Below are 288358 nucleotides of genomic sequence, written 5' to 3'. Positions count from 1 at the left end.
CTGGACCAGCAGCAGCGACAATACCGTTTATGGCAATCGCGAACAGAGTGACACTAAGAACCGATCCCTGTGGGACTCCGTTTTCTTGAACGTGGTATTGCGAATATGTCCTCCCTACTCGGACACGGAATAGACGGAGGGACAAAAAATTCGCAATAAATACCGGCAAGTTACCTCGGAATCTCCATTGATGCAGGACTGAAAGGATGCCATATCGCCAGGTGGTGTCGTAGGCCTTCTCCAAGTCAAAGAAGACAGCTACCAAGTGCTGTTTGCGGAGAAACGCATCCTGGATAGAGCTCTCCAGGCGTACCAAGTGGTCTGTAGTGGATCGAGCGGCTCGAAATCCACATTGGTACTCGGACAAAAGTCCTTGTTTCTCCAGACACCACACGAGTCTGCGATTTACCATCCTCTCAAATAGCTTACACAGGCAATTTGTAAGACAAATCGGTCTGTAACTTCCTGCATACTTAGGATCTTTGTCAGGCTTGAGGACAGGGATGACTATGCCCTCTCGCCACTGAGACGGAAAATCACCCTCTGTCCAGATTCGGTTGAACACACGAAGGAGATATAGTAAACTATCATCACTAAGGTGTTTCAACATCTGGTTATGGATGTTGTCCGGTCCAGGAGACGTGTCCTTGCAAAGCGCTAAGGCGCTGCGGAGTTCCCACTCCGTAAAGGGCACGTTGTAGTCCTCTGAATCATGGGTGGCAAAACTAAGGTGATGACGTTCTGCCTCACGCTTCAGAGGGAGGAAATCAGGATTGTAATTCCCGGAGCCAGAGACATCCGCGAAATGACTAGCGAGATGATTAGCAATCGCGAGGGGATCAGTGGCGACACTGCCTGCAATGGAAATTCCCGGTACAGCAGATGATCCTTGAATACCCGAAATTCGTCGAAGTTTCGTCCACACTTGAGATGATGGAGTATGTGACGTCATGGACGACACATATCTCTCCCATGAAGCCTTCTTACTTTGTCGAATAAGAACTCGCGCCTTAGCGCGGAGTTTCTTAAATGTTACCAAGTTGGCCACAGTAGGCTGTCGACGGTAACGTTTATGAGCGCGACGGCGTTCTTTGATGGCTGCTGCTATTTCATCGTTCCACCAAGGAACGAGTTTTCGGCGAGGAGCCCCCGAGAAAAACGGAATGGACTCCTCAGCAGCAGCAAGAATAACTTGGGTGACGTAAGTTATTTCCTCGCCGACGGTCCGCCTGACATCATCGTGAAAGACAGCTAGTGATGTGTACTTTGGCCAATCAGCATGTTTAAGAATCCATCGAGGGGGAGCCTCGACGGGTTTATGTTTCAACAAAGTAAGAATAATGGGAAAATGGTCACCGTCACAGAGATCATCGTGTGCATTCCACCGAAACAGTGGAACCAACGTTCGGCTGCATAGACTTACGTCTATGCGAGAGTATGTGCCGTAACGTACACTAAAGTGAGTTGGTTCCCCTGTGTTCAAAATACATAAATCCAGATCTGTTATAAGTGTTTCCAACTCTCTTCCTCGGGGACAAGGCGTCTCAGAGCCCCATATGGGGTGATGGGCGTTAAAATCGCCCAATAAGAGGAAGGGTGGTGGAAGCTGATCTATAAGATCAGCGACATCATTGATGTTCAGATGCTGGCCGGGTGGAAGATAAACATTACACACTGTTGCTATGACAGGCAGCGAGACGCGAACAGCTACAGCCTCTAGAGGGGTTCGTAATGGAACCTCTTCGCTGTAGCTATCAGAACGTACAAAAATGCCAACGCCTCCGGAAGCCCGGTGAGCATAGTATCGTTCTGTCGAGTATAGTTTGAAATGCCTCAAGACCGTATGATGACCAGGTCTGAAATTGGTCTCCTGAAGACAGACTATACTCGCTGCGTACTCACTAATAAGCTGACGTAACTCAGCAAGATGCCTGTCATAACCGTTACAATTCCACTGTAACAGTGCCATAGTGTGGACTATAAAAGGAGTGTTAGGTTATGAGCGAAAAAATGCTCGTAAGCCTAAACACTATCTAGTTCTACATCCGTAGATGTAGAGGACAGTGCGACATCCATTCCGTCATCGAAAGATGGCAGGGGTGTCGCCCAGAACTTCGACGCATTTCGGGCGCGAGGGGGTCCCCTACGAGGAGAGCGCGCCGGTTTTGGAGCAGGAGTGCCTCCTGGCGCAGACTCATATCCCCCAGATGGGGGGCATGACTTCTCCTTCGCAGGGGAAGTCCGAGAGCGCTCAGGACGGGCGCTCTTCTTCCCCTTCTTTTTTTCGAGTTTAGACGGGCTGGGAGATGGTTTCCCAGCCCTGGTCGACGATGCCGCCTCCGCCGGCTGGGGCACGACTTTCGTCGACCTCCTAGGGGGGGGAGACTTAGTCTTCCCCCCTTGCTGTGCCGGCTGGGAACTGCCAGCCGGCACAGACTTCTGGTTGGTCGAAGGTGGGGTGGTCCCCCCCTTCGAGCTTTGACTATTCGCGACGTTGCTGGGAGCAGCAACAGTCGCCTTGGGCGCAGCGGTCTGGACAGGTGTCTTGGTCGTAAATGACGAACCTGGAAGACTCTGAGCTATCAAGCTATAGTCGAGTGTACGGGCAGGTGTATTCATAGAATGAAACTTACGGCGCGCTTCCTGGTAGGAAAGACCATCCAGGGTCTTGATCTCCTGGATCTTCTTCTCACTCAGGTATGTCGGACAATTCCGTTCCCGAGGAGAATGAAAACCGGAGCAGTTAGTGCACTTGTATGGAGTTGTGCACTCCTCCGCGCCGTGAGCTACTCGTCCACATGTACCACATACAGCCTGATTCGAACAGCGAGATACCATATGTCCGAATCGCTGGCATTGATAGCATCGCATAGGAGGCGGGATGTACGGCCTCACATCGCAACGATAAGTTGTTACCTTGACTTTCTCTGGTAACACTGACAACTTGAAAGAGACAATGAAGGCACCAGTGGCAACGTCTTCACCGTTGACCTTGCGCGTAATGCGCCGGACGTGTGTCACGCCACGGTTCTTCATGTCTTCCATCAACTCGTCGTCAGTGTTCAAAATAAGGTCGCGGTGAAAGATGACTCCGCGAACCAGGTTCAAGGACTTATGCTCCTCCACTTTGACGGGGATTTCGCCAAAGTGCTCGCACTTAAGCAACTGATCAGCTTGCAGTGCTGTACGAGTCTTTAGAAGCAAACTACCGTTGCGCATTTTCTTAAGTTCCTCCAGTTCGCCATAGACGCCTTCGATGTGTCTACTAAACAGGATCGACTTCACCAGCTTAAAATCCTGCCCATCGGTTCTGGTAGCGACCAGAAACCTAGGGAAGCTGGATCCCATTCCTTCACGCTGCGCATGTTCCCAGGGAGTTGAACCTCTCAGGGAAGCAAAAGTTAAAGACTTAGGTGGGCGACCACCTTGTGAGAGCCGACTTCGTTTGGAAGCCATGCCCGATAGCATCCTCCCCGAATGCCACCCACTCCGATCAGGGGTCTCTGTAGCCGAACCAAGCAGCCAAGGCAATACCCACCTGGTCGTAGCAGGTATTGCCCGGGGTCCGATGTTGAACGATGCCTAATACGGGATGACCGAGGCAATGAGCACTAGGACTCCCTTCCTCCGGTCACCCGCAATAGCATGTACCCCATAGCGTGTACAGAGCACTAACAATAGAAAAAATAAATAAAAATAATTAATAATAATATGTCCTTCTGGCATTCGGTTGTGCGGGGACCTGCGTTGTCAGGCGGATACCACTGCCCGGGTACATGATACTCCCACCCGCTGCGTCCTGGGTGGTTGCTGGCACGGGCTTTCGAGCGTAGTCGCACACATAGGAGCTCCATCGCCGGGCAGCACGCACATCAAATTTTGAATGGTCTACATCTGACCCTCGGAAAAATAATAAAAAATAAAGAGGGGACCATGGCCACATGACCCTTTAAGTCGCCTTCTACGACAGGCAGGGATTACCTATGGATGTATTCAGCCTCTCCCATCCACAGGAGGTCCATCACATTATTCCAAACCGCAATCCATGTCCACGCCAAGGTCGCCCCTTTTTGTCGCCTCTTACGACAGGCAGGGGATACCGCGGGTGTATTCTACATGTGCGTCCCCCACCCGCAGGGGGTAGTGTGTTTGGTCCGCGAGAGGTATTTTATTTCCCTCAAGTCCGCCGGCAAACCGGTTAGGACCCCCCTATCCGCCACCTGGGACGCGCCACGTGGGAGTATCACCTCTCCCCCTACTACGCCACCGTAGTAGGTTCGTGGCCTAGGTGTACTAAACACGGGCGCCGGTATTCCCGTGGTGTTCCTCACATAGTGGGTACTAATCACAGGCAACGCAGACCCACGGTGCTGCTCATATAGTGGTACAACTCACAGGCTACGCCCAGACCCGCGGTGTTGCACACATGGGTACGACGCACGGGTACTGGAATCCACCAGGCCAGGCTTTTACTGCTACTAATCACAAACCTATTTCGTACCGAATTTAGTGGTACTACTCGCAAGTACAGGCAACCTATGGTGTTCCGCGCGTGATGGTACGATTCAAAATTAGTTTCATGGTTCTAATTCAGTCAGCCCTTGGTCGCCCCTTTTAGTCGCCTCTTACGACAGGCAGGGGATACCGCGGGTGTATTCTACATGTGCGTCTCCCACCCGCAGGGGGTCTCTTTAAATTGCGTCAGTGGCGATATTATAGTCAGTAGACTCTTCTATCAGTATTAAATTCCAATGTTGAGAATTGTTAATTTCTCTTTTGAGTGTAATTAGATAAAATGGAATTACATGAAGTGGTTCTGCGATATTTTGCTTTATTTGAGCGCTGGTTCAATTCGCTGTGATTTGTACTATTTACTATCCAAACTATTGGAAATTGATGTTGTAGGATTAGCAATAGACCAAAATAGAAATATCAGGAATATTACAGTATTTCACAAGGTTTAGTAAGTAGGATGAATACTAAAAGAGAGTTACATGGAATACATGAATAACAGTAATGCCATTCCTTATGCAGCCAGACCCTGTTATGAATGAAGTGAAAATGTTGCTCATAGAGTTGGTAGGTGCGTGCACTTCAGTGGGCTTGGCAGGCTGATATGTAATAGCAACATTCTGGCTGGGTGAGGAAAGCAACGGGAAACTGCATCACTCCTCATTTGCATAGAATACCCCTTCAGTGACGCGTAGGCCATCTATGATAGCTGATGGAGGAGTTGTTGAGGATCAAACCAAACATCAGATTGAATACATACATATTTATTTTGAAAAACGATAATTTTGTCTGTACACTTCAAATTTTGGTGATGATAATGATGATGATGATGATTGTTGTTGTTGTTGTTGTTGTTTAAAGGGGCCTAACATCTAGGTCATCAACGCCCTTCAATTTTTGCTCCATACTTCGTTTTATTTCGGGCTAAGTATAGAAAAGTCGAAACTAGGTTCAGCTCGATGATTGATTGATTGATTGATTGATTGATTGATTGATTGATTGATTGATTGATTGATTGATTTATTGATTGATTGATTGATTGATTGGCTCAATGCCTTTTAGGTTGTTTTTCTCGTACAATTTGCTTTACGTCGCACGGACACAGATAGGTCTTATGGCGACGACGGTACAGGAAAGGGCTAAGAGTGGGCAGGAAGTTTCCGTGACCTTATTTAAGGTATAGTCCCAAGATTTGCTTGATGCGAAAATGGAAAACCACGGAAAAATCATCCTCGGGACTGCTGACAGTGCGGATCGAATCAAATATACTCCCGAATGCAAGCCCACAACTGCGCGACCCTAACCGAACGACCAACTCGCTCGGTATTAGTTAGCTAGTTAGTCCGGAGATCACGTGAAAACTGCTTAACAAGTCTGGAAACACCGTATTTTTCATGAATAGCCCAGTTATGCAGTAGGCGATTATGTTATTCCATACGGCTGATCTCCCTGTGGGTGGGAGCAGTAAAATAACACCCACAGAATCTCCTATCTGTCGTAAGAGACGACTAAATGGGGCCCTAAGGGCTCTTAAGTTGGGAGCGTGAGTTGGTGACACCGGGGCCCTTGGCTGAGTCCCGACATTGCTTCCACTTACAGTAGAATTCCATTAGTCCGGCATCCAACAGTTCGGAACGCCCGATGGTCCGGCACCATTCCAGGATTTTTTTAAGGTTATTATCTCTTAATAATGCTCTCTCGTGAACAATTTGATGCATTATTTGTCGAAACCAACCGAAGTGTATTTTTTATTATTTCAGAGTTGATAATGCAAATGTATCTGATACAATCCACTTGTTATGCATTGATTTACTTAAGTATCTCTATCTCTGGAAAAAATGTGTATTCAGCCTAGAAGGCTGTGTGCTATACTGAGTACTGGAAAGCCAACCATATAATAAAAAAACAGATTTCAAAAATTGAATGTATGGCCACGTTCAAAAACGGATGGAAACATGCCTTCAAAACTTGAAGCGGACAGAAGAAAAAGAGAAGTTGTAGATGGAGAGACTCTAAATGGTAAAGGAAGACAGATAAAAACATCGATTAACTCCGGCATTATTATGGAATGGCAATAAGAAACAACACGTTTGAAAAGAGGAGTGTGTTATTAAACTAATGATTCTGCTGATCAACATTTTACTGCAAAACGCCGTGTTTCAGCTCTTTTCGCTGTACGCCTTAACATATATCGTAGTAAGAGGTACCGCCCGATAGTCCGGCATTTTCGGTAATCCGGCACCGGGCCGGTCCCGAACGTGTCAGACTATCGGACTTCTACTGTACATGTGCCAGGCTTCTCACTTTCACCTATATTATCCTACCTCCCTTCGTCAACTCTTGTTCTTTTCTGACCCCGACGGTATTAGACCACTCGAGGCCTAGGGAGTCTTTCATTTTCACGTCCTTCGTGGCCCTTGTCTTTCTTTAACCGATACCTTCATTTTTCGAAGTGTCGGATCTCTTCCAATTTTTTTCTCTGTGATTAATGTTTTATAGAGGATGGTTGGCTAGTTGTACATCCTCTTAAAACAATAATCACCACCATCACCGTATACAGCTGAGTAGCAATATCAAAAGGACTAAAACAAGAAATATCAATAAGCTAGCATCGAAAACTGTAAATAAGAATTTGTTGTGCAAAATATAATGACTAGTTTTTTATGTTTTAAAAGTTTTCACCGAAAGGGGAATAATAATAACTATGTTTGCATTTTGAACTACATCTATGCCCGCTGCCACTCCGTGGATCGTCACGATCGGTAATCAACAATAACATTACTCTAACGGTTGTTAGTTATGTTATGTCTCTTCTGCTGGCACTCAACTCTGCTACGTGGTGCTACAGCAGCTGCAAGTGTGCAAAAACTAACCCGTCAACAACGGCTACTGCAGCCGCATATAACATGGCAAACTAAAAGTGACGCCGAGGTGTAAAAAGTACAGTACATTTAAGAACTTTCCTCATTTACCAATGAACGTGGTCGCTAAGAAATACGAACAGAGTCTTTTATAACTGGAAGTAGAATTTATCAAGTTGTGGACGTTTCCAGAAACCTGATCCAGTGCACTGCCCTGTATCAAGCCAGCGCTGTTTGAGTAAGTAATGGGAACGAGTTTTCTAGAACAATATATTAAGATACTGGCACGCAGCCTCTTTACAAAGTTGAATGTGTGACCACAGTAGATACTGGGTGGGATGGATACAAGAAACGATTCTTCCACAAACACAGTATTTATCTCAAGTCTCACTTCTATTTCTTCTACACACTCATTGCTGCAACGCCGCTTAATGAGTTTTATGGTTATATCTTAAAGAGGTGTATTTCATTAAAGAATGATATAATAAGAAGTCAAGCAGAAACACTAAGCATGGATTTCAAAGGCCAGATGGAGAACCTAGAACTAAGAGAGAGGACATTTTTAAGGACGATCATACTAAAATTTTAGGATAATAAGATAATATATGATGATGATGATGATGAGGATGATGATGATGATGATGATGATGATGCTTGTTGTTTAAAGGGGCCTAACATCGAGGTCATCGGCCCCTAATGGTACGAAATGAAATAACAAAAAATTCAAATTCATCCACTGACTAAAATAAAATAAAAAATGTCATGAAGAATGAATGAATGGACATGAACCCTACAAAAAAAAAAACGAAAACAAACAAACAAACAAAAACAGTGGACCAGACTCAAAGGTAGTTAATTAGAGTATTACTGACCAAGGGACCATTTATAAAGCACAATGATGCTTGATGTCTGAAGGAGTGCCAAATTTACGTCTAAGGCCCCACAGAATGGTACATGTCGCGAGTAAAGTAGAACCATGTTATTTGTCATTTTGGGGTACTGATCAAAAGTAGCGAAGACTCACGGTGGTCCACACAAGATGGTACTACTCACAAGTATTGCAATTCTTACAGGGAACACAGACCTATGGTGTTTCTCACACAATGGCGCCACTCATAGCCAACGCAAACCGGTAAGGTTCCTCACCTAGGTGTACTAGTCACGGGCGCCGGTATTCCCGTGGTGTTCCTCAGATAGTGGGTACTAATCACAGGCAACGCTGACCCACGGTGCCGCTCATATAGCGGTACAACTCACAGGCAACGCCCAGACCCGCGGTGTTGCTCACATGGGTACAACGCACGGGTACTGGAATCCACCAGGCCAGGCTTTTTACTGCAACTAATCACAAACCTATTTCGTACCAATTTAGTGATACTACTCGCAAGTACATGCAACCCATGGTGTTCTCCGCATGATCGTACGAATCAAGAGTAGTTTCATGGTTCTAAATCAATTATCCCTTGGTCGCCCCTTGTAGTCGCCTCTTACGACAGGCAGGGGATACCGCGGGTGTATTCTACATGTGCATCCCCCGCCCGCAGGGGGTAGTGTGTTTGGTCCGCGAGAGGTATTTTATTTCCTTCAAGTCCGCCGGCAAGCCGGTTAGGACCCCCCTATCCGCCACCTGGGACGCGCCACGTGGGAGTATCACCTCTCCCCCATTGTCCACCAGGATGTCTTCTCAGTGTCCTTTTTAGCATCTCTGTATCATTCATCCGTACATATTCAGCCTGATTTTACTACTCTGTTGATAGGTAGGTCTTTTAACCCTCTGAATCCGTCCAATCTCGGTTTCAAGGAATTAGGGTCCATGTTTGTCGTTCATCATGAACTTGGTCTTCTCTGTTGAGACCGTAAGTCCCTTCTTGCTAGCGATCTTTTCTAGGAGGTTGATCTGTATGGCCGCTTCCTTTAGGTTTCCTGAAAGTATTGCAAAATCATCAGATAAAGCCAAGCAGTTGACTTTGATTCCTCCTGATTTTCTTCCTAAGCAGATCAGGGTTAACCCTTGATTTTCATGTTCGGAATTCCAAATTCTCACAATATTCTCCAGGACACAGTTGAATCATAGTGGTGATAATCCATCAAATGATTGAGACAATTCTCCCATAAATTTATTATTATTATTATTATTATTATTATTATTAGTAGTAGTAGTAGTAGTAGTAGTAGTAGTATAGTAGTAGTATTACTATTATTATTATTGTTACGGGGATACCCGTGGAACAGCAGAGGTGAAAGAAGGTGCGGGCTGGAATGGGTGTAACTACCAAGCAGAGATATTGATTAAAATTGAATTAAAGGTTATATTTATATTTTCGACAATAGCAAAACTTAACAATTTTGACATAGAATTTGAACATTCAACGAATAACAACAAGTTAACAAATCAGGTATAAGACCAGGAAAGCCAAGATTTAGAGACACTTTAACGATCTGGGCTTCAAGCCCCACTTCTTACAATTCCTGAGCTCTCAGCTCACAACCACATATTTATCAAAGGGAAGAAACCCCCACATTACATGGAGCACTTGCTCCCACCTAGCACTGTCAGGTCTCCTAGAGGCACATATCCAAATACAAGAAAGAGCTGACCCGCTCTCAATTTTTCAAGCCTATCAAAGGCCACAACGAACTTTACTATTAACTGCCCTCAAGACACACTTACAAAGAAACAGGAGTATCTTGTACCCAACCTAATGGGCCTTAGTAGAAAAATAATAGGTTAAGTTAATGGCCCGCAACACCAAGTAGAATGGAGGCGAGTATTTGCACTCCTACATGAAATCTTTTAAAACCTAAGAGGCACTAGGCCGATGAACCAGGGGCTATTCCCAAACTATGGAGGTGACTCGTATAAGAAAATTTAATACCTTAAGGAAGAAAAAGTTACCAAAACGTAGTCACCTCAAGGCAAAAATGAAGGGGAGCTCGAGAGGGTAAAGCACTCTCTATCCCCGATTTACAGTTAAAGATATGTGAAGTTTTACAAAAGTGACGGCAATTTACATGTTTGTAGATTGGTTACATAATGAAGGTTTCGGACCTTCCCCGCGGGTTAAACTGCTGAGCTAGAAAGAAATAAAGATGGTTAAGTGGCCATTACCTTGGTGAAGAGCTGCTGCCGGATGAAAGAGGCGCTTCCCGCCTCCTGCTACACTTCCATACACTAGGCTAGATGTTGTTCGAGTGGCCAGGAGCCGTGAAAATCAGCAGTTTTTATACTCTCGGGGAAGATTCGAGACCTTTCAAGAATAATTAAGACACACCAACAGTCGTTTATTGGGTAGCTTAGAGTTACACATCAAAATCGAAGGACATGTTTGGTCAAAAATTAATTACAGAAATTCTGGATTAGCTCAATTCAAAACTGGCGGAAAGAAAAGATTAATATTGCCAACCCACAAATGAGAAAACGAAATTTAGTAAAGATAAAACTTATGAATACAAAATTTCTTCAATTAAAGTCCTTCCACTTCGCACCAGGGTGCATGGTCTTAGTTTTTTGTAGACATCTATCAGAGACTGTCCACACTTCTTGATCAATAGAAAACAAAACAAGTTGAACTCCACACAGTACTGACAACTTCATAATTACAAAATTTACGGTAGTGACATCTTCTGAGAAAACTAATGAGTTGATACAGTTGTTAAAGTTCAGAGTTTCTCCTGTAGAGGAGTACTTTAAGGCGGAAAATTTAAATGTGCGGCGTAGAGGTTACCAGCCGGTACAATTATTATTATTATTATTATTATTATTATTATTATTATTATTATTATTATACGTGTTAAACCACCTTTCGTTTCCTTAAGATTTTACAAGACATTTTAGAGCTGGATTTTTGTCCTAGAAAGTTATTCATTATCGTGCCAGTAAATCTTCTGACACAAGTCTCTCGCACGGAAGCACTCCTAAACTCCGATTGCCTGCGCTGCGATTCAATCCTGCAACTTAAACTATAGAAGACCGGCGCATTAACCAAATACAGCCGACCAACAATAAAGCCCGTAGCAAACTTTTCAAATATAAACGTACTTAGTTATATCATCATGCACGATAATGCAAGGCCGCATGCAGCCAAACAGAAATAAAGCCCGTAGAATTTTTTTCAAATATAAACGGAAGTTGTTCCATCATTCTGCACGATAATGCAAGGCCGCATGCAGCAGGAGAGATGTGTGATTTATTCAGTCGCTGAGGTTGGGAAGTACTTCAGCACCCTCCATACTCACCATATTTAAGTCCCTGCGACTTTTACCTCATCCCTAATGGGATTCGCTTGCGAACAGTTGAAGACTTTTGCACGCAGTTGATTGCTGTTTTCGCAACATCCAGAGATAGACACTGCCGACGGTATCCAAAGGCTTCTGCGTCGCCGGGAACATGTTGTACGTAACGTTGATGGCTACGTCGAAGGCCTGGAAACCTACAACTTTGTATGTATACTATATATCTAGAAAATAAATAGTTGCCACAACAAAAAAACAACATATGTAGTGAGGTGAAACTTCGTAGCGAGGTTTTACGACCGGCTGCCCTTTGTGACGTCAATCTCATTAGACAAGCTAATGGGATGAAATGAATGGCGTGATATATAATAGTAGGAAGGGAAAACCCGGTGCCGGCACATAGCTTACTCCTGTTAATTAGCACCAAGGGGTCTGTTCAAGCCATTACGTCTCCATCCGACGGACGATTCACTATTAACAGCGTCATATTCCCTCACTCCATATAAGCACCGGGGAGAGGTTTGGAATTTAATCCAGGCTTTTGGCACACAGTCTGGCGATTAGAAATTGTATGCTACCACCTCCCCTACCCTGACGACCAACATTCTGATAGTGAAAATTTTTTCGACCAGCGGGACTCGAACCGGCTAACCTCGATGTCAGACCGTGGTCAGCCAGCGGGCTTATAAACAGCCTATGTATAGACAAAATCTGAAGGTGTCTACTTTAACATTATAATGCTTATATAGGCTGCTAAAACATTATTTTAATGCTAAATGCCCTCAACTTGTTAATGAAATACACATCGCACCATCCAGTTTGCTTCTTCAGATGTTTATGGTAAGCTACGAACACTCGATTTTCTTTCAGTGTTGTACGACGGGTAAAATCCAATTAAAATTACTATGATCCCTATCACTCAGGGGATTTTAACTTCTGAGACATTTTTATGAGATTATATTATTAATATCATGTGGAGAAATGGAGGTAAACAAAGAACGCTAACCCGTCATCTTTGTATTTATAGCTCAACATAATACAGTTAACCAGAATCAGGGCGTCTCGTTTCTTCTCTACATGTAAAGAGCAGTAATTCACTGCTGTGATAACAATTTAATGCTGTTGAAATAAAAAGGATGACTGGTCCTGCACACAAGGGTCTGCCTTGAGCTGCACGCACTACGACAAGAAGACTAATGGGTGTCCTTACAGCAGGCGCGTACAACCGGCGGCCTGCCATCCATAACGAACATCAGGTTGGAGAACTCGTATTTGTTTCCATTACGTTTTCTAGTAACGTACCCATCCTTGTTTATAACCTGTTTAGGAATGTTATCGTGGTTTCAGGTTATGCTGCTTATCGTACAGAACAAACAACGGCAGAGGGGCAATCCAACGTAATGTCTATGGCCACGGAAATGAATAAATACATAAATAATAAACAGAATTTAAATTTAAAAATGAACAGAGAGAACTGATCCAGAGGGCAAAAAGTAACCAGAAATACATACAACGAGAAATATTTGTCAATAAATACAAAATTGAAACATTTTAAGACTGTAGTCCAACCTGAAATAACTTATGGAAGTGAAACATTATTTAAACTAAGGCAAAAGAATAACATAAACAAAATTTTAAAAATAGAAATAAGAATAGTAAGAACATGCATTAATAAGAAGTACCAAAAAGAAGGAGAATAGCGTATCATCCTAAATGCAGCAGTATATCAGGAAATGGAACCTGTAAGGGATTTCATAAGAAAGAAGAGAATATCATTCATTGGTCATCTGTTGAGAAGACCTCAAGACAGGCCAATACACAGAATTATGGAGAAGTTTTGGAAACAAAAACAACAACAGAACACTGGAGGATTTAAAGAATAAATCAAAGTAAATAAATTGAAGAAAAGCTAGATTCTTAACAAAAAATGATAAAAGAGAAAAAGCTAAAGGGTTATTTTCAGAAGAAGAACAACAACGAAGATCAGATAGAATAAAATACTGGAAGAACAGAAGGGAGAAAACATAAAACATCGTAGAAGACCGGACAGAAAATGACTACTGTGGTCCAATGCGGCCATAAAAGCGCAACAATAATAAAACAGAATTAGTCACTTTTGTTCGTTACATGAAATTTTTGTCCATGAACATATTATTGGTCCACCTCTTTGGTGTAGAGGTTAGTGTTCTGTCAACCCCGGAGACCCGGGTTCGTTTCCGGGCACTGCCACGAAATTTGAAAAAGTAGTACAAAGGCTGGAACGGGTTCAACTCAGCCTTGGGAGGTCAACTGAGTAGAGGGGAGTTCGATTTCCTCCTCAGCCATCCTCGAAGTGGTTTACGTGATTTCCCACTTCTCCTCCAGGCAAATGTCGGGATGGTACCTAACTTAAGGCCACGGCCACTTCTTTCCCTCTTCCTTATCTACCCCTTCCAATCACCCCATCCCCCACAAGGCCCCTGTTCAGCATAGCAGGTGAGTCTGCCTGGGCTAGGTACTGGTCATCCTCCCCAGTTGTATCCCCCGAGCCAGAGTCTGAAGCTCCAGGACACTGCCCTTGAGGCGTTAGAGGTGGGATCTCTCGCTGAGTCCGAGGGAAAAATCAACCCTGGTGGGTAAACGTATTAAGAAAGAATAACACATTATTTTATTTAGAACTTAACATATTCCGTTATCTGTCGGGAGGCTGGCTGTATCCTCAAATGACACTTGTGACCTGAAATTATCATCTACAACCTAAAATGAACCAGAGTGGCCCGTCCATGATACAGAGAATATAGGGAAACCGCAAGAAACCGATGACGGTGCGATAATGAGGGATAACAGATATGGCGAGCAATGAGGTAGTTTTTCATTACTTCCCTCACTAGACGACAAAGTGCTACTCCAGCACGACTGATCCAAAGCTAAACAAATAAAAAGAAAAGAAATCATTAGCATAAACGTACAAAGAAAGAGAAAAATCGTAATGAAAAACAAATTAAATGCAAACTGAAAAATGTAAGTGAAATCATAAACAGAACACAGCACATAAAATAGTACCGTAACAGAGAAACAATATTATGGCAATAAACAGTTACCTATGAACATGAGCTAGAAGCCAAATATTATGTACATTTACACTATAATAATAAAAATAATAATAACCTAATATTAATTATAAGAAGCAACAGTGTTCTTGAGCTGCACAGTAAAATGGCTATGTTACTTATCTACCTATCACAATCACACAACCTATCGTACGTCATCAATTGCACGAAACAGTCAGAGGTATTCAGCAGGTAATCTCTGCATGCAGTCTTAAATTTTTATATAGTCTTAGAGTTCCTGACAGCAGTTGGAAGTGAATTCCAAAGTCGTGACCCAGCCACAACAAAGGATCTATTGTACCCTGAAGAGTGGTTGAGGGGAATAGCGAGGGAAGTGCCAGATCTAGTGTTACAATTATGGAATGTTGATAAGAAATTGAATTTTGAAAAATGTATTTGGATGGATTTCGATATATCAACGTAACTACGTGAAACTTTCATTGCCTGTCGGGCTTCAGCCAGGAAAGTGTTGTGCGGCTAAATAAATTACTAACTAAAGTTTAAAGCAAATCGAAGACCAGAGTTCAATGCTCACGGAAGTTTCGTACTTTGTTCACGTCATCGAGGACAATGTCGCAATGGTCAAGTATTGCTAGTATCAGAGCCTGGAAAAGTTTTATCCTTACGTCTCGTGGCAAAATGTCCTTATGTCGTTTCAGAGGGTGTAGCGTCGCGCACATCTTTTTACATGTATTTCTTACGCGTGCAGACCAGGCAAAAGTTTCAGTCAAGCTCATACCTAGGTTCCTCACTTCCTTGCCGAATGGGATTACGGTTGCATTTAATGTCACCGGAGGAATAATATAATTTTTATATAATTATGACATTTAATAATTTCTGAGGACCGATTATAATTGTTTGAGTTTTTTAGGTTTGAGAAGGAAAGAGTTTTCACAGCTATACGCACTGCGTTGTTGAAGGTCGGAGTTAATATCCCTCATTGCATTCGATATACATTTTACATTAACGTGACAGTAAATTTGAAGGTCATGAGTGTAAAGGTGCAATCTATTATATTTTATTTTAGAGCAGATATACTTAATATAGTAAAGTAAAGAGATTATTATTATTATTATTATTATTATTATTATTATTATTATTATTATTATTAAGAAATACATATATCGCAAGTGTAATAATAAAGTTAACATAATTACCCAACAACAACAGCAAACAAACAAACAAACAAATAAACAACAAGAGTATAAGAAGCAATTCCATGGGGAAAAAAAGTGTTACAAGAAATACTACTAGTTTAACATTCTACTGTAAATCCTTCATCATCACACATAAGTTAATTATTTCTAGTACTTAACACTATGGCTTACAATACCATAGGTTGAGCTTACTACTAGCTTAACATTAAAAAAGAAAACGCTATTTGTTCGGGGCGTCGACCCATGTGGATCTTTTTCCCCTCTAGCTTAACATTACAAGTTATAGCAAGGTAAGGTTAAAACACAGAGGTCAAATTGGAGAGGAATGACCTAACAGACAGACATACAGTACAGTCTGAGATGAAAGCGATCGATTTCCTTGAGAAACAGGGAATATGATAAATCAGCATTCTTCGCGGACCACTTTTATATTTTCCATGGACCCCCGCGGGCTCGCAGACCACACGCTGGGAACCACTGTGATAGACTATATTGATGATGACCATGATGACGACTGATTGTATTTTAAAGACGTTAACAATATATGTGTCATTCAAGATGGTAGGTTCTAACCTGGATGTCGGGAGTCCTGAAAATCGTATTCTACAGTTTCTCATTTTACGTTAATTGAGGGTACGGCGGCTACCTTCCTAATTTTAGCTGTTTCCATTTCAGCGTAACCTAAAGCCTGCTAATGTGGCGTTAAAATAGTTACCAATAATAGTTACATTCCAATAATCCTTAAAGGGTTACAAGCCTGCCAAGCGAATTCTGTCCATCCAGATCGCTTTATATTTTCTAGTGGTACGAAGTCTGCGTAACAACGCACTTCACCACATTTCTTGGTCACACTGTAGAGTTCTCTGACTCTCAAAGTTGCGAGTTCCCAAATGTAGTAGCAGTAATAAACGGAAAAGCCTCTCAGACTACTTAAGAGATTACGTGGGTACCTAGTAAAAATGGTCCTTCGGGCATCAAAGTCCTAAACTTTGAGTTGGACTTAGCAGAGTTTGATACAGACATGCTCCTGAGTTGTGTTTTTTGGAGATGACAATGTTTCTTTAAATTGTCTGAATTATTGATATCGGCCATCTATAAATATGAACGACAAGGTGATACGGTTCGTCTTATCTTACTGAAGAGCTTCGAGCACATATTTCCGAAACACGTCGCCTGGAACTCACTGGCCTCAATCCCATAGTGGTGTTGATCTCTTACTGAGGAGGGTTGGATAGAGAGGATGTAATACGGGTGCCTGACACGAAGGGGGGGGGGGGGGAAGCAATGCCATCTCAGAGCTTCCTTCAGCCTACTATTTTTATCTCCTTGTTATCCCTGGGAAAGAAGAGTGCTTACCTATTCAGAAACAACGGTGTAAGCTGAGTTAAAGTTCGTAAGCCAATGTTAGAAAATGAATGCTAGTCTTCGGTCACCGAAATATCCTCGGGTTGAAGAGATAATAACTAAGGGCCGGTATTATAATGAAGGTTTAAACTGACACTTGACTTAAACTGTAACTTGAGTTTAAACCGATGTTGTGTCTTGTAATGGCCGGCCTAAGTTAAACTGAGGTGAAGAAGGAAATATACGATCTTGGTAGCAGTGACTTGCGAGAAAAGATGACTGTCGATAATGTTTTGCAATGACTTACAAGAAAAGATGACAATAGATAATGTTTTGTTTACTTCTTGTAGGTAAACTGGCGGATAGAAACAATAAACGTTGTCCCAATTTTACTTGTAAGGAAATAGAATTGCTTGTGCAATTAGCACAGAAATATTTATATAGTCCGTGAAACAGTGGCCCTATGAATTCCTCCAAAAACTCCCATTGTAATAAACATACTACCGCAGGCATAAAACCGCAGCTATTAGTAGCTGACTGAGGGATTCTAAAGCATGATTTCTGAAATAGAAGGAAGTTACTTTATTTTCTAAAATTTACACTTTTGACTTTCACACAGTTCAATAAGTCATTTTTACATTCTTACCTTTTTGTTGCATGTTTTATTCCAGTACCAATTTGCTGAAATAGGGTTATGACAGTCTGTTTTTTGAAAGCCTAAACCTATTTAAAAACTCTGTTTCGTTCCATATGTGGAAGTGACGTGCCCTTGCTCGAAAAACTCGTGGTGCCCGTAGTCTTTCAGTAATTTGAACCACTTCTTCATCGCTTAGTATTTCTTCGAACACCTCAAAAATATCTTCGAGATCCATTTATTCTGCCATGTTGTAAGGTTATGTATTCTTAAATTACAGTTTAGACGGGAGATGAGTGGCAGTAAAATTGCTGCTTTTTCCTTGGTTTCCCATTTTCACACCAGGTAAATGCTGGGGCTGTACCTTAATTAAGGCCACGGCCTCTTCCTTCCAACTTCTAGGCCTTTCCTATCCCATCATCGCCATAAGACCCCTCTGTGTCGGTGCGACGTAAAAGCCCCTAGAAAAAAAATTGCTGCTTGCTTGTTGTTTTAAGAGCCCTAACATCGAATGTCATCGACCCGGCAGTAAAATTAATATCTAGGTAAGATGAAGTTTTATAATACGCGACTAACAGATAAACCGAAGTTTAAACTGAACCAACTCCCCTGAAGTGTTCAAATATGTATGTATTACATTTTGATACGAGCTGACAAGTAGAGGCGATAAAGGTTTGCTCGATTCCCCACTCTTGACTCACGTATGACGTGGCTGGGGATACTGGAAGTGCTAATCTTCCTTTGCTACAGAGGCCTTCATGGCTAGAGCCCTGCACGGATGCGGATAAATCCGCGGATATCCGCGAAGGTAGTGTCTTGGCGGATACAAACTGTATGGCAGTGCGGACAATTTTGCTGATCATTTCTAAATAACGACGATTATGTATTTTCACTCTGGTATACTCTTATTTTTTCTTGTGGTTAAGCGACTCTTGACAGTGGTATGGGAGAATGGTGATATATAAAGAGCCCTGAGACCATAAATCTGACTTAAGCCTAACTGGTTCCTGCCCGTAATTAATGGAAGGAAGGAACAAAGGTCAGTATGTCGGTAATTGTAGCAAGAGAAAATCCCTCCTAAATCTGTGAGTGGATGGGGTCTGGTGCCAGGTGTCAGGACTATAGTATTATGTTAACAGATTTATTCGTTTCAATATCTTGGGTTTAATAACTTATACTGCAGTTAAATATTTACAATATCGGCGGATAACCATTCGCGGATGCAGAGCGGATGCGGATATTATTTTCTATATCCACACAGGGCTCTAATCATGGCCTGTACTAAGATGTCTATATTTGCTTTGCTTTTGGTATTTTAATTATTTTCCGTTTAAATCTTGATTACGTCTTGTGGCCGGATATAGCAACTGAACAAGCTGAAAATAACATTTAAAGATCGGTGGGCTAAATAGCTCATAATTATATTCAACGTAAAACAATGAAATATGATGCTCATCACAAAAAGATAACGTTTTATCTAGATAAGCGCGTGCAATGTGAATTTCCTTTATTGGCAAAAAATATGTAGGCACGAGCTTGGCCACATTTTTTCTTTCACACATTTTGTTCAAGTGTAAAATCGCTCATGAACTGAAACGCACATTTCGACTATTATAAAATTAACCAAGCTATATGTTTCTTACTATTCGCAACCATTCTCTTTATAGCACCGAATATGAGGTTATGCTTGTTAGTGTTCAGCACGAAATACATAGCCACTACACATTTAATTATCTTCTCACAAAAACCTGTAGTTATTTTTAATACCTTTAGCTAGATGATGTTTCGTTCTGTACTATAAGAATGAAACTCAATTCTTATGCAATTGCATATCCTAATCTATACCTCACAACCACCCTTGTGAGTGGGAGAAGTAGAACTCGTCCACGGTATCTTTGTCCTGAGAGACGACTGAAAGGGGAACCCCCAGGGCGTCGGTTGACGACCGCAGGGCTCCTATCTGAGTCTGACACCTCCTCTTTCCAACCCAATCTTCCTTGATCAATTCTTGTTCTCTTCTGGCCCCTGAAGTTTTGGTCTCTTTCTTTTGTCGATACCTTCAATCATTGAACAAACATTAATACAGATTGATTGATTGATTGATTGATTGATTGATTGATTGATTGATTGATTGATTGATTGATTGGATTTCACCCTATTATAATTGACTTATGAGGAATTCGTCCTACTTTTTTATTTTTCTTCTTTTCACGCCGCACCGTCATTGGCCTTCTGCGGGGCTCAGTGGCTCAGATGGTTTAGGTACTGGCCTTATGATTCCAACTTGGCAGGTTCAATCCTGGCTCAGTCCTCTGGCTGGTATTTAAAAGTGCTCAGCCTCGTGTCGGTAAATTTACTGGCACGTAAAACAACTCCTGCGAGACAAACTTCCGGCACCTCGGCGTTTCCGAAAACCGTCAAAAAGTAGTTAGCGGGGCGTACAAAATATAGCATTATTATTATTATTGATAGGTCTTATGGTGACGGTGGGATAGCAAAGGGCTAGAAGTGGGAAGGAAGCGGCCGTGGCCTTAATTAAGGTACAGTCCCGGCATTTGCCTGGTGTGAAAATGGGAAACCACGGAAAACCATCTTCAGGGCTGCCGACAGTGGGGCTCGAACCCACTATCTCCCGATTACTGGATATTAGCTGCACTTAAGCGACTGCAGCTATCGAGCTTGGTATAAGAAGTATTAAACAGGTGGAACCAAGTATTGTATTCTGTCAAGTAGTAGAAACTGATTCAGTTAGTGGGATATAATAATAATAATAATAATAATAATAATAATAATAATAATAATAATAATAATACATGCCAGGGTCCATGGCTAAATGCGTAACATGCTGGTGTTCCGTCCAAAGGGTCCCGGGTTCGATTCTCAGCCAGGTCGGTGATATTAACGGTCATTCCTCTGGCTCACGACTGGCTCACGACTGAGTAACTGCGCCCTCTTCAATATTAAAATTCACCTTATGGCTATTGTACACCATCAAGTTTTTCAGAACAATGATCAATAGCACCAACTCCCAGGCGATTACTTTCTTCTAAAAATAAGGCCATGTCTCACACCAATCAAATTAAATATCTTGGTTTAACAATGGACAAATGCCTGGCGTGGAGAGGAAATATACAATAGGCCCCGTAATGAGCGTGGCTGACCAAAAACCTCTGCTTTATAGTAACAGTCATACTAATATACGCTGTATAACTTTTATACCAGGTTTATACACCGTTTGTGTGCAATTTGTTACTAATAAACCGCGTATAAGCCTCCTGTGTATACATCTGAAGACCATTTATCATGTAAAGTCAATAGTAAAGACGTTGGCCAGCGACTGACTTCGTGAGTGCACATACAAATTTCCAAAGATGACTGTAAAGACACATACTGAACTTTTTTTATCATTCACATCTGAAATCAAACTATCTACGTTGAGCTGAAATGTACCAGAAGTGAAAAAATTACCAATATAATGAAGATGAAACGGGAGTTATGACATGATAGGTTGCATGCAATGAAGATTCCTTCATTTGACGTAACTTTTCATTATATTAACGTTTTCACACTCAATTACCTTTTACCATTATTTTTGTTAATGGTATTAGATGCGGCTTGAAATTTCGTACAAAACTCGATGTTTACCTATTTCAACCGATAACATTCAGATTTATGCACAGATAACCAGCAAAAGCGGTCATAAAATCGATGAACGTGAAGAAATACGTCAGTGAACTGCAGAAAGAGATTGCTATGGCTTGGAACAAGCGTATACGTACAGTATAGTAATACAATGCGTAGGCTTATACCACGTTTATCAGTATGAACAGAGTTTATTCAATGTATAACTACGCAAGTGTTAAACAAATGAAAAAGATGTTCTTATAAGTAATACTGTAAATATATTTCTATTTCCATTATCAAACCCCAAGGCGCAACAGACCCGGAGGACTTCAGCCTACCAAGTGACCGCTGCTCAGCCCTAAGGCCTACAGATTATGAGCTGTCATGTGGTCAGCACGACGAATCCTCTCGACCGTTATTCTTGTCTACTTCTATTAAGAGAAATAATTTTATTTAGCATATATTACGCCCATGCTGCTGAACGGTTGTGAGGCCTGGTGTTATATTCCCAAGACTCCATTTCATTAATTAGAAGTTTTTCAGAATAAATTATTAGGAATAATGGCTAGAGTCCCTATCCTGAGATCTAACAGAAGGATACGATCTGGAGTTCGTATTCTGACTCTTAAAACTAAATAAAATAGCTAAGATGACCAAGGCTCCTCAATTCTTAAACATGTCACAGGGACCAAGATGCCGACCACTCGGTACAAACATCAGGGCCCTTGGCTCACTTATGAGCTGGTTTAAGTTTCTCTTTCAGTCTTTCCTAAGTTATTACAATCTGCCTCACTAAATAACTCAGAATTGACCCTGAAAAGGCCCGTTTCTTGTGTAGCGAAGTTCACACTTCCATTCATTAAATTCATGCAATATTCTTTTCCAAAGTCTTCCAGCGAAGAGAGGTTTTCAGCTCTGACTTGGAGGCAAATACCGCCTCCAGGCCAGATAGATTTTCCCCCGCCAATGCAGTAAAATAGAGATTTTTCCGACTCATCGAGTAATCCTATGAAAAAGATGAGTAAGAGGGCATAGTTTCCGCCCTGAAACTCTCTATTTATTAGCCTCCAGCAAAAAATACTTTTGAAGACTTCTTAAAACTTTTCAAGTATTACAAGCGATTTCCACTGAAAAATTCTTGTGAATTCTTGCGAAGTCTCGAATATGACAAAAGTTTGATCGTGCACAAAGAGAATTAAGTAGGTTCCCATCCTCACAGATGCGCATCGTCTGTAGGACGACAACTCGAAAGACCTGCACCAGGCCTCTACGTAAATCACACGTCATTATTATTATTATTATTATTATTATTATTATTATTATTATTATTATTATTATTATTATTATACATATGTCTTCCCCTTCGTCCCGTTTCTTGCTACTGGGTCGAAGATGGAGTGAGGAGAATTTATATGGCATGATTTTACGGCCGAATGCCCTTCCTGACGCCAACCTCAGTCGAGGAGCTAATGGAGATGAAATTAATGATAGTGAATGAAACTGGGTAAAGAAGTGGAAAGAATCGGCTGTGGTCTATAAATAGGAACTGTCCCAGCATTTGCCTGGAACTAAAACTGGGAAAACGCACGAAACCATTCACAGGACAGCCAACAGTGAGAGTCAAACCCACGCCTCTCCCAAACGCAGAGCTTGGCTCCATAGCCGTAGTGCCTTAACACGCGCGGCCACTCAGCTCAGTATTCTTATTATTATTACTGTACATATCGTGCCATATTTACGTTTAGAGAAAGTCATTACATTCCACTCGTCCAGGAGCCTCGTGTCTACAGAGATGACTTTGATTGCCTTGTTAATTCACATCAGACAAGTGACAGGAAATACCGAACGTAGAGGAATGGGAAGATAGAAAGAAAGCTATTTCATCCCTCAAGTAATAGCCTCGGCTGTCGGATAATGTAGGGTCAAAGGACGTGGACTGGATGGAGAATATTAAAAAGGTCTATCACAATGTAATGACTACATGATTTTATTCCATCTGTATAAAATGTGAACTCGTTCGGTACGGTAAACCTTTAGGACGATCATGTTCTTGTAGCGTGTTGATCTCGTATGCATTCTTCAGGAGTGGTTACAAATCTGATAATTCCGAATGGTTTACCACACTGATTTATAGCGAGGGAACTTCTGAGATTGTGAAATGACCCGTTCGTCGTTAAAAGTCTGATTTATTAATTTTATTAACTCTGGCGAGGGCTGACGTAAAATATAGATCCTTAGAATCATCTTCCTATTCAATGGTAGATTTTCCATCGACCACTTAATATTGCGCAGGCGAACAAGACACTGAGTGCTGCTTTGAATGATATCAACAACATAGTGTTTTCCCAATATCGAAGTGGGAGGGGTTCTTCACATGTCAAAGTGGGAAAGGGTGCAGACTGATAGCTCAAGACCTGGTGTACGTCGGCCATCATTCAAGCACTATAAATACCTGTGAATCACCTTTCAAACAAAAGGCACATGCTGCAGCAGGCATGTGTAAAGGAAGACCATTGCAGCAATCAGAGTCATAAACGCAATTTACACAGATATATTATCTTTGGAGACAGCAAAGCACCTCCTTGCAACTAAAGTTATCCCCACACTGACGGATGGCAAGTACATAATATGAAGCTACTTTAAAAGAGAATGACCATTAACTGCTGGAAAAACTGAAGTCTTCTGTATTAATGAAGGTTGGCCGAACTTTTGGTAAAATCAGTTGGACCGAGCTCGGATCCAGCGTTGAAGTGACGACGGATGCCGACACCCGCGCTCTCGCCTCGCCCAGGCCCGACTCGTTAGCGCAGACCCACTTTCCTACCAAGCCCGACACGCCCCGATCCTCATGTCCGAGGGGAAGATCGGGACACCGCCGCAACTGCGGTGCTCTTCGCGTTCCAAACCCTATCTTCTTGCTAGAGGATTCCAGGGAACTCGAACGCTCATGCAGAAAAGAAAACTCTTTCCCGATCTCCCGACGGCGTTTCTGGGTCCTGTTGGGTTACCCCGACGAGCTACTCATTCGAGGGGCCCGACTTGTTACGGTTCCGCTGCCGGGTTCCGGAATAGGAACCGGATTCCCTTTCGCCCCATGGGGTCCTAACACTGTAGTCTCGGACCCCATCGACATCGGATTTCTCCTAGGGCTTAGGATCGACTGACTCGTGTGCAACGGCTGTTCACACAAAATCCTGCTCCACGTCAGTCCTCCAGGGCCTCGCCGGAGTATTTGCTACTACCACGAAGATCTGCACCGACGGCGGCTCCAGGCAGGCTCACGCCTAGACCCTTCTGCGCTCACCGCCGCGACCCTCCTACTCGTCAGAGCTTCACGGAGCGGGCCGCCGAAGCGAAACCGCACACCCCTCATTGCCGAGCTGACGGCAGAGTACAGGATGGGGATTCGAGTACTGACCAATTACTCAAGTTTCCCATCCAGTAATACTTTCTTCGACCTCGGCCACGCTGATCTGCAATTTTCCCTTCCAAATTCAGCTTCACAATGTTGTATCTGTCATTCCTCATGACATATCAGAGATTCGTTATCTTACGTTTCTTGAAAATGTTGATCAGTTCTTGATACTGCATACGATATTTTTTTTTTGTATTTGCTTTACTTCGTACCGATACAGATAGGTCTTATGGCGACAATGGGAAAGGAAAGGACTAGGAATGGGAAGGAAGTTGCCGTGGCCTTAATTAAGGTAGAGCCCCAGCATTTGCCTGGTGTGAAAATGAGAAACTACGGAAAACCATCTTCAGGGCTGCCGACAGTGAGATTCAAACCCACTATCTCCCGAATATTGGATACTGGCCGCAGTTAAGCGACTGCAGCTATCGACGTCGATAGCAGTGGGATTTGAACCCACTATCTCCCGGATGCGAGCTCACAGCTGCGCGCCCCTAACCGCATGGCCAACTCGCCCGGTGATACGAATTAGAACTTCTTTATTGGTGATATGATCAACTCATGAAACACGAAGCTTGAATTTCATATGCCTCTACTCTCCGGAACGCTTTGCTCTTCAGTATCCAATTCTCGACATCGTATAGAAGTATACAAGTGATGCTAAATTGCTGAGAAAATGTTTTCAGGTGCCAAGAAAGATTATCTCCAGGCCGGTATACGAATTAGCGCGGGAGCCGCTCGTTACAGAAGAACTGAGACTATCGCATCGCCTACCGGCAACACATAGCTACCAAGAAATGCTTGCAAAAGATTTGTTTTCGTTCTTGTTGTTTAACGTTGCACTAACACATCGCAGGTTTTCAGTGATGCAAGGACAGACAAAGGCTAGAATTTGGAAGTTAGCGTCCGTGGCCTTCATTAAAATACATCACGGAAGAACCATCTTCGGAGCTGCCGACGGTGGAGTTCAAATCTACTATCTCCCGAAAGCAAGCTCACAGTTGCGTGGCCCTAACCACATGGCCAACTCGCTCGGTGATTGCTGCCCTCTCTTATCCCCTGCAGATATTGGAGGGGCACGTGGTCAACGTTGTAATATTCTCATTCATTTTACTTTCATGCCATAACCAAGAAAAAATATTTATGCAACTGTCACTAGTGAGGTGTTGTACAAATAAAAGTGTACGGAAAGTAAGCTACTGAAGCTTAAAGTGTACGAAATGATAAGTGTGGAAATGGGAAACAATGGAAAAAATCATCTTCATGGCTTCCGACGGTGGACAACCCACTTAACGCAAACAACAGCTTCACGACGCTAACCGCACGGCCATCTTTCTCGGTTTGCGAGGGGAAATTAACAGCGAGAGAAAATAGGACTTCTACGCAACAGAAACGATGCTCAATAGAAACCAGGAGAATAATGAACAGCCACGGAGACATGTGCTTAATTGTTACTCGATGCATGGTTTCCACAGTAAAATTTGCTCGAGACCTGGACTCTACCGAGCAGCGGGAGATTGTTTCTGTTCTTTGTTCAGACAAAAACGCGAGAGTTTTGTACAAGAAGGTCAACAAGCGAGACTGAATACTGCACAGAAGATTTACATTTTATGGTGTAGTAGTTAACGTGATTAGCTGTTATCCCCGGAGGCCCACGTGCGATTGCCGCCTCTGCACGAAATTTGAGACCAAGGACCAAGGGGAATGTTTTCAATCCCCTTCCCGAAGGGAAGGGGCGGGCCACCTAGAAGGTTACACCTTCTCTCTGGCCAGGAGATTTGGCGGGGTTTGGGGATTTGTTGGAGTTGGGTGATGAAAAGGGGGAGCTTTGTTTTTTGGAGATGTGGCCTCTTGGCTAAGGGGTGTAGCTCTGTTCTCTGCTTTTTATTGTGCTTTGTATTACAGATACGTATATTTGGTTACAAGTATGAGTTACAATAATGTTACAATACAGTTGTTTAAAATTTATTGTTGGGAGTTAGGGAAGAGGAGGTGTATGATTTGTTGATAGAAGGAGGAGAAGTTGAGCAGGGATGTAAGTAGTACGTGGAGAAGGTAGGAATGGTTGTGTGGGTTTGGTAGGTGGGGTTGGGTTGGGGGTTGGGAAGCCGGGCGCGGTTGCGTGAAGTGGTAGTGCGAGATGGGGGTTGCGAGGGAGATCGAGATGACTCCACTCGGTGGTGGCGGCCGAAGAGTTTTATCCCTTGCTGGATGAGGCGCTGAGCTTCTTCTGATGTCTGGAGCTGGAGTCTCAGCATGTAGGTGGGCCCGGCTTCATTGTAGATCCGGGATGCTCGTCTTAGATGAAGTCCTGCTAAGCGTAGTTCATGGCTGATGAGGTTCAATGGAATTCCTGGCTTCACGCCCCGGACGAAGCACCTGGGGTTGCACTCAGGCGGTGGTGGTGGCGGCGGAGATGTTCTATTGCACTCGGGCACTGGTGGTGGTGTTGTTGGTCTTGCTTTTTCAGTTGCTTTCTTGGCGGGTGGCTGGGCCGTTGTGTTTGGTGGGCTGGTTGGAGTAGTGGAGATGGGAGACATCATAATTGGGGAGGGGTGGGTCATGACTATGGTGGTTATGGGAGTATTGGATGAGGTGAGAGTAGGATTAGTGGCGATGGTGGTGGTAATGGTAGTGGTAGGGGTGGTATATGTATAGGGCGGGGGCTGTAGTGGTGGGGTGTATGGGGGTGACTTGGTGCCTGGTTTCGGTGACTGTGGTGGAGGAATGCATAAGGGTGGCTGGGTTCCCGGTTTCGGTGCAAAATCATTCTCCATATGTTGAGGGCACGGTTCCACTACGTGCGGAAATCCTTGGATGTAGATGCCCCATTTCAGAGCCTTCTGTACGTCGTTCTCCGTGGCAAGTTGGACTAATACTCGTTCTGTGGGAATAAAATTTTCCAGTATCCTGGAGAGATTTTGGACTGGGACGCCTCTACTTTGGAGATATCGGAGGAGATCTCCGTCCGTGAGGGCGAGATCTACGCCTCGTATAATGCAGTTTGGCATTTTGGGGAGGCCGACTTCCTTCTTGGTGTCAGGTCTAATTATGCTGATTGGTACGGCGGGGTTCCGTGGCGTTCCCCTGCCGTAATAAAATAGGCGTAGATTCGGTTCAACTGAGTGGAGGAGGGTTCGTTTCGCACCTCAGCCATCCCCGAAGTGGTTTTCCGTGGTTTCGCCTTTTCTCCTCCAGGCAAATGCTGGCATGGTACCTAATTTAAGGTAACGGCCACTTCCTCCCCCTTTCTTTGCCTATCCCTTCCAAACTTCCCATCCCCCCACAAGGCCCCTCTTCAGCATAGCAGGTGAGGCCCCCTGACGAGGTACTGGTCCACCTCTCCAGTTGTATACCCCGACCCGAAGTCTCACTCTCCAGGACACTGCCCTTGTGGCGATAGAGGAGGGATCCCTCTATGAGTCCAAGGGAAAAACCAACCCTGGAGGGTGAACGGATCAAGAAAGGAAGATCTCCAGTTGATCCCTGAGTAAAGAAGGGACATTTAGTCAGCACGAGATGAAATACATTACAATACGATTGTTGTTAAGACAGTGCACAGTACTCTGCTGAAGAACATGGTAAGGAAATATTTTTGTCACGATGACTAGAGAACTTTTTTCACTGAAGGCTGATTGTAAAGCTTAGTGTAATGTTGTACGTCTCCATTAGTCACGCACTAGTTGCCTAGCCCAGTATGGTGTAGTGTAAGAGACAGAGCTAGCATGTATTCATTCTACGGTGTTCATTACAACAAGTATTGGCATAATGTAGAGTCTCATTTGATATAATCAGCATTTGTAAGAGCTACTTACAACTTTGTATCTTAATCAATGAGATGGCACATAGACTGCTCGAACGTCAGAGATCGCAACAGAAATTTTCTCCCGATTCAAAGAGACATAAAGTAAAGTCACGTGAATAAAATATACAGTACCGAGCGAGCTGACCGTGCGGTTAGGGGAACGTAGCTGTGAGTGTTCATTCGGTAGATAGTGGGTTCGAACCCCACTCTAGCAGCCCTGAAATTGGTTTCCGTGGTTTCTCATTTTCGCGCAATGAAAATATTGGGGCTGTACCTTAATTAAGGCCATGGCCGCTTCCTTCCCGCTCACAGTCCTTTCCTGTCCCATCGTCGCCAAAATACCTATCTGAATCGGTGCGAAGCAAAGCCAATTGCAAACATGAAATATACAGTATTCAATGATACAAACAGCACTGACATTACAAATATGCTTTGAATATTAAACAGTTCTGAATGTCACCAGAAGCCTACCACCGCAACAACAATAGATGAGATACAGCCCATACAGTGAGCGATCACTTGTCATTTTGCAATAACACTTTGGAGATCGCTGACTTTAATAATAGGCCCTAATAACGTTAATAATAATAACAATACTAATTTGAGGATAATAAGATAATAGGTATATACATCAAGAATGAAACACCGTACAAGAAAATTCAAACACTCTCAGATAATATGCAAAAAAGGATAAATTTTTACGGTCATCTTCTCAGAATGAACTCTAACAAATTAACCAAACAAATCTTTGACTTCTTCCGTAACCGTAAAACAAAATCCAACTGGTTTAGAGGAACTGAAAAAGGCCTATTAGAATTAAAAATTACAAAAAATCCACTATTCGATCGAACAGCCAAAGTAATAATTACAGACGAAAATGTAAGGTTCTAAGACAAATCTACACTAAAAGCCAAACCTATTACTGTATCTCGGAAGTCGAGAGGAAACGAATATCAGAAAGAATGAAACATACTGGGCAACAACAAACAGAGAAATGATTGATTTAACGTACCCCAAAGAGGATGAAACGAAAGAAGAAGAAAATTGGTTTTACGTCCCACTAACTAATGCTACTGTTTTCTGACCCCGAAGTGCAGAAATTTTGTCCCTTGGGAGTTATTTTATCTGGCGGTAAATCTGCTGACAGTTCGGCCCCGCGATGTAGGGGGCAACGCGTCCGCCTGTCAGCCGGCGGCCCCGGATTCGATTCCCAGCTGGGTCAGGTGTTTTTAATTGTAAATTATTAATATCCCTGGCCTGGGGACTGGGTGTTTTATTGTCGTCCTTAACGTTCCTTTCCTCACATTCAACACTTTACACTTCCGCCATTTACAAAATACACGCAGGTTCCTCACATATGGTGCAAGTAGGGGCAAAAAAAATTTCTAGGTCGACGCCCCGAACAAATAGCATTTTTTTAAAATCTGCTGACACGGGGCTTACGTATTTTTGCACCTTCAAATACTACCGGACTGAGTCAGGTTCAAACCTGCCAACATAGGGTCAGATAGTCAGCGCCTGAACCGTCTGAGCTAGTCAGCCCGGCACCGCTTAATTCCCCGTACCATCCCCATGCCCCAGATCTCAAGTCCCCCGATGCCTAAATATATAGCATTCTGAAAGTATTTATTTATTTATTTATTTATTTATTTATTTATTTATTTATTTATTTATTTATTTATTTATTTATTTATTTATTTATTTATTTATTTATTTATTTATTTATTTATTTATTTATTTATTGCCGGGCTGAGTGGCTCAGACGGTTAAGGCGCTGGCCTTCTGACCGCAACTTGGCAGGTTCGATCCTGGCTCAGTCCGGTGGTATTTGAAGGTGCTCAAATACGTCAGCCTCGTGTCGGTAGATTTACTGGCACGTAAAAGAACTCCCGTGGTAATAAATTCCGGCACCTCGGCGTCTCCGAAAACCGTAAAAGAGTAGTTAGTGGGACGTAAAACAAATAACATTATTTATTTATTTATTTATTTATTTATTTATTTATTTATTTATTTATTTATTTATTTATTTATTTATTTATTTATTTATTTATTTTCTAGTGGTTTAATGTCGCACTAACACATTGAAGGTTTTCGGCGACACAAGTATGAGAAAGGGCTAGAAGTGGGAAGGAAGCGGCCATGGCCTTAATTAAGGTACAGCCCTAGCATTTACCTGTTGTTAAGATGAGAAACGATGGGAAACCATCATCAAGATTGCCAACGGTGGGATTCGAACTCAGCATCTCCCAAATGCAAGCTCACTACTACGCGACCCTAACCATACGGCCAACTCAATCGGTATTATTATTATTATTATTATTATTATTATTATTATTATTATTATTATTATTATTATTATTATTATTATTATTATTATTATTATTATTATTAAAGTCAGAGTTTTTATGGGATGGTATTAACAAGGTGTGCGCCGGCCACACAACCTACCAGTTGTTTGAAACCGGAAACTATAAGTCCTACGACCTGTTTGTTGACGCGGTAACTAATAATCTCTGGAGTTAGGACAAGTGGTTACCCCTTCTTCACCGCCTAAAGAGAAAGAATTACTAGCTCTGCTTGGGCACTACTCGTCCCTGTCTTCTTTTTTATAAGAGAACTCCAATTCCTGGCTCATTCATCACTGGTAATAAGACGTGTTTGTTGAGCAGGCGATGTAGGCCTATACAGAAAAGTTTTATCACCTGTCATACCGGGAGCGTCTCTGTTATTCGATTAAATGGAGACAGTAACTGAAACTTATGTTTATTTTACCGTGCGCTCCCCAATAATAGAATTCCATACAACGTGACTAGCATATCTTTGACTTGGTTGCATATAGTAAGAGAAGAGAAAAATAAATTTGTGTTTTCCAAGCACGGTTAGATAATTAACCAAGTAATAACACAGCATCTTCGTCTATTACAGGCAATGCCTTGTCGCTAGCCACATTTGACGATCTCCTGCTAGCCTCTTCTGTGAACCACATGCCAGTTCACCGACGAAATTCCTGATTTATGACACGAAGATCCATAATATTGATTATTCATTTATTCATCATTACGGAAAAATATGGGGTACTTTTAACACAATCTACCTGTCTTTCTATCCCTTGGCACTGCCTTCGTGATGTCCAGGCCGTACTGTAACGAGCGCGGGAAAGCAATCAGCTGATCGTTAGGGGTGGGGGGTGAGGGGAAGTTTAGCACATGAGTTAGTAGAGTTAAACATAGATTTTCGCAGTTTTATTCAAATTTTTAACGATGGTCGCGTGTTCACTCAGATATATGTGAGAACGAGTCCTCATCGACTGCATTATTAAGTGGAAAGTCATTAATTAGTGAAGAAAACTTAGTAATAAAATAATGCTATTTGCTTTACGTCCCACTAACTACTTTTACGGTCTTTGGAGACGCCGAGGTGCCGGAATTTAGTCCCGCAGGAGTTCTTTTTACGTGCCAGTAAATCTACCGACACGAGGCTGACGTATTTGAGCACCTTCAAATACCACCGGACAGAGCCAGGATCGAACCTGCCAAGTTGGGGTCAGAAGGCCAGCGCCTCAACCGTCTGAGCCACTCAGCCCGGCAGAAAACTTAGTGTGAGCGTGTATTTATGTGAAGCTATAGGTTAAGAAGATCGTTCTTCAGTGTTTAAATTTTGTAGCTTATTTGTGTACTGTTATATTTATAGTGTAAAATTAATTGAGTTGGTGCATTCTGTGTTTTATTATTAACCACGAATTGTATATACTTGAATTAAGATGATCAGTGAGGGAAATCACCATGCGTAAGAGTTGCTGTGTGCCTGGCTGCAAAGCCAATTATAAACAAGAAGAGTACACTCCGGTATTAGTGTTTCCTTCTGATGAAAAACAAGTTAAGTTATGGAAAAAGGCTATTCCCAGGGGGAATTTAATAGTTAATCACAACACAGTTGTGTGTATTAGGCACTTTCCTGAAAATCACATCCTGAGAGAAATAATAAAAAATTAACTCACCATCTGGACGGGACACTCTTATGTCATAAACACGGGTAACATTAGGTAGGCCCTATATTTTTTATGTAATCAGACCTACGGCTTATCTGAATTCGGTGTATTTGAAAATGCAAGTCTTATTTGTGAGTATCACCGAGCTCGATAGCTGCAGTCGCTTAACTGCGGCCAGTATCCAGTATTCGGGAGACAGTGGGTTCGAACCCCACTGTCGACAGTCCTGAAGATGGTTTTCCGTGGTTTCCCATTTTCACGCCAGGCAAATGTTGGGGCTCTACCTTAATTAAGGCCACGGCCGCTTCCTTCCCATTCCTAGACCTTTCCTGTCCCATCGTCACCATAAGACCTATCTGTGTCGTTGCGACGAAAAACAAATAGAAAAAAAATTATAAGTATCAAACAGCGGTGTGATTTATGTAAATCTTATCTTCTGACAGATTCAGATCTTATTTATGAATTACCTCCAGAAGTAAGATATCTGAATTTCCTAAATCGAGGGGGCTTAAAGTATCCATCAGACATGTCAACAGAACTTGGAATTGAGGTGTACAAAGTATTTTGTGTGTTAGTGTCAGATACATATAAGATGGTATTTCTAAATTCAGACGATCCTAAGTGTGTCACAAAATCCCTGGCTTTGGAGTCAATGCAGTTGGCAGATTCCCTAGTCATGTGTGACTGCGGGAAGTAATTGGTAGACCTGGCCGGACAGTGTAGGCCTATATATATTTGGGTGAATATATTTTTAAATAATTTTTCCAAAATTCACACCGACTTGTGTATTCAACAAAGTGCTTCAAAGAGAGCAGACCTACTCCATACTGGTGTAACTTCCTGTAAGAGGTCCAGGAAAGCTGCAGTGTTCATGGAGTGGAAACAGCGAGGTATAGAAATAATTTATATTTGTAATAAATATTAATGGTAATTGGCTGCATGTTTTCTGTCAGTGTGTATGATGTGAATGTTCCAGTTGACCAGAAAATGGATAAAATCGCAAGAATATGTCTCAAAGTGTTAGGCTGTACTCACGCAAACGAACGTATATACGCGAGAAATAGAACGTTACGGAGAAGGATATGCACTGTATGTCAGAATTAACAAATATTTGAGGATAGGTTTTGGTTTTATAAGGTGTTAACAGTTCTTTAAGTCATTTAAACCAGTGTGTTATTCAAGCGGAGCGTATGATTATCGCCTTCAAGTCCCCCCCAAAGCGTGACGTCATCAGAGGTACAGTACGGCCTGGACATTACGAAGGCAGTGCCCTTGGTCATTTTTTTCGAAAAAGGAGAAGTGTTAGGAAAATGCTGCAGACATTGGGCTGGGAAGACATGAGAGTAAAGAGACGAGCTACTCGACTAAGCGGTATGTTCCGAGCTGTCAGTGGAAAGTTGGCGTGGAATGACATTAGTAAACGAATAAGCCTGAGTGGAGATTATTATGAAGATAATGTGGGAATTCAAGAGGATGAATTGGGGCAAATATTCATTTATAGAACGATGGATAAGGTATTGGAATAATTTGTCAAGGGAGGTGTTCGATAAATTTTCAAGTTCCTTGAATACTTCTTCTTCAACTGTTTAACCTCCAAGGTCGGTTTTTCCCTCGGAATGAGCGAGGGTCCCACCTCTACCGCCTCAAGGGCAGTGTCCTGGAGCTTCAGACTCTGGGTCGGGGAATACATGTGGGGAGGATGACCAGTACCTCGCCCAGGAGGCCTCACCCGCCATGCTGAGTAGGGGCCTTGCGGAGGGATGGGAAAATTGGAAGGGATAGACAAGGAAGAGGGAAGAAAACGGCCGTGGTCTCAAGTTAGGTACCATCCCGGCATTTTCCTGGAGGAGAAGTGGGAAACCACGGAAAACCACTTCCAGGATGGCTGAGGTGGAAATCGAACCCACCTCTACTCAGTTGACCTCCCGTGGCTAATCACACTAACCACTACACCACAGAGGCGGACTCCTTGAATACATTTAAGAAAATTGGTTACTTTCCACTCCCGTAAAATGTTTTTGGATCTTTAATTCTCCTTCCTCGCTCTTCGTAGCTTCTCAAGTTGTTACACGGGTGTATCCCTCATTCCGCAATTTACGTCCTACAGACTTATCTCCCTCTTCGACACTCTCTCCTCCTTTGTGCAATTCCCTTGACCATACAGGGTTTAGTACCTTGCCGAACAGCCTCTAAGGTCCATCCTCTCAATGTGTTCATACTCTCCTTTTACTCATGATAGTTGTTATTTTCGTGACTCTTTCATAAAGATCCTGATATGGTTCAGTGACTCGACGTCTTCATAATAATAATAATGCTATTTGCTTTACGTCCCACTAACTACTCTTTTACGGTTTTCGGAGACGCCGAGGTGCCGGAATTTAGTCGCACAGGAGTTCTTTTACGTGCCAGTAAATCTACCGACACGAGGCTGGCGTATTTGAGCACCTTCAAATACCACCGGACTGAGCCAGGATCGAGCCTGCCACGTTGGGGTCAGAAGGCCAGCGCCTCAACCGTCTGAGCTACTCAGCCCGGCCGACGTCTTCATAGACATGATGCTGCTAAAATCTTAAATGCTGCGATTAACGTGCGTCATTTTATTATTGTTTCTATTCATATGAAGTCACGACGATGCAATAGGATTGGAAAAAAGTGGCCGTGGCCTAAACTAAGGAATATAATTTACCTGGTGTGAAAATGAGAAAAACCGGAAAAATCATATTTAGGGCCGCCGACAGTAGGTTTGATTGATTGATGTTTGTTGTTTAAAGGGGCCTATCATCGAGGTCATCGGCCCCTAATGGTACGAAATGAGACGAAATGGAATGAGAACTTAAAATTCCAAAATCCTCCTGACCAGAATTCAAAGCATGAGGACGAAGAATGGATGGATGGACAGATATGTATTTAAAACGATCAGTGGATCCGACCCACAGTGCCTCACACGCACAGAAGCTGGCACAAAACAATCGTATTACCGACCAGGGGACTGCATCTATAGCACGATGCTGAATCAATTATGCCTATAGTCGAAATGGGTCCAAAATCCAGGTCGTCAGCCCCTCATAATGGTATTTATCGCTAGAAAAGTAGAACCATGCTATGTGTAATGTTGCGGTACTAATCAAAAGTAGCGGAGACTCGCGGTATTCCACACATTATGGTACTATTCACAGGTAGTGTAATGCGCATTTGTAACACAGACCTATGGTGTTTCGCACATTGCGGCGCTGTTTGCAGGCAACGCAAACCCATGGCGTTCCTCACATAATGGACTAACCACAGGGACCCGTACTATCCCGTGGAATTCCTCGCATAGTGGGAACGGAGCATAAGTAAGGCAGAACCATGGTGTCGTTCATCCCATGGTGTCACTCATATAGGCGTACGAATCACAGGTACTGTAGGACCCCCATCCTGATTCACAACTGTCGCTACTAATCACAAACCTATTGCGTACCTAACAGAGTGGTACTACGCGCAAGTAAATATAACCCATGGTGTTCCCTGCGTGATGGTACTAATTTCAAGTAGTTTCATGGTTCTAATTGAATCATCCCTTGGTCGCCCCTTTTAGTCGCCTCTTACGACAAGCAGGGGATACCGTGGGTGAATTTTTCGTCTGCCTCCCCCACCCACAGGGGGTGTGTGTTTGGTCCGCGAGAGGTATGTTATTTCCCTCAAGTCCGCCGGCAAGCCGGTTAGGACCCCCCTATCCGCCACCTGGGACGCGCCACGTGGGAGTATCACCTCTCCCCCTGCTACGCCTGCGTAGCAGGTTCGTGGGACAGTAGGTCTGGAACCTACCATACCCTATCGCGCGTTGTTCTTAGAATAAATAGGTACAGGATTATCAGGCATACAAGTACAACATGTCACATCATTTGAGCGTCAAGGATTAAAAGATTGTGAAAATGGGGGCTCCTAAAGAGGGGGCGCTCAGAGGCCGTCGGATTCACCGTAACCTTAAAACGTTATTGAATGTAATAGGGGAATAGTTTAAGCAGGGTGCGAAATCAGAAGAAAATGGTGGGGGGAGGAGAAGGAACATAGGGCTTAATTACTAGTGTTTACTTAAGGCAATAACCGGCAGGGGAGGGGGTATAAAATTCCCCAGTAAGTTAACACCTCCCTCTCCCAGAAAAATGTAAATTTTAAATCTTTTTGTTTGAATTTTGTTATAACAAGAGATAAACATTAGAAAGTTATTCCAATCAGCTGAGACGTTTATGAGAGACTGTTCCTTTCTTAGGAAACGCCAGACCGAGCGTAATGTGTCCTGATTTATTGTGTTAATAGTGGGACCTTTCTCTGCTGACTGAACGAATTTGTCAGCTTGTACACTCCTGAAGTGAATATGTCCCTGTTGGCTACTTATCGGAAATACACGCTCCTCAAGAAGTACAGGAGTGGTGTAAGCTCGAGCAATGACAAGAGAGGAGAGTTTCAAGTAAGTTACACTTTGTCCACGTTTCAGATGGACTTGCCAGAGTGAGGCTGCAGGTCTGGATTGCCACTGCTGCGTTGTTTTATTGGTCAAGGTCTGGCAGTCGTTTGTATTATTGCTGATGTTTTTATGAAAATATGCGCAGTAAAAATCATTCATTTCAGTAATAAATTATATGTGTTCTGCATTTTTCTCGTTATTTTATAATGAGATTCCGCCCGGGAAATTTTAGTGGGGGGGGGGTCTTTGAGATAAAATCGTCGGTGGGGGAGAAATCCCTCCCTCCCCCCCCCCTCCGCGATTACGCACCCTGAGTTTAAGGTTGTCCTTGAATGTAAACTATGACTTATTTTCAAGTTAACCACTACAGCGCACGCCATTATAAGATTTATACCACTGGTTTGATAAATACTGTTACCGAGTTTTGTGGTAGTTATACGTGAAAGAAGGTGCGGGGTGGTGAACAGGTCTCAAGCTACTAAAGTAAAATTAATTTAAAATTTAACAAGGTTATATTTTCTTTTCAAAACAAAGAAATAACAAGCATGGCAGGTACAAAGTAGCAAGTCCAAAGGGTAGTTACAATATTTACAGGATTTGGGCTTCGCGCCCTGACTTCACAATGCTAGGGCAATCAGCTCAGTTTTACCCCACACACACAAGTTTCAACAGAGGGGCAGAAAACCCCATTCATGCCTAGGAGCCCTTGCTCCAAATTACACTGAAAAGCCTCCACGAGGCATACAATACTCAATTTTCAAAAGAGCCACTCGCTCTCAAATTTAAGCCTCTCCCAGGCCACACCAAACTCCACCTTCAAGCTGTCCTCAACGGACGTAAACACAGGGGTAAAATACCCAATCTGCTGAGGTCTATTAAATGAAAAGGAGGTTAATTAAATGACCTCTAAAATAACAATTTCAGAGGAGGCGAACTTGCACTCCTAATACACTTTGATTAAGACCTACTTGGCACTAGGCCGTTAATACAAGGGCTAATCCCATACTAAAGAGGTGACTTAAGAAGAGAACAATTTGTTTTACGTTAACGAAGAATAGGTTGAGAAAAATAAGTTCACCTCAAAACAATATGAGTGGGAGCTCGAGAGGGTTAGCACTCTCTATCCCAGTATGTAGCTTTAAAAGAGAATATATGAAAAGAGTAGTTACATTTAGGAAAAGGTTACATGGTGGAACGCTTCGAACCCGCCCCGAGAGTTAAACTGCTGAGCTAGCAAAGAAAGAAGTTATTAATCGGCCATTACCTTGTTGTTGACCGCTGCCGAGGAAAGAGGCGCTTCCCGCCTCCTGCTATGTGCTTTATACACTGAAAGATGGAACAGAAGTGGCCCGGAGACCCTAAAATCAGCAGTTTATATACTCTCGCGGAAGGTTCTAGGCGTTAGGGGAATGAGAACACCCTCCCACGAGGATTTTATTGGTTCATCTATAAACCCCCTACACAATACTAAGAAGAAACACATAATTGGTGGAAAATTAATTTAAGAAATTCGGGATAGGCTAGATTTAAAACAAGGGGAAAGAAGGGGTTAATATTGCCAACTTAACCAATGACTGAAAGAAATTTAGCAAAGAACGAACATTTGAAATAAAAATTTCTCCAACAAAATAGTTCTTTGACTCCGCACTAGGGTGCACTATTGTTGATCTTCAGTAGTGTCCTCTAGAAGAGAAAGTTCACACTTCTTACTTCAAGCAAAACAAAAACACATAAAAAATGACACAGTTCAAAAACTCAAAATTTTCCACGTGGTGACATCTTCTGAGAGGGTAGCGAATTAATAGCGTATATAAAGTTCAGACTTCCTCCAGCAGAGGAGTTTCAACTGGCGCAAATTTTAAATTAGCGGCGTGGAGGTGTACCGCCCGGTACAAATACAACATGGTAATATGATTCCAACTTTAAGACAGGTAATAAATATGATAGTGTATAAAATTGCAGGTACTGGCCGTGACTTGGTTAATTATTGTGGAACACCTTGTTGTGGAGGGTCATTGTCTGGAGAGGCTCGGAAACAGTGGAACTGGCCGCTCATTAACCGTCTCGTCTTAATGAGCATTCCTCCCCAATGAAGTAATTTTGGAAAGAAAACAATGATGATAATGGATAATAAAACTGGTGTTATAAGTTTATATACCGTCCTGGCCCACTGTTCATTTATTATAACAGGTTGTAGGTAGCCCTAGTGTCATCGGTCAATATTCAACCAGAATTTAGGGCAACCAACATTCCTCAATCGCCCTTATTTCTTCCAGATTACTTCTGGCTTTAGAAATGAGCGCTCAAAATGTTGTCAGCCATCGTCGTCATTCTATGTAAAGATCATCTTTTTGGTGCTCCTACAGCTTAGAAAATTATAGCAGTCTATTTTATTTCTGATGTAACGTCATTTAGACAAAAAAAAAAAAGCCATTATATTATACTTGACCAGAGCCTCCGTGGCTCAGGCGGCAGCGCGCCGGCTTCTCACCGCTGGGTTCCGTGGTTCAAATCCCGGTCACTCCAAGTGAGATTTGTGCTGGACAAAGCGGAGGCGGGACAGGTTTTTCTCCGGGTACTCCCTGTCATCTTTCATTCCAGCAACACTCTCCAATATCATCTCATTCCATCTGTCATTCATTAATCATTGCCCCAGAGGAGTGCGGCAGGCTTCCGAAGAGCCGGCACAATACCAATCCTCGCCGCTGGATGGGGGCTTCTTTCATTCCATTCCTGACCCGGTCGAATGACTGGAAACAGGCTGTGGATTTTCATTATACTTGACCAGAAGAGATCAGTTGTGCCTGGCTGAGTGGCTCAGACGGTTGAAGCGCTGGCCGTCTGACCCCAACTTGGCAGGTTCGATCCTGGCTCAGTCCTGTGGTATTTGAAGGTGCTCAAATACGTCAGCCTCTTGTCGGTAGATTTACTAGCACGTAAAATAACTCCTGCGAGACTAAATTCCGGCTCCTCGGCGTCTCCGAGAACCGTAAAACCAGTTAGCGGGACGTAAAAATAGCATTATTATTATTATTATTATTATTATTATTATTATTATTATTATTATTATTATTATTATTATTAAGAGATCAGTTTACAAAGTGAGCCGACCCCTAATGCAAGTTCACAGCTGCGTGCCCCTAACCGTACGGCCCACTCACTCGGTAAAACATAATATTAGTGTATAAAATAATATTTATCAAATTTTATGCAGTGTTAAAAATTATAGTACTCTAATGTATGTTAAAATACTAACATAATCTACCAGTATCTTATGCACAGGAATAAATACTTGTTTAACCCCGTTGAAACACTAGAACAGTGCATTAGAAGCTCCCTTCACCATTCCAGAGATGAAAGCAGCCGACTGCCTGTTACTCACAGCAAGAGTAACAATCCATCACAAACTAGGGTTGACGAAGAGTACTGTACATGGAATGTTCCTTAGGATGCTAGGGTTGTTGACCCCTAGCGGCCCTTTAAACAACTTTATAAATATATTCCTCGCCCGCGTAGGTTTCTGGTCGGAACCGGATCTATTAACATTGTATCACCAGTACACATTATCCAGATACGGTACTTTAAATAAACAAAAATAATGTCTTCCAAATAGAACACTTCCCTGGCACTGAAATCTGGAGGAGCTTTGGAATGAGAGCAACAAACAGGTAATTTACTGTACTGTTATAAAGGCAGGGTTTTAAATGCATTTCCCCTAACCTCAGCTAGGACTGAATAGAAGGACATCAATTAACAAAATCCGTGAGTTTAAAACAAACAAAGAAACAAACAAACAAGCAAACTCCCATTGTGCTACAGCCCCGATGAGCTTTGGTAGCGACCCCTGCTCAGCCCGAAGGTCCGAACATTACGAGGGGATGAATGGTCAGCGGGATGAATCCTCTCAGTTGAAATATTTGCCTTTCTAAGACGGGGACATTTTCTTTCCGTCAGATAGCTCCTCAATGCTAAATGAACCTCCAGGCAGCTCCCAGACCCAGGTAAAAATCCCTGACCTGATCGAAATCAAACGCGGGACACCGGGTAAGAGGGAGGCACGCTATCCCATAATAATAATAATAATAATAATAATAATAATAATAATAATAATAATAATAATAATAATAATAATAATAATAATAATAACTGTACCGGAGGTACACCCACCCCGTGCATTTAAAACTAGCGCCTTGGAGAAGGCCATCTAGAACAGGAAATCTGAAACTCACTTTGGAAATAGTTTGAGCATTTCTCCACAGATGGCATTACTATCGACTGATGTTGTGCCCTTTGGGGTGAAGATGAACTATTCATTTTCAAGTTAATTTTGTATGTCAAGGTTTCCTAAACTGAATTGTCTAGGCCTATAGTTTGCTTTTGGTGTTCAAAAGTTTTCAACACTTTTATCTCTTCGCGCCAACTTAATTCGTTAGCCAATTAGAAAATGTGTACGTTTAAGTAACCAAGCACGGTTTTTGATATTTATTTGGTTATCCAATAAAATTATGGGTGTGTCAGGGTTTCGACCCAGAGAAATCGGAACCTTCCACTCCGCTATAAAATCTGGCACTTTCCGGGCCATGTTGTCTTTGTGATCGCTCCAGTCTAGAGTGTGTACGTAACGGAGGCAGGGGGAAAGACTCCCTCGTCCATCTTCGGGACGTCCCCCAGCTCAAGGTGATGGCAGATTCGGCTTAAGAACGTAATAGTCTTTGAAAGCTAGCTCGAGGGGAAGGTTTCCAATTTCTTTCGCAATGTAACTTTCATTTCTTAGTGTAAATTCTCACTCAAATCTAAAGAACTTACTCGAAACAGGGAATAAAAAGTGATACGCTCAATTTGATATTGAGGTGACTGATTTCGTAACCTTTATCTCTTAATTTTGCAAACTTTCTTGCAATCTAGTCACCTCCGTAGTATAGGCTTAACCTCTGTAACGTCGTGCCATGAGCCCACATAGGGTTTTCATGTGAATTTCAAGGAGTGTAGGTGTTCGCCTCCTAACATTTTTCTTTTCGGCAAGTAACGTTAACATTTTGTCTTTACCAAAAACCATGTAGAATGGGTACTTGTTACCCCTGTTAAACTCAACTCAATTTCATTCATTTCAAGGCAATTAGACTATTGAGCCGATAAGACGGTGTATACTGTTTAATTTTGTTAAAAGTAGGTTGTGCCTCTGATAAACAGGAAAAGTGTAAAATTGTAGAACAAAGATGCTCTTCCTACTGGTGTAAAAGAAGTTGGGAGATCCTCCTCCTTGACTGTTGGTTAAAAGGAACAGTAGCGCTCATGTAAAATTTTGTAATTAGAGAGCTTCAAGCTCGGGTTGTTAAATGGTTATTAATTGATTATTCTGATTTTTTCTAACATTGTTACCCTAGCTCACAAGGTAGTTTTGTACCTGATTTATTATTTGCTTAGCAATATGTAAAGTTTAAGTAGAAAAGAAAAAAAGAGAAAAATATACAGCTCGAAATGTAAAGTTTTAAATTAATCTTCTGACTTATCAATATCCACCCATTCATGCCCGCACCTTCCTTCACCTCTGTACACCACGGTATCCCCGTAATAATAATAATAATAATAATAATAATAATAATAATAATAGTAATAATAATAATAATAATAATAATAATAATAATTGTACCGGGCGGTACACCTCCACGCCGCTAATTTAAAATTTGCGCCAGTTGAAACTCCTCTGCTGGAGGAAGTCTGAACTTTATATACGCTATTAATTCGCTACCTTCTCAAAAGATGTCACCACGTGGAAAATTTTGAGTTTTTGAACTGTGTCATTTTTGATGTGTTTTTGTTTTGCTTGAAGTAAGAAGTGTGAACTTTCTCTTCTAGAGGACACTACTGAAGATCAACAATAGTGCACCCTAGTGCGAAGTCAAAGAACTATTTTGTTGGAGAAATTTTTATTTCAAATGTTTGTCTTTGCTAAAAAAAATTCAGTTATTGTTTAAGTTGGCTGTATACCCCTCTCTTTCCCCTTGTTTTGCATTTAACCAATCCCGAATTTCTGTTATTAATTTCTGACCAATCGTAGGTATCTTCCCCCAACTTGAATATGTTGCTGTATCCTACCCAATAAAAAGTTTGTGGGAGGGTGTTTTCATTCCCCTGACACCTAGAACCTTCCGCGAGAGTATATAAACTGCTGATTTTAGGGTCTCCGGGCCACTTCTGTTCCATCTTTCAGTGTATTAAGTACATAGCAGGAGGCGGGAAGCGCCTCTTTCCTCGGCAGCGGTCAACAACAAGGTAATGGCCGATTAATAACTTCTTTCTTTGCTTGCTCAGCAGTTTAACTCTCGGGGCGGGTTCTAAGCGTTCCACCATGTAACCTTTTCCTAAATGTAACTACTCTTTTCATATATTCTCTTTTAAAGCTACATACTGGGATAGAGAGTGCTAACCCTCTCGAGCTCCCACTCATATCGTTTTGAGGTGAACTTATTTTTCTCAACCTATTCTCGTTAACGTTAAACAAATTGTTCTTTTCTTAAGTCACCTCTTTAGTATGGGATTAGCCCTGGTATTATCGGCCTAGTGCCAAGTAGGTCTTAATCAAAGTGTATTAAAAGTGCAAGTTCGCCTCCTCTCAAATTGTTCCCTTAGAGGTCATTTAATTAACCTTCTTTTCATTTTATAGACCTCAGTAGATTGGGTATTTTACCCCTGTGTTTATGTCCGTTGAGGACAACTTGAAGGTGGAGTTTGGTGTGGCCTGGGAGAGGCTTAAATTTGAGAGCGAGTGGCTCTTTTGAAAAGTGAGTGTTGTATGCCTCGTGGAGGCTTTTCAGTGTAATTTGGAGCTAGGGCTCCTAGGTATGAATGGGGTTTTCTGCCCCTCTGTTGAAACTTGTGTTTGGAGGTAAAACTGAGCTGATTGCCCAGGCATTGTGTTTTCAGGGCTCGAAGCCCAAATCCTGTAAATATTGTAACTACCCTTTGACTTGCTACTTTGTACCTGCCATGCTTGTTATTTCTTTGTTTTTGAAAAGAAAATATAACCTGGTTAAATTTTAATTAATTTTACTTTAGTAGCTTGAGACCCGTTCACCACCCCGCACCTTCTTTCATGCATAACTACCACAAAAACACGGTAACAAGTGGTAGCAGAGCGTGGTTGAATGGGTCTCAATTTAGCCCCTTTTGACGGCTAAACATTGTTTTGTTCCGAACTCTAACTATTTTCCCAGTTGCTGGAATCTTTTGAGTTTTTCAAAATTGTTCTGTCACCATGCCCGGCCCTCGCGATGTTCTCCATCTTAACTATTTGCGCAAGGAGGAGTTGATCTATGAATTGACTATTAGAAATGTACAATCTGGAGGCACGGTTGCAGTAGACACAAACAAGCTTAAAGAGTCCCTAGATTTGCCCATTTCCATCCCCAATTTGGGAGAGAAGGAAATTGACGACTCTCTTTCCACGATCACGGAGAATATTACTGGGCTAGCTTCTGTAGTTAGTTTTTTTTATGAAAATGATCCTTCTCCTAATCAAATTAAGCGTGTGCAAGCTAGGCTGTCTCATTTTTCCAATAGAGTTAACGATCTGTTGTCTCTAAAGTTGAATGACGTTCAGAAGAAGGAAGCTAGTACGCTGCTTGAAAATATGTCTGAATTATCCAGCAAGGTCACTCAATTGTTAACAGGGGAGGTTCCTCCCAAAAGCGATCTACCCACCACAGTGAATGTAGGTAGCGAGGAAGAGCCTCATAAGGGAGAAGTTAATAGGAAAACCATCGCCGCTCAAACTATCTCTGCCCCATTGGACAACGAATCTGAACGCCGTGCATCGTTGAGTAACATCCGTTCTGAATTAACTTCCTTGCCATTGAAACCTTTACCTACTATGTCACCCGGGTTTAGCAGCTTGCCTCACCCATTGGCAATGTTGCTCAGAGGTATCTCTAAGTTTTCGGTTAATACCACCAGTGAAGTAATTTCATTTTTAAGATTTCTAGTTGAATTTCAGGATCATGCCCTTGTGTTTTCTCTTTCTCCATGTCAAATTTTGCAAATTATCTATCCTTATGCAATTGGTATTCTTTCTGACAAATTAGTAAGAGCCATAGCCGAACAGTCATCTATTGAAGATTTTCATGCACACTTGCTTGCAAATTTTATTCCCGCCCGCGCGAGGTCTTCTCTGATTCAGAAGTACTATTATCGTGTACAGCGATTGGATGAGAACTTGGCTGATTTCATACAAGACATTAAGTTTTATACTAGGGTGTTTGCTCTTCACTTCCCTGAGGATCAAATTGTACAAGCTATTGTGGAAGGTATTTCACCATCTTATAGGTCATACTTGTGTTTCGCGGCGTGCCCGCAAACTTTCTCTGAACTTGAAGCGTTGGCCGTCTCAGCGGAAGGAGTTAGGTACGCCGATTCTTTGCGTGTGGCAAAAGAACCCCCTCCTTCGTTTAGTAATACTCGGCCTCCACCTCGCCGACCAGTCACACCCCGTAAATGTTATGCTTGTGGGTCGCCTGACCATCTGCGCAATAAGTGTCCACTGATCAAGTCTAGTAGGGCAAATAATGGAGCTGGGTCAGCACAAGGCTGTTTTAAATGTGGGGCTTTCTCACATATTGCCAAGAACTGCCCAAACTCGAATAGCACCCCCTCCTGCTCAACTTCTGGTGCAGATTCTACCTATGCCAATAATAATAAGTGACTAGTGGCTTCGGCTGAGTCGACTAGTCCATCTTCCCGAGACTCAGCCCCTGGTAAACAGGTTGTAAATTCAGGGAACGAGCAATTTTCAAATTTATCTTTTGAAGGTCCCAAAGAGTGTCTTAGGATTGCGGCGGATTCCCCCGCACCGGTTCCTTTTCTTAAGATTGAGTTAAATAACGAGCCTATTACAGCTCTCTTAGATTGAGACAGTGTTTGTTCGATTATTTCGGCTGAATGGTATTCTAAATTGAAATCTGTTTGTAAACTACCTGACTATGTCTCATCTCCTGTTCAATATGTTTCGTCTAATTCTTCCCCATTAGAAATTCTAGGTTCCTTATTGGTCAAAATTCGTATTTTTAAATTCACTTGGAAAGTTAAATTGTTTGTGGCCAAGCTCTTGTCTTGCCCCATTATATTGGGAGAGGACTTTATTTTTCACACTGGTCTTGTGCTCGATCTTCAGAGTAGGTCTTGCACTTTCAAATTTGCCTCTAATTGTAGCATCCCTTTATTAAAGTGTAATTCTGCATCATGTTCTTCTATTTCGCCTACCCAGGATGAGATGTTGTTAGACCTTAGACATCTACCTGAGGAGCAGGCTGATAGTATTCGTAAGCTGTGTCAGTCGTTTCCAGAGGTGTTTTCTGATACTCTTGGTGTTACTGACCTGATAGAATACAAAATTGAGGTCACGGATTCGATTCCTGTCCGTTTTCCACCGTATAGGCTATCTCCACCTAAAATGAAGGCTCTGAAAGAAATTATCGATCAGATGTTGAAGGATGGTATTATTAGGCCCTCTAAGTCAGCGTATTCCTCGCCTATTTTTCTAGTCCCGAAACCCCAAGGGGGCTTCAGGCCTGTCATTGATTACAGGGCTCTCAATCGGAAGGTGGTGTTACAATCTGTGCCCCTTCCCGACATTCATTCTTGTTTTTCATGGTTTCGTAAGGCCAAGTTCTTTACTATCTTGGACTTGAATCAGGCCTATAATCAAATTCCCCTTGCCGAAGAGTCTAAACACCTTACAGCGTTTGCCACGGGCTGGAATTTATATGAATACAACCGCGTGCCTTTCGGGCTCCCCACGGGAGCAGCTGTACTCACTAGGCTGCTAGATAGGGTCTTCTCCGACATCAAATTTGAGTACTTATTTCACTACTTGGATGATGTCGTCGTATTTTCAGAGACTTTTGAAGAGCATCTAGATCATCTGCGAGAAGTTCTCGATCGCCTTCGTAAAGCTGGGTTAACTGTTAAGTTGTCCAAGGTTGCCTTTGCTAAGCCCTCTATGTCTTTCCTAGGGCATATTGTGTCACCTGATGGTGTAGCCGTCGATCATTCTAGAACACAGGCCATCCGTGATTTTAAACCTCCCAAGGACATCAAAGGCATCGCCAGGTTTATTGATATGGTGAATTTCTTCAGGAAGTTTATTCCTAACTTCGCTAATAGAGCGGCGCCCTTAAACCTTCTTCGTAGGAAAGGCATCAAATTCGAGTGGGGACCTTCTCAACAAGCCGCTTTTGAAGACCTTAAATTAGCTCTTTGTAATGCCCCTGTACTTGCTATGCCTGATTTCTCGAAGAAATTCATCGTCCAAACCGACGCGTCGTCGTCAGCAGTAGCGGCAGTCCTTCTTCAAGAGACTGAACTAGGGAGGCGACCCATCGCCTATGCATCTAGGACCTTGTCGGCTCAAGAAGCCAAGTATTCCATATATGAGCTAGAAGGTTTGGCAGTCTTATTCGCCTTAGAGAAGTTCCGTCTCTATCTGGAACATGTTAAATTCGACCTGGAGACAGATAATCAAGCCTTAAGCTGGGTCTTAGGTAGGCCGCGTCGTACTGGTCGTATAGCCCGTTGGGCCATCCGTATTTCTGCCTTCCAGTTTGATGTTAGACATATCAGAGGTAACGAAAATATTGTCGCTGATGGACTCAGCCGTATGTTTTCAAACGACGTCGAGACCCAAGAACCGGTCGACAGTTCATCACCTCCCGAGTCCATACTATCTGATGTTAATGCCATCTTAACGGATGCCCCCATGCTCTTTAGGGATATCGAGAAATACCAACATGAAGATCCGACGCTGGCTCCGATAATGGAAACCCTTTCTTCTGGGGAACATGTCGTCCCTTATGTTCTGAGGAATGGTGTTTTATGTTGCCCTTCGAGGCATGACAAGATGATGAAGGTTGTCGTTCCAGCTGTCCTTGTGCCTATGATCTTCAAATACTATCATGAGACCCCATTGGGGGGGGCATCTGGGAATATTTAAAACTCGTGAAAAGATTCGTGAAATGTTCATCTGGAAAGGTATGGACGGTGAAATCCGTGAACTTGTAAAAGCTTGTAAATCTTGTTTGCTCAGTAAACCCACCATGTCCACCAAGGTAGGCCTTTTGTCTTCGCATCAAGCATCGCGCCCCATGGAACGCCTGTATATTGATTATGTAGGACCCTTCCCCCAGTCGAAGGGAAATGCCAACAAATTCATCCTTGTATGTGTAGATGGTTTTACCAGATTTTCCTGGTTATTTCCGACTAAGCTGGCTACCGCTCAGTCCACCATTACTTGCCTAAATTCTATTTTTGCTTCTTTTGGTCCGTGCCAATATATTGTATCTGATAATGCTAAGGCTTTTACATCTAATTTATTTCGTAAATTCTGTTTTGACTTATCCATCTCACATGTAACTACTTCTGCTTATTACCCTCAACCTTCTCTGGCTGAACGGGTTAATCGTAATCTCAGGTCCGCACTTATTGCCTATCATCATGAAGATCATTCCAGGTGGGACACGTCCCTGCATTGGTTAGCTTTTGCTTTGAATTCGGCGGTTCATGAATCACACAAATTTACTCCAGCTTCTTTGATGTTCAAGTTTGTTCCCAACTCGCCGCTCTCTAACCTCTGGTCTCTGAGTGACATTCTACCCGAGACAATAGATCCGGATAATATTAAAGATCTTTGGAAGAAGGCTAAAGCCAATCTTAAGGTATCTCATGAAAAGGTTAGGGAAAGGTATGATCGTGGACGGAGACCCACCACTTTGAATGTAGGTGATCAGGTGATGGTCAAGAACTTTGTTCCCGCGGGCAAGCTTGCCCCCAGATTTCATGGGCCTTGTATCATTCTCGATTTTCTTACGCCAGTTACGTTGTTAGTAAGCAATCCAGCCACCGAGAGGATATTTAGGGTTCACCTGTCACAGGTGAAACCGGTGTAATTTCCGTGTTAACTTGCTTCATATTATTTTGAAAGGAATATGAAGGTTATATTTTTTTTGAGTTTCACTTTTAAGGCTTTCTGCCCCTTCTATAATATTTTGTTTTATATGTAAGCATTTGTGTGAAACCTCCCCCGATTTGTTAAACTGCCATCCTGTCCTTGCCTCGGCCATTACCACGCTCCCGTCTCCTGCTCCAATACACACTGTGGCTGAATTATATTAAATGCCATGGACATCTGCACGCCGCTGACCCCTCAACCTCTTCACCAAGCCTGTGCCCTCAAAAAGATGATGGTCCAACACAATTCTGCCGCCTAGCTTTAATGTTTCAGTGCCCCCGCAGCCACGCGGCGCCATGCAGCAACTGGGGCAGAGGACGGGCCCCCTCTTCTCCAGCGAGGACGTCAGGTGCACGGCGAGCCGGAGCTCTCCTCCCGGCCAAGGCTGATGCGCGGCGCACGACCTGCTACTTGCCCGCAGCCTGTATATGTTCACCGCGGGCGCGGCGTGTTTCAACACTCTGCTCCCCTCATAGTGCGGGCGAGCGGTATCTCAGGGTACTTGAGGGGTCCGAGCGGCCTCCCTTTGGACGCAAGCTGCAACGGCCGGTCTGGCCATTCAACTTAATCAACATCAACTACATGGACAGTTACGATAAGCAATGACTACACTTGGGAATTCCACAGCAATATTTGGCGGCAATTGCAAAAAAAATTTTTTTCTTCACCTCTAAGTATTAAAAGTTTATCTTCAGAAATTCAACTTCTACAAATATAAAGACTTTACTTCACCTGCAACAACAAAATTTTGAAACTGAATCAAACCAAATTAAGAAATCTTATAAATGCTTCTGCAATCAATCTTCATATCCACAGCATAACTTGGACCTTGTTTCAAACAGATTTCATGTGTCACCCCTGGAGGTACTTTTGGGGGGGGAGGTCTGTACCGGGCGGTACACCTCCACGCCGCTAATTAAAAATTTGCGCCAGTTGAAACTCCTCTGCTGGAGGAAGTCTGAACTTTATATACGCTATTAATTCGCTACCTTCTCAAAAGATGTCACCACGTGGAAAATTTTGAGTTTTTGAACTGTGTCATTTTTGATGTGTTTTTGTTTTGCTTGAAGTAAGAAGTGTGAACTTTCTCTTCTAGAGGACACTACTGAAGATCAACAATAGTGCACCCTAGTGCGAAGTCAAAGAACTATTTTGTTGGAGAAATTTTTATTTCAAATGTTTGTCTTTGCTAAAAAAATTTCAGTTATTGTTTAAGTTGGCTGTATACCCCTCTCTTTCCCCTTGTTTTGCATTTAACCAATCCCGAATTTCTGTTATTAATTTCTGACCAATCGTAGGTATCTTCCCCCAACTTGAATATGTTGCTGTATCCTACCCAATAAAAAGTTTGTGGGAGGGTGTTTTCATTCCCCTGACACCTAGAACCTTCCGCGAGAGTATATAAACTGCTGATTTTAGGGTCTCCGGGCCACTTCTGTTCCATCTTTCAGTGTATTAAGTACATAGCAGGAGGCGGGAAGCGCCTCTTTCCTCGGCAGCGGTCAACAACAAGGTAATGGCCGATTAATAACTTCTTTCTTTGCTTGCTCAGCAGCTTAACTCTCGGGGCGGGTTCTAAGCGTTCCACCATGTAACCTTTTCCTAAATGTAACTACTCTTTTCATATATTCTCTTTTAAAGCTACATACTGGGATAGAGAGTGCTAACCCTCTCGAGCTCCCACTCATATCGTTTTGAGGTGAACTTATTTTTCTCAACCTATTCTCGTTAACGTTAAACAAATTGTTCTTTTCTTAAGTCACCTCTTTAGTATGGGATTAGACCTGGTATTATCGGCCTAGTGCCAAGTAGGTCTTAATCAAAGTGTATTAGGAGTGCAAGTTCGCCTCCTCTCAAATTGTTCCCTTAGAGGTCATTTAATTAACCTTCTTTTCATTTTATAGACCTCAGTAGATTGGGTATTTTACCCCTGTGTTTATGTCCGTTGAGGACAACTTAAAGGTGGAGTTTGGTGTGGCCTGGGAGAGGCTTAAATTTGAGAGCGAGTGGCTCTTTTGAAAAGTGAGTGTTGTATGCCTCGTGGAGGCTTTTCAGTGTAATTTGGAGCTAGGGCTCCTAGGTATGAATGGGGTTTTGATGATGATGATGATGATGCTTGTTGTTTTAAGGGGCCTAACATCGAAGGTCATCGGCCCCTAATGGTACGAAATGAAAGAACAAAAATAACAAAGGCATCCACTGACCAAAATAAAAATAAAAAAATGTCATGAAGAATGAATGGATGGACAGGAACCCAAGAAAACACAAAACAAACAAACAAAAACCAGTGGATCGGATTCAATCGAGAACGAAAATAACATTATTACCGACCAAGGAACCACTTATAAAGCACAAAGATGCTTGGTGTCTAAAGGGGGTGCAAAATCCATGTCTAAGGCCCCACAGAATGGTACATGTCGCGAGTAAAATAGAACCATGGTATGTGTCATGTTGGGGTATTAATCAGAAGTAGCGAAGACTCACGGTGTTCCACAAAAGATGGTACTACTCACAAGTATTGCAATACGTACAAGTAACGCAGACCTATGGTGTGTCTCACACAATGGCCCAACTCAGAGTCAACGCAAACCGAGAAGGTTCCCCACCTAGGTGTACTAAACACGGGCGCCGGTATTCCCGTGGTGTTCCTCACATAGTGGGTACTAATCACAGGCAACGCAGACCCACGGTGCTGCACATATAGTGGTACAACTCATAGGCTACGCCCAGACCCGCGGTGGTGCACACATAGGTACGACGCACGGGTACTGGAATCCACCAGGCCAGGCTTTTTACTGCAACGAATCACAAACATATTTCGTACCATGTTAGTGATACTACTCGCAAGTACATGCAACCCATGGTGTTCCCCGCATGATGGTACGAATCAAGAGTAGTTTCATGGTTCTAATTCATTCATCCCTTGGTCGCCCCTTTTAGTCGCCTCGCACGACAGGCAGGGGATACCGTGGGTGTATTATTCGTCAGCCTCCCCACCCACAGGGGGTGTGTGTTTGGTCCGCGAGAGGTATTTTATTTCCCTCAAGTCCGCCGGCAAGCCGGTTAGGACCTGAATGGGGTTTTCTGCCCCTCTGTTGAAACTTGTGTTTGGAGGTAAAACTGAGCTGATTGCCCAGGCATTGTGTTTTCAGGGCTCGAAGCCCAAATCCTGTAAATATTGTAACTACCCTTTGACTTGCTACTTTGTACCTGCCATGCTTGTTATTTCTTTGTTTTTGAAAAGAAAATATAACCTGGTTAAATTTTAATTAATTTTACTTTAGTAGCTTGAGACCCGTTCACCACCCCGCACCTTCTTTCATGCATAACTACCACAAAAACTCGGTAACAATAATAATAATAGTAATAATAATAATAATTCATTGTTACGGCCATCGATGGGCCACTTTTACACAGTTTACTTCTCTTTTTTAACAAGTTGCTTTACGTTGCACCAACACAGATAGGTCTTATGGCGACGATGGGATATGAAAGGGCAAGGAATGAGAAGGAAGCGGCCATGGCCTTAATTAGGTACAGCCCCAACATTTGCTTGGTGTGAAAATGGGAAACCACGGAAAACTATTTTAGGGCTGCCAACAGTGGGGATCGATTCCACTATCTCCCGAATGCAAGCTCACAGCTGCGCGCCCCTAACCGCACGGCCAACTCGCTCGGTGGTACATCTGTCCTTCAGCACCCCAGACTCATGTCTCTTTCTTTGTACTCCCACCAAAGTCTCCCCCTGTGGGTGGGGGCGGTAGAATAACACCCACAGTATGCCATGCCTTTCGTAAGAGGCGACTAAAAGGGGCCCAGGGACTCTGTACTTTATAGTGTGGGTTGACGGCCACGGGGGCCTTAGCTGAGTCCTCGCATTGCTTCCACTTACTTGTGCCAGGCTCCTCACTTTCATCTATTCTATCCGACCTCTCTTGGTCAACAGGCTAGGAAGTCTTCCATTTTCACGCCCTTCGTGGCCCTTGTCTTCCTTTAACCGATATCTTCATTTTTCGAAGTGTCGGATCTCTTCCATATTTTCTCTGTGATTAGTGTTATATAGAGGATGGTTACCTAGTTGTACTTCCTCTTAAAACAATAATCACCACTGCCACTCCCACCAAAGTCGCTTAATTCTTTGACTTCTCCTTCTTCGCTCTTCCACCGACCCGTTTCGCGACTTGGAATTTTTTTGTTTTCTTCCCATGAATACTTGATCTTTTGCTATATCCCTCTCCGACTTCAGTGGTGCGGTCAATTATACATTGACCGTTTGTTTCAAGGATAGCAGGTTCGTTCCTGTCTGAAGTCGGTGGTCTGTGAAAACATTTCAATCTCTACCACTGAGGGCAAATCCCTCCACATCGGCGTCTCCTAAAATCGCAAAAATTAGCTTAGCTAGAGGGACGTAAAACCAATATCGTTATCAGTTGACCTCACAAGACTGAATGAATCCCATCCCAGACCTCAATCAAGGTATAAAATCCTTGAGCAAACTGGAAATCGAACATGTGGCCCTGAGGTAATAGATAAACATGCAACTCCTACACCAGGGGGCTGGGCTTTATGTATATTTGTATTAAATAATTACCAGATGGATAGGAGAGATTATATACTATTTATCCTTCCTTTCAGGTGAGTAACCGGTGGACAACAACGTGTTCTTTGGAGTTTGCCACACCATCCACACTCACAACAGGTATGATATCATTCATTAATAAAAACCTCTTTGATATTCATGTATCCACAAAGTAAGTTCTCTGGTAATTATACTATGTGTACCATTCATATTAGAAATTACCGTAAGATTCATAACCAATAATCAACAATGTTTAGGCTATAATTGAATTCCGTGTAGCTGCATAATTAGTTATAGTTTCATGCTGCCAGTGTGCTTAATTATCAAGAGATTTTCAGTCACTCTCAACTGAATAATAAAATAGATCGTGACGTTTAGCGGTCATTTTTTAATATAATGATATTTTAATATAATTCCATGTATTGGAATTATAGGCAATATTAACTCTACACGTATCTCCAATCACCGACGTTAGCGACATAATCGGTTAATTACTGGCTTACTATTCCCAAGATGCGAGTTCAAACTTGACAAGTTCGGTGAAATTTGAGGGTGCTTAAATGTCACAACTCCTAGTCGCTTGTTTCTGGCACATTAAAGAACTCCCATAGCAAAAGATTCCATTAAAATCGTCAGCAGTTAGAACGGGTCAGAACGTAGTTTAAACTACTGTACTACTAAACTACTACTAAGGTTATAAACAAGTAATTAATTAACCTTCTACTTCATAATACAGAATCGCTATCAGGCAGGTGTTTTTTTTTTTGCTAGGGGCTTTACGTCGCACCGACACATATAGGTCTTATGGCGACGATGGGATAGGAAAGGCCTAGGAGTTGGAAGGAAGCGGCCGTGGCCTTAATTAAGGTACAGCCCCAGCATTTGCCTGGTGTGAAAATGGGAAACTACGGAAAACCATTTTCAGGGCTGCCGATAGTGGGATTCGAACCTACTATCTCCCGGATGCAACAGGCAGGTGTCGATTATAGATAATGATGATAATGATGATGACCATCATCATCGTAATTATTAATCATCCGAACATTATGATTACGGGTCGGTGGAGGCTAGGAAGAATATACGGGCTGTTTCGCCTGCATGTTCGAATGGTTCCAAGTATGAAAACATTTTACGTCATCATGGCTTTTTCTACAGCCTGGTTGAAAACTGGGGAGTCACAGAAAACCAAATTCAGGGCTCCCGACAATGGTGTTGGAAACCACCATCTCCCAAACCGCGTGGCTAACAAAGTAACGTACACTCTAATGCAAGGCCGCGTCTGAAGTTAAATGTTTCATCGAAGACAACTGATGACAAAGCAGTTTTGTTTGAGTGCGTTGTTCTGATGTATTTACATCAAAATAAGTGGATAGATGCAATAGAATATAAGTAGTCCGCCTCTGCGGTGCAGTGGTTAGTGTGATTAGCTGCCACCCCGGAGGTCCGGGTTCGATTCGCGGCTCTGCCACGAAATTTGAAACGTGGTATGAGGACTGGAATGGGGTTCACTCACCCTCGGGAGTTCAAGTGAGTAGAGGGAGTTCGATTCCCTCCTCAGCCATCCTCTAAGTGGTTTTCTGTGGTTTCCCACTTATCATCCAGGCAAATGCCGGGATGGTACCTAACTTAAGGTCATGGCCAATTCCTTCCCTCTTCTTGTCTATCCCTTGCGATCTTTCCATCCCACACAAGGCCCCTGTTCAGCATAACAGATGAGGCCGCCTGGCGAGGAACTGGTCTTCCTCCACAGTTGTATCTCCCCAATCCAAAGTCTCGCGCTCCAGGACACTGCCCCTGAGGAGGTATTGCTGGGACCTCTCGCTGAGTCCGACGGAAAAGCCAACCTGGACAGAAAGAAAGAATTAAGTAATAACACGAAACCGACAACACTGTCGCAATAAGCAGCTGTGATACGTTGAAATTCTTGATATTTTAATATAGGATTGGTCACCGATTCATGAACGTAATAGTTTTCAGTATTTTCATAGCTGCAGTTTTAAATAACGAGATATAGCTATTTCTAGCCAAGTGCAGCCCTTGTAAGGAAGACCCTCCGATGAGGGTGGGCGGCGTCTGCCATGTGTAGGTAACTGCGTGTTATTGTGGTGGAGGATAGTGTAATGTGTGGTGTGTGAGTTGCAGGGATGTTGGGGACAGCACAAACACCCAGCCCCAGGACCAATGGAAATAAACAATGGAGGTTAAATTAAAATCTCCGACCCGGCCGGGAATCGAACCCGGGACCCTCTGAACCGAAGGTCAGTACGCTGACCGTTCAGTCATCGAGTCGGAAAATAACGAGATGAAGCAGTGCGAGATCTATCCACCTAGCTGTATGGTCATCTCCAACAGAATGAAAAGCATTACCTTTATTTTCAGATCCAGTATACAATAGTGTCACGTGTTTTCACATCGAGTAATATTTCCACGGAGGGCGTTATCCAATACGCAACGAACGTCTGTAAAACGAACTGCAATCTAAGTTCAATGGGTGGTATAGAACCTCGTAATTCACAACATCACTGCGAGTGCACGCTGCTTGCATATAAAATGAACCACGACTGGAAATTACCGCACGCGCTAAGAATGTCCTCAAGCTGTACTCAAGTATCAGCACTCTTGACCTTGCGAGGTCTAGAGTGTGCTAGGCTCCTCCTTCATTTTATTCATAGGATTATTATTCCAATGGCAAGTGTAAAAGAATTCAAGATTCCTTGTGAGACATGCAACTTTCTCACTCAAACTTAAGTGGGCCTAATGAAACATTTATGAAGTTCAAAAATCATCCCTAAGAAAGGATTCTTCTTAGATTCGTTCCGTCGGGTTTGGCCGACTGTGAAGGTAGACCACATATCAAGGCCTAGACCGAAATACGTCGGGCAACTAACGGAGGAGCTGGGCTGCCAATATTCTACGTGGAGCTTAAGAGAATGGCACAAGACCGGGACTCTTGGAGAACTGCTACCAACCAACCTCTGGGTTAACAACCTTAGAAGAACACCAACACAGCTACAGCTTCTTCTTCTTCTTCTCCAAGCAGTGAGCAAGTGGCCACGAGATTTGGGTCACGTGGCTGTCAGCTTGCTTTCGGGAGATAGTGGGTTCGAACCCCACTGTCAGCAGCCCTGAAGATCGTCTTCCGTGGTTTTTAATTTTCACACGAGGCAAATATTCGAGTTGTACCTTAACTAAGGCCACGTTCGTTTCCTTTCCACTCCTGCCCTATCCTATCCCATCGTCGCCATAACACCTATCTGCGTCGGTGCGACGTAAAGCAAATATTGTCGTCTCCAAGAGCTGTGTTCGTTACGGAGTCATCTACACTGCCCAGATCGACCAGCTTGGACTTTTTTCTTTCTTTTTTCATTTTTGTTTTGTTATTGTAAATATGGATATAAGTCTTTGTTGCAAAACTTGTCTTTTATATGTAATAATAATAATGTTATTTGCTTTACGTCCCACTAACTGCTTTTACGGTCTTCGGAGACGCCGAGGTGCCGGAATTTAGTCCCGCAGGAGTTCTTTTACGTGCCAGTAAATCTACCGACATCTTTTTATATGTAGCCGATGTAAGTGCTTCTGGCATAAAAATACATAAAACGTTCGTCCTTCGCTAGACGACTCCAGCCCGCCTGGTTACCATGGTCGTTATATCGTTTTAAGGTTCAAGTCTCTATGGCCTGACACCATGGTTAGCCGGTTTGAGTCCTGTTGGTCGAAAAAGTTTTCACCAACAGAATGTTGGCCGGTAGGGTAGAAGAGCTGGTGTGATATACAATTTTTAATCACCAGATTGTGTGCCAAAAGTCTGGATTCAATTCCAAACCTATCCGAAGTGTCCATATGGAATTAGGGCATATGCCGCTGTTGATGGTGATTCGTCCGTCGGATGGGGACGTTAAGCCTTGGCACTGTTCGACAGGAGTAGGCTATGTGCCGGCTCCGAGTTTCATCCTCTCCCTTCCTATCATCATGCATCACGTCATTAATTTCATCTCAATAACTCCTCTGATGAGGTTGACGTCGGCAAGGGCATCCGGTTGTAAAAACTCGCTACGAAATTTCATCCCCCCTTCACACCGACCTCGTATAGAAACGGGACAATGGTTGGACAAACCTCCGAGAGATGATTCCGCTGTTAAATTTCTTTAATAATTAATTACTAATTTCATTACTAATTTCATTACTAATATTCTTAGTCTTATTTTTTTTCGAGATAGGACGACCTCAGTAACGGCGCCAGAATGCCCGTTGACTCCGCAATGTTGGTACATTTGCATCACTTTGCGATCACATACATCTCAAATGAACTATCAAATCAAACACACTTCCAAAGTCTCGACGTACTCATCAAAGGCAAGCATTACGCCGCTATCCAGAGACACATCCCACAGAAACCATGTCTCTAACTCACCGCCATTTTTTTAGTGAAGCCAATTTAACATTGTGATGCGTTTGTTAAACTGTATAGTCTGTATTTAAACTGTTCTCATCCAACCCAAGTTCCTGTACCGTGGCTTTCTATCACCAGTTAGTCACATTGCCATGAAAGGTCCCATTTTGTAAAGATGTTGCTCTTTGACCTTCCTGTTTTCTATATGTACAGAGCTGGCAGCATGGTCTTACGGACCAAATGCCAAAATATAAAAGGGAAAAAAGTCTTGACGTGACAACATTTCACTCCGCAGTCCTGCATACACGGAGGGGCGTTTATCACAGACTGTTTCTGGGAAACTATAAGTGATAGTTTCGATATTGCTGAGTAGTTTAAGGCCTCAGCTAAATGCATCGTCATCAGTCCTAAGACTGCTCAGTTGCCATAAAACATGTTTAAGATCATCCTGTTATTTGACGCTTCCTTCGTTGAAACGTAATTCTAAATGCCACAGCGATGATGCAACCTCTCACTGCGGGGATCTCATGCTTTGAGAATTCAATTTCGCACACTCATTGCATTTCGGAGCGCTGTAATGAATGGCCAGTCGGCCGAATTAAAAACTCCGGTCCCGTTTCATGCATAAATAGACAAACTAACAAATATAAGTGGCACAGTGAGTACAAGTGTATTTTGTAAATAAGTGACTGTGAACATTACAATTTTGCAACAAAATTTCATTTCGCGATTTCAGCAACCTTTCAACAATTGCCAACAAAGTTGTACACTGTGAAGAGAGTTCAACGAGACAAACATGATGGTGAAAGAGTGGCAAAAGCAACTTCATGCGATCTCGACGATGAAGTTAGCACGCCGGTTAAGTCAATCCCACGACGCCGTAACGTCATAATAGCTTTCAACGGTGCAAGAGAGGGCGACTGAGACAAGTGTCTTCGCGGATGCAAACTGTATGGCAGTACGGATTATTTCGCTGATAATTTCTAAATAATATTTATTGATTTTCACTCAGATATACTCTAGAAACCTCGACAAGTCAGTCTTTCATATATTTCATATAGCTATTTTTGCTTGACATCGGTATGGTAGAATGGTGATATATAAAGAGCCTTGAGTTCATAAAGCCATAAATCTGACCTAAGCCTAACTGGCTCCTACCCGCATATAGTGAAACGAAGGAATAAAGGTTCAGAAATAGAACCGCTCAGTATGTTGGTATTTGTCACAAGAGGAAATAAACGTGTCACTGTAGGGCGCTGGAGCCAGGTATCACGCCTATTGTATTATTAACAGATCTATCCGTTTCAATGCCTTGGGTGTAACATCGTTAAATAGTCGCAATATCTGCGGATAATTATTTATAATAGACGAGCTGCTCGCCTCCTTACTCCCACGCCTTCCCAGTTAGCAAAATTTCATAACGCTACTCTTTTGTCGGAAATCACCCAGAAAAAATCGTTCTGATTTTCTTTGAATCTTTTCTACTTCTCGTATGAAGCAAGCCTGGTGTGATTCCCATACAGTGGAACCATAATCTCAGCGGGGTCTTACCAGGGACTTATACGCCATATCCTTTACAGCCTTACTAAAATACCCTCTTTACTAGAGCCCGGATTTTTTAGTAATATCCTAGGGGGAAATATGTGCATAAACATGCAGTAAGTATAATTGAAATACATACTAAAATCACCGCCGTCTCAATCCTATATATATATATATATATATATTAAGACGGCGGTGACTAAAATGTGTAGGTTGATATTCATGAAATATATAATTAAATATGTAATATTAATAAATTATGTAATGTTATTAATGCACTAAATTTACGAAAAATGTTCGTATATTGCTTTTGTCCGACTCGTTGGCTGAATGATCAGCGTCCTGGCCTTCGGTTCAGAGGGACCCGGGTTCGATTCCCGGCCGTGTCGGCGATTTTAATCGCTTCTGATTAATTCTTATGGCTCGGGGACTGCGTATATATATGTCCGTCCCAAAACTCTCCTCTTGATATTCAGATAACATACCACACTATCAACCACCGCAGAAACACGTAATAGTGAAGGGCATCCGGCCATAAAACAAGGTCAAATCCACATGTGCGACGCAGTTCACGCCCGCGAACCCACAGGCGTGGGAAAAAGCGGTAGGAAAATAAGAATAAGAATAAGTTCGTATATTCCTTTCATTATGACTTATGGTTATGATATGAGACAATATAATTTTATTAATTCCTCTATGTTTTATAACAAAGTCATCGTAGTTGCTTTAGATAATTCATACATCTATTTTTTTCTAATCTTGACGGTATTACATAATCAAATGAAACGTATTATCAAAATACTTGAAGTATTTAACAATCATGTAACTTTTTTTTTGCTAGGGGCTTTACGTCGCGCCGACACAGATAGGTCTTATGGCGACGATGGGATAGGAAAGGCCTAGGAGTTGGAAGGAAGCGGTCGTGGCCTTAATTAAGGTACAGCCCCAGCATTTGCCTGGTGTGAAAATGGGAAACCACGGAAAACCATTTTCAGGGCTGCCGATAGCGGGATTCGAACCTACTATCTCCCGGATGCAAGCTCACAGCCGCGCGCCTCTACGCGCACGGCCAACTCGCCCGGTATAATGTAACGTATGCCCACTGAAAACCGCGGAGCATATCACACAATGTATAGCTAGTTTGCTGTTACCCTCATGCCCTGAAAACAAGTAAACATAACTATATTTTTCTTTCTTTCTTCAATTCTTAATCTGTTTACCCGCCAGGGTTGGTCTTTCCCCCGGACTCAGCGAGGGATCCCACCTGTACCTCCTCAAGGGCAGTGTCCTGGAGCGTGAGACTTTGGGAAGGGGACACAGCTGGGGCGGAGTACCAGTACCTCGTCTAGACGGCCTCACCTGCTATGCTGAACAGGGCCTTGTGGGGGGATGGGAAGAATGGAAGGGATAGACAAGGAAGAGGGAAGGAAGCGGCCGTGGCCTTAAGTTAGGTACCATCCCACATGTGCCTGGAGGAGAAGTAGGAAACCACGGAAAACCACTTCGAGGATGGCTGAGGTGGGAATCGAACCCTCCTCTACTCAGCTGACCTCCCAAGGCTGAGTGAACCCCGTTCCAGCCCTCGTACCACATTTCAAATTTCGTGGCAGAGCCGGGAATAGAACCCGGGCCTTCAGAGGTGGTAGCCAATCACACTAACCACTACACCACAGAGGTGGACTATTTATTTTTTATTACAAATTGCTTAACGGCGCACCGACACATATAGGTCTTACACCGTCGAAGGCGTAGGAAAGGGCAACGAGCGGGAATTAAGGTACAGTCCCAGCCATTTACCTGGTGTGAAAATGGAAAACCACGGAAACCCGTCTTCAGGGCTGTAGTGTTCGAACCCACTACCTCCCGAATGCAAGCACGCGCCCCTAACCGCACGGCCAACTCGCTCGGTGTTATTAAATAAAGTTAAACAGAATCTTCCTTTAAATCCCTATAAAGTATCACTTATAGTGCGGTAATTTATTTTAATCGTGATGCCCAGTGTGTGACCAAGTGTGACCATGTTTTACATTGTTATGTTTTCGCGCTGATCTAATAAAATCGTTATGTGCGCTGAGAAGGACCGTTCAACATCGCAGGAAGTCACCGGTGAATCTTAAAAGACAAAACTATCTGGGTGAAAGATTTTCCAGGGACTCGTCCGTTCCCCACTAATGATCTTGCAAACATACAAAGAGCTTGAATGACCTAGATTTCGTTCCAAGACTGCATGGAGTCTGTTAGAAACTCTGACTAATGAAAGGCACCTAGCCATTTCAGATTCTGAGAAAGGATTAATGATGTTGTATGCATTCAGGCACTCGGACCTACTATATTTCATAGACAAAGAGTTAGAAAACCCAATTTTAAAGGAATCTTAAAGCCAACTTTAGGAATTGAAATATATTACATATGACATTGATTTCACAAATTAGTTTACTAAAATTAAAAGAACTGATAAAATATTTAAATATTTTAAATAATTACGTACGTATGTGCAAAATTGTTACTTTGTGACAAAATATGTAAAAACATATTTACTGATATTATCTAGAACTATGTAAAACGAAATACAGGTACAACCATATCAGAATCATAATTCGCCGACATTTTTCATTTTCGGCTGTCTACAAATAATAATAATAATAATAATAATAATAATAATAATAATAATAATAATAATAATAATAATAATAATTGTTACCATGTTTTGGTGGTAGGTAGAGGTGAAAGAAGGTGCGGGCGTGAATGAGTCTCAAACTACGGAATCAAAGTTACTATAAAATTTAACAAGGTTATATTTTCTTTTCAAAATTAAGTAATAACAAAGAACAGGTACTTAGTAGCCGAAACACAATTTGAAATGTACAATTACAGAGATTACAGAATTTGGGCTTCGAGCCCTGAGTTCACAATTCGTGAGCAACTAGCCCAACTTTCCGATATACAAATTTTAACCAAGGGGCAGAAGACCCCAATCAAACCCTGGAGCACTTGCTCCGAATTACACAGTAAAGCCTCCTCGAGGCATACAAAAATTGAATTCCAAAAGCGCAATCTGCTCTCAAAGTGTAAGCCAATCACAGGCCACACCAAACTTCACCTTCAAGCTGTCCTCTAAGGACATATACACAGGGGTAAAATACCCAACCTACTGAGGTCTATTAAATGAAAAAGAAGGTTAATTAAATGACCTCTAAAATAACAATTTGGGGAGGAGGCAAACTTGCACTCCTAGTACACTTTGATTAAGACCTACTTGGCACTAGGCCGTTAACACAAGGGCTAATCCCATACTAAAGAGGTGACCTAAGAAGAGAACACTTTGTTTTACATTAACGAAGAATAGGTTGAGAAAATAAGTTCACCTCAAGACAATGTGAGTGGGAGCTCGAGAGGGTTAGCACTCTCTATCCCAATATGTCGTTTTACAAGAGAATAGATGAAAAGAGAAGTTACATTTTAGGAAAAGGTTACATGGTTGAACGCTTAGAACCCGCCCCGAAAGTTAAACTGCTGAGCTAGCAAAGAAAGAAGTTATTAATCGGCCATTACCTTGTGTTGAACGGCTGGAGAAGAAAGAGGCGCTTCCCGCCCCCTGCTATGTACTTAACACACTGAAAGATGGAACAGAAGTGGCCCGGAGACCCAAAAATCAGCAGTTTATAACCTCTCGTGGAAGGTTCTAGGCGTTAGGGGAAAGAAAACACCCGCCCACAATGTTTTTTATTGGATAGGACCCCGCAACAGATCCAAGTTGGGGGAAGATACCCCTGATTGGATAGAAATTAATTGAAGAAATTCGGGATTGGATACATTCATAACAAGGGGAAGAAAGGGGTAAATATTGCCAACTTAAACAATGATAGAAAAAAATTTAACAAGGAACAAACTCTTGAAATTAAATTTTCTCCAAAAAATAGTTCTTTGACTCCGCACTAGGTTGCACTATTGTAAATCTTCAGTAGTGTCCTCTAGAAGAGAAAGTTCACACTTCTTACTTCAAGCGAAACAAAAACACATCAAAAGTGACACAGTTCTAAAACTCAAAATTTTCCACATGGTGACATCTTCTGATAAGGTAGAGAATTAATAGAGTAGATAAAGTTCAGAGTTCCTCCAGCAGAGGAGTTTCAAAAGGCGCACATTTTAAATTAGCGGCGTGGAGGTGTACCACCCGGTACAGACCTCCCCCCCCAAAAGTTCCACCAGGGGTGACACATGAAATAGTTTGAAAACAAAGTCCAAGTTTTGATGTTGATATTAAAATAAATTGCAGAAGTATTTGAGAAATTCTTAATTCAGTTCCAAAATTTTTGTTGTAATTGGTAACGTAAGGTTTTTATGTTTGTAGAAGGCGAATTTCTGAAGATAATCTTTTAAAAGGTGATGAAAAACTTTGCAATGTCCACCAAATTTGTTGTTGAATTCCCAAGTGTAGTCATCTCTTATAGTGACTGTCCATGTAGTTGATGTAGGCTAAGTTGAATGGCCAGACCGGCCGTTGCAGCTTGCGTCCAAAGGAGGCCGCTCGGACCCCTCAAGTACCCTGAGATACCGCTCGCCCGCACTATGAGGGGAGCAGAGGTGTTGAAGTACGCCGCGCCCGCGGTGAACATATACAGGCTGCGGGCAAGTAGCAGGTTGTGCGCCGCACATCAGCCTTGGCCGGGAGGAGAGCTCCGGCCCACCGTGCACATGTCGTCCTCGCTGGAGAGGAGGGGGCCCATCCCCCTCCCCAGTTGTTGCACGGCGCTGCGCGGCTGCGGGGGCACTGAAACATTAAAGCTAGGCGGCAGAATTGTGTTGGACCATCATGTTTCTTTGAGGGCACAGGCTAGGTGAGGAGGTTGAGGGGTCAGCGGCGTGCAGATATCCATGGCATTTACTCAAATTACGCCACAGTGTGTATGAAGCAGGAGACGGGAGCGTGGTAATGGCCGAGGCAAGGACAGAATGGCAGTTTAACGGATCGGGGAAGGTTTTACAAGAGGATTACATATAAGACCAAAATATTATAGAAGGGGCAGAAAGCCTTAAAAGTTGAACTCAAAAAAAAAATATAACCTTCATATTCCTTTCAAATTATATGAAGCAAGTTGACACAAAATTTACACTGGTTTCACCTGTGACAGGTGAACCCTAAATATCCTCTCGGTGGCTGGATTGCTTACTAACAACGTAACTGGCGTAAGAAAATCAAGAATGATACAAGGCCCATGAAATCTGGGGGCAAGCTTGCCCGCGGGAACAAAATTCTTGACCATCACCTGGTCACCTACCTTCAAGGGGGTGGGTCTCCGTCCACGATCATACCTTTCCCTAACCTTTTCATGAGACACTTTAAGATTGGCTTTAGCCTTCTTCCAAAGATCTTTAATGTTATCCGGATCTATTGTCTCGGGTAGAATGTCACTCAGAGACCAGAGGTTAGAGAGCGGCGAGTTGGGAACAAACTTGAACATCAAAGAAGCTGGAGTAAACTTGTGAGATTCATGAACCGCCGAATTCAAAGCAAAAGCTAACCAATGCAGGGACGTGTCCCACCTGGAATGATCATCATGATGATAAGCAATCAGTGCGGACCTGAGATTACGATTAACCCGTTCAGCCAGAGATGGTTGAGGGTAATACGCCGAAGTAGTTACATGAGAGATGGATAAGTCAAAACAGAATTTACGAAATAAATTAGATGTAAAAGCCTTAGCATTATCAGATACAATATATTGGCACGGACCAAAAGAAGCAAAAATAGAATTTAGGCAAGTAATGGTGGACTGAGCGGTAGCCAGCTTAGTCGGAAATAACCAGGAAAATCTGGTAAAACCATCTACACACACAAGGATGAACTTGTTGGCATTACCCTTTGACTGGGGGAATGGTCCTACATAATCAATATACAGGCGTTCCATGGGGCGCGATGCTTGATGCGAAGACAAAAGGCCTACCTTGGTGGACATGGTGGGTTTACTGAGCAAACAAGATTTACAAGCTTTTACAAGTTCACGGATTTCACCGTCCATACCTTTCCAGATGAACATTTCACGAATCTTTTCACGAGTTTTAAAGATACCCAGATGCCCTCCTAATGGGGTTTCATGATAATACTTGAAGATCATAGGCACAAGAACAGCTGGAACGACAACTTTCATCATCTTATCATGCCTCGAAGGGCAACATAAAACACCATTCCTCAGAACATAAGGGACAACATGTTCCCCAGAAGAAAGGGTTTCCATTATCGGAGCCAGCGTCGGATCTTCACGTTGGTATTTCTCAATGTCCCTAAAAAGCATGGGAGCATCTGTTAAGATGGCATTAACACCAGATAGCATGGACTCGGGGGGTGATGAACTGTCGACCTGTTCATGGTTCTCAACGTCGTCTGAAAACATACGGCTGAGTCCATCGGCAACAACATTTTCGGTACCTCTAATATGCCTGACATCAAATTGGAAGGCAGAAATACGGATGGCTCAACGGGCTATACGACCAGTACGACGCGGCCTACCTAAGACCCAGCTTAGGGCTTGATTATCTGTTTCCAGGTCGAATTTGACATGTTCCAGATAGAGACGGAACTTTTCTAAGGCAAATACGACTGCCAACCATTCGAGCTCATAGATGGAATACTTGGCTTCTTGAGCCGATAGAGTCCTAGATGCATAGGAGATGGGTCGCCTCCCTAGTTCAGTCTCTTGAAGAAGGACTGCAGCTACAGCTGACGATGACGCGTCCGTTTGGACGATGAATTTCTTTGAGAAATCAGGCATAGCAAGGACAGGGGCATTACAGAGAGCTAATTTCAGATCTTCAAAAGCGGCTTGTTGAGAAGGTCCCCACTCAAATTTGATGCCTTTCCTACGAAGAAGGTTTAAGGGCGCCGCTCTATTAGCAAAGTTAGGAATGAACTTTCTGAAGAAATTCACCATACCAATGAACCTGGCGATACCTTTAATGTCCTTGGGAGGTTTAAAATCACGGATGGCCTGTGTTCTAGAATGATCGACTGCTACCCCATCGGGTGACACAATATGCCCTAGGAATGACATAGAGGGCTTAGCAAAGGCAACCTTGGACAACTTAACAGTTAACCCCGCCTTACGAAGGCGATCGAGAACTTCTCGCAGATGATCTAGATGTTCTTCAAAAGTCTCTGAAAATACGACGACATCATCTAAGTAGTGATATAAGTACTCGAATTTGATGTCGGAGAAGACCCTATCTAGTAGCCTAGTGAGTACAGCTGCTCCGGTGGGGAGCCCGAAGGGCACGCGGTTGTATTCGTATAAATTCCAGTCCGTAGCAAACGCTGTAAGATGTTTAGACTCTTCGGCAAGGGGAATTTGATTATAGGCCTGATTCAAGTCCAAGATGGTGAAGAACTTGGCCTTACGAAACCATGAAAAACAAGAATGAAGGTCAGGAAGGGGCACAGATTGCAACACCACCTTCCGATTGAGAGCCCTGTAATCAATGACAGGCCTGAAGCCTCCTTGGGGTTTCGGGACTAGAAAAATAGGCGATGAATACGCCGACTTAGAGGGCCTAATAATACCATCCTTCAACATCTGGTCGATAATTTCTTTCAGAGCCTTCATTTTAGGTGGAGATAGCCTATAAGGTGGAAAACGGACAGGAATCGAATCCGTGACCTCAATTTTGTATTCAATAAGGTCAGTAACACCAAGAGTATCAGAGAACACCTCGGGAAACGACTGACACAGTTTGCGAATACTATTAGCCTGCTCCTCAGGTAGATGTCTAAGGTCTAACAACATCTCATCCTGGGTAGGCAAAATAGAAGAACATGACACAGAATTACACTTTAATAGTGGTATTTTACAATTAGAAGCAAATTTGAATGTGCACGACCTAGACTGGAGATCGAGCACAAGACCAGTGTGAGAAATAAAGTCCGCTCCCAATATAATGGGGCTAGACAATTGCTTGGCCACAAACAATTTAACTTTCCATGTAAACTTAAAAACACGAATTTTGACCAGTAAGGAACCTAGAATTTCTAATGGAGATGAATTAGCCGAAACGTATTGAACAGGAGAAGAGACATAGTCAGGAAGTTTACAAACCGTTTTCAATTTAGAATACCATTCAGAAGAAATAATCGAACAAACACTTCCTGAATCAAAGAGAGCTGTTATAGGCTCGTTATTTAATTCAATCTTAAGAAAAGGAACAGGTGCGGGGGGATCCGCCGCAATCCTGAGACATTCTTGAGGGCATTCAAAAGATGAATTTGAAGGCTGATCATTCTCTGCATTTACAACCTGTTTACCAGGGGCTGAGTCTCGGGAAGATAGATTAGACGACTCAGCCGAAGCCACTAGTCACTTTTTGTTATTGGCATAGGTGGAATTTGCACCAGAAGTTGAGCAGGAGGGGGTGCTATTCGAGTTTGGGCAATTCTTGGCGATATGTGAGAAAGCCCCACATTTAAAACAGCCTTGTGATGACCCGGCTCCATTCCTTGTTCCACTTGACTTGATCAGTGGACACTTGTTGCGCAGATGGTCAGAAGCATATCATTTACGGGGGTTGACTGGTCGGCGAGGTGGAGGCCGAGTATTACTAAACGAAGGAGGGGGTTCTTTCGCGACACGCAAAGAATCGGCGTATCTAACCCCTTCCGCTGAGACGGCCAATGCTTCAAGTTCAGAAAAAGTTTGCGGGCACGCCGCGAAACACAAATATGACCTGTAGGGTGGTGAAATCCCTTCCACAATAGCTTGTACAATTTTATCCTCAGGGAAGTGAAGAGCAAACACCCTGGTATAAAACTTAATGTCTTGTATGAAATCAGCCAAGTTTTCATCCAAGCGCTGTACCCGATAATAGTACTTCTGAATAAGGGAGGACCTAGCCCTAGCAGGGATGAAGTTAGCTAGCAAATGGGCATGGAAATCCTCAATAGATGATTGCTCGGCAATGGCACTTACGATTTTATCAGAGAGAATACCAATAGCATACGGATAGATAATCTGCAAAATTTGACATGGGGAAAGAGAAAACACAAGGGCATGATCCTGAAATTCAACTAGAAATCTTAAAGAAGAAATTACATCACTGGTGGTATTAACGGAAAACTTAGAGATCCCTCTGAGCAACATTGCCAATGGATGAGGCAAGCTGCTAAACCCGGGTGACATAGTCGGTAAAGGTTTCAATGGCAAGGAAGTTAATTCAGAACGGATGTTACTCAACGATGCACGGCGTTCAGGCTCGTTGTCCAATGGGGCAGAGATAGTTTGAGCAGCAACGGTTATCCTATTAACGTCTCACTTGGGAGGCGCTTCCTCACTACCTGCATTCACTATGGTGGGTTGATCAGATTTGGGAGGAACTTCCCCAGTCAACAATAAAGTGACCTTACTAGATAATTCGGAAATATTTTCCAGGAGCGTACTAGCTTCCTTCCTCTGAACGTCATTCAGTTTTAGAGACAACAGATCGTTAACCCTATTCGAAAAATGATATAGCCTGCCTTGCACACGCTTAATTTGATTAGGAGACGGATCATTTTCATCAAAAAAACTAACTACAGAAGCTAGCCCAGTAATATTCTCGACGATCGCGGAAAGAGAGTCATCAATTTCTTTCTCTCCCAAATTGGGGATGGAAATGGGCAAATCTAGGGACTCTCTAAGCTTGTTAGTGTCTACTGCAACCGTGCCTCCAGATTGTACATTTCTAATAGTCAATTCATATATCAACTCCTCCTTGCGCAAATAATTAAGATGGGGAACATCGCGAGGGCCTGGCATGATGACAAAACAATTTTGAAAAAGTCAAAAAATTCCAGCAACTGAGAAAATGGTTAGAGTTCGGATCAAAACAATGTGTAGCCGTCAAAAGGGGCTAAATTGAGACCCATTCAACCACGCTCTGCTACCACTTGTTACCATGTTTTGGTGGTAGGTAGAGGTGAAAGAAGGTGCGGGCGTGAATGAGTCTCAAACTACGGAATCAAAGTTACTATAAAATTTAACAAGGTTATATTTTCTTTTCAAAATTAAGTAATAACAAAGAACAGGTACTTAGTAGCCGAAACACAATTTGAAATGTACAATTACAGAGATTACAGAATTTGGGCTTCGAGCCCTGAGTTCACAATTCGTGAGCAACTAGCCCAACTTTCCGATATACAAATTTTAACCAAGGGGCAGAAGACCCCAATCAAACCCTGGAGCACTTGCTCCGAATTACACAGTAAAGCCTCCTCGAGGCATACAAAAATTGAATTCCAAAAGCGCAATCTGCTCTCAAAGTGTAAGCCAATCACAGGCCACACCAAACTTCACCTTCAAGCTGTCCTCTAAGGACATATACACAGGGGTAAAATACCCAACCTACTGAGGTCTATTAAATGAAAAAGAAGGTTAATTAAATGACCTCTAAAATAACAATTTGGGGAGGAGGCAAACTTGCACTCCTAGTACACTTTGATTAAGACCTACTTGGCACTAGGCCGTTAACACAAGGGCTAATCCCATACTAAAGAGGTGACCTAAGAAGAGAACACTTTGTTTTACATTAACGAAGAATAGGTTGAGAAAATAAGTTCACCTCAAGACAATGTGAGTGGGAGCTCGAGAGGGTTAGCACTCTCTATCCCAATATGTCGTTTTACAAGAGAATAGATGAAAAGAGAAGTTACATTTTAGGAAAAGGTTACATGGTTGAACGCTTAGAACCCGCCCCGAAAGTTAAACTGCTGAGCTAGCAAAGAAAGAAGTTATTAATCGGCCATTACCTTGTGTTGAACGGCTGGAGAAGAAAGAGGCGCTTCCCGCCCCCTGCTATGTACTTAACACACTGAAAGATGGAACAGAAGTGGCCCGGAGACCCAAAAATCAGCAGTTTATAACCTCTCGTGGAAGGTTCTAGGCGTTAGGGGAAAGAAAACACCCGCCCACAATGTTTTTTATTGGATAGGACCCCGCAACAGATCCAAGTTGGGGGAAGATACCCCTGATTGGATAGAAATTAATTGAAGAAATTCGGGATTGGATACATTCATAACAAGGGGAAGAAAGGGGTAAATATTGCCAACTTAAACAATGATAGAAAAAAATTTAACAAGGAACAAACTCTTGAAATTAAATTTTCTCCAAAAAATAGTTCTTTGACTCCGCACTAGGTTGCACTATTGTAAATCTTCAGTAGTGTCCTCTAGAAGAGAAAGTTCACACTTCTTACTTCAAGCGAAACAAAAACACATCAAAAGTGACACAGTTCTAAAACTCAAAATTTTCCACATGGTGACATCTTCTGATAAGGTAGAGAATTAATAGAGTAGATAAAGTTCAGAGTTCCTCCAGCAGAGGAGTTTCAAAAGGCGCACATTTTAAATTAGCGGCGTGGAGGTGTACCACCCGGTACAATAATAATAATAATAATAATAATTGTACCGGGCGGTACACCTCCACGCTGCTAATTTAAAATGTGCGCCAGTTGAAACTCCTCTGCTGGAGGAAGTCTGGACTTTATTGACGGTATTAATTTTCTACTTTCTCAGAAGATGTCACTACCTGGAAATTTTGGAGTTTTAGAACTGTGTCATTTTTTATGTGTTTTTGTTTTTCTTGAAGTAAGAAGTGTGAACTTTCTCTTCTAGAGGACACTACTGAAGATCAACAATAGTGCACCCTGGTGGGAAATGAAAGAACTGGGTTTTTTTTTTTTTTTTTTTTTGGAGAAAATGTAATTTCAAAAGTTTGTTCTTTGCTAAATTTCTTTCAGTCATTGGTTAAGTTGGCAATATTAACCCTTTCTTTCCCCTTGTTTTAAATCTAGCCAATCCCGAATTTCTTAACTTAATTTTCCACCAATAATGTGTTTCTTCTTCGTATTGTATAGGGGTTTTCTCGGTGAACCAATAAAATGATTGTGGGCGGGTGTTCTCATTCCCCTAACGCCTAGAACCTTCCGCGAGAGTATAAAAACTGCTGATTTTTGGGTCTCTGCGCCACTTCTGTTCCATCTTTCAGTGTGTAAAGTACCTAGCAGGGGGCGGGAAGCGCCTCTTTCTTCGGCGGCGGTCAACAACCAGGTAATGGCCGATTAATTACTTCTTTTCTTGCTTGCTCAGCAGTTTAACTCTCGGGGCGGGTCCGAAGTTTTTCCATTATGTAACCTTCCTTAAAATGTAAAGAAACTTGTATCTATTCCATCTTTTAAACTGCATATCGGGATAGAGAGTGCTTAACCCTCTCGAGCTCCCAATCATATTGTTTTGAGGTGAACTTATTTTTCTCAACCTATTCTTCGTTAATGTAATGTAAATTGGTCTTCTCTAAGTCACCTCTGTAGTATGGGATTAGCCCTTGTATTAGCGGCCTAGAGCCCGATCAGGTTTTAAACGAATGTATTAGGAGAGCAGATCGCCTCCTCCCAAATTGTTATTTTAGAGGCCATGTAATTTTCCTTTTTTTTTAATTAATAGGCCTCAGTAGGTTGGGTATTTTACCCCTGTGTCTAGGTCCGTAGAGGACAACTTGAAGGTGGAGTTTGGTGTGGCCTTTGATAGGCTTAAAGTTGAGAGCGAGTGGCTCTTTTTTGAAAACTGAGTGTTGTATGCCTCGAGGTGGCTTTGCTGTGTAATTTGGAGCAAGTGCTCCAGGGTTCGATTGGGGTCTTCTGCCCCGTTGTTGAAATTTGTATATCGTAAAGTTGGGCTAGTTGCTCAAGAATTGTGTTTTCAGGGCTCGAAGCCCAAATCCTGTAAATACTGTAATTGTACTTTGTTGCCTTGCTACTCCGTACCTGCCATTCTTGTTATTTCTGAATTTTGAAAAGAAAATATAACCTTGTTAAATTTTCAAACAATTTTACTTTAGTAGCTTGAGACCTGTTCACCACCCCGCACCTTCTTTCACCTCTAACTACCGCTAAAACACGGTAACAAGTGGTGGCAGAGCGTGGTTGAATGGGTCTCAATTTAGCCCCTTTTGACGGCTAAACCTCGTTTTGTTCCGAACTCTAACGATTTTCTCAGTTGCTGGAAATTTTGATTTTTCCTGTTTCAAAATTGTTCTGTCATCATGCCTGGCCCTCGTGACGTTCTCCATCTTGGGTATTTGCGCAAGGAGGAGTTGATTTACGAGTTAACTATCAGAAATGTGCAATCTGGAGGCACGGTTGCAGTAGACACAAACAAGATTAGAGAGTCCCTTGATTTGCCCATTTCCATCCCCACTTTGGGAGAGAAAGAAATTGATGACTCTCTTTCCACGATCGTCGAGAATATTACGGGGCTAGCATCTGTAGTTAGTTTTTTTTGATGAAAATGATCCTTCTCCTAATCAAATTAAACGTGTACAAGCCAGGCTGTTTCATTTTTCAAATAGGGTTAACGATCTGTTGTCTCTAAAGTTGAATGACGTTCAGAGGAAGGAAGCTAGTACGCTGCTTGAAAATATTTCTGAGTTATCTAGCAAGGTCACTCAATTGTTAACTGGGGAAGTTCCTCCCAAAACTGATCACCCCGCCACGATGAATGCTGGGAACGAGGAAGAGCCTCCTAAGGGAGAAGTCAATAGGATAACCGTTGCTGCTCAAACTCTCTCTGCCCCATTAGACAACGAGTTTGAACGTCGTAACTCATTGACTAATGTACGTTCTGAATTAACTTCTTTGCCACTTAAACCTTTACCGACTATGTCACCTGGGTTCAGTAGTTTGCCCCATCCATTGGCAATGTTGCTCAGGGGTATCTCTAAGTTTTCAGTTAATACCACCCGTGAAGTAATTTCATTTTTAAGATATTTAGTTGAATTTCAGGATCATGCCCTTGTCTTTTCTCTTTCCCCATGTCAGATTTTGCAAATCATCTATCCCTATGCACTTGGTATTCTCTCAGACAAAATAGTAAGAGCCATTGCCGAGCAATCATCTATTGAGGATTTCCACGCCCATTTGCTAGCTAACTTCATCCCGGCTAGGGCCAGGTCCTCCCTTATTCAGAAGTACTATTATCGTGTACAGCGTTTGGATGAAAACTTGGCTGACTTCATCCAAGATATTAAATTCTATACTAGGGTGTTTGCTCTTCACTTTCCGGAGGATCAGATTGTACAAGCCATTGTGGAAGGCATTTCACCATCCTATAGGTCATATTTGTGTTTCGCGGCGTGCCCGCAAACCTTCTCTGAACTTGATGCATTGGCCGTCTCAGCGGAAGGAGTTAGATACGCCGATTCATTGCGTGTCGCGAAAGAACCCCCGCCTTCTTTTAGTAATACACGGCCTCCTCCTCGCCGACCAGTCACACCCCGTAAATGCTATGCTTGCGGGTCGCCCGACCACCTTCGGAACAAGTGCCCATTGCTCAAGTCCAGTGTGACCAGGAATGGAGCTGGTTCATCACAAGGCTGTTTTAAATGTGGGGCTTTCTCACATATCGCCAAGAATTGTCCCAATTCGAATAGCACCCCCTCCTGCTCAACTTCTGGTGCAACTTCCAACAACAATATAAAGTGACTAGTGGCTTCGGCTGAGTCGATTAATCCATCTTCCCGAGACTCAGCCCTGGGTAAACAGGTCGAAAATTCAGGGACAACTCAATCTTCAGAGTTATTTTTTGAATGCCCCAGTGCGTGTCTTAGGATTGCGGCGGATACCCCCGCACCTGTTCCTTTTCTTAAAATTGAGTTAAATAATGAGCCCATAACTGCTCTATTAGATTCAGGCAGCGTTTGTTCTGTTATTTCGGATCAATGGTATTCTAAATTGAAATCTGTTTGTACACTACCTGACTATGGCTCATCTCCTTTCCAATATGTTTCGGCTAATTCTTCTCCATTAGAAATTCTCGGTTCTGTAAATGTCAAAATTCGTATCTTTAAATTTACATGGAAAATTAAATTGTTTGTGGCTAAGCACCTGTCTTGCCCCATCATATTGGGAGCTGACTTTATTTCTCACACTGGTCTTGTGCTCGATCTTCAGAGTAGGTCGTGCACATTCAAATTTGCGTCCAATTGTAAAATTCCCTTGTTAAAGTGTAATTCTGTATCATGTTCATCTATTTCGCCTACCCAGGATGAGATGTTGTTAGACCTTAGACATCTACCTGAGGAGCAGGCTGATAGTATTCGTAAGTTGTGTCAGTCGTTTCCAGAGGTGTTCTCTGATACTCTTGGTGTTACTGACCTTATTGAATACAAAATTGAGGTCACGGATTCGATTCCTGTCCGTTTTCCACCTTATAGGCTATCTCCACCTAAAATGAAGGCTCTGAAAGAAATCATCGATCAGATGTTGAAGGACGGTATTATTAGGCCCTCTAAGTCGGCGTATTCGTCACCTATTTTCCTAGTCCCGAAACCCCAAGGGGGCTTCAGGCCTGTCATTGATTATAGGGCTCTCAATCGGAAGGTGGTGTTACAATCTGTGCCACTTCCTGACCTTCATTCTTGTTTTCCATGGTTTCGTAAGGCCAAGTTCTTTACTATCTTGGACTTGAATCAGGCCTATAATCAAATTCCCCTTGCCGAAGAGTCTAAACATCTTACAGCGTTTGCCACGGACTGGAATTTATACGAATACAACCGCGTGCCTTTCGGGCTCCCCACGGGAGCAGCTGTACTCACTAGGCTGCTAGATAGGGTCTTCTCCGACATCAAATTTGAGTACTTGTACCACTACTTGGATGATGTCGTCGTATTTTCAGAGACTTTTGAAGAACATCTAGATCATCTGCGAGAAGTTCTCGATCGCCTTCGTAAGGCTGGGTTAACTGTCAAGTTGTCCAAGGTTGCCTTTGCAAAGCCCTCTATGTCATTCCTAGGGCATATTGTGTCACCTGATGGTGTAGCAGTCGATCATTCTAGAACACAGGCCATCCGTGATTTTAAACCTCCCAAGGACATTAAAGGTATCGCGAGGTTCATTGGTATGGTGAATTTCTTCAGGAAGTTTATTCCTAACTTCGCTAATAGAGCTGCGCCCTTAAACCTTCTTCGTAGGAAAGGCATCAAATTCGAGTGGGGACCTTCTCAACAAGCCGCCTTTGAAGATCTTAAATTAGCTCTCTGTAATGCCCCTGTTCTTGCTATGCCTGATTTCTCAAAGAATTTCATCGTCCAAACCGACGCGTCGTCGTCAGCAGTAGCTGGAGTCCTTCTTCAAGAGACTGAACTAGGGAGGCGACCCATCGCCTATGCATCTAGGACCTTGTCGGCTCAAGAAGCCAAGTATTCCATCTATGAGCTCGAAGGGTTGGCAGTCTTATTTGCCTTAGAAAAGTTCCGTCTCTATCCGGAACACGTCAAATTCGACCTGGAGTCAGATAATCAAGCTTTAAGCTGGGTCTTAAGTAGGCCGCGTCGTACTGGTCGTATAGCCCGTTGGGCCATCCGTATTTCTGCCTTCCAATTCGATGTCCGGCATATCAGAGGTACCGAAAATGTTGTTGCTGATGGACTCAGCCGTATGTTTTCCAACGACGTCGAGACCCATGAACCGGTCGACAGTTCATCACCTTCCGAGTCCATACTATCTGATGTTAATGCCATCTTAACAGATGCTCCCATGCTCTTCAGGGATATCGAGAAATACTAACGTGAAGATCCGACGCTGGCTCCGATAATGGAAACCCTTTCTTCTGGGGAACATGTTGTCCCTTATGTTCTGAGGAATGGTGTTCTATGTTGCCCATCGAAGCAGGATAAGATGATAAAAGTTGTCGTTCCAGCTGTTCTTGTACCTATGATCTTCAAGTATTATCATGAGACCCCATTAGGAGGGCACCTTGGTATCTTTAAAACTCGTGAAAAGATTCGTGAAATGTTCATCTGGAAAGGTATGGACGGTGAAATCCGTGAACTAGTGAAGGCTTGCAAATCCTGTTTGCTTAGTAAACCAACCATGTCCACCAAGGTAGGCCTTTTGTCTTCTCATCAAGCGTCGCGCCCCATGGAACGCCTGTATATTGATTATGTAGGACCCTTCCCCCAGTCAAAGGGAAATGCCAACAAGTTCATCTTTGTGTGCGTAGATGGCTTTACTAGATTTTCCTGGTTATTTCCGACTAAGCTGGCTACCGCTCAGTCCACCATTACTTGCTTAAATTCTATTTTTGCCTCTTTTGGTCCGTGCCAATACATCGTGTCTGATAATGCTAAGGCGTTCACATCAAATCTTTTTCGTAAATTCTGTTTTGACTTGTCCATCTCTCATGTAACTACTTCTGCTTATTACCCTCAACCATCTCTGGCTGAACGGGTTAACCGTAATCTCAGGTCCGCGCTTATTGCCTATCATCATGAAGATCATTCCAGGTGGGACACGTCCCTGCATTGGTTAGCTTTTGCTTTGAATTCGGCGGTTCATGAATCACATAAATTTACTCCAGCCTCTTTGATGTTCAAGTTTGTTCCCAACACGCCGCTCTCTAACCTCTGGTCTCTGAGTGACATTCTACCTGAGACAATAGATCCGAACAACATGAAAGATCTTTGGAAGAAGGCTAAAGCCAATCTTAAAGTGTCTCATGAAAAGGTTAGGGAAAGGTATGATCGTGGACGGAGACCCACCCCTTTGAAGGTAGGTGACCAAGTAATGGTCAAGAATTTTGTTCCCGCGGGCAAGTTTGCCCCCAGATTCCATGGGCCGTGTGTCATTCTCGATTTCCTTACGCCGGTTACCTTGTTATTAAGCAATCCAGCCACCGAGAGGATATTTAGGGTTCACTTGTCACAGGTGAAACCTGTATAATTTCTGTGTTAACTTGCTTCATATTATTTTGAAAGGAATATAAAGGTTATATTTTTTTTTTGAGTTTTCACTTTTAAGGCATTCTGCCCCTTCTATAATATTTTGTTTCATATGTAAGTATTTTTGTAAACCCTCCCCGCACCGTTGAACTGCCATTCTGTCCTTACCTCGGCCATTACCACGCTCCCGTCTCCTGCTATGCACACTGTGGCTTGCTTATATTATATGCCATGGATATCTGCACGCCGCTGGCCCCTCAACCTCTCCACAAAGCCTGTGCCCTCAAGAAAGATGATGGTCCAACACATTCTGCCGCCTAGCTTTAATGTTTCAGTGCCCCCGCAGCCGCGCGGCGCCGTGCGGCGACTGGGTTAGAGGATGGGCCCCCTCTTCCCCAGCGAGGACCACATGTGCACGGCGAGCCGGAGCTCTCCTCCCGGCCAAGGCTGATGTGCGGCGCCCGACCTGCTACTTGCCCGCAGCCTGTATATGTTCACCGCGGGCGCGGCGTGCTTCAACACCTCTGCTCCCCTCATAGTGCGGGCGAGCGGTATCTCAGGGTACTTGAGGGGTCCGAGCGGCCTCCTCTGGACGCAAGCTGCAACGGCCGGTCTGGCCATCCAACTTAATCAACATTAACTACATGAACTATTACTATCAGCAATTACTGCACTTGGGAATTCAACAGCAATATTTGGTGGACCTTGCAAAATTTTTCTTCACTTTCAAGTATTAAAAGTTTATCTTCTGAATTCAACTTCTACAAACATAAAGACTTTACTTCACCAGATACAACAAAAATTTTGAAACTGAATCAAAACAAATAAAGAAAATCTTATAAATACTTCTGCAATTAATCTCCATATCAACATCAAAACTTGAACCTTATTTTCAAACAAAAGTTTATGTTCTTCTGTGTTGCCCCTTGCAGGAACTTTTTTTTTGGGGGGGGGGGGGAGGTCTGTACCGGGCGGTACACCTCCACGCCGCTAATTTAAAATGTGCGCCAGTTGAAACTCCTCTGCTGGAGGAAGTCTGAACTTTATTGACGGTATTAATTTTCTACTTTCTCAGAAGATGTCACTACCTGGAAATTTTGGAGTTTTAGAACTGTGTCATTTTTTATGTGTTTTTGTTTTGCTTGAAGTAAGAAGTGTGAACTTTCTCTTCTAGAGGACACTACTGAAGATCAACAATAGTGCACCCTGGTGGGAAATGAAAGAACTGTTTTTTTTTTTTTTTTTTTTTTTGGAGAAAATGTAATTTCAAAAGTTTGTTCTTTGCTAAATTTCTTTCAGTCATTGGTTAAGTTGGCAATATTAACCCTTTCTTTCCCCTTGTTTTAAATCTAGCCAATCCCGAATTTCTTAACTTAATTTTCCACCAATAATGTGTTTCTTCTTCGTATTGTATAGGGGTTTTCTCGGTGAACCAATAAAATGATTGTGGGCGGGTGTTCTCATTCCCCTAACGCCTAGAACCTTCCGCGAGAGTATATAAACTGCTGATTTTTGGGTCTCTGCGCCACTTCTGTTCCATCTTTCAGTGTGTAAAGTACCTAGCAGGGGGCGGGAAGCGCCTCTTTCTTCGGCGGCGGTCAACAACCAGGTAATGGCCGATTAATTACTTCTTTTCTTGCTTGCTCAGCAGTTTAACTCTCGGGGCGGGTCCGAAGTTTTTCCATTATGTAACCTTCCTTAAAATGTAAAGAAACTTGTATCTATTCCATCTTTTAAACTGCATATCGGGATAGAGAGTGCTTAACCCTCTCGAGCTCCCAATCATATTGTTTTGAGGTGAACTTATTTTTCTCAACCTATTCTTCGTTAATGTAATGTAAATTGGTCTTCTCTAAGTCACCTCTGTAGTATGGGATTAGCCCTTGTATTAGCGGCCTAGAGCCCGATCAGGTTTTAAACGAATGTATTAGGAGAGCAGATCGCCTCCTCCCAAATTGTTATTTTAGAGGCCATGTAATTTTCCTTTTTTTTAATTAATAGGCCTCAGTAGGTTGGGTATTTTACCCCTGTGTCTAGGTCCGTAGAGGACAACTTGAAGGTGGAGTTTGGTGTGGCCTTTGATAGGCTTAAAGTTGAGAGCGAGTGGCTCTTTTTTGAAAACTGAGTGTTGTATGCCTCGAGGAGGCTTTGCTGTGTAATTTGGAGCAAGTGCTCCAGGGTTCGATTGGGGTCTTCTGCCCCGTTGTTGAAATTTGTATATCGTAAAGTTGGGCTAGTTGCTCAAGAATTGTGTTTTCAGGGCTCGAAGCCCAAATCCTGTAAATACTGTAATTGTACTTTGTTGCCTTGCTACTCCGTACCTGCCATTCTTGTTATTTCTGAATTTTGAAAAGAAAATATAACCTTGTTAAATTTTCAAACAATTTTACTTTAGTAGCTTGAGACCTGTTCACCACCCCGCACCTTCTTTCACCTCTAACTACCGCTAAAACACGGTAACAATAATAATAATAATAATAATAATATGCCTTTGCTGATGAGATGTAGTATTTACAGTGCATTATGTCTTCAGGTGTGGACTGGAACAAATTTGTTACTTTCATTGTCCTGTCTCAGTTTCATCCTTGGTTTTGACAATATGAAAGTGACCGAGGTGTGAGTGATTCCTTATGCAGCCAGTCCCTGATATTAATGGTATGAAAATATCGCTCATAGAATCGGTTGGTAGCTGCAGTCGCTTAAGTGCGGTCAGTATCCAGTATTCGGGAGATAGTAGGTTCGAACCCCACTGTCGGCAGCCCTGAAGATGGTTTTCCGTGGTTTCTCATTTTCACACCAGGCAAATGCTGGGGCTGTACCTTAATTAAGGCCACGGCCGCTTCCTTCCCAGTCCTAGCCCTTTCCTGTCCCATCGTCGCCATAAGACATATCCGTGTCGGTGCGACGTAAAGCCAAGGGAAAAAGAAAGAATAGGTTGGTGCATGAATTTCAAAGGGCTTGGTAGACTGATATGTAATACCAATTTCTGTCTCGGTGAGGAAAGCAACGGGAAAATTCTTCACTCATTTCCTTAGTATGCCTCTTCAGTGACGGCTAGCTATATATGACAGCTGTTGGCAGAGCTGTAGAGGATCAAATCAGCCTTCGGGCTGAATACCCAACATATTAATAATAATAATAATAATAATAATAATAATAATAATAATAATAATTGTACCGGGAGGTACAGCTCAACGCCGCGCATTCAAAATTAGCGCCTAAAGGAACTCCTCTATCAATCACAAATGAAACTAATAACACAACAAGTTGGAACTTTAATCAGATGTCTCCACTGAAATATTAAGTAATTTTGTAATTGTGCGGTTTCCTAAACTGACTGAATTTCTCCTTGTTTTGTTTTGATATACATCAAGAAGTTTGGACATTTTTCCACAGATGACACTCCCAAAAAAAACTATGAGCATGCACCCTGGTGCAAGGTGTAAGAACTTAAAGAAGTTTTGTATTCCTAGGTTTTCCATAACTGATCTATGTTCATTTACTTTTGGGTTGGCAACTCTCCTTTTTTCTTTCCGCCAATTTTGAATCTGGCCAATCAAAAATTTCTGTACTTAATCTTCAACCTATCACAGGCTTCTTGTTCGATTCTGAGTGTTACTTTGAGATTAACCAATTAAATTGAGAGGGTGTGGCTGGTTTAGTCTTGAATGATCTCGAACCTTCCCTGAGGGTTTATAAACTGCGACTTTTGACGTTTCTTGGCCAATTGATCGTCGTCAATGAAGACTAGGTTAGTCAACGACTATGCTGGTGTGATATAGGCCATATTGGGCCAACGCAGTTCTTGGGGCAGGGGTGCGCCATCTCTCCCCAAATGTCGGGAGAGTTGGCGCGCTACATTTCCGGGAGAGATGGCGCGGTATTCTTTGAATTTCTATTTAGGTATAAAATGTGTTTCCATCCTCCGATCAGTTTGTTAATAAAATATAAAATATATTGTAGAGCCTATAAGATTGTTTTAAAATTCTGTGTCAAATTATACTAATTATGGAGAAGAGGAAGCAGCTACAGCCTAATCGAAGTTTGTGGTACATGCCTTTAATGAAACTTTAAAGCGTAACATCTCCAACAAAAGAGAAATTTCAGTGAACGAAAAGAATACAGTGCAAAGAAAAATTGCAACCACTGCCACAACGGGAAAGAGTAGGAAAGGAGAAAAACCTCATTCCAATGAAGCAGCCAAAATGATTCAAGATGGGCAAAATAATGCAATATCCGATGATTGCAACAAGTGTGTGGAGTGCTGGGAGAACTATTATTTGACAAAAAAGAAAGAATGATTGGATTAAGTGCACCGTCTGCAACAAGTGGCTGCATGGATTGTGTTCAGTGTATAAGAACTTGTGTAATTATTGTGGACGAGAGAGATTAAGCAAAAACATATCCTAAAAGGACTGAGGGATAAATCTTGAAGTTTAAATAATTAATTGATTTATTAATGACCAAGAAATAATAGACAAGTGAATGTAAATAAGGTAAATAAATGTATTAAACCTGTAATCATAGTTTACTTCCTAATTTCATCCCTCCTTAGCATATCAAGTACATAACACCATCTCACCCGAACACTACGGGAGAGATAACGCAGGTGATACACTTTCAAATAAACGATCTCTTTCTGTAATCTACTTACATTCAGATCATTTCCTTCAAAAGGCAGTGAGGAGAGATATAAGGAATGACGTCTAGCATAAAAATAAGCTAATCGAAATGTTGGCGAAGACTTACTGCACGATCATTACAAAATGTGCGCCATCTCTCCCCGACTTACTCTATATTAACACCTACTGTGTGAGGTACTTTCAACACATCAACTCAGTAATTAAAACTGAGAGGACATTTCCTCTTCGTGAAACGCATAACCTAACTTTAGCATCATACTAGTGATGGGATAATCAAATACTTTCAATAATCGAATAACCTCCATCCGATTATTAAAATAATCGAATAAATAATCGAATAAAATAATCGAATGCGTTTCAGATACCATTCAGTTGTAGTGATGGGATAATCGAATACTTTCAATAATAGAATAACCTTCATCCGATTATTAAAATAATCGAATAAATAATCGAATATAATAATCGAATGAATTTTAAATATCATTCAGTTGTAGTGATGGTGTAATCAAATACTTTCAATAATCGAATAATCTCCATCCGATTATTAAAAATAATCGAATAAATAATCGAATAAAATAATCATATGAGTTTCAAATACCATTCAGTTGTAGTAATGGGATAATCGAATACTTTCGATAATCGAATAAGCTCCATCCGATTATTAAAATAATCGAATAAATAATCGAATAAAATGAAATAATCGAATAAACTATTATTTTGTATTCGATTATCCCACCACTACATCATACCATTGTCAGCTATCCATCTCACAACAACGTCCAGATCTTTCTTGCAGTCGCTCACAATACTGTAACTTATTTGCTATGCTATACAATATAACATCATCCGCAGAAAGCAATATCTGTGATTCCAGTTCATTACTCAATTCATTTTCATACATAAGACAAAATAAAGGTTCTACAACAGTGCCTTGCGGACACCCCACGCCGCATTCTTGATCGTTACAAGATAATGCTTCACCTACTCTAATTCTCTGAGTTATGTTCAAGACGCCTTGCAAGCTTTCACCTCACTATTAACATCTAAGTCTTCTTCTATTAAAGCACTGGAACAGACTCAAAGCTGTTACAGACAGTTAAGCAACATCGGGCGAGGTCACCCACTGGTAGGGTGGACTTACGACCGCATGTTTGTTTCACTCTCACGGATGCCGGAAAAGTGCGAACACGGAAATTTGCGAACACACCATTGCGCACACTAGGGATTATTACTACTGATTAGGGTTGGTAAATATTTCGTTGCAGGAAATATGCAAACACTATCCTGAGAATCCTATCTACCCTGGATTAGCTTTCCGATTTTAAGATTATATTTGCAACCTTCAATACCATGTCACAAACATCTACCAGGTAGTTTCACTGATCTCTATACATGGATCGCTGATGGCAGCTCTCCGCTGCAGGAGAAAGTGCGCCAAGTTGAGCGCGCGGTCCGCCATGTTGGTGTACCCAACTTAGAGCTCTCCGTATGGGGAAGCAATGATAATATAATCAATTTTAAATCGCAATTAATGGCGCATTGGAACAAGTAAAAATATAGGGACATGTTCACTCAAAGCAAAAGGACATTGGGAACACCGACACGTCATTCCGAGGTCAGTAAATCTCCGGGATAGCAATAAAAATGAGTGTAAAATAACGGCCGACAAATATTAACTTAGGTGCTGAATACATGCAATTAGCGATCGGTAATACAATACGAGTAAAAAACAGTTTCTGGAAAGATTGCTGTAAATTTTATACGTGTATGCCAAAAAATTATGCATTCTTAAGGGGCGGTATGGCTCAATTTTTCGTATTTTGAGCCAAAAACTCGGTTTTTCTTTTTATCCATACAAAAATTGCCCTATTCTTCCTCTTCCTTCAGAAAATGTTTTTATTTTAGCCATTCCGGTTTGTTTAAAGCTTGTAGAAGCCATTTAATATGAGCCCGCACGCCATTTAAAAGCCCAGAACCACACCCACCTCTCCTGTAACGGCATAATGATAGTTTACTGTGTGTTTCTTGCTGGATATTCAAGTATTTCGCGGCGTATTTGCCGTAGAAGTACACTTCGGCATGCTGACAGTCACTTGTTTACTACGTAATCAATACAATGACGTTATGTTAGAAAATAGTGTAATTTGAACTGACGGAGAGAATGTTGATGATGCTGATGATGATGATGCTTGTTGCTTTAAGGGGCCTAACATCAAAGGTCATCGGCCCCTAATGGTACGAAATGAAATAACAAAAATTGCTAAGGCATCCACTGACCAAAATAAAAATAAAATATGGCATGAAGAAGGATTGGATGGACAGGAACTCAACAAAACCCAAAACAAACAAACAAAAACCAGTGGATCGGACTCAATACAGATCGAAAATAACATTTTTACCGACCAAGGAACCACTTATAAAGCACAATGATGCTTGGTGTCTAAAGGGGGTGCAAAATCTACGTCTAAGGCCCCACAGAATGGTACATCTCGCGAGTAAAGTAGAACCATGGTATGTGTCATGTTGGGGTATTAATCAGAAGTAGCGAAGACTCACGGTGTTCCACAAAAGATGGTACTACTCACAAGTATTGCAATACGTACAAGTAACGCAGACCTATGGTGTGTCGCACACAATGGCCCAACTCAGAGTCAACGCAAACCGAGAAGGTTCCCCACCTAGGTGTACTAAACACGGGCGCGGGTATTCCCGTGGTGTTCCTCACATAGTGGGTACTAATCACAGGCAACGCAGACCCACGGTGCTGCTCATATAGTGGTACAACTCATAGGCTACGCCCAGACCCGCGGTGTTGCACACATGGGTACGACGCACGGGTACTGGAATCCACCAGGCCAGGCTTTTACTGCTACTAATCACAAACCTATTTCGTACCGAATTTAGTGGTACTACTCGCAAGTACAGGCAACCTATGGTGTTCCCCGCGTGATGGTACGATTCAAAATTGGTTTCATGGTTCTAATTCAGTCAACCCTTGGTCGCCCCTTTTAGTCGCCTCTTACGACAGGCAGGGGATACCGCGGGTGTATTCTACATGTGCGTCCCCCACCCGCAGGGGGTAGTGTGTTTGGTCCGCGAGAGGTATTTTATTTCCCTCAAGTCCGCCGGCAAGCCGGTTAGGACCCCCCTATCCGCCACCTGGGACGCGCCACGTGGGAGTATCACCTCTCCCCCTGCTACGCCTTCGTAGCAGGTTCGTGGGGAGAGAATGTTGTACATCTGCCAAATAGTACTCAATTTATATCTGCCACACATGTATACTTTGATAGTTTAAATATGTTATGTATTTGTATTATTTACATTTAGGAATTCGTATTTGTGTTAATCGTAGTAGTACAAGCATGGTTCCCTTGTTTGTTTATATTTTACTAACATGCAGAAGTAACATGTGGTTTCAATTCAGCGAGTGATATATCTAAACTAGTGATTTTTCATTGATGTATTTCATCTTAATTCCTTTGTAAATGTGTGGGGTATTGCAATAACACAGCACAGAACACCCGTGGAACTACAATCAGGAGGCCTGGCACAATGAACTAAGCATAAACAAAGCAAGCGCTCTCCACGTGGTCCACTGCACCGTGCGCTCCCTGCCATCGTACTAAGCTAGTCATCTTCTATTCGGCTTACAGCTACACAAGCTACCAGCCATCCATGTATAGAGATCAGTGGGTAGTTTTGTAACTAATGCGAACAACAGTGGGGATTTCCGCTGCGGCTGGATCCACCACCGGTTTTGGGCGCATACCTCTACCTTTAGAGATGGGCACTATCGACTGATAACTATCGAACTAGTCGATAGTTTAAACTATCGTAACAGTCGACTACTTTAAAAAACAAGTCGACTGAATTCAGTCGCATTCCCGCCACGCATCTCTCTACGTTTCACTGTCCAGTCAGCACAAAACAAGTCCACTGAATTCAGTCGCATTCCCGCCACGCATCACTCCACGTTTCACTGTCAGTCAGCACAAAACAAGTCGACTGAATTCAGTCGCACTCAAGTCACAGCGACATGGAAGCGAATCGGTTTATGTTCACTTCGGATATGTAATATATAATTATGTTAACTTCATATGTACCTACGATATATGGCGATTTTCTCTTGTCGTTTATATGCTCTTTATTTCGTTGCATATTTGTTTATGTTAATTACGTTAATCCCTATTCATACATAAGGTATAACCATAGCGATCGCTATGGTATAACTATAATAATAATAATAATAATAATAATAATAATAATAATAATAATAATAATAATAATAATAATAATAATAATAATAATCTGAGTAATTATGATAATAATCTAGAAAATACGGTAGTGTTGTGTTTGGCTGTTCTCATCTACAGTATATCTTGATTGTGTACTACAGCAACGCGTTTTACATATTATTATTGTTAACATTGTTCGGGAATAGAGCCTCATTGTCGTCTTTCTACGTTTCACTGTCCATTTAGCACCAAGAAAGGCCATTCGTATGATGTTGGTTCGTATTAAGGGCATCTCTCTATTTATTAGCCCTGTGTACGAACGAGTGCATAAATCGGATTTTAATGCGTGTCTATACAAGTGATTTCTAATTATTGGTACATTGCGTTAAAATGAGCCGAATTCGTAAATGTACTACTCTCCACTTTTGATACGGAGAGTTTCGACTGGAAACATTCGAATGTTTTTCATGGACTGACTAGTTGCGTTATATGAATACTTTTATTCGACTGAAATCATTCGACTGTTCAGTCTTCTCGACAGGAAGTAATGAATACTTTTGCTCGACTGAAAACATTCGACTATTTAGTCGATAGTTCGAAGGGACTATCGCCCGACTAGTCGATAGCGGTTTTCAGTCGATAGTGCCCATCTCTATCTACCTTTGTTCACTTTACTTTTAACCTCCATAGCGTTAGCAGTATTGAGTATGGAAATTGTTACCTCGATCAAGGGTAGGCCCTCCGCTCATTATAATAGTTACGCGTACCGTAAGTATAGAGAAACAAAAGCAGCTGTTGTTACGTGGCTATGTTTACGCCAAAAGTCATGTGACGTAAGGGATTGATGCGGTCGAAGAATGAACAAGTACCTTATGTACCCAAACATTTGTGTGAACCACCTGATGACGCCGCTCAGGAAGTGAAGAAGCAAGTGTGTAACGCCAAGAAGAGGGCTCGAGAAGAAACAACACAGTTATGTAAGATATACATCGATGAAATAGGAAACCTACATAAAAAAGTTAGTAAAGAAACGTCCTTATTTATATTATACTGACTTTCGTATTATATTAACACGAGTATAAAGTACATGTGCCATATGGTAAAATAAAGCAAGAATGAATTTTGTATCACAAATTATATTATAGGTCAATAAATGACAATATGTGTCTGCCTCTGTGGTGTAGTGGTTGGTGTGATAACTGCCACCTCCGGAGGCCCGGGTGCGATTCCCGGCTCTGCCACGAAATTTGAAAAGTGGTACCAGGTCTGGAACGGGGTCCACGCACCCTCGGGAGGTCAACTGAGTAGAGGTGGGTTTGATTCCGATAGAGGTAGGAACCCTCGCTGAGTCCGAGGGAACAACCCTGGAGGGTAAACCGATTAAGAAAGAAGGAGACGAAATGCCAATATGTAATGTATATTTACGAAATTCATATATTTACTATTGTTGGAGGTCTTCTACTCTCTTGACCAAAAGTGCTTTTTTCGTGATTTTTAGCTTTATATGATACTTAAAAGCAAATCTTGACCGAACAAAAATTATAGAACGTAAAATTGGTTATTATGATTTTTTTAAATGCATCGTAAAGTTAGAAATAAGAAAAATAAGAATTAGACAACATACTTCGATTTTTAATATATACTTTATTAATATAATTAAGATTTTATAATTAATCAATTTTGTCGTTTCAATTTATGACTTTGTGACAAAAATGCCCCACGCAGAATCGTTGAAGAGGACCTTGCGAAATCAGCGGAGTAACGAGCGTGGAATCAACAAGAGCCAAAACAACGTGGTGACATTCTCAAGGAAGAAATCGTGAAAATGGCTGATGGTAGCAGTTTTCTCCTAGTAGATGATGCCCTGTTCCCCAATAAGAAGAAAAAACCTACATTCGCCCGTTCCTTCTTATTAAAGAATTAGTTCCACAGTGGTGTCCCAGTAAAATCAATGTCGATTATGAGGCAGCTGCAACTTCGGCTCTACATCAAGTGCCACTTCCATATGAAGAAATGCTTATGGAGAAAATTTCAAAGTCTGGGTCTACACGAGGTATACCGTCAGAGTGAAGGGTTAAGGTTTCACGTCACCATGTGTGCGGCACTGGCATTTTTGAAACTGGAGGATGTAGATGCCGGACGGCTCCAGATTCAGCTCCCGACAACCAAAAACTCTTCGAAATTTTTGACTACTTTGTGGATAGATTGCTACAAAATGAAGAGATCGCCCTAGAAATGTGGAGTTGCTACGGTAAGAGACAGAGAACCACGAATGATGTAGAAGGATGGCATAACAAATTAAATACTATCGTTGTAAACCCCCACCCCAGAGTCAACATGCTGGTGGCATGTTTGAAGGAAGCGGAACACACAAATTCCATATACATGAGGTTAGAAATACATCTTGAAGGGAATAAGGGAAAGAGGAGATACTTGAAACTGAACGACAGGATTGAGAAAATCATAAAAGTATATGAAGACACAAGAGGCATTAGGTCCTGCTTAAAAGCCATTTCTTAAATTCAGAAATTGAAATAAATTACGGTGACCCACATGTAGATATATACGTATGTAAAAATGACGAAGCCTATAAAAGCCGATTTTAAACGACGAATGTATGAAAAAATGACGAAGCCTATGAAGATTGATTTTAAACATGCCAACATAGTAAGATGATAATTATCATTTTGGCAGTCCAAATCCTGTGTAAAGTGTGATGGAAATCAGTTTCAGTAAGTTGTGTGGATTGAAGATTGTTTTATTTACAGGGATCGCTTACATTACTTGTCTTGTTTCTTATTTTCAAAGATAGTGTTCGCAAATCTCCGACAACGAAGTATTCACCAAGACTTGGGAAACCCTGGTCACATAGTAATAATCCCTAGTATGCGCAAATTTCCGCTTTAATGATGTTTTCGCAAATTTCCGTGTTAGCACTTTTCCGCACACCCACTCTCACAGCACCACTACTATTAAATAGATGCTTAACAAGCACGCACTGCGCATACGCGCCCGGCCACACTCTGTCCAATAAATGATTAAACCATACTCCGACCCAAATTCTTCAACAATATTAACGCAGGAGTACACACCATTATGATGAGGCTCTCAAAACCAATACTGGTTGACAGGCCACAACATTCGCGGCTTAGCGACTCACGTCACTAAGGGCCGGTTCTACCACCTACTGGTAAAGTAGCGCGTAATTTGCCCTCCGCGTAAAAGGATGTTTCCGTCCGACCACTCCCAGGTAGCGCTATCGGCAGCATAAATCGTCGTTACCCGGCGCGTAATTTCTCGGCCACTTCGAGGGCCCGATAAGACTTTACCTGCCGGGCAAGTTCTGAGAGCTGAACATTATTAGCTGTATTTCTGGTGATATGCAACTCAAATTAGCTTAGTATACTGAAAAAAGCAGTATATTGTAACAGTGATAGATATTGTATTGCAGGATTTTGAACATTAATGCTTCCCTTTAGTTGCAACGGTCACACCAGCCTCTCGCATCGGTAGCGCAGGGAACACATTTTATACGTCAAGCTTTCGTAAAGAAACTCTAAAAGGATGTAAAATCAAAATCTATTTGGAAATCATTTCAAATGGGCTTTAATTTTCTGCTTTTTCAGTTTTCGGACACGAGATATATATTACAGTATGTATCCTACATAACTCAAGCGTCTTCGTAGCGTAGTGGTTAACACGTACGCGTCGTAATACGAAGTGTGGAGGTTCGAGTCTTTATTATGACGAATCTTTTTTATTTCCATTATTAGCGTTGTGTTAATCTGTATGCCTCTTTTCATACGTTCTTATCACAATATTATGTCTACTAGGAAAATTGCTTTATATGTATGCTACCTATAGCAAGTGATGTTATGATTAATAGCATATAGGACTGTCGCCCAGGTAGCAGATTCCCTATTAGTTGTTTACATAGTCTTGTAAATTATTTCGAAGAAATTGGAAACTATTCCATTCCCGAATTAATCTTCCTATGAATGGATATTTATCCCGATTAGTTCTTTACATTTACAGTACCTTCCAACTTTATCTTCATAAAGTTAAAAATTGAAATGCTTTATCAATAAATGGAAGCATCTGGAACTAAACGAGGTCACAGAACTAGTTGCAAATAGAGCATCGCGGAGATACTTAATCAATTCACAGAAGCCTGCAGATAGAATGCTCAAAGGCAATAAGTCCGTAAAGAAGATGTGTGTGTGTGTGTGTATATACGTATATGGAAGCGCGTAAAAGAGAGTTAAGAACAACGGCAGGGAACGAAAAAACACTTTAAAATGTAAATTAGAAATGCGATGAAAACCTGCGTACCTTCTATTACAGAGCGAGCGACTTGACCAGTCTACTACGAGAATACCTTTCAAAAACGCTGCCTTGCATGGCAGGTTATAACTGGCGTAAGAAAATGTAATCTCGAGATTTTAATCCCAATTAGGTATTGATATTGAAGATCATAGATTAAAATCACGAAAGCTTGACATGAATCGTTGTCCATAACTCTTAAGACTCCCCTTATTAGGCTTTTTGGTGATAATCAGCAGACGCAAGCACAGGGAAATAAGACAATCGAAATGGGTTTCATGCATCTGACGATAGATAGCACCACACTCGAAAGCGAGAAATCGCTGAAAATCAGTCTAGCCAACTTCGTATATCGGTGTCTAGCTCCGGGTAGCTACCTAGCGCTTGCGCGGAGGTGGTTGGACGCAAGCCAAAGTACCAGCCGATTTACACCTCCAGGTAGTTTACCTCCCGGGCAGCTGCCAGCCACTTTACCAGCAGATGGTAGAACCGGCCCTAAGTCGACGAAAAGACTGGGTCTTCCTAGAAATTTAGCCACCCATTCAACCACACATGTTTTACAAATTAGCCTCAGATTACAAAGATCGTTATTTATAATCAGTGCTCTGTTGTAACTAGAAGTAATATAATCATAGCAAAATTCCGTTACTTCAAGACAGTATAAAACTAGGAATTATGAAATATGTAGGCTACCATATGTCTTGGTTGACTGTAGAGTTGCGTGTCTAGAAAGTGGCAGTACTGTAATTATAGGAAGATCATCATTCTTCTTCCAAGAATATAATTGAATGCAGATCTCGTTTCTCATTACTTGAGAGTAAATACAACACATGATTGACTAGATGTTGCATGCTCCTTCGCATTACACTTGCTCACTCATCTGTAGAACGATCAAACTGCGTGATTTCCAAAGGTCCCAGGAATTTTAAAGAAATTTAATCCACAATTTGTAAGTCAGTCACATGTAACAGGGTAAATAGTTTTAATAATCGTAAAGCCTAAGTTAAACAGTTACTTTTTATATACATCTGGAGCCAAAAGTGTTCGAAATTTGACCGTGCTGAGTGGCTCACACGGTTGAGGCGCTGGCCTTCTGACACCAGCTTGTCAGGTTCGATCCTGGCTCAGTCCGGTGGTAGTTGAAGGTGATCAAATACGTGGGCGTCGTATCAGTAGATTTACTGGCACGTAAAAGAGCTCCTGCGGGACTAAATTCCGGCTCTTCGTCGTCTCCGAAAAAAGTAAAAATTTGTTAATGGCCAAGTTATTATTATTTTATTCGATTTTTTTTCGTTATAGCTCATCTGTTCTCTTTCTACGACTAACTTATTTTAGAGTAATTAAGTTAGGCGCTCGTTTCCTATGCACAAGATACCAGAATCGAACCCTGGTACAGTCAGTTAGCATTTTACAGTGCGCAAATATGAATTATTCTTGTTTATAGACTTTGACAGATAAATAGATAGGTAGATAGATAGATCCGACTCTGAGATGAATAGTTAGCGGCACAGTCTTCGGGTCAGAGATTCTTGGTTTCGATTCCTATCACTATCAACCATCACAGAGCCACATAACAGTGAATATATTCCTCTACGTACAGTAGGTATCAGAAAGGGCCCGTGGTCGTTAAACTGAACCAAATCTGCTTGTGTAACACCAGGGTACGGTAAAAGTGGTAGAAGTAGATAGATAGATAGATAAGTAGAGAAATAGATAAATTGATAGATAGATAGAGAGATAGATAGATAGATAGATAGATAGATAGATAGTTAGATAGTTAGATAGATAGATAGATAGATAGATAGATAGATAGATAGATAGATAGATAGGTAGTGTCTTTACTGTGGTGAAATAAGTAATTTCATGTGGCTATTTCTTGCCTGGTGCAACCCTTGTAAGGCAGACCCTCCAACGAGGGTGGAAGGTGATGATGATTGTTACCGTGGTTTGGTGGATTAGCAGAGGTGAAAGAAGGTGCGGGGGTGAACGGGTCTCAAAATACGAGATTAAAGTTAATTTAAAATTTAACAAGGTTATATTTTCTTTTCAAAATTAAGCAATAACAAGCATGGCAGGTACAGATTAGCAAGGCAACAAAAGTATAATTACAATATTTACCGGATTTGGGCTTCGAGCCCCGAATTCACAATTCTTCGGCAATCAGCCCAACTTTACACCAAAATAAGTTTTAACAGAGGGGCAGAAAACCCCATTCATGCCCAGCAGCACTTGCTCCAAATTACACAGAAAAGCCTCCTCGAGGCGTACAACACTCAATTTTCAAGAAAGAGCCACTCGCTCTCAAACTTTAAGCCTATCAAAGGCCACACCAAACTCCACCTTCAAGTTGTCCTCTAAGGACATAAACACAGGGGTAAAATACCCAACCTACTGAGGCCTATTAAATGAGAAAAGGTTAATTACATGGCCTCTAAAATACCAATTTGAGAGGAGGCGATCTGCACTCCTAATACATTTTGTTTAAAACCTAATCTGGCTCTAGGCTGCTAATGCAAGGGCTAATCCCATACTAAAGAGGTGACTTTAGAAAAAAAACAATTTACATTACGTTAAGGAAGAATCGGTTGTGAAAAATAAGTTCACCTCAAAACAATATGAGTGGGAGCTCGAGAGGGTTAAGCACTCTCTATCCCAATACGTAACTTTAAAAGAGAATAGATGCTAAGAGTCTTTACATTTTAGGGAAAAGTTACATGGTGGAAACGCTTCGGACCCGCCCCGAGAGTTAAACTGCTGAGCTAGCAAGAAAAGAAGTTATTAAACGGCCATTACCTTGTTGCTGAACTGCTGCCCGAAGAAAGAGGCGCTTCCCGCCCCCTGCTACGTACTTTACACTTTGAAAGTTGGTACTGAAGTGGCGCAGAGACCCTAAAATCAGCAGTTTATATACTCTCGCGGAAAGTTCGAGGCGTTTCAGGAATAAGAACACCCTCCCACAAAAACTTTATTGGCTAGGGTTAAGCAGCATATTCAAGTTGGAGAAGATACACCTGAATGGTTATAAATTAATTAAAGAAATTCGGGATTGGCTAAATTCAAAACAAGGGGAAGGAAAGGGTTATACAGCCAACTTAAACAATAACAGAAAGAAATTTAACAAGAAACAAACTTTTGAAATAAAAATTTCTCCAAAAAAACAGTTCTTTCACTTCGCACTAGGGTGCACTATTGTAGTTCTTCAGTAGTGTTCTCTAGAAGAGAAAGTTCACACTTCTTACTACAGGTAAAACAAAAATACATCGAAAACGACCCAGTTCAGAAACTCAAAAATTTCCAAGTAGTGACATCTTCTGAGAAACATAAAATTAACACCTTAGATAAAGTTCAGACTTCCTCCAGTAGGGGAGTTTCAACAGGCGCACGGTTTGAATTAGCGACGTGGAGGTGTACCACCCGGTACAGACCTCCCCCCCCCCAAAAGTCCCTCCAGGGGTGACACATGAAATTGCTTGAAAACAAGGTCCAATATATGATGTTGCTATGGAGATTAATTGCAGAAGCATTTATAAAAATTGTCTAAATTTGGTTTGATCCAGGTTCAAAATTCTTGTAGTAACGGTTGAAGTAATGTCTTTATGTTTGTAGAAGTTGAATTCAGAAGGAAAATTTTAGTTTTTAAAGTGGAGGAAAGATTTTCTAAGTCCACCAGATATTGCAGTAAAATACAAAAAAAAAAAAAAACAAAAAAAAAAGGTAGTAATGTTGAACTGGAATGTCCATATAGCTGAATATGTATTTTAAACGTTGATAAGTTTGACGGCCAATCCAGCCGCCGATGCTTGAGTTCAGAGGAGGCCGCTCGGACCCTTCAAGTACCCTGAGATACCGCTCGCCCGCACTATGAGAGGAGTAGTGGAGTAGAAGCACGCCGCGCCTGCGGCGAACATGCAGGTCGCGGGCCAGTTACAGGTTGAGCGCCGCACATCAGCCTTGGCCGGGAGGAGGACTCCGGCTCGCCGTACACAGGTTGGCCTCACTGGGGAAGGGCGGGCCCGTACCTCGCCTCAGGAGCGGTACGGCGCCACGCTGCTGCGGGGGCACTGAAACAGTAAGGCTAGGCGGCAGAATTTTGTTTGACCAGAATGATTTTTTTTTTGAGGGCACAGGCTTTGTGGAGAGGTTGAGGGGCCAGCGGCGTGCAGATATTCATGGCATTTATAAGCCACTGTGTGTTGTGGAGCAGGAGACGGGAGCGTGCTAATGGCCGTGGCAAGGACAGGATGGCAGTTTAACAGTGCGGGGAAGGTTTACAATAAATAATTACACACAAAGGAAACAGATTCCAAGAGCAGAAGGCCTTAAAAGTGACACCCCTCAGAAAAAAAATATAACCTTCCTATTTCATTCAAAATTATATGAAGCAAGTTAACACAGAATTTACACCGGTTTCACCTGTGACAGGTGAACCCTAAATATCCTCTCGGTGGCTGGATTACTTAATAACAACGTAACCGGCGTAAGGAAATCGAGAATGATACACGGCCCATGAAATCTGGGGGCAAGCTTGCCCGCGGGAACAAAATTCTTGACCATCACCTGGTCACCTACCTTCAAATGGGTGGGTCTCCGTCCACGATCATATCTTTCCCTAACCTTTTCATGAGACACCTTAAGGTTGGCTTTAGCCTTCTTCCAAAGATCTTTAATGTTGTCTGGATCTATTGTCTCGGGTAGAATGTCACTCAGAGACCAGAGGTTAGAGAGCGGCGTGTTGGGAACAAACTTGAACATCAAAGAAGTTGGAGTAAACTTGTGAGATTCATGAACCGCCGAATTCAAAGCAAAAGCTAACCAATGCAGGGACGTGTCCCACCTAGAATGATCTTCATGATGATAGGCAATAAGCGCGGACCTGAGATTACGATTAACCCGTTCAGCCAGAGATGGTTGAGGTTAATAAGCAGAAGTCGTCACATGAGAGATGGACAGGTCAAAACAGAATTTACGAAAAAGATTTGATGTGAAAGCCTTAGCATTATCAGACACAATATATTGACACGGACCAAAAGAAGCAAAGATAGAATTCAGACAAGTAATGGTGGACTGAGCGGTAGCCAGCTTAGTCGGAAATAACCAGGAAAATCTTGTAAAACCATCTACGCATACAAGGATGAACTTGTTGGCATTTCCCTTTGACTGGGGGAAGGGTCCTACATAATCAATATACAGGCGTTCCATGGGGCGCGACGCTTGATGAGAAGACAACAGGCCTACCTTGGTGGACATGGCTGGTTTACTAAGCAAACAGGATTTACAAGCCTTTACTAGTTCACGGATTTCACCGTCCATACCCTTCCAGTTGAATCTTTCACGAATCTTTTCACGAGTTTTAAAGATACCACGATGCCCCCCTAATGAGGTCTCATGATAGTACTTGAAGATCATAGGTACAAGAACAGCTGGAACGACAACTTTCATCATCTTATCATGCCTCGATGGGCAACATAAAACACCATTCCTCAGTACATAAGGGACGACATGTTCCCCAGAAGAAAGGGTTTCCATTATCGGAGCCAGCGTCGGATCTTCACGTTGGTATTTCTCGATATCCCTAAAGAGCATGGGAGCATCTGTTAAGATGGCATTAACATCAAATAGTATGGACTCGGGAGGTGATGAACTGTCGACCGGTTCATGGGTCTCAACGTCGTTGGAAAACATACGGCTGAGTCCATCAGCAACAACATTTTCGGTACCTCTGATATGCCTGACATCGAATTGGAAGGCAGAAATACGGATGGCCCAACGGGCTATACGACCAGTACGACGCGGCCTACCTAAGACCCAGCTTAAGACTTGATTATCTGTCTCCAGGTCGAATTTGATATGTTCCAGATAGAGACGGAACTTTTTCTAAGGCAAATAAGACTGCCAAACCTTCGAGCTCATAGATGGAATACTTGGCTTCTTGAGCCGATAGAGTCCTAGATGCATAGGCGATGGGTCGCCTCCCTAGTTCAGTCTCTTGAAGAAGGACTCCAGCTACCGCCGACGACGACGCGTCGGTTTGGACGATGAATTTCTTTGAGAAATCAGGCATAGCAAGGACAGGGGCATTACAGAGAGCTAATTTAAGATCTTCAAAAGCGGCTTTTTGAGAAGGTCCCCACTCAAATTTGATGCCTTTCCTACGAAGAAGGTTCAAGGGCGCCGCTCTATTAGCGAAGTTAGGAATAAACTTCCTGAAGAAATTCACCATTGCAATGAACCTGGCGATACCTTTGATGTCCTTAGGAGGTTTAAAATCACGGATGGCCTGTGTTCTAGAATGATCGACTGCAACACCATCAGGTGAGACAATATGCCCTAGGAATGACATAGAGGGCTTAGCGAAGGCAACTTTGGACAACTTAACAGTTAACCCAGCCTTACGAAAGCGACTGAGAACTTCTCGCAGATGATCTAGATGTTCTTCAAAGGTCTCCGAAAATACGACGACATCATCCAGGTAGTGATACAAGTACTCAAACTTGATGTCAGGGAAGACCCTATCTAGCAGTCTAGTGAGTACAGCTGCTCCCGTGGGGAGCACGAAAGGCACGCGGTTGTATTCGTACAAATTCCAATCCGTGGCAAACGCTGTAAGGTGTTTAGACTCTTCCGCTAGGGGAATTTGATTATAGGCCTGATTCAGGTCCAAGATAGTAAAGAACTTGGCCTTACGAAACCATGAAGAACAAGAATGAAGGTCAGGAAGGGGCAGAGATTGCAACACCACCTTCCGATTGAGAGCCCTATAATCAATGACAGGCCTGAAGCCACCTTGGGGTTTCGGGACTAGAAAAATAGGCGAAGAATACGCCGAATTAGAGGGCCTAATAATACCATCCTTCAACATCTGATCGATGATTTCTTTCAGAGCCTTCATTTTAGGTGGAGATAGCCTATATGGTGGAAAACGGACAGGAATCGAATCCGTGACCTCAATTTTGTATTCAATAAGGTCAGTAACACCAAGAGTATCAGAGAACACCTCTGGAAACGACTGACACAGCTTACGAATATTATCAGCCTGCTCCTCAGGTAGATGTCTAAGGTCTAACAACATCTCATCCTGGGTAGGCGAAATAGATGAACATGATGCAGAATTACATTTCAATAATGGAATTTTACAATTAGACGCAAATTTGAAAGTGCACGACCTACTCTGAAGATCGAGCACAAGACCAGTGTGAGAAATGAAGTCAGCTCCCAATATAATGGCACAAGACAAGTTCTTGGCCACAAACAATTTAATTTTCCATGTAAATTTAAAAATGCGGATTTTGACATTTACAGAACCTAGAATTTCTAATGGAGATGAATTAGCCGAAACATATTGAACAGGAGATGAGCCATAGTCAGATAGTTTACAAACAGATTTCAATTTTGAATACCATTCAGCCGAAATAATAGAAAAAACGCTGCCTGAATCTAATAGAGCAGTTACAGGTTCATTATTTAGCTCAATTTTAAGAAAAGGAACAGGTGCGGGGGTATCCGCCGCAATCCTCAGACATTCTTTGGGGCATTCAACAGATGAAATTGAGGACTGAATTTTCCCTGAATTTACGACCTGTTTACCAGGGGCTGAGCCTCGGGAAGAGGGATTAGTCGACTCAGCCGAAGCCACTAGTCACATTTTATTATTGGCATTGGTGGAATTTGCACCAGAAGTTGAGCAGGAGGGGGCGCTATTTGAATTTGGGCAATTCTTGGCGATATGTGAGAAAGCCCCACATTTAAAACAGCCTTGTGATGAACCAGCTCCATTATTTGCCCTACTAGATTTGATTGATGGGCACTTGTTCCGAAGATGGTCAGGCGACCCGCAAGCATAACATTTACGAGGTGTGACTGGTCGGCGAGGTGGAGGCCGAGGATTACTAAAAGAAGGAGGGGGTTCTTTCGCGACACGCAAGGAATCGGCGTATCTAACTCCTTCCGCTGAGACAGCCAATGCTTCAAGTTCAGAGAAAGTTTGCGGGCACGCCGCGAAACACAAATATGACCTATAGGATGGTGAGATACCTTCCACAATAGCTTGTACGATCTGATCCTCCGGGAAGTGAAGAGCAAACACCCTAGTATAGAACTTAATATCTTGGATGAAATCTGCCAAGTTTTCATCCAACCGTTGTACACGATAATAGTACTTCTGAATAAGGGAGGACCTTGCCCTAGCCGGGATGAAGTTAGCTAACAAGTGGGCGTGGAAGTCCTCAATAGATGATTGCTCGGCAATGCCTCTTACTATTTTGTCCGAGAGAATACCAATTGCATAGGGATAGATGATTTGCAAAATCTGATATGGAGAAAGAGAAAAAACAAGGGCATGATCCTGGAACTCAACTAAAAAGCTTAAAAATGAAATATCTTCACTGGTAGTGTTAACAGAAAATTTCGAGATACCTCTGAGCAACATTGCTAAAGGATGAGGCAAGCTGCTGAACCCAGGTGACATAGTTGGTAAAGGTTTAAGTGGCAAAGACGTTAATTCAGAACGTACATTATTCAACGAGGTACGGCGTTCAGACTCGTTGTCCAATGGGGCAGTGGTTGTTTGAGCTCCAACGGTTTTCCTATTGACTTCTCCCTTAGGAGGCTCTTCCTCGCTACCTACATTCACCGTGGTGGGTTGATCAGTTTTGGAAGGAACTTCCCCAGTTAACAATTGGGTAACTTTACTGGACAATTCAGAAAGATTTTCGAGAACCATACTAGCTTCCTTCCTCTGAACGTCATTCAACTTCAGAGACAACAGATCGTTAACTCTATTTGAAAAATGAAATAGTCTGGCTTGCACACGCTTAATTTGATTAGGAGAAGGATCATTTTCTTCAAAAAAAACTAACTACAGATGCTAGCTCAGTAGTATTGTCAGTGATCGTGGAAAGAGAGTCGTCAATTTCTTTCTCTCCCAAACTGGGGATGGAAATGGGCAAATCAAGGGACTCTCTAAGCTTATTTGTGTCTACCGCAACCGTGCCTCCAGATTGCACATTTCTGATAGTTAATTCATAGATCAACTCCTCCTTGCGCAAATAGTTAAGATGGAGAACATCGCGAGGGCCAGGCATGATGACAGAACAATTTTGAAAAAGGAGAAATAAAAAATTCCAGCAACTGGGAAAATAGTTAGAGTTGTAATCAAAGCAATGTTTAGCCGTCAAAAGGGGCTAAATTGAGACCCATTCAACCACGCTCTGCTACCACTTGTTACCGTGGTTTGGTGGATTAGCAGGGGTGAAAGAAGGTGCGGGGGTGAACGGGTCTCAAAATACGAGATTAAAGTTAATTTAAAATTTAACAAGGTTATATTTTCTTTTCAAAATTAAGAAATAACAAGCATGGCAGGTACAGATTAGCAAGGCAACAAAAGTATAATTACAATATTTACCGGAATTGGGCTTCGAGCCCCGAATTCACAATTCTTCGGCAATCAGCCCAACATTTACTCCAAAATAAGTTTTAACAGAGGGGCAGAAAACCCCATTCATGCCCAGCAGCACTTGCTCCAAATTACACAGAAAAGCCTCCTCGAGGCATACAACACTCAATTTTCAAGAAAGAGCCACTCGCTCTCAAACTTTAAGCCTATCAAAGGCCACACCAAACTCCACCTTCAAGTTGTCCTCTAAGGACATAAACACAGGGGTAAAATACCCAACCTACTGAGGCCTATTAAATGAGAAAAGGTTAATTACATGGCTTCCAAAAAAAACCAATTTGAGAGGAGGCGATCTGCACTCCTAATACATTTTGTTTAAAACTTAATCTGGCTCTAGGCCGCTAACGCAAGGGCTAATCCCATACTAAAGACGTGTCTTTAGAAAAAAAACAATTTACATTACGTTAAGGAAGAATCGGTTGTGAAAAATAAGTTCACCTCAAAACAATATGAGTGGGAGCTCGAGAGGGTTAAGCACTCTCTATCCCAATATGTATCTTTTAAAAGAGAATAGATGCTAAGAGTCTTTACATTTTAGGGAAAAGTTACATGGTGGAAACGCTTCTGACCCGCCCCGAGAGTTAAACTGCTGAGCTAGCAAGAAAAGAAGTTATTAAATGGCCATTACCTTGTTGCTGAACTGCTGCCCGAAGAAAGAGGCGCTTCCCGCCCCCTGCTACGTACTTTACACTTTGAAAGTTGGTACTGAAGTGGCGCAGAGACCCTAAAATCAGCAGTTTATATACTCTCGCGGAAAGTTCGAGGCGTTTCAGGAATAAGAACACCCTCCCACAAAAACTTTATTGGCTAGGGTTAAGCAGCATATTCAAGTTGGTTATAAATTAATTAAAGAAATTCGGGATTGGCTAAATTCAAAACAAGGGGAAGGAAAGGGTTATACAGCCAACTTAAACAATAACAGAAAGAAATTTAACAAGAAACAAACTTTTGAAATAAAAATTTCTCCAAAAAAAACAGTTCTTTCACTTCGCACTAGGGTGCACTATTGTAGTTCTTCAGTAGTGTCCTCTAGAAGAAAAAGTTCACACTTCTTACTACAGGTAAAACAAAAATACATCGAAAACGACCCAGTTCAGAAACTCAAAAATTTCCAAGTAGTGACATCTTCTGAGAAACTTAAAAATTAACACCTTAGATAAAGTTCAGACTTCCTCCAGTAGGGGAGTTTCAACAGGCGCACGGTTTGAATTAGCGACGTGGAGGTGTACCACCCGGTACAAAGATGTTTGTTGTTTTAAGGGGCCTAACATCTAGGTCATCGGCATATGATGGTACGAAATAAAATGACAAATTTAAAGTTCATAATCATCCACTGACCAAAATAAAAAAATGGCATGAAAAATGAACGGATGGAAATGAATTTAAAACAATCAGTGGATCCTACCCAAAAACTACCATAAAAATTAGTATTACTGACCAAGGGACCACTTCTAAAGCACAATCCTGAATCGAGGATGCTTGTTGTTTAAAGGGGTACAAAATATAGGTCAACGGCCCCTCATAATAGTACTTATGGTATTTGTCATGCTGGGGTACTAATCCAATGTAGCGTAGACTCACGGTGTTCCACATATGATGGTACTACTCACAAGTATTGGACGTCGTACAGGTAACGCAGACGTATGGTGTTTCTCACATAATGGCGCCACACATAGGCAACGCAAACCGATGGTGTTCCTCACTTAGGTGTACTAATCACGGGCCAGGGTAATCCTGTTGTGTTTCTCACATAGTGGGTACTAAGCGCAGGCAACGCAGACCTACGGCGCCGCTCATATAGTGGTACTAATCACAGGCAACGCCCAGACCCGTGGTGTTGCTCACGTGGGTACGACTCACGGGTACTGGAAACCAACAGTGAACCACTCTCTGCTGCTACTAATCACAAACCTATTTCGTACCTAATATAGTGGTTCTACTCGCAAGTACAGGCAACCCATGGTGTTCCCCGAGTGATGGTACGATCAAAAATAGTTTCATGGTTATAATTCAGTCATCCCTTGGTCGCCCCTTTTAGTCGCCTCTCACGACAGGCAAGGGATACCGTGGGTGTATTTTTCGTCTGCGTCCCCCACCCACAGGGGGTAGAGAGATAGAAAAAAGAAGAAGAAGAAGAAGGGATCCGTCACTTCGAAAAATGAAGTAACGGACGATGAAAGGCAAGGGCCACGAAGGGCATAAAAATGAAAGACTCTCTAGGTCTCGAATGCTCTAATACCGTCGGAGTCGAAAAGAACAAGAGTTGACCAAGTGAGGTCGGATAGGATAGACGAAAGTGAGGAGCCTGGCACAAGTAAGTGGAAGCAAGGCCAAGACTCAGCTAAGGGTCCCGTGGTCGCCAATCTACACTCCCAAGTTGAGAGCCCCTTGGGCCCCTTTTAGTCGCCTCTTACGACAGGCAGGGGATACCGCGTGTGTATTCTACATGCGCGTCCCCCACCCGCAGGGGGTAGTGTGTTTGGTCCGCGAGAGGTATTTTATTTCTCTCAAGTCCGCCGGCAAGCCGGTTAGGACCCCCCTATCCGCCACCTGGGACGCGCCACGTGGGAGTATCACCACTCCCCCTGCTACGCCAGCGTAGTAGGTTCGTGCTCATCGGAGAAGAAAATGTCAGCCCACTGCTGAATTTTAGGAAATATCTCCAACATTATTTGCGGATGCTGCTTGTCGTCCACGCATGTCATCATCTCTCAGCTCGTTGACGGCTGTTGGTTTAAAGGATTTCAATCCAAGATCCTTCTTCATGTGTCATTACTTGTTTTCGGGATTCCTAGCAAAGAAGACCGTTTGCAGATTGACTTGTTTGGTGACCGAAGCACTGATGCGTCCAGTCCTGCACATGTGGTATGTCATTTGGTTGGTGCTCCAGGCCTCAGCTAATCTTTGATACATCCCAATAAAACAGTTTCTTTTCCCAACGCAGTATTGCCACTTTAGGAGGTGCGGTATTGTGGAATCGTCTCGTGAGATCTCACTGCACATCCTCCATGGTCTTGCCAGTATGTGGACGTTCATGAGCCCAAATACTGGCAACAAGATGCTCTTCCACACTATATGAGCTTGTGTCAGCCATCTCTGCAAAAGAAAAACCGAATTAGGGTTAACACGATAATATTTCTGGGGAAGGATGATGATGATGATGCTTGTTGTTTAAAGGGGCCTAACATCGAGGTCATCGGCCCCTAATGGTATGAAATGAAATTACAACAAAAAGGTCAAAATCATCCACTGGCCAAAATAAGAAAAATGTCATGAAGAATGAATGGATGGACATGAAACAAAAAACAAAAAAACAAAAAAACAGTGGGTCCAACGCAAAAAAAGATCATATATAACAGTATTACTGACCAAGGGACAACTTATAAAGCGCAATCTTGAATCGAGTATGCTTGATGTCTAGTGGGGTTCAAAATCCAGGTCTAAGGCCCCTCAAAATGGTACTTATCGCTAATAAAGTAGAACCATGGTATTGTAACGGTTCAAATCCCGTTACAAGATGATATCTGTATTTTTATTATTTTATTATTTTATCTGTATTATTATTATTATTATTATTATTATTATTATTATTATTATTATTATTATTATTATTATTATTATGTCAGTATTATTATTTTATCTGTGATATTATTACTATTATTGTAATTATCAGTCTTATTCAGTTCTATTTTGCAATGCCTGTTGCTTGCAAGATTGTACTTAGATGTATGCATATATACGTATGTGTAGAATAACACTCAATACCTGTACAGTGAGAATTGTTGTATATATCAGAGATTGGATGTGACGTTGGTGCATTGTGCAATATTGTTGGCGATTCTGCCAAGTCATCGCCACTCCATGGCTACGTCATCGTGAGCTTTTAGAATATTCGCTCAGAGAGTCAGCCGCCCCGGGCTATTTCACCACTGGATGTAATATCTGTCGCGTAGGTGGGAGTATGTCATTGTTATTTCTGGAGATTACATAGCTGTGTCAACCTACGTCTATATAAGGTGGGTGCATATTGTAGCGTCAGTCATTAGTTATACGGATGCAGTACAGTGAAGAAGTCTACTAGATCAAGAGGCCTTAGTTGGTCAGTCAACGAGTGTGAACGAGAGATGGTGAAGACTTAGTGAGCCATTAATTATTGGTCACTGAGAGAGTGAGACCAAAAGGTTGGTCGCTCACTTAGTTGAAGACACGGACGCAAGGGCTTACCATAGAGTCAGAGAGGGCAACCCTGGACCTGCCAAGAGGTGATGTCATATTGACTTACAAAGAAGTCAGATGATATGGAGAAGAAGCAGTCACAAGGATGTATCACCAAGTTAGGCGTGACACATCTACAGTAAACACCAGATCAAAGGAATACGTCATAATTACACTAAAAGTGTTGAAGGTACAGTCAAGTGAATCAGTGAGGGAAATATTTCGTATAAATTGTTAAATGTCCGGTCAAGAAGAATTCAAATTCATGCCTAGTTTCTTTCAGTTGCAATGTCATAATTTCATATTCTCATCTGTTTTATCGCAACAAGACTCACTATTTTTTTGATATATTATTTAAAGAATATATATTGTTCTATCAAACGAATTCATGGTTTTATTTCAATGAAAGTAAAATATCTTAACCTCGAAATTAATGGGGAAACCGAACGCCGATCTCCTTTTCCCAGAACTTATATGGTATGTTGTCAAAAGTAAGCTTATTACCCCACACCCTAGAGATAGTCAAGAGTCTCATTGTATTATTGCTGCACTGAGTGGCAGCTGGCGCCCTTCAAATAACGTATGTGTAAGTAAGCAGGTAACAAGTAAGTGTGAGTACAAGGTTCGACGAGTGTGTATTTTATTTAATGAATGTTAATTTTCATAATTTCCATTTTAAATGCAGATATTCAGATTTTTCAAGTTAAATGCAGTTTTATATGTTTGTAAAATTAGTAAGAGGGTTAGGAAAGTCTCAGTATTTGACATGTTTGGGTACTAATCAAAAGTAGCGAAGACTCACGGTGTTCCACACAAGATGGTACTACTCACAAGTATTGTACTTCGAACAGATAACGCAGACCTATGGTGTTTCCTACACAATGGCGCCACTCATAGCCAACGCAAACCGATGAGTTTCCTCACCTAGGTGTACTAGACACGGGTGCCGGTCCCACGGGCCCCGTGGTGTTCCTCACATAGCGGATACTAATCACAGGCAACGGAGACCCACGGTGTCGCTCATACAGTGGTACAACTCACAGGCAACGACCAGACCCGCGGTGTTGCTCACATGGGTACGACGCACGGGTACTGGAAACCCACAGGGGAACCACTCTCTGCTGCTACTAATCACAAACCTATTTAGTACCTAATATGGTGGTACTATTCGCAAGTTCAGGCAACCCATGGTGTTCCCCGCGTGATCGTACTAATCAATAGTAGTTTCATTGTTCTAATACCAGCATCCCTTGGTCGCCCCTTTTAGTCGCCGCTCACGACAGGCAGGGGATACCGTAGGTGTATTATTCGTCTGCGTCCCCCACCCACAGGGGTAAAGAGAGAGAGAAAAGAAGAGGAAAGAAGGGATCCGTCACTTCGAAAGACGAAGTAATGGACGAAGAAAGGCAAGGGCCACAAAGGGCGTGAAATGAAAGACTCCCTAGGCCTCGAATGCTCTAATACCGTCGGGGTCTGAAAAGAACAAGAGTTGACCAAGGGAGGTCGGATAGGATAGACGAAAGTGAGGAGCCTGGCACAAGTAAGGGGAAGCAATGACAAGTATCAGCTAAGTGCCCCGTGGTCGCCAAGCCACACTCCCAAGTTGAGACCCCCTTGGGCCCCTGTTAGTCGCCTCTTACGACAGGCAGGGATAACGCGGGTGTATTATATATGTGCGACCCCCACCCGCAGGGGGTAGAGTACAAGATGTTTAGAGCACGTATTAAGTAGATTAGACCTTCACCTCGTTGGGATAAAGCGGCAGTTGTTTTTCTGTTACTGTGCAATAAGCCGTACTCTGGATTTAGGCGATCCTCCCCTACAAAACCTACTTAACTAAATTATGTAACCTGCCACGGTGAGAAAGTTCACTGCAAACTGAGGGAGTTAAATACTAAAAGTGACCACACACACACACATAATACACTCGTAAAGTGAAAGCAATTACACGCAAATTACGCCGGGTACTTCCGACCACCACCTACAGTAGCATGTACAGTTTAAAGCAGTGTGACAAGACGAGACAATTGTACCCTTGTAAACCGTGAAGAAAAGTAGTTAGGAGTTGGAAAGCAAGTCGTGTACTAAAAGCACATCCTGGAGATAAACAGCTGACAGGGAACCTGCCACCTGGATGATGATCAATGATGATGAACAGATTTTTTCGCTTCCTTGTTGTATTAAAGGGTCTTCATATCTAAAACATTGGTCCCAGTTCTTTTTTTTTGTGCCATAAGTACAGAATTTCAGGAAATTTTCAGGGAATGTATTCTAAATAATAACAATAGGAACAGTATTCCCAAAATCTAGCGGATATATTTTTCATTCACCGAGCTCGATAGCTGCAGTCGCTTAAGTGCGGCCAGTATCCAGTATTCGGGAGATAGTAGGTTCGAACCCGCTGTCGGCAGCCCTGAAAATGTTTTTCCGTGGTTTCCCATTTTCACACCAGGCAAATGCTGGGGCTGTACCTTACTTAAGGCCACGGCCGCTTCCTTCCCACTCCTAACCCCTTCCTGTCCCACCGTCGCCATAAGACATATCTGTGTCGGTGCGACGTAAAGCAACTAGTAGAAGAGATTATAATTTTCATATGTTTAGATGGAAAAATATCCTGAAAATATCAAATTCAGATTATGTTTGTTGTTTAAAGTAGCCTAATAGCTAGGTCATCGACCCCTATTTCCTACGAGGTGCACCGAAATGAAACTATATGTTAAACTTCAAAATGTATCCACCGACTAGAACCTAGAACGAATGACGGTGAAAATTTACTAGCAATCCAAAACAATCAATGGATACAATTCGTAATGCCTTATTTTCTGAGATGATGCTTGTTGTCCAAAATACAAATCACCGGCCTCTCATACACTGCCTGACAAAAAAGTTGAGCACCCAGTAAGAGTGGTTCAATTTTATCCCATTTTAGTATACATGCATACCATTGATGTGTGAGTAAATGGTTAGATTTACAAGGATCTGTTATGTGTAGAACGCCCACCAGAGTGCATTCGTTATGGCACCATCCTGTTGTTGATAAGTTGTTGCCAGTCAATTGCTGTGAGTCAGACAGTTAAGCAAGACATGCAGAGAGGACTGCGTACAGTAAGAAGCACCCGCGATGCCTCGCAGACGCGTTAGTCAGCCTATCCACCAACTGACAGCATTTGACAGAGGCCGCATTGTGGGACTGCATGAGGCTGGTTGGTCGTATCGTGCAATTGCCTGGCATGTGGGCCATTCAGATGTCACTTGATGGCACCCAATCACGTCGCACAGATTCGGGTCAACCAGGAAACACCAAGCCGAGGGAGGACCGTCGTGTGATGCGCCCAGCATGCACGATCCCATAACTTCGGCACCCGCCATCCGCGAACATGTACTGGAGACTCTACAACATCTTGTGAGTTCCCGTACAGTGACTAGACGACTCGCATCCACTGGATTAGGGTCCTACGGCTACATGGGTCGGTTGCCATTGACACGAGAACACCAACGCCTGCGTTTGGAGAGGTGTCTTGCCCGGGAGGCATGGACAGAGGACGGCTGGCGTTCCGTTTCTCCATAAAATCCAATGACCATCGTGTGTGGATTTTGCGGCATCGAAGCCAGAGGGAATATTCTGCCCATATTATTGAAAGACACACAGGCGCAATCCCTGGCATCATCGTGTGGGAAGCCGTAGGATATGCGTTCAGGTCACCTCTAATAGTGCTTCGGCAGACTTTGATGGCACAGTGATACGTCACAGACATTCTGCGTCCGCACGTCCTACCCCTTACCGCACAGCACCCTGGGACAGAGTTCCAACAAGTTAAAGCTGTTCACACCAGCACGTGTGTCTATAGACTGCCTAGAGGATGTTGAGGTCCTCCTGTGGCCATCAAGATCCCCGGACCTCTTCATTATTGAAGACGTGTGGGATGACATTGGAAAGGGACTCCGTCCCAGTATCAACCTGCGGGATCTGCAGGGACAGCTGCAACAACTGTGGATGAACTTGCTTCAGGAGAGGATCCAAAGACTGCTTGACAGCATTCCCAACCACATAAGGGCATGCATTACGGACAGGGTGGGTGCGATACCTTACTGACCTGGCGCGATTATTCCACCTGCAGCTGCCAACGGCCTTGTCTCTTTCATCCCATATTGAAATCAGTTCAATAAAGACACATGGTTTTCTTCCGAATATGTATTTTCATTTACTTTCAATCACTCATTCTAGGTGCTTAACTTTCTTTCAGGCAATTTAATGTAGTACTAATCACCGGTAAAGCAGATCCATGGTGTTCTCATAAAATTATATTAATCACGGATAACGCAGACCCATGTTATTCCTCACGTAATGGTACTAATCACAGATAATATCATGGTTCCAAATCCGTCATTCCTTGGTCGCCCCTTTTAGTTGCCTCTTACGACAGGCAGGGGATAAGGTGGGTGTATTCTTCGCCTGCGTCCCTCATCCACAGGGGGTTTTCAAATTCATTTGTTTCGAAAAGTTCCATTACAATGTACTAAACATTTGTAATTTAGTACGTACCGTCAAACGGGGTAACTTCGGCCACTGACGAATAGCAACACTTATTTTCTCCTGCCTCCTATACGGAAAAAGATGAACCACTTGCAACAACTAAAATGCATGTACAATAGAATGCTCTATCAACACTCGGTAGTCCAAAGAACATTGGCAGGCTCATTTTTGAGTCAATCAATTTTTTTCGCAGCCCCGACTATTGTCTTGTTTAGTAACAGCAGAAAACAAACTGTTCTCCAGCCCCAGCATTCTATTCTCCATTTCAAAGGTTTATGGGGTCAAAATGTAAGTACGTCTGGTAATTGATCAACCTAATTTGATGCATTTTATTCAAATAGGTTTTTCAAGAAATAGTTTTGTGATAAAAGTTGTCCTCTTCCGGGGTAACTTCGGCCAAGCCCAGAACGTACGGGAAAACATTACGCGGCCGCGGGTATTGTAATTACAATCCTGTTTACTTCAAGAATGCTTTAGAAGAGATTAATAAAGCTACAATAACAATAAACGGGGAAGTTTATCCCGACAGGGAGAGGAAAGACTGTTCCTATTTTCAATGATAAATAGACGGATATCAGATGACACAGACGATGCGCAATTAAGAACTTGATTGACGGCCTTGATATTTTCTAATTTAGAAGACGGTGTATTATGAGAACAGTCTACAAGATTGCTTCTTTTCCGATCTCCTTTTCTCTCCATACTATTGGGCTTTATGATTTTCGCACTTTTTGTTTATTATCTTTTTTACCATTACAAATGACTACGCAATGCAACACGTAATTTGTAATATCATAAAATGCTTGTACGCTTAGGCTAAATAAAATAGTCCATTCTTTGTGAAAAATGGGAATTTGATCACTATACTTCTGTTTCACTGCAAATCGTTTTAATTTGTTTGTGATTGTTGATACTGGGCGTTCTGCAGGTTTTAAAAAATATTCACAGAGGCCGAAGTAACACTATATCGAAGAAAACTTCGTTTCCTGAGTTATTTTTATGGCGACCGAAGTTACCCCAAAACATGGGGTAACTCCGGCCACTCTTTCGATAATCATAATTCATTACTGAATAACAGTTATAATTATGTTCATATTTAGACATGAAGAACAAACATGGCAGAACTTATATTAAATTTTTCAGAAAATTAGAGGAAATATTTCACATTTTAATTTAAAAAATATATAAAAAGTGGCCGAAGTTACCCCGTTTTACGGTATATATGTTCAAAAACCACTATGTATTGATTTTTCTGTATATAACTTTTATTCAGAGAGCGACCAAGATGAACACGGAACGCCAGGTGAAATCCCAGTGCCTGAGCAATAAGACAGAAGTCCAACAAGACATTCGTAAATGGAGGATCCATCATTCTCTTTTCTGAAATTAAATGGTTTGAGAGTCTAACAGTGAAACTTGAGAGGAACCTATTTTGACCTGTATATAAGGTACTAACCCGGAATTAGCGTATGTTACGGACCAAAACCACGGAGAAGCAGTTCCAGATGGCTCGAACATGCCATCGGAATAAATTTTACCTTTCAGTTTTAAATGAGTTGCAGTCGTTGGGAGAGAGGAAAACTATAAAACTTGGAACTAATGAACGACATCCTGGATCTCGTATTTCAGATTTTATGTACCTCGAGTAAGAATGCGATACGCTAAAGAGAAGACAGAACAGCTTATAGAAGAAAGCTTACCATGCTTAGCACAAGTGGAAATAATGTTGAACTGAAGTGTTAATCTCATGTTGTAAAAGGAAGTTTCACCACTTGTGAGTCGGTGGAGAAGAAATAAAATGTGAAAATAAAGAAGTTAAATTCTTACGTAAACAATCCTGGGAATATTTTATCATTGTCCAAAATGCAAGAAAATAAATGAATAAATAATATTACTATATTGGTATTTACGGAGTTCTTTTTCCTAAAATGATATTGTTACGTGCCAGCCCCGTGGTAGCCCCTTTGGTACTTCCAGGAAGGGGCGAGTGACTCACACGACCTGGAATCTCTCAGCCGGCTTGCAGGGTGGGGCCGGCCTTTCCGTGTATTGTTCTCGTCGGCCGGCTTACCTGTGAGTTTCTTGGAGATTCAGCGGGAATTTCTGGCTCAAATCAGCCGAGCTATAAAAAGGGAAGCTAGCCGCGGACATCAGTGAGTGCTGGACTCGGAGGGACAGTTGGGCTCCGAGGCGGAGTCGGTGTGAGACTCGGTGTGTTGGAGTTCGGTGGCTGGGCTGTGGGTGATAGAGGGGTTGGCTGTCGCTAGTGTCCCACCGAGGTCTGAACCAGGAGCTGTTGTTGTGGTGTCGGAGAGATCAGTGAGTAGATAGAGACGAAAGAACGGAAGACTGTACTGTGTGTTCGTGTATTGCTGTGAACTGAGGCTCAGCGAGGGAAGCCACTATCGCGAGTGTGAAGGTAAATGGACCTGTGTTAATGTTCGCTGTTGTGAGTATCGTCCCGCTGTTGTATACTGTTGAGCTGTTTACTTGGTCACTGCATGTGACTCTATGAATTGCTGGACTATCTGTGGAGTCGGACCAGCCAACAATCATCGTGTGTTGTGTAGCCAGTGGCACTGTGTTCAAATCCAGCGGTCAACACACAGCTGCTGTATGAGTTGACTGGACTTGGGGAAGTGAAAGTAAGGATTATCCGTCCCTAGGTAACACTTTTCTGTTTTCATGTCTTTTTTTCTTCCTAATGTGTTTTGTAAATATGTATATATTATATATTGCTTATTTATAATTAGTAGTAGTAGTTTCTGTTAATATTGTTATAATTTGAATGTATTATATCATCTGTAATTGCAGAATCAGTAACTCTGTTGATGATAAATAAACAAATCAAATCAAATCAAATCAAATAGACTTGCAATTTCTAAGTGTGGCCATTCATAACTGGTTACAATTGTGTGTGTTTAAAGGTGTGTGTGTGTGCATTCATTCGGTCGTACTGAAATAGAGTAATGAAACAGGTGGAGTTTTATTCGTAACAATACTGTATCATTGTCACTGTGATACATTTGACATAGTGTTGGACCTAGTAGGATCCCTGTGGGTTTTCTTACAGGTAAGCTGAGACAAATTTCATGAGCGACAGAGTACCCAGTTCGTTATATTTTCCATATTCTTAGGAGCATAAGACAAGCTTATAGTCGTCGCTAAGAGTTAGCAGATCCATAAAAGAGGCCAGAGTATACCACACATACTCCTCTAAATCTTTGATTGTGCCAGGTGTTGAGCACGGAGTGTCTCACTGTATTTTGTTAAGAACCGAACGGAAAAGAGTACTTCAGTTGAACATTGTTTCACCTAAGAGGTATATCATCATCTTAATGCAGTACCAGAGAGTCTTTAAATCGCTGGTCATCAGCGAGAGTGTGTGGACGCTAGACTTGCAGGTGTTTTAATACTGATGCAATGAAGAGGACCCTTCAATTAAACCACTTGGAGCAGAAGTGCCTGAAAAGTAGACGGCGGAGCTCGTAGGCTTCTGAAACCAGTTCCTAGTGTTTCTTCCTTCTTTACTGACAATCAATGAAGTCAATAAACTTCTAACACGGATCCATTATAGTGAAGGTGTTTCAGCTATTCAGCACGCTAAAACTTTGCATGTACATTATTATTAGTGGTAGTAGTATATAAATACGATTAATGATACGTTTACATTCGCATCTCTTGAGACTATTTGAGTAAATTCCTGAGTCGAAAATGGTTCCCTACCGAGCGAGTTGGCTGTGCGGTTAGGGACGCACAGCTGTGAGCTTGCATTCGTGATATAATGGGTTCGAACCCCACTGTCGGCAGCCCTGAAGGTGGATTTCCGTGGTTTCCCGTTTCTACACCAGGCAAATGCTGGGGCTGTACCTTAATTAAGGCCATGGCCGCTTTCTTCCAACTCCTATCCCTTCCGTATCCCATCGTCGCCATAAGACCTAACTGTGTCGGTGCGACGTAAGCCGATTCTAAAAATTTAAAAATTTGTTTCCGTCGCCTGGATAACTACCACACTGCGGAATTATTACCTATCCATCTAATGGATAACCTAACGAAGGCAGTATGCCATTTCGTAGGAAACCAACCCCTATTAATTTAATTTCTTGTTGTAGAAGTTTGCAGAATTATTTCGTGTAAACATTTGCCTTGGCTTGAAGATTTCTTATTTTTATAAACTTGTATATCGTGTTCAATAAAATATATTCTAATTTCGATAGAACGACTTATCACAATAGACGTTCTTAAGAGAAATATTATCTCAGCAACGCATAGGATAATGATGAGCTTTACTGGTGGTGCTACCGGTTTGGTAGTTACACAACATCTCAATAAATAAGCACATGGAAAATGGGAATAACGGTCCTGCTTTAATAGCTCAATTTATTTACTAAAGAGATGCTATACTTAAGTGACCACACATTAGTCACTCTTCACTATAGTACCGTTACACGCAGGAAGATATATTTCGTAACCCCAACTTCAACCTTTCGATATATATTAAGCCATCTTGTTTTTCTCCTTATTCTTCAATTCCCATTTCACGCTCTCTCCTGGGTTGGTGTATGAATCAAGAAACTCCATTATTGCCTGTCTTTCCATGGCTCTTTCACTAATTCCAAATTTTCTTCCGTCTTTCCTCCTCTCTTCCTTATACTCTCCTCCGCTCCATCAACCCATCTTTTCCGAGGCCTTCCTTGTAGTCTCTCTCCTGTTCGTTTCTCTGTAAATACGAACTTTCTGTAGAACTCGGTTTTCTCTCATTCGTATCATGTGTTACTACCATTTCAGCTGTCCGGCTCCATGGCTCAATGGTTTGCGTGCTGGCCTTTGGCCAGAGGGGTCCCGAGTTCGATTCCCGGCAGGATCGGGAATTTTAACTGTTCCGGGGTTTATCGTGGAACGCAGAGGTGAAAGAAGGTGCCGGAGTGAACGGGTCTAACTACAATGTCAAGAAGTAAATTTAAAACGTAAACTGAAGGTTATATTTTAGAAAAACAACAAGTTAACAAATTCTCACTTAGTGAGATAACAGTGACATTTCAGGTACAAAATAGAACTTTGGAAACAAGATTTAGAAAACCCAAGATTTCAGAACTTTAACACCCTTGGGCTTCAGGCCCCTAGTTTTACAATTTAAATTCATGGAGCACTTGCTCCCAAAATACAACATCTAGCCATCAAGAGGCATACAGCAACCTTACTTTGGAACAGAGCTAACAGGCTCTCAGTTTTCAAGCCTACTCAAGGCAACACCAAAAGTACCTTACACCTTTTGGTCTTCCATGGCCCAACTTACAAATTGAAACAGGGGTATCTCGTACCCAACCTATAGGGCCTTCGTGTAAAAGGAAATAACAGTTAGGTAAATGGCCCGAACACAAAATGAAAGGAGGCGAATGCTTGCACTCCTAGATATGATCACTTAAAACCTAAGGGACACTAGGCCGAAGAAACAGGGGCTATACCCAAACTGTGGAGGTGACTCGTATAAGAGTAAATTAAGACATTACGAAAGGGAAGAAAACCAGTTACAAAACGTAGTCACCTCAAACCAATATGAAGGGAATCTCCAGAGGGCACATCACTCTCTATCCCCGATTTACCTTTAAAGATTTTATGAAGTTTTTACATTAGCCGGCAGAAGTTACATCTGTAGGAAAACTAGGTTACATAGTTAAAGATTCGGACCTTTCCCTCAGGGTTAAACGGCGGAGCTAGCAAGAAATAAAGATGTTACGTGGCCATTACCTTGTCGGAGTACTGCTGCCTGATGAAAGAGGCGCCTCCCGCCTCCTGCTTGACACACACTCTAGGTTAGACGACGATCAATTGGCAAAGAGACGTAAAAATCCGCAGTTTATAAACCCTCGGGGAAATTTCGAGACCTTTCACGAATAAACCAGCCACACCCTCTCATTTTATTGGTTGATTTAAAGGTTACACTCAAAATCGGAGAAGAAGGCTGTGATAGGTTGAAAATTAATTAGAGAAATTTGGGATTAGCTAGATTCAAAACTGGCGGAAAGAAAAGGTATACCAGGTGGTTTTTTTTTTTTTGCTAGGGGCTTTACGTCGCACCGACACAGATAGGTCTTATGGCGACGATGGGATAGGAAAGGCCTAGGAGTTGGAAGGAAGCGGCCGTGGCCTTAATTAAGGTACAGCCCCAGCATTTGCCCGGTGTGAAAATGGGAAACCACGGAAAACCATCTTCAGGGCTGCCGATAGTGGGATTCGAACCTACTATCTCCCGGATGCAAGCTCACAGCCGCGCGCCTCTACGCGCATGGCCAACTCGCCCGGTACTACTGCATCTTTGGCGTATCTACAAACAGTAGCGGCGGTTAGGGGGTGGGGTGAGGAGGAACAGTCGCTCCCACCCGCACTTTGTAGAGTAAATATGCGATTTATTCCATTTTAGCCAGCTGGAACTAGGAATTATTTTAAAACAGCTATTTGTACAAGCCTTGTTGTCTTATATGCTAAATCTTTCCTTTACTGTAGGCCTATAGCGCTACGGCAAGTAGTGGAGACGTTGCATGTGCTGTGAGGAAGGGTAGTAGGGGTACAAATTTTTGCCCAGGTCGTGGCCACTGAGTTATAATTCACCCACTTGTCGCGCGCATTCATCAGTCTGGCAGTCTCTTTAGTGTCTGTTAGTTTCTTAGTGAGTATTCACAGCACATGCAACGTCTCCACTACTTGCGGTAGCGCTATAGGCCTACAGTAAAGGAAAGATTTAGCATATAAGACAACAAGGCTTGTACAAATAGCTTGTTTTAAAATAAGTCCTAGTTCCAGCTGGCTAAAATGGAATAAATGTCATATTTACTCCACAAATTGCGGGTGGGAGCGACTGTTCCTCCTCACCCCACCCCCTAACCGCCACTACTGTTTGTAGACACGCCAAAGATGCAGTAGTACCGGGCGAGTTGGCCGTGCGCGTAGAGGCGCGCGTCTGTGAGCTTGCATCCGGGAGATAGTAGGTTCGAATCCCACTATCGGCAGCCCTGAAGATGGTTTTCCGTGGTTTCCCATTTTCACACCAGGCAAATGCTGGGGCTGTACCTTAATTAAGGCCACGGCCGCTTCCTTCCAACTCCTAGGCCTTTCCTGTCCCATCGTCGCCATAAGACCTATCTGTGTCGGTGCGACGTAAAGCCCCTAGCAAAAAAAAAAGATGCAGTAAATGAAATCTAATACTTTATTTATTTATACACGTGTAGACATTCCACTCGATGGAAGAGTTGCATGTATGAAACAAAGCTAATACTGTTCGGTGAAGTACGTATGTAGAAGGCATACGTCTGTTTGGAGCTTCTGTTGCATTCCGACCAGATTGTTCAGATTATAATAATGTCTGTGTATTCACCGCTGCTGATCACATTAGGTACTGCCGATATGCAGACAGCAAATATAGTGCGGCTGTAGCATACACCAGCCTACAACTATGCGGTCGAAAACAATGTTTACTAATGCAAGGGGTGCATTCGACCGGCAACGCTGAGTAACATGCTGCGAGTGTGACTCTGTTTCTTATCTCTTCATATTCTGACGTAACCTGCCCGCTGGCAGTAGTTCCCTTGTTAAAATCAGTTGGTAGACACCCCACACATCACTTATCCATGCGGGACATTTATAAGTAGAAAGTACGGCGTCCGTGAGCCACCTGGTATATTGCCACCCCCCAAAAAATTGAACATTTAGTTAAAAAAAAAAACTTATGAATACAAAACTTCTTTAAATCAAAAGTTATTTCACCTCGCACCAGGGTGCATGATCATAGTTTTTAGCAGTGACATCTATGGAAGAATATCCAAACTTCTTGATGAATGACAAACAAATCAAGTAAAAATGCAGTCAGTTCAGAAAACTTCATAATAACAAACTTACATCAAATTTCTGTGGTGACATCTTCTGAGTAAATTTATAAGTTGGTCCAGTTTCAATTTCACGGTTTCTCCGGCAGAGGAGTTCTTTTAGGCGAGAGATTTTTTTTTTGCTAGGTGCTTTACGTCGCGCCGACACAGATAGGTCTTATGGCGACGATGGGATAGGAAAGGCCTAGGAGTTGGATGGAAGCGGCCGTGGCCTTAATTAAGGTACAGCCCCAGCATTTGCCTGGTGTGAAAATGGGAAACCACGGAAAAACATTTTCAGGGCTGCCGATAGTGGGATTCGAACCTACTATCTCCCGGATGCAAGCTCACAGCCGCGCGCCTCTACGCGCACGGCCAACTCGCCCGGTGGCGAGAGATTTAAATGCACGGCGTTGAGGTGTACCTCTCGGTACATTAACCATCATTGGTTAATTTCGCTGGCACTAGGGCTGGATGTATGTGTCGTCTTCATCATCATTTCATCCTCATCACGACGCGCAGGTCACCTACGGACGTCAGATCAAAAGACCTGCACCTGGCAAGCCGAACATGTCCTCGGACAATCCCGGCACGAAAAGCCATACGCCATTTCATTTACCATTTCAGCTTAATTAAGGCCGCGGCCGCTTCCTTCGCACTCCTAGCTCTTACCTATCCAATCGTCGCCATCAGACCTGTATGTGACAGTGCGACGTAAAGTAACTTGTTAAAAAACCGCATGGACTTGCGTTGACAAACAATGAGTTAGGCCCAACTTTGGTTTACACTTAACTCCACTCTCATCTCGTTTTATTGTTGTCCATATATAAAAAATTCTTTGTTCCACAGTATATCCATCACACTCGGGTATAAGTCATTTGCTTGCTGTATTTCATTTTCAGTCTCTGCAGTTTTCTTCCCAACTTCTGTGATTATATCTTCTAAGTATTTGAAACTTTTCACAACTATTTACTTTCCGTTTACTTCAATCTTCCTATACGAGAAAAGCCAACAGAGTGTACCCTCCCCCTCCCTCGCCCCCGAAAAAGGGTGAAAATATTATGAGTTACTGGAAACCCTACGTGTTGCGCTGGCTGCTGTTTCGTCATATGTAATCACTACAGGGGAAACCTAATACACTCCAGGTTATAGCGGATTCAAGAAATATCATGCGGTGGAAGAATCAACAGAGGCCATCCCGACTACAGCAATAACAATAACCATCTAGACACAAATATTATCTTTCTGGTGATCAAATTTGTTTATATAGGGAAATTCAAAGATTATATTATATTCATTTTTCTAAAAGCACAGGATGAAGTGCTCGTTTGAGAAGAACAGTGCAATAATCATTTTTTTAAATTCAGTACCTTTTGTAGAATTCCTAATAAAATCGAGCAGTCATGGGGGATATTTTTCAATCTCCTTTCAGGCTGAATCGTGGATGATTATAAGGCCTCTTTCTATGCTTGTGATCGAGGATTCTACCATTTTATGAGAAAGTAAGCCATTGCGAATTAGATCCGCTGATTACTTTAAATTCAGAATATTTTTTTATGAACATTCCTCATGGTATAAACCGTCTGTCAATTGACTTAGAATATTGTTCGTAAACGTAATTTAGGCCTAACCGTTTGTATTTTGACTTAGAATAGCGTTTGTCAACGTAAATCTGTGTGTTTTACGTGATTAAATACTGCAATGCCAAAATTCCAAAATACGTGGGGTTTTGTTACAAAATATCACAAATAAGTATTGACTAGGCCGACCCATATGACATAGATTATTGCATTTCGTTAATACCGACCAATCGGCCTATAAAAATGGTCAAGATTATAAATACTGTGCCTTATCAAGAGGTCCATTTTAAAGTATAGTACTGAATATGATTCCAGGCCACGGTTGTTTGCAATGCTACAGAAGCCCTCCTCACACAACATCCAGACAAAAAAAAATTTATCATAAATACGGACGAGAGCCATCTCTAACCTTCCTTATGTTGACAGAACGATTACCTTTCAAGATTTATGGGCTACAAATTAAGATCGAGAAGATTAAATCGTACACCAACCTTATCCTCACTCTGCACGAGCTATTTACTTCAGCTATCAAAACATCGAACACAAAGTTAAGATTCTAGAAAAACCTGTTTCGATGATTAAATAAATGGCTGGGAGTCACACATGCCTTTACGTAAGGAACTGTATGTTATATATTACTGTAAATCTTTGGTCAACGACAGTATTCTTGATGGATGACACGCAATTTGGCCACTTAAGTAGAATGTATGGGGTTATGATTAATGTAATAATATTTAATTTTCCCTACATTTTGAGTGAATGATAGTATGGTTTAAGGACTTTACTTGCCTATAACTTTACCTCACTTGACAACAGTACCAAAGATTTGAATACTGGAGCGTTTACCGTAATAATAGTTTCACGTGATAGCATCGTCATTAATGACAAGTCTAACAGACCTTAAATTCATCAATACATAAGTTGAAACTGCCACTCCTCCTATATGTTGTTTGTTGTTTCACAAAATGCCTGGTGGCATTTTAAACGGATACCGAGTTTAAAAAGACCAATCTTTCAACAGGACAAAAAACATTAAGCATACATTTATTTCGTTTTTTGGGTGTTCCTGAGTAAAAGATATTCGGTACTGAGACTCTACTTGCTCATAAATTTACTTCAATCGGCAACAGATCCAGAGATTTGTTGGTAGTATCGTCATAAACAATATTAATGATGGGTCTAACATCTAGGTCACCAGCCTCTAATGGTACGAGGTGGAAGGAAATGACATGATAATTAAATTTTTTAAATGTATCCACTGACTAGAATTTAAAACGAATGATGATGAAAAATGATTCTGAATTTCAAATAATCAGTGGATGTAATTCGCAATGGCTTACTTTATGATAACATGGAAGAAAATATAAATTACAGTGGAATAAGGCATTGCCTTGAAGTGCATTCTTATGTATATAACTCAAATTAGAAGTTAAAATAACATATTAAAACACACAAACACAAACAAAAACACAAAGTAAAACATACTCAATAGAATAAAACATAATAAACAAATGAATAAAAACGAATAGGCAGTGCTACATTTATACACGACAAAACAGGACATAATTCCTCATAAAACAGATGACGATGTATGGTGACTGTTCGTCATCTCGTAAAATATTAACAAGTCTAAAAGTCCTCAAATTCATCAATACATGAATTGAAACCTTTTACGAGGACACCGAGTTTAAAAAATTCGTATCTCGAAGAAAAGAAAAACATTGATTATACGTTTGTTGGTTATTTAATTTACCCTAGTGTGGTTTGATTGCAATCACTGCCTCCTGTCTAAATGCAATAAGAAAAGGGCAAACAAGCTGGAACCGCTAGAATTTACATCGTTCAATGTCAAGTGCTCAGGTAAGTTGATTAAATGAATGAAATAATGACTACCATTGTTAGCTAAAATGTACATACGCTCGTGTGTGTGATATCAATTTAGAAAACGTCAGTATGTTGTACAGTAATAATAGGTAGTTAAAAACATCGGGTTTCTGTGTGGTATGTAGATTTTCTTCCAATTTTTTCCTGAAGAGTATTGCCCTGCTTGGTCTAAAGACTACATTTTATAGAATTTGACCCAAGAAATATAACAGGTTTTGGGCTTTCGAAAGATATAAATACAGGATCTTCTCCACAAAACGCGTCGGTTTATGGGAAGGAAAGTGAATTGTGCCACAATATTAGCAATAAAAAGGGCCCAAAAAGGCTCAGATTCAACTAATTGGCTTTCACGGCCAATGTCAATTCATATAGGAAGTTATTAATACACAGTCCGACTCGTTGGCTAAAAGTCAGCGTACTGGCCTTCGGTTCAGAGGGTCCCGGGTTCGATTCCCGGCCGGGTCGGGGTTTTTAACCTTAATTGCATACTTCCTACGGCACGGGGGCTGGGTGTATGTGTCGTCTTCATCAACATTTCATCATCACGACGCGCAGGTCGCCTACGGGAGTCATTTAGAAAGACCTGCACCTGGCGAGCCGAACCCTTCCTGGAATATCCTGGCACTAAAAGCCATACGACATTTCATTAATATACATTTTTCGTGGCGTATATAATTTCTTAAAGAGTTGAAGTCCTCCTAGACACTGTCCCAGGTGTCCCAAAAACCCAGAGACGAAAAAAGGGAAACCAAAGTAAAATCAGGGATTTGTCGAAAACCTGGTATACAACTTAGAAATAATGAGAGTGATTAATATTATATGTTTTGTGAAATGCTCGTGTTATAAGGTTGTTCGTTACCGTAAAAAGGTTAATTATTCAAATACGTGTATAAAATAGTTCGTTTCCAGCTAGTGAGTTCGAACCTTGTCTGTGAGGAGCTGCTGTGTGAAGTGACTGCGTGCGAAGCCAACTGAAAGGTAAGGCCCGTCAATCATGATTATGGAAGGGTCACACTTTCCAGGTAAATACCAGCCAGGAAACTTGGCCGCTAGTTAGTGAACTGCTATCATATTCGTAACAATACATGCAGCTTCACCCAACTTTCTATCTTCACCGCTAACTACTTATTCAAAGTAACTTCCATCCATTTCCCACCTGTTTGCATCAGCAATCATTCTCGGTCCGTTGATATCTGTTACTTCCAACTAATGGATAAGTATCCTTTGCTTGCTAAATATCCATGAAAGATGGGATAATTAAAGACAATTAATGGTAAGACGAAAGAGATCCCAGATCATAAAATTTTAAGATATACTGAAAATATACTGGTAACCTGTTTTCGCTTTTTTACGTCGCACTGACACAGATAGGTCTTATGGCGACGATGGGATAGGAAAGGCCTAGGAGTGGGAAGGAAGCGGCCGTGGCTTTAATTTAGGTACAGCACCAGCATTTGCCTGGTGTGAAAATGGGGAACCACGGAAAACCATCTTCAGGGCTACCGATAGTGGGATTCGAACCCACTATCTCCCGGATGCAAGCTCATAGGTGCGCCCCTAACCGCACGGTCAGCTCGCCTGTTCCTGTTTTCGCCATCCACTTCTAGTTGTAAACCTCTAGGAGTAGAAGTTATTATGAGATGACAAGCCTGGTTACAGATATTTATCTCCAAGTAAGATAAGGAAAATATATAGCCGGGTTAGATGTTACATAGCTAGTGCAAATCACAAGAGAACACACATACTATTTAAAATAATATTCAAGTGGCATTCATAGTTTGTTTCCACGCCAAGATATTACAAGAAACAAATATACGGAACATAAATTTCTCTATTTCTTTACTTAATTTATGAGTGTTTGGTAATATGATACAGTTTAAGTGGGAATGTTATCTCTTCAGATGGTAAATTCTTAAAGGTTGTTAATTTTCTTTATATAATGAGGTACCTCCCACTTCAGATGTTGTTTACAGTATAATTCTGTATTCGACGAACTGGAACGAACTTACTATCTCAGAATATAAAAATCAGAAGAGCCCCTTAGAAAAAATTCCACCTCTACATGGTATGCAATGTCTAAAACAGCGTAGTTCAGAAAAATTAATCATTTAGGCTTCCGTATACCTGTAGACCTGTTTCTACAACAATTCACCATCTCCATGAAAACTCTCTAAATAACTTGTAACGTCAATTTGAACTATGCATTGTTTTTACAAACCTTATACAGATAATACCCCGTGAGAGTTAGAACTAGCACAAAATAATAGTTTAGACACGAAATTATGTTTCTTCATTTTATTTTAAATTTTTTTAAATGAAATTAGATTAGACATGAACATTGTTTCTTTGTCATTGTACATATTACATCAGAATAGTTTAGATATTGGGTTATTAGATTAATTTGAATTTCATGATGATGATGATGATGATGATGTTTGTTGTTTAAAGGGGCCTAACATGGAAGTCATCGGCCCCTAATGGTACGAAATGAAATAACAAAAAATTCAAATTCATCCACTGACCAGAAAAATAAAAAATAAAAAGGAATGTCATGAAGAATGAATGGATGGGCATGAAACAAAAAAAAAACAGAAAAACAAAACAAACAAACGAAAAACAGTGGATCCACCTCAAAAAAAGATCTTATATAGTAGTATTACTGACCAAGGGACCACTTATAAAGCACAATCTTGAATCTAGTATGCCTGATGTCTAAAGGGGTTCAAAATCCAGGTCTAAGGCCCCTCATAATGGTACTTATCGCTAGTAAAGTAGAACCATGGTATATGTCATGTTGGGGTACTGATCAAAAGTAGCGAAGACTCACGGTGTTCCACACATGATGGTACTACTCACAAGTACTGTACGCCGTACAGGTAACGCAGACCTATGGTGTTCTCACGCAATTGGGCCACTCATAACCAACGCAAACCGATGAGATTCCTTACCTAGGTGTACTAACCACACATCCCGTGGTGTTCCTCACATAGTGGGTACTAATCACAGGCAACGCAGACCCACGGTGTCCTTCATATAGTGGTACAACTCACAGGCAACGCCCAGAGCCGCGGTGTTGCTCACATGGGTACGACTCACGGCTATTGGAAACCCACAGTGACCCTCTCACAGCTACTACTAAGCACAAACCTATTTTGGACGTAACATAGTGGTACTACTCACAAGTAAAGGCGACCCATGTTTTTCCCCGCGTGATGGTACTAATCAAAACTAGTGTCATGGTTCTCATACAATCATCCCTTGGTCGCCCCTTTTCGTCGCCTCTCACGACAGGCAGGGGATACCGTGGGTGTATTTTTCGTCTGCGTCCCCCACCTACAGGGGGTAAAGAGTGAGAGAAAAGAAGAAGAAGGGATCCGTCGCTTCGAAAGATGAAGTAACGGACGAAGAAAGGCAAGGGCCACGAAGGGCGTGAAAATGAAAGACTCCCTAGGCCTCGAATGCTCTAATACCGTCGGGGTCGGAAAAGAACAAGAGTTAACCAAGGGAGGTCGGACAGGATAGACGAGAATGAGGAGCCTGGCACAAGTGAGTGGAAGCAATGCAGATCTCAGCTAAGGACCCCGTGATCGCCAACCCACGCTCCCAAGTTGAGAGCCCCTGGGGCCCTTTTTAGTGGCCTCTTACGACAGGCAGGGGATACCGTGGGTGTATTCTTCATCTGCGTCCCCCACCCACAAGGGGTAATTGTCGCTGTAACTGAGATTAGGCATTCTGTATTGCACAGTAATTAAATAAACAAATAAATAACCTGTGTATTTAAGTCTCCATAGGTTGCAGATCTGCTGCAAACGTGGTTGGGAGAAAGTGTAGAGATGATGAGCATACCAGTTTCTTCGCTCTGAATACAAGATTTTGAACAGGGAATCACCTACTCGGTTTACAAGATGGAAAATCGTATCTGTATCGCACAGTACTCCAGAGAAAGCTGAGTGACATTAAGAGTATCACAACAAAAGGAATTACATAAGGTGACTAATAGATTGCTGAGCCGTTTCTATTTTCTTTGTTTTCCTTTGACTTTGAAATTAGGCGTTAAAGTTTTGTTGCAGATCTCAGTAGTGCGCCTAGCTAGACGTTTTCCTTCCGTTCCCAAGATAACGGTTTCGATGTCAGCTGAGTGGATGACATTTGAGGGTGCTTAAATTCGACAACTTCATGACACTGACTTTCAATACGTTAAGGAACGTATGAGGAACAAAATTCCCATCCAAGCGTCTCTTAAAATTGAAAGGTTGTGGTTTTGGATCCCCGTGGTGTCCGGTTGACTATTTATGTTACGTATTTTTAAATTTGCTTTATCGACAGGGATAGGGTAGTTATGGTGACGATAGGATAGGAAAGGGCCAGGAGTGGGATCGAATCGACCGTGACCTTAACTAAGGTACACCCCCAGCAAGTCGAGAGCTCCTAGAGTTTACACTCCCACCCCCACCCGTCTTCTATAGCCCCTTCTTACTGTGATATAGAACATTCCGTTGTGATTGGCAAAGTAGGGTTGGTTCCAAAAGCCATATACCGCACTAAAAGGAGAGGCGATCGCGAACCAACACTTTCAATTCATTCAGTAAGGAGTCGGATGATACGTGCATTTCAGTAGGCTGGCTTATTGAGGAAAACAACGGGAAATTGCATAACTTCGCATTTCCCTAGTAGGCCTCTTCATTGACACCAAACCGAGCTCGATAGCTGCAGTCGCTTATGTGCGGCTAGTATCCAGTATTCGGGAGATAGTGGGTTCGAGCCCCACTGTCGGCAGCCCTGAAGATGGTTTTCCGTGGTTTCCCATTTTCACACCAGGCAAATGCTGGGGCTGTACCTTAATTAAGGCCACGGCCGCTTCCTTCCCAGCCCTAGCCCCTTCCTGTCCCATCGTCGCCGTAAGACCTATCTGTGTCGGCGCGACGTAAAGCCAATAGCAAAAAAAGCATTGACACCAAGGCTATCTAGGACAGCTGACAGCGAAGCAGTTGAGGATCAAACCAAACATAGTGTATACATTCGAATACCATTCTGTTTCAAAATTATTAAATTGCACTTCTGATTCGGTGAATACATGGCATACAAATGGTTTCTTCTTTCTTCTACATTTCGAATAATTTTAATTGTAACTGGAGGCAGAGCGAATTGTCTGTGCATTGTGGATCACATAGCTTTGAGTTTGCATTCGGGAGATGGTTGGTTCGAACTCCGATCTCAGTAGCCCTGAAGATGGGTGTCAATGTTCACACCGGACAAATTGTGGGACTGTACCTTAATTAAGGCCTGTCCTTGCCTTGACCAAGCGAGTGGCTTCGCGTAGCTGTCAGCTTGAATTCGGGCAATAGTGACTTCGAGCCGCATTGTCGACAGCTTTGAAAATGGTTTCAGTGGTTTTCCATTTTCACACCGGGAAAATGCCGGGGCTTGCCTTAATTAAGTGTTTCTTTGGCCCATACCTTTATTTTTCGAAGTGTCGGACATATTTATATTTTCTCTCTTTTTAGTGTTAATAGAGGATAGTTTCTCAGTTGTACTTCCTCTTAAAACAACAATCACCGAGCTCGATAGCTGCAGTCGCTTAAATGTAGCAAGTATCCAGTATTCGGGAGATAGTGGGTTCGAACCCCTCTATTGGCAGCTGTGAAGACGGTTTTTCGTGGTTTCCCATTTTCACACCAGGCTAATTCGGGGGCTGCACTTCAATTAAGGCCACGGCTGCTTCCTTCCCACTCCTAGCCTTTCTTGTCCCATCGTCGCCATAAGACCTATCTGTGTCGGTGCGACGTAAAACAACTGGTAAAACACAATAATCACCACCACCACCACAACCTGTCCTATCCCAATTTCACCGTAAGACCGGCGTGAGTCGGTGCGACGTAAAAAACAGTAGCGAAAAGCATAACTGAAGCGTAGGAATATATTAGTACCTCAAAAGAGTTGAGGAATTTTGGATGCTAATCTAAGTACCGCAAGGCCACTTCTGTGGTCATTGATCCAAGCCCAGATCGGCGAGTTGTTTGCCTTATTATCGAGCCTTGTTAGTGCGTGTCCCCTTCATTGTGAAATGTTTAATGATCTCGCACCGCCTTCTGAGCCGCACACACCGCATGACTCGGGACATTCTCAACAGCCACTTCTCGGAGACGACCCGTAGTGCCGAAAGCACGTGTAAGCTCTCACACTTCGCAATTTGCTTGTAACGAATTCTTAAATAATGGTTACTCTTCGACACCACAAGAAAAAAGTTCTGACTACTCCTTAGAACAAGCCTTATTGGTGAATTGTTAGGGGTTATATGAGGTAACGAAAATCAAAGGGTGAATATAATGAATTTGCTATTTTCATTCTACGTCTTAGAGGTGCATTATTATTATTATTATTATTATTATTATTATTATTATTATTATTATTATTATTATTATTATTATTATTATCATCATCATTATTATATGCGAATAAGCCCATTAGGACTACGCAAAAGATTAGAGGTGTGCGTTTGTCTTCCTTTGTGCCCATATTTATTTTATATTTTTACGGCGGGTTGTTCCAATCTTCTTCTTTGATCTTTCCTTTTGGTCAACTTGCCCTTTGTGAATTCTGGATCTGAAAATTGCCCTGTTTTTATATTTGTTAGTGTAATTCTCGCCGGTTTCAAATTGGCTTTCATTTCGCCTATCGATTTCATTGTGTCCATTTTAGCTTTACGCTTGTTTTCGTAGAATTCAACTATTTGTTTTGCAAATCTGTCTGGATGTATTATTTTAATATGTCCATATTATTATTAACACCTCAATAAAATGTTCATTTATACATTTGTTATTGTACCCGTCGTTGAAAGGACAATCTCTTAAAACTTATATGATTACATTTTTTTCAACCATTTATTGAGCATTCTATGCAGAACACAAATCAAATCAAATCAAATCAAATCAAATCAAACCAAATCAAATCAAATCAAATCAAATCAAATCAAATCAAATCAAATCAAATCAAATCAAATCAAATCAAATCAAATCAAATCAAATCAAATCAAAATAATTTATTTGCAAATGAGGTCTCTACCTCGTGGCCAATTATGCACAAAATACATTATTCTCAACAGCTACATTCTAAGTTAAAAAGAAAGGAAGACATTTTCCCTAAAATACAGTATTATACAATTTATATTAACATTTTTCCTATCAAACACACAATAGCACTTTCTTAATAAATGTATGTTACTTACAAAATTGTACTCATAATATCTTCTGTACTCACACACGTAATCAACTCATATACAGTATGTGGAATCATTTCAAAAAATACTATACAGAATTGCTATAAGATTGAAATGTACATTGCTCTCCCCCCCCCCCCCCATTGTGGTGCCTAACGTGCATAACGACCTGCTGCGTCTTAAGCAGAGTCCCTTTTGCCACTGTTTTTCAGAGTTTCTGAAGGACCTTCACAGCTACCGTAGCGGTCGCAGGGACCTCGAAGTCCCCACTGTACTTCACCCCTACAGGCAATCAGCGAGAGAGTTGGCTGCATGGTTAGGGGCGCGCAGCTGTGAGCTTGCATTCGGGAGATAGTGGGTTCGAGCCCCACTGTCGGGAGCCCTGAAGATGGTTTTCCGTGGTTTCCCACTTTCACACCCATGCTCCCTAGTTCAGAGCCCCTGTAAGTTACCCGGTTTATTCACCCCTTACAACAGGCAGGGGATACATGGATGTATTCTACTGCCTGCACTCACAGGGGTATCTTCAGTGACGCTTAGGCTATGCGTGACATCTAGTGATGGATCTGATCAGTATCCAACAAATATCCGGACGGAGGACTCAGAATACATTCATACAAACATGCAAACACGCATTATACATTTTATAACTGGCTGCAGTACTGGTCGTTGAAGGATGTATCATATCATGTACACAGTTTTCTAACTCCCCAGCTACTTTCCGCTAATATCCCGCAATAATCCCATTTATCAGAGGTGAGTGGCAGCAGAAGAGACAACGCTGATCACAACAGTGGTCAATGTAATGTTATTGTTGATCAGTTTTATGTGCTTTCGATATTGTAGGGCTTCACAGTTAGTTTCCTTCTGACTTTGTGATATTAGGGCATCTAATGTAACGGGAGTCCTTCCTTCTTTCATGTCTCCCTCTTGTCTTATTCTTCAAGCGATCGTTTCTTTACGATTTCTTTTACTAATTTTTATAATCACAATTTTATTTCGCGATATGGACTAATGCCCACGCAGTTTTACACCTTAAGGCAGTCATGACAAAAACCATCGCCAGTTAACACTATTAAACAATATTTCCATGTTAGCAATGCTCGGCGTTGTTATGGACTAAGAAAATCTAAATTAATCAATGATAGTATCATAGTCAGTACGGTAAAACTGTATAAGACATAAATGATCGGAAATTGTATTTCCTATAACTTTTCTTCTGTAGGGCCTAGTACTTTTCGATATGACCAATAACATAGGTATTTAAAAAAATTATTTTAGGCGCCTTTCCTTAAATAACCATGTCATCCATTGTGAATAAAATTATTCATAGTCTAGACTGTAGTGCCTTATTTCCTGACTTTACATACCGATTTTCATTAAATTCTGTTCACCCATTTCCTCGTGGTTTGGCTCTGATATTAACTTGGCAACAAATATCGAAATTCATGAATATCTACGTTATTATAATCGGTGTGGTAAAAATGTGTAACATATATATGGTCAGAAATTTAATTCTACATAACTGGGCCTTCCCCTAAATTACCACTTCACCCAGCGTGAATATATATATTTGCTATTTGTTTTACGTCGCACCGACACAGATAGGTCTTAAGGCGACGATGGGACAGGAAATGCCTAGGAGTGGGAAGGAAGCGGCCGTGGCCTTAATTAAGGTACAGCCCCAGCATTTGCCTGGTGTGAAAATGGGAAACCACGGCAAACCATCTTCAGGGGTACCGACCGTAGGGTTCGAACCCACTATCTCCCAGATGCAAGCTCACAGCTGCGCGACCCTCGCTGCACGGTCAACTCGCCCGGTATATAAAATTATTTATAGCTTAGATTGTAATGCCTCACCCCCCGACTTTACATATCAATTTTCATAAAATTATCTTGAGCCATTTTCCTGTGATGCGCGTACATACATACACAAGATGCATTTCCTTGTTACTGTGGGCACGACCGATACATAAATAATATTTTTTTTAAATTCTGATCAATGTACAGACAAAACTCTTATATTATACCAGTATCTCTAAACTACTGAACGGACAGCAAACTTGATAGTACTTCCTCGTCTGCATTTAATTGCTCCTACTCAGTATGCAATTGGAAAGGAAACAAACATTGTAATCGATCAGCTGATGATGATGATGATGATGATGATGATGATGCTTGTTGTTTTAAGGGGCCTAACATCGAAGGTCATCGGCCCCTAATGGTACGAAATGAAAGAACAAAAAATTGCAAAGGCATCCACTGACCAAAATAAAAATGAAATATGGCATGAAGAATGAATGGATAGACAGGAAATCAACAAAACACAAAACAAACAAACAAAAACCAGTGGATCGGACTCAATACAGATCGAAAATAACATTATTACCGACCAGGGAACCACTTATAATGCACAATGATGCTTGGTGTCTAAAGGGGGTGCAAAATCCACGTCTAAGGCCCCACAGAATGGTACATGTCGCGAGTAAAATAGAACCATGGTATGTGTCATGTTGGGGTATTAATCAGAAGTAGCGAAGACTCACGGTGTTCCACAAAAGATGGTACTACTCACAAGTATTGCAATACGTACAAGTAACGCAGACCTATGGTGTGTCTCACACAATGGCCCAACTCAGAGTCAACGCAAACCCAGAAGGTTCCCCACCTAGGTGTACTAAACACGGGCGCCGGTATTCCCGTGGTGTTCCTCACATAGTGGGTACAACTCACAGGCTACGCCCAAACCCGCGGTGTTGCACACATGGGTACGACGCACGGGTACTGGAATCCACCAGGCCAGACTTTTACTGCTACTAATCACAAACCTATTTCGTACCGAATTTAGTGGTACTACTCGCAAGTACAGGCAACCTATGGTGTTTCCCGCGTGATGGTACGATTCAAAATTAGTTTCATGGTTCTAATTCAGTCAGCCCTTGGTCGCCCCTTTTAGTCGCCTCTTACGACAGGCAGGGGATACCGCGGGTGTATTCTACATGTGGGTCCCCCAACCGCAGGGGGTAGTGTGTTTGGTCCGCGAGAGGTATTTTATTTCCCTCAAGTCCGTCAGCAAGCCGGTTAGGACCCCCCTATCCGCCACCTGGGACGCGCCACGTGGGAGTATCACCTCTCCCCCTGCTACGCCAGCGTAGCAGGTTCGTGGTAATCGATCAGCTCCAATGTCCGAGTCCATCCTCATTCCAACGTTCTGTAAACTGAAATCGTACCCTACTTTCAACAAGTGATTTAATATCGTTATTGAAGTAAACAAGACACTTGGTAGAAGGTCGAGTATAGCTGAAGAGACATTTCCGTCACCTGCGCTGTAACAGAACCACAAGAGAGAACAATAAGAGAAAACATACTGTTGTCATGTTTACTGTGCCAAGCCGTGTAAACGGTATGAAAATAGAGGAGAGTGGACAAGGGTCGACGTCTTAGTCTTCAGGTCTCACATTCCCGGATAAGATTCCCGAATGGCAGTGGAATTTTAATCCTTATTCTCTTGTTTTATGTTCATCCGAACATTCCTGTAACTCGTTCAACATTGCTCTCCACTACACTAAGACAGAGTTTCCTATACACAGTCAACGCCACACGCCCTCGTCAGAGGGTCTGCCGTACAAGAGCAGCACCAAGATATTAACAGGCACAAGAAATTATGCAGAGGAAAGTATCCTTATATGGGGTGGTTTCTAATATGGGGTACTTCAATATCTCAGCCGAAAGGTATTGAAATCGCGTTGAGACTTAACGAACTACAAAAGCGCATGCGGAAATGCGTGCATGAGAGATCACTATAGTGAATTGAAGGGACAAGTTCGCACCTCGAGGTAGTAATTTTTGATTGCAACAAACTTCTTTTCGAGTGACAGTAAGAACATGAAACTATCAGCTGCTGCTTTAGATGTTGGCCTAACTGCAATACTACTTTGGCTGGAAGCTTGAGTAACCCATCATGGCAAGTTCCCTATTATGGGGTAGTGAGAAGGACGTATTATGGGGTACCCCATATTAGGAAACTCGCGTTGTTTCTTTTGATATGAATGTTATTTCCGCTTATTCATTGTGCAAAGTAACTGACAACTAGCTGGATGATATTAATAATAATAATAATAATAATAATAATAATAATAATAATAATAATAATAATAATAATAATAATAATAATAATCTTCTAACGCTTTTCCCACACCTGTGAGGTCGCGGGTACGAACTGTGTCGAACATGTGGATTTGGCCTTGTTTTACAGCCGGATGCCCTTCCTGACACCAACCGTATATGGAAGGATGTAATCGCTATTGCGTGTTTCTTTGATGGTTGATAAGTGTAGTGTGTTGTCTGAATATGAAGAGGAAAGTGTTGGAACAAATACAACCAACCAGTCTCCGAGCCAGAAGAATTAATCAAACACGGTTAAAATTCCTCACCCGGCCGGGAATTGAACCCGGGACCCTTTGAATCGAGGGCTTCAACGTTGACCATTCAGCCAATGAGTCGGACAATAATAATAATAACAATAATAATAATAAAATGTCAATATTTAAATATTAAGGATGAATGAGCAGGCGGGCACATTGAGAGACACAGAGCTGGAACATCTTGCGATATTAAAAGTTAACCTTACCGAGCTCGATAGCTGCAGTCGCTTAAGTGCGGCCAGTATCCAGTATTCGGAAGATAGTAGGTTCGAATCCCACTGTCGGCAGCCCTGAAGATGGTTTTCCGTGGTTTCCCATATTCACACCAGGCAAATGCTGGGGCTGTACCTTAATTAAGGCCACGGCCGCTTCCTTCCCACTCCTAGCCTTTTCCTGTCCCATCGTCGCCATAAGACATATATGTGCCGGTGCGACGTAAAGCCAATAGAAAAAAAAAAGTTAACCGTGCAAAGCTCAGCTTATGCTGCAGAAATCAAAGAATGTCACCACCGCTCTGCCGAAACCCAAATGAGCTTTAAAATTGACTTCACAGAAATAATTCAACAACAACAACAAAGAAAAGGACATAAAAGCATGCGGTTGAACCTTCATTATCCAGAGAAGACTACGACATCGTGCCTCTAGAGTCAGAAGACGAGTGGGGAAACGAAAGTGAGGATGACGAAGATCCGGAGTGTCTCTATCGTGCAGGCCTTTTCTCAGACGACCGACAAGGAGAAACCTGGACAAGGTGTACGTAATGTTTGAAGTGGGCACATACTGCTTGTGCAAGTGATACTTCGGCTAGATTCCTCTGCTGAATGTGTGTGGGGAAAGAAAAACTGGGCAAAACAAAATAAGAATGCCCAAACAGTAACAGCGAGCAAATGTAAACTTCTCGGGTTTTGAACCCAGAACTTTGAGTCTGTTCACAGAACTATCCTGTTGAATGAATTCATTACTCTGTGTAATTATCTGCATTTGTACTCATTTATGCATTTACCTTAGATATCTAATTCCATATTAGGAACCACTATCATCCCAGCACCAACTCATATTAGGAATCCAATTTCAATATCTTATAAAAATTGAGCTATAATTCTAAATGTGTATTTTATGAACATGAATTACACTTTACACTATAGAGAAATAGTTGCAGACCCAATCTCCCTTTTCATAGACATGAATCTATGATAATCTTGAAAATATTCAATAAACTAAAAAGGTACCCCATACTTTTCTACATACGTCTTCATTATAGACTTTGAGTGTTCAGTCTGCAAACCTCTGAGAATTTACTATCCGCCACCAAAAATCTCTATTTGTAACTAGTTCTGTGACCTCGTTTAGTTATCCACCTCATATCTTTAAATCGTTAGAAACTGAATCTAACCATCGTCGTCTTGGTCTCCCTCTACTTTTCTTACTCTCCATAACAGAGACCATTATTCTTACAAGTGACCTATCCTCCTCCATTCGCCTCACATGACCACACCATCGAAGCAGGGTTATGCCTACAGTTTCATCCAATCTCCTCAGTCCGAGTACCCTCCTGCCATTATTTCCACCTGTACGTACCAGCTCTTATTCTCGCTACTTTCATGTCTGTTGCTTCTAACATAAGATATCCTGATTCCACCCAGCTTTGACTCCCGTAAAACAAAGTTGATCTGAAAACAGAGCGATGTAATGATAGTTTCGTTCGGGAGCTGACTTCCTTCTTACAGGATGCTGTTGATCGCAGCTGCGACCTCACTGCATAAGCTTTATTGCACCTTGACTCAATATTACTATACTACCATCCTGGGAGAACACACATCTAAATACTTGAAATTACCTACTGTTCCAGTTTCGTACCTCTAATCTGACATTCCATTCATCCTCTTGGATTTCTTACTCATTGACATCATTTTAATCCTGGAAAAGCTAATTTTCATACCATACCCATTACTCATATTTTCAAGTTCCAAGATATTAGACTGTAGGCTTTCGGCACAATCTGCAATTAAAACCAAGTCCTCAGCATAGGCCAGACTGTTTACTATATTTTCACCTAAATGGCACTTAATACCTTTCAGCAAATGATCCATGTAAACTATGAACAACAAAGGTGAAAGATATCATTGGCCTTCTCCTGTAAGTATCTTGAAACAAGAACTCATTCTACCTTCAATTGTCAACACAAATGCCTTTGATTTATTTTAAATAATCTACCCTTCATCCCATAATCTCCCAGTACAGCGAACATTGTTTCCCGCGGTACTGTCATTACCTTCTCTTGATCTAAGGAATATAAACATAACTGTTTATTCCTCTCATAGTTTTCATTTAGCTGGCGTATACCGAAAATCTGATCCTGACAGCCCTTCCGTGGTCTGAAACCACACTGGTTTTCATCCAACTTCCCCTCAATCAATAACCACTTATAGTAAAAATTACTCTAACAAAAATAGGAAATGTATTTGTTTCCTTTCATAAAATCCAAATAGAGTATCTTGTTGATTTGACAAGAAGCATAAGAGACATAGTAGTTGAAAATTACTTGAGAATAGTAACATACTGTATAACGAAGAGCTTGTCAGCTTCAACAATACAGCGAAATAAGAGAGAAGTACCCCAGCTCGAACGGCTAAAACCGACTGGAAGTGCACTTAACATACGAAGATATATCTGTTCTACTATCCATCAAGGGCATTTACGTGTAAAGCCCCGCGTTAGTGTACAATTAATGTTTGGAAGTTACGGCGTAGAGAGATTGCAGAAACACAATTCGCAGCTGAAACTACCGTGCAACAGGTACTTCGGACCATTATAGTAACAAGAAACAGATGTGGTGCAGTATCATCTGGCAAAAGGTTGAACACGTGCTTGCAACAAGAACTCTTAACACATGCAGTTCCATGTTGACATAGTCATCTTTTCCACAGTAGAAGAGACTGCGTTGTCCTTTATTCGACGTCGAAGTGTAAGTGTGGAGTTTCAATGAAGTGATTAAAACACAGCGGAATGGAACAGTATGCACACTATCTTAACGAGGGTAATATGTAGACATACTACATAATTTAAAATGTTCCCGCATTGCAATAGTCCAAACTCAAATGCCACGGTGATCACATTATCAAACGAACAACAGGAGCATCCACATCATAACCTGCTCTTTGCCATGCGTATGTTAACACAGGTCTGTATCTCGGTGCAGATACTTGGTTGTAGATGACGGAGTGAAGACGGATGATGAAGTATCGATCATTTAAAGTGGTCTACGTGGTATCTGTTTGAAAACGTACAAAATCAACAAAACGTCTGACATAGAGCTTGTATTGACTAAAAAAGTATACATCCAGTGGTTGACAGTATTTTGTTGTCTTTGGTGGCAATATCTTCAACGTAATATCTTTATTTGGAAAATATTCTTCAATGACGCTGTAGCCTTTGTGTCCTGACCAGGAATTGCAAAATAATAGACTTCTCTCACCAACGAGGACACGAGTTTATTTACTTTTACCAACAAGTTCAGCGAGAACCGAATTCAAGATGCTCTTCATATGTGCTTTAGTCTTTTTTCCACTTTTACTCGCTTCAACATGGATGTTCCGTGGACACATTGCTGTCAGTTTCTTTGCAACCTGCGGACCAAACGTTCCATCCTTTTCCTGCAGACAAATGTAAAGCTTGTTCGCTAATTTACCATTCATGGACACAGCCGCATCAATTGTGTAACTATGCGTAGAACTATGCACAGACTGTACCAGACCAACTGTTGATTTTCCCCTCTGTTTCAAAGTGTTGCAGAACACGTTAGTTCATAAAAAAATTGGCTCTGATCACTATTCCACACGCCTTCTTTCATTATATTCCCGTCTTGAATAAACATGTTCACGTCTGCCACAAATGTTTCTCCTCTTTGTATAACAACATGCTCTTCTTCAATCTCTTTGCGGCCGGGCTGAGTGGCTCAGACGGTTAAGGCGCTGGCCTTCTAACCCCAACTTGGCAGGTTCGATCCTGACTCAGTCCGGTGGTATTTGAAGGTGCTCAAATACGACAGCCCCGTGTCGGTAGATTTACTGGCACGTAAAAGAACTCCTGCGGGACTAAATTCCGGCACCTCGGCGTCTCCGAAGACCTTAAAAAGTAGTTAGTGGGACGTAAAACAAATAACATTATTATTATTATTATTATTATTATTATTATTATTATTATTATTATTATTATTATTATTATTATTATTATTATTATTATTATTATTATTATTATTATTATTATTATTATTATTATTATTATTATTATTATTATTATTAATCTCTTTGCGAGCCATGAACATAGTGATATGTCTAGACGAAATATTATATTCGTTTTTTAAGGCCCTAACAAAATGCAACGACGCTTTAAAATTGTCTAGAAAATCTGCTCTAGCGGCCTCCAGAGCCCACGCTTCGATATGCCAGTAGTGGACCACTGATCCATTATCTCTAGCTCTGTCAAACTCTTTTAAAGCCTTCAATTTTAATGTTTTGTTTCCCTTGGACAGACCTGGGTCTTGCCTTTTGCGCGTCACATAATCTAAAATTACCTTACAATTTTATTTCGACCTAATGCATCTATAACGCTTCATTAGTTTCTTATAAGAATTGTAACCGCGATTATAATAATCCTCATAAATGTTGTCCAATGGTCGGTCATCAATACTCCGTATCACAATTGTTCGTACACGTTTTGGGGTGAAGGAGCGAAATCACTGTCACGTGTAGTTCCTTCCTGTGCTGGACTGTCGGTACGGTTGGAACCCTCATACACATGAGCTGTTTCTTCAACGCCGTCCGCCTCACAGTCACCATTACTCTCCAATGTGTCGGTTGCGAGGGAAACTACTCGTGCTCCCTTACATTTATTTTCTCAGTAAGGAATATAAATTAGTTCGAAGACTGCGCAGAAGGTCAAAAAATGAAAAGTTTACATGTTACATTTTAAGAAAAAAACAGCTGAAATCTTCCCCCTCAGAACACACGCCGGTACAATCGCATATTTAGATTAATTCTTTAACTATCTGTTAGCGCTGGATCTTCTTCAACCCGGCCGCTCCATGCCTCCTGCCTCCTTTAACCACACCGAAGCAAATCAGACAAAACAGACCTAATGCGCTCGGTTTAAATAGATCCCCATGGGAACGTTCTTGACTATATTAGAATCCAGAGAACTGATAGGCTAAATTTCCATTCACTAACGTAAGTTCTGATTGGTTAGAACACTTCATTACAGGCATATGATAGGGAGATTACATAAGAGGAGGAACCAAGTGAAGTGTTGACTATTTTGCCACAAAAAAGTAACAAGTAAAAAGGTTTACAAAGTATAACAATTTAAATGTCCCCGTAGATTAACTTGGACTTAGAGAGATCGCTAGAAAATAGATGCCAGAGCCACCTAACTAACGGAGAAGGAAATTTTACAAAGTCTAATAATGATTATGCTTGTTGTTTAAAGGGGCCTAACATCTAGATCATTGGCCCCTAATGGTACGAAATGTTACGACAGTTTAAAAATCCATAATCCTCCACTGACCAGAATTTGAAAACGTGAGGACGAAGAATGAATGGATTGATATGAAGTTAAAACAATCAGTGGATCCGACCCGCAATGCCCCACATTCCCAGAAACTAGCGTTAAACAATAGTATTACTGACCAAGGGACTGCTTCTAAAGCACAATACTGAATCGATGAGGCTTGTAGTCGAAACGGGTCCAAAATCCAGGTCATCGGCCCCTCATAATGGTACTTATCGCTAGGAAAATAGAACCATGCTATTTGTCATGTTGCGGTAGGCCTACTAATCAAAAGTAGCGTAGATTCGCGATATTCCACACATGATGGTACTACTCACAGGTAATGAAATTCGCACATGTAACACAGACCTATGGTGTTTCGCACACTGTGGCGCTATTTATATGCAACGCAAACCTATGGTGTTCCTCACATAAGTGGACTAACCACAGGGACATGCACTATCCCGTGGTGTTCCTCACATAGTGGGTACTAAGCATAGGCAAGGCAGAAACATGGTGTCGCTAATCCCATGGTGTTGCTCATATAGGGGTACGAATCACAGGTACTGTAAAATGCATCCTGAGCCACACACACTGTCGCTGCTAATCACAAACCTATTTTGTACCTAACATAGTGGAACTACGCGCAAGAAAAAGCGATCCATGTTGTTCCCTGCGTGATGGTACTAATTACAAGTAGTCTCATGGTTCTAATTTGATCATCCCCCGGCCGCCCCTTTTAGTCGCCTCTTACGACAGGCAGGGGATACCATGGGTATATTCTTCACCTGCGTTCCCTACCCACAGGGGATTTTACAAAGTCTTAAGAGTTTTTAATCACTGTCAGAGATGGCCATAGTGGAGAAGACTCACAATTTAAATAGCCGGGGAAGATGTACCCCTGGTACTATTAACATTATTGTTAATATTATTATTATTTCAAAATAAAAAATACATTATTAATTAAAAATAAATTTAAATTAAAATTTTAAAAAATTGACCTCGATAAGTTTTCTACTCTACATAACAAAACAACAACTTAACCTAGATGAAACACTAAAACCCTCAGGATCGCCAGGTTAATCGACGTTAGATGTGTATAGGTGACCATTTGAGTGACTGCGTTCTGTAGTTTGCGGGAAGGATAGGAAGAGCGGAGATGTCTAGTCGTCTTGTCACCTATCAACTTATTTATTGAGGAGAAAGAACCTACTTATAAGTCAGAGCACTACACCAACACAAACACACAGTGATCCCCTGGTGGGAGAGCTCTAAGAATCTGAAGATAATACTCAGCTGTGAAAAACTGAAGACTTCTTGACTCAAGTTAGTTACGGCTTTGTACATAACGAACGCTGACTTTAATAGACTTGAGATATTAGTTTTCTTCTTCACATTAAGAAGTGCAACTTCGTGGGGTAGCGAACTCAACCTACCATAACGCAATAATAAAGTAATACGTAATTAGACAGGCTGCTGTGCTCGTCAACGTGTTCTTAGAAAATGATTCCTACGCTATTTATTAGATGGTCATAAAGTAAATAGAACTATAGTTGATAACAGATAGAAATACCTAGCTCACAATAATAAACAAGCTACTTAAATACCCAGCGAATTCCTGCGTGGCATTTAATAAATACGGGACGGCCGTCTCATTTCCAATGCTAATTCCATTCAATTACAGGAACACTTACTGGTATTAATGCCATTGTCGCACAACTTATCAAACATATTTCATCCATATTACATTGACTGTCACGAATAAAACCCTATCTGCTTTATTCATTTCATGTTATCTAGGATGACCCAATCAGTACACACAAGCAATTTATTCTTGACAATAAATGACAACCCTTCTCCAATTAGTAGCTATTTACAAAAGTATCTTGTCCTAACAGCAGGTCTCCGGCTTACTGGCATTTACCTGGAACGGGCGATCCCTCCGTACTCTTGACTGACAGACCTCACCTTTCACTTTGCTTCGCAAGCACCGGTCAATCCACCCAGCATTTTCCTGTAGCTCACGACCGCTATTCACATGGCTCGACTCCAGACAAGACGGATAACTTGCAAAACCATGTCATGTGACTGCTCCACACACACAGAACTAGTCTACACACACCACTCAGAAAGACAACTACACAACACAGCTCAGCATCAATCAACAACTGTCTGTTCGCGGCGAGCCTGCTTTTATATGCTTGGTGATGAAGTTCTGCTATCTTCCGCGAATGCCAACAATATGAATCTTCTAGCTTTGCCTTCCAGAAAATCCACGGAGACACCAGGTGAAAAGTACAATAGAAGCGAGGGGCCGTCACATGCCCTCAGCCTGACTCACTCTTTCCTTCCAGGAAGTGCCGAAGGCGGCTACAGCTGAGCTGACAGTCGCATGACCTCATAACAACATATCAAACATAACACAGAACACTTCTTCGAAGACTACGTGTTGAAGTTCGTTAATTTATATCTATTTCACTGTGAATGGAAAAAATAATTGAACAAAAGGGTATTGAATATGTACCCAAATGTGTAGTCAGTCAAAAATAAAAAAAGATGAGCGCATGGTATTGTATATTCCTCGCATTTAATATTTTATCAGACTTATTTTAATTATCATCAAAATTTCTGTCATTAAAAATGTTACGGCCTATGTAACAATTCATGGTGTATATTTTGGGTTTATGCCGCGTAATGAATTATATAAACAATCTCGATGCCTTTCTTCATCAGAAGAAAACAGAGAAATGAAACATGGCGCATCAAAGGTTGCTAGGAGAAAGCAACAAGGAACTTAAAATGGTGCCCAAGTTGTAAAAGCGACGCCATTTTAGCCCCATGCTAGAGGCAACGAATGGCAACAGTAAAGCATCATTTTCTAATGGTTCTGATAACAGGTAGCCATGATTCACTAAGGTTGTAGCATGCATCGCGGTTGAAATTATCTGGATGCTTAGGTATTTCAACCGCCTCCTTGATGATTCTAGGGCGATATTATTTGTGAAGTGTCAGCTCTACAATGGGAAATGAACACCTTGAAAACCACCTTTGAGAGCAACGGTTACAGCAAAGCGGTACTGTCATCTCTACGGTTCTGAAATAGACGCATAATTGGACGTCTGTTAAGAAAAAAAATGTAAATGGAACTGCTTTCCTACCTTACATACATAACACGACGGATCGTATTGCTAAAATCTTACGTAGGTACCATGTACGAACAGTTTGTGGAACACCAATTAAGATTAAGCAACTCCTGCGACCAACTAAGGACAGTTTGTCTAAATTTCAACAACCTGGCATCTCCAGAGCTCCCTGTACTTGTGGCAAGGTTTATATTGGGCGGACTTCGAGAACGATTTGTACTCGCATCAAAGAACATACCAAGTGTATCAGGCTCAGCCAACCTGATAAATCAGCTGTTGCTGACCATGCCTCAACACCTGGTCATAATGTCATGTTCCAAAGAGTGCTCGTATCTATATAAATAAAATCGTAACGACCGTGTGTCTGTACATTGATTACTTTGGCGAAATTTCCGTAATCCATTTCAAGTGTAAAAATGACCATCTGCATACTTTTTATTTTTGGTGTCTGTTTGTTTGCCTGTTTGTTTGTCTGTTTGTCTATAACTTGAAACCTACTGGATCTATTTCTACCAAAGTTCATATTCAGAATCCACCTGTCCTTGGGTAGATTTTAGGGCCAATAATTTAACTAAATCCCTGAACAAACTGGGGGTTTTACGAAACCGAAACAGTTTTACGAAACCGAAACAGTTATTTTGCACTCCCACAAAATATACATAAACAAACTTAATGGAAATCTACCTGCCTTAATGGAAATCAATTTCTGAACAGTTTTTCCTCATATGCATCATTAATACGAGGATTAATAAGGGAGATACCATTACCAGACTTACGAGCAGGTGCGTGTAAAGCGTATTTTTGTAACTTGAAAACTACTCGAGATATTTCAACCAAATTTCATATTTAGCATCCACCTGTCCAAAGGTAAGTTTTTCGGTCCATACTATGTCAAATTCCCGGAATGTACTGGGGATTTATAGGGAACCGGAACAGTGATTTTACTCTCCCACAATATATTCAAGACCAACCTGACTGGATATCGACCAACCCGGATGGAAATCCATTTCTAAAACTTTTTCTCATGTGCATTTTTTGATAGGAGGATTAAATAAGGGAGAAATCATGAACGGTCGGTTTTGTAGGCTAAGTCCAGCGTACATGGCCTAAAAGGTGCTGTACATAGAGCAGATTCCTTATCTATATAAATAAAATCGTAACGACCGTGAGTCTGTACATTGACTATTTTGGAGAAATTTTCGTACAGTTATCCGTTTCAGGTGTAATAATGGCCATCTGCATATTTGTTAGGTTTAGTTTCCTGAAAGTCCTTATTCTTAACCCCCACCCCAAGGCAAGATTCAGGCACAATCTGCGAGACGAGCTAGGAAATGGGAATTTTGAAAAATGATATATCTTATCCTGTAATCGACGAAAAGCTTCCAAGATCTTTAAATATTTCATCTTTTACCCCCGAAAAATATCGGAATATTGAGGAAATTTTAATGTCGGTGCAGACCAACGTTTCGAGGTATTTCGCGGCTAAACGGTAAGTCGTATGACAAAACGGATGGCACAACCTCAGTTCAATTTGGAGTGATCTACAACTTTGGTTCGATGACGTTCCGTCGTATCTCTATTCCTTATATGTTAGATTTGTCTCTATTTCTGGATCTATTTCGCTCTTTGCACACGCATAATTCGTAGTTCGAATCAGTTATACGAAAGATATAATCATCTAATTCTACACGAACATTGGCCCACCCAGTATCCACACGTGAGCCAAATTCTATGTTTGTAGCTGTTACATCAGTACACAAAAGTAACGCACTGTTAGAAAACCTTACCCATATTTCACCCTATTCAATGTTTCTAACTGAATTTTAAGATGATACAGGAGAACATACCTTAAGACCAGCCATTTAGGCCGCTAAATGAGGCCTATTACGGTACAATCCGTTTGTCGATATGATGTATCGTTTAACAGCAATTAATCTGTAAATGAAGGTCTGCAACATTGTAGACATGCATATTCTTCGTATGTTGATCTATATTTATTCATTCAAGTCGATTTGTAGCGATATAGAAATGGTCTGTTTGCCATTATACTTAACATTTTACATCGATAGTGATCTCACAGAAGGGCGTCTGCTATTGTAACCATTACTCTCCACATCGACTTTGATTGGCAGTAGGAATGAGACCCTTCTCCAACTCCTTTGTAGCTAGCTGTAGTAAGGAGGGACTACCATTGTAATTAATAATTCCCTTCTCGATTTGACTGGCAGAAGTCATGGGAGCTTGTAAGTTTGTTCAAAACTCCCCTAACCGATTGTGTTTGGGGGTAGGCAAGTGTGCCCGCCATTATAAACAAATTTACCCATCTAAAATGTGACTCGCATTAAGCATAGTGGCCTTGCTATTATAATGAAAACTAAACAACTCGCTGTGACTGCCATTAAGAAAAGGAGCCTGTCGTTTTAGTGATAACAGCACAACTCAATTTTGACTGGCAGTATGGAAGGTGCCTGCTATTATAATAAGAACTTTTCAAATGTAATCTGTCTCGAAGTAGGAAAAAGAGCCTACCATCATAACGAAAACTCCCGAAATCGATTATGACTGCGCAGTAGGTAATAGGGCCTCCCATTATTAAAAAACGTCCCTACTTGATTGTGAATGGTAGTAGGCAAGTGAGCATGCCGTTATCATCACAACTCCACAACTCGCACTTTAAGCTGGAACCTCACCATGCTGTTTCTGGATAACGCTAAGAGATATGCAATTTAAAAAATATATATTCACTCCATGGTCAGTAATTTTCTTCGATATCCGTATACAATGTAGAATACCGTAGCGAAGCACGGGTACATTTGCTAGTAAAACAATATCACCCTACAATCATCAGGAAGGCGGTTGAAATACGTAAACACCCAAATAATTTCAACCGCGATGCAGGCTACGACCTTACTGAATCATGGCTACCTATTATCAGAACCATTAGAAAATGATGCCTTACTGTTGCCATTCGTTGCCTCTAGCAGGGGGGCTAAAATGGCGTCCCTTTTATATCTTCGGGCACCATTTTAAGTTCCTTGTTGCTTTCTCCTAGCAACCTTTGACATGTCTGTTTTCTGTTTCTCCTGATGAAGAAAGGCAAGGCTCCTTTTGAAACGCGTTGAGAGTGTTTATATAGTTCATTACACGCTATAAACCCAAAATGTACATCGTGAAAATATAATTCACCTCCGTGTAGATACAAACCCTATGGATACCCACAACAAATATTTTATCTACAGGCTAAATTGTTTTGATAGATACATACGCTGTAGATAGCAACAACAAATAATATATCTACAGGTTAAATTGTTTCTGGTAGATACATATCCTGTGGATACCCACAACAAACAACATATCTACAGATGAAATTGTTTCTGGTATATTCATACCCTATGGATACCCACAACAAACATTACATGTACAGATTAAATTGTTTCTGGTAGATACTGTAATTGTTCCTAACTCCTTTACTTACTTTAAAATTATATAAAACTGCATTTAAATGAAAAAATATGAAAATTTATATTCATTAAATAAAATACTCAATCGTTGGACCTCGTACTCACACTTGGTTCTTACCTGATTAGTTACCCATACGTTATTTGAAGGGCGCCAGCTACAACTCAGTGCAGCAATAAGAGAATGAGATTCTTGAATATCTCTAGGGTGTAGGGTAATAAGCTTACTTTTGACAACATACCATGTAAGTTTTGGGGAAAGGGGATTGGCGTTCGGTTTCCTCATTAAATTTGAGGTTATATGATTCTACTCTAAAAATGAAACAATAAATTAATTTGATCGAACAAAATATATTCTTTAAATTGTATAGAAAAAATATTAAGTCTTGCTGCGATAAAACAGATGAGAATATGAAATTATGACATTGCAACTGAAAGAAACTAGGCATGAACTTGAATTCTTCTTGACCGGACATTAAACAATTATACACGAAATTTATCCCTCACTGGTTCATTTGACTGTACCGTCAACACTTTGAGTGTAATTACGACGTATTCCTTTGAGTTGGTGTTTTGCTGTAGGTGTTTCAAGCCTAATTTGGTGATGTATCCTTTTTGTTTCACTGACGACTAAGTATCCATGTGACTGCTTCTTTCCATCCACATGACTTCTTGGCAAGATGTCCTATATGTCTTCATGGCAAGTCTATCCCTCTAACTTAACTGACCGACTGAGGTCTCACCTTCCACTTGACTCCATCACTGTTCACCATCCACGTGGCTAATAACTAATGACCGACTGAGGCTTCTCCTTCCTGTTGACTCAATGACTGACTGAGGCCTCTCCATCTCGTTCACTCAATGACTGACGCTACAATATGCAGTCACCTTATATAGATGTTAGTTGACACACCTACGCAATCTCCAGAAATAACTATGATCTACTCCCACCTCGCGACAAATGTTACACCCTATGGTGAAACCGCCGGCGGCACCGTAGGTATCTCCAAGAAAGTGAGCTCACCGCTAAATGCTCACGATGACGTAGCAATGACTCGACACTTACTCCAGCAGTATTTCGCAATATTACAATGTCAGAAGTTATTGAACACACTACATCCACATCTGATATACAGCAATTCTTACCGTACATGTTTTAGTATTAATCTACACACACGTATATACGTAACAATTTGACTACAATCACGCAAGCGACAGGCATTGCATAATTGAATTGAACAATAATAATAGTTACAATAATAGTAATAATAATAATAGCATACACATACAAATAATATGGAAATAATAATAATAATAATAATAATAATAATAATAATAATAATAATAATAATAATAACAATAATAATAATAATAATAATAATAATAATAATAATAATAATAATAATAATATCACAGATGAAATAATAATAATAATAATAATAATAATAATAATAATAATAATAATAATAATAATAATAATAATACAAATACAGATATCATCTTGTAACGGGATTTGAACCGTTACGATACATACCCTGTGGATACCCACAACAAACATTGTATCTACAGGTTAAGTTGTTTCTGGTAGATACATACTCTGTGGAAAGCCACAACAAACATTATATCTACATGTTCAATTGTTTATGAGAAAAATTTATCTGCGAGGAACTTATCATTCGCTCATTCTTGTCTTGAGCGACTATACAGTCTCGTAAGTTCATTGTTGTAGCCGTTAGTGTTCAGCCTTTGACATCACATCATATCGCACCGCACTTCACGACACGCCCACAAGTTTCGAATTGGAAGTCACAGTTAAATACAAGATATTTGATTTTAATTTCAGTAATTCACGAACCTACTACGCTGGCGTCGCAGGCGCGTCCCAGGTGGCGGATAGTGGGGTCCTAACCGGCTTGCCGGCGGACTTGAGGGAAATAAAATACCTCTAGCGGACCAAACACACTACCCCCTGCGGGTGGGGGATGCACATGTAGAATACACCCGTGGTATCCCCTGCCTGTCGTAAGAGGCGACTAAACGGGGCCCAAGGGGCTCTCAACTTGGGAGTGTGGATTGGCGACCACGGCGCCCTTAGCTGAGTCTTGGCATTGCTTCCACTTACTTGTGCCAGCCTCCTCACTTTCGTCTATCCTATCCAACCTCCCTTGGTCAACTCTTGTTCTTTTCCGACCCCGATGGTATTAGAGCATTCGAAGCCTAGGGAGTCTTTCATTTTCACGCCCTTCGTGGCCCTTGCCTTTCTTCGTCCGTTACTTCATTTTTCGACGTGACGGATCACTTCTTTCTTCTTTTTTCTCTCTCTTTACCCCCTGTGGGTGGGGGACACAGACGAAAAATACACTCATGGTATCCCCTGCCTGTCGTGAGAGGCGACTAAAAGGGGCGACCAAGGGATGATTGAATTAGAACCATGAAACTACTTTTGATTCGTATCATCACGCGGGGAACACCATGCGTTGACTGTACTTGCGAGTAGTACCACTATATTAGGTACGAAATAGGTTTATGATTAGTAGCAGCAAAGAGTGGGTTCTCCTGTGGGTTTCCAGTACCCGTCCATCGTACCCATGTGAGCAACACCGCGGGTCTGGGCGTTGCCTGTGAGTTGTACCACTATATGAGCGACACCGTCGGTCTGCGTTGTCTGTGATTAGTACGCACTATGTGAGAAACACCACGGGAATACCGGTACCCGTGACTAGTACACCTAGGTGAGGAACTTCATCGGTTTGCGTTGGCTATGAGTGGCGCCATTGTGTGAGATACACCTTAGGTCTGCGTTACCTGTACGAAGTACAATACTTGTGAGTAGTACCATCTTGTGTGGAACACCGTGAATCTTCGCTACGTTTGATTAGTACCCCAACATGACAAATACCATGGTTCTACTTTACTCGCGACATGTAACATTCTGAGGGGCCTTAGACCTGGATTTTGGACCCCTTTAGACATAAGCATCCTCGATTCAGGATTGTGCTTTATAAATGGTCCCTTGGTCAGTAATACTATTATTTATGATCCTTTTTGAGTCGGATCCACTATTTTTTTGTTTTTTTGCTTTTTGTTTTGTTTTTGGGTTCATGTCCATCCATTCATTCTTCATGACATTTTTTAATTTTTTTAAATTTTGTCAGTGGATGATTTTGAACTTTTTGTTGACATTTCATTTCGTACCATTAGGGGCCGATGACCTCGATGTTAGGCCCCTTTAAACAGCAAGCATCATCATCATCATCATCAATTTCAGTAATTTCTTGCAATGGCGATTATGGTTTTGATTTCAACATTCGGATTCTATTCTTGTATTAAGCAATATCCTACTAGTAGGTACTTGACAAAGGGTCTACGTACGGCGGCCGTAGAGATAAGCGGCGAATTACGTCCTTTACTTCTGAACAATAGGACAGGTAATTTGCTATCTTTCTTGCCCTCTCATGTGAGTGATGGAATGTCTAAAAAAAAAAAGGAAGCACTTAATTAAAAAACAAACTCCCGACAAGTATATGATATTCGTGTAGCGTACATCTGTGTGGTTAACTAGCTCTTCGCCTTAATCACGTCGCATAACTTAGCATGCTAATTTCGTTCTTGGCTAAGTGAGCTATAAGACATCCGTTGACACGCAACCACGCATACTTCGGTCAACAGGTGCTCAAAATTAATTACTATTTTATAATGGCACTCCCTGCTGCGTAAACCCACTCCTGTTAGAAGTAGAGATGACTTCGGAATTTTAATTGTGAATGTTGCTGAAATTTTAAGTTCCAGTGAGTTTTGCTTGACATACAGCAGAATCAGAACAAGTAGAGACAAGTAGTGGGAATGTCCTGGTGTTCTCCAATAGCTCACCTTTTGCAAGATTTCCTGGCGACAAATGAACCTCTAACTAACTTGATGAAACTTTTTTATCTTTAAACCCCAGCGGTCTTTCAGATTTAATGTTCTCGCTTTACAAGGTTACTCCATTATTTACGTAATATACTCATTTCCATTTTCCGAAATTCGGAATTCTTGCCTTTTACCCTTCAATTAATTTGTTCACTTATTATCCGTTTAATGACACACTAGCACAGGTTATCGGGGACGCAGAGATATACGAGCGCTAGGACAGGGAAGACAATAGCGATTGTCTCAATTTAGGTACAGCCAGGCTACTTGGCGTGGAAACCAAAAAAAAAAATACCATATTCAGGAATGTCAACAGTGAGCTTCAAATTTATCCATCCTCGAAGGCAAGTTAAAAGTTACACGAACAATAACAAGTAGAAAAAAAACGCTAATTAATGTTGCTATGAACTGATTACATGATTGTAAACGAGAAGGGAAAATCAATGCATTACATTGATCAACAACGAAGACATGCATATTCATCGAGGGTTTAAATACCCTTAGAACATATTTCTTCAAGGACACCCGACCGAGCAAAGTGGCTGAGCGGCTTGGGTCACCTAGCTATCGGCTTGCATTCGTGAGATAGCGGGTTCGAACCCCATTGTCGGCAGCTCTGAAGATGGTTTTCCTCACACGAGGAAATTCTGGGGCTTTACGATAATTAAGGCCACGGTCGCTTCCTTTCCACTCCAACCCCTTTCCTATCCCCTCGTCGCCATAAGACCTATCTGTGTCGGTCCAACGTAAATCAGATTGTAAAAAAATAAAATACATCTGAAAACGTTCAATTTTTAAACAGAAAAAATATATATTTAGGCTAATTGTTTAAAATATTTTAAAAATTTCCTCATTGTATTATCACCATAGCAAAGAAAAAACACCATATCCACACAGTACATGGTGATGATGATGAAGGATAGGCTATATTTGTATGAAGTGGTAGTAAATAACTCGCGTCTCATTATGAAGCTAAATGCAGCAGCTTGACTGATGTAATTACGAGAAAGATGTCCATGCATTTCTAGAAGCTGAACAAACAGTTTTCATGTGCTAGTAAACACGTTGACTTGCCGTACATCAATATTAATATGTTCTTTAGACCTGACTTAAACGTAAATGTAAAGCAATCATCGCTTTAATGAGCTATTTAACGAAGTTCGAGATGACAGCAATACTAATTAACTGCTCTTAGACGTACAGCTGACACCTTTACTGAAAGAACTATGCGGTTGGTAACTGGTTTATACACCATTTAAGCATCGAATGATGACCTACAATACACAATTGTTTATGTCCCACAAGTGCCAGCAGCAACGCAATCAACAGTCTGAAACATATGTTTTGTGAAAACTGATTTTCCGTGGAATTGTGTACTAGCGTGTGCAGATACAGTGGCTCAAGGAATTGCCCATAGATTTCCAGTTTCAGGGCATACACCTCTTGGTTGGAGTACATTAATACTAAATTATTTATTGTGTTATTGTGTTTGTAACATTTTTATCCCCTAGAAACAATTACAGATACAAACAGAATGTAGCATACTTTACCTCACCCCCCCCCCCCCAAAACAGCATTTGCCTGCAATATATAAAATATTTCTAGGTGTCTTCCTTTACGTCCTTCTTGTCTGGTCGGGCCCTCGTTTCACCTTTATGATTACCTCCAGCCTTCATGGGATTTATTAGACTAAGCTTTCGATTATTTCTGCAAATGCAATTGGGAACATGCATCATTTTCAAAAATATTTTTTTTGAAAAGTACACCAATGAAATAGTACGTAAACGTATTACATTGTGGTATGTTACCTTGTTTTCTACCATTAAAAAAATATTTAATAGTGCCTTTCCGCAAGGCGAGTGAAACGGCCTCTGACGTAAGCGGCGCGCTGTGACGTCACGATCCAGTACCGCATGGAGCTCTACCAGCCGTTGTGCATCAGCCGTTGCTAAAAGCCGTTTGTTTATTATTCATGATCGCGAATAACTTCGAAATGGCAGAAGAAACGTTCAAAACAGCACAGTCAGACAATCTACCATGTGTAGATGTCATCATTCTTGAAAAATGTGACTTTTGTGGCCGCAGAAATTCGCGGTTAACAAGCAAGTTTGTAAGTGGCGTCTTTTATATACGTGCAATGTACTGTAACCCATAGTATTAGGATAACAACGAACCTGGATAGATATCACATCACTTTCAACATTTCCTTCTAGACTGATTCCCCTATTAAAGAATAACATTACATTTTCGGGCTTTCAGCATTAGTAAAGTAAGAAATCGGATTTCAGCACTAACATAAACATATAGGTAGCATTATAGTACTAGTCCGCTTCTGTGTTGTAGTGGTTAATGTGTGCCACTCCCGGAGGCCCGGTTTCGATTCCCGGCTCTGCCATGAAAGTTGAAAACAAATAGTACGAGGGCTGGAACGGGCTCTACTCAGCCTCGGGAGGTCAACTGAGTAGAACGGTTTCGAATCCCACCTCAGCCATCCTCGAAGTGGTTTTTCGTATTTTCCTACTTCTCCTCCAGGCACCTAAGGCCACGGCCGTTTCCTTCCCTCTTCCTTGTCTATCCCTTCTGATCGTCCCATCCTCCAACAAGGCCCCTGTTGAGCATAACAGGTGAGGCCGCCTGGGCGAGGTAATGGCCCTCCTCATCAGTTTCATCACCATACTCAAAGTCTCGTGTTCCGGGACACTGTCCTTGAAGTGGTAGAGGTGAAATCCCTCGCTGAGTCCGAGATAAAACCAACCCTGAAGGATAAACTGATTAAGAAAGAAAGAAAGAAGGACAGAAAGAAAGATCATAGTACTATAGGGCTATAATCTATCATTCCCCCGCCCCCCAAAAAATTATGGTTGGGACAACTGGCCTACCCACTTCCGGGGCCCATGAAAGAGAATTAAATATCTTTGTGGAGGGAAAAAATTGAACATGATAAAGATAAATATGACTTCATCTAGTTTTCACAAGTCGGGCTGAGTGGTTCAGACGGTTGAGGTGCTGGCCTTCTGACCCCAACTTGGCAGGTTCGATCCTGGTTCAGTCCGGTGGTAGTTGAAGGTGCTCAAATACGTCAGCCTCGTGTCGGTAGATTTACTGGCACGTAAAAGAACTCCTGCAGGACTAAATTCCTGCACATCGGCGTCTCCCAAAAATCGTAGAAGTAGTTAGCGGGGCGTGAAGCCAATAACATTAATTACATTTGGCTTTTAACAAGCTGAGCATATCAGGCAAGAAAAGTGTCCTAATGACATTTTAGTCGTTCAATACCGGAATGTCTTTGGGTGCTGTGACTTTTACTTTATTTATTTATTTATTTATTTATTTATTTGTTTATTTATTTATTTATTTATTTATTTATTTATTTATTTATTTATTTATTTATTTATTTATTTATTTATTTATTTATTTATTTTTGCTGTTTGATTTACGTCACACCGTCACATATAGGTCTTATGGCGACGATGGGACAGGAAAGTCCTAGGAATGGGAACAAAGCGGCCGTAGTCTTAGGTACAGCCTCAGGATTTGCCTGGTGTGAAAATGGGACCCACGGAAAACTATCTTCAGGGCTGCCGGCAGTGGGGTTCAAAACCCACTATTTCCCGGATGCGAGCTCACAGCTGCGCGCTCCTAACCGCACGGCCAACTCGCGCGGTATTTTTACCCTTCGGTTTACTGACTTGGCTTGTATAACCTAAAACTTAGGCTAAGTTGGATAATATTTTAAACACCTACATCACTATTTTCACCTGTGTGCAATTATGTTATTTATTTCATTAATATTATGATAATTATTATAATTGAGCATTGTTAACTTATAATACCCCAACAGACAAGCATTGGTTTTGTGTAGAGTTATACATTTGTTAAATTCACGTTGTTTCCTTTCATGATGTACACGCCTATTCTTTGTTACATTATAGAGTATTTAGATATAGCCTACATTTCTTTACCAATTAAGCTCTTCAATAAAGACATACATAACTGTCCCGTGCCAAGATATATTGGTAGAATTAGAGCTGTCAAAATGGTTCATAACCCCTCTGATTTATTATCTTGACATGGATCACCCAAAACATAGGTTAGGTTTGGAGAATACTTTAATAATCAGCATTATTTAATGCACTGTTTATTACTTTCATATTCCAAGATGTAATTGAAGCATTTAAATAAAGCATCAGACATTAAAATTTAAAGTTTTACCACTAGAACAGCTGACATGGAAAAGTGATTTGAAAATTCAAACAAATTCATCTTACGTTAAAATCTTCAAAAAATAAACTGTAGACTTTTCCGATGTTTCACCAGCATTTCTCCGGCTCGCCAAAATCCATTTCTCCCTAGTTTTAGCGTCTTTGGAACATTTATAAACACTTTGTTTGGGATGGTATGCGATGTGCTATTGCACATCGGAACTATACACCATTTATAAGTTTTCAGCCTCACTGTCTGTGCAGGATTCATTTTAAGTCTAAAATATACCACTCAGATTATTATCCAATGTATAGACATCGAATTTAACCATACCAGACACTAACATAAAGTAGAAATACGCGAAGTGTATCCTGCTTCTCACAGCACACTATGTGTTATTTCGTCTGCTAATTCAGTCAACCTGTACGATGACGTCAGACCAATGAGATCGCGTACTTGCGTGACGTGACATTTTAGTAGATTTTTATCATGTTTGGAGTTATTATTTGTACATTCTGATCACATTTTTGAATTCTGCATGAAATTTTGAATCAGATTAGCATATTTTTAATTAAAACCCCGGATCATGCATGTTCCCTATTCTCCACTCGTCTAAACATGTCTTCTTGAGAGTGATATAGCATGCTTTCAAATTATTTGACGATAATGCTGCTGATGATACTTGTTTAAAGCGGCCTAACATATAGGTCATCGGCCCCTAATGGTACGAGATGATATGAAATTTAATGACAATTAAAATTACAAAATTCATCCACTGACCAGAATTCAAAACATGATGATTAATAATGAATGAATATGAATTAAAAATATTCATCGGATCCATTTCACAATATTGAAAGTTAAAAAATTCCAAAGTCCATCCACTGACTAGAATTCAAAAAGAGGACGATAAACAATGATTATGACCTTAAAACAATCAATGGATCCTACACGCAATGCCCCGCCGTCCCATAAAATTACTTAAAACAATGGTACAAACTGAACAATGGACTGCTTCCAAGCAAAATCCTAAATCGATGAAGGTTGTAGTCTAAAGGATCCAAAATCCAGGTCACTGGCCGGTCATAATGGTACTAATCACTGGTAAAGTAGAACCATGGTGCTCCTCACGCAGTAGTACTTATCACAAGTAACGTAGACTCACGGTGTTCCTCACATAGTCTACTCACAGTTATCACAGAGCTGTGTTGATCCTTACATAATGGCACCACTCATAGACAGCGTAGAGTCGTAGACCCATGGTGTTCCTCACATGGTGGAACTAATCACAGACGCAGCCCAGACCCGTGGTGTTCCTCACATAGTTGTATTAACCATAGGCGCAGCCCAGACCCGTGGTTTTTCTCACATAGTGGCACTAATCATAGGCAACGCAGACCCATGGTGTCGCTCATACAGTGTTACTAATCACAGGCAACGCCCAGATCAGTGGTGCTCCTCACATAATGGCACTAATTACAGGTAACACAGACCCATGGTGTTCCACACAGAGTGATACTAATCACAGGCTTTTCGCAGAGCTGTGTTGCTCCTCACATAGTGGTACTAATCACAGGCAACGTAAACCCGTGGTGTTCTGCATATAGTAATAAGCACAGAACGAAGCAATAATAAAAGCAAGAGAAGATTAAAGAAAAATAAATACCTCGATTACGGTGCATAAGCAATTAACATTCTCGAAAGGTCGAGATGTGTACAAAGACATCTTGAATCTGTTAAAATATCTAATCACAGACGCAGCCCAGACCCGTGGTGTTCCTCACATAGTTGTATTAACCATATAGTTCAAAGCATTTCTTTTCTGTCCCGTCTTGTTGGGGCGAACACCGTGTTAATTCAAGTACCTACTCGAACTTACCAACAATTCATACCCCACCCCCCACCGAATAAAATATACTTCATAACTTGCCATGTATGTAGTCATGAGGAGATAATAAAGATGCCCCAGGTCACGTATGCTGCGAGCTCTTTTGCTCTTCTTCTTTCAACGAGATTGAAACACTACTTATTCGAACTGATTAAGCCAATGTATTTCATTACATCCATCCTTACTGCAAACTTGCAATCGTTGAACGAGATATAACATGTTTACCTAGATTATTCATGACGTGTATACATAGAATCATTTAGTATAGTGATATATGGAAATTATTACCGCTTGCCGCTTGATCCAATTACCGCTAGATTTGCAAAGCAGTATGTGGTGTGATCAGTGTTTCGAGCTGTTGGCTAATGGATATTAGTAAATCACCATCCTAAGACAAACACAGTGAGGTTCAGACGAGTTTAGACCGAACGTGTTGGTAGCGTTGTAGGAGCTGTGAGCTAGCACTCGGAAGATGTGGGTTGGAACCCCACTATCAGCAACCCTGGTTGGTTTCCGTGGTTTCCCATTTTTACACCAAGCAGAAGATCAGACTGTGCTATACCTAAATTAAGACAACGGCCGCCCCCTTCTCCCTCCTGAGCTGCCACCGACTCCTGATACCAAGCTTGTGGGTTTAATCACGGCTGAAGTGGCCGATATTTTTAATGACAGTCAAAAATTCTGGCACGCCATGACATTGTTGTTGTCATGATACAGGTCTCTGGTGTAACACTCAGTGTCACCCGACAAATTTAAAAATTAACTAAGCTATCGTATCCGTTCCAATAGAATTCCACATTCGTTGCTAGACAACAGCAAATTAGTATGTCACGGTAGGTAGACCGTGTAGATGCACCACATCGCGAGGTCTGCAACGCGGTAGCTGAAGCCATGTGATTAGTAGTAGTAGTAGTAGTAGTAGTAGTAGTATTTCTCACTTTATATCGCACCGACACAGATAGGTCTTGTAGCGACGGTGGGGTAGGAAAGTGGGAAGTGGGAGTAGGAAGGACGCGGCCGTGGCCTTAATTAAGGTACAGCCCCAGTCAGCATTTGGCTTCTATGAAAAATGGAAACAACGGAAAGCCATCTTCAGGTTTGCCGACAGTGGGGTTCGAACCGCTATCTCCCGAATACAAACTCACAGCTGCGCGCACCTACACACACGGCGGCCATCTCTCTGGGTATTATTATTAATGAGTAGAAACATTAAGTTATAAATTACGCCCAACTGTGAAGCAAAGTACGTATAAAAGATTAAAAAATAATATACCGTAACATTACAACTGGGCAACTAATCAGAAGGAAAACAGAATACGTCTGATACTTCGGAGAATGAAGCTATCGGCAAAGGAAGGGGATGACCCAAGAAGGGCCATGAAGTGCGTGAAAATGGAAGAGAACAAATGTTGACCAAGAGAAGTTGGATAGGAAATATGGAAACAAGGACTCTGACACTAGTAAGTGGAAGTTATGCCAGAATCATCTAGGAGGACCGTGGTCACCAAACCACGCCCCCAAGTTGAACACTTGCAGGGGGACATACTACACTTACACGACAGGACTGATATTATCATTATTATTATTTTTTTTTTTTTTTTTTTTTTTTTTTTTTTTTTTTTTTTTTTTTTTTTTGCTAGGGGCTTTACGTCGCACCGACACAGATAGGTCTTATGGCGACGATGGGGTAGGAAAGGCCTAGGAGTTGGAAGGTAGCGGCCGTGGCCTTAATTAAGGTACAGCCCCAGCATTTGCCTGGTGTGAAAATGGGAAACCACGGAAAACCATCTTCAGGGCTGCCGATAGTGGGACTCGAACCTACTATCTCCCGGATGCAAGCTCACAGCCGCGCGCCTCTACGCGCACGGCCAACTCGCCCGGTTTATTATTATTATTATACAAACGTACATACATGCATACACAAACATACATTATCATTAAAGACTGTTATGACTTTCGGCGTTCAGTCTGCAAACCTCTGTGAATTTACTAAACGTCGCCACAATCCTCTATTTGCAAATAGTCCTATGGCCTCATTTAGTTCTATACCTCTTATATTTAAATCGTAGAAACTGAGTCTAACCATCGTCGTCTTGGTCTCCTTCTACTTCTCTTACCCTCCTTAACATGAGTCCTTTATCCTCCTAGGTAACCTATGCCCCTCCATTCGCCTCACATGACCCCACCACCGAATCCGGTTTATGGGTACAGCTTTCTAAATTAGCCTTTATCTCCTCATTTCGACTAACCTCTTACCATTGTTCCCACCTGTTTATACCAGCAATCATTCTCACTACTTTCATGTCTGTTACTTCTAACTTATGAATAAGATATCTTGAGTCCACCCAGCTTTCACTTCCGTTAAGCAAAGTTGGTCTGAGCTGACTTGCTTTTTACAGAATGCTGTTGATCGCAACTGCGACCTCCCTGCATTAGCTGTACTGCACTTTGATTCAATCTCACTTACTATATTACCATCCTGGGAGAACAAACAACGTAAATACATAAAATTATCTACCTGTTCCAGCTTTGTATCACCTATCTGACATTCAATTCTGTTGAATTTCTTGCCTACTGACATCAATTTAGTCTTCGAGAGGCTAATTTTCATACCATACTCATTGCACCTATTTTCAAGTTCCATAATATTTGACTGCAGGCTTTCAGCACAATCTGCCATTAAGACCAAGTCGTCAGCATAGGCCGGACTGCTTACTACATTTCCATCTAACTGAATCCCTCCCTGCCATTTTTTACCTTTCAACAGATGATCCATGTAAACTACGAACAGCAAAGGTGAAAGATTGCAGCCTTGTCTAACCCCTGTAAGTACCCTGAAACAAGAACTCATTCTGCCATCAATTCTCACTGAAGCCCAATTGTCAGCATAAATGCCTTTGATTGATTTTAATAATCTACCTTTAATTCCATAGTCCCCCAGTTTGGCGAACATCTTTTCCCTCGGTACCCTGTCATATGCTTTCTCTAGATCTACGAAACATGAACACAACTGCCTATTTCCCCCGTAGCATTTTCAATTACCTGGCGCATACTGAAAATCTGTTCCTGACAGTCCCTCTATGGTCTGAAACCACACTGGTTTTCATTCGACTTCCTCTCAACTACTGATCGCACACTCCCTTCCAAGATGCCAGTGAGTACTTTGCCTGGTATACTAATCAATGTGATACCTCGATAGTTGTTGCAATCCATCCTGTTCCCTTGCTTATAGATAGGTGCAATTACTATTATTATTGTTATTAATGTTACCGTGTTTTTGTGGTAGTTATGCGTGAAAGAAGGTGCGGGGTGGTGAATAGGTCTCAGGCTACGAAATTAAAGTGAATTTAAAATTTAACAAGGTTATATTTTCTTTTCAAAATCAAGAAATAACAAACATGGCAGGTACAGAGTAGCAAGGCAACAAAAGTATAATTACAGTATTTACAGGATTTGGGCTTCGAGCCCCGCGATCACAATCCTTGAGCAATTAGCTCAGTTTTACCCGAAACACAAGTGTCAACAGAGGGGCAGAGAACCCCATTCATGCCTAGGAGCACTTGCTCCAAAATACACAGTAAGGCCTCCTTGAGGCGCGCAGAAAACAAAATTTTCAGAAAAAGAGCAACTTGCTCTCAAAATTCAGGCCTGTCAAAGGCCCCACCTAATTCCACTTTCAAGCTGTCCTTTCAGGACATATACACAGGGGTAAAATACCCAACCTACTGAGGTCTGTTAAATGACAAGAAGGTTAATTACATGACCTCTAAAATAACAATTTGAGAGGAGGCGATCTGCACTCCTAATACACTTGTTTTTAAAACCTAATCTGGCTCTAGGCCACTAATGCAAGGGCTAATCCCATACTACAGAGGTGACTTTAGAAAAGAACAATTTGCTTTACGTTAACGAAGAATAGGTTGAGAAAAATAAGTTCACCTCAAAACAATATGATTGGGAGCTCGAGAGGGTTAAGCACTCTCCATCCCGATATGCAGTTTAAAAGATGGAATAGATACAAGTTTCTTTACATTTTAAGGAAGGTTACATAATGGAAAAACTTCGGACCCGCCCCGAGAGTTAAACTGCTGAGCAAGCAAGAAAAGAAGTAATTAATCGGCCATTACCTGGTTGTTGACTGCCGCCGAAGAAAGAGGCGCTTCCCGCCCCCTGCTATGTACTTTACACACGAAAAGATGGAACAGAAGTGGCCCGGAGACCCTAAAATCAGCAGTTTATATACTCTCGCGGAAAGTTCGAGGCGTTAGGGGAATGAGAACACCCTTCCACAAACTCTTTATTGGGTAGGATACAGCAACATATTCAAGTTGGGGGAAGATACATCCGATTGGTCAGAAATTAATGAAAGAAATTCGGGATTGGCTAAATTTAAAACAAGGGGAAAGAAAGGGTTAATATTGCCAACTTAAACAATGACAGAAGGAAATTTAACAAAGAACAAACTTTTGAAATTAAATTTTCTCCAAAAGAACAGTTCTTTTTCTTCGCACTAGGGTGCACTATTGTAGTTCTTCAGTAGTGTCCTCTAGAAGAGAAAGTTCACACTTCTTACTACCGGTAAAACAAAAATACCAGAAGGAAATTTAACAAAGAACAAACTTTTGAAATTAAATTTTCTCCAAAAGAACAGTTCTTTTTCTTCGCACTAGGGTGCACTATTGTAGTTCTTCAGTAGTGTCCTCTAGAAGAGAAAGTTCACACTTCTTACTACCGGTAAAACAAAAATACATCAAAAGTGGCACAGTTCAAAAACTCCAAACTTTCCACGTAGTGACATCTTCCGAGAAACTTGAAAATTAATACCGTCGATAAAGTTCAGACTTCCTCCAGCAGAGGAGTTTCAATTGGCGCACATTTAAATTAGCGGCGTGGAGGTGTACCGCCCGGTACAATTAATATTATCATTATTATTACTATTATTATTAGTATTATTATCTGAGAAATCAAAACCAATATTAATTGGAAGGCGCCAAAATTAATCAGTCAATCACTATTGATCTGCATTTAGGGCTGTCAGGTGGCAGAATCCCTATCAGTTCTTTGCACAGTCTGCTCTTAAATAATTTCCAGAAATCTGAAAATTTATGAAACATTTCCATTGATAAATTATTCCAGTCCTAATTCCTCATCCTAAAACGAATATTTGTCCCAATTTGTCCTCTTGAATTCCAACTTTATCTTCATACTGTGATCTTTCCTACTTTTAAAAGCACCGCTCAAACATATTCATCTACTAATGTCATTCCAAGCCACTGACAGCTCGTAATATATCATTTTGTCCAACAGCTCGTCTCCCTTTCTCCAAGTCTTCCCAGCCCAAATTTTTGCAACATTTTTGAAACACTACTCTTCTGTCGGCAATCATCCAGAACAAATCAAGCTGCTTTTCTTTTAATTTTTCTCAGTTCTCGAATCAAGTAACATTCGTGAGGGTGCCATACCTGGGACCATGCTCTAATTGGGGTCTTACCAGAGACTTATATGCCCTCTCTTTTACATCCTTACTGTGACCTCTTAAACACCCTCACCCCAGTTACTGTCATCCCATCAACTTAGGAATTAAAAATGAGAGAATATGAAGCTCAAAACCTAACTCTTCATCACCCTTAGCAATCATATAATTGTGTGCTGTTCATCTCACAACTTTGTCGAGGTAAAGAAGCTGATCAGGTAGAGAAGTATTGTTGTCTGGGAAGTTTGATTACAGAAGACACATTGGATACAGGAGACCGAGCGAGTTGGCCGTGCGGTTAGGGGTGCCCAGCTGTGATCTTGCGTTCGGGAGATAGTGGGTTCGAACCCCACTGTCGGCAGCTCTGAAGATGGTTTACCGTGGTTTCCCATTTTCACACCAGATAAATGCTGGGGCTGTACCTTAATTAAGGCCACGGCCGCTTCCTTCCCACTCCTAGCCCTTTCCTATCCCATCGCCTCCATAGGACCTATCTGTGTCGGTGAGACGTAATGCAACTTGTACAAAAACAAACAATAAACAGGAGATTAGCCACCGTGAAAGAGCTGAAATGTGGATATGGCGCAAAATTACAATAACGAGTTGGACTGCAAGAAGAAGAAATCGAGAAATGAAGGACGGGAGATTGATAAAATAACTGGTAGGTAGGAAAAGTAAATGGAGTGAACATATCGTTAGACACAACAACTTAATCACTAGTAAAGACAAAATGTTGGGGAGTAAATGGAGAGATCGGTGTTACGGGACATTGGAAGGGGAGTGATTTGTGGGGGGTACACGAAGATGAAACGGATATCAGATGATAGAGAAAAGTGGCTGTAGTAAAATGAAGTGGCGTATGACTTTTAGTGCGAGGAGTGTCCAAGGTCAAGTTCGATTCTCCAGATGCAGGTCTTTTGATTTGACTCCCACAGGCGACCTGCGCGTCTTGAAGAGAATAACATGATGATGAAGACGACACATACACCCAGCCTCCGCGCCAACGGAATTAACCAATTACGGTTAAAATTCCGGATCCTACCGGAATTCGAATCCGGGACCGATGTGACCAAAGGCCAGTACGCTAGCCATTTAGCCATGGAGACGGACGCTGGCTGTATTGACAATACGTCGTTAGAAAATGGAAGAATGAATTAAAAATCGGCTGCACCATTAAGGTCGACATACTACTGACGACTTAATGTCACCTTGCCGATAATAGAGCATGTGACAGCAAGGCCAGGATGCACATCATACGTACAGTTCCACACTGATAATGAAGAGAGAGTGCGCCTCTCTCAAGTCATGACCTGCACGTGTAGGATACTACCAACATGTTGATTGGCAAATCACCCCATCTCGATCTACCGTCGGTACGCTACGCACTAAATAAGGATTACAGTCATTTACTTTTTGTTCAAGTAGACTATTATAGCAAAATTAATAGCTTCAACAACGGAACAAATCATGAAACGTGCTCCCAATAAGGTGCAAGTACGTGACCACAGGTGAGCTCAACATCTCACAGTGCATCCATAAACTGCAATGCAATTCATTCGAATAAAACAAGCTCTCGTTGTTCTGCAAGTTCATTTCTTACAGCGCTTACGCTGATTTTGTTATTGTTGCTTCATTTCAATTGCTTTTTAACACCTTATTCAGCATCGTGCTTTACTAAATCTCAGGGAAAATACACCTTATAGCATCTTCGAAAACCATAAAACTAGTTAGAGAGACATAAAAACAATACCTCAATTATTATTATTATTATTATTATTATTATTATTATTATTATTATGATTGTTGTTGTTGTTGTTGTTGTTGTACAGGGGGCACACCTTCTCCGTCCCGTTGAACTGCGCGCCTTCTAGAAGGCCGTCTGTGCTAGGAACCAATCTCGAACCAATGTGACTCAAGATACTTGGACATTCAACCATTAGGTGTGTCTACTATCGGCCCATGTGTCCCCTCTGGTGGGATTAAGGACAATTAATTCTTAAGGGAATTTCAATTTTTTGAAGGCGGCAATCCTTAAGTTTTTGTAGATATTTTTATGTGTTAAAGTTGTCAACACTCCTATGGTTTCCTTCTTCCTTAGTTATTGACCAATCAGGAATTTTGTGCATTTTTCCCTAGCCAATTAAAATGGGGGTGCGTACAGGCATCCAGCCTATCTGTAAAGAGTTCTGGAACTTCCACGTCTGAAATTCTATAAAAGCTGGGTGCTTTAGGGTCGTATTGTAAACTGCATTGCTCCGGTCTAGAGTACGGCGTAATTAGGAGGCAGGGGCTGCCTGCCGTCGTTCAGAAGCCCAACTACTCAAGCAATTCCGTAACATGTGATAGCTCCAGGCAGATAACTTGAGGGGAAGGTTTCAACTTCTTTGATTAAAGTTCTAAAGTGATTGTTTAAATTAAATTTTCGGCAAATCTGAGCAATCTGTTCAAATCCCTGCTGGGAAATATGTAAATTACGGGAACAAAGAGTGTTCACCCTCTGTTGATTCTCATTCAACTTGTTACGGGGTGACTAAAATTTTCTAAATGACTAAATTCTTCACACTCCTTCGGCATTTAATATTTTTTGTATTGTTACCCCTCTGTAGCACAGGCTTAGCCTCCGCAACTTGGAGGGTTTTCAGTGTTTTTCAAAAAGGAGTGCAAGTGTTTCCCCTTCTAGCCGTTTCTCCATGGCCGTTGGTGTTAAACCTTTTATTCTTTAATTTAAGGTCATTTAGAATAGGCACTCATTGCTCTTGTTAAAATTGTCATTATTTATAGACAAGTGTGTAACAGACTGTTGAACAGAAATGACGCTAAGCACATCTGAAATTTGTCAAGCATAATTATGTAAAAAAAACTTGTTCCTCTAAGAGGTGGGATTATATTAACTTTTGAAGCTACTAGACGATGTAAGTGAGTGGAGCAAATATGCTCTTGTAAAATGGTGTGCCTTCAGTGCTACACTGCTCATCACTAGTAAATGATGATGATGATGATGCTTGTTGTTTAAAGGGGCCTAACTTCCAGGTCATCGTCCCCTAGTGGTATGAAATGAAATGACAAATTATGATGATGATGCTTGTTGTTTAGAGGGGCCTAACATCTAGGTCATCGGCCTCTATGGTACGAAATGAGACGAAATGGGATTACAATTTAAAAGTACAAAATTCATCCACTGACCCGAATTCAAAACGCGATGATGAGGAATGAATTGATGAATATGAATTTAAAACAAGCAGTGGATAAGACGCGCAATGCCTCACATTCCCAGAAAAAAAAAATGTTACTGACCAAGGGACTGCTTCCACGGCCCAATCCTGAATCCATGATGCTTGTCTGAATGGGTCAATATCTATGTCAACGATCCCGCACAATGGCAGTTATCGGTAGTAAAGGAGAACCATGATATTTCTCAAGCTGCGATACTAATCAAAGGTAGCGTAAACTCATAGTGTTTCAAACATTAAGGTACTACTAACAAGTATTGTACGTCGTAAAGGTAACGCAGACCTATGGTGTTTCTCACACAATGGCGCCACTCATAGTAAATGTAAACCGATTAGGTTCCTCACCTAGGTGTACTAATCACGCGTGCCGGCATTCCCGTGGTGTTCCTCACATAGTGGGTACTCATCACTGGCAACGCAGACTCACGGTGCCGCTCATATAGTGGTACAACTCACAGGCAACGCCCAGACCCGTGGTGTTGCTCACATGGGAACGACTCACGGGTACTGAAAACCCACACTGAACCCCGCTTGAGTGCTACGAATCACAAAACTATTCAGTACCTAACAGAGTGGTACTACTCGCAAGTAAAAGCAACCCATGGTGTTCCGCGCGTGATGGTACTAATCGAAAGTAGTTTCATAGTTCTAATACAATCAGCCATTGGTCGCCCCTTTTAGCCGACTCTCACGACAGGCAGGGGATACCGTGGGTGTATTATTCGTCAGCCTCCCCCACCCACTGGGTGGTGTGTGTTTGGTCCGCGAGAGGTATTTTATTTCCCTCAAGTCCGCCGGCAAGCCGGTTAGGACCCCCCCTATCCGTCAACTGGGACGCGCCACGTGGGAGTATCACCTCTCCCCCTGCTACGCCTGCGTAGCAGGTTCGTTAAAATGACAAATTAAAAGTTCGAAATAATCCGCTGACCAAAATAAAAAAATATCGTCAAGAATGAGTGGCCCTTGTAAATTTGTGTCGATAATTTTCTCTATTGTACCTGAATTTTGAACTTATAGTCAACTGTTGTTATCAGAGAAGACGAGCTCATTGCTTTCCACTTAACTGATAATTTTGGTTGCTTATTCAGATTATATATCAAATTTTAAAATCAAATAAAAAGAAGGAAAGAAATGAGGTCTCAAAATTTAGTGATTTAACATGGCCTCTGCTCATTTCCCTGTCCAGCCATCCATCTTCTTACACCTCTGCGTTCCACGAAATACCTAGAACAATTATTATTACTATTATTATTATTATTATTATTATTATTATTATTATTATTATTATTATTATTATTATTATTATTATTATTATTATTATTATTATACTATTATTACTATTATTGCTTCCTTGACAGGACATGGATACTTTATTTTTGCTACTGACTTTACGTCGCACCGACAGAGATAGGTCTTATGGTGACGATGGAATAGGAGAGGCCTAGGACTTGGAAGGAAGTGGCCGTAGCCTTAATTAAGGTACAGCCCCAGCATTTGCCTGGTGTGAAAATGGGAAACCACTGAAAACCATCTTCTGAGCTGCCGACAGTGGGATTCTAACCCACTATCTCCCGTATGCAAGCTCACAGCCGCGCGCCTCTGACCGCACAGCCAACTCGCCCGGTATGGATACTTTCGAAGTTTCCTTCATGAGATAGGTCGAGTGAATATCCCAGTGTGTACTGTGGTGACATTGATGATGCATTCCATACTTTTTTTTGTATGTGACCATTGGTTATCACAGCGAAGATGTTTGGAAGCCAAGCAGGGAGATCTGACACCAAATAACATTGTACATCTTTTGCTGCAAAATCAGGGATCTTGGGATCAAGTAACCAAGCGACCGCTGCTCAGCCCAAAGGCCTGCAGATTACGGGGTGTCGTGTGGTCAGCACGACGAATCCCCTCTGCCGTTATTGTTGGCTTTCTAGACCGGGGTCGCTATCTCACCGCCGGTAGCTCCTCAATTCTAAGCACGTAGGCTGAGTGGCCCTCGAACCAGCCCTCAGATCCAGGTAAAAATCCCTGGCCTGGCCGGGAATCGAACCAGGGCCCCCTAGGTAAGAGGCAAGCATGCTACCCCTACGCCACTGGGCCGGCAAATATTCATTTGTAGGAAGAGGTAGGCCGATTAGGGATTGACATATATTATCATGGTAAATGATACATTTTCCAGTTCTTTGAAATCATTTAAGAAAAAGGCTAGGTAAACACTTGACAGGGAATCTGCCACCTGGGTGACAGCCCTAAATGCAGATCAGTGTTGATTGATTGATTGATTGATTGATTGATTGATTGATTGATTGATTGATTGATTGATTGATTGATTGATTGATTGATTGATTGATTGATTGATTGATTGATTGATTGATTGATTGATTGATTGATTGATTGATTGATTGATTGATTGATTGATTGATTGATTGATTGATTGATTGATTGATTGATTGATTGATTGAAACCATTTGTATTCATCTCACGAACCAAGACGTTAATGCTTTCAGCTGAAAGGAAATAAAATTTCACCAGATTACACCAGTTGAGTGGAATTTGAAATTAATTCCCGGCTTTACCGAAGTCCTGTAGCTGCCATCCACCTCTCGCAAACTGTAAACCTCCAGTAGCTGTCATTCCTGGCATTTGTTCTCAAACGAGAGTATGCCCACTAGGCAGTATCTCGAATGGTAGTATAGGTAATGTTCTTTCTTTCTTTCTTTCTTTCTTTCTTTCTTTCTTTCTTTATCTGTTTACCCTCCAGGGTTGGTTTTCCCTCGGACTCAGCGAGGGATCCCACCTCTACTGCCTCAAGGGCAGCGTCCTGGAGCTTCATACTCTGGGTTGGGGGATACAACTGGGGAGGATGACCAGTACATCGCCCAGGTGGCCTCACCTGCTGTGTTGAACAGGGGCCTTGCGGGGGGATGGAAAGATTTGAAGGGACAGACAAGGAAGAGGGAAGGAAGCGGCCGTGGCCTTAAGTTAGGTACCATCCCGGTATTTGCCTGGAGGAGAAATGGGAAACCACGGAAAACAACTTCCAGGATGGCTGAGGTGGGAATCGAACCCACCCATACTCAGTTGACCTCCCGAGGCTGAGTCAACCCCGTTCCAGCCCTCGTACCACTTTTCAAATTTCATGGCAGAGCCGGGAATCGCACCGGGTCCTCCGGGGGTGCAGCTAATCACACTAACCGCTACACCACAGAAGCGGACGTATAAGTAGTATAATGTAACATAATGTAATGCTACCTCCCTCGCTGCATTATTCGAGATGGCTGGGAATCTTACATTAAAAGTTCCTGTAAGTTACCCTAAACATACAAATTTCTACGATATTCATTTACCACCTCCGTTAGGGATTATTGACATCGTGGTTCACCTAGAGTTCATTATGTGTACTACAAGCCAGTTCTTAAAAACAGTTAAAGGGCCCATATGGTAGAAAGCTGCCGTGCTGAGCCCAAGTTTGTGGGTCCGATCCCTACTCAGGCCGATAGTATTTCGAACATATCAGCCTCGTGTCTGTAGATTTATCACAATGTAAAAGAACTTCTTCGAGATAAAATTCGACAACTCAGTGTCTCTGTGAACAGTACAAGTAGTTAGTGGATTATTATTATTATTATTATTATTATTATTATTATTATTATTATTATTATTATTATTATTATTATTATTATTATTAATCCCTTTTTAAAGAGCGAAAGGAATACCAGAGAACACCTTTAAACCTCACTCGCTGATAGATAACTGTGGGAACATGAATGGGATGGTACAGGAAAGTGAACGATTTGTTAGTCAGCGTGTTGCTCGTATTAATACACGAGAAGGTCATGCTCGACTACGACCCGATGCTGCCTTTCATGATTAATGTGTGAGCACGAGCACGATCCGCAATTGCTGTGATGCAATTTGCTACATTCTCTTGCCTGTGAGGAGAGGATACTAATTCACTCCGTGCAGGTAAGTTACCTTCCCATTCATCTCTACAGTAATGTATAGTACATCCCACGGGTCGGGACATCAGCGAGGAAATAAGTGATCACCACCACGATTGTTCCTATTTACGAGTTATAATAATGTGACTTGCTTCACGTCCCCAAAACTACTACGCCGAGCCGCCGGAATTTAGTCCCGCAGGAGTACTTTTACGTTACACATAATTCTCATGTTTGGTCCGCATTTAAATGTACGTAAATACAAGGAATGTTACAAGTGTTTTAATTTCCACCTATTCAGTACAAAGAGAGATCTAGTAATTAATAATTAAATCTTATCTTATAAATGAGGATACTAATGCCGATACTTGTTTAACATAAACTTATAAGAATGCCCTTGGTTAAAACTGTGGTATCAAGCTGCATGTCACAAGTTCTACAAGATTATATTTCTTGGAGCGCTGAATGGAACCTGCTTTCATGAGGGTGTAAGAAAAATAATTTGGAACATAAACAGTTTAATCTTTATAATGAAGTAGAAATGTGTTTTCCATCACTCCTAGTAGAGGATAAGGAAAAAGCAAATCTGCTAGACTGCTGAAGTTAATTTCGTATGTTAAGATAAGACAACAGTCTTCCTTAAGTACGTTGTAGAAGCGAGGAAGAGAATTCGACTGCCTGTAGTCGTATTTATCTTAGCTTGAAGGAGCGAAAGTCGAAGGTATTATGATGTTGATTAGTATCCTCATTTTACGATTTGTAAGAGCAATCAGGATCCTGATTAATCACATTACAGGTTTGTTATTAAGGCTGAAGATGCCCTTATAATGGGCGAAACATGTTCCTGTAATTAATGTGATAATATTTAACTCTTAATTACTAGATCTTTCTTTGTATTGAATAGATGGAAATTAAAACACTAGTAACATTCCTTGTATTATAAACCACCGGACTGAGCCCGGATAAAACCTACCAAGTTGGGATCAGAACGCCAGCGTCTCAACCGTCTGAGCTACTCAGCCCTGCCTATTTTCATGTAGAGAAATGATTATCAGCCACGTACGCTTAATCTATACCAAACGCGCAGCCGAAACACTGGATGCCCTGAGATCAAATTAAGAAACGTTGGGTGAGGTCAATACTTGGATGGGAAGACAGTGTCTAGCTGAAAGACGAAGTTTTCCGACGACGATTTTACTAGGCTTAATACTTTTACTACAGTATCATTCCGTACTATAAAGAATTTGACCTTTCTGCACTCAAATGGGTATGGAAAATTACACTTTACGCTCCAGTAGCTTACTTTCCGTACACTTACTTTCTTTCTTTCTTTCTTTCTTTCTTTCTTTCTTTCTTTCTTTCTTTCTTTCTTTCTTCCTTAATCTGTTTATCCTCCCTGGTTGGCTTTCCCCTCGGACTCAGCGAGGGATCCCACCTCTACAGCCTCAAGGGCAGTGTCCTGGAGCACGAGTTTGGGTCGGGGATACAGCTAGGAAGGAGGACCAGTACCTCGCCCAGGCAGCCTCACCTGCTATGCTGATCAGGGGCCTTGTGAGGAGATGGAAGGATTGGAAGTGGGCAGGCAAGGAAGAGGGAAGGAAGTAGCCGTGTCTTTAGGTTAGGTACCATCTCGACAATTGCCTGGAGGAGAAGTCGGAAACCACGGAAAACCACTTCGAGGATGTCTGAGAAAGGAATCGAACCCCTCTAATCAGTGACCTCCTGAGGTTGAGTTGACCCCATTCCAATCCTCGTACCACTTTTTAAAATTTCTTGCCAGAGCCCAGAAGCTATATCGGGCCTCGGGCTGCCACTTAATCACACTAACCTCTACACCTCAGAGGAAGACGCTTATAATTTTTACTACAGTATTATTCCATACTACTGTGAAGAATTTGGCTTCATTCTACAATACATTCAAACGTACCCTATACGAAAATGACACTTTACGCTGCAGGAACTAACTTTCCGTACACCTTGTGACATCAGGAAGTAGAGCTGTCCAAGACGCCGTGTAGACTCATACAGATTCATTTGTGGACGATGGGTCTCGATCACGACCGACGTCATGGTGTAATGGTAGTAGGCTCCAGTTTCGATTCCCGGTCAGCTGAGTGATTTTTACCTGTATCTGAGGGCTTGTACGAGGTCCACTGAGCCTACGTGATTACAACTAAGGAGCTATCTGACGGTGAGATAGTGGCCCCGGTCTAGAAAGTCAAGAATAACGGCCGAGGGGATTTGTCGTGCCGACCACACGACACCTCGTAATCTGCATGTCTTCGGGCTAAGCAGCGGTCGTTTGGCAGACCAAGGCCCTTCGGGGTGTTGCGCCATGATTTGGTTTGGGTCTCACTGAATATCTCGATGTCTAGATTCGTTCAAAGATTCCTGCTCGAGCACTCCGGTCAATGGGTGTTTAAAAGAACCAAGATCGAAGAAACGCAACAAATGAGTCAATTGAACTGTCCAAGTCGTCTGTCCATATTGAGCAGCTCGGAAACTCAGAAGTTCAGGTATTACACTCGCAGGTACACTGATGCCGCATGCATTGGTTTTCGCCACATCTTTATTGCACAGCCTTCTCCTTCGCACCGTCACTGCATATAGCCTAACACTGGCAACGCACACACGTGATGGAGAAACAAGGTAGCAACTCGTAGTTTGGTCACCCACCGAGTGCCTGAACAGCCGAGTCTTTTATCCACTTTCGAAATTAGGTTGATATACACAACTCACTGCTCAAATATCGCCCACTTCGAGTGAGCACCAATCCATCTGGTTCGAATCTATTCACACTCGTTTCTCTCTTGTCATTCCGAGGGCATGCACGTTCTCTGATGAAACTACAAAAGCTGAGTAGTAGAAGTGCAGTGCACTTACTCACTGTAATATTCGGGCAACTAGGATTTTCAATATTACTCACTTATACACAAATATAAGAGCAAAACATGTATATCACAACAACAAAAATTACACTACGATATTTCTTTGAACGCAATGTATATAAATATTATTTCAAATAAATATAATATTAACATATTTCTTTACTGAGACCCATTTATCAGAGCCAGTTTAATATTCGGGCAGAAAATAAACACAAAGTACACATCTATTCTCGTCAACTAATACTTCAATCAATCACTGCTGATCTGCATTTAGGGCAGTCGGCCAGGTGGTAGATTCCCTGTTGCTTTCCTAGCCTTTTCTTAAATGATTTCAAAGAAATCGGAAATTTATTGAACATGTCTCTTGGTAAGTTATTCCAATCCCTATCTCCCCTTCCTATAAATGAATATTTGCCCCAATTTGTCCTCTTGAATTCCAACTTTATCTTCATATTGTGATCTTTCCTACTTTTAAGAAGGCCACTCAGACTTATTCGTCTACTAATGTCATTCCACGCCATCTCTCCGCTGACAGCTTGGAACATACCACTTAGTCGAGCAGCTCGTCTTCTTTCCCCCAATTCTTCCCAGCCCAAACTTTGCAACATTTTTGCAACGCTACTCTTTTGTGAGAAATCACCCAGAATGCTGACATGTGTGGAAGTAGGAGGAAGGGAAGAGGTAGGAAAGGGAAATGTAGATTAAAGGATAGGAAAAGACAGGTGGACCAGGGTCATGGGAAGAAGAAAAGGGAGGAGGAAGTAGCTTCTGCAGCTATCAGGAAAGATAGAGCTGACCAGGTGTCCATTCTGTTCTAACACAGCTTCTAGTCTCTTTGACATGAATGAAACTCATTTTTCCGTGACGTCACAGCCAATTTTGTTCCATTCTTCCCGCAGCCTACGCTGGAGTTCTTTCTTCGAAGTCGCGGGTGTTTTCCTGACTCTATCCTTGAGTTCCTGCCACAAATTCTCAACCGGGTTGAGATCTAAGGACTGGACTGGAGTTGGAATTACTGTCTTCGGGGGATCATACAGAAGCGAGTTATTCCGTTGGTCTTTCTTTATACAACTGGGCATCATTCTTTCTTAATACTAAACAGAGGAAAAATGGAAGAGGTCCAGCACTTAAAGGTGATTGATTGATTGATTGATTGATTGATTGATTGATTGATTGATTGATTGATTGATTGATTGATTGATTGATTGATTGATTGATTGATTGATTGATTGATTGATTGATTGATTGATTGATTGATTGATTGATTGATTGATTGATTGATTGATTGATTGATTGATTGATTGATTGATTGATTGATTGATTGATTGATTGATTGATTGATTGATTGATTGATTGATTGATTGATGTTTGTTGTTTAAAGGGGCCTAACATCGAGGTAATCGGCCCCTAATGGTACGAAATGAGACGAAATGAAATGACAACTTAAAATTACAAAATCTTCCACTGACCAGAATTCAAAGCATGAGGGCGAAGAATGAACGGATTGAGACGAATTTAAAACGATCAGTGGATCCGACCCACAGTGCCTCACATGCACAGAAGCTGGCACAAAAAAATCGTATTACGGACCAAGGGACTGCTTCTATAGTACGATGCTGAATCGATTGTGCGTATAGTCGAAACGGGTCCAAAATCCAGGTCATCAGCCCCTCATAAAGGTATTTATCGCTAGGAAAGTAGAACCATGCTATGTGTAATGTTGCGGTACTAATCAAAAGTAGCGGAGACTCGCGGTATTCCACACATTATGGTACTATTCACAGGTAGTGTAACGCGCACATGTAACACAGACCTATGGCGTTTCGCACATTGCGGCGCTATTTGCAGGCAACGCAAACCTATGGCGTCCTCACATAAGTGGACTAACCACAACCACAGGGACCCGTACTATCCCGTGGAATTCCTCACATAGTGGGAACTGAGCATAGGTAAGGCAAAACCATGGTGTCACTAATCCCATGGTGTCGCTCATATAGGGGTACGAATCACAGGTACTGCATGACCCCCATCCTGATTCACACACTGTCGCTACTAATCACAAACCTATTGCGTACCTAACATAGTGGTACTACGCGCAAGTAAATACAACGCATGGTGTTCCCTGCGTGATGGTACTTGTACCGGGCGGTACACCTCCACGCCGCGAATTCAAATATTGCGCCAGTTGAAACCTCTCTACAGGAGAAAGCCTGAACTTTAACAAACTGTATTAACTCAACGGTTTCTCGGAAGATGTCACTACTGTAAATTTGGTAATCTTGAAGTGTTCTGAACTGTGTCGATTTTTATTTGTGTTTGTTTGCTCCGTATCAAGAAGTTTGAACATTCTCTAACAGATGTCGCTACCCAAAACTATGGTAGCACACTCTGGTGCAATGGAATGAACTTTCTTGAAGAAATATTGTATTCCTAAGTTTTATTTTTACTAAATTTTATTCTGTGGTTTGTGGGTTGGCAATATAAATCCTTTCCTTCCGCCAGTTTTGAAATTAGGCAATCATATATTTCTGTAATTAATTTCCCACCAATAAGGTGTTTCTTCATCGTCTTGTGTATTAGTTTTTGCTGGTAGCCAATAAAAGTTTGTGGGCGGGTTGTTATCATTCATGAAAGGTCTCGAATGTTCCACGAGGGTATATAAACTGCTGATTTTCTTGTCTCGGTGCCACTTCAGTAACATCTTTCTCAGTGTGTGAATATATAGCAGGGGGCGGAAAGCGCCTCTTTCTTCAAGCAGCAGCTCATCTACAAGGTAATGGGCCGTTAACATCTTCATTTCTTGCTAGCTCAGCAGTCTACTCGCGGGGAGGGTTCGAAACCTTTAATATGTAACCAGTTCCTTTAAAATGTAAATTAACTTTCTCTGTATGTAAAAAACTTCATATCTCTTTTACTGTAAAGCGGGGATAGAGAGTGCTTCACCCTCTCTAACTCCCCTTCATTTTGAAATTGAGGTGACTACGTTTTCATAACCGTTTCTTCTCTTCCTTATGCATTAAAGTTTTCTCATACGTGTCACCTCCCTAGCTTGGGATTAGCCCCTGTATATCGGCCTAGAGCCACTTAGGTTTTAAAAAGTGTATTAGGAGTGCAAACTACGCCTCCAGTCAATTTGGTATTTTGGGCCATGTAATTAACCTGTTTCTTTTCTGAGTAGGCCCAGTAGGTTGGGTACATGATACCCCTGTGTAAATTTGTAAGTTGTGCCTGCAGGCAAGCGATTGTAAAAGTCGAGGATGCCTTAAATAGGTGTGAGTAACTGGGAGCCGGTTCGCTCGTTTCAAATTAGGTTTTGAGTGCCTCTTGAAGGCCGGAATGTATTTGGTGAGAGCAAGTGCTCTTTGATTTCAGGGGAATTCTGCCCCAGGTGGTCTGGTTGACTATTGGTAAAGTGGAGCTTGGAGCTCATTAATTATTCACCCGGGGCTTGAACCCCAGCAAATGTAATTTATTAACGTGTTTTCCTGCTACTTGGTACCTGTTTCTCTGTTGTTGTTATTCGTTGATTTTGAAAAGAAAATATAACCTTTGTTAAAGTTTTAAATTAACTTTAATTTGGTAGTTGAGACCTATTCCAGCCCGCACCTTCTTTCACCTCTGCTGTTCCACAGATACCTCGGAACAGTACTAATTACAAGTAGTTTTATGGTTCTAAGTGAATCATCCCTTGGTCGCCCCTTTTAGTCGCCTCTTACGGCAGGCAGGGGATACCATGGGTGAATTCTTCATCTGCCTCTCCCACCCAAAGGGGGTGTGTGTTTGGTCCGCGAGTGGTATTTTATTTCCCACAAGTCCGCCGGCAAGCCGGTTAGGACCCCCCCCCCCTATCCTCCACGTGGGACACGCCACGTCGGAGTATCACCTCTACCCCTGCTACACCTGCGTAGCAGGTTCGTGGGGCACGTAGAGGAATGAAATTATGGGTAAAATAAAAGAGATGGTGCACAAAGGACGTGGGTATACGTGACACCCTGACTTTGTAAACTTAATCCTGTCAAGGGTCGGAAGAGATCAACCAAGGGAGGTATGATAGGAAAGCCAAAGCGAGGAGGCTGGCAAAATTGGGAGGAATGCCAGACTCAGCTAGGGAACGTGTAGTCGCCAACTGTCGATTCCTAGATGAAACCCCTGGATCCCCTCTTAGTTGCATTTTAATAAGAGTAATAATTTTAATGCAGCTATATGACCGTATACAAGTTTTATTAGGCTATTTTAAATAATCAAGACATAATTCAATTTATTTTAAATTTGCAGGAATCCATAAGGGATTTTTCAAGGACTTAGAATCTATGTTAGACTAAAATTACTCCTCCAGGCAGAATGTTGTTACGGAGATCCCTCGTTTGGGGCACTTCAGAACATGATCTCTCTCACAATGTCGATTGCAACTGTCACACAGACAGTTTTCATCAGGTACATGATAGGTTTTCCTTCCGCATAATCGGTAGTGGAAACCGTGCACTGCCATTCGGATCATCAGGTATCGCAATTCATAGCTTGCTCCCACCCATCTGTGAAAAGTACGGTAAGCGATACCGTGGATGTATTCTAGAGCCCCAACCTACAGAGAGATTTGTCGCACTTCCCCTTGAAGCGGTAATCATCATCACCATATTCAACTGCGTAGTGATTCAACTAATCGTAGAACATGCCATCAAAGTGCAAGGAAATGTTACACATTTTATGGTTTATGTCATACCAACATGCTAACTTCACTCTCAGCACCTTAAAAAAGATATGCTCGGCTTCCTGACCGGCAACGCGCCGGCCTCTCACCGCTGGGTTCCGCGGTTCAAATCCCGGTCACTCATTGTGAGATTTGTGCTGGACAAAGCGGAGGCGAGACAGGTTTTTCTCCAGGTGCTCCGGCTGTCCCTGTCATATTTCATTCCAGAAACATTCTTCAATATCATTTCATTCCACCTGTCATTCATTAATCATTGCCCGAAAGGAGTGCGACAGGCTTCAGCAGCCGACACAATTCCTACCCGCGGCGCTAGATGGGGGCTTCAATTATTCCATTCCTGGCTCGTCGAATGACTGGAAACAGGCTGCGGATTTTCATTTTTCATTTTCTGCCTGGAGGGGCTAGTTTTGGTAACACCGCTACAAGACTAAGAACTTATTGGAATAACACTTTAGATCCGGGCCTCTCAAACGCCCAAAATCTCACGCGTGCAAACTGTGGCCCAGAGGTCCTGTGCACAGTGCATCAGTCCCACTCCGTTCGGTTCGGAGCAGCGCGTCGTCTCGGGGAGACTCGGCTAAGCTCGGCTCAACTCGGCTCAGATTTGGAGCGCTACGGAGCAAGTGAGGAAAGGGAAGACAGGCGGAGCGAGCGAGACAGGCGTAGGGAAAGAGAGAGACAGCGCTATTGCTCCAAATCGAGGAGTGAGTGTCTGCACTCTGGTCATGCAAGCGAAATCGACATTTGCACCTTGCACCGCGCAATGCACTGGTGCATGCACACTGAGAGACCCTGCTTTAGATCTTGAGTCTTCATCTTCTTCTTCTTCTTCTTCTTCTTCTTCTTCCCCACGAACCTGCTACGCAGGCGTAGCGGGGGGAGAGGTGGTACTCCCACGTGGCGCGTCCCAGGTGGCGGATAGGGGGGTCCTAACCGGCTTGCCGGCGGACTTGAGGGAAATAAAATACCTCTCGCGGATCAAACACGCACCCCCTGTGGGTGTGGGAGGCAGACGAATAATACACCCACGGTATCCCCTGCCTGTCTTGAGAGGCGACTAAAAGGGGCGACCAAGGGATGATTGGATTAGAACCATGAAACTACTTGTGATTAGTACCACCACGCGGGTAACATCATGGGTCGTTCTTACTTGCGCGTAGTACCACTATGTTAGGTACCAAATAGGTTTGTAATTAGTAGCAATCAGGAGCACTGTGTGGTCAGGCTTTTACGGTACCTGTGATTAGTAGCACTATATGAGCGACACCAGGGTTCTGGGTTGCCTATGATTAGTACCCACTACATAAGGAACACCAGGGGATCGTACGAGTCCCTGTGGTTAGTACATGTATGTGCTGAAAACCATAGGTTTGCGTTGCCTATAAATGGCGCCGCTATGTGTGAAACACCATAGGTCTGTATTACCTGTGCGGATTTCATTACCTGTGAGTAGTACCATAATGTGTGGAATACCGCGAGTCTACGATACTGTTGTTTAGTACCGCACCATGTCCAATACCATGGTTCTTCTTTCCAAACGATAAGTACCATTTTGAGAGGCCGATGACCCCTTTAGCTTGCAAGCATCATCAATTCAGTATTGACCTCTAGAAGTAGTCCCATGGTCAGTATTACCATTGTTCTCCGTCAGTTCCTGAGACTGAGGCATTGCGGGTCGGCTCCACTGATTGTTTTAACTTCATATTCATCCGTCCATTTTTCGTCCTCACGTTTTGAATTCTGGTCAGTGGAGGATTTTGTATTTTTATTTTGTCCTTGCATTTCGTCTCATTTCGTACCATCAGGGGCCGATGACCTCGATGTTAGGCCCCTTAAAACAACAAGCATCATCATCATCATCATCATCTTCTTCTTTTGCCACTTGCCCACGCCTGTGGCGTCGTGGGTGCGAACTGTGTCACATATGTGGTTTTGGCCCTAGTTTACTGCCGAATGCCCTTTCCGACGCTAACCCTATGTGGAGGGATGTAATCGCTAATCACTAATGCGTATTGCTGTTGTGGTTGGTAGTGTGGCGGGTTTTGTGAATATGAAGAGGAGAGTGTTGGGACAAACCAAAACACCCACTCCCCGAAACAGAAGAATTAATGAGATGTGATTAACCTTCATCCGCTCGCATAGATTGGCTGCATTTTTTTTTATAATGTCGCACGTTTCTCGCCGGAGAGCTGGGAAAGGCCTGGGAAGGGATAGGTATTCCTTAGTTAGTCATCTCGTCGCTAGCCGGAGTTCGATGTCAGTCAGTCCACCACTCCCTACCATCTTAGTACAGTCCGAAAACTGACGGCGACGGACAAGGCGCCGTCTTGTGAGTGAGTGGAACGGAAAAATATTTTTCCGTCCCTTATCGGGGGATGTAAGTAAATATTTACTTATTTTTACTATGATTTTGGAAACTAGTGCGGCATAAAGTTTTCCTGTTAGTTTTTTCGTTAAAATAGAGCTTTTTATGCCAGAAAATACTAACGATGAGTTTACCGACCTAGTTACCTACTCTTTCGTTCAGAGCTCAACGGTAGAGTGATTCTGAATTTACCCTTCGAATTCTGGAGGAACTGGGGAAGAAAGAAGGGGAAGTAACAGTTCTAGATTTGCGTTATTATTTTAAGAGAAAAATGTAAATACATAGACTTAAACTTCTTCTTATATTTATGTTTTTCTATGAATACCTATTTTTGGGTGAAATAGTAAAGAAAAAGTAAACTTGCTGAAAATGTGTTATCATTTAGCTAACCAAACGATAAGAAGAAATGAATTCATTTTGAAGATGTCCCAGGTGTACGTAATAAATATTTCTGTGAATTATTTAATAAATATTTTGGTGAAGTTTTGTCAGAATTGCAGTCCTGATTATTTTGAAGCTATGCAGATGAAGTGGAGAAAATTTAATGGAAATGATCAATCACAATGGGTGGCCAGTTGTCTGCGAGAGCGCGAACGTGACGCCAGGCCGCGAGCGTATCCCCGACGCGGTGAGGAATCTAACCCCGGACACTCTGAACCGAAGGCCTCAACGCTGACTATTCCGTCATGGAGTCGGACAGTTTGATAATGATGATGATGATGATGATGCATGTTGTTTGAAGGGGCCTAACATCGAGGTCATCGGCCCCTAATGGTACGAAATGAAATAACAAATAGTTCAAATTAATCCACTGACCAAAATAAAATAAAAAATGGCATGAAGAATGAATGGATGGACATGAACCCAACAGAAACAAAAAGCAAACAAAAAACAAAACAGTGGATCAAACTCAAAAAAGATCGTAAATAAAGGTATTACTGACCAAGGGACCACTCATAAAGCACAATGATGCTTGATGCCTAAAGGGGTGCAAAATCCATGTCTAAGGCCTCACAGAATGGTACATGTAGCGAGTAAAGTAGAACCATGGTGTTTGTCATGTTCGGGTACTAATCAAAAGTAGCGAAACTCACGGTGTTCCACACAAGATGGTACTACTCACAAGTATTGTACTTCGTACAGGTAACGCAGACCTATGGTGTTTCTTACACAATGGCGCCACTCATAGCCAACGCAAACCGATGAGGCTCCTCACCTAGGTGTACTAGGCAAGGATGCCGGTCCCACGGGCCCCGTGGTGTTCCTCACATAGTGGGTACTAATCACAGGCAACGCAGACCCACGGTGTCGCTCATATAGTGGTACAACTCACAGGCAACGCCCAGACCCGCGGTGTTGCTCACATGGGTACGACGCACGGGTATTGAAAAACCTCCAGGCCAGGCTCTATACTGCTACTGGCCACAAACCTATTTCGTACCTCATATAGTGGTACTACTCACAAGTACAGGCAACCTATGCTGTTCCTCGCGTGATGGTACGAATCAAAAATAGTTTCATGGTTCTAATTCAATCATCCCTTGGTCGCCCCTTTTAGTCGCCTCTCACGACAGGCAGGGGATAGCGCGGGTGTATTCTACATGTGCGTGTCCCACCCGCAGGGAGTAGTATGTTGGGTCCGCGAAAGGTATTTTATTTCCCTCAAGTCCGCCGGCAAGACGGTTAGGACCCCCCTATCCGCCACCTGGAACGCGCCACGTGGGAGTATCACCTCTCCCCCTGCTACGCGAGCGTAGTAGGTTCGTGGGTCGGACAGTTTAGAGTTTAAGTAAGCCAGATATTCACTCCTATTTATCCTTCGCACTTACTCTGTGATGGTTTGTAAACGGGCTGTTTATACGTTATTTGTTCACGTACGTATTCAGCAGCAAGTTGTTGGGTGTCGAGCAAAACAAGCAGGACAAACGGTGTCAAATGCAAACATGACACTCCTCTCCCGTTGAGTGTTACTTGGCTGGCACCCAGAGTAGGCTATCAGGTTGTAGAAATCGTTAGCTTCCGAGTATTGTTTAAAAAGCACTCGGCTTTATCTTAGAGTGACAAGACTAGCAGGTGTTTCTCAAGTGTTCCCCGCACACTCTCCTGTACATTACTAAAGACTACCTTACGATGGCCATACAGTACAAGTACTCACGCGAGAGAACATCTGCTACAGCGAACGTGCCTTATATATCTTCTAGATTAAAAAGTGTCAATAATGGGGATTCTGGTGTGTGAATTGAGATGTTTTAACGTAGAATACATTACTCGACAATGGGTACATGGGGAGGAGAACACTAAGACGCTTTCAGTGTTTGGATAGAACGCGTATATCGCCGAGAATATTTAATTGGCAGATAAAAGAGGAGGCTACCTGTTGCAAAAAATGAAAATCTGAAATGTTTTCATGAAATTGCGCTTCATGATGATGATGCTTGTTGTTTAAAGGGGCCTAACATCGAGGTCATCGGCCCCTAGTGGTACGAAATGAGATAACAACGAAAAATTGAAAAGCATCCTCTGACCCAAAAAAAAAGCCATGAAGAATGAATGGATGGACATGAACACAACAAAAAACAAAACAACAATGGATCAGACTCAGAAAAGATTGTAAATAATAGTATTAGCGACCAAGGGACCACTTATAAAGCACAATGATGCTAATGGCACTTATCGCTAGTAAAGGAGAACCATGATATTGCTCAAGCTGCGGTACTAATCAAAGGTAGCGTAAACTCACGGTGTTCCAAACATTAATGTACTACTCACAAGTATTGTACGTCGTAAAGGAAACGCAGACCTATGGTGTTTCTCAAACAATGGCGCCACTCATAGCCAACGCAAACCGATGAGGTTCCTCACCCAGGTGTACTAATCACGGGCGCCGGTATTCCCGTGGTGTTCCTCACATAGTGGGTACTAATAACTGGCAACGCAGACCTACGGTGTTGCTCGTATAGTGGTACAACTCACAGGCTACGCCCAGACGCGTGGTGTCGCTCACACGGGTACAACTCACAGGCAACGCCCAGACCTGTGGTGTTGCACACACGGGCACGACTCACGGGTACTGGAAACCCACACTGAACCCCACTCGAGTGCTACGAATCACAAACTATGGAGTACCTAACAGAGTGGTACTACTCGCAAGTAAAAGCGACCTATGGTGTTCCGCGCGTGATGGTACTAATCGAAAGTAGTTTCATGGTTCTAATACAATCAGCCCTTGGTCGCCCCTTTTAGTCGACTCGTATGACAGGCAGGGGATACCGCGGGTGTATTCTACATGTGCGTCCCCAACCCGCAGGGGGTAGTGTGTTTGGTCCGCGAGAGGTATTTTATTTCCCTCAAGTCCGCCGGCAAGCCGGTTCGGACCCCGCTATCCGCCACCTGGGACGCGCCACGTGGGAGTATTACCTCTCCCCCTGCTTCGCCTGCGTAGCAGTTACGTGGTGTTAAGATAACATCAGTAATGGAAATAAGTAAAGTATACAAATGAACTACATCTTCATCCTGTGACATGCATTAAAATCAAGACACACCACGTTGTACACAGACAGTATTGGAAGTACCGTTAGTGTTCTGTATTGCATGGAACAGGTGTTATGTAGGAGGAAATTCCATTCAGAAATATCAGAGTTTCAGCTCCTTTTGCAGAAAGCGATGACCTTCGGTCTGGAGGAATTTGTCTAGCTCATGAAAACACCTCATATGCGGGCACGGATGTAGCAGGTATGCTAAGATAAGCAAGAGCAAGTTCTCTTAAGGGGTCAATGAATATTGAAATTTCACGACCGCATTGTAATCGCAATCCACTTTCAACCTATTAGGTCGTGTTACGTACATTTAGTACGTGTAGAAAAGATGTTAAACCGAGCTCGATAGCTGCAGTCGCTTAAATGTGACCAGTATCCAGTATTCGGGAGATAGTAGTTTCGAACCCCACTGTCGGCAACCCTGAAAATGGTTTTCCGTGGTTTCCCATTTTCACACCAGGCAAATACTGGGGCTGTACCTTAATTAAGGCCACGGCCGCTTCCTCCCAACTCCTAGCTCTTCCCTGTCCCATCGTCGCCATAAGACCTATCTGTGTCGGTGCGTTAAAGCAACTAGAAAAAAATATGTTAAATACAGAAAAAAATGGCCAACCGGACACCAGTGGGATCCGAACCCACAACCTCCCGAGTTCGCGTTGGTAGCTCTACCATTTGAGCTATAGTGGCCTAGTTCTTTTCTGTTATGTTGGAAAGGAGCTAAGCTACAGGTCTGGCTCTATCCTCTACAACCCTCAGTGAGTGCATGTCTTCGCATACAAAAGTAGCCAAACTCCTATGCAACTTATTGTTTTGCCTGCACTGTCTCATCCATACGTAGGAATGGAATTTCTTTCACGATGTGCAACTGTATTTGTACCGTGTCCTTATGATGCGCCCGTTTTATGTGATTCCATGAATTTGACGGTCCTCCACCTGTACAATAGATTTGATTGCAAATGTTACAAGTAGCGGATTTTCTACCTGGACTGCTAGTAAAATACTACCATGCTTGGGAGGACTGTCATTGTTATTGCTGTTATTGCTTCTTTCTTATTACAAATATCGGTAGAAAATATAGCGCAACAACTTTAAACAAAGATATACGTATGTAGTATAAAGAAACACAAATAGATCAGATGTCTCAGTCTGGAGTCTGAACAACAGCACAGTGATGTTGCGAGTGTAGCCTGGCTGGAAGGTTTACTGAAACACCCGCAGCGCTATACGGAGTATTCGAGTTGAATCGGTGCTCCGCTGTGACGTCACGTAAACCTGAAGAACCGAGTTACTCTACAGTTCTACTCGCTCCATCCCCATCACTCTTTGTGTGCTCAGTTGAGGTTAGCTGTCGTTGTGAATACATCCTGGTAAAAATGAAATGAAATGGCGTATGGCTTTTAGTGCCAGGAGTCTTCAAGGACATGTTCGGCTCGTCAGATACAGGTTTTTCGATTTGACTCCCGTAGGTGACCTGCGCGTGTTGATGATGATGAAGACAACACATACACCCAGCCGCTGTGTCCGCGGAATTAACCAATAATGGTTAAAATTCCCGACCCTGCCGGGAATCGAACCCGAAACTCCTGTGAACAAAGGCCAGCACGCTAGCCATTTAGCCACGGAGCCGGACAATTCATCGTGGTCAGCTGTATAGAATAACAAATTTAATAATGGAAAAGAAAGATTGACGTAACACGCATACTCTGTTATAAGATGGCGCTGTGTTGACTTTGTGAATACATCGTGGTCAGTTGTATAGAATAACAGCCACGTTCTAATGAATACAATTTATTATCCACATAATTTTTGTCTTTTATTTCTAATAAGCAAGTCTACGAAATCCTCAAAACCCCGCAGCCACTACAATTGTGACAGGCTGCCGCCATTTTTTTCACAGGCGGTAATGTGCTGGGCACGTTTGTTCTTCCACGAATAACTTAATAATACAGTTAACCGGTAGAATAGCTGATGTATCAGTAACTTCTTTGTTATCCTTTCCCTAAGATGATTGCAGTTTGAATTCCAGAGGGCATGATAGTCCAGTGGCACTGTCACTGACTTGTCATAAAGGTAGACGTGATTTAAAATCAATCAAATGTATCTGGGGGTTTTAAGTTTCGCTCCTACGGTTTGGGTTGGACGGAGTGGCCCAAAGCGGTTGATCGTTAGCTTTCAGAGTCCAAGTTCGTGGGTTTGACCCCCGGTCAGAATGTGTTCAAGTATGCCAGCCTAGTGCTGGCAGATTTACTGGCACGTAGAAGAATTTCTGAGGACGCCTATCCTATATGGAGTAGGCTGCCTCTTATTATTATTATTATTATTATTATTATTATTATTATTATTATTCGCCTTTTTTTCTTTTACAGGTTGCTTTACGTCGCATCGACGAAGATACGTCTCATGGCGACGATGGGACGGAAAGTGCTGGGAGTGGGAAGGAAGCCGCCGTGGCCTTAATTACGGTACAGCCCCAGCATTTGCCTGGTGCGAAAATGGGAAACCATGGAAAACCATCTTCAGGACTGCCGACAGTGGGGTTCGAACCAACTATCTCCCGAATACTTGGTACTGGCCGCACTTAAGCGACTGAGGCTATCGAGCTCGGTCTCTTCGTCTTCTTCTTAATATTATTTTTTCACCACTCTTCCCACACAGTTGGGGTTATCGGTGTAAACTGTATAGCACATTTCGACTTGGATATAAAGATTATTGCATGCTTGTGTGATGGTTGGTATAATGGTGTGTACTATATGTGAAGTTGTATGTAATAATAATAATAATAATAATAATAATAATAATAATAATAATAATAATAATAATAATAATAATAATAATAATAATGGAAGTATTAGAGAGAAGAATTATAAGAAAAATATTAGGCCCTCTAAAAACTACAGAATTTTTCAAATTAAGAAGTAATAACGAAATTTATCAGAACATAGAAAACATATCTATAACAGTACGGAAGAGGAGACTGCTTATTTTTGGGGACATATTTACAGAATGGACGACAATAGACTAACCGAAAAGATCTTCACGTATCTTTGGAAGAAAAAGTCAACAACCACCTGGATTCAAGAGATCAAGAAAAGAGAGAGAGAGAAACTTGGAAAGAAACATCAGAGAAGAAGAAGTAATTGAAAGAGAAATTTTCAAGAAGAAAGTTCTAAAGATGGAAGAACTCCAAGGGAGGGAGGCAAAGAAAACCGGCACAAAGTGGTCTGAAGAAAGAAGAAAGAAAGATAGTGAAACAATGAAGGAATATTGGAAGAAAAGGTAGGAACAACAACAAAGGATGAAGAATTGAAATTGGAACGTGGTCCGTAGTAAGACCTAATGCAAGAATAATAATAATAATAATAATAATAATAATAATAATACCGAGCTCGATAGCTGAAGTCGCTTAAGTGCGGCCAGTATCCAGTATTCGGGAGATAGTAGGTTCGAACCCCACTGTCGGCAGCCCTGAAAATGGTTTTCCGTGGTTTCCCATCTTCACACCAGGCAAATGATGGGGCTGTACCTTAATTAAGGCCACGGCCGCTTCCTTCCCACTCCTAGCCCTTTCCTGTCCCCTCGTCGCCGTAAGACCTATCTGTGTCGGTGCAACGTAAAACAACTAGCAATAATAATAATAATCATAATAATAATAATAATAATAATAATAATAATAATAATAATCATAATCATAATAATAATAATGGTTTTGCGTCCCACTAACAACTTTTACAATTTTCGGAAACGCCAAGATGCCGGAATTTTGTCCCGCAGGATTTCTTTTACATGTCGGTAAATATCGATAGATGTATCGATACGAGACCGGCATATTGAAAACCTTGAAATACCACCGAACTGGTCCAGGATCGAACCTGCCAACTTGGAGTCAGAAGGCCAGCGCTCTACCCTCTGAACAACTCACCCTGGTGATTATACGTATACACAGTGTGAATCGGGTAAATGAGCGTTAAAGGGTTGGTCGTACTGATAAATAATTTGAAAGTAATAATTCGATATTTCGCACCGATTTCATTTCATCAGCTGCTGAAGTTAGCCAATCAGATCACTTCGTGAGCGAATTCAAATGGTCTTTGCGCGGCACTGTTGCTAAATCTGTACCTGACTAAAGTCCGGCTTGAGAGACAAACACTCCGTTGGTTTCACCCGATGTCACCGTAGCGTGCTTGCTTTGGCGCGATCCTGTCCGCTCGGAGGTCTACGTTCAAACCCCTCCCCTGGCGAAGATTAATTCTTCGTCTGGTGACAACGGTGCAAGATATCGTATTATTTCTTTCAAATTAGTTATCAGTAGGGCCCAGATGTTAATGCAGTAATAGGTTAGAATGCAAACTAATTTGTTTAGTAGGCAGTGTCGGCCACCCGCTCTTCCATAGTGTAGCAACAGTAACATAAATTACAGGGGTTCTGATGGGCCGTACCCCTAAAATTTATGCAAACCCCATAGCATAATCGTTGTGAAGGTAGACTCTACTTGTCACTTGCTTCAGTAAGTTTGCAATCTAACCTATTACTGCATAAACATCCGGGCCCTAGTTATCAGCATGGCCAACCCTCTAACACTGACATATCTGGTTCACATTTTTTCCTGACGATCCTCTCTTGAGATAAAGACAAACGCTCAATCTCCGAGCCGGAGGGATCAACCGGACACGGCTAAAATTCCTAACCCGGTCGAGGAGAGGGCTTATAAGTCTCTAGTAAGACCCCAACTAGAGTATTGTTCCAATGTATGGGACCCTCACCAGGATTACTTGATTCAAGAATTGGAAAAAATCCAAAGAAAAGCAGCTCGATTTGTTCTGGGTGATTTCCGACAAAAGAGTAGCGTTACAAAAATGTTGCAAAGTCTGGGCTGGGAAAAACTGGGAGAAAGGAGACGAGCTGCTCGACTGAGTGGTATGTTCCGAGCTGTTAGCGGATAAATGGCGTGGAATGACATTAGTAGACGAATAAGTTTGAGTGGCGTCTTTAAAAGTAGCAAAGATCACAATATGAAGATAAAGTTGGAATACAAGAGGACAAATTGGGGCAAATATTCATTTATAGGAAGGGGAGTTAGAGATTGGAATAACTTACCAAGGGAGATGTTCAATAAATTTCCAATGTCATTGAAATCATTTAAGAAAAGGCCAGGAAAAGAACAGATAGGGAATGTGCCATCTGGGCGACTGCCCTAAATGCGTATCAGTATTTATTGATTGATTGATTGATTGATTGATTGATTGATTGATTGATTGATTGATTGATTGATTGATTGATTGATTGATTGATTGATTGATTGATTGATTGATTGATTGATTGATTGATTGATTGATTGATTGATTGATTGATTGATTGATTGATTGATTGATTGATTGATTGATTGATTGAGAATTGAACCCGGAAATCTTTGAATGGCAGGCCGTGACACTGCCTGTGCAACCGGGGGAGGGTCATGGAGGTCTTTGCTTCGCTTTGCTCTCTAAAAGTTGAAATTATAGAGCAGAACACACTTTTTCGATGGATGAAACGTTGTAACGGTTTAACTGGATTAAAACAGCACATAATTAAACAACAAAATTTCCTGCGCCATTGGCAGCGATCGTGAAATTGATCTAATAAGATCATATCGATAATATCATCATGTGCGTGACGAATTCAGGTAGAAGTATTACGACCATATTTTAAGCCTCACATACTACTACTTCTTCGGTCCGCGGTTAGCTTGATTAGAATATACGGTGATATTCTGACTACTCAAACCCACGTGCCTTTTTTGGTTGGCCACTCGAGACGAATTCAGAATAAAGACAGAGAAGAGTAGAAGTCGCTTTCGCACAATAGAGGACCACACACACATACATACACCAGCTGAGAAATTCCCAGAAATATGAACGTTATACAATGAGTGAAGCTGTTGAAGATAAGAATCCTGCTTACATCGGCTATTTGTGAATTGAGAGAGGACTGTATGTACAAGACATTTTATTGCCTAGACTTTGTTCTTGTCATGTTTTTTTTTTCTACCCCGGAAAAGCCTCTAGCCAATAATTCATTCTCCACACCAGTGGTTTTCAAAGTGTGGTATGCGTACCACTAGGGGTCCGCGGAGTCGTTTCAAGGGGTACCCAAATTTATCGCATCTTCTTCTTTCAGTGAGCGGTTCAGAAAAATGTTGAGCATGCTCATTTTCATTCTTGATCTCATTTTGTGTTTGTGTCTACCCTTTCTGCACTATTCATTCTAAAATATGTATCAGTGCGTACCTCCCATTGACTAGATATATAAAAGTGTTTACTTATGCTGCAGTGCTCCTATTTATACTTTTTTTCGAAATCCACGCATTTATTTCAATTTTCTTCAGTGTCAGTATTTAAATAATATAGTACAGTGGTATTGTTGCATGACTAATAATACCCACGAGTTCAGTGGAAAAATCAACCCTGAAAGGTAAGCGGATTTAAAAAATATCACGGTAATACGAATTCCACATAAAATTTTTAGTCCTGTGATTTCTAAACACATGATCTACAGTATAATAAAACTGTTACACTCTTGCTTGCCTCCTATAAATGTACTGAGTGATAGTGTACTAAGCTGCTATTTTATGGCCTTTTTCCACTTGTATGAGATCGGCACTAATATGAATTAAGTTCAATTTTACGACCAGATGCCTTTACTGACGCCAACCGTATGTGAAGGGATGTATTCAATTACGTATGTTAAAGCGACACTCTGGAGATAAAAATCGATTTTCTGGTCATTTTCGTGATTTTTTTAATAACTGAAATTGAAAGGATTGAGTCTATTTTTCCTTGTCACGAAGTTATTCCGCTGAATTCAAACAATTTATCACTGTAATAATGCTTTGGTCCGCCTCTGTGGTGTAGTGGTTAGTGTGTCAGGTTCGATTCCCGGCTCTGCCACGAAATTAGAAAAGTGGTACGAGGGCTGGAACGGGGTCCACTCAGCTTCGGGAGGTCAACTGAGTAGAGGTGGGTTCGATTCCCACCTCAGCCATCCTGGAAGTGGTTTTCCGTGGTTTTCCACTTCTCCTCCAGGCAAAGGCCGGGATGGTACCTAACTTAAGGATACGGCCGTTTCCTTCCCTCCTCCTTGTCTATCCTTTCCAATCTTCCCATCCCCCCCGCAAGGCCCCTGTTCAGCATAGCAGGTGCGGCCGCCTGGGCGAGTTACTGGTCATCCTTCCCAGTTGTATCCCCGACCCAAATCTGAAGCTCCTGGACACTGCCCTTGAGGCGGTAGAGGTGGTATCCCTTGCTGAGTCCGAGGGAAAAACTGACCCTGGAAGGTAAACAGGTAAAAAAGAAGAAGAAGAAGAAGGTGATGAATGCTTTGTTTGCCAATTGTAATTTTACATTTAAATCCCATTTTTCTCCCATAATATTCTGCCAAATGTAACAAAATTTGTATGGTATATGTATCAGAGCTATATTAAGAATCCTGCTTATGGAATTTATGATTGCAGAACTTTTTCAAGTAGTAGGGAGTTTTTAAGTCCAAAATTTTAGTACGTAAAAATTACACAAACTTCAGTGCGATATATCCCCTTATATAAATTATGTACTTAAAAACCGATACGTAGTGCTTTTAAAAGAAGTATTATCTACCTAATTACGAATTTACATTAACATATTAATTGATTTTCATGAAAAAAGTTGATTTAAAAATTTCCAAAAAAATATTTTGGAAAACTATTAATTGTATATGAAAGAAATGTTCGTGATATTTCTACTTTTATGTAGGTGACATTCCCACAAAGTTTCGTGAACATCCGTTCATTAGGTAAAAATATCTTTTTATCTCCAGAGTGTCGCTTTAATGCTGAAAACGGTTCGTGCCCCACTGTCGGCAGCCCTGAAGATGGTTTTCCGTGGTTTGCCATTTTCACACCAGGCAAATGTCGGATTTGTACATTAATTAAGGCCACGGCCGCTTCCTTCCACTTCCTAGGACTTTCCTATCCCATCGTCGCCATAAGACATATCTGTGTCGGTGCGACGTAAAGCAAATAGCAATAATGCTGGAAACATTCCTTACAGACAAATTAGGGGTCCACAAGTACGAAAAACGTAAAACTAAGCAATTTCTTCAAATGTGCCGAATGTAGAAGGGATAAAGGGCCTTGAACGGTCTCAAATTGTTAGCCATCGATAGCTCTATCACACTAAAAACACACATTTCAAAAATCACTTCCGCCTGAACTTAAATGCAGTTCCGGAAAACAGCCTAAAATCGCTTGTTTCTTTACTCATTCTTTTTTCTTGATGATGATGATGATGCTTGTTGTTTAGAGGGGCCTAACATCGAGGTCATCAGCCCCTAATGGTACGTAATGAAATGATAACAAAAATTCAAAATCATCCACTTTCCAAAATTTAAAAAAATCGTCATGAAGAAGGAATGGATGGACATGAACCAAAAACAAAAAACAAAAAGCGAGCAAACAAAAAAGGAGTGGATCCAACTCAAAAAAGATCATAGACAATTCATTACTGACCAAGAGCCCACTCATGAAGCACAATCCTGAATCGAGGATGCTTGATGTCTAAAGGGTTCCAAAATCCAGGTCAAAGGCCCCTCAGAATGGTACATGTCGCGAGTAAAGTAGAACCATGGTATTTCTCAAGTTGCGGTAATAATCAAAGGTAGCGTAAACTCACGGTGTTCTAAACATTAAGGTACTACTCACAAGTATTGTACGTCGTAATGGTAACGCAGACCTATGGTGTTTCTCACAAAATGGCGCCACTCATAGCCAACGCAAAACGATGAGTCTCCTCACCTAGGTGTACTAATCACGGCATTCCCGTGGTGTTCCTCACATAGTGGGTACTAATCACTGGCAACGCAAACCCACGGTGTCGCTCATATAGTGGTACAACTCACAGGCAACGACCAGACCCGTGGTGTTGCTCACATGGGTACGATTCACGGGTACTGGAAACCCACACTGAACCCCGCTTGAGTGCTACGAATCACAAAACTATTCAGTTCCTAACAGAGTGGTACTACTCGCAAGTAAAGGCGACCCATGGTGTTCCCCGCATGATGGTACGAATCAAAAATAGTTTCATGGTTCTTATTCAATCATTCCTTGGTCGCCCCTATTAGTCGCCTCTCACGACAGGCAGGGGATACCGTAGGTGTATTATTCGTCTGCCTCCCCCACCCACAGGGGGTAGTGTGTTTGGTCCGCGAGAGGTATTTTATTTCCCTCAAGTCCGCCGGCAAGCCGGCATAGGACCCCCCTATCCGCCACCTGGGACGCGCCACGTGGGAATATCACCTCTCCCCCTGCTACGCCTGCGTAGCAGGTTCGTGGATTCTTTTTTCTGATTCAAATCCTAGCCAGATTAACTTATTTACATAATTCTTTCTGTAATGTGTCCCTTGATTCAGTACCCTCAGGTATTTTCTGGATTTTTGAAAAATGTCCACACCAAATGTAGTTAAAAGAGCTTAAGTAAAACTCTGCATTGACTCACATTAGCGCTTCCTATAAATGCGCTGACTGTTAGTGTATTAAGCTGCTTCTCTTATGACCTTTCTCCACTTATCTGAGAACGACGCTAATGTGAATTAAGATCCCGACAATATGCATTTATTGACGCCAACCGTATGTCGAGGGATGTATTCAATTATGTATGTTAATGTTGAGAACATTTCTTAGCAGCCAAAGTAGGAGTCCCTAACTCTAAAAAGGTGCACAAATACGTCAGCCCCGTAACGGTAGATTTACTGGTACGTAAAAGAATTCCTGCGGGCTAAATTATGGCACCTCGGCGGAGTCTCCGGAAACCGCAAAAGTATTTAGTGGGATATAAAATCAATAACATAATTATATAAACGTCGCTGGGCAAAGTAAATTTTACAGAATAAATCCAAAACTGGGCAGTCAACAATGACCGGAGAACTGCTCCTAGCATGTTCAATGAATACCTCGTAATTCCACTCAAGATAATACCACGTTTTTCAGCTGACTTGTGAAGGCTTGCCGCGTTGTCTAAGAAGGGAACAGAAGACTCCAAGGATCGAATAATTGTGCTATCGTTAAGCAATGAAAATGTAGTCCGGCCATGAATAGTATTCTCCCGCGATTAGAGGAAGTGTATACTCTCTGGTTTGACAGGTAGTGATCAAACATGGCTGCATGCAATGACATTACTAAGGATGAAAATCGCAAAATTATATCAGAATATTAATGAAAGTGTTAGTCGCTTAGTAACCTGCGAAGTACAGAATGTATTGCGGATTAGGGTAATTCATCACCTACAATTATTGGAGTGGTCATTTAATTATTTGATTTTATGATAACTTAAAGTTGGCTGAACGTAAAGACCTATGAATGTCTCATGATTCACAGGCAGGTAATTGCGGAGAGAATAACACAAAAAAGAAGAAAATCGGTCCAGTAGAACGGACGGATGGATTTGCCAAAGCTGTTTTAGTAAACACTTTTAATGTATAAATAGTTGCTCAGTTTCGGTTCCTCTTGGAACAATAATCACCACCACCACTACCACCACAACCAACACCACTGTCGTCTTTCATTTCAACAACCTCGCAGGTATTGGTCGGGTTTCGAACTGCGGCCAGTGATGATTCCACTTCATTATCTCCCCTTCATTATTATTATTATTATTATTATTATTATTATTGATGACAGGAGCAGCGACAACAATACGGTAATGAGCTACGTTCGTGAACCATCTTTCTCATGTATCCTATTCAATTTACAGACCAGCACCCAGCACTGACATTGACACACCTTTTTTTCTTTTTTACGCAAGTGGCCAGAATGAACTGCAGCAAGAGTACATGGTAATAGGAGCCAATAGGAGTTATGACTGGTAGCTGAATGAAGGTTTTATGTTTCATTATACGCCCGTCTCGTTTAAGAAAGGTAAACAGCATGGAGAAAAGAGAGCAAAGTAGATTGGAGTAAGACCGACATGAGCTATAAAATACGTTTATTGCGAATGTTAACTTCTGTTAGAGTTACTGAGGACTCTCTTTAACTTCAGTTTTAACGAACCAGATCTACGATAAGCTAGAAAACAATATTATGTTTCCTTTCATCACCATGTCGTCTTGAAATTATCCAGATGGATGTTTGTATAACAATACCTCCATCAGCATGTCTACTATTCTATGCTGTGTTATACATCATCTACTGCAAAAGCTCCCTGTAAGGCCTGTGTTGTTTATTTAATCACCTCAATACTGTCAGCCTTTAAGGACAAAAAGTGTCATTGACTGAAAATTTTTACGAGTACATGTACCAACGAAATGCACGACTTTATTGTAGAGATTTCTTGGATACGAGAGTTGTAAACAAAGTAATAGCAATATTGATAGAGCAAAAAGTGATCTCCGGACAGGCCATGAAGGCCCTTGGAGGGTTGGAAGGTAAAGGCTTCCACTATCCGTAACCTCGGCACTTGATGGGGTAGAGCGGTTGGCTCTACGCCCGGCCACCTTTGCCCCGAGGAATTAACCTAGTACTCATTTTTGGTGTAGGCTGAGTGAACCTCAGGGCCATGTGCACCTCAGGAATTGGAAATCTCGTTTCTTAAATTTATGACTTCCTGACGGGGATTCGAACCCACGTCCTTCCGGGGGAGCCGAGCACGCCTTTACCGCCTTTACGGCCATGCAGACCCATATTGATAGAGCGCAATATCCAATTATCTACAAGTGTCGTTGCCTTATATTTCTTCACTGCAGTCACCCGCAAAGTCTATTACCTTTTGCCAAATGTCGGGAAGCCGTTGGGGGCCGTTAGCAAGGCGTTCTCTGTTAACGACAGTAACAGAGTGTCCCACTGCGCGAAACACAGATGCCACGTTAAAAAATCGGCGGCCATCGAGGTGTTCCTTCAACTTCGCAAACAGGTCGAAGTCACGAGGACTCATGTCTGGTGAGTGCGGAGGCTGTTCCAAGAACTCCCAATGCCATCGTTGCAATAATAGCTTGACTTGTTTTCGATAGGGCGATCGTGTCGCAATAAACGCGGGCGTTTGCGCCGCTTAGCCGGACGCAGATGTCGCTCCAGAAATCGGCAACAGTAGTCAGTGTTGACGGTTTGTACCTCAGGCACAGCATACGTAAGAATAACAACACCTTCGTAGTTGTATGTCCCAGTCAGCATAAGCTTCACCCGACCGGGTTCGATGATGATGATGATGCTTGTTGTTTTAAGGGGCCTAACATCGAGGTCATCGGCCCCTGATGGTACGAAATGAGACGAAATGCAAGGACAAAATAAAAATACAAAATCCTCCACTGACCAGAATTCAAATCGTGAGGACGAAAAATGAACGGATAGATATGAAGTTAAAACAATCAGTGGAGCCGACCCGCAATGTCTCAGTCTCAGGAACTGACGGAGAACAATGGTAATACTGACCAAGGGAATACTTCTAGAGGTCAATACTGAATTGATGATGCTTGCAAGCTAAAGGGGTCATCGGCCTCTCATAATGGTACTTATCGCTTGGAAAGAAGAACCATGGTAGTTGACATGGTGCGGTATTAAGCAACAGTATCGTAGACTCGCGGCATTCCACACATTATGGTACTACTCACAGGTAATGAAATTCGCACAGGTAATACAGACCTATGGTGTTTCACACATAGCGGCGCCATTTATAGGAAACGCAAACCTATGGTTTTCATCACGTACATGTACTAACCACAGGGACCCGCACTATCCCGTGGTGTTCCTTATGTAGTGGGTAGTAATCATAGGCAAGCCAGAACCCTGGTGTCGCTCATATAGTGCTACTAATCACAGGTACCGTAAAAGCCTGACCGCGTGGTGCTCCTGATTGCTACTAATCACAAACCTATTTGGTACCTAACATAGTGGTACTACGCGCAAATAATAATGACCCATGGTGTTCCCCGCGTGGTGGTACTAATCACAAGTAGTTTCATGGTTCGAATCCAATCATCCCTTGGTCGCCCCTTTTAGTCACCTCTCACGACAGGCAGGGGATACTGTGGGTGTATTATTCGTCTGCCTCCCCCACCCACAGGGGGTGTGTGTTTGGTCCGCGAGAGGTATTTTATTTCCCTCAAGTCCGCCGGCAAGCCGGTTAGGACCCCCCTATCCGCCACCTGGGACGCGCCACGTGGGAGTATCACCTGTCCCCCTGCTACGCCTGCGTAGCAGGTTCGTGGCGACCGGGTTCGTGTCGAAATTTCTGTGGACGTGATGAACCTGGGTGACGCCTTTCATTCCATTGGTGCTTTAATTCAGACTCGTAGGCGCATGACCACATTTCATCAATGGCGACAATACGCTGCAGAAATGCGTCTCTTTCGTTGCCGTATCTGTCCAGGTGGATTCCAGCCAGTGCATACTAGAGCCATATCCGTACCTCGCGTCGGTGAGTTGATGACGAAACCAACGGGACGCAATTTTCCTCATGTTAAGACATTTTATCAGTATGTGCTACACCATTTAATGGCTGAGACCAAGCCCTACGGATAATTCCTGGACAGTCCATCACTCACGATGTTAGTCTGATCTTGAGGAATGGACGGCCGACCTGTGCGGGACAAATCCGCAGTCTCATTCCGATCCGCACGAAACGCCTTGATCTATCAAGTAACCGTCCTATACAGTCTTGCGTTCTCGTCACAGATTTCTCGTAATCATCGATAATATTCAGATACATTTTTGCCACGGGCAACCTCGATTTTAATTCACGAACGCTGATTACGTTTTGAAAACATGCTTTAGAGCGGTGAAATCGACACTCTTCACTTCAACGCCACACAACAATAACAACAACACTCAGAACTGGCTGCACACTACACAACGACAACAGCGCCACCTGATCGCTCCCATGTAGTACTTCCGCATGCCCGATCTCCTGCGAGTGTGTGGACTACTTTGCCACTACTTTATTTACAGCCCTCGTAGATAACATGCTAAATATATTTGAGTTGGCGTCAGGAGGGGCGTCTGGCTGTAAAACAGCACCAAGTTGTCATATGCTACACAGTTTTGCACCCAGAAATCCACCGTGTGGCAAAAAACGGTGGAAGAAGAAGAAAAACAAGAGGTAATGATGATTATTGTTTTAAGAGGTCGTGCAACTGGGCAATCATTCTCTGTTAACAGTAATCAGAAAGGAAAAGGGGAGAGGTCCAATCCTTCAAAAAACTGAAGAGATCGACAGGGAGCAAAAATGGCACTCCCTAGGCCTCGCACCGAACACCATCAGCGTTGGGAGAGAACAAGAATTGGCCAAGGGAGGCTGGAAAGAAAATATTCAAGTGAGGAGACTGGCACAAGTAAATGGAATCAAAGCCAAACTCAGCAAGGATCCGGTGGTTATCACCCACACTCGCAAGTTCAAAACTCCGGGTGTATTTTAAATCGCCTTTTACGACAGGCAGACAAGGGATACCGTGGGCAAAAGGAAGTAACAAGAGAAGGAGGAAACGAAGCCTTCTCTGTACAGGCCATCTTTTAAGGTAATGCCTTCAACTATCGGTAAAATCGGAACGAGGAGGGATAAGTGTTCTGATAAAGGCTGAGTGAACTCCAAGATTACGTGTCTGTCGAGGGGTGCAAGTCTAAATTTCAGGACTTCCGGGTGAATCGAACCCACCCCTTTACCCAGACACGTTTGTGCCGGGGAATTGACTGGAACTCATTTGAGTGGCTTTGTACTTTTGGTGACTTTAACCCGATTGATTTTCTTGTGCGGTGCATTGTAGTTTTGTATTTTACATTCCTATGCAGTTCTTCAAGATAGGTCATTGTGTATTACATATATTGAAAAGAACTGACTTGTAATTATGCATAGGCTAGATATTATATTCTCAGTATGAATTTTACTTCTCAGCTTACCGGGCGAGTTGACCATGCGATTAGGGGCGCGCAGCTGTGAGCTTGCATCCGGCAGATAGTGGGTTCGAACCCCATTGTCGGCTGCCCTGAAGATGGTTTTCCGTGGTTTCTCATTTTCACACCAGGCAAATGCAGGGTCTATACCTTAATTAACACCACGGCCGCTTCCTTCCCACTCCTAGGCCTTTCCCATCCCATAACCATAAGACCTATCTGTGCCGGGGTGGCGTAAAACAAATTGAAAAATCTCAACTTTTTTACCCTTTTGAAAACCATAAGTATTTGTATCAAAAATAGGTTCCCAGAAGGAAACTATAATTTAATTTCATCGATTGCGAATATTAATTTTAGCTTTTCAGGTTTCATCAATCGCGAAATTACTAGCGTTTCGCCCCAGTGCCGCAGCGGGCTCGTCAGTTAGATTGCCACGCCTTTCCAAGAAGCTTGCGGCTAGTGCGCCTTTTGGACAAGAGCTTGAATATTCACAATTTATGAAACTAAACTATTGTTTCTTTCACCGTGTATCTACAGCTTTGCATTTGGGGGACGAAAAGAGTTTGGTCCCCACAGTCGGATGTCCTGAGAAGACTTTTCCATAGTTTTCCATTCTGCTGCACTAAGGGGAATTGCAGGCAACGGCCGCACTCACCTCACTTTCTCCGTACACGGATTTGGTTATGAACAAATCATCTACCGGGCGAGTTGGCCGTGCGCGTAGAGGCGCGCGGCTGTGAGCTTGCATCCGGGAGATAGTAGGTTCGAATCCCACTATCGGCAGCCCTAAAAATGGTTTTCCGTGGTTTCCCATTTTCACACCAGGCACATGCTGGGGATGTACCTTAATTAAGGCCACGGCCACTTCCTTCCAACTCCTAGGCCTTTCCTATCCCATCGTCGCCATAAGACCTATCTGTGTCGGTGCGACGTAAAGCAACTAGAAAAAAATCATCTTTAATGAAACGCATTTCTTATAATTCAATCAGTAAGATGTTCCCTGATGAGATAAATCACAACATTTATTACATTTTTAGCATAATATGAGACGTCAAATGGACGTTATTTCAATACGGAACAATTGAATCTTAACTACGATTACTTATGAAATAAACCATTATGTTTTAATGTTTCATAACTGTTTTACGGAACACAATATGTGAATGTATTTGTCAGTTTCAGATTATGTGGCTGAAGATGACCTAGGTTTCAGGTCGAAACCATTCCCACAAGTGTGATGTTTACGTGGTTACATCAATAAAGTGTATTGATTAGGTGGATTTTCTTTTTCATTCAAATTGTTCATCAATACGGATACACATGAAGATTATTTAATACGATATAGTCAGTTAGGAGTCGTGAGCTGGGAGCCCAGTACGTGGAGTGGCCACGTGAAGTAAATGTGTGAGTTATCGGTCTTGTCTGGAGTCGAGCCAAGTGTACAGTCGCCGTGCATTGTGGCAGCCAACGAATGTGTGTTCGAACCAGACTACATAGAACTGCTGTGTAAAGTCACTGTGGCGCGTGCACAGCGGAGTGAAAATTGAAACCCGTCAACATTATGGAGGTTTGCTTTTCCAGGTAAAGACTGCCAGCTGAAGACCCGCTGTAATAACAAGAGACATTTATAAACAGCCAGTAATTAGTGAAGTGTCGTCATTTATAGTTGAGTGTATGTGAACACGTGAACGTGTACGTACGTACTAATTGGGTTATCCTCGATTAAATTAGTTCAATAAAACAGTCAGTTGTCTATTCGTAACAATACCTTCTCAGCGTTCAATTGAACTAGAATTGGAAAAATCAAGGAAAACAGATTCTAGAATGGTAGGGAGTTGGATTTCAATTCAGTAATCTGCTTTACGTCCCACCGACAGAGATAGGTCTAACGGCGACAATGAGATAGATCTAGGGGTGAGGGGGAAGCGCCCGTGGCCTTAATTAAGGTACAGCCCCAGCATTTACCTGGTGCTAAAATGGAAAACCACGGAAAACCATCTTCAGGGCTACACACAGTGAGGCTCAAACCCACTACCTCCCGAATGGACTTCTATTCAGTTATCAGTTGTGCTCCATAGCCTGATTGCCCTTGGGTCCATCTCCTGTAAATGGTGTTAAATTCGTAACAAAATCTGGATTGGAACTGAAGTCAAACGCACGGGCAGCTACCTCGTAAACCACGACAACGGCGACAGTTCAAACAGAGAGTCTTCGCATAAGTCAGCGGGAGTAAAACCTGGATTATATTCGTATCTTGGATCTTTATTATGCAAGTCCGACAAATCTCTCCTAAAGGAAAGAAAGGGGAGATATTAAGTCACCGAAGAAGAGTAGATATTGACAAAGAATTGATATCAGAGAATGGAAGAAACAGATGAGTAAATATAGCGATTGATCGAAGGAATGGAAGATGTTTTTCTTAATATCACAATAAGGATGGCGAAGAAGACTGGTCAGGCTGCTGATATTTAGGGTTGCCATATATCACGGATTTCGTGGACAGTCCGCAGTTTTATAGAGTAAGAGGACTGTCCGGGCCGAAAACACACAAGTCCGCAATATCTTATTTTAATTATTTAGAAGTTTTGAAAGCCAACTTCCCTTAACTTGCGAATCGGATGACAGTCTTCCCATTTTTTTTTTCTTTTTTGTAACATCTGAAGCCTTCACTTTTCAGTTTCGACTGGGTTACTTTATAAATAACTGTCAGGCTCTTCTATCTGCTGAAACTAATTTTGAGTAAATAAATTTATAAACTACCTGAAAGAGAAAGCAAATGGCAAACCTATTATATTTGAAAAATAAAAAACTTAATTAAAATATAATAAATTTGATTTTTGTTTCTTTTTCAAATTTCATACTGTTACCACATGTTTTCTTTTACTGGTAGTTCATTGTTTTATCACTTAATACAGTATAAGTTTCGGCAGATTAATGAACCTAACAGTTATAAAAATTTAAAAACCTTATCATTAAAAAAATGGAAATACACACCCTGTTTCCAGTCATTCGACCGGGTTAGGAATGGAATGAAAGAAGCCCCCATCCAGCGGCGAGGATAGGAATTGTGCCGGCTGCCGAAGCCTGTCGCACTCCTCTGGGGTAATGATTAATGAATGACAGATGAAATTATACTGGAGAGTGTTGCTGGAATGAAAGATGACAGGGAAAACCGGAGTACCCGGAGAAAAACCTGTCCCACCTCCGCTTTGTCCAGCACGTATCTCACATGGAGTGACCCGGGATTTGAACACGGAACTCAGCGGTGAGAGGCCGGTGCGCTGCCACCTGAGCCACGGAGGCTAATCTTCTCTTTGACCATGTTGTAAAATGTAAATGCTTTTTGGCAGACCAAAGGTTGAACATTTTAAGAATACGAAGTCTAACAAGAATGGGTAGTTGTTAAATAGTGTGTGTCAGAGCAATGGTATTCTGAACTGCTTAACATTGTAGAATACTATTTTTTCTATTCTTGGATATAACGCGAATGCATGGAGGGTGTTTTCTTTTGTATGTGCTGAAAAATGGAAGAGAGGAACAGATTAGCACTAGCATCTGTACGAACAATACAACATGAAACAAGCAAGTTATAGTGAGTTTCATAGGGTCAATCAAAATAAAACCAATTTACTTCCTTTTGTTCTTGGCTCTGATAAGTATGAGTGGTATACAAATGCTTAGTGCATTATAAGTAAATATTTTTGTAGTAATACATGTTCTCGTCATTCATTTTTTTGCTAGTTACTTTACGTCGCACCGACACAGATAGGTCTTATGGCGACGATGGGACAGGGAAGGGCTAGGAGTGGGAAGGAAGCGGTCGTGGTCTTAATTAAGGTACAGCCCCAGCATTTGCCTGGTGTGAAAATGGGAAACAATGGAAAACCATTTTCAGGGCTGCCGACAGTGGGGTTCGAACCTACTATCTTCCGAATACTGGATAGTGGCCGCACTTAAGCGACTACAGCTATCGAGCTCGGTTCGTCATTAAATGAAGGTGATTGAGACACAATAACCTTTTTATATGATTAATGCTTTCTTAAATTTGTCCGTTCTAATAGAGAAATTATGTCCTGGTTGTGGGGCCATAAAATCGCAGCAATGTCATGGGTAGGTACTTTTGGTTTATTGCAACTCTACATTTACTATCCACCTATAACTCACTTAAGTGAGAGGTATAACTCACATTTAATGAATGAGAGGTGAAAGGTCTTTTTTTTTATTGCGGAGATCAGAGTGAATCACATAAATTTACGAACACTTTATTAAAAACATTCGGTATGTGTAGTCAGACAGTACAACATATTTGCATTTAATATTTCTACACAAAAATGCAACATCGATGATGATGATGCTTATTGTTTAAAGGGGCCTAACATCGAGGTCATCGGCCCCTAATGGTACGAAATAAGACGGAATGGAATGAAAAATTAAAAGCCCAAAATTCTCCACTGACCAGAATTCACAACATGAGGACGAAGAATGAATGGATGGATATGAATTTAAAACACTCAGTGGATGCCACCCGCAATACCTTACATTCATAGAAACTGACGGAAAAACAATAGGATTACTGACCAAGGGACTGCTGCTAGAGCATAATACTGAATCGAGGATGCTTGTAGTCTAAAGGGGGTCCAAAATCCAAGTTATCGCCCCTCATAACGGTACTTATCGCTAGGAAAAAAGAACCATGGTATTTGTCATGTTACGGTACTAATCAAAAGTAGCAGAGACTCGCGGTATTCCACACATTATGGTACTACTCACAGGTTATGAAATTCGACATATAATACAGACCTATGGTTTTTCTCACATTGCGTCGCCATTTACAGGCAACGCAACCCTATGGTGTTCATCACATAAGAGTACTAACCACAGGGACCTTCCGCTATCCCGTGGTGTTCCTCATATAGTGGGTACTAATCACAGGCAAGGCAGAACCATGGTAGCTATCATCCCATGGTCCTGCTCATATGGTGGTACTAATCACAGGTACTGCAAAAGCCGACCGCACGGTGCTGCTGTGTGCTAAGAATCACAAACCTATTTCGTACCTAATATAGTGGTACTACGCGCTAGTAAAAGCGACCCTTGGTGTACTCCGCGTGGTGGTACTGATCACAAGTAGTTTCATAGTTCTAATACAATCTTCCCTTGGTCACCCCTTTTAGTCGCCTCTCACGACAGGCAGGGGATACCGTGGGTCTATTATTCGTCTGTCTCCTCCACCCACAGGGGGTAGTGTGTTTGATCCGCGAGAGGTATTTTATTTCCCTCAAGTCCGCCGGCAAGCCGGTTAGGACCCCCCTATCCGCCACCTGGGAGTATCACCTCTCCCCCTGCTACTCCTGCGTAGCAGGTTCGTGGAAAATGCAACATCACTATTGCGAAATAGTTTATTCTTCGACACTATTGTAATACTCTAATTACATGTTATATCATTGTAGCTTTATAACATACATCAAAGTATTGCCTTTTATTACAGTACTGTTGTTATTACAACTATGAACTTCCAAATAGCCATATTCGATACCAATTAATATCTTACGTGGAACAATCCTCAAGCCTTGAAAGCAGCAATTCATAATTACAAGACTGAGTTTCGAAAGTGACACTCAGTTTGAATCAATAAAACAACTGGAAATTGCAGCAGAAGCTATGAATGTTACCTACGGTTTACTGCGGCAAACATCAATGAAAATTTATGAAACATTCTATGCTCAATTCATGGACTGCAGAAAATTTGAGTTCATTTCCTGTGTTTTGATGATGATGATGATGATGATGATGATGATGCTTGTTGTTTAAAGGGGCCTAACATTTAAGTCATCGGCCGCTAATAGTGCGAAATGAGGCGAAATGTAATGACAATTTAAAATTCCAAAATTCATCAACTGATCAGAATTCAAAACGTGGTGATGAATAATGAATGGATGAATATGAATTTAAAATAATCAGCGGATCTAACTCATAATATTGAGAGTTAAACATAATTCCAAAATAAATCCGCTGACAAGAATTCAAAAAGAAGACGATGTTTCATACTTTACTAGCGATAAGTACCATTATGGGGGACTATTGACCTGGATTTTGGACCCCTTTAAATAACACGTTCATCGATTCAGGATTGTGCTTTGGAAGCAGCCCCTTGGTCAGTATACACCTTTGTTTTAAGTTAATTTCTGGGAAGTCGGGGCAATGCAGGTCGGATCCGCTGATTGTTGTAAGTTCATAATAATTTACGCTGATTGAATAGCATGGTATATTACTAATAATGTTTGTGATAATAATGTTCAATACATATAGAGGATATTATTTCCTGTATTCAAGCCAAGTGCGCATAACTTCTATCTTCTTCTGTACTAAATTGCATCTGTTTGTGTTACCTTGTGGATCCGTATGGTCATTCGGACAGCCGGACATGTGCTGCTGCTGCTGATGATGATGATGATGCTGATGCTTGTTGTTTAAAGGGGCCTAACATCGAGGTCATCGGCCCCTAATGGTACGAAATGTAATGATAAAGTAAAAGTTCAAAATCATTCTCTGACCAAAATAAAAAATGGCATGAAGAACGAATGGATGGACATGAATTTAAAACAATCAGTGGATCCGACTCAAAAAACTATCATAAATAATAGTATTACTGACCAAGGGACCACTTCTAAAACACAATCCTGAATCGAGGATGCTTGATGTCTAAAGGGGTCCAAAATCCGGATCAAAGCCCCCTCAGAATGGTACTTACCGCTAGTAAAGTAGAACCATGGTATGTGTCATGTTGGGGTACTAATCCAAAGTAGCGAAGATTCACGGTGTTCCACACATGATGGTACTACTCACAAGTACTGTACATCGTACAGGTAACGCAGACCTATGGTGTTTCTCACACAATGGCGCCACTCATAGCCAACGCAAACAGATGTGGTTCCTCACCTAGGTGCACTAATCACGAGCGCCGGTATTCCCGTGGTGTTCCTCAAATAGTGGGTACTAATCACAGGCAACCCAGACCCACGGTATCGCTCATATAGTGGTACTAATCACAGGCAACGCCCAGATCCGCGGTGTTGCTCACATGGGTACGACTCACGGGTACTGGAAACCCACAGTCCACACCCTCTGCTGCTACAAAACACAAACCTATTTAATACCTAATATAGTAGTACTACTCGCAAATAAAGGCGACCCATGGTGTTCCCCGCGTGATCGTACTAATCAAAAGTATTTTCACGGTTCTAAGAAAATCATCCCTTGGTCGCCCCCTTTAGTCGCCTCTCACGACAGGCAGGGGATACGTGGGTGTATTTTCCTTCTGCGTCCCCCACCCACATGGGGTAGAGAGAGAGATAAAAGGAAAAGAAGGGATCCGTCACTTCGAAAAATGAAGTAACGGACGAAGAAAGGTAAGGGCCACGAAGGGCGAGAAAATGAAAGACTCCCAGGGCTTCGAATGCTCTAATACCGTCAGGGTCGGAAAAGAACAAGACTTGACCAAGGTAGGTTGGACAGGATAGACGGGAGTTAGGAGCCTGGCACAAATAAGTGGAAGCAATGCCAAGACTCAGCTAAGGGCCCCGTGGTCGCCAATCCACACTCCCAAGTTGAGAGCTGCTTGGGCCCGTTTTAGTCGCCTCTTACGACAGGCAGGGGATACCGCGGGTGTATTCTACATGTGCGTCCCCCACTTTATTTCCCTCAAGTCCGCCGGCAAGCCGGTTAGGACCCCCTATCCGCCACCTGAGACGCGCCACGTGGGAGTATCACCTCTCCCCCTGCTACGCCAGCGTAGTAGGTTCGTGGCCGGACAGATGCCCTTATTTTATAATTGAAGTATTGAAGGTTCTATATCGACCACGCAACCTTGAGCCTACAGTTTACTGACAGCGTTATGCTGATCTACACATACCTTAGTAATTTAGACATCTCTTACACCCAATTGTGGATATTATGGATGGATCAGAGCCTGCACTCGAAGTGGGAGACGGAACTTGAATCAAGAAATCGCTATCCGGTTCTGATTCATTAGCTTATGCATAACCCGTACCAGACAAGCCAGTTGCATTGACCTCCTGATCGACCCCACGTTCCAAGTTTCATGAACCAGACCACCCTCCTGGCTGCTAGCTAGTCTTACCAGTATTTCTACCCATTCCTAGAAATAAAACTCCCAACTTCATTCCCGTTAAACAACGGGAATAACTGATTTGAATCCTTTGAAGTGGCAACAACAATGTCTGCTAACATGTCACTCCAAATAATGAAACCAGTAGCACTCATTACAGGCACACTGGACGATTAATTTCTATTAACCGACATGGGATATGTAAATGAAATGGGTAATATCTTATAATTATTTACTCTTAGTTTTAAGTTTTTTGAGTGGAAATTTATTAGTGTCGTTAATAAAGAGTGCTGTCTAACCGAGGTGTACTTAGTTCACCTTGAACGAAATAGGTTCAGTCGACTGACAAGTAGTTGAGATATGGTTAGTTCATAAGAGGCACCCTACCTGTGTTCATTCATACTGTAACAGAGATGAGTGATAGGGAACTGACTGGAGATAAATACGGTGATCGTGCATACATATGTCAATCTAGTAATACTTACTGACGAAGTTATGTACAATAGAAGTATTTATTTTCTATTTTCTACTAATTTTCTACATTAATGGAGGATACTTTTTCTACCAAATATTCAAATATTTTAAATATTTAAATTTGCTATACGGGAGTGAAAGCTGAACTCAGGATAGCTTATTCCTAAAACCGGAAATATAAACATGAAGGAAACGAGAATGGTTGCTGGTACACATAGCGAACAATGGGATGGGATGGGAAGATGTAAGAAAAAGATGATGTTTGTTGTTTCAAGGGGCCTAACATCTAGGTCATCGACCCCTGATGGTAGAACTGAGAGAAAGAAGACGAGCTGCTCGACTAAGTGGTATGTTCCTAGCTGTCAGCGGAGAGATGGCGTGGAATGACTTTAGTAGACGAATAAGTTTGAGTGGCGTCCTTAAAAGTAGGAAAGATCACAATATGAAGATAAAGTTGGAATTCAGGAGAACAAATTGAGGCAAATGTTCATTTATAGGAAGGGGAGTTAGGGATTGGAATAACTTACCAAGAGAGATGTTCAATAAATTTCCAATTTCTTTGAAATCATTTAAGAAAGTGCTAGGAAAACAAGAGATAGGTAATCTGCCACCTGGGCGACTGCCCTAAATGCAGATCAGCATTGACTGATTGATTGATAATGGCAGGGACACTCGCAATGAAGCGATAAATGCTAAAGTGGCGCTGATGCTGCTGCTGCTTTTGCTGCTACTGATAATGATGATGATGATGATGATGATTATGATGCTTGCTTTTTAAAGGTGCCTAACATCTAGGTCATCGACCCCTAATGGTACGAGATGTAACGAAACGAAATAATAATTAAAATTTTTAAATGTATCCTCTAACTAAAATTTAAAACAAATGATGAAAAATCATTATGAATTTAAAATAATCTTTACAATTACATTTATACGTTGCACCGACATAGATGCAGCAAGTGTTATGATGGCGATAGAACAGGAAGGGGCTAGGAGTGGGAAGGAAGTGGCCGTGCCCTTAATTAAGGTACAACCCCCCCAGCATTTGCCTGGTGTGAAAATGGAAAACCATCTTCAGGGTTGCCGACAGTGGTTTCGAACCCACTATCTCCCGAATGCAAGCTCACAGCTGCGCGACCCTAACCGCACGGCCAACTTGGTTGGTTTAAAATAATCAGTAGATCTAATTCGAAATGCCTTATTTTCTGATAAAATGATAGAAAATATAGAACAAGGCATTGTCTTGAAGTGCCATCATAGACCTATTACCCATTAAAATTAAAACAATACATCAAAATACACAGACACGAACTAAAACAGAGTCAGTAGCATAACACGTAGTTAATACAATAAAAAATTAAAAAATCAAGTTTATCCATGATAAAACAGGCCACTGTATGTATGTTCATAGCCGGCCCCGTGGTGTAGGGCCCGAGTTCGATTCTCGGCCAGGCCAGGGATTTTTACCTGGACCTGAAGGCTGGTTCGAGGTCCACTCAGCCTACGTGATTAGAATTGAGGAGCTATCTGACGGTGAGATAGCATCCCCGGTCTAGAAAGCCAAGGACAACGGCCGAGAGGATCCGTCGTGCTGACCACACGCCACCTTGTAATCTGCAGGCTTTCAGGCTGAGCAGCGGTCGCTTGGTAGGCCAAGGCCCTTCAAAGACTGTAGTGCCATGAGGTTTGGTTTTGGTATGTATATTCAGTCCTCAGCCCTCATTTAAACCAATGACGACGTCTGCTGACTGCTCGTCATCTGGTAGGATGAGGAAAAATTGTTCTCGGGACTTTTAGACAACGGCCCAGATCGACCAGGTCCACGCACTCTGTAAGGATGTGCACAACGGTAAGATGACAGCCGCGAGTAAACACCGGTGTGTTTCTCCCTTCAGTTAGTGGGGAGTATGTTGTTATACCATGGCCGATCCGAAGAAGACATAATATCACTGCTTCCCTCCGAGAAGCCCAAAGGGAAGTATTTCATAACTTCGTAGTTCCTTTTATTGCTCTCGGCTTATATGGAAGAGGGGTGGCCTGTCACTCCGTCTCCCAATGGGACATAACCAAATGTCCCAGCTGAGAACGAATATTTTTGGCTGGAACCACGTAAGGCAACGGAGGCAATGTGACCACCTACTTGGTAGCACTATGAGATAACTCGTTTCCCTCTACACCCAATAGAAGCATTTACAGTATTTTCTATTTCCGCATAGACATCAGTGGTCCCCGCGGAAGGGTCTTTACTTACATACTTCTCCTTGAAAGTATTTATATATTTATTTTAAATATTTAAATTTGTTATACGGGAGTGAAAGCTGAACTCGGGTATCTTATTCATAAGACTGGAAATACAGACATGAACGGTTGCTGGTACAGATAGCGGGCAATAATGATAGGGGCACTCGCAATGAGAAGATAAAGGCTAACGTAAAAAGAAACAATATAAATTAAACTGCGTATGAATTGACTTCGATAAATGGGTCATGTTGGAAGAATAATGGACTCGATCATGAAGGGTAACAGAACCAGGGCGAGACCAAATTTACGATGTTCAGATTCCTTTTATAATGGCATAATGATAAGACGTATGGAAATTAAAAAGGCCACAGACGATGGGATAGGAAAGGGCTATGAGTGGGAGGCAGCATCCGTGATCTTCATATAGGTACAGCCCCAGCATTGCCTGGTGCGAAAATGGAAAACCACGGAAAGCCATCTTCTGGGCGGCTGATAGTTGGTTTCGAACTCACTATCTCCTGAATGCGAGCTAACGGCCACGTGGCCACTGGCTCGGTATAAATACCTGAATATTGCATTCAAATGTTCATAACAAGCTTTCATCTTATTCTCATACTAAAATCCACCAGAGCTGTCAGTTGTGAGTTTATGTCTTTATTTCTTTCTTAATCTGTTTACCCTCCAGTGTTGGTTTTTCCCTCGGACTCAACGAGGGATCCCACCTCTACCGCCTCAAGGGCAGTGTACTGGAGCTTCAGACCCTGGGTAGGGGAATACAACTGGGGAAGATGACCAGTACCTCGCCCAGGCGGCCTCACCTGCTATGCTGAACAGGGGCCTAATGGCGGGATGGGAAGAATGGAAGGGATAGACAAGGAAGAGAGAAGGAAGCGGCCGTGGCCTTAAGTTAGGTACCATCCCGGCATTTGCCTGGAGGAGAAGTAGGAAACCATGGAAAACCACTTCCAGGATGGCTGAGGTGGGAATCGAACGCACCTCTACTCAGTTGACCTCCCGAGGCTGAGTGGACCCCGTTCCACCCCTCGTGCCACTTTTCAAATTTCGTGGCAGAGACGGGAATCGAACCCGGGCCTCCGGGGGTGGCAGCTAATCACACTAACCACTACACCACAGAGGCGGACTCAGTTTATGTCAAGAGTCACAAACATACAGTCCAATAAATAACACCACTAAAATTGAAGTTACTGTTTTCAGCCACTATAATAAAATATAACCTCTTGACAGCACAGGATCTCCTACGGAAAATTAGTAGCCTATTACATAAAAACGCTGTACAAACACAAACAAAAAATATGAATAGGAATGCTATGCTGTCTAATGAATACGTTTTACCGGGCGAGTTGGCCGTGCGTTTAGAGGCGCGCGGCTGTGAGCTTGCATCCGGGAGATAGTGGGTTCGAATCCCGCTATTGGCAACCCTGAAGATAGTTTTCTGTGATTTCCCATTTTCTCACCAGACAAATGCTGGGGCTGTACCTTAATTAAGGCCACGGCTGCTTCCTTCCAGCTCCTAGGCATTTCCTATCCCATCGTCGTCATAAGACCTCTCTCTGTCGGTGCGACGTAAAGCCACTGGCAAACAAGTTAATACGTTTTATCAATCTGATATTGTTATATTCAACTCTAAACTATATGGTACATCGGAATGTAGCTTATACATGCTCATGATTTTGAGCTCTTATGCTAGGAAAGTGCATCAAATATACCGCCACACAGAAGTAGCATATTCAGCAACAGTTGTGGGATCTAGGTACATACATCAATTACAGGTGTCACCACACAAGAATGTTCACATACTCAAAGCTTACAACAAAAGTGTTTAGCGCAGAAATACCATAATCACAAATATGAGAGGTTCACCCACTTTTCAAAAGTGCAGGCTTGGGATAATATAAATAATTTTTAGAATACTTCTAATTAAAGTAGAAGAAAATCCTTGCACAGCGTATAATACACATATTAGAGATTGTCTTCCACCAATAAAAGGAAATTCGCCAAAATGTTCCCAAACATCAATAATACTTACACTAGATGTTCTCCATAAACCAACGAAAAGACCGCTTTTACAAGAAATGACATCGAAACACGAAATTTCGTGGTAACAAGCGCAAAATAAAAGAAAAGTACATTAAAACAAGAAACAAAAAACGGACTATTATAAATGATACAATGATGATGATGTATGTTATTTAAAGGGGCCTAATACCTAGGTCATCTGCCCCTGATGGCACGAGGTGTAACGAAATGAAAATTAAAACTTCACAATGTATGCACTGACTAGAATCTAAAACGATGATGATGATGATGATGCTTGTTGTTTTAAGGGGCCTAACATCGAAGGTCATCGGCCCCTAATGGAACGAAATGAAGGACATGAGATATGAAGTTAAAATTTTAAAAAGTATCCACTGACTAGAGTTAAAAAGGAATGGTAATGAAGAAAAATGAGGGTGAGATTAAAACAGTCAGTGGATCTAATACGCAATGCCTTATATTCTATTAAAATAAGAGAAAGTACAGGAAATCGAAGGAATAAGGCATCGCCCAGTAATACAGATATTAACACATAATGTACGTTAGACGTTAAAATAACACATTAAAATGCGCAACACAAACTAAAATGGAGTCAATGAGATAAAAGTGGGCAACTGACAAAAACAACACTAGGACAAAGGACATCATCACACACGATAAAACAGACCGCTATCCCTCATAAAGCGGATGACGAGGTCTGCTGACTGCTCGTCATCGCGCAAGATAAGGGAGATAGTACTCGGAAGGTTAATACTGTGACGTATTGTGCAACACACTTAAACCACCAAAACGAGGTCTGTGCATAGGCAACACTGCAGCGAGGAGTTGATCACATAAAACAAGAAAACAGCAGAGTGAGCGGAAGCAGTACTGGGGGAGGGATAGTAGGAGAGGTTTACCGTGGATGGTACCAAAAAAGAAAATCAAAAAAGAACACCACGTTGCTAAAAATTTTTAGATGACCAAGTGTATTGGAAACAGCAGCTTTAACGAGAATACAGTACACATTAACAAAACAGATCCTCAAATATACTCTGGATATTGTAGGAAATTATCAAAGGGATAATTAAGCTAAAACCTAAAAATCGACCAATATATATATATATATAATATGCACCTTGTTAAACAAGAAAATATAGTCCGAGAAAAATACCCCAGGCATTGGTTACAAAGACAAAACAGCTCGGGTCCCCGTTTTAGAAAGGGGACTAACCCTCAGATAAGTTAGGACAAAAAATTTAAAAAAAATCGTTACAATAGAATCACTGTGTCAGCGTGAATCTCGACCAAAACCAGTTTTCACAAATATTACTATTTATATTTTGATTAGAGAGGTGTCACACACACAATCACCTCAGAAGATATTTCTAAATATTATTATCTGACCAAAATTCGAGGCAACAAGTACAGTTTTTACCATGAAGATCAAGAAAATATTTGGCCACAAAAAAAAACCCAAATACGCCTCCAGGGCGCCCTAATATAAAAAGCATACACACCTAATAAAAGAAAAAAGGGTAGGGTAAAAAGGAGGATCAGTACAATAAGGACAAGTGAGGATGAAAAGAAAGGAAACTCCGACTGCGTAATGCTGGAGAATGTCTGATCTGCCAATAGATTTTTTTAGAATCGTCTAAAGTTGTGAAAATTTTCTGTTTGACGATGTTTAGGCTCAGTCCACATCACCAAGTATTCAGCACTAAGAATCATTTGAACTTAATCAGTTTTGAAGGTGGCAATAAATTAAATTCAAAACCAAGGCCTTGAAAGTTTTCATAGCATGCCATCACTCAACATGCCGAAACAGGCCGAGTATTAAAGTTTCCAAAAACAAGTTTAGCAAATGATATGTTTAGCTCACCAAAGTCCTTTCAGAATAATTCCATCAGCTCGTAGGGAAGAAAATGGCGCAGGACACGGCAAGCCGTGCGAGGTCCGTAGTCCCTCCACACACACACACTATTTACAAAGGATGATGCCAGTCTGCCGAAGACGGGCCAAGCAGTCCAATATATACACGCCCGGAAGCGAAGACTAGTTCATTCGAGAAAGATCAAGTGACGTAGCAGATGACGTAGTAGGTGCGAGGCAGACAGAAAGACAGCGGTCAGTGTGTCGAGAAAAGTCGGAGGGTAACGACAGGTGAGCAAAGTAAGGTAATTCTGATGATAGGAAGAAGTATTGATAAGCAGAGCAGACAATAATAATAGCATTATAGTCTTGTAGAAACATAAACTTGTAGAGTATGTGGAGATGTACATGCGACGAAGTTTGCAGAAACTCGTAGAACGTCGATGGAGAGGTTATGGCAGTAGCACGTTACAATACTACGGCGCAGATCGACCAGGTCCACGCACTCCGTAAGGATGTGTACCACGGTAAGATGGTCGCCGCAGGTACACACCGGAGGGGGTTCTCCTTTCAGGAGATGGGAGTGCGTCAAGATACCGTGGCCGATCCGAAGGCGACATAATACCACGGCTTCCCTCCGCGAAGCCCGAAGGGAAGTCCTCCATACCTTCGTTGTTCCTTTTATCGCTCTCAGCTTATTGGGAAGTGGGATGGCCTGCCACTCCATCTCCCAATGAGACATAACCAGATGTCTCAGCTGAGAGCGAATATCACTTGCTGGAACCTTGAAAGGCAACGGGGACAGTGTAACTGCCTCCTTGGCAGCCTGATCCGCTAACTCGTTTCCCTCTATGCCCATGTGGCTGGGGAGCCACACGAACGTAATTCTGGTGCCGGCATCCGAACACCCGGCCAGCAGGTCCTGGATCCGCTGCACCAGAGGGTGTCGAGGGAAACAGGTATCAATAGACTGAAGCGAACTCAAGGAGTCAGTACACACGAGAAAGTGTCGGCGCACATTGTCTAGTGCGTACCGCAGAGCCTCACAGATAGCATAGAGCTCTGCCGTGTACACACTACAGGTGTCCGGGAGAGCAAAAAGAAAACGATCATTGTCGACAACGAACGCACAGCCCACCTTCGTATCTGTCCTTGAACCATCCGTGTAAACGACGACCGAACCTGGATAGCGGCCAAGAATGGACAGGTAGATCCTCCGATAAATCGAAGGGTCCGTGTCTCCTTTCGGGCCAGTGTGCAAATCCAGGATGATTTCAGGTCGTCGTACAACCCACGGAGGTACCCCACTTGGTTGTCTGACAAGGCAAGGAATCGAAGGTACGTCAAACAATTCATAACTGCTATCCAAGCGTATCCCAACCGGCCGCGTCGCAGGAGGATGAGCAACGTACAACAAACGGTTGCCATTGTTGAACACGCAGGGATAGCTCGGATGAAGTGGCATCTGTCGCAAATTTGCAGCATACGTAAGTAGTAGTTGCTGGCGCCTCAGGTGTAAAGGCGGCACACCAGACTCAGCGAGCAGGCTAGCGATGGGGCTAGTACGAAAAGCTCCCGTCGCCAACCTAACCCCGCTGTGGTGGATACTGTTCAGCTTCGCAAGAACGCTTGGCCTTGCGGAGCCATATGCTGCACTGCCGTAGTCTAACCGGGATAAAATGTGTGCCCGATAGAATCGCAGGAGCACCACGCGGTCAGCTCCCCAATTAGTGCTGCTAAGAAACTTCAAGAGGTTAAGCCTCTTGGTGCATTGCACTTTTAGCTCCCGCACGTGTGGCTCCCACGATAATTTACTGTCAAAAAGGAGCCCAAGAAATCGGTAGGTGTCAACAACTGGAAGAACGACATTACCTAGATAAAGCTCAGGATGAGGGTGAAGTGTACGTTGACGACAAAAGTGGACAACGGAGGTCTTTGAGGCGGAAAACCGAAAGTCATGTTCTAAGGTCCACTTCTCCACCCCCCTAATAGCTTGCTGTAACTGTCGCTCTGCGACTGCCATACTGCACGAGCTATAGTGCAGAGCAAAATCATCCACATATAGGGACGGTATTACGGCTGGACCAGCAGCAGCGACAATACCGTTTATGGCAATCGCGAACAGAGTGACACTAAGAACCGATCCCTGTGGGACTCCATTTTCTTGAACGTGGTATTGCGAATATGTCCTACCTACTCGGACACGGAATAGACGGAGGGACAAAAAATTCGCAATAAATACCGGCAAGTTACCTCGGAATCTATATTGATGCAGGACTGAAAGGATGGCATATCGCCAGGTGGTGTCGTAGGCCTTCTCCAAGTCAAAGAAGACAGCTACCAAGTGCTGTTTGCGGAGAAACGCATCCTGGATAGAGCTCTCCAGGCGTACCAAGTGGTCTGTGGTGGATCGAGCGGCTCGAAATCCACATTGGTACTCGGACAAGATTCCTTGTTTCTCCAGACACCACACGAGTCTGCGATTTACCATCCTCTCAAATAGCTTACACAGGCAATTTGTAAGACAAATCGGTCTGTAACTTCCTGCATACTTAGGATCTTTGTCAGGCTTGAGGACAGGGATGACTATGCCCTCTCGCCACTGAGACGGAAAATCACCCTCCGTCCAGATTCGGTTGAACACACGAAGGAGATATAGTAAACTATCATCACTAAGGTGTTTCAACATCTGGTTATGGATGTTGTCCGGTCCAGGAGACGTGTCCTTGCAAAGCGCTAAGGCGCTGCGGAGTTCCCACTCCGTAAAGGGCACGTTGTAGTCCTCTGAAGCTTGGGTGGCAAAACTAAGGTGATGACGTTCTGCCTCCCGCTTCAGAGGGAGGAAATCAGGATTGTAATTCCCGGAGCCAGAGACATCCGCGAAATGACTAGCGAGATGGTTAGCAATCGCGAGGGGATCAGTGGCGACACTGCCTGCAATGGAAATTCCCGGTACAGCAGATGATCCTTGAATACCGGAAATTCCTCGAAGGTTCGTCCACACTTGAGATGATGGAGTATGTGACGTCATGGACGACACATATCTCTCCCATGAAGCCTTCTTACTTTGTCGAATAAGAACTCGCGCCTTAGCGCGGAGTTTCTTAAATGTTACCAAGTTGGCCATAGTAGGCTGTCTACGGTAACGCTTATGAGCGCGACGGCGTTCTTTGATGGCTGCTGCTATTTCATCGTTCCACCAAGGAACGAGTTTTCGGCGAGGAGTCCCCGAGAAAAACAGAATGGACTCCTCAGCAGCAGCAAGAATAACTTGGGTGATGTAAGTTATTTCCTCGCCGACGGTCCGCCTGACATCATCGCTAAAGACAGCTAGTGATGTGTACTTTGGCCAAACAGCATGTTTAAGAATCCATCGAGGGGGAGCCTCGAAGGGTTTATGATTCAACAAAGTAAGAACGATGGGAAAATGGTCACTGTCACAGAGATCATCGTGTGCATTCCACCGAAACAGTGGAACCAACGTTCGGCTGCATAGACTAACGTCTATGCGAGAATATGTGCCGTAACGTACACTAAAGTGAGTTGGTTCCCCTGTGTTCAAAATACATAAATCCAGATCTGATAGGAGTGCTTCCAGCTCTCTTCCTCGGGGGCAAGGCGTCTCAGAGCCCCATATGGGGTGATGGGCGTTAAAATCGCCCAATAAGAGGAAGGGTGGTGGAAGCAGATCCATAAGATCAGCGACATCATTGATGTTCAGATGCTGGCCTGGTGGAAGATAAACATTGCACACTGTTGCTTTGACAGGCAGCGAGACGCGAACAGCTACAGCCTCAAGAGGGGTTCTTAATGGAACCTCTTCGCTGTAGCCATCAGAACGTACAAAAATGCCAACGCCTCCGGAAGCCCGGTGAGCATAGTATCGTTCTGTCGAGTATAGTTTGAAATTCCTCAAGACCGTGTGATGACCAGGTCTGAAATTGGTCTCCTGAATACAGACTATACTCGCTGCGTACTCACTAATAAGCTGACGTAACTCAGCAAGATGCCTGTCATAACCGTTACAATTCCACTGTAACAGTGCCATAGTGTGGACTATAAAAGGAGTGTTAGGTTATGAGCGACAAAATGCTCGTAAGCCTAAACACTATCTAGTTCTACATCCGTAGATGTAGAGGACAGCGCGACATCCATCCCGTCATCAAAAGATGGCAGGGGTGCCGCCCAGAACTTCGACGCTTTTCGGGCGCGAGGGGGTCCCCTACGAGGAGAGCGCGCAGGTTTGGGAGCAGGAGTGCCTCCCGGCGCAGACTCATATCCCCCAGATGGAGGGCATGACTTCTCCTTCGCAGGGGAAGTCCGAGAGCGCTCAGGACGGGCGCTCTTCTTCCCCTTTTTCTTTTCAAGTTTAGACGGGCTGGGAGGTGGTTTCCCAGCCCTGGTCAACGAAGCCGCCTCCGCCGGCTGGGGCACGACTTTCGTCGACCTCCTAGGGGGGGGGGAGACTTAGTCTTCCCCCCTTGCTGTGCCGGCTGGCAGTTCCCAGCCGGCACAGACTTCTGGTTGGTCGAAGGTGGGGTGGTCCCCCCCTTCGAGCTTTGACTATGTGCGACGTTGCTGGGAGCAGCAACAGTCGCCTTGGGCGCAGCGGTCCGGACAGGTGTCTTGGTCGTAAATGACGAACCTGGAAGACTCTGAGCTATCAAGCTATAGTCGAGTGTACGGGCAGGTGTATTCATAGAATGAAACTTACGGCGCGCTTCCTGGTAGGAAAGACCATCCAGGGTCTTGATCTCCTGGATCTTTTTCTCACTCAGGTATGTCGGACAATTCCGATCCCGAGGAGAATGAAAACCGGAGCAGTTAGTGCACTTGTATGGAGTTGTGCACTCCTCCGCGCCGTGAGCTACTCGTCCACATGTACCACATACAGCCTGATTCGAACAGCGAGATACCATATGTCCGAATCGCTGGCATTGATAGCATCGCATAGGAGGCGGGATGTACGGCCTCACATCGCAACGATAAGTTGTTACCTTGACTTTCTCTGGTAACACTGACAACTTGAAAGAGACAATGAAGTCACCAGTGGCAACGTCTTCACCGTTGACCTTGCGCGTAATGCGCCGGACGTGTGTCACGCCACGGTTCTTCATGTCTTCCATCAACTCGTCGTCAGTGTTCAAAATAAGGTCGCGGTGAAAGATGACTCCGCGAACCAGGTTCAAGGACTTATGCTCCTCCACTTTGACGGGGATTTCGCCAAAGTGCTCGCACATAAGCAACTGATCAGCTTGCAGTGCGGTACGAGTCTTCATAAGCAAACTACCGTTGCGCATTTTCTTAAGTTCCTCCAGTTCGCCATAGACGCCTTCGATGTGCCGACTAAAAAGGATCGACTTCACCAGCTTAAAATCGTTCCCATCGGTTCTGGTAGCGACCAGAAACCTGGGGAAGCTGGATCCCATTCCTTCACGCTGCGCATGTTCCCAGGGAGTTGAACCTCTCAGGGAAGCAAAAGTTAAAGACTTAGGTGGGGGACCACCTTGAGAGAGCAGACTTCGTTTGGAAGCCATGCCCGATAGCATCCTCCCCGAATGCCACCCACTCCGATCAGGGGTCTCTGTAGCCGAACCAAGCAGCCAAGGCAATACCCACCTGGTCATAGCAGGTACTGCCCGGGGTCCGATGTTGGACGATGCCTAATATGGCATGACTGAGGCAATGAGTACTAAGACTCCCTTCCTCCAGTCACCCGCAATAGCATGTACCCCACAGCGTTTACAGAGCACTAAATATAGAGGAAGAAAATAAAAATAATTAATAATAATATGTCCTTCTGGCATTCGGCTGTGCGGGGACCTGTGTTGTCAGGCGGATACCACTGCCAAGGTACATGGCGCTCCCACCACGCAATGGTCCTGGGTGGACAGTTGCGGGCTTTTGGGCGTAATCGCACACGTAAGAGGCCCATCTCCGGGCAGCACGCACATCAAAATTTCGAATGGTCTACATCTGACCCTCGGAAAAATAATAATAAAATAAAGAGGGGACCATGGCCACATGACCCTTTAAGTCGCCTTCTACGACAGGCAGGGATTACCTGTGAATGTACTCGACCCCTCCCATCCACAGGAGGTCCATCACATTATACCAAACCGCAATCCATGTCCGCGCCTAGGTCGCCCCTTTTAGTCGACTCATACGACAGGCAGGGGGTACCGCGGGTGTATTCTACATATGCGTCCCCCACCCGCAGGGGGTAGTGTGTTTGGTCCGCGAGAGGTATTTTATTTCCCTCAAGTCCGCCGGCAAGCCCGTTAGGACCCCCCTATCCGCCACCTGGGACGCGCCACGTGGGAGTATCACCTCTCCCCCTGCTACGCCATCGTAGTAGGTTCGTGGAATCTAAAACGAATGGTGATGAGAAAATGATCGTCAAACAAAAAAACAATCAGTGGATCCAGTTCACAATATCTTAATTACTGGGGTGATGGTTATTATCTAAAGGGGTCCAAAATCCAGGTCACCGGCCCCTCACAATGGTACTAATCACAGGTAATGTAAACCCATGATATGTCACACACAATGACATCACTCACAAGCGTCCGACTCGTTGGCTGATTGGTCAGCATACTGGCCTTCGGTTCAGAGGGTCCCGGGTTCGATTCACGGCCGGGTCGGGGATTTTTAACCTTCATTGGTTAATTCCAATGGTCCGGGGGCTGGGTGTTTGTGCTGTCCCCAACATCCCTGCAACTCACACACCACACATAACACTATCCTAACCTACACATGGCAGGTGCCGCCCACCCTCAAGGGAGGATCTGCCTTACAAGGGATAGCCACACGAAATTATTATTATTACCACTCACAAACAACGCAGACCCATGGTGCTCCTCACCTAGGTGTACAAATCACGGACGCCGGTATTCCCGTGGTGTTTCTCACTTGGTGGAATTAATTACAGGCCACATATACTCATGGGGTCGCTCACATAGTGGTACTAATCATAGGCAATGCAGACCCACGGTGCATCACACATTATGGTAACGCCCACAGGCAACACAATCCCATGGTGTTCCTCACATATTAATACTACTCTCTGGCAACGCAGACCAATGGTTTTCCTCAAACAGTTGTACTAATCACAGGCGCCGATATTTCCCGTGGTGTTTCCCACATATTAGTACTAACCGCAGGCAACGTAGACCCATGGTGTTGCACATAAAGTGGTACTACTCATAGGTAACGCAGACCATACTGAACACAGTGGAACGGACCAGTGGAATAACACATGACGACCTCTCTTACAAGCAACACTCATACCCAAATCTTCCGCATAGAATGATAGGCACCGGGCGAGTTGGCCGTGCGCGTAGAGGCGCGCGGCTGTGAGCTTGCAACCGGGAGATAGTAGGTTCGAATCCCACTATCGGCAGCCCTGAAGATGGTTTTCCGTTGTTTCCCATTTTCACGCCAGGCAAATGCTGGGGCTGTACCTTAATTAAGGCCACGGCCGCTTCCTTCCAACTCCTAGGCCTTCCCTATCCCATCGTCACCATAAGACCTGTCTGTGTCGGTGCGACGTAAAGCCCATAGCAAAAAAAAAAAAAAAGAATGATAGGCCTACTTCTCCTATATAACGTAGACCTTCGCAAGGTGGTACTAGTCGCAAGTAGATTAACGTCGACCCATGGTGTTCCGCACATAATGGTACTAATTACAAGTAATCTCATGGTTCTAATGTCATCATCCCCTGGTCGTCCCTTTTAGTCGTCTCTTACGGCAGGCAGAGGATTCCGTGTGTGTAGTCTACGTCTGCGTCCCCCACCCACACGGGGTAGAGAGAGAGGGGAAAAAAGGAAAAAGAAGGGATCCGACCCTTCGAAAAATGAAGTACCACACAAAGAAAGACAAAGGCCACGAAGGGCGTGAAAATGAAAGACTCCCTAGGCCTCGAATGCTCTAATACCGTCGGGGTCGGTAAAGAACAAGAATCGACCAAGGGAGATCGAACAGGATAGATGAAAGTGAGGAGCCTGGCACAAGTAAGTGGAAGCAATGTCAAGACTCAGCTAAGGGCCCCGTGATCTCCAACCCACGCTCCCAAATTGAGAGCCCCTGGGGGCCTTTTAGTCACCTCTTACGACAGGCAGGGGATACCGTGGTTGCATTCTTCATATGCGTCCCCCACCCACAGGGGGTAAAATGATATAAGAGTAGTATAATAAAGTAATTAAAAGCAGTCTCATAGAAATTAGTACAAGAGTACTGCAGGCTTACAACATTCCCTTATATAAGAATACTGCAGCCAATGACCATTACAGTCGCAAAACATCAAACCAATAGAAATGCCTTATAAACATGTAATATGTCATTAACGCTATTCACTGCTAGGTTGATTCGTCGAGATATTCCTCTTTGCATAGGCTAGGGAGTGATACGTGTCACATGGTTTCCCACACCATTGACAATCGAGATTGGTATATGTAATGGCAATAGAGCCTATTTTCTTAGAAGACTTGAGATACCAGATGTTGCTGCCATCTACACCCCAAAGCAACACATTGCTACAGGAGCTACGGGGAAAGAATAATTAAATATCCCCTTTTTCAGTGTACCAAAACTCCAACGCCGTCACTCAGAAATTCACCTAAAAGTTACAAATTATTTACAACATCAGTAGTGCACCACAATAATAATTACAAGACAATCACATAAAATGTATTTACTGGTCAGACATCACTTTCTCATCACAATTCTCCTGTGAAATTCGACAAGGTTGCTTATTGCTCGACTTCTGTGACCATTCGTTCAGCTACGGTCGCTGTGCCAATGTTCCTGTTTAGCGATTTGCGCACCTGCACGCAATTTATCGATTTGATTTCTTTTTGCAATGTGCTTTACGTCGCGATAGGAGAGGGCAAGAAGTGGGAAGGAAGCGACCGTGGCCATAATTAACATACAGCCCCAGCATTTGCCTGGTGTGAAAACTGGGAAACTGCGGAAAACCATCTTCAGGGCTGTCGACACTGGACTTCGAACGTACTATCTCCCAAATGCAAGTTCACAGCTGCGCGACTCTTAACTACTGACTATCGGATACACAGTTGGAACGATATGCGTTGCTTTGTTTCTGACCAATAAAACAGTCTGACCTATCTTCGTATTACTGTATTATTTTAAAGATTTACGTCAGGATATCTAAGGTAAGAATTTTTGTCGTGTTACTCCAAAGTCAATTATTTTCAATTGTGAACTCTTCCAGAGGGAATAGTGCAGAATTACAGAGAAGAATAGTGTATCTTTTTGTCTTCAAGTCTATGACTCTTAATAATGGATACGGAGGTGCACGAGTTTACAGCCAAATGATAGACTTGCCCAGTGTTTTACGACAAGTCACAATCCAGGCCACCTGCACCAGTTCCACCCGCAAGTAGATCCCCTCGAGGCAGAGATGAGACAATTTGTCTCCTAAGTAACGGCATCATCTATTGTGGAGCAATCCTGCTCTACAATTACTGTCCGCCTATCGGTTGTTGTCACATTATGCACCTTACGGGGCGATTGCAATGAAGTGCTAGGGCGTTAAAAGTGAACGAGCAACTTCATCATCTCTACAGGTTAAGTCACGACCGAACTTTCAGAGAAGAATTCACGATCGTAACAACATAGTATTTTTTATATTGCTGTGTACTGATAACGTTGAATTCAAGAAAGTCAGCTTATGGAGAAAATACTGACTGATCCTCATGCTTAGGTTTCTACCATTTCGTTTAGAAAGTAGGAAATTGACGATCATCTCTTCAGAGGATCCCGGTTTCGTTTCCCGGGCAGGTCGTGGATTTTAACTGCGTATGATTAATTCCTCTAGCTCCGGGACTGCGTTTTTGTTTCCGTCCTAACACACTTATTGGCATTCGCATGAAACATACTACACCACTTTATAACCCACCACAGAAACACGCGATAGTGAACGCTTAACTTCACATAGGGTTAACGTCAGGACGGCCATCCAGACGTAAAACTGGGCCGAATCCACATCACGTGCCGACCCCCAAACAATTGGGTAAATACCAAGAATAAAAAAGTAATAATAATAATTCTCTGCCTGTATCCAGTCATTCTACCGGGTCAGTAATGGAATGTATGAAGCCCCATCAAATGGCGATGATAGGAATTGTGCCTGGGGCAATACTAATAATGATAATAAATAATAATGATGATGATAATAATAATAACAACAGGGGCCTGATTAGGGCAGTGTCTTAGCTGCTGCTTTCAATCCGGACATTTGAATCCTGACCGATTCTGTTCGGCAGGAAAGTCACGTGGTATCGAAAGGACATCTGATCACGGCCAAAATTATCTACATTGGCTCCGACAACAGAAAACAACAACACGGAGTGGACTAAAACAAATGTATATTATTGTATATTATTATTGTATATTATATATATTATTGTTTGTGATATCTGTGGATATAATTTGAAGCGAGGCTTCGGTGAAATGTCTTCGAATGGCAGCCTGACCGAGATAATAAAGACGTGTTCAGTTCACTTGGGAGGATGTAGGTTTGATTACCTGTCAGGAAGTCAAACACTTCAGAAACGAGGCTTACACTTTTCTGGAGATGTACATCAGTGGTATGGTACGCGTGCCACTAGGGGTACGTGGGTTCGTCTCAAGGGGTACGCAAATTATCGCAGCTCCTACCTATTATCCGTGAGCAGTTCAGAATAAAATATTGTTTTGATTTAGTGTTTTTGTCCACCACTACACCGAATTCACTTTCTGAACTATTAATTGACTAGGTATGTAAAATTGCTCTTTTTTTATCTATTTTGTTTCATTTCAGTTTCCCTTCATTAAGTGTATAGTACAATAGTAATTGTTGTATAAATGATAATATTAGTGTATATATACAACCTGTGACGATAAAATCCGGTGAATAGTCCTGCACTAATCAACATAAATGAACAATGCACGATAGTGACCTTACTGTCTTTCGAAATAGTCCTCTCCCATAACTATGCACTGCTGAGATCAGCGATACATGTCCTGAAAGCTTTGCAAGAAGGCTTCCTTTGGGATGGTGTTCAAAAGCCTCGTCACGTTTCATTGGATGTCAGGAATATCGTCAAATCTCTTTCCTTTCAAAGCGAGTTTGAGTCGTGGGAATAGGAAGAAGTCTGGGGGATCCCGGAAAATGCCATTCCATGCTTTGCCGTTTCGTTTCAGGGTCGTACCTGGGACACCAGGTTTCATCCTCAGTGACAATACAGTTCAAGAAATTTGTTGTCGCATCCGCCGTTTCGACAAAATACTGTGAAGCCTCTAAACGTGCCTGCTTCTGATCGTCAGTCAAGTGATGTGGCACAAGACGAGAACACGTTTACCTGTTCCCTAACTTCTAGGTAACGATTTGTCGCATGGATTCACGATTAGTCTGCAGTTCATCCGCTATCATGCGCACAGTTAATCGCCGATCGTTCGTGATTAATGTCCTCATTTCTCAATGTTTTCGTCACTGACGGCGGTCGCCGGTCTTCCGCTACGAGGGTTGTCAGAAACACTTTCCCGGCCTCCTCGAAAACGGGCGAATCACTCGTACACACACTTCAACCACAGTGCTTGATCTTCTTAAACACGTTCCAGCATCGCATGCGTTTCTTTCGGTGTCTTGCCAAGCTTAAAACAATACTGTGCGTTGATCGTTTGGTCGTTTATGTTCCTGTTCGCAGTTCAGAACCAACGCACTAAACACGCGCTGTGTTAAACAGATCTTACACAGCGCACACACGATGCTCAACTGAATAACTTTGGGAGCAGGTGGTCAAAACCTGCTGCTACGCAGGTGCACCATTGTGTGTCGCCAGTGTTGCCGGATCGACCGTTCTGACTTCATTCACCGAACTTTATTGTCACAGGTTGTATATACAGTACATTGTTGTTATTATTCGGGAGCAGGATGGTGTAGTGGCTTAGCTAGCTTGCCTGTCATCCTGGCGACGTTTCATTCCCGGTTTTTCTGGGGTGGGATTTTCAGTTAAAAATCCCGTGGTGTCAGGAAGGACATGCGACCTTAAATCCCCAGCCACAACTCTTTCAAGCTCAGTGCGTGTAGAGATCCTGAGCAAGCGGAATAAGCTGTGGAAGATAATGATTATAGGTTATATTATTTCGCATCCAGCAACAATCATTTGTTATTTCTGGTATAATCTCAATGCTCGTACTTCAGGGTTACGAAAATAAAACAATTGGATTTTTGGGGTACGCCAAACAAAAAGTTTGAATACCAGTGATGTATATGACACTGAGGGTTACACGACCTACACCAACACGAGTACCAGGTTAATTATCCGGCCCCGCGGTGTAGGGGGCAACGCGTCCACCGGTCACCTGGCGGCCCCGGCTTCTATTCCCGGCCGGGTCAGGGGGTTTTAATTGTAAATGATTGATATCCCTTCCCTGGGGACTGGGTGTTTTTGTCGTCCTTCCCTCTCATTCAACACTCCAGAATTCCGCAATTCGACTTACATGGTGAAAGTAGTGGAAAAGATTTACAGAGGTCGACGCCACGAACACATATTTTTTAAAATAATAAATATATACCAGGTATATATCTGGGGAACTAAGGTGCCCAAGAATATAGGTTATTAATCTACCCTCCTCAGTGCCGAGGTTACAAATAGTGGAAGCTTTCAGTTCCACTCTTACAAGGTCTGTGCTGTACTTTTGCTCCTTGAAATGTCTTCAGATATATACACTGACTGACAGAGCAAATGCAACACCAAGAAGGAGTGGTCAGAACTTTATGCCAATTGCAGGGTAGACTGACGTCACTGAGGTATGCTCATGATGTGAAATGCGCCGCTGTGCTGCGCACGTAGCGAACGATAAATGGGACACGGCGTTGGCGAATGGCCCACTTCGTACCGTGATTTCTCAGCCGACAGTCATTGTAGAACGTGTTGTCGTGTGCCACAGGACACGTGTATAGCTAAGAATGCCAGGCCGCCGTCAACGGAGGCATTTCCAGCAGACAGACGACTTTACGAGGGGTATGGTGATCGGGCTGAGAAGGGCAGGTTGGTCGCTTCGTCAAATCGCAGCCGATACCCATAGGGATGTGTCCACGGTGCAGCGCCTATGGCGAAGATGGTTGGCGCAGGGACATGTGGCACGTGCGAGGGGTCCAGTCGCAGCCCGAGTGACGTCAGCACGCGAGGATCGGCGCATCCGCCGGCAAGCGGTGGCAGCCCCGCACGCCACGTCGACCGCCATTCTTCAGCATGTGCAAGACACCCTGGCTGTTCCAATATCGACCAGAACAATTTCCCGTCGATTGGTTGAAGGAGGCCTGCACTCCCGGCGTCCGCTCAGAAGACTACCATTGACTCCACAGCATAGACGTGCACGCCTGGCATGGTGCCGGGCTAGAGCGACTTGGATGAGGGAATGGCGGAACGTCGTGTTCTCCGATGAGTCACGCTTCTGTTCTGTCAGTGATAGTCAGCGCAGACGAGTGTGGCGTCGGCGTGGAGAAAGGTCAAATCCGGCAATAACTGTGGAGCGCCCTACCGCTAGACAACGCGGCATCATGGTTTGGGGCGCTATTGCGTATGATTCCACGTCACCTCTAGTGCGTATTCAAGGCACGTTAAATGCCCACCGCTACGTGCAGCATGTGCTGCGGCCGGTGGCACTCCCGTACCTTCAGGGGCTGCCCAATGCTCTGTTTCAGCAGGATAATGCCCGCCCACACACTGCTCGCATCTCCCAACAGGCTCTACGAGGTGTACAGATGCTTCCGTGGCCAGCGTACTCTCCGGATCTCTCACCAATCGAACACGTGTGGGATCTCATTGGACGCCGTTTGCAAACTCTGCCCCAGCCTCGTACGGACGACCAACTGTGGCAAATGGTTGACAGAGAATGGAGAACCATCCCTCAGGACACCATCCGCACTCTTATTGACTCTGTACCTCGACGTGTTTCTGCGTGCATCGCCGCTCGCGGTGGTCCTACATCCTACTGAGTCGATGCCATGCGCATTGTGTAACCTGCATATCGGTTTGAAATAAACATCAATTATTCGTCCGTGCCGTCTCTGTTTTTTTCCCCAACTTTCATCCCTTTCGAACCACTCCTTCTTGGTGTTGCATTTGCTCTGTCAGTCAGTGTACATTTACTTTTCCTTTTGCTACATACAACTATATTGGGCTTGGAATATCTCGCCTATCAGTACTCCTGCGGGTGGGGGTGGTAGAATAATGCCCACGGTCTATGGTAAGAGGCGAATAAAGGCGCCCCAGGGACTACCTTAAGAGCGTGGGTTGACAACCATGCAGCCCTTAACTGAGTCCTAGCATTGCTTCCACTTTCTTGTGCCAGGTTCCTCATTTCGATCTGTCGTATCCGACCTTCCTTGGTCAACACTTGTTATTTTCTGACCACAACGGTATTGCATATGGAGGCCTAGGGAGTCCTTGGTGGCTCTTGCCTTTTTTGGCCATTACCTTCATTTTTCGAAGTATTGGATCCCTTCCATTTCTTCCTCTGATTAGCATTAATAGAGGATAGTTGCGCCCAGTTGTAATTCCCCTTAAAACAATAATCACCACCACCACTTCAGTCATCAGTGAGTTTGAGCGAGGTACTGTCTGATAACTTATTTCTACGTAGTGTCTCTGCTTGCGGATACACAGTAGTAATTAAATGACGCTTGGATTGGAAAGAAAGGATTCGTTGTCTACATGTTAGGCATTCATCTGGAGTTGAAGAAGGCATGGAAAACCATTTCAAGGACAGCCAAAATTGGGACTTCATCTAGCTTCTCTTCCCACACTGAGTACACATCGCTCAAGTGTCTCAAACTAGGTTTAAATTGGTGGCACAGGCGGCAATTCAGCCTCGTGAGACTATGTAATATGAAAGAGAGCGGACCTGTTTAACATAGTCAAGTAATACGACTAAGGATGATGTCAAGTCAGCTATGTGACCCCCCAATATCTGCAGGCCATGTTGCTAGGCAACAGTCTCCTTGGTATCAAAGGCCCTTAATGTGCTGTAGGTACCGCGGGTAGGGATGAGTGAGAGGAATAAACCTGCTGATGTCTTAAAAGACAAAACAGAGATATGACCATCATAACAATAATGGTAGGAAGAAGGTTTTTACGTCGCACCGACACAGATATTGGCGAGTATGGGATAGGAAAGGCCTAGGAGTGGGAAGCAAGCGGCCATGGCCTTAATTAAGGAACAGACCCAGCATTTTCCTGGTGTGAAAATAGGAAACCACGGAAAACCATCTTTAGGGATGCCAACAGTGGGGTTCGAATCCACTATCTCCCAGATGCAAGCTCACAGCTGCGCGCCCCTAACCGCACGGCCAACTCGCCCGGTGGAAGAAAAAGCAATTACGAGGGAAGATACAGCAATTTTTTGTGTCCTTGCAACAAACTGTGTTTATTAACATGTTCGACAATCTACATGATTGTTTTGAACAATTAATTAGTCGTGAGGGTGCCCATTTTGAACATGCAGTTAGGTTCGTGTTGCCGCTGTCACCTTGCATGTTAGAATGACATATCTTCTTGTTCAGAGCATGTTTGAAATTGCAGTACTGTTTGTTATGCAGCATACTACACTATGACACAAAAACATTTGTCTTATATCTACTAAACTGATAAATAGCTGTCTTGTAAAACATGTTTCGGGTGACTTCGCGTTTAAGATTGTCTTTTGGTAAAGTTTTGACTCCCACCCATAGAAGGTCAACAAACAAGCTTTCGCTAATGTTACCACTCCCATATCAGTCAAACAGAAATGTATGAGAATATTTCCTCCCTAGAATTTGTCACAAGAGATGAATTACGTGTCGTACTATAAAAGGTTAATCATTATTCAAGTGGATTGACGAGGGAGTGTTTCTCAGTCCAAATAGGATGTTACATTCAAGATTGTGCATTGTAGAAACCAAGGCGATATCTGTGAGATGAAAATAAAGAGTGTAAACACTGACAGAGGTCGTGACTCACAAAACCAGTTTAAAATGGCATAACTTTATCCTGTATGCAGAGGAAAATTAATCGTAAGTCACACTTAAGATTAAACTTAAGAATTACATTACGGCTGAAAACGGTCGCATCTTCATACTTATCTGCCACTGCTAATTAGGATGAAAATGAAGGAAACTCCCAGTCTCTCTACATCTTGTGTGGTCCTTCCAGTGCGATTATCATCAGGCTTATACTGTAGTCATGGAGTACGGTGCATGCTTGGTGGACGACATCCACATTTACGAAGCATAGCTTAATGATAATAGGCTCTTCGTAATGTGACAGAGTGAACGATCACAACTCCTATCCACTTCTCAAAATTATGTATCTTAGTTATAATTTCGTGTGGCTATTTCTAGCCGAGTGCAGGCCTTGCAAGACAGACCCTCCGATGAGGGTGGTCGGCATCTGCCATTGTAGGTAACTGCGTGTTATTGTGGTGGAGGATAGTGTTGTGTGTGGTGTGTGAGTTGCAGGGATGTTGGGAACAGCACAAACATCCATCCCCCGGGCTATTGGAATTAACCAAAGAAGGTTAAAATCCCTGACCCGGCCGGGAATCGAACCCGGGACCCTCTGAACCGAAGGCCAGAACGCTGACCGTTCAGCCAACGAGTCGGACATGTATCTTAGTTAAGACTAGGAAACGAACCCAGAATAATTTCGCCGATGGCTATTTCTTGATAGATGCAATATTTCTGCATTTGCCTCTCAACCCAAGCCAGAGGAAAATGTGGCTTTCATTGAATTCTCACTTTGATCATAATTTATTTCTCTTACAATTTGCTTTTCGTCGCACCGAGACAAATAGGTCTTATGGCGACGATGGTATAGCAGAGGGCTAGGAGTGGGAAGGAAAAGGTCGTGGCCTTACTTAAGGTACAGACCCAGCATTTGCCTGGTGTGAAAATGGGAAGCCATAGCAGAACATCTTCAGGGCTGCCGAAAGTGGAATTCTTACCCACTATATCCCGAATGCAAGCTCACAGCTGCGCGCCCCAAACCGCGCGGCCAACTCACTTGGTAATTGTCATTTAGGGTTGAGACTGTATGGAAGCTGCTGATGTATGTCATATTCAGAGCATGCATGACTAGTGCGTCAGGATGTTATTGAAAGTTCTTCGAGTGAATTGTGTCTGGTTGAGTGATAAAAGCAATGGCAAACTATCTCACTCCTCTAGTACGCCTCTTAATGGCACTACAGCTTCCTTATAACCGAATTGTCTTCGGTGGTCCTATTGAGGATCCAAACAGCATCCGAGCTGATAACTTGACTGATAGACACACAGACTGACAAGCTGGGTAGACCACACAAAACATGGCGCCAAACGTTCAAATGAATAGTTAATATCAGAAGGGAGGATATCGAGAGTGCCGCTTCGACAGCAGTCAGTCAAAAATATTTTTCTGATGAAAAGATACACTAGGAAGAGGCAGAATAGATGGCCTGCCGAAAATCAGTGAAGTAGAGAAAAGTGGCTCCAATCTGAAAGTCTCCGGAAAGGCAATGCTAGACTCAGTTACAGAAAATATTCAATGATGTAGGCCAGTAAAACATTGGAAATTTACGGAACAGACAACACGGAACATCAACTTATTCCACCTACGTTGTTTACGCAAAATTGTTGGTGCCACTTGACGCAACCGGGTCACCAATGAGGAAATTATGTGACAGTGGCTCGAGGAAATTACAAAAAAAATTGTGGCAGAACACCGAATGTGTCTAGCCGGTCATATTCTTCGCTTATCAGTCAGCCGATACTCGAAGAACGCTATGCGATTGGAGCCACCAAGAAGCATGAGCAAGCTGGGCAGACCACACAAAACATGGTGCCAAACGTTCAAATGAATAGTTAATATCTGAAGGGAGAATATCGACAGCGCCGCTTCGAATAGCACTCGTTGATGATGATGATGATGATGCTTGTTGTTTAAAGGGGCCTAACATCGAGGTCATCGGCCCCTAATGGTACGAAATGAAAGAACAAAAAATTCAAATTCATCCACTGACCAAAATAAAATAAAAAATGTCATGAAGAATTAATGGATGGACATGAACCCAACAGAAAAAAAAAGACAGTGGATCACACTCACAAAGAAGGTAGTGAATTAGAGTATTACTGACCAAGGGACCATTGATAAAGCACAATGATGCTTGATGTCTGAAGGGGTGCTAAATTCACGTCTAAGGCCACACAGAATGGTAAATGTCGCGAGTAAAGTAGAACCATGGTATTTGTCATGTTAGGGTACTAATCAAAAGTAGCGAAGACTCACGGTGTTCCACACAATATGGTACTACTCACAAGTATTGTACATCGTACAAGTTACGCAGACCTATGGTGTTCCTAACACAATGGCGCCACTCAAAGCCAACGCAAACCGATAAAGTTCCTCGCCGAGTGTACTAAGCACAGGGACTCGCACTATCCCGTGCTGTTCCTCAACATGGTGGGTAGTAATCACAAGCAACGCTGACCAACGGTGCCGCTCATATAGCGGTACAACTCACAGGCTACGCCCAGACCCGCGGTGTTGCGCACATGGACACGACGAACGGGTACTGGAAAACCACACTGAACCCCTTCTGTTGCTATTAATCACAAACCTATTGTGTACCGAATATAGTGGTACTACTCGCAAGTAAAGGCAACCAATGGTGTTCCCCACGTGTTGGTACGGATCAAAAGTAGTTTCATGGTTCTAATTCAATCTTCCCTTGGTCGCCCCTTTTAGTCGCCTCGCACGACAGGCAGGGGATACCGTGGGTGTATTATTCGTCTGCGTCCCCCACCCACAGGGGGGAAAGAGAGAGAAAAAAGGAAAAAAAAAGAAGGGATCCGTCACTTCGAAAAATGAAGTAACGGACGAAGAAAGGCAAGGGCCACGAAGGGCGTGAAAATGAAAAAACTCCCTAGGCCTCGAATGCTCTAATACCGTCGGGGTAGGAAAAGAACAAGAGTTGACCAAGGGAGGTCGGACATGATAGACGAAAGTGAGGAGCCCGGCACAAGTAAGTGGAAGCAATGCCAGGACTCAGCTAAGGGCCCCGTGGTCGCCAATCCACACTCCCAAGTTGAGAGCCCCTTGGGCCCCTGTTAGTCGCCTCTTACGACAGGCAGGGGATACCGCGTGTGTATTCTACATGTGCGTCCCCACCCGCAGGGGGTAGCACTCGTTGGCGTAAGCTTGTTGGCGTAAGCTTGTTGCCGTAAGGCCACCACACACAGAGAGTTAAGATAAGCTACACTGTGCTAAGAAATGCCAAGCTATGTTGTGCTGTGTTACAAATAAAAAGCTAAGCTGAACTATACTCGTCAGCCGTTTAAAGCGGATTAATTGAAGAGGACTCTTTTTTATTGGCCGTTGTCGTGGAAAGATGAAGGAAGATAAAGAAAAAGAAAGAGGAGGCGTGAAAATGGAAGGAGAATAATTCATGGTGAATCACGTCATTTGATTCAAGCATTGAATAGGAATGATGGATTAAAAATTATTTTCATCTAAATCAGAAACAGTTTCATGAGCTTTCCTCTACTACTGAGGATGATATTAAGACAAAATGAATATGAAGTAACCAAATTATAGATTGTAGGGAAAAATATATGTAAAATCTATGAATGATACGTAAAATATATTTCCAGAATTTCATTTATTTCTTGCCAACAGTTGTCTTTCATGGTTATCTATACTAATATTATAGCCTTAAAGAGGAAAAATGTGTATGTTTGTTTGTAACGGATAGACTCAAAAACTACTGAACCGATTTTAAAAATGTCTTCACCTATAGAAAGCTACATTGCCAGTGAGTAACATGGGCTATATTTTATTTTCAAAACAATTCGAGGTGGGGGGCACGGAGTAGGGAGATATAAAAATAATAGGCTAATATAGGCAAAATATCGAATTTGTCGTATAAGGACGAGACAAAGCTCAATTAAATCCTCTTGACGTAAAGAACAAAACTCGGTGAGCCCTACGGGCCCTAAAACCAACCGTTACGGAGATATTGGCACCACACTGCCCTGCTCTGATGCTGGTGATGATGCTTATTGTTTTAAGGGGCCTAACATCGAAGGTCATCGGCCGCTAATGGTACGAAATGAGACGAAATTAAATGACAATTGAAAATTCCAAAGTCCTCCACTGACCAGAATTGAAAGCATGAGGACGAAGAATGAATGGATGGACGGATATGAATTTAAAATGATCAGTGGATCTGACCCACAGTGCCTCACATGTACAGAAGCTGGCACAAAACAATAGTAGTACTGACCAAGGGACTGCGTCTATAGTAGGCCTACTATGCTGACTCGATTTTGCGTGTAGTCGAAACGGGGCAAAAATCCAGGTAACTAGCACTTCATAATGGTATATATCGCTAGGAAAGTAGAACCATGCTGCGTAATATTGCGGTACTAATCAAAAGTAGCGGAGACTCGCGGTATTCCACACAGTATGGTACTGTCCATAGGTAGTGTAATGCGCATATGTAACACAGACCTATAGTGTTTCGCACACTGCGGCGCCACTTACAGGCAACGCAAACCTAAGGCGCTCCTCACATAAGTGGACTAACCACAGGGACTCGTACTATCCCGTGGAAATACTCACATAGTGGGAACGGAGCATAGGTAAGGCAGAACCATGGTGTCGCTAATCCCATGGTGTCGCTCATATAGGCGTACGAATCACAGGTACTGTAGGATCCCCATCCTGATTCACACACACTGTCGCTACAAATCACAAACCTATTGCGTACCTAATATAGTGGTACTACGCAAGTAAAAGCAACTCATGGTGTTCCCTGCGTGATAGTACTAATTACAAGTAGTTTCATGGTTCTAATTCGATCGTCCCTTGGTCGCCCCTTTTAGTAGCCTCTTACAACATGCAGGGGATACCGTGGGTGTATTCTTCGTCTGCCTCCCCCACCCACAGGGGGTGAGTGTTTGGTCCGCGAGAGGTATTTTATTTCCCTCAAGTTCGCCGGCAAGCCGGTTAGGACCCCTCTATCCGCCACCTGGGACGCACCACGTGGGAGTATCACCTCTCCCCTTCCTACGCCTGCATAGCAGGTTCGTGGCTGCCCTGCTCTAGGAATCGGATAAAAGAAATGAACTGCTGTAGCCATGGCAACGTTAGCTCCAGGATTCTAGAGCAGCGAGATATGCATGTACGTTTGGGCATACTGTAGCTGCCAACCAAAATTGGTACACATAAGACTTACTATCTCGAAAAAATATACGGTTGTGTAAGGCACTCTCATAGGACTCCTTTGGGCGGGGATGGAAAAGGGGGTGAAGTATAAAAAGCTTATCTTACTATATATATACTAGCAGAAGTACCCGTTCTTCGTACGGGTTATCAGAAACTGGCTTTAGTTACTCATACTATCGGTGTGACTGACTTCGTTAGATATTTATATCACTGGTGTATTTACTTAAGTACGAAGAAATTTTTTGTCATGTTTGGAATTATAGTGTATCGTCTTTTTCTTTTTCTTCATAGGGGCCTCTAAATATTAGTTCCTGATTATCCTTACCTCTATGAACTTTTGCTACCATGATTTTCCTTCATTCCCACCTAGATATACCTTCTCCCTTCACAAAGCTGCAGGTTTAGTGCAAGTATACTTCCGCTAGATAGTATCACAAATATAAATAGCCTATTATTGACTGTATTTGTTTGATCCGACATTTCGTAACTATTACAAATGGTCAAGGAAATACGCGATGCATAAAAACTACTATAATTATCGAGAATTATAATTCTCAGGGCTTGTCACTCATGTTGCATATCATATAATGAATCTGAATATAAATGTTGAGAAATTTATTCAAGTCATGGGCGCAACATCTTGACAATTGTGTATAGTGTATAGGTTGTTTTTATGGTGACAATGATCGTAAAAGTGGAACAAAATATCGGCACTAATAACATCAGAGATCCTACTACTCCATGATTTGATAGACAATAGTTTAAACTCTAGGTAACAGACTCCGCAAAATGCTGAAACCTAAGCCAGTACGTAAAAACGGAGGCCCGTCGGCAACCGCTGGTCGCTGTACTACGGAGATCTCCGGGGCTATTATTTTTAAACTTCACTCCCTTTCCATCCCCACCCAAAGAAGTGCTATGAGCGTCTTACACAACAGTGTACTTTTTCCAGATAGTAAGTCATATGTGTATCAATTTTGGTTGGCAGCTATACCCAAACGTACATGCATAATGTAGCTGCTGTAGAATCCTGGAGCTGACGTTGCCATGGTTACGGCAGTTCATTACTTTATCCGATTCCTAGAGCAGGGGTAGTGTGGTGCCAATATCTCCGTAACGGTTGGTTTTAGGGCCTTAAAACATGGTTTTAGGGCCCAAAGAGCTTACCGAGTTTTGTTCTTTGCGTCAAGAGAATTAAATTGAGCCTTGTCTCGTCCTTATACGACAAATTCGATATTTTGCCTATATTAGCCTATTATTTTTATATCTCCCTACTCCGTGCCCCCCACCTCGAATTGTTTTGAAAATAAAATATAGCCCATGTTACTCACTGGCAATGTAGCTTTCTATAGGTGAAGACATTTTTAAAATCGGTTCAGTAGTTTTTGAGCCTATTCGTTACAAATAAACAAATTTTTCCTCTTTATAATATTAGTATAGAAGTGTGTGTGTGTGTGTGTGTGTGTGTAAATGACACTTCTCTTACTAAACCACGGGAGCAATTTGAACCAAACTTGGTACACGTATTACTTACTATCGGGAGACGAGCACTGCGGGGGTAAGTCATCCCTAGCGTCTTTAAGGGAGGGGGTCAGGAGGGGTTATTCATAAAAATAATCGATAATAGTGTCGAATTCATAGTTTTCGGGGTCGCTGAGTTGAAAAGTCCAAGTTCAGCCCCCTTTTAGGTGAGGAGCGAAGATGGGGTGAGATATATAAATAATTAAAAACAGTTTCAAATCCATAGATTTCAGGGTCTCTGAGATGAGTAGTAATAGTAATATAAGTCCAAGTGGGGGGGAAGGGGGTGAGATATAAAAATAATCGAAAAACTATATATATATATAAATCTTATCTTATTCTTCTTACTATATATAAAATGGATGTATGTGTGTGCGTGAATGTGTGTGTGGGTGTGTAAATGGCACATCTCCTCCTAAATCACTGGAGCAATTTTACCAAACTTGGTACACTTATCAGTTAGTATCAGGAGACAAACCGTGTGGGGGTAAGACATACATAGCACCCTTATAGGCAGGAGGCGAGGGGGGTAGTATAAAAATAATCTAGAATAGTATCAAATCCATAGTTTTCATGGTCGCTGAAATAAAGAGTGACACTCCGAATTTTTTAAAGTTCATGTTGAGCCCACTTTGGGGTGAGGGTGAGGGGCGAGTGAGATATAAAAATAATCGAAAACAGTGTCGAATCTACAATTTTCTGGGTCACTGAGATGAATGGGGACAATCCAGATTTTTATCTCTTAGGGGTGGGGGGCGAGAGGGAGACAGTCTCATTGACAGTTGAAATCCTGTACATCGTATCTACAGTGCGACGGCTAAATACATATAGTTATCACTTATTAATTTTTGACAGGATCAAATACTTCCCAGTCGATTCGAGCTTCCATAAGGACGAAGTTTTACTCGAAAATTAAATAATCTAAAACTTGAAATCCAACACATCTAAATAATTATAAAACTACATAATAGATTGTAACATATCAATCTGCAAGTCAAAAAGAAATTCTATAAAAATTCACTTCACACATAACTAACTGGTAATGCAAACCTTAAAGGTAAAATATTCAGAAACTATCCGGGCAACGCCGGGTACTACAGCTAATCTTTAATAATTTGACAGACAAGTGTATTTTTCTATCTCTTCAATCAGTTTTTCTTCTTTCGTCTGCTTTCCATGATAATTAATAAACACAAAAAACAATTAAGCAATATAAAAGCTGTTGTATTGATGTAATTCACGAAAGCACACATATGAAAAGACTGTTAGATGCCGGACAAAAAGAGATCGTGCGCGTACGCGAAGCTAGATGCAGCTATGAAAATCCCCTCCTTGGCGATCTGTAAAACTTAGCTTGGAATCGCTTACGTTAGCGTAGCTTAGCGTAGCAGTCTGTGTGTGCATTCCATGTAACTTCATTAAGCGATATTTTTCGTTGGGTTGCGTAGCTTAGCTTAAAGCTTAGCCTTTATGCTCTTCTTGCGAAAGAAACCAATGATAATGATAATGATGGTGATGATGATGATGATGATGACGATAACTGTATTATAATATTGTATGACCTCCGGAGATGCCTGGTGCAGGTCTTTCGAGTTGACCCTATAGCCGACCTGCGAGTCTGTGTGGATGGGGCCGTACTTAGGATGAATTATAATGTTGAAGATGGCTCACACACACCCATCCCCCAAGCCACCGGAATTAAAAATCTCCGACCAGGCCGGGAATCCAACCCGGAACGGCTTGGACCAAATGCCTTCACGCAGACCATTTAACCATGGAGCCAGATTGTAACTGTATTGACACGTGTGTATCGTTTTCCTGTTTGTCTCCTTCTCCAAAATAGGTCAGACTTTGAAAACCGGATGTTTGGCGGTCAAGGGTAGGTGTTGGACCGGCTTACTCACGTGAAGACTATGAGCAACTTTTTCGATTTCTAATCGGGAGCCGCGACAGAGGATATTAATGACCTGGTCCTCACTGGAAATTATCGACATGTGTTCGAAGTTCACCGCACATATAGGAACATATTAGCAACACACATCAGTCACGTAACTCCGCCTACATTTACTCTTCATAATGCCAACTCTCAGACAAGTTCGGTTGAGAGATCCCCTTTACACTAGTTTTAGACCAGACCACTGCTTACTGGCCAATGTTTCTCGCTGGACAACACATTTTACATTTACACCAGTGGTGGCTTGTGACTCAAATGAACGTGAAACAGTGATGGTGAATTCCAATAATCATAAACAAGTTCGAGTAGCAAATTTTAACCTTTCGTGGCACAACAGATCTCGTGGACTCAGAATATACTAACCGACTACCCTTATAGTAGAACGGGGAGTCCTGAAGTTAAAACACCAATTCCCACAGCGTCGTATTGAGCCAGAGCCACAATCATAAAAGGTCTGTGGGTCAATGGTAGAGTGTCGGTCTCCGTCTTCCAGTATCACGGGTTCAAACCTAGTTGAGGTAGTCAGAACTTTGAAGTGCCGAAAAATTCCTAATTGGCACTTCACGTCGTAGGATGTCGGCATGTAAAATATATCTGGTGGCACATTTGGTATTCACCCGACAAAATTAGTTGAAACTCGTCCATAGGTCAGTCAACAGAATTTCGTTTCTCTGTCTTCTTACATAGTAAGTCGTAACGTCAAAATTGACGCATGGGCAGGATTGATAGATTCAAATTAAAATGCCTGCACAACGTAACTGAAGGCACAGGATTATTATTATTATTATTATTATTATTATTATTATTATTATTATTATTATTATTATTATTATTATTATTCATCGTTAGGGCCACTAAGGACCGCGAGATCTCAACTGTTTGTCTTCTTGCGGGCCCACCAGGTCTTCATCTTTTCGGAGTGTGCTTTTTTCCATGCATCAGAATGGACATGCTTCAGTCGAGTCAGTCAGTCTTTGTGAACCTGTAAGTTTGTGTTTGAGTGGAGTCCAATGTCTATTTCTAAGATTCCATCCTTTATAATATCCTTATCGATCTCCACCAACCAAGAAAGAATCGTTTTGAAACTTCTGAAGTAGGATAAGAAACCTTTAGAGATTCGATGATGATGATGATGATGATGATGATGATGATTGTTGTTTAAAGGGGCTTATAATCGAGGTCATCGGCCCCTAATGATACGAAATGAAATGACAACAAAGAGTTAAAAAAATCCACAGACCAAAATGTCATGAAGAATGAAGGGATGGACATGAACCCAAAAAGCAAAAAACAAAAAAACAGTGGATCCGACTCAAAAGGTCATAAATAATAATATTACTGACCAAGGGACCACATATAAAGCACAATCCTGAATCGAGGATGATTGATGTCTAAAGGGGTCCAAAATCCAGATCTAAGGCCCCTCAGAATGGTACATGTCGCGAGTAAAGTAGAACCATAGTATTTGTCATGTTGGGGTGCTAATCAAAAGTAGCGAAGACTCACGGTGTTCCACACAAGATGGTACTACTCACAAGTATTGTACTTCGTACCGGTAACGCGCCACTCATAGCCACCGCAAACCAATGAAGTTCCTCACCTAGGTGTACTAACCACACTATCCCGTAGTGTTCCCCACATAGTGGGTACTAATCACAGGTACTGCAAAAGCCGACCGCGCGGTGCTCCTGTGTGCTACTAATCACAAACCAATTTCGTACCTAATGTAGTGGTATTACGCACAAGTAAAAGCAACCCTTGGTGTTCTCCGCGTGGTGGTACTAATCACAAGTAATTTCATGGTTCTAATACAATCAAACCTTGGTCGCCCCTTTTAGTCGCCTCTCACGACAGGCAGGGGATACCGTGGGTGTATTATTCGTCAGCCTCCCCCACCCACAGGGGGTGTGTGTTTGGTCCGCGAGAGGTATTTTATTTCCCTCAAGTCCACCGGCAAGCCGGTTAGGAACCCCTATCCGCCACCTGGGACGCGCCACGTAGGAGTATCACCTCTCCCCCTGCTACGCCTGCGTAGCAGGTTCGTGGTCTTTCCGGTGTGGGTGTATATTTCTAAGTTCCTCTAAAGTCTGTAAACACCAACTTTGAGTTTGGGACGAAATATTTTTCGGATAATCCTCCTTTCCTTAATTGCCAGTTTTTCAAGCAGGCTATGCGTTGGAAGTGTTAAACATTCTGCTGCATATAATACTTCACGACAAATTAGAGTTATAATTAATTTTTGCATTTCGAGAGATAAACTTTTTGTTGTATATGTTTTGAGTGAGTGGGAAAGCTGTTTCAAACTTGTTAACACGTCCTGTTATGATGGTGAATTTCTCAGAATTGTTGGATTCAACACATTCGCCAAGGTATTTCAATCTTTCCATTTTCAAGATCCTACCGTGGATAGTCAGAAGTTGTGGTGGAGCATGTACGTAGGTGGTTTGAAATGTTCTCGGAATGTACAAGAATTAAGTAACCTCAGTGATTTTTCAACATAGTCTCCCTGTAGACTAATGCATTTGGTCCAGCGATGTTCCAATGCCTTGATCCCATCTCGAAAATGAGATTCCTTCAGGCCTGCAAAATACCTCTCCAATTCGGCTGTCAGTTCTTCCCTTGTAGAAAATCTCCGTCCACCGAGGAAAATTTTCAGCTTGGGGAATATATGAAAATCTGATGGTGCCAAATCAGGTGAATAAGGTGGATGTGGCAACAATTCGTACCCCAGTTCATTAAGTTTTGCCATGGCAATAACACTTGTGTGCGGCGGAGCGTTGTTCTGATGAAAGATGACCTTTTTCCTTGCCAAACCAGGCCTTGTTTCGCGTATCCTTTCCTGTAGTTGGTCAGGAGGTTTGCATAGTATTGCCCCGTAATTGTTTGGCCAGTAGGAAGATAATCTATCAGCAGAATGCCTTTTGCATCCCAGAAAACTGAGGCCATGACCTTTCCGGCCGAACGCACTGCCTTTGCTTTCCTTGGTTGTGGTGAATCATCATGTTTCCACTGCTTTGACTGCTGTTTTGTCTCTGGGGTATAGTAGTGGACCCAAGTTTCATCTGCAGTCACAAACCGGCGCAAAAAATCTTGTTGGTTGCACTGAAAATGGGCCAGACTTTGTTCGGACATTTCCCATCTGGTGCGTTTATTGTCCAATGTCAAGAGCCGCGGCACCCATCTTGCGGATAATTTTTCCATACCCAATTCTTCGGTTAAAATATAATATACCCGTTCAGAAGACATTCCTACAGCTTCAGCAATCTCCCGCACTTTCAGTCGATGATCCTCCATGACCATTTTATGCACTTTTGCGATAAATTCTGGGGTCGTAACACTTTTTGGCCGTCCACTACGCGGATCATTATCCAAGCTCTTCCGACCAAATTTAAACTCGCTGGTCCACTTGGCAACAGTTGAAAATGAAGAAGCAGAGTCCTCCAGTGTGTTCTGAAAGTCGGCATGAATTTCCTTTGCTTTCATAACTTTCTTTACAAAGTATTTAATCACTGCTCGAATCTCAGTTTTTTCCATTGTCACAAATCACTACGCGGGAACAACAACAAAGAGTCGTCACTACCACACTCCTGCAGCTAGAGCACTGACGCGCCACGTGTTCACTCACAAAGGATGTGTGATTATTACGCGGGAACCTCGTTGCTCTAGCACTGACATCTAGCGGTGATTCCGAGAACTTTTCAAACCGTCTCGGAAGTGGATTTCCGTGTAGAAGATTTTGAGGCCAATCTTCACTGCGCACTCATGCACGTAATTGATTTATTGAGTAACTAGTTCAGGAGAGGAAGTAAGGAGAGCGAGATTATTATTATTATTATTATTATTATTATTATTATTATTATTATTATTATTTTAGCAAGTCCCGTAAACTCGACCTAATGTGGACTGAGAGGGTGTCGAATTTACGAAATGTCAATAATAGATGGGTTATTCACAACTCATTATATTTTGATGATGATGATGTTTGTTGTTTAAAGGGGATCGAGGTCATCGGCCCCTAATGGTACGAAATGAAACGACAAAGTAAAAGTTCAAAATCATCCACTGACCAAAATAAAAAATGTCATGAAGAATGAATGAATGAATGAATGAATGAATGAATGAATGAATGAACATGAATTTAAAACAATCAGTGGATCCGGCTCAAAAAACTATCATAGTTAATAGTATTACTGACCAAGGGACCACTTCCAAAGCACTATCCTGAATCGAGGATGCCTGATGTCTAAATGGGTCCAAAATACAAGAATGATACTTATCGCTAGTAATGTAGAACCATGGTATTTGTCCTATTGCGGTACTAATCAAAAGTAGCAGAGACTTGCGGTATTCCACACATTATTGTACTACTCAGAGCTTATGAAATTCGACGTATAATACAGACCTATGTTTTTCTCACTTTGCGGCGCCATTTACAAGCAACGCAAACCTATGGTGTTCATCACATAAGAGTACTAACCACAGGAACCTTCCGCTATCCCGTGGTGTTCCTCATATAGTGGGTACTAATCACAGGCAAGGCAGAACTATGGTAGCTATCATCCCATGGTCCTGCTCTTAAGGTGATACTAATCACAGGTACTGCAAAAGCCGACCGCACGGTGCTCCTGTGTGCTACTAATCACAAACCAATTTCGTACCTAATATAGTGGTACTACGCACAAGTAAAAGCGACCCTTGGTGTTCTTCGCGTGGTGGTACTAATCACATGTAGTTTCATGGTTCGAATGCAATCATCCCTTGGTAGCCCCTTTTAGTCGCCTCTCACGACAGGCAGGGGATACCGTGGGTGTATTATTCGTCTGCCTCCCCCATCCACAGGGGGTGTGTGTTTGGTCCGCGAGAGGTATTTTGTTTCCTCTCAAGTCCGCCGGCAAGCCGGTTAGGACCCCCCTACCCGCCACCTAGGACGCGCCAAGTGGGAGTATCACCTCCCCGTACCTCTTCGTGGTACATTATTTTTTACTGCACATAATTCTTATGATAGTTATAGCACAATACAAGACAAACAATAGTAAAAAAATTAAAAAGGAACGTACATACATTACTGAAGAAATGACTAGTTATTTGTAGGAAAAAATCTCGTGAAGCTTAGGCGACAGAAAAACAAAATGCCCGTTAATGTATCTATACTGTTTGCAGTATTTAGTCGGTTTTAGAAATTAACAGTATTACAATCCCGCTATTGATAGACCCCATTTTTTTATTTCTGCTTGACCAGTGAAAATCGTTTAGCGATTAAAAGACAGAGAACAAAATAGTGCTCGCCAAATTGTCGACTTGTAGGGAATCGAGTTATCGGAATTGTACTGTATTATTATTATTATTATTATTATTATTATTATTATTATTATTATTATTATTATTATTATTATCATTATTATCATTATTATTATTATTATTATTTTAAAATATTATTGGTGTTGAATTTGTTTTAAGGGGCCAATCATCGAAGCCATGGATACCATTTAAGTTCAAATAGCTCCTGAATTATCCTTACGAGGCTTAGAGATTCTCCTTCCAGTCTTTCAAAAAGTTTTCTTGTTGCTGCAGCTGCTTCTACCATATTGCTTTCGTTGTTAGTGATGGTGATGGTGAGTATTGTTTTATGGGGAAACCAATGTAACTGTGAGCTTCAAAGCAAATAAGAAATATTTCCTTTCTGAAGTCAATGGGAATGATTGCTCTCAATTGAAATTAAAGGCTTCGCACACCTTAAATTATCCGTCTTGAGTTCCAGTGTGCGTGCGTGCGGTATGTGACTTTCTACTGACCTGTATTATTGCAGGGTTTGTATTAATATTTGGGTTGGATGTCCCTGGATTAAACTATGCACTATGCCATCAATTCCACAGAAAGAAAAAATAAAATAAGTGTTGTATAATAATTGTCTTGAATATTGCTCTTAAAGTTTTCATTATAAATGACGTATTAAACAAAGTAATGAATAGGTTGGTAACTCGAAGTAATGGCTGTCTTGATGCGCAGCCAATCAGCAGCTCAAGGTTATATTGAACTATATTTTATTTGGACAGTGCAGCCATCAAAATTGACTTACGTTTCATAAACTCACATAGGCTAATGCAGTGCTTACACTTCAGAAAATTAATTATGGTACGTAATATTATGTACTGCACCATCGTTACTATAAAGTTTCTACTTGCACAGCTTAATAATATCTTCGTATTATTGCTTTTCATTTTATGTGTAATTGAATAGGTACCAAGTGTTTAAAGTTGTGTAGTAAGTGTCATAACATGATTCACATTAGTTCAATAACCTCAGTCGTAAAATGAGTTCATTTCTCACTAAGAGTACCATAAACGTTCTGCAGTCTTTATACGCAAGCCATAAAATAAATTTATGAACCTACAAACGTCCAGTAACTTCAAAAATTGGAAAATTGTGAGAATAAGCACGTTATTTGGAAACGCCATCGCCGTCTCAATGATTAAGACAGCGGTGGGTAAGGCTTGTGCAGTACGAACTTCGGCTAATGCGTATTTCCTAGTTTACCGTATTGATTCAGGGTAAAGATACACAAGCAGCAGTATCACGCATCGTGGCGGTTACCCAAAGTGCAGTGTCAAATATTAATAATAATTATAATAATTATAATTATAATAATAACGATGATGATGATGATGATGATGATGATGATGATGATGATGATGTTACTATTTGCTTTGAGTCGCACCGACACAGATAGGTCTTGTGGCGATGATGGGACAGGAAAGGCCTAGGAATGGGAAGGAAGTGGCCGTGGCCTTAATTAAGGTACAGTCCCAGCCTGGTGTGAAAATGGGAAACCACGAAAGACCATCTTCAGCGATGCCGACAGTGGGGTTCGAACCCACTATCTCCCGGATACGAGCTCACAACTGCGCGCCCCTAACCGTCGCCAATTCGCACGGTAATAATAATAATAATAATAATAATAATAATAATAATAATAATAATAATAATAATTGTTACGGGGTTCCCCGTGGAGCAGAAAGAGGTTAAATAAGGTGCCGGGGTGAATGGTCTATCTACAATTCCAAAATCAAAAAAATTGAACTGAAGGTTATATTTTTTCAAAAACACAACGACTCAACAAATAACATGTCAGGTACAAGAGCAATCTTTTTGAAACAAGATTAAGAAATTCCAAGATTAGTGAGTTTTACAAATTCTGGGCTTCAAGCCCCTAGTTTTACAATTTTAGACATCCAGTTTACAACACATTAATAAGGAATCCTTTAGTCAAGGGCAGAAAACCCCTAATTCAAGAGCACTTGCTCCCAAAACAGTACAATGTCTAGCCTTCCATAGGTACTCGTAACTATTACAAAACTTTGAAAGAGCTTCCAGAATCTCAGTCTCTTACGGTCCACTCAAGGCAACGTCAACATTTTACACTCTCTGGCCTACCATGGCCCAAGTACAAATTGAAACAGGGGTATCTGGTACACATCCTATAGGGCCTTCATTGGAAAAAGAACTGATTAGATAACTGGCCCAAACACCAAATGAATGGAGGCGAACAATGCGCTCCAAGATAATGAAAAATTAATAACCTACAGGGCTCTAGGCCGATGAAACAGAAGCTATTCCCAAACTACTGAGGTGGCTCGCATGGAAATTACTTTAACACATTACAGGAGAACACAGTTACAGAAACGTAGTCACCTCAAACCAAGATGAAGGGGAGCTCGAGAGGGTAACTCACTCTCTATTCCCGATTTACAGTTGAAGATTTTATGAAATTTTAACATTAGCCGAAAGAAAAGTTGCATTTTAGAAGGTACTATTACATAATTAAAGATTCTGACTTTCCCCTCGAATAAAGCTGCGGAGATAGCAAGAAAGAATGAAGTTATGTGGATATTACCTTATAGATGGTCTGCTGCCGACGAAAGAGGCCTTCCGCCTCCTGCTTAAATACACACACTCAGAAAGACGACGATCAATTGGCAAGGAACGTGAAAATCCACAGTTTATATACCCTCAGGGAAGGTTCGAGATCATTCAAGACTAATCAGGACAGATGATGATGCTCGTTGTTTAAAGAGGCCTAACATCGAGGTCATCGGCCCCTAATGGTACGAAGTGAAATGACAACAAAATATTCAAAATCATCCACTGACCAAAATTAAAAAAAATCGTCATGAAGAAGGAATGGATGGACATGAACCAAAAAATAAAAGCCACAACAAAAAACGAGTAAACAAAAAAAAGGAGTGGATCCAACTCAAAAAAAGATCATAGATAATTTATTACTGATCAAGGGACCACTCATGAAGCACAATCCTGAATCGAGGATGCTTGATGTCTAAAGGGGTTCAAAATCCAGGTCTAAGGACCCTCAGAAAGGTACATGTCGCGAGTAAAGTAGAACCATGGTATTTGTCATGTTGGGGTACTAATCAAACGTAGCGAAGACTCACGGTGTTCCACACAACATGGTACTACTCACAAGTATTGTACTTCGTACAGGTAACGCCAACCTATGGGGTTTCTCACACAATGGTGCCACTCATAACCAACGCAAACCGATGAGGTTCCTCACCTAGGTGTACTAACCACACATCCCGTGGTGTTCCTCACATAGTGGGTACCAATCACAGGCAACGCAGACCCACGGTGTCGCTCATATAGTGGTACAACTCACAGGCAACGCCCAGTCCCGCGGTGTTGCTCACATGGGTTCGAGGCGCGGGTACTAGAAACCCCCAGGCCAAGCTCATGACTGCTCCTAATCACAAACCCATTTCGTACCGAATATAGTGGTACAACTGCCAAGTACAGGCAACCCATGGTGTTCCCCGCGTGATGGTACGAATCAAAAGTAGTTTTATGGTTCTAATTCAATTATCCCTTGGTCGCCCCTTTTAGTCGCCTCTCACAACAGGCAGGGAATATGTGGGTGTATTATTCGTCTGCGTCCCCCACTCACAGGGGGTCAAGAGAGAGAGAGAGAAAAGAAGAAGAAAGAAGGGATCCGTCACTTCGAAAAATGAAGTAACGGAAGAAGAAAGGCAAGGGCCACGAAGGGCGTGAAATGAAAGACTCCCTAGTCCTAGAATGCTCTAATACCGTCGGGGTCGGAAAAGAACAAGAGTTGACCAAGGGAGGTCGGTCAGGATAGACGAAAGTGAAGAGCCTGGCACAAGTAAGTGGAAACAATGCCAAGACTCAGCTAAGGGCCCCGTGGTCGCCAATCCACACTCGCAAGTTGAGAGCCCCTTTGGCCCCTGTTAGTCGCCTCTTACGACAGGCAGGGGATACCGCGGGTGTATTCTAACTGTGCGTCTCTCACCCGCAGGGGTAGTTTGTTTGGTCCGCGAGAGGTACTTTATTTCCCTCAAGTCCGCCGGCAAGCCGGTTTGGATCCCCCTATCCGCCACCTGGGACGCGCCTCGTGTGAGTATCACCTATCCCCCTGCTACGCCAGCGTAGTAGGTTCGTGGCCAGTCAGGACACACCCTCTTAATTTTTATTGGCAGATTCAAAGTGAACAAGAAATGCGGGTTTGGTTGAAAATTATTTACAAAAATTCGTGATTTGCTACATTCAAAACTGGCGGAAAGAAAAGGAAGTATTGACAACCCAAAAGTAAAAGAACATCGATCAGTTATGGAAAACCTAGAAATACAAAACTTCTTTAAGTTATAAGTTCTTTCATCTTGCACAAGAGTGCATGACCATAGTTTTTAGTAGTGTCATCTGTAGAAAAATGTTCAAATTTCTTAACGTAAAACAAACAAAACAAGGAGAAATTCAGTCAGTTTAGGAAAATTCACAATATACGTAACAAAATTACTCAATATTTTTCAGTAGCGACATCTTCTGATTAAAGTTCCAACATGTTGTGTTATCAGTTTCACTGTTTGACCAATAGAGGAGTTCATTTAGGCGCTAATTTTGAATGCGCAGCGTTGCGGTGTACCTCCCGGTACAGTAATAACCATAATAATAATAATAATAATAATAATAATAATAATAATAATAATAATAATAATAATAATAAATAGGTACCAGAATACCAATGATACGACTAGAGCCCTGCACGGATGCTAATATCCGCAGATATCCGCGAAGTGAGTGCCTTGGCGAATGCAAAGCGCACGGCAGTGCGGATAATTTTGGTGATAATTTCTAAATGATACTCTTATTTTTGCTTGTGGTTAGGTGACCCATGACACTGGTATGGGACAATGCTGAAATACAAAGAATCTTGGGACCATAAAGCCGTACACGTGACCCAAGTCTAACTGGATCCTGCCCGCAATTAATGGAAGGAAGGAACAAAGGTCAATACGTCGGTAGGCTACTTGTTGCAAGAGAAAATAGCTCGTAAACCTGTGAGTGGAGGGAACCTATCTAACTGGATACTGGCCGCACTTAAGCGACTGCAGCTATCGAGCTCGGTCAAGTCAAGATCGGTATATCCGCGTAACAGCGCAGAGATCAACTTTTTCTTTTTTTTTTTTTTTTTTTGCTAGTTGCTTTACGTCGCACCGACACAGATAGGTTTTATGGCGACGACGGGACAGGAAGGGCCTAGGAGTGGGAAGGAAGCGGCCGTGGCCTTAATTAAGGTACAGCCCCAGCATTTTCCTGGTGTGAAAATGGGAAACCACGGAAAGCCATTTTCAGGGCTGCCGACAGTGGGATTCGAACCTACTATCTCCCGAATACTGGATACTGGCCGCACTTAAGCGACTGCAGCTATCGAGCTCGGTAGAGATCAACTTTGAGTGCTCACCAATTAGGAGACGACTTCTTGACAACATCTGCACAAACAACGCTCAATCGGCTGCATAGTGCCCAAGGAAGGTAATTTCGACCGATTCGAAATGTTCCACGATAGAATCTTCATCGTGGTGAGAGGAGATGATAGGTCATCCAACATCTCGATTCGGGGTTGGATGAATGACTGTCATGTTTGCAGAAGAAACACGGATACCATTTAGGCCAGATAGTCAACGAGATAGGGGTGTGAAGAGAAAAAACCCGCGGTGGAAAGTACCACATTTCAAGAGGTGCACGTATTTGGAGACGGTGGTGTAATGTTCTGCGCTGGGATTATGCATGGCCATCTTACACCTTCGATACTAATTCAAGGGATATTAACTGTCCGTTTAGGGATGAATATGGTGCTGAATTAATTTTCGTCGACGACTATTATTACCCTCATCGAGCTTCTAGAGAGTGGTGAGTATCAGCCGTATGAACTGGCCAGCTAATTCGCCGGACTGAGGCAGGTTGAAAACAACCTCCATATAGACATTACAAGAACTCATTAGATTCTTCCAGATGGTATGGAACCTTGTTTCACAACAAGACGTCAGTGTTCTGATCGCAAGCATGGCACAGCGTTTCAGAGACCTGAACAATGCCAGAGGAGGCAATACACGGCATTAAGGCAGAGCGAAGAAAGGAAAAACTTCACTTTTAATAAACAGGAAAATTATAACCTTTTAGTTATTACTGTTTATTTCCCTTGATGAAATAAAATCCACAGGCTGTTTCCAGTCATTCGACCGGGTTAGGAATGGAAAGATTGAAGCCCCATCTTGCGGCTAGGCAAGGATTAATGACTGACAGATGAAATGAAATTGATGATGATGATGATGCTTGTTGTTTAAAGGGACCTAACATGGAGGTAATCGGCCCCTAATGGTACGAAATGAAATGACAACAAAAGGTTCAAAATCATCCACTGACCAAAATAAAAAGGTGTCGTGAAGAATGAATCGATGGACATGAATCCCCAAAAAAACAGTGGATGCGACTCAAAAAAAATGTTTATAAATAATATTATTACTGACCAAGGGACCACTTATAAAGACTATCCTGAATCGAGGATGCTTGATGTCTAAAGGTGTCCAAAATCCAGGTCAAGGCCCCTCAGTATGGTACATGTTGCGAGTAAAGTAGAACCATGATATTTCTCAAGCTGCGGTAATAATCTAAGGTAGCGTAAACTCATGGTGTTCCAAACATTAAGGTACTACTCACAAGTATTGTACGTCGTAAAGGTAACGCAAACCTATGGTGTTTCTCACACAATGGCACCACTCATAGCCAACGTAAACCGATGAGGTTCCTCACCTAGGTGTACTAATCACGGGCGCCGGCATTCCTGTGGTGTTCCTCACATAGTGGGTACTGACCCACGCAGACCCACGGTGTCGCTCATATAGTGGCACAACTCACAGGCAACGCCCAGACCCGTGGTGTTGCTCACATGGGTACGACTCACGGGTACTGGAAAACCACACTGAACCCCGCTTGAGTGCTACGAATCACAAAACTATTGAGTACCTAACAGAGTGGTACTACTCACAAGTAAAAGCGACCCATGGTGTTCCCCGCATGATGGTACGAATCAACGGTAGTTTCATGGTTCTAATTCAATCATCCCTTGGTCGCCCCTTGTAGTCGCCTCTTACGACAGGCAGGGGATACCACGGGTGTATTCTACATGTGCGTCCCCCACCCGCAGGGGGTGAAATGAAGTTATATTGGAGAGTGTTGCTGGAATGAATGATGATAGGGACAACGGGAATACCCGGAGAAAAACCTGTCTCGCCACTGTTTTGTCCAGCAGAAATCTCACATGGGATTTGAACCACGGAGCCCAGCGGTGAGAAGCCGACGGGCTGCCGCTTGAGCTGCGGAGGCTTTGTTTGTTTGCCTTAGAATTTGGGGGGTGGGGGAACTGAGTCTGAAAAAATGTTTATATTTGGAGGTGTGTGTGTCTCTGTATCAAAATAAACAACATTCTGTAACGTTATTGTTGCATTTAATCCTTGATATTCAAACCAGTTTTGCTGGGTATATTTGCACTTGTAACATGTTTCGTACATTCGTGCATTGGATCAAATGTATAAAGATTCAAAATGCATAAGTTACATGAGATGGAAACACCTCGTATGGCCAAGGAAAAGGTGGAGTTACAAATTACACGAAGACGAATACATACTTACACTGGCCATCACTAGAGCAAGGGAGAGGACAAACTGGATATGTCTTGTAGCAGCGCACATTTTTCTGGATCTGATGACGTTGTTGATGATGTTGACGATGATAATAATAATAATGTTATTATGTTTACGTCCCATTTTACATTGACGGTTTCTCGCAGACGCTGAGGTGCCGGAATTTAGTCCCGCAGGAGTTCTTTCACGTGCTCATAAATCTACCGACAGGAGGCTGACGTATTTGAGCACTAGCAAATACCATCGGACTGAGCCAGGATCGAACTTGGCAAGTTGGGGTCAGAAGTCCAGCACAAGGAGGTAGTCCAGTCGCTGGAGTACGGCAATGCGGAAATCTTCCGTAGAATATGCATTTATACAGCGTTAATAACGAAGTTAAAATTCCCGTCAGGGTATCCAGAAATTAGAACAAAGGGTGCGTCTTCTGGAAGGGTACACAGCTCTGTAATGGTAGTTAGTACTAGGTAAATTTCAATGAAAACCAGCGGCTAAGCATGGAACAAATCATTCTATTCCACATAGTGCCAAAATTATGAACATTATAAGAGATAGTGGGTTCGAACACCACTGCCAATCCCCTGTGAGTGAAGGACGTAGATGAAGAATACACCCACTGTATCCCCTGCCTATTTTAAGAGTCGATTAAAAGGGGCCCCAATGGCTCTCAACTTGGGAGCATGGTTTGGCGACCACGGGGCCCTTAGTTGAGTCTTGGCATTGCTTCCACTTACTTTTGCCAGGCTCCTCACGTTCATCCATCCTGTCCGAACTCACTTGGTCAACTCTTGTTCTTTCCCGACCCTGACGGTATTAGAGCATTCGAGGTCTAGGGAGTCTTTCATTTTCACGCCTTTTGTGGCCCTTTCTTTTCTTCGTCCGTTACTCATATTTCGAAGTGACGGATCCCTTCTTTTTTTTCTTTTTTTTTTCTCTCTGTCTACCCACTGTGGGTGGGGGGCGCAGACGAAGAATACACCCACGGTATCTCCTGCATGTCGTAAGAGGCGACTAAAAGGGGCGACCAAGGGATGATTGTACTAGTACCAAAAAACTAGTTGTGATTAGTACCATCACGCGGTAAAAGCCATTGCCTGCCTTTACTTGCGAGTAGTACCACTATGTTAGGTACACCAGAGGTTTGTGATTAGCAGCATCAAAGAATGATTCACTGTGGGTTTCCAGGACCTGTGATTAGTATCATTGTGAGAAACACCACGGGTCTGGGCGTTGCCTGTGATTAGTACCTACTATATGAGGAACACCACGGGAATACCGGCGCCCGTGATTGGTACACCTAAGTGAGGAACACAATGGGTTTGCGTTGCCTGTGAGTGGCACTATTATGTGAGAAACACCATAGGCCTGTGTTACCTGTGCGACGTACAATACTGTGAGTAGTATCATAATGTGTGGAACACCATGAGTCTACGTTACGTTTGATTAGTACCGCAACATGAAAATTACCATTGTTCTACTTTACTAGCGATAAGTACCACTATGAGGGGCCGCTGACCTAGATTTGGACCCCTTTAAACAACAGAAGCAGTCCCTTGGTCAGTAATACTATTGTTTATGATAGTTTCTGGGTCGGATCCACTGATTGTTTTAAATTCATATCCAACCATTCACTCTTCATCGCATTATTTATTCTGGTCAGTGGATGATTTTGAACTTTTAAATTGTCATTACATTTCGTACCATTAGAGCCAATGACCTAGATGTTAGGCTCCTTTGAACAACAAGCATGATCATCATCATCTACGCCATTGTCGGCAGCCCTGAAAATGGTTTCCCATTTTCACACCAGGCAAATGCAAAGGCCACGGTCGATTCCTTCACACTCCTAGCCCTTTCCTATCCTATCGTCGCCATAAGACCTTTCTGTGTTGGTGTGATATAAGGCAAATTGTTGTAATAATCTGCGTTGATGTGGGTTCTATATGTGTACTGTAATTATTGACGATTAGAAATGAGGAAATTTATAAGAACTGAGATATGAGACACATTTATCCAGTACTTATTCAGGATATTACTCGGGAGAGAGCTTGGAAAATTATGTCGGATGAAACACTTATGTTGCATTTTTTTTATATTTTTTTTTTTTATATATCATGTTATGAAGCGTGACTTTCCCCCAAGCTTCTAAAGGTGTGTATCATATCTTGCTACGTGTTGTCAGGGTTCCATTAAACTGATGCTCTTCTTGTGACCATGAACATTTTTGCCTGTCAAAATACCTGTCACTACGCATCCATTTTAGTTCGGCATACCGGTTAGCCAATCTTGAAAACACATTTGGACAGGGTTTATGTCAATGACATGATAAAAATCGGAGGACGGACTAATTATGCCACATACTAATCAAAAGGTGTCCGCTTTTAATTAGCAGGTACACTCAACCGCACGAAAATTGACGGTAGCAGAAGATGATTTTCTTTTAAAATCCTGTTGTTCAAAAGAACATATTGTGCTGCTGGTAGGATTCTTAGTATCATACCTTCGGCACTGGTTATCCACAGTTTAAAGAATATCCTCGTGTTTTCGAGAATGTGCCTTTTTCTTCCATCGCTTTTCCCACACCTGTGGGATTGCGTGTCTGAACTTTGCCACAGATGTGGATTTGACCCTGTTTAACGGCCAGATGCCCTTTCTGACACCAACCGTGTGTGTATTTCTGTGGTGGTTGGTAGTGTGACGTGTTGTCTCAATATGGAGAGAAGAGCGCTGGGACAAACACAAACACGCAGTCTCCAAAGCCAGAAAAATTAATCACATCCGATTAAAATCGTCGACCCATCCGGAAATTGAAGCCGGGAGCCACTAAACCGAAGGCCTCACTGCTGTACATTCACCCAAAGAGTCGAACTGTTTTGAGAATGTACAAAATTAAATATTTCCTTGCCGGCCAATTTTGTGCGGCTGAGTGTACATGTTTAAGTCTCGAGTCGGTCAGACCATATCTAGTATTCATGATTAAATGAACCTTGAAAATCATTGGTCATCAATAAATCACTACTGATCTGCATTTAGGTCAGTCGCCCAGTTGGCAGATTCCCTATCTGTTGTTTTCCTAGCCTTTTCTTAAATGATTTCAAAGAAATTAGAAATTTATTGAACATCTCCCTTGGCAAATTATTTCAGTCCCTAAATCCCCTTCATATAAATATTTGCCCCAATTTGTCCTCTTGAATTCCAGCTTTATTTTCATATTGCGATCTTTCCTACTTTTAAAGACGCCACTCAAACTTATTCGTCTACTAATGTCATTCCACGCCATCTCTCCACTGACAGCTCGGAACATACCACTTACACGAACAGCTCGTCTTCTTTCTCCCAAGTCTTCCCAGCCCAAACTTCGCAACTTTTTTTTATGCTACTCTTTTGTCGGAAATCACTCAGAACAAATCGAGCTGCTTTTCTTTGGATTTTTTCCAGTTCTTGAATCAAGTAATCCTGGTGAGGGTCCCATATACTGGAAAAATACTCTAGTTGGGGTTTTACCAGAGACTTATATTCCCTCTCCTTTACATCCTTACTACAACCCCTAAACACCCTCATAACCACGTGCAGAGATCTGTACCCTTTATTTACAATCCCATTTATGTGATTACCCCTATGAAGATCTTTCCTTATATTAACACCTAGATACTTACAATGATCCCCAAAAGGAACTTTCACCCCATCAACGCAGTAATTAAAACTGAGAGGACTTTTCCTATTTGTGAAACTCACAACCTGACTTTTAACCCCGTTTATCATCATACAATTTCCTGATGTCCATCTCACAACATTTTCGAGGTCATGTTTCAGTTGTTCACAATCTTGTAGCTTATTTATTATTCTATACAGAATTACATCATCCGCAAAAAGCCTTACCTTTGATTCTACTTCTTTACTCATATCATTTATATTTATAAGAAAACATAAAGGTCCAATAATACTGCCTTGAGGAATTCCCATCTTAATTATTACAGGGTCAGATAAAGCTTCGCCTACTCTAATTCTCTGAGATCTATTTTCTAGAAACACAGCAACCCATTCAGTCACTTTTTGTCTAGTCCAGTTGCATTCATTTTTGCCAGTAGTCTCCCATGATCCACCCTATCAAATGCTTGAGATAGGTCAATCGGGATGCAGTCCATTTGACCTCCTCAATCCAAAATATCTGCTATATGCTGGAATCCTACAAGTTGAGCTTCAGTGGAGTAACCTTTCCTAAAACCGAACTGCCTTCTACCGAACCAGTTATTAATTTCGCAAACATGTCTAATATAATCAGAAATAATGCCTTCCCAAAGCTTACATGCACTGCCGTCTCAATCCCATATACTGCCTGTTCTATGCTGTGCGGTCCCTGTCGTAGGTATAGATATTCACAGGCAGAGAAGAGATATCTGCTGTAGGCTTGTGAACTCAGACTTGCAGGAAGTCCTTCCTGTATCTGCCAAATGTATTTATTTTGGAATGGCCATTTCGACTACCATAGAAATAAGACATCCGCCTCTGTAGTGTAGCGGTTAGTCTGATTAGCTGTCATCCCGGGAGGCCCGGATTCGATTCCTGGCTCTGCCACGAAATTTGAAAAATGGTACGAGGGCTGGAACCGGGGTCCATTCAGCCTCGGGAGGTCAACTGGGTAGAGGGGGGTTCGATTCCCACCTCAGCCATCCTCGAAGTGATTTTCCGCAGTTTCCCACTTCTCCTCCAGGCAAATGCCGGGATGGTGCCTAACATAAAGCCACGGCAAGCTTCCTTTCCTCTTCCTTGTCTATCCCTTCCAATCTTTCCATCCTCTACAAGGCATAGCAGGTGAGACCACCTGGGCGAGGTACTGGCTTTTCTCTCCATTGAATCCACCTACGCAGAGTCTCAGGACACTGCCCTTGAGGTGGTAGACGTGGAATCCCTCGCTTCAATAGTCATGAAGATTAGAAAAGACAGGCGCATCTACTTAAATAAATAAATCAATCAATCGCGACTGCCGTGAGTGAAATGTCTCATCATAAAGAATCAAAAATAAACTACCCGTGAAAGAATGTAAATAAGAATGAACAAAGCAAAGCGCAGCGAACACAATGTACACAGCACCAGACATGTTAGACACAATCACCATGCAGTGAGATAGCATTGTTAATTAAACATGGCGAATCCACACTGGCAGATATTGTCGTTAATCTTTTTGGCCGGGAAACCAATGCCACCTCTCATCTTTTGAAAATAATACCATAGACATTTCTTATGGCTGGCGGTATGTTCTGAGTGTATTGTTGGCTTAACCCACAGGGGGGTCACATCATAAAATGTAAAGTGTTTCATTACGTCTCTACTTTCCGACAACTTTACAACAGCTCTTCATCTCACTTGTTTGCAATGATGTTTTCTTTTCTTTTCTCTAGACGGTAAGGTCAGCTACTTGCTGGACTACATTACTCTTGAACTTGCCCGCAACGTAGTCAACCTGAACTACTACAACTTCTTTGCTTTAAATGAATGAATGACACATAGCGGCTCATCGCATAAACACACTTGAAGAAACATTGCGGCAAGAAATGGTCTACGAGTGGCGGGTGATAACAGCATCTCAATTAATGAATGTTAGGTGAAAAAAACTGGCCGTAAGTTGTTACTGTTGTAACGGCCTCAGGTTTTTACTTATTAAATTGTTTTCGCTGTTTCAGCCAACCTCCAACTGAGCACACGAACCTGAACCTGAACCTGAACCTGAACCTCGCGCTGCGACTGCTGCCGCTTTAAGGACAGCTGTGGTTAATTTGGAATTACCGACCGATTGGGTCCTTACATTCTGTTTTTATATGAGACTCGTAGAACGTGCAACTCATGGTAGTGTACGGAGTTAATCTAATTTGCTACTATAGATTCTTTCCTGGTGACCAGGAGAGTTATAAGGTATAGACAGTATTCAAGTTAGTATTAAACAAAGCCTATTACTAATTATATACAAGCCTAATATATAATATTAATTGTCAATAATGTGTAGGATAAAGTAAAGGAAACTCGTGTCCTCAGCCTGAGATGGTGCAGCTCTTTTCAGGCACACCCCGAATGGAGGTGAGCTGCATGTACCATTTCAACCACATACTGTACCAGCCCTCCTGCTTGTTACTTGGAAATAGCAATCCAATATGCCGTGATCAAGATGCACTTTTATGTCATAGGACCAACTTTGATAGGTCTGCTCAGTTTGGAGAACGTAGCTGTGTAATATGCGGGTTTGTACCACATCTCCTGCTAAACCACTGGAGCGATTTCAACCAAACTTGGTACACTTTAGTATCAGGAGACAAACCGCGTGATGGTAAGACACGCCAAGCGCATTAAGGAGCGGAGGGCGATGGGTGAGGTATAAAAAATAATCGAAAATAGTCTCGAATTCATACTTTTCGGGGTCATTGAGATGGATAGTGACTCTCCGGAATTTTTTAAAAGGCCAAGTTCAGCCCATTTGTGGCAGGGGCGAGGGGAAGTTAGATATAAAAATAATCGAAAATAGTGCCGAATCCACAGTTTTCGGGGTCGCTGAGATCAACAGTCACTTTCCAAATTTCGTATCCCTTAGGTAGGAAGTGGGGTTGTGATATGAAAACAATCGTAAATAGTGTCGAATCCATAGTTTTAGAGGTCGCTGAGATTAATAGTAACACTCCGAATTTTTATCCCTTAGGGGTGGGGGAGTGAGGGGGGTGTGAGTTATAAGAATAATCAAAAATAGTGTCGAATCCGAAGTTTTAGGAGTCACTGAAATGAGCAGTGACACTCCAGAATATGTTTTGGCCCCTTTGACATAGGGGTGAGAAAGGAGGGGGGGAGGAATGACCAAAATGCCCGAGATTATTGTGTATTTTCCAGCATAGCTATTAACTAAATTTGGTGCAAATTATTACTTACTATCTGTGAAAAATTCTGTGGGGGCAAGGCACCCCTAAAAACTATAGGGAAAGGGATGCAATACAAATATGAATAAAAACTGTACCGGGTGGTACACCTCCACGCCGCTAATTTAAATGCGCGCCAGTTAAAACTCCTCTGCTGGAGGAAGTCTGAACTTTATTGACGGTATTAATTTTCTACCTTCTCAGAAGATGTCACTACCTGTAAATTTTGGAGTTTTAGAACTGTGTCACTTTTGATGTGTTTTTGTTTCGCTTGAAGTAAGAAGTGTGAACTTTCTCTTCTAGAGGACACTACTGAATATCTACAATAGTGCAACCTAGTGCGGAGTCAAAGAACTATTTTTTTTTGGAGAAAATTTAATTTCAAGAGTTTGTTCTTTGTTAAATTTCTTTCTGTCATTGTTTTATGTTGGCAATATTTACCCCTTTCTTCCCCTTGTTATGAATGTATCCAATCCCGAATTTCTTCTATTAATTTCTGACCAATCTGGTGTATCTTCCCCCAACTTGAATCTGTTGCGGGGTCCTACCCAATAAAGAGTTTGTGGGAGGGTGTTTTCTTTCCCCTAACGCCTAGAACCTTCCGCGAGAGGATATAAACTGCTGATTTTCGGGTCTCCGGGCCACTTCTGTTCCATCTTTCAGTGTGTTAAGTACATAGCAGGGGGCGGGAAGCGCCTCTTTCTTCTCCAGCCGTTCAACACAAGGTAATGGCCGATTAATATCTTCTTTCTTTGCTAGCTCAGCAGTTTAACTTTCGGGGCGGGTTCTAAGCGTTCAACCATGTAACCTTTTCCTAAAATGTAACTACTCTTTTCATATATTCTCTTTTAAAACGACATATCGGGATAGAGAGTGCTTAACCCTCTCGAGCTCCCACTCACATCGTCCTGAGGTGAACTTATTTTTCTCAACCAATTCTTCCGTAATGTAATGTAAATTGCTATTAAGTCACCTCTGTAGTATGGGATTAGCCCTTGTATTAACGGCCTAGTGCCAAGTAGGTCTTAAGCAAAGTGTATTAGGAGTGCAAGTTCGCCTCCTCTCAAATTATATTTTAGAGGTCATGTATTAATCTTCTTGTCATTTAACAGACCTCAGTTGGTTGGGTATTTTGCCCCTGTGTATATGTCCTTTGAGGACGGCTTAAAGGTGGAGTTCGGAGTGGCCTATGATAGGCTTGTATTTTAGGGGGAAGTTGCCCTTTTTGAAAATTGTGTTTCTGCCTCAAGGAGGTTTTTGGATGTAATTGGAAGCAGATGTGTCTGGCATGTTTGGGGGTTTTCGGCCCCTTTGTTGTATGGTGTTCATTGTAAGGTTGGGCTCATTGCTCAAGAATTATGTTTCTGACTTTTGAAGCCCCAAATGGGGTACCTATGTAAATGTATTTGTCAATCGTGTTTCGGCTACTAAGTACCTGTTCTATTTGTTGTTACCTAATTTTGAAAAGAAAATATAACCTTGTTAAATTTTAAAATTAATTTCACTTTAGTAGCTTGAGACCCGTTCACCACCCCGCACCTTCTTTCATGCATAACTACCACCAAAACACGGTAACAAAAACGACCAATAATAGTGTCGAATCCATAGTTTTCAGGACTACTGGAGTGATTTAAACCAAACTTGGTACACTTATCACTTACTATCAGCTGACAAACTGTGTGGAGGTACGGCAACCCTCTAGCACCCCTAGGTGTCGGGATGGGAGGAGGTGAGATGCAGAAATAATCGAAAATAGTATCGACTCCATTCTTTTAGAGGTCGCTGAGATGAATAATGACACTTCGTATTTTTAGAAGTCCATGTTCAGCCTCCTTTTGTATAGGGGGTGAGGAAAGGTGAAAAACAAAATGTCCAAAATGGCCGAGATAGTGGACGTATATGTGGATGTTCCAGCATTTGTAGCTCTCAACCAAAACTGATACAAGTATGACTTACTATCTGGAAAATAATTCCTTGGCGGTAAGAGACCCCCAGCCCCCTAGGGTTGGAGTGAAAAGTAAAAATAACAAAAAATGGGCGATATTTGTATCAAATCCATAGTTTTCGGGGTCACTGAGACGATCTGTGACACTGTGGATGACGTTTTAAGACGAAGTACAGTCTCAATCGGCAAGGGGGTGAGAACGGGTGAAGAAAGGAAAATGTCCATAGCGGCCGAATTTAAGGACGTGTGGTACACGGATGACTTACTATCTGGAATAAATTACTATGGAGGTAAGATACCCCTAACACCCCTACTTTCAGGAGATAAACTGTGTGGAGGTACGGCAACCCTCTAGCACCCCTGGGTGTTGGGATGGGAGGAGGTGAAGGGTGAATTATAAAACACACAGAAAGAGGGGTGAAATATAAAAAAAGACAACGACAAATATAAATGCACAGTCCATAGTTTTCGGGATCGTTGTGGTGAATAATGACACTCCGAATATCCTTGAAGTCCATGTTCAACCCCCATCCGCGTAGAGATAAGAAGAGGTGGAAAATAAAATGTCAGAAATGACCTATATTATGGATGTGTGTTCATTCCAGCATATACCTCATACAAAATTGGTACATATATGAATTACTATATGAAAAAACTACCGTTGGGGTAAAACACCCCTAGCACTCCTAGGGAAGGTGGTGAAATATATAAATAAACGAAAATTACTGATATTAATGTCGAATGCATTGTTTACGAGGTCTCTGAGTGGATGGTTGTCATACTTCAACCGCAATCGGTATGAATGTTAATAAGGGGTGAAAGTGAATGTAAAAATAAACGAGAATATGGATGTTTGTGGGTATGTTCTAGAATAGCTCTCAACGAAACTTGGTGCACGTATGAGTTAGGGCCTACCATCTGGGAAAAGAATAATACTATGGATGAAACGTCCCAGCCACCGGTCGGGGTAGGAATGGGAGGGTATGACAAGTAAAAATAATGGAAAACAACCGATATTAATGTCGAATGCATTGTTTATGTTCCGCTGAGACCAATTGTGACGCTCTGAATACCGTTTAAGTACACGTTCAGCCTCCATTGAGACGGGGGGTTGAAAGGGGCTTAAAAGTCAGTAGTGTAAAATGACCGAGATTAGTTTTGAATCCACTGCTTTTGCAGTCACAAAGCTGATTGGTGACAGTCTCAATGACAGTTGAAATCGTGTACATCATATCAATAGCGCGGCTGGTGAATAGGCCTACATATACCTGTCACTTATTACTTTTAGATACGATCAAATAATTCTCAGGCAGTTCGAGCTTCCACCAGGAGAAAGTTTTACTCGAAAATTAAATAATCTAAAACTTGAAATCAAACTCATCTAAATAACTACTTGATAGACCGTGAAATATCAATCAACATCTCCAAAAGGAATTCTATGAAAATACACTTTACGCATAACTAACTGGTAATAAAAGTCTTAAAGGTAAATGTTACGGAAATATCGTGGGCCACAGAGGTGTAAGAAGCGGATGCGGTGAATGGGTGGACAAGGAATTAACAAGGGCAGAACTTAACACAGCAACATTCGAAATTTTATTTCTTTCCTTTCTTTTATTTTAACTTAAAATGTGATAGATGGAAGATCTGAATAAACAATAACAATGTAATAATGAGCTCGTCAGCTCCCACAACAATGACTTAAAGTCCAAAATTCAGGTACAAAACTAGAGAGAATTATCCACATGATAATATACGAAGGGATGAGCAATAGTGCTCTGAAACAAGTACAGTCTTTTATAAGAGCATGTTTGCTCCACTAACATAGTCTAGGAGTATGAGCTCCAAAGTGAATTTCCTAGATCGCTCAAGGTTATACCTGACAATCTTCAATTAAGGTATTTACAGTTTTAGCCCTGTATTGGGCTTGATTTCTGCTTAACAGTTTTTCACTTACTGTCCCCAAAAACATAAACAGGTGTAATGAGTGCCCATACTAAATGGCCTTGATATGAAAAAGAAAAGATTGATGGGAATCAATAGAGGGTAATTACTTTTTGTTCGCTAGTTTATGTGATTCCCATCAGAAATTTGAACCGAATCCTCAGACATGTCGAAAATTTACATTTAAACTATGAAATTAGAACTTTTCATGAATAAAAGAAGTTCCCCCTTTCCCCTCAAGCTATCTACCTGGAACTATCACATATTATGAATTTCTGTCATTACCTTGCTTTGCTGGGCCTTCCGAAAATCCTGCCCCCGGAGAAGACGCCGCAGTTACTAAACGGAAGCGATGAAGATGACAAAACAGCCTTAAAGCGCCCAGCTTTTATAGTATCTCGAGGGGAAGTTTCCACGGATAGGCTAGATTTCAGCACACACTCCCCAGTTTTAATTGGCTACAGAAAATATTCACGAAATTTCTGATTGGTTGAGAGATCCAGGATATTGAGAGGGCAGAAGTGTTGACAACCATGATAACAATAACAAAACAATCTTCTAAACTAGGTTAGCCACCTATGAAAATATATATTTCTTAATAAATTAATAATTAGAGTTCGACCCGCTAGGGGGAACAGTTAAACCGATGATAGAGACATCTAGTGGTTAAAAATCCAAGTATCTTACATAAAAATAGTTCAAGTCCAATTACATAGATGGTCTCACAGAAGGCGCGCAGTTTAACTGGACGGAGGAGATGTAACCCCAGTATAGTAAACATTAAAAATCCTATCCGGGCAACGCCGGGTATTACAGCTAGTTATAAATAATTTTGATTTGTCGCGACGCAAATCATCCATGTTTGATCCATGCATTGACATTTTCTTTTGCTGCTGATAATGTCTTGCTATGGAAGATATAAGAGGTGTTTACATGTTGTTATGTTGTAATACGACTTGTTATTTGTATTTCAAATAAAGGTACGTTATGATGACCTTCTATCAACACTTTGAAAACATATGACATTGTCAAGGTCTCTCTGATCCACTCACGGAAAATCAATAACCCAGCGCATGCGCTCTGCGCTCTGTTCAGTAAACTCAACTGTCAAGCGACATCTCGACAGAAATTAATGAACAATTAAAAAATAGAGTTATAATTATCGTAACAGTCGTGTGCAACTCGCCTATAATGGCAATTGAGACACTCGTATGGAAATTATAACACTCGCTTCGCTCGTTTTATAAACGTACTCGTATCTTAATTATTGCCATTATAGCCTTGTTGCATAATGTACTATTAATAAATACATGTTGAATAAGTTTGAAATATAATTGGTATAACAGGAGTTATAAAATAATTAATGTAGTTGATAATGAAAATATTCCGTTTGTAATCAGTTGATTTTATGATGATGTTTATTGATTAAAGGGGCCTAACATTGAGGTCATCGGCCCCTATTGGTAAGTTGATTTTATATGCCTCTAATATGTCGTGGGTTCTTTTCAAAACAAGCCACCTTGAATAAATGTCATAGATCTTATTTTGGTTCTTGCTGAAGAAAAACACATCAATTTAATTTTGGAGGGGAAGTACAAAACCACTAGTGATTGAATTTTATGTATCCATTCCTGGCTAGGCAAGGAAAGCAACGGGAAGCTACCTCACTCCTCATTTCTCTAGTACGCTTCTTCACTGATGCCTAGATCTATCTATAACAGCTGATGGCAAATCTGTTGAAGATCCAACCAGCCTTCGGGCTGAGTACTAACCATACATATGTTAGTGTCAGGAAGGACATCCAGTCATGAAACTTGGCCAAGTAATCACCATGTGCCACACAGTTTGCACATGCGAACTCACCAAGGTGTAAGAAAAATAACAGAGAATGTCGAATAGTGATAGGGAGAAGAGTTGTGGAAAATTAACGTTTAAAGAAACGGAATTTCAAAGAATCCTGCTCTAACGTAGATATCGTCATTCCTACGGTTAAAGAAGGAAGAACTCAAGTAGGCTACCAATCCCTTGATTAGGGTAGTAGAGAAAATGGGGAAGCATCGTGAAAGAATGGAAAATTAAAGAAAACTCTTTAGTCTCGCAATCGTTACTCTGCGCAGAATTTCGTCAAGAATGGGGTTCACTTTTTTAGAGTAGTTATTCAAGTGAAATTCTCAGGTACGTTAATTTTGTTTCATTATACTTGTACCACTACAATATTATTACCATACCTACTACTACCACCATCGTTTACTACTTGGTCTGAAACCCACCAAAAATAATAAAGTATTTATAAATTCATGGAAGTATGAAAACCCCTTGGGATGATGAAAACAACACACTCTAATTAAGATTTTTGAAAGATACGTGTGGGGTATTTTAAGCAAGTTTTCATCCCTCCCTGAAGGGGGAAGCGGGCCACCTAGAAGGTCAACACCTTCTCTCTGGCCAGGAGATTCAGGTGGGTTAAAGCTGAAGTGAGGGATTTAGGAGTTGGGTAAGGGATGTGTGGAAATAAGGAGATGGAAAGAGTTTGGCCTACTGGTTAATCGTATTTGTTCTTTTTTATTTTATTCTGTAATTTTGTTACTATTTAATGTTATTCAAAGTAGGCTATATAATTTGGGATATTTACAAAGTTTTATCAAGTTGTCATAGTAATAGTAATTTATTGAACTTTACATGCTTTACGCCCAGATACATGTTCACAATGCCAGGTTACATAAAATAGAAAGAACCATTGAAACCAACGAAACTGAACAATTATAAACAAAACTAAAAACACACCAACTACATCTACAAAGTGGCCCCTTACACGGGCGGATGACCAGTCCACATGTTAAGGCACCCCTACATCTAAATTAACCCTATAATCCTAAAATTAATTTGTTGGCCCTCTACACGGGCGAGAAACCAGTCCACATGTAAGGCGCCACTCCTAAAACTACTGTCTGGCCGTGTAATCCCCCCTGGTGAGAAAAGGAAACGCCCTCCATCAAGATGTTGTACATAATACATATTTCGTTTTAAGTATCTATTTACGTGACTTATATACAAGGTATCTCATCGTGTTTGTGGATCATATTGTCTTTTTTGTTGGAGATGGGAGGAGAATAGGGTTTAGGGGGAACGCCACAGATCACAGTGGGGTGGGGGTGGAATGCTGGAGCTTATGATTTAGCATTAGTAGTAGTAGTAGTTGAAGTAGTAATGCTACTATTATTATTAGGGTATTATTATTTCTGTTTGCAGGTGTAACTTTAAATGTGAGAAACAAAGAGAATTAATAATATGCATTAAATATTGGTTTATATTTGAATTAAATAAATGAAGTTCATATGTTCAGGTGGGGGTGAAGGGGTAAGTCCAGTAACTTCTCACTCCCTCTTTACGTAGTTGGCGACAAATATGAATGGCGAAAGGCAAGAAAGCGGAAGCAATACCGAACTGGACAGAGCCGCACAGTCCAAATAAGCTACTAGAGCGTGCGGGAACAATAGACAGAGATACAGTATATATTAAATAACACTAACTGGATTGAAGGAACCATGCTCTAATAATAATCTGATAAACTATCAATTCGATTTAACATAGGCCACGACAAGGTCTACTACACTCCGTCATATAAATGAGTTCCAATGTAGATATGTCAGTTTATTAAATATTACTATGGTCTTTACTTTGTATTTCATGATGTGGATATTTCTTTACAATAGAGTCCTATTATTCTAACCTCTCAACTAGATAGTAATCGTGACCTCTTCAGACTAGAAATTGCTTTTCAATCTGCGCTGGCTTTCTCGCCGGTCACGCATAAAAGATAAGCATACCCTAGTTGTGAATAGCTCACTGTGTATTAAAGAAACTCGTTATGGACCTCTCGCTTCTTATTCTTCACCCCTATTATCCGTTATTTGGGATTGGGTGCGATGACCATTCTCTTCCATCTTGTCCTGACCGTTGTATTTTCTTTGGCCAGTCCTTTTGTCAGTATGTCTATCTGTATAATGTCTCAAGATCTGTTACCTAGAAATTCGTCAGTACATGTCCGGCTCCATGGCTAAATGGTTAGCGTTCTGGCCTTTGGTCACAAGGGTCCCGGGTTCGGTTCCCGGAAGAGTCGGGAATTTTAACCATAATTGGTTAATTTCACTGGCACGGGGGCTGGGTGTACGTGTCGTCTTTATCATCATTTCATCCTCATCACGACGCGCAGGTCTCCCACGGGAGTCAAATCAAAAGACCTGCATTTGGTGAGTGAACTTGTCCTCGGATACTCCCGGCACTAAAAGCTATACGCCATTTAATTTCGTCAGTACATGCCCTCTTGACTGGTGCATTCACCTCAGACCACATTACATAGCTGTACCCCCTCAGTGTGTACTGTCCCAGACTCTCTTATTTTATCCATTCCTGACATGTTTCAGATGTCGTTTATTCTCCTTTCCTTCGAAGAAATTCTCATTTTCCACCCTGACTTTCACATTTCTGTTCTATTCCAAAAATCATCTTTCTTCTTGCTCAAAGCCCATGTCTCTGCCCCCATATTTTACCACTCGACAGATTAGTGTCTTGTAAACCTTCTGTGCAGCCATATTCCTCCACTTACTGCAACCAGCCTCACCTCTATCGCCGACTTCTTGTACACATCCTCCCGTCAGATCGATCTCCGCACTCAGGTATTAGAAGGATTCCACTTGTTTCAGTTGGTTCTCTTTTCTGTCTACAATTTTGATGTGGTCTCCTCCACGCTTCCGTCTTAGTTTTCATCATTTATAGCCATCCTTTTCCAAGGTTGCTTGCCAAGTGACCAACCTCTCCTGCAGTTCTTCTTCTGTATCTGTCACAAGGACTATATCATCTGGAAAGAAGATCTCCCAACTGCCCCTGCATCTTGCTGATTCATAAAAATCTCTCACTGGTCCACAGTTTAGTATATTAAAATCATAAGGAGCGAGCTGAGAAGTCATCAAGAATTATCTGCAATGAGTTTTTCTGGTTCCGTCTCTCACGTCGAGGAGGAAGTGACACGATCTTCACACACATTCTGCGCAGAGCAATTTCTAGTGGCTAAAGCACATGAAAAGCCCCGTGATATGTGCTTGCTTCTTAGCTGTATACAGGTTTGATTCTCGGAAGACCTATAATATTACTTCTGGACTGAGGGCTGAGTCTCCTGAGACCAGCTGACTAGCTGACAGAGGATCTGATGATGATGATGCTTGTTGTTTAAAGGGGCCTAACATCGAGGTCATCGGCCCCTAATGGTACGAAATGAAATAACAAAAAATTCAAATTCATCCACTGACTAAACTAAAATAAAAATGTCATGAATAATGAATGAATGGACATGAAACCTAAAAAAACAAAAAAACAAACAAAAATAGTGGATCAGACTCAAAAAGAAGGTAGTTAATTAGAGTATTACTGACCAAGGGACCATTTATAAGGCACAATGATGCTTGATGTCTGAAGGGGTGCTAAATCCACGTCTAAGGCCCCACAGAATGGTACATGTCACGAGTAAAGTAGAACCATGGTATTTGTCATTTTGGGGTACTGGTCAAAAGTAGCGAAGACTCACGGTGGTCCACACAAGATGGTACTACTCACAAGTATTGCAATTCGTACAGGGAACGCACACCTATGGTGTTTCTCACACAATGGCGCCACTCATAGCCAACGCAAACCGGTAAGGTTCCTCACCTAGGTGTACTAGTCACGGGCGCCGGTATTCCCGTGGTGTTCCTCACATAGTGGGTACCAATCACAGGCAACGCTGACCCACGGTGCCGCTCATATAGCGGTACAAATAACAGGCTACGCCCAGACCCTAGGTGTTGCTCACATGGGTACTGGAATCCACCAGGCCAGGCTTTTTACTGCAACTAATCACAAACCTATTTCGTACCAGTTTAGTGATACTACTCGTAAGTACATGCAACCCATGGTGTTCCCCGCATGATGGTACGAATCAAGAGTAGTTTCATGGTTCTAATTCAATCATCCCTTGGTCGCCCCTTGTAGTCGCCTCTTACGACAGGCAGGGGATACCGCGGGAGTATTCTACATGTGCGTCCTCCACCCGCAGGGGTAGTGTGTTTGGTCCGCGAGAAGTATTTTATTTCCCTCAAGTCCGCCGGCAAGCCGGTTAGGACCACCCTATCCGCCACCTGGGACGCGCCACGTGGGAGTATCACCTCTCCCCCTGCTACGCCAGCGTAGTAGGTTCGTGGACAGAGGATCTGGTCACCAAAGTCAAGCAATACGGCTGAGGATGTATTTACGCTGACCACGTATCTGTAGTCATAAGCAAGAAAGTTATGAATTAATATCGTGACGATAGCCAGAGGACCTTCAATTTTACAAGGAATGTGAATCTCAGTGATGTGAATTTCGTTTCAAAAATCCCACATGCATTGGCCGGGATTCAAAGCACGACCACCTAGGTGAGATGCCATTAGCAATGCCGCTCAACTGTCGTGCCCCAAGGCAACAGTTTTCGTGGTAGGTTAAAGTTCTTAGTGTCCACCTCTGTAATATAACGGTTTAGCACTATTAGCTGCCGTCCTCGGTGACCCGGCTTCGATTCCCAGTACTTCCAGAGAAATAAAATGGCAGGAGGGCTGGTATGTGATCGAAATGGTACATGCAGATCTCCACCATTGAGAGCTGGACCACCTCGCGAAGAGGATACGAGTTTACTTTAAGACTTACTAGGCTATACGTGCAACTACTGTTATTTTTCTTACGCAACGTGTAAGGCAGACAATTCCTGCACGTTCATGGGTGATGACAGTGGTGATTACTGTTCTAATTCAGACCACCTAATTGTGTCAAGATCTTCACTTCCATATTTCCTATTCGAGCTGCACTTGTCGACTCTCATTCTCTTCCGGCCCTTCTGGTATTAGATTTACGAGACCTAGGGAGTCTCCTATTTACGCTTTTCGTTGCCGATCCTCTCATGCCTCGAATAATCAGATCTCTTCCATTTCGTCCTCTGGTAACAGTTAAGAAGATTTGATTTTCAAATGGTATGTCCCCTTTAATCGCTAATCGCCATTACCACAAACACTCCCATAAACTTTATAAGAACCGAGCGAGTGGCTTCGCGGTTTGATTCACGTAGCTGTCAGCTTTCATTCTGGAGATACTGGGTTCGAACCTCAATGTCGACAGTCCTCAAGATGATTCTCCGTGTCTCCCCATTTTCTCACCAGGCAATTTATTTACCTTAATTAAAGCCACGACCATTTACTTTCCGGTCCTCGCCCTTTCCTATCCCATCTTGGCCATAATATGTCGGTCCGACGTGAAGCAAATTGTAACAAAACAAAACAAAAAAGACTTTATAAGAAGGACTATTTTCGAAATCAGCAGTAACATCAGAATTGTTGCTATTTGCAAAAAATGCTCTTATAATTGAGACAGAGTATTTTTAATTGTAATTAAGTCCAGCTCCTTGAATGAATGGTCAGCGTAGTGGCCTTTAGCTCAGAGAGTCCCGGGTTCGGTTTCCGATCGAGTCGGGGATGTTAACTTCCTCTGGTTAATTACTCTATCTAGGGAGCTGGGTATTTGTGTTCGTCTAAAAACACATCTAGAATAATGGAGCCCCGTGGCTCAGGCGGTAGCGCGCCAGCCTCTCACCCCTAGGCTCCGTGGTTCAAATCCCGATCATTCTCTGTGAGATTTGTGCTGGAGGGCAAAGCGGAGCAGGAACAGGTTTTTCTTCGGGTACTCCAGTTTTCCTGTCATTTTTCATTCCAGCAACACTCTCCAGTATCATTTAATTTCATCTGTCAGTCATTAATCATTGCCTCAGACGAATGCGACAGGCCTCGGCAACCGCCACAGTTCCTATCCTCGCCGCTAGATTAGGGCTTCATTCATTCCATTCCTGACCCGATCGCATAACTGGAAATAGACTGTGGATTTACATAGAAAGCATTACACTACCAATCACAACAGAAGCAAGCAATAGTGAACTCATCCCTACACATAGGTTTGGCGTTAGGAAAGGCGGCTGGCCGTAAAACTGGGTTGAATCCATTCAAATTGCCAACTAGAGCTAATTGAGAACATGTGAGGAATAAGAAGAAGAATATTTTAATTGCAATTAAACAATGATACAAAGTTTTTTTTTTTCTGTTTGCTTTACGTCGCACTGACACAGATAGGTCTTATGGCGACGATGGGATAGGAGAGGCCTAGGAAATGGAAGGAATTGGCCGTGGCCTTAATTAAGGTACAGCCCCGGCATTTGCCTGGTGTGAACATGGGAAACCACGGAAAACCATCTTCAGGGCTGCCGACAGTGGGGCTCGAACCCACTGTCTCCCAATTACTGGATACTGGCCGCACTTAAGCGACTGTAGCTATCGAGCTCGGTGATATAAAATAATATGATAGCAAGTATTACCGACACATTTTTAGCTTCAGATTTCTAGCCAGTAAAATAAAACAACTCTGAAACATCCCATCTTTGTATAAACTTCTCTTTTATTCCTCAAACTAATTCAAAAGATTTTTTACTAACAACATAGAAGTTGGTGTACTGTATTTCTAGAAATATTACGAATAAGACTCGAGTGTAAATGACAACTCCTGTAGATAAATTAATCTTGAGAGATGAGTTCCGCAAGTGATGGTAACTCTTTGGGATTGCGAACCTCAAACACACACACACACACGCGCGCTCTTGTTGTCGCAAATGATGTTCAATTACTTCGGAGAAAATTGTTCGTCGTGAAACATAATGAGTTAGCCGGCAGGTAATTTGTTCATGTTCGACCTACCTTACGGACCTACATTTCTTGTGGATGACCAAACACAGGCAGAGACGACTCGGCTCATTTGTTAGAGTGAAGACAATTTGAGTTCATACGTTCATAATCATCATTTGCACGTTGCATTTTCTGTCCTTTTTTATTTTCCAGTAATTTCACGGATTAATGAAAGCTACTCCAATAAAGAAAAAACATATACCAGTTGTGGATGAGGGCATTCCCTGGCAGGCGTAAGAAGTAACCAAAATTGGGATCTACAGGGGCTCCAATGCTGGGAGAGTGAAGTGGCGACAAACGCCTGAAAAACCATACATCTAATCCCTCCATGGGAACTTAGAATTTCCATTCGGAATTGCTAGGCGGGCATTAATTCCATTGTGGAGTTTTATCTCCCGTATGCAGTTATCAGACTGTGCCTGTTAAATAGGCTTCTGATAAGATCAACTGCATACACCCCAGCGTCAGTGGGTAGGGTCTGACACATCCCACTCTGAAGAGTCTAGTGTCAGACCTAAGACGAAACGCTGGTTAATAGAGCAAACGCCTGAAAAACCATACATCTAATTTTAGATCTAAATGATTCTGACATTTTTTTCATTTCTTTGTAGCAAATTCTTCATTTTCATATCCTTTAGCCCACCTTCCTTGGTCAACTCTTGTTTTCTTCCAGTCCTGATGATATTAGGCTTGCAAGTCCTAGGGAGTTTTCATTTTCATGCTCTTCGTGTCCCTTTCCATTCTTTTGCCGATAACTTCTTTTTTCGACGGGTCAGACTTTTTTTTAATCTTCTGATAAGTGTTAAGATAGGATGGTTGCTTAGCTGTACTTTCCCTTGAAGCAAAAATCACCCCCACCTTTCAGAAGGCTACGACTCCTCCGATTACTGAAACTACGCTGAAAATTGTCAATATACCACTTGCTATGTTTCTTCTCTACCGTAATCGAGAAGGCTCCGGGGATCAAGTGGAACCATGTTGGCCTCTCACCACTCGGTTCCGTAGTTCAAATCCCGGTCACTCCATATGAGATTTGTGTTGGACAAAGCGGAGGCGTGACAGGATTTTCTCCGGCTACTCCGGTTTTCCCTGTCATTTTTAATTCCAGCAACACTTTCCAATATAATTTAATTTCATCTGTCAGTCATCAATCATTGCCCCAGAGGAGTGCGACAGGCTTCAGCAGCCGGCACAATTCCTATCCTCGGCGCTAGATAGGTGCTTCATTCATTACATTCCTGACCCGGTCGAATGACTGGAAACAGGCTGTGGATTTTCATTTTTATTTTAATCGAAGAGGATATAAGAAGCAGTCCAATCCCTACAACAATGAGAATGTCAGCTGAAAAAAGTGAATTATGGGGATGAAGATGTGAACATAAACGACTCCTCACGTTTTGCGAATCTAGTAGCATGAGGTTTGGGACCAGACGATTTGGCTTAGCGGTATGGGTTGTGTACGTTAAGTTGCATTCGGGAGATGCTGCCTTCGAACCCAGCCGTTGGATCCCACCAAGAAATTTTCGGGACTGTTCCTTAAATAAAGCTACATCTATTCTCTTCCTATTTGTATCCCGTTCCCGTTTCAGTGTCGCCGACAGCCTGCTTATGTTAGCGCGAAATTAAACTTTTAGCAAAAGAAGTTATCGTAGAGTTTGAAAGAGAACAACTTATTTAAATGAAGAAAGTAAGCAAGCAAGCTTGTAGTTTATGTGTAGCTGTCGATATCGTACTCATATCCACGTGACCTCCAGTTTCGGGTACAATCGTAACCACAGGCACGGGACTCCTCATCTCAAAAATTCTACGTGAATTGGTTAGACTTGGATTCGCGGCCATCGTAATGGAAATCCAGTGACAATCTTGTTCGGTAGTCACATCGTGGTTTACTAAGTGAGGTCGGATACAAATGATAAAAAAGAGGAGCCTGGAATAATAGCTACAAGCAGTGTAAGACTTAGGAAATACCGGGCGAGTTGACTGTGCGGTTAGGGGCGCGCAGCTGTGAGCTTGCATTCGGGAGATAGTGGGTTCGAACCCCACTGTCGGCAGCCCTGAAGATGGTTTTCCGTGGTTTCACATTTTCACACCAGGTAAATTCTGGGGCTATATACCTTAATTAAGGCCAGGGCCGATTCCTTCCCACTCCTAAGACCTTCCCTAACCCATCGTCACCATAAGACCTCTCTGTGTTGGTGCGACGTAAAGCGATTAGTAAAAAAAAAAAAAAAAAAAAGGGTTAGCAAGAATCCCCATTGTCAGCATTCCACTTTTCACAAACTGTAATTCTAAGGAAAGATGATAATGATGATGATGATGATGATGATGATGATGATGATGATGATGATGATACTTATTGTTTAAAGGGGACTAAAATCTAGGTCATCGGCCCATAATGGTACGAGGTGGAACGAAATGATAGTTAAAATTTTAAAATGTATGCAGTTGCTAGAATTGAACACTTATGGTGATGAAAAGTGATTATGAATTTAAAATAATCGGTGGATCTAATTCGTAATGCCTCATTTTCTGGTAAAATTATACAAAATATAGATTAAAGTGCCAGCCCCATGGTATAGGGGTAGCGTGCCTGCCTCTTACCCAGAGGCCCCGGGTTCGATTCCCGGCCAGGTCAGGGATTCTTACCTGGACCTGATGGTTGGTTCGAGGTCCAGTCAGCCTGCGTGATTAGAATTGAGGCGCTATCTGACGGTGAGATAGTGGCCCCGGTCTAGAAAGCCAAGAATAACGGCCGAGAGGATTCGTCGTGCTGACCACACGACACCTCTTAATCTGCAGGCTTTCGGGCTGAGCAGCGGTCGCTTGGTAGGCCAAGGCCTTTCAAGGGCTGTAGTGCCATAGGGTTTGGTTTATAGATTCAAGTAAAATAAGGCATCGCCTTGAAATGCAACCATATATGTCACGCAAATTAAAAATTAAAATAACACATTAAAATACGCTGCGACAAACTAAATCCCTCTAGAAAGCGGGAGACGATGTATTAACAGCACGAATGTCATGCGAGCATGCATTATACGTTACAAACACACGACTGTAATAATTGGTTTCTTCTTAGACCTGACACACTGGACATTAGACTGACACACTAGGAACAAATAATCAACTGCTGTATGAACAAATATACTTCTTCTGTTACAGGTGAGCGACAGTGCTAATTTGGCTGGGTTCCAATCCATTACCATTGCTGCAGGGTGAGTGGCATGTTTGTTCTACCATATTTAACAAAATTTAAGAGTGTCGACAAGAACTTCATCGAAGTTATTCATTGCACTTCGATGTACTCAGTTCTTATTCAAGAGTTCGTGAGGCTGAGAACAACAAGAGTGAGCCACTCCGCCACTCCTGTCTAGGACAAAATTACGTTGAGTTTGCTACTTTGTAAATGAGAAAGAGTGAATTTTTGCTGCTGCTTTGTTTAAGGGGCCTTAGGATGTTCTGAACATCAGCATCATGAACTTAACATGTGTGAATATTTCCCTGATAACTTCCATCAGTATAGTGCCTGTGCGTCTCCATAGCTAAATGGTTAGCGTTCTGGCCTTTGGTCACAGGGGTCCCGGGTTCAATTCCCTGCAGGGTCGGGAATTTTAACCATCATTAGTTAATTTCTCTGGCACGGGGGCTGGGTGTGTGTATGTCTTCATCATAATTTCATCCTGATCACGGCGCGCAGGTCGCCTACGGGTGTCAAATTGAAAGAACTGCGCCTAGCGAGCCGAACATATCCTCGGACACTCCCGGCACTAAAAGCCATACGCTATTTCAGTATGGTGCCTTACCAATACGCGCATTTAGGAAAAAAAGTTATGAAAGCACCGAGCAGGTGGCCGCCCGGTTTGAGTCACGTAGCTATCAGCTTGCAATCGGGAGATAGTGGGTTTGAACCCCACTGCCGGCAGCCATGAACATTGCTTTCCGTGGTTTCCCATTTTCATACCAGGCAATTGCTGGGGCTGTGCCTTAATGAAGTCAATTACTTCCCACTCTTAGCGCTTTCCTATCCCATCATTAACATACGATCTATCTCTGTCGGTGCAGCGTAAAGCAGATTGGGAAAAATGAAAGGAGAAAAGCACCCGAGGCTTTTATGTCAAGAACCTGCTGACATTTATGTGAAGATGAAGACGTCGGATACCATACGAAGTGTCACAAAACATATCACCGAAGTCAAAAGAACAATGGTGGCTGGTGATTATTCTATACGTAGTGCCAGCGAATTCAAAATTCGTAAAAAAAAAAAAAAAAAAAAAAAAAGTTTTAGAGTTGCAAGTACAGGCAGGGAATATTACCTATGCTATGAAATTACAGTACACAACTTTGCTATTTTACAAGACCATTCTTTTAATCAAGTATCAATTGAAACGAATTTATAAATTGAGAAACTAATATAAATACTTAGTCTACTTTAATTCTTTTTTCTTCTTTCTTTCTTTCTTTATTTCTTAATCCGTTTATCGTCCAGGGTTGGTTTTTCCCTCGGACTCAGCGAGGGATCCCACCTCTAACTCCTCAAAGGGGAACGTGAGACTTTGGGTCAGGGAATACACCTGGAGAGGAGGGCTAGTACCTCGCCCATGCGGCCTCAACTGCTGTGCTGAACAGGACCCTTGTGAGGGATGGGAAGATTAGAAGGTATAGACAAGGAAGAGAGAAGGAAGCGGCCGTGGCCTTAAGTTAGGTACCACCACGGCATTTGCCTGGAAGAGAAGTGGCAAACCACGGAAAACCAATTCGAGGATGGCTGAGGTGGGAATCGAACCTCCCTCTACTCAGTTGATCTCCCGAGGCTGAGTGGTCCTCATTCCAGCCCTCATACCACTTTCCAAATTTCGTGGCAGAGCCGGGAAGCGAAACCGGGCCTCCGGGTGTGGCAGCTAATCACACTAACCACTACACCACAGGGGCCTACTTATTATAATTCACGCGCATTTTTCTTAAAATTCTAGTTTAAATAAATTTAATGACCAAAATAACAACCTCTCAAGGGAAAACATTAAAAAAAAAATATATATATATAGGTCTACTCCCCAAAAGTGTTCCAAAACCTCGAAACGACACCTTTAAGTGAACTAATAAAAACGGTACTGAAAATAACACGTTCTTGCCTCACATTGGAATAAATAACCATAGCTATTGCCAACATAAGGGTGCGCACAAGCACTTGATTACAATGTCAGTAGCCGCTTAACTGAAATTTGCAAAATACTTTACCGTCGACTTCAAGGCTACTTTACACACGCATATATAAAATTGGAAGAGATATTAAATTCTTACACATAAAAATAATTTAATGACGTTATTCATAAACACACCCAAAAACACCAGAAAAATTAGCAATTTTTGATATTTTGTCCTTACGTTCTGGTAGGTAAAGGTTACTGTATCGCCAACTTACATTAATGAAACAGAGCAAAATTCATTGCAAAAATCCAAGCTTGTGACATTAGATACTGAGAAAGATTGATTTCTGTCACTAATACGAGTTTTTAAAAAGTCGCTAGGTGTGTATTTTAAAAGGAGATAAATGAGGAAAATGCTTGGCAATCCCTCTGCAGAATTCCTTGCCACACTCTTCGACCAGATCATCATCGAGAACAAACTTCCCCGTGCATGGACAACTAGCACGACGTTTCCAATCTGGAAGGGTAAAGGAGACATGAGCACTGTTCACCATACCGCCCTATTCGAATCCTCTGCCATACACTGAAGATATTCGAACGAGTGCTGGACAGCAGGCTCAGAAACATTATCACAGTAACATCCAACCAGTGTGGATTAGTTAAAGGCTGCAGCGCCATCGATGCCGCCCATGCCCCACGCCTATTGATGGGAAAACATAGGGAGAGGCAGAAGAGTACACATGGCATTTCTAGACCCAGAAAGAGCATTCGACCGAGTCCCACCTGACCTCATCTGGCGAGCTATTCGTAGTCATGAAGTTCCAGAAGCCTATGTAAGCTGGGTACAACTTACACATCACAATACAACTAGAGTGGTCTGGAGTCCAGCTGGAATCTCCCCGCCTTTTGATACCACTGTGGGTGTATATCAGGGCTCAGCTCTATCACCATTATTATTCATCCTGTGCTTGGAGACAGCAACGACCGACATACAGGCATCGCATCCCTGGACCCTTCTTTATGCAGATAATATGGTACTTGCCCAACGAACATGCCTTGGACTCCAGTGCCAAACACAAACTTGGAGCGACAAATTAGCTGAGAATGGTCTGCGCCTCAACATCCATAAACATCCCAAACTCGTGAGGCCGTAAAGATCAATATTCAAGACTTGCAGAAAACCATGCATTTTAAATACCTAGGGTCAGTTGTCACTTCAAATTGTGATGCCACTTTTGATACCCGAGCGCGGGTAAATGCAGCTTGGCTCAAGTGGAGACAAGTCACCGGAGTCCTCTGCGATAAAAAGATGCCCCACCATCTCACGGTAAAAATTTACAAGACCGTCATACGCCCAGTAGATATTTAAGGGGCAGAATGTTGTCCAATGACAAAAAAGCATGAGCAGACTCTTTATACAATAGAAATGAAGATGTTGCGATGGAGTCTTGGACTGACTCGATGTGACTACATAAGAAATGCAGATGTTGGACAAAGGCTTGGCGTCGCTCCAATTGTGGAGAAAGTGAGGGAAGCGCGTCTCCGCTGGTACGGTCACGTCAGCTGCTAAAACTGCTCTTCAAGTTGATCCGGGAGGAGCACGACCACGTAGAAGGCCTTTATAGCGGTAAAAATGAAATGGCGTATGACTTTTAGTGCCAGGAGTGTCCGAGGACACATTCGGCTCAGCAGATGCAGGTCTTTCGATTTGACTCCCGTAGGCGGCCTGCGCGTCGTGATGAGGATGAAATTATGATGAAGACGACACTGACAATATCAAGGCCGACATGCACGACGTTGGTTTAAAACCTGAAGATGTCAGCAATAGGATGGAATGGAGGAGATGTAGCAAAACAGCGGACCCCATGCTTTCGGATAAACTCTAGGAAAGAAAGAGAAAGAATAATTCCTCAATAGTCTTCAGATACAGTAACAATATCGCTATATTGGTAACGTTTTGTGTTGTACTTGCCATATGGTGTAATGTGGCATTCCTGGTGGTTAAAATATAAAGCAGTTTTGATTTGAGCTTGTACATGCTGAACTCTAGCGGATGAAATTGAAGCGTTGCGTCACGCACCTACTGGCACATTCTCAGCTCTTAACAACGCATATAAAATCCAAGCCAAACTGAGCCAGTCTTTTGTACAGTGTCTTATGTTCAGAAGTGGTGTCCGTAAGGTCTGGCTCACATACTCAGACAAGCGCTGTCAAAGCGCATGTCAGTTTGCGAGCTCATTCAAATGAAGGCAAAATAAGATGTATGCATACATTTTCTTGAAATTTAAATCTAATATACACTGTTTTTGAGCCAACGGCCGTAGCCGTGTTGAAACACCGGATCCCGTGAGACTTCCGAAGTTAAGCAACATTGGGCGTGGTCAAGATTTGGATGGGTTGCCACGCGCTGTTGGTGGTGGGTAAGGGAATGGAGGAGCGGAAAGGAACTGGCCACCCTACCGTACGTAAACTCCGGCTCAGGCACACCTCTTCAGAGGTTCGGACCTGCCTTCTGGCAGACTACACCCTTGCCTACTGTTTTCGAGGTGGGGGGGAATCTTGTATTCTTTCTTTATAGACATTTACTAAAGAAATTTAGCCAACACTTCCCCACTTGAGGGTTACCTAGAGGACAAAGTATTACACAATGATAATATTCAAGAATGTCCAGGAGGTTAGAAAGAGATGAACAACGACAAAGCGTCACAGCCAAGGTAGTTGCGTAAAATGCTGATTGATGACTTTAAGGCGGTCAGTGCCACTTCTTTCACCAATGAGTTGGGAATTTGAAAAGCATGACAGAATATAATGTAAGAATCTGATTTAAAATAAATTAATACTAGGTGCTAGACTTAATTCTGTGAATGTCACTTCCACCTTACAAGCTGTTAATCTCAGGAGAAGTCTTAACTAATTAATTCACTTAGTTATATTTTTATTTTACTTCTATGAATTATAAATCTATTAGCTATGTGGATCAGTGGTAGAGTGTTGGCCTCCGGATTCCAAGATTGAGGATCACAAAGTAGAGGTAGTCGGATTTTTGAAGGGTAGAAAAGAGTCTTTCCGGCGCTTGACGTCGTACGTCAGCGCAGTTGGTGTTTATCCGACAAATGTTTAAACCTCAGCCACAGGTCGACCAAAAAGAGTCCTTGTTCCTCTGCCATCTGGTAGTGAACAGCGGAACGTTGAAACTGATACACATACAGCCTAAGTGGTGTGAAATCAAAATTCCTGTACACGCTAGCTGAGACCACACGATTGTTATTATTATAATTAATCTATTTGTAGTTTCATACAGATATACTACCTTATTCTCTGAAAGGGTGCGATAACAGACTTTGGACAAGTCTCCCACAAAGGCAGTTGTGGTTTGAATCCCAGCCAATGCAAGTGAGATTTTTCGAAACAAAAGACAAGTCCCTGAAGATTGGACCCACGTAAAGCTGTAGGTCCCTTTACCAGTTACATAAAATCCTAAGCTTGCTTTTTTTTTTTTACTATCGTTATAATCATAGTTATCGTAGTATAACTCGGAATGATGTGACCACAGAAATATTTTGAGGTTGTTTCATTCACCAAAGCCAACGGCCGTAGCCGTTTTGAAACACCGGATCCCGTGAGATCTCCGAAGTTAAGCAACATTGGGCGTGGTCAGGAGTTGGATGGGTTGCCACGCGCTGTTGGTGGGGGGTAAGGGAATGGAGGAGCGGAAAGGAACTGGCCACCCTACCGCACGTAAACTCCGGCTCAGGAACACCTCTGCGGAGGTTCGGACCTGCCTTCGGGCAGAATAACCCTTACCTTACCTCATTCACCAAATGTCCTTCTTTCCTCAGCTCATCTCAAATATTCTGCGGTCACTGTACCTGCCCTGGTTCATTTCGCATTTGGCCAGAAATTAGGGCTGGATGCCCCTTCTGGCGTCACGTAACTTTTCAACGAAAATTGAAAGTCGGGATCGAACAGGATTCAAATCCCTTTTTAAAATTACTGACACATTAGATCTGCGGTTTATAAGTAGGGATTTATAGTTGTCCATTGTGGATGTTCTTCTTTAGTTTCTTTATTATGAACTGTCCTTAGTAGAACACAGGTGAAGTAACTTTATAGCTAATAAAATCTCGCGTAAAACAATAGTCTGTAATTTCCATTACACATAAAATTGCCGTAGAATGAAATGGCTTCTACCGCATTTTTATAAACAGTGGAATACTAGTTGCTAAAGAAAAATCCTGTAATTAACATTTCAAAAGAATGGGCAGTAATGAAAAGAAACTTGACCCATATAATGAGCAGCATAGAGGTCACAAAGCAGAATAACATCAGGTTTATTGGGAAGGTGCAGTACATGTGAAACAGCGGACAGTTGACGTGATTTCCATGTCAGTGAGTTCACCCGCCCATGCTCATATATTAATAAGTTAACGGTTTGGTTCGTTAAGCGAGTTATGCACAAAACTGCGTTTGAAGGAGTAGCTTGATGTGGGAGTTGAGGTCATTGAGAAAGTAGGCATCCGCTTATTGAATTTTAACTGCAGCGTATTTTAAACTAGATCAGCCTTCAGGCATGGCTATCAAAACTTTGAGGCATTACATTGATACTGGTCTCTGTAATGAGCCTGAGGACGAGAAATCGCAATCAATATTGGAACACAGTTGGATCAATATTAGCGTGTTCTATTGATTAAGAATTTGAATCTCGATTCCTTGAAAGAAGAGATTATTATGTCGTTTATAGTTATTTCATTTGTAGAGAACATTGAATCGATTGTATTTGCTAAATAATTGGAGCTTAGAACTCCTAATCGCAGCACTGACGGCGGATATCCTGTGCGATGTGCTCTTTTTCATGTTTCACGTGACTGAATATAGGAAATGAAACAATACGAAACACACTACAGATCAACCCCCTAAAAGAAACTATGAAAAGAAATAGGCTGAAATAGTTCGGCCACGTCCAGAGAATGGGACAAGGAAGATTACCAAGAAAAGCTCTGGAGTGGACAGAATCTGGAAGAAGACCAATTGGAAGACCACGAACAAATGGAGGGATCAGATGGAGGATGGCGTAAATCGGAGAGGTCTACAATGGGAGACGACTGTAGGGAAAATAGAGAAGATTGGAAGAGGTTCTGTGAACGACCTGCATAAGCAGAAAATTACCAGGAAGGAGAAGAAGACCTGACTTAATCCAATAAAGTGCTCATATGGGCCTTCGACATGTAACGATATAACCTGGTACAATTCCTGAGAATGACGTTGAGGTGTAGTTGAAAAATCGCAGTGCTAAAAGAAAAAGTTAGTAAACCAGCGGATTCATAGGATAGGGAGGTCAGTTTATTCTTCCTCTGTTATGTTATATCCCCAACTAGTAACGATCTCTTATATCAAACAATATAAATTGGGTATAATAATGAATCGTTACCTGACACACAAAGTCAATTGAAATGTGCTGTCTACCGGGCGAGTTGGCCGTGCGGTTAGGGGTGCGTGGCTGTGAGCTTGCATCCGGGAGATAGTGGGTTCGAATCAAACTGTCGGCAGTCCTGAAGATGATTTTCCGTGGTTTCCAATTTTCACACCAGGCAAATGCTGGGGCTGTGCTATAATTAAAGCCACGGCCGCTTTCTTCCAACTCCTAGGCCTTTCCTATTCCATCGTCGCCATAAGACCTATCTGTGTCGGTGCGACGTAAAGCAAATAGCAAAAAAAAAATGTACTGTATGAAAACAGAAGGCAGAGGTCTTGCATTCTAAGCCATTATTATTATTATTATTATTATTATTATTATTATTATTATTATTATTATTATTATTATTATTATTATTATTATTATTATTATTAGAACCGTCTATATTTGGTAGTTACGCAATTCAGCCTTCAGGGCAGTCCATTTACTGGTTAAGTTGAAAGAACTCAACTGAGGCACGGCTCAAGCCCTCTCTCAGTACTGGCAGGTAGATCATGAGTGCCTCACGACTTTTCACTTAGCATATTTGGTGTCCGGTGTCCACCTATGAATGGCACTGTTGGAACAACAAGTTCGCGCTTTCCTTAGCACACTTAGCCGCAGTCATTGACTGTAGAAGAAAACAGGTGTGCGGCATACTCAAGTACACACGCCATGGAGTACAAAATATGAGGATCTGGGTACCTCCTTAATAAAATGAAAAATCAAACCGTTGTTGTTCTTGCAGAATTTCCTGAACGTCAAGAATAAGACTCTTACAAGATTATCAACTGATGATAAAATACTGCCCCTACTTTACTTCCTTCTTGATTAATATAACAATATGTTTTATTCAGCCAACGGCCATGCATAAATTCAAAACAAATTACTGAAAGCTACAGTGGCAACATTCATTTACTACCCAACTTAGTAAGCGATTATTTTCGTTGTGTCTGCATCACAATACATGGTTTCTCTCCCATGTGCATCCACACGCTCACAAGTATACTGAGAGCTGTAAACTTTGTAGTGGAAGCCCGTTGTCAAGTGCTTAACTGTTCTCCTCCATTCAACACCAAAGAAAACTCAATGAAATGTGAAAACTGTAAGAGATGGCAACATTTTGACTGCAATGGCTCCACTAGAGGTGAATTTCAGATCATCATACGGAAAGACTACTTACTCACATGATTATTTGTGGATTATAAATCCCGAATTCCTTATAAATATGGAGTATCTGAACGTATGTGTCCTCCTTCATGGGAATGCACACATTTTATGACAAATTTCTCCAGTATACATTATTATTATTATTATTATTATTATTATAGTCCTTCATTGTCACCTTATTAACTTTGAGAAACTTTTCCGTACTTAATCTAAGCTGCTGATCCATTTGTCTTTTAGTTGTTCATAACACCATTTCACAATTCATTGACAAATTCACGTAATGTAAACAATATAGTTCGTAAATGCGCAAGATTTAAAGTGATTTGATAAAATCTGACGATGTTCTTATAGAACGAAACATGCCATCTTTGTTTGTTAGTGTGTGTTACATTACATATATGTTATAGTGTAATATGTGTTATAGTTAGTGTTATCAACAGACTGAAAAATATTTAAAGTTACATTGCATAGTTATATCAGAATCTTGCTATTTAATCAAAGACCTACCCGACAATCGCCCGTTTCCTCTGCATTTTTTTTGGCCTCACCGACACAGATAGGTCTTATGGCGACGATGGAATAGGAAAGGGCGAAGAGTTGGAAGGAAGCGGTCGTGGCCTTAATTAAGGTACAGCCCCAGCATTTGTCTGGTGTGAAAATCGGAAACCGCCTGGTGTGAAAATCGGAAACCACCTGGTGTGAAAATCGGAAACCATGGAAAACCATCTTCAGGGCTGCTGACAGTGGAATTCGAACCCACTATCTCCCGGATTCAAGCTCACAGCCGCGCGCCCCTAACCGCACGGCCAACTCGTCCGGTTCTGAATGTTTGAACAGCCTCTGTTGACAAAGGAGGATCAAATGAAGGGTAGAGAAACGTTTCCTTTCCATTCTCTCTGTCTCTTCCTTAAAAGGTCTTAGAAAACAAATCACACATTGGGAAAAGCCTGTGTTGAAATCTTCCATTAGATATGGATCCTGTCTTTTCGCTGGCTGGTAACATTTTTATATCGTCGTATTGATCACTGACAGACTTTCCACTTGGTCTCTCTACATTGATAGACAGTCTATTTTAGTTTTTGTTGCCAAACGACTGTTTCTCAAATGAGTCACGATGCGTCTGAATGCTTCCTTAGCACAGTCAAATACCTAGGTACAGTGGCTCAAAAATGTATTGGTCTGCCCATAGCCGTGGTATGAACGGAACTGTATGGTACAAATAATGGTGCATATAATGGAATTATACATATGCAGATATGTAAGACAGTCAAATACATCAGTAGGTTGAATATAGAGCCAAGGAGATTCACGCTGTTTGCAAACAGACCAGTAATACAACGGCGTGCGTCATTACACGCCAAACAAGTATTGGTCTAGTACACAATATCATCGTGATATCGTGCTGTCTGCTGCATCTGGCTCATTGTGTCTTTGCTGACACGACGGAAGGTAATATTCAGCACTGTTTCCGTGTTCGGCTAGCAATGGGAAGGAAAATGAAAGAAACAACCGTGGAAGAAAGGAGGATTGTAGTGCGACTATTTCAGGAAGGTAAATCTTTCAAGGGCATAAGTGAAATTATTGGAAGAGCTGTTACAACTGTTGAAAATATTGTGTACAGGTACAAACGAACAAAGACTATAGAAAATAGACAAAGAAGTGGCCGTCCCTTAAAGTTATCAGTACAAGACAAACGGCAAATTGTGCGTAAAGTGGCCGAAAATCCTCAGCCGAAGATAGCAGCTGCGTTACAACAAGATGTAGGAGTGCAAGTGTCATCTGAAACCATCCGAAATGTGCTACGCGAAAGAGGATATGCGGGCAGAAGAGCCGTTAGAAAGCCGTACATCAGTAAGGCTAACAGAAAGAAAGAGACTTTCGTACGCTAAAGAGCACAGAAATGACAGCTGTGAGGACTGGAAGACAGTCGTTTTTACCAATGAGAGTAAATTTACCCTCTTCAGGTCAGACAGACGAGTGACTGTGTGGAGGATCTGAACTTGAAGAGAAGAACCTGACAGGTACTGTGAAACATGGAGGTGGCTCCCTGATGGTGTGGGGTTGCATGCGTACTAATGGTGTAGGTGAATTAGCCTTTATTGAAGGGACTATGGATCACAAAGCATATATTGACATCCTCAAGACACATCCTCAATCAAGTGTACAAAAAATGGGACTCTCAGCAAAGTATACGTTTACTCAAGATAAGACCCCAAACACACAGCCCTGAACACGAAGGTATGGCTGTTATATAATACACCGCGTTGGATGGAAACTCCACCACAATCTCCCGACATCAACCCCATCGAGAATTTGTGGCACTATTTGGAGCAAAACGTGGGAAAGCATGCAATATCAAACAAAGCTTACCTGAAAGAAGCCTTACTCACCGAATGGAATAACATACCACAGAAAACTACGGAAACCTTGGTACGATCGATGCCAAATAGGTTAGCTGAGATTATAAAGAGGAAAGGAGGACCTACCAAGTACTGAAACGTTCAAGAAGGATCAAGAAATTGCGTTATGTTAATTCAGACCAATACTTTTTTGGTGGCAAGTGAAAATGATTGTTTTAAGTTGTGGCTTTTTAGTTATATCGACATGAAAGAATTATGTTTTTCTTACAATGCACATGTTACAAAAGATGATAAATAATCAGGGATTCTAGTATATGTCAATTTTTATCATCATTCCCTTAGATTCCTCGTCCTCATATGTAGCATATCTCGACAGACCAATACTTTTTTGAGCCACTGTATATGTACTTACCTCTCTAAGGCTCACACAGTCTAGTTGATCTCTTTCCTTCTCTGGTTCAAATACGTGCCTTTTAAATATTCGCCCATTGGTCTGAGGCAAATGTTACATTCTCTAGTTCATTTTAATGAACGTTGAGCCCTGCCATATTACTTCCTGATTTTCCTTTCCAGTATTTAATCCAGTTTTAGTTCCGTCTGGTGGAAATTTTGCTATGAAAATCACACTTTTAGATGATGATGATGATGATGATGCTTGTTGTTTAAAGGGGCCTAACATCGAGGTCATCGGCCCCTAACACACTTTTAGAAAGGTCCAACTTACATGTATGAGGTAATCATACTATCTGTATTTATCAATCTATACATCTGTTGTAAGGGAGATCCTTCTTCTTCTTATTCTTCCTCTTCTACCATTTTCCCTACAAATGCGCAGCAGAGGGTGCGAATTGTGGCGCACATGTGGATCTGGTCCTGTTTCACAGCCGGATCCCCTTCCTGACGCCATGAATATGTGTAGCCTATTCACTATTGAGTGTTTCTGTGTTGGCCGGTAGTGTGGTGTGTTGTCTGCAAATGAAGAGGAGCTACTCCAACTCCCAGGACGCCAAGATGGTTCGACGTAGCAGAGAACAAATATCCGTAGCAGGTACATTCATAGGTCTAGGTGGTAAAAGCACCGCTTCCTTTGCAGCTTAATCCGTAAGTTCATTTCCCGCAATCCAACGTGGCTTGGAAGTCACGCGAATGTGAGTCTAATGCCAGCATCGCACAACCTGAATAAAAGGTCATGAATCTGCTGTCCCTTCCATTTCACCATCCAATTAGTGTTATATAGAGGATGGTAGCCTAGTTGTACTTTCTCTTAAAACAATAATCACCACCACCACCACATCTCCAGGGAGTGGTGCGGGTAACACATATCAACAGACTGCATAGAACTTAGTGAATATGTACACACGAGGAAGTGGCCTCTTTCTTCACTCAGCGCAAACTGCGGTGCTTCAAAGATGACGACGCGCTCCGCAGTAAGCACGCTACAAACTCCAGGAAGCAAGCTTCGTCCTGACGTCATCGGAGACGAAAGAGCATCCAATATTTTCTCCTAATTTAGAACAATTCGACAATACATAATAATTTCGTGTGGCTATTTCTAGCCGAGAGCAGCCCTTGTAAAGCAGACCCTCCGATGAGGGTGGGCGGTATCTGCCATGCGTAGGTAACTGCGTGTTATTGTGGTGGAGGATAGTGTTATGTGTGGTGTGTGAGTTGCAGGGATGTTGGGGACAGCACAAACACCCATCCCCCGAGCCATTGAATTAACCAATCAAGGTTAAAATCCCCGACCCGGCCGGGAATCGAACCCGTGACCCTCTGGAACGAAGGCCAGTAAGCTGACCATTCAGCCAACGAGTCGGACTATTTCGACAATGAAAATGATAGACTTGGACCTCGCAAACCTAGTTCTGTTGGCAACGGAAGAGAACAAGACCTGACCAAGTGAGGTTGAAGTCTGGCACAAGTGAATGAAAGTAATGCCTGTCTCAGGTAGGAATCCCATGGTCTCACGATACGCTCCCAAGTTTATAGCCCTCTGATGGTCAGATAGGGACGATGAAGGAGAGGGGCTGGCTATCAGTACACAGAAACTGCGCCGAGACGTGATAGCCTAGTGGCATAGTCACTTGGCTTCCCACCATGCCGGCCACGGTTTGAGTACTGGCTAATGCCTGCGATTTTTTAAATGAGAAAAAACGTCACTGTGGTTCATATTCTACGTAAAAGTTCTACAGCTATGATCACAGTTTCAACCGTCACATAAAACTACAAGCTTGCTAGCTTTTAAAAACGATACCACACTCAGCTAGGGCATCATGGTCATCTCCCGTACCACCGAAGGTGTATAACGGAATTTGAAATACGTACAATCAGTTATTAAATGAAGCGTAACTTCTAAATTTGCAGTTAAGTAATTTTACAGAATCAAAAGGGACTCCACATGGCATTACATAGGATTGATAATGATGATGATGAGGATGATGATGATGCTTGTTGTTTAGAGGGGCCTAACATCGAGGTCATTGGCCCCTAATGGTACGATATGAAATGACAAATTAAAAGTTCAAAATCATTCACTGATCAAAATAAAAAATGTCATGAAGAATGAATAGTATTACTGACCAAGGGACCACTTCTAAAGCACAATCCTGAATCGAGGATGCTTGATGTCTAAAGGGGTCCAAAATCCGGGTTAAAAGCCCCTCAGAATGGTACTTATCGCCAGGAAAGTAGAACCATGGAATGTGCCATGTTGGGGTACTAATCAAAAGGAGCGAAGACTCACGGTGTTCCACACATGATGGTACTACTCACAAGTATTGTACATCGTATAGGTAACGCTGACCTATGGTGTTTCTCACACAATGGCGCCACTCATAGCCAACACAAACCTATTGGGTTCCTCACCTAGGTGTACTAATCACGGGCGCCGGTATTCCCGTGGTGTTCCTCACATAGGTACGACTCACGGGTACTGGAAACCCACAGTGATCTACACTCTGCTGCTTCTAAACACAAACCTATTTCGTACCGGTAACTAATATAGCGGTACTGCTCGCAATTAAAGGCGGCCCATGGTGTTCCCCGAGTGATGGTACTAAACAAAAGTAGTTGCATGGTTCTAAGACAAACATCCCTTGGTCGCCCCTTTTAGTCGCCTCTCACGACAGGCAGGGGATACCGTGGGTGTATTTTTCGTCTGCGTCCCCCACCCACGGGGATAGAGAGAGAGAAAAAAGAAGGGATCCGTCACTTCGACAAATGAAGTAACGGACGAAGAAAGACAAGGGCCACGAAGGACGTGAAAATTACTCCCTTGGCCTCGAATGCTCTAATAACGTCGGGGTCGGAAAAGAACAAGAGTTGACCAAGGGAGGTCGGACAGGATAGACGAAAGTGAGAGCCTGGTACAAGTAAGTGGAAGCAATGCCAGGACTCAGTTAAGGGCCCCGTGGTCGCCAATCCGCACTCCCAAGTTCAGAGCCTCTTGGGCCCCTTTTAGTCGCCTCTTACGACAGGCAGGGGATACCGCGGGTGTATTCTACATGTGTGCGTCCCCCATCCGCAGGGGGTTTTGATGAGGATGATATTGTTTTTGTTGTTTAACAGCTAGGTCATAGGCGCCTAATGGTACGAGGTGCAACGAAATGAAACGATCATTAAAACTTATCCACTGACTAAATCTAAAACGAATAATAATGAAAAATGACCATGAATCCAGAACAATCAGTGGATAAAATTCGCAATACCTTATTTCCTGAGATTATGCTTGTTGTCCAAAGTGATCCAAAATCCAGCTTACCGGCTTCTCATAATGGTATTAATCACTGGTAAAGTTAAACCATGTTGTTCCTCATATAATGGTACTAATCACAGGTAACGTAAACCCATAGTGTTCCTCACATAGTGGTACTAATCACAGGCAACGCCGACGCATGGCGTTCTTCACGTAATGGTACTAATGGCAGGTAATCTCATGGGTCCAAATCTATCATCCCCTGGTCGCCCGTTTTAGTAGCCTCTTACGACATTCAGGGGATACCGTGGGCATATTCTTCGTCTGTGTCCTCCACTCACAGTGGGTACATAGCAATGATATTGTCTATGAAACTTCTTTCAGCTACTTTAAGATTCTTATGGCTCTCTTCAAGATGTATTGGATTTGAATCGCTACCTGCTATTTTCGTTTATAATGCCAGCCCTGGAGGAATACCAGAGCTGTGAACGGAACGATACGTTATAGGTAACAAATTTATGATATATGCATTCTAAAGAGAATGCTTCGTAACTTAAGTAGAGGCTAGGCCCAAATGGGAGTTACAATCTGCTGCAATACATATATAGTTATAAGCCATCACTGAATACAATATATTATTATTGGCTACACTTCACACCTGTTACCATGCAATCAGCAATAAAGATTCGTTTTCTTCGCGGGACAAATTCTCAGTTACCACTTAATATATAAACGTTTATGATATGAAATACATCAAAATTACAGGTATGAAACTCCTGGCGTTACAGTTAGTACGTATATTTACTCCTTCAATACCAGTGGCTTTAAGCAGAGAAGGCTTTTCGCCTGCAGTGAAACGGTACTGTTAATTGCAGACTCTTTGTTGTCAAAATATAGTGTAAAGTTCTTACATTTTAAGATGTAAGGGAAGGGAGTAAATATGGACATTTCTGAATAAACACAAGCAAACAAAAAGGGAAAAAGAAAGAAGCAAATCCAGTTTCGTGCAGGCTTCGAAAATCCCTTCGAGGAGTAGAAAGAAAAGGCTTCCACTTCCGAAACCTCGGCTCAAGAATACAGTCGTTAGCTGGGAGCCCGGTCGTCTTTGGTCCCAGGAACGGTGGTGGTGGTGGTGATTTTTGTTTTGCCGTATTTGGTAACCATCCTATCTGAACAAATTAAATAGAAACAAAAGTGGTTCACCTTAGTGGTGTAGTGGTTAGTGTGATTAGCTGCCACCCCCGGAGGCCCGGGTTCGATTCCCGGCTTTGCCACGAAATTTGAAAAGTGGTACGAGGGCTTTAATGGGGTCCACTCAGCCTCGGGATGTCAACTGAGTAGAGGGAGTTAGATTCCCATCTCAGCCATCCTCGAAGTGGTTTTCCATGGTTTCCCACTTCCCCTCCAGGCGAATTCTGGGATGGTACCTCACTTAGGGTGCGGCCACACTTGCAGGAAGATGATGATGATGATGATGGTGATGATGATGATGATGATGATGATGACGCTTGTTGTTTAAAGGGGCCTAACATCGAGGTCATCGACCCCTAATGGTACGAAATGAAATGACAACAAAAAATTCAAAATCATAAACTGATCAAAAGAAAAAAATCGTCATGAAGAAGGAATGGATGGACATGTAGCAAAAAAAACACAAAAAACGAGCAAACAAAAGAATTAGTGGATTCAACTCAAAAAAGGATCATATATAATTTATTACTGACCAAGGAACCACTCATAAAGCAGAATCCTGAATCGAGGATGCTTGATGTCGAAAGGGGTGAAAAATCCACGTCTAAGGCCCCACAGAATGGTACATGTCGCGAGTAAAGTAGAACCATGCTAATTGTCATGTTGGGGTACTAATCAAAAGTAGCGAAGACTCACAGTGTTCAACACAAGATGGTACTAATCACAAGTATTGTACTTCGTACAGGTAACACAGACCTATGGTGTTTCGCACACAATGGTGCCACTCATAGCCAACGCAAACCGATGAGTTTCCTCACCTAGGTGTACTAGTCACGGGTGCCGGTCCCACGGGCCCCGTGGTGTTCCTCACATAGGGGGTACTAATCACAGGCAACGCAGACCCACGGTGTCGCTCATATGGTGGTACAACTCACAGACTACGCCCAGACCCGCGGTGTTGCTCACATGGGTACGACGCACGGGTACTGGAAACCATCAGGCCAGGCTTTTTACTGCAACAAATCACAAACCTATTGTGTACCAAAATACAGTGGTACTACTCGTAAGTAAAGGCGACCCATGGTATTCCCCGCGTGATGGTACTAATCAATAGTAGTTTCATGGTTCTAATACCAGCATCCCTTGGTCGCCCCTTGTAGTCGCCTCTTAAGACAGGCAGTGGATACCGCGGTTGTATTCTACATGTGCGTCCCCCACCCGCAGGGGGTAGTGTTTTTGGTCCGCGAGAGGTATTTTATTTCCCTCAAGTCCGCCGGCAAGCCGGTTAGGACTCCCCTATCCGCCACCTGGTACGTGCCTCGTGGGAGTATCACCTCTCCCCCTGCTACGCCAGCGTAGCAGGTTCGTGGACTTGCGGGAAGAAGACGCTGCGGTTTTATTGCGCTCGTCTTCGTGTTTAAAACTTAGGAGAATGTTAGACAGTGAACTGATAATTTTGGAGGTACAAAGGTACCTATGCCTTTACGACACCTTAATGTCAATGCGAGTTTTTCTTCCTCAGGAATACATTCCCGCAGCCTTATGTTTCTTTTGTTGATAGCATTTTTCAACATACAGAAAAGTAGTTGAAATGTGATCACGGACATTCTGTAATACTAAAAAATATGATCTTGGTTGTCTTTTAGTTTATTGTGTAGGAGCACAAATTGTCCATTTGAGGACCTGTCACTTAATATAGGATGGATCTAATATTTTCTTTGACGCCGACGACGACGAAGGACAACCAAGCACATAACAACGGAGTTATTATTTTAAAATGGAATGCCTTCCATATGCAGAGCAATGGCGATGTTTTGCTACTCACATTATACAACACACTGATAAAATCACGCCGTACAAACACGCAAGTGTGGCCACGTGTCGTCGTCAAGCTACGTGAAAAACACGCAAAAATCCAGCGTGAACAAACCGCAAGTGTGGCCATCCCACTCGCAGGTCGTCCAGCTGCGTGAAAAACACGCAAGTGTGGCCGTAGCCTAAGGCTTCGATCACATTGGAGGCACGCTTGTGCAAGTAATTTGGTGGCGCGCGCGTGCGCAAGCGTGCACATATAAACAAAATCTGCAGGAGAGCGACAGAAGCAAGTGGTGACTTGCCCATCGCCGCTCACACTGCCCGCCACAAGCAAGTGCACGCTTGCGCAAGCTTGATCCGACTCTACTTCGAAACAAAAATATTTGTTTTGTAGTTGCAAGCGTGCAATATCCAGGTTATTTTCAGAAACTATTCACTCAAAAAAATATTCAATCGGCACTTTTTAGTGCTTATAATTAATACGTTACATTAACTTTTTTGGAAGAGAAGGGCCTACAACATTTTTAATATTGGCAGATTGAATATTATTTGTAAATTCATCAAAAGCATATTTTAAAGTCAATAGTTAATAAATCTTCAAGTATTACCT

The sequence above is a fragment of the Anabrus simplex genome, chromosome 4 (genome assembly GCF_040414725.1).
Source record: "Anabrus simplex isolate iqAnaSimp1 chromosome 4, ASM4041472v1, whole genome shotgun sequence".
In the NCBI taxonomy this organism is placed as follows: Eukaryota; Metazoa; Arthropoda; class Insecta; order Orthoptera; family Tettigoniidae; genus Anabrus; species Anabrus simplex.
This window is presented reverse-complemented; position numbering follows the sequence as displayed.